We start from the raw sequence: 288,358 nt of genomic DNA on the forward strand, positions 1-288,358 counted from the left end.
TAGCAGGGTCAAAAGGCCCTTGAGAAAGGTCTGACTGCCACTGGAGTCAGCTCTCTTTAGAATGTAGGGGCGGTTAGCACTATTATTTCCAACTTTGAATTTTAGCTGCAATTCTCAGGCAAAAGAAAAAGACTTGCTCAATATCCCGCCACCCAAGGATGGGGCACCGGTCCAGGTATCTTCATCCCTTTGTAACTATTATGTTGACTAAGTGTGACTCCAGGGTGTAATTGTTAAGTGATTTTATTTTCGCTCCCACCACTCCTTTGTTCCGTGGAACTAATTAGTCTCTTGCTCCTGGATGACCATGACTTTTATGGTCACCTTCAGGTAATAAAAGGTCTTCTAATCAGTAATTAATGTGTCCAATTCAGGGTAATAGCCCAAGCATTCAACTTGGCTCAAGGTTACAGCAGCACCTCTTTCCCAGCTGCTGTGTCGGTTATTTGCAGCATGCAGGGGAGTGGCTGACTTAGTTTTTCTCCAGCTTGTACTTTAATCCACCAGCTCCACTTCCCCACACTTTGGTTTCTCACCTCTGTGAAGTTGAAGGAGAGAAGAGAGGAAAAGAGGAACATTCCAGGCTTGTCTTTACTGTAGATAGAAGATCCCCAATAGAGGGAACACAGAGAGAACCCATGAGAGAATCAATTGTAAACTCTGCCAGGCCAGAGTAAGAGGCCAGCCCAAGACAGACCGGGAACTTTCCCTTCCCTTCCCTTCCCTCCTTGTTTTTTATTTATTTCACCCTGGCTTCCCCTGCTTCTCCAGGTTCAATGTGCCCTTGTCCATCATGTTGCATAATTTCCTTCTCTTCTTCCCCTTTCCCCCCCTCAGGTACGGATGTTTCTCAGTCTTCTGCCTTTGACTTGCTTCTCTTGTTTCTAGTCTGGCCGTTGATTTTCATGCACTCCCAGGGCTTCAACATTTACTTCCTTCTGGATGACTTCCAAAGCTGCATTGCCAGCTCTCTCCACCCTCTGAGCTCTACTTCTGTGTTTCTGAGTACCTGTTGGGAATCTTGACCTGAAGGTCCACAGTCTTGTACAGTTCCCTGTGTTTCAAGATCGGGTCATCTCTCTCCCTCCCCTATTCCTCCTCTCTCTGACTTCCTTGTTTTTATTAACTGCACCACTGTTCTCCACCTAGGCTGCCTATCATCTTTTGCTGCCCCTTCTTCCTTACTCTCTGCATCAAATTCACTGTCAAGCCTTTACACTCTGCCTTCACAATAGCTGTGGGTGGGTCTCCTTCCTCAAAGCTGCTTCTCCTCTACACCTGCTTCTCGGAGGTAATAACTGCTAATATTTTGGTACGTTTTTCCAGCTTTTTTTTTCTATCACTATAAGAAGCAAATGAGTAAAGATTATGCACATATTTTTATAAATTAGGATCATACTGTTCACATTGTTCTCTAAACTCATTCTTTTTCACTTAACAATGCATTGTGAAAATCTTTCTAAATCATTTTATATCCATCCACAATATTCTTCAAATGCTATAGTAGTTGAGGATTTGAGGGTTTCTCTTCTATTTTTCAGACAGAGTCCCTATGGCCTTTTTCTCCTCTTCAGTTAATGGTGACCTAAATTCCCATGGAAGAAAGAGGAAAATAAAATTATGCTTCACATGTGGCATAGGCTGTTCCTGGCATACCAAATTCATCAGGAGCAGAGTACGGTGTGAGGTGGGCCTGGATGTTGTCTGACTGTAGAATGAGTGTCTAATGAGTATTTAATTGGGGAAAGGTGGTATGGGAGGCAAGATTAGTTGCAGAGCCTGGCTGATTGACAGATCTATCCCCAGGCCTGACCTGATCAGGGGACCACTCGACAAAGGCCTCGTGGAACTCCCACGGAGACACCCTGCCAGACTCATCTTCCTCTATGCGCTGTGGAGAGGTACTAGGTGATTGTTGACAAACAATTCCAGTCTGGGGCGGGGGGGCTCCAGGAAGGGAGATTTTCAGTGATAAAAAGGGATAGTCCCAACAAACCAGGACAGATGGTCGCCCTACCCAGTGGGTCCCACCCTGGATTCAAATTCTTCTCGAAGGATGCAGATTGATTCCAGAAACTTTGCAGCCACCACCTCACCTCTGCAGAAAACTTCAGTGTGGTTTCTGAGGGGGAGGGGGGGCTATATCTTCTAGCCAGAATCCTTTTATGAGCAAGAGAAATAAATGCCAATTATGTTTTACACCTCTGTTATTTTGTTTTTTTTCAATACATGAAATTTATTGTCAAATTGGTTTCCATACAACACCCAGTGCTCATCCCAAAAGGTGCCCTCCTCAATACCCTCCCCTCCCTCCCACCCCCCATCAACCCTCAGTTTGTTCTCAGTTTTTAAGAGTCTCTTATGCTTTGGCTCTCTCCCACTCTAACCTCTTTTTTTTCCCTTCCCCTCCCCCATGGGTTTCTGTTAAGTTTCTCAGGATCCACATAAGAGTGAAAACGTATGGTATCTGTCTTTCTCTGTATGGCTTATTTCACTTAGCATAACACTCTCCAGTTCCATCCACATTGCTACAAAGGGCCATATTTCATTCTTTCTCATTGCCACGTAGTACTCCATTGTGTATATAAACCACAATTTCTTTATCCATTCATCAGTTGATGGACATTTAGGCTGTTTCTATAATTTGGCTATTGTTGAGAGTGCTGCTATAAACATTGGGGTACAAGTGCCCCTATGCATCAGTACTCCTGTATCCCTTGGGTAAATTCCTAGCAGTGCTATTGCTGGGTCATAGGGTAGGTCTATTTTTAATTTTCTGAGGAACCTCCACACTGTTTTCCAGAGTGGCTGCACCAGTTTGCATTCCCACCAACAGGGCAAGAGGGTTCCTGTTTCTCCACATCCTTGGCAGCATCTATAGTCTCCTGATTTGTTCATTTTGGCCACTCTGACTGGCGTGAGGTGGTATCTGAGTGTGGTTTTGATTTGTATTTCCCTGATGAGGAGCGATGTTGAGTATCTTTTCATGTGCCTGTTGGCCACCCGGATGTCTTCTTTAGAGAAGTGTCTATTCATGTTTTCTGCCCATTTCTTCACTGGGTTATTTGTTTTTTGGGTGTGGAGTTTGGTGAGCTCTTTACAGATTTTAGATACTAGCCCTTTGTCTGATATGTCATTTGCAAATATCTTTTCCCATTCCCTTGATTGCCTTTTAGTTTTGTTGGTTGTTTCCTTTGCTGTACAGAAGCTTTTTATCTTCATAAGTTCCCAGTAGTTCATTTTTGCTTTTAATTCCCTTGCCTTTGGGGATGTGTCGAGGAAGAGATTGCTACGGCTGAGGTCAGAGAGGTCTTTTCCTGCTTTCTCCTCTAGGGTTTTGATGGTTTCCTGTCTCACATTCAGGTCCTTTATCCATTTTGAGTTTATTTTTGTGAATGGTGTGAGAAAGTGGTCTAGTTTCAATCTTCTGCATGTTGCTGTCCAGTTCTCCCAGCACCATTTGTTAAAGAGACTGTCTTTTTTCCATTGGATGTTCTTTCCTGCTTTGTCAAAGATGAGTTGGCCATACGTTTGTGGGTCTAGTTCTGGGGTTTCTATTCTATTCCATTTGTCTATGTGTCTGTTTTTGTGCCAATACCATGCTGTCTTGATGGTTACAGCTTTGTAGTAGAGGCTAAAGTCTGGGATTGTGATGCCTCCCCTCCTGCTTTGGTCTTCTTCTTCAAAATTACTTTGGCTATTCGGGGCCTTTTGTGGTTCCATACAAATTTTAGGATTGCTTGTTCTAGTTTTGAGAAGAATGCTGGTGCAATTTTGATTGGGATTGCATTGAATGTGTAGGTAGCTTTGGGTAGTATTGACATTTTGACAATATTTATTCTTCCAACCCATGAGCACAGAATGTTTTCCTTGTATCTTTTTCAATTTCCTTCATAAGCTTTCTATAGTTTTCAGCATACAGATCTTTTACATCTTTGGTTAGATTTGTCCCTAGGTATTTTATGCTTTTTGGTGCAATTGTGAATGGGATCAGTTTCTTTATTTGTCTTTCTGTTGCTTCATTATTAGTGTATAAGAATGCAACTGATTTCTGTACATTGATTTTGTATCCTGCAACTTTGCTAAATTCATGTATCAGTTCTAGACTTTTACACCTCTGTTACTTTGGATACTCTGTTACCAGTAGCCAAACCTAATTCCTACTGATACAACTGTATAAAAGTAATACTAATTAAATTCATTTGCATAAACCCACCAATTTTATTCTTAATTACTGTGACATGCAATAATAATGAAGTATGTACCCCAGAGTACCATTGTAAGTTTTATTTGATTATAGCAGTAAACTTAATTTGTAGGTATACTTGCTTTCTTCAATAGTTTGTTGATTATAGTCATCCATTGACAACTTAGAATCTAACACAGGAGGACACATATTCCTTTTAGCGTGTGAATGGAGAAGCAGAGCACCAGGCCCCACTATTAAATTGGAATAAACAGTGGAATCTCTTTTGAACAAAGTCTGGGAGACAGCGTTAACATACACCTCATGGTCAAAGTGCATTTTACCCAGGCTTCACAGCATGTAGTTGTTTTTAGAGACATGGTGTGACCTTTAGCATATTTGTATCTGTGAAATAATAAGCCGTTCTTTACATCAAGATTTTGTTGCATTACAGATGCTTGGAGAGGGTTTTCACAATTATTATTCTAGTGCTGGTCTGCTTTCCTTCATCTCTTAAATAATCTGCTTTAGGCATTCAAAGGGTCTCCTCATCCCAGGACATGACTATAGCTAATTTGCTGAGAGCCTCTAAACATACCCCAAGCCTGCTTAGGACATCTGCCGGGAAGTTAAATCATTTTAAGTGGAGGAATTAGGCTAATGTCTCCTGCTAAGAGAAAACCTTGAATCTTGGTATTCTGCACAGGGCTTATAATGGTGGAAACAAATTATGCTGCAGAGATACAAAAGAAAAATAAATCCATCTTATTTTACTAGGAGCTTGACACTTTTATTTAGAAAATTTATACTTCTGAACGCTTCCTTCATACATTACAGATGCATTTCAAATGTGACTCTCTTAGGTTAATAGTCTATGCCTTAAAAACAGATTAGGCTGAAAGTGGGGATTGGGGCCACTTTGAAGTAAGAAAGAAAGGAGAGGATTTATCTAATGATCAACGGAATTGAAGTGTTTAACAAATCCTTTTCTTGCAAAATCAGGGAAATTCTGAGATGCCTGAAAGATTCAGAATAGAGAAATATTTGCTCGCAAATTGCTTTGGCATCACCACTAACATATCCAAGACATTAACATGGAAACCTAGGTGGGAATTCTGTATAATGGGCCATCATTCACAATCTATCAGTTATGGATGTACACATAGTGTGTGTTTCTACGATGCTGTATTTGTAGGTTCATATTGAATGCTGTTTGCTGTCCACATAGGATAACTGGTGAGTAGAGGTTATTTGCTGTAGGCAACTTCGGGGAATTCTAGCAAAGGGAACAAAAGGCAGTGATGAGGCAGATTCTGACTGGTTTTCAAATAAATGCTACAGTGGGGCTATGATGCTGAGAGAGGTTTGGTTTTGAACTAAATAGGCAGTTATCCTTCCTCATTCACTCCTGGGCCGGAGTGAAAGCCGTTATCTTCACTATGATTCACCTGTATCGACCAACTCCATGCAATCTTTTTTCCTGGGAAATAGCTGGGGAATCATAGGGCACCATCCACCTCTGGCTGTATACACTGTACCTTGCTCTGTGGAGTTAAAACACAAATAAACAAAAATTAAACCTGTCCTCACTTATTGTATTGCTCTTTTCTTTACTATTAGCACTTTTTTTGAATCTCAGTCTCCTGACATGGAACTTTCTTTCTAGAGAGACATCTGGTAATTGACTTTCTCACATTGCCAAACCACTGTGAGAAGGGGTAGGTGAAGTCTCAACCAGTTTGCTCCTGGATTTTCCAGGCTGTAAGATCTGATTAGCCTCCTAACCATATGCATGGCCAGGAGGCCAAGCCCACAGGTAAGACACCAGTCCTGCTGTGTCAGACTCTGGGATCGCTTAGGGTAACTGGTAGCTCATCTATAAAACAGTGATTTAGAAAGATCGTGAACTGCCAGCTGAATCCTTTGTCATTGTGAATAAGCATCATGTTCTCCCTCCATGCCAGGTAGCATTATTATTTTTCTTAACGTCTAGCTGGGGAAGGATGGTGTCAGGGAAGTTTCAATCTTGCTCTTACAGAGGGCACCCCAGTGTGACAATGAGCTCATTCTTCCAAGGAGGGCCTATCTTAACATTTGTTTCCTGGTCGTGATTCATGGTCCTGAATATCTGTGACCCTGTGATACTCATTCTGGCTGGATTTCTCTGCTTGGCTAATTTAAAATGCAGAATTTCATCTTGCGAGAAAGTTCAACACTTATTGTCCTTTACTCACCCTCCCAGGGGGTGACTGCCAGTGGTGGGGGGGTTGGGTGGGCAGGCAAGCAGACTTCAGTGACTAGAGCCCATTTGCACAACTACTGTGAAGAAGAATAGTAAAATGTGTTTATCCAAAGAAGAGCATAAAATGTGCAACACCCCCAGCCCCCACTGTCTCTCACAAGAGATCTGTCAGAAAAAGTAAACTTCATATTACCCTTAGAAGGATCTTAAATTGTTTTTGATTTGTTTGTGGTTTCTCATTTCCTGAGACTTTGGGAAAGTTTGACCCTGTTTTTTTTTTCTTCCCTTTTTAATATATTTTATTGGAAGGAGAGAAGGTGATGCTCTTGTCACTAAGCAACATGAATACAGAAGAGAGCCTATGGTTGTTTGTTGTATAAACGGTGTAATAATGAAGATAAAGAACTGAAATCCTGACCTTTTTCTGTTCCTTCATAAACCAGCCTGAAATGCCAGTGCAGTGTCTGAACACGTTAATATAATGGGAGGACACCATTCACACCCTGAACCTTGACCTTCACAAGCACAGGGAAGAATGCCAGCATGCTAGTTGTTTTATGAGAATGACCAACCTAATTTTTATCAGTAGGCTGGAGGCACAATATACACATAATCTGTACTTCAGATATTCATTCCAGGATTTTGTTTTCTGGCTCAATTTCAAAAGAATCCTTGACCAACTATTCTGTGCCTGTAATTGAAAATTTTGTGTGGAGTTGTTTCTCAGCACTTAACGACTGAGAGGTATGAGGGCCTGTTTTCTTATCTAATAGTTGAAGAAAGGGAGAGGTTAATTGGTTTGCCCAATGTCACCACACTGAACAAGCTCCAGAATTCTGTCACTAGAATTCATTAGTATTGTATACAGAACTTGGAGAGCCTAAATAACAGATTTCCCACAGTGAAGTTTCTTCTCTGAAATGGGTGGTAAATGTGAACATAAGAAGATGGGGGGAAGGCCTTAATCTGATATTCATTCCATAAATACTTATTCAGTGGTCATCATATACTATCTGGTAACTAGTAGCAATAGGATCTTTAAAGATTTTAGCATGGCTTTTGGGGAGAGGACTTCTCTCTGCCTCAACACATAGTAATTTTCATTCACTCATTCATTAAGTCAGTCATGTTCATCCAACATTTACTGGCACATTCCATAGGTTAGGTACTGAGTTGACACCTGAGAATACAAAGGTTCTGAATAGGTTAGTCTCTATGTCAGGGGGTTCAAAACCAAGTGAGGGAGGGACCTATCACTTCAATTGATATGCAACATTAAAACAAAGTGCAAGATGTTCTAGAAGCATAAAAAATGTGTTTCTAATGCTGTGCCAGAATGGGATGGTGGTTTGGGAATGCCTTCCAGGGAATGCTTGAAAGAGATGATTTGACTTAGGTCCTAAGAGAAGGAGTTATCTGTGGGGATATTGAAAGAATAGGATATGAAAAGCCCTTCCAGGCTGAGAGCTTAGCATCCACAAGGCTGCCAAGTCAGAAAAGGTGTACTCGTGTGAATATGCACTTGATGTTGGTGTGATAGATTGACTAAGTTGGTGTGGACCTCATGCAGAGATTCTGGTTGAAGAAAGCTCCATCTCTACATTCCAGTGATTGCCAAGGGGGGAAAGGGATAGTGGGAAATTGAATACTGGCTCTTAAATCCTCCACTTGAGAGTGCCAAAGTGCCAATGTTCTTGCTCACATCTCAAGTCACATGGCCATGCCTAACTTTCAAGGGGGCAGGAAAGCACAATCCTCCAATTTGTGTGGAAGGAGGAGAAATAGAATGGTTGTGTTTACCATGGCAACTCAACTAGTTAGATAATATAAGAACAACTCAAAATTTAAAGCTATTATATTTGATGGGTGTTACCTATTTTTTATCTGGTCCATAATAACTCCCCCACAAAAAGTAATTTCAATTTGCTCCTTGGGTCATATTTCCAAGTAATTTATTTTGGAAGTCAGGCAAAAGAGCAGCCCTATTCAGAATGAAACATTCTTTTGATGTGACTAGTTTGCCTGAGGTGATCATGTGGTTTACCCATTTTGTAAATTGTGTGTGTTTATACAATTTTATTAGTACCTTGGAACCATGCTCTCCCATTTTTTGTGCATTTACAAAAAGCTGTCAATGAATCTCCTGACTTACCTGTAATGGAAGATGGATGTACAGAAAACTACATATTTGCTAGAGAGTGGTTATATTGCCCAATATTTATGAGAAACTCAGTGGATCAAAGTATGCTAAGCCCATTACTTCCCTCAGAAATTAAAAAAATTTTTACTCCCTGGATCAAGTGGTATAGTTGGAAACTGAAGGCTTATATTACACTCTAATGTCCCCCTAAAGAATTGCTTCTTCCAAAGAACATTTTGGTGTAATGCCATACCCACTAGAAGTAGGTTATTATAAAATGTAGCCTTGTGTAACTTACTATGACTTTGCTGTAAGAATGGTGTCCTACTTAGAAGGGCCCCTCCCACTTCCTGAGGAGAAAGTTGTACTTCCTCTAAGCAGTGCTTTGTTTTTAATGTCATGGACACTGTGAATCACCTTTTTGTCATTAACTGTTGGAGAACATAAAGAACTCCCTTGCAGCCCAACAATTGTAAGTGAGGAATTCATCCTGGAATGTACACTGTCACCTCCCCTGGTTCCACCTATATTACTCTTTTTGTTTTCTTTCTTCTATTCTTCCCTTTTAATTTCTGTTACCCTGTATTTTATATTTTTTTCTTTAAATATTTTCTGGAAAAAGGCGGAGCATAAATATGTAATAGAAGGGCAAAATATTCATATTTCTTATAATTGATCTCATTCTTGCTGATGGTGAAAATATAAGCAACTCAATTAAAAATAACAGCCTCTTTTAGTTAAAAATAACATTTCTCTGGTAAATATTTTTTATTTCAAAGTACAGATTTACTCTGAGGAGTATTTTTCCCATCTTAAGTGATTTCTCTCAACCTCCCGTCTTTTCTCAGAGAGCACCTGGATACAGTGAGAGGTTGTGGGAGTGGCTTGGAGTAGGTGTTTACTTTTATTTTTCTATGCATGTGTATTTGTGTGTGGAGGGATAGGTCATATGTAGACAATAAATTAAGATAGGGGCATATTGAGTTGGAACTGTCTGTGGATAATCCAGGAGGCAGATGGCTGTCTGAGATTATTGTTCAACAAATTCTAATGAGGCCTTATTATCTCGATTTATGAGCTACTATAATTTTGATTATCTTGGGAGTTTACCAATGGAAGCAAGAGGCAGCCATCTTTGTAGTACTAGAATTCATCTTGAAGAGTACTAGGGTTTCTCCAGCTTCCAAATAGACCTCTTTTTCTCTACCTTTGTAGCTCCCATTTTCAGGTCACTGATCCGTATCTCAAAGCTTTAGAATAAACTTGTCTGTGAAAGTTGTTTTAAAAAATAAAAGTACTTTAAGTTAACACACATTAACAAATCAGCACAGTAAGATATTACTTTCTGGAGAAAACTGACCGAAGTGGATGGCATTTAGTATAGCTAGGGTGGTGGTGGAGACCTGAGTGTCAGGGTGAGTCTGGACACAGGCTTTGATGGTAAGGGGCTGGAGCTCCTTCACAGCCAGAGGTCAGAATTAGTTGAAAAGGGACAATTTGAAAAAAGGAGGAAGGATGTGGAAGGGAAAGGCAAGAATTTCCAACTTTGTTGAGATTCTGAGGATGGTGACAGACCCTAGGAGTTGATTTTTAGGTAAAAATGGAAGGCTTTTTGGAGCAAATGTGTCTCCTCTGTGACAAAGAAAAGAGGGAATTTTATCCCTGAGGGATATGTCACTGTATGAATACCTAACTCTTGGATGCATCCATGTTCCAGCATGTTCTTGAAGGAACCAGACCACCTTCACTTTCAACTCCAGTCTGAGCAAGGCTCAGGAGTAAAATACATGTGAGGAGCTCCATAGAAGCAGGATTGAATGCCTCTGGTCTTTTTGCAAGTTATTTCCACCCAGTTGTAGCAAATATCATGTCGCAAGCCATCATATGACAAGACATTCTGTAAGGAGTTTGCTCATTATTTACTGAGCATGTCAAAGTGTTGGCTGCCTCCAGGGCTCTATGAAGCACATACTTGCCATAGTATTTTCATGAGAAATATAAGCAAGAGATAAAATTGCTACTTATTTTTAAGACTGTCACTGAGAACACATATTCTGTCTGTTCCTTCTCTTGCTGAGTCTTCTGGGTACAGAGAAAATACCATTAAGAAATAAATGTAACATAAGCATCCTAGCCTGGGTGCCTACTATGCACTGTGCACCCACCTAAAGTATGCATATGGTCTCTTCTCCTTTGTGTTTTTCAACGAATTACTTCAACCTCTGCATACTGTATCAGTAGGATGCACGGTTGATACACGGTCCTCTTTTTTTTTTAAATATATGAAATTTATTGTCAAATTGGTTTCCATACAACATCCAGTGCTCATCCCAAAAGATGCCCTCTTCAATACCCATCACCCACCCTCCCCTCCCTCCCACCCCCCATCAGCCCTCAGTTTGTTCTCAGTTTTTAAGAGTCTCTTATGCTTTGGCTCTCTCTCCCACTCTAACCTCTTTTGTTTCTTTTTTTTCCTTCCCCTCCCCCATGGGTTTCTGTTAAGTTTCTCATGATCCACATAAGAGTGAAAACATATGGTATCTGTTTTTCTCTGTATGGCTTATTTCACTTAGCATCACACTCTCCAGTTCCATCCACATTGCTACAAAGGGCCAGATTTCATTCTTTCTCATTGCCACATAGTATTCCATTGTGTATATAAACCACAATTTCTTTATCCATTCATCAGTTGATGGACATTTAGGCTCTTTCCATAATTTGGCTATTGTTGAGAGTGCTGCTATAAACATTGGGGTACAAGTGCCTCTATGCATCAGTACTCCTGTGATACACGGTCCTCTTGAGCTGTTTTCCCCTGAGCCTGAATAGAAAAAAATCTCTGGAGTTTTTGACAGGTCGCCTTTGATTCCCACTGCCAGAAAAGAGTTGCTGTCAAGAGCTTATCCTCTGCAGGATGACTGGTGATGTTGGTTTATTTTGTAGTGACGTCCTGGTGGCACAGATCCCTAAACAGTTTGCCCTGGACCTTCCAGATCCATGATCCCAGTATCATACTTCAGCTCTTCATGTTATAATTTTTCCTGTTGGGATCATTGAGTAACCAGCTTCCAGAGTGCCAGCTGTCTTAGGTGCACATGTCAGGCACCTAATGGACAACTGAATGAATTGAACATCTGCCCTTTTGCCCATGTGGACTCATAGTCCTCTTCACCTCTCTCAGAGCTTTCCCTAAACAAGCAGTTCAAGGTCCTGGGGATGCAAGAGTGTCTGAGGTAGACATCATTTTTTCTTGGTGCAATCTAGTGGGTAGGAAGGATCCTAGGGCAGAGTAACCTGAGAAATGTCAACGTGGAAAGGATGGGCAAGGGAAGATGAACCTTCAAATATGACTGAAATGGTATGTAAGAGAAAATTCAAGAAGTAGAGGAGGTAGAAATACAAGAGAATACTGTTTGTTTAAAGGGAATATTATGCTTTGAAAAGGAGGGATGGTCAACATTGATAAACACTGCAAAAGGGTTAAGATAAAGACACATATCTGTTGCATTTAGCAAGAAGGAGATCACTGATGGAAACCCCAGTAAGAAGAGTTTTCAGGGAGTAACGGGAGTGGCCAAGGGAGTATGCTGGAGGTAAGGAAGCAGACACACACAAGTATTGATGATTCCTCAGGTTTTCTGTGGAAGTGGGGATAGAACTAGAATGAATGGTAAAAAGAGATTTTGTTTGTTGTTTGCTCCTTAAGATGGGAATGCCTGCAGGGTTTCCAATGCTGACTGAAGAGAGTCAGCAAGTGTGAGGTACAGATGCAGGACAGGGAATAATCAATCCAGAGGGTCTTGACCCCAGAGAAGGCAGCTGCAGCTGGGGATGTGTGGGCAAGTTGAAGATTCACTTATGAGGAGGAAGCATGTCTTTCTTTGTAATAGGAAGCAAGAAGAAGAAAGTGGATGCTGATCAGGTGAGTTGGTACATTTGGTATGTGGAGACTGATGCTGTTTTAATACTTTAGCAAACAGGAGACAAAGTTATGTGCTGAGAAGCAGGGCCAGAGGTAGGTGGCTAATGGATGGGGCTACATGTGACACACACACGGCTATTTCAGACCCAGTGCTGAGGCCTTTTGGGGATCTTTCTCCACTGAATCCAGGTCTTGTGAGGTGGGGCTTATTTGCAAATGTATGAGATGAATTCCTAATCTCATGTTTGTCCTCTGACTCTCCCATGTCACATATACACTTGATAAATACTTTGGACTTTTTACTTAGTAAATTCAGCTCAAAAATGTATTTAAAAATGTTTATTTAATTATTTTGAGAGAGAGAGAGAGAGAGAATGCATGAGTTGGGGAGGGAAAGAGAGAGAGAATATCAAGCAGGCTCCTCATTGCCAGTACAGAGCCCAAGGTGGAGCTCCATCTCACAAACTGTGAGACCATGACCTGAGCCAAAATCAAGAGTCATTCGCTCAACTGACTGAGCCATCCACGCACCCCAGCTCAAAAACTGTTTATAGGACATCTCCTATGAGCGAGGATTTGGGGATACAAAAAGGGGTTATTGGTGTTTTCTACCTCCGAGGATCTTGTCCTCGAGTGACATAAAATGCATTTCAAAGGGCAGGTGAGTTTCTAAAATTAACGTTTAAATTATCTTCTCTCTTTGAATATGTAGTGTATGACTCCTTTCAACAAATATAAATGATAAGTAATAGCTTCTTTGGGAACGCTGTGCTCTATTAAGATGAGCAAATTAGGACAAAATTAATTCAGTGAATTTATATAATAATTAATAATGAAAATTCCCTGCTTTATGGAGTGCTTTACCTTTCAAAATGTTTTATATTTAATGTTACTCTTTAGAGCATATAGGACATTTTCATATACATTATTTTAATATTTTATTTTAAGTCTATTTATTTATTTTTGACAGAAAGAGAGAGAGAGAAAGAGACAGAGTGGGCAGGGGAGGGGCAGAGAGAGAGGGAGAGAGGGGATCCCAAGCAGGCTCCACACTGTCAGCACAGAGGCTGACGCAGGCCATGAACTCATAAACTGTGAGATCATGACCTGAGCCAAAATCATGAATCAATGCCTAACCAACTGAGCTACCCAGGAGTTTCCATATTTTAATTTATACACCATTTAATAAGTACAATATTCATTCTTAAAATGAATTCACTTCCCGTTGGAAGAAAAGGAAAGGGTTAAAAAGCTAACATTTATTTTATGCCCCAAATGTTGCAGGCATCTTATATTTTTTAATCTTTACGAACCTTCATGATGCTGATATCCCCATTTTACAGATAGATGCGTAGAGGCTCAGGTCTTAACTAAGGTCATATAGTTGGGAGATATCTGAAATTTAAACTGAGGTCTGCTGATGCTATAGCCCTTACTATATTTTCTTAGGGAGGTATTAAAATTATCTTCTTTTGGGGCGCCTGGGTGGCTCAGTCGGTTGAGCGTCCGACTTCAGCTCAGGTCACGATCTCACGGTTCGTGAGTTCGAGCCCCGCGTCAGGCTCTGGGCTGATGGCTCAGAGCCTGGAGCCTGGTTCCGATTCTGTGTCTCCCTCTCTCTCTGCCCCTCCCCCATTCATGCTCTGTCTCTCTCTGTCTCAAAAATAAATAAACATTGAAAAAATTATCTTCTTTTTTTAAATGTTTGTTTATTTTTTAGAGAGAGAGAGAGAGAGAGAGAGAGACAGAGTGCGAGTGGGGGAGGTGCAGAGGGAGAGGGGACACAGAACCGGAAGCAGGCTCCCAGCTCTGAGCTGTCAGCACAGAGCCCGACATAGGGCTCTAATTCACGAACTGTGAGATCATGACTTGAGCTAAAGTCGGACGCTCAACTGACTGAGCCACCCAGGTGCTCCATAAAATTATCTTCTGCGCCTTTGCAGCCATCTTTGAAATGGCTAACAACACCAAAAGGTTAGAAGTCTCATCCCAGGCAGTGGCCAGACCAGCTTCTGAGTCCTAGTCTGGAGCCCTGGCCTGACCCTTCCTCATTATGACTCCATGTTGACCATGGCCATCATCCTGTGATGATCTGCTAGAGAGTTCACAGCACTCTCAGGGATGTCTTGTGGGTCTGACCTCAGGGAGCAAGTCTGCGTTGGGGAGAATCTGGCTCACTGGCTTATTATGTGCACAGCATCTGGATACTCGCTGCATTTCTGTGCTTGACAGACACTAATACTCATGTTTCCTTCATTTCTTACAAAACTTACAGGTGAGTCAAAGGGGAACAAAAACAACAAATGAGGGAGTTTTGTTAAGGGCTGGGGAAATATGAACAGATTGTGGCAAAGCTCAGGAAGAGTCCCAGAAGTGATGAATGATCTGAAGGACAGATTCATGAGGGAAACGTAACAACAGTACTAACAATAAACAGAAACAAGGCAAGTCTCAACTACATATTACTTGACCAGTCCAGGGAATTCATATGGTTCTCTCTGAGGCTAAATGCCAACATATTTGAACTATAGTTTAGAGGCCTAAGCTGTAAAACAAATAATTATACAATGGTATTTAGATTGAACATTTAAAGAAGGTCATCTGAAAAACTTGAGGGGTTAGATGGATCTCTTAATGAACTGGCCTTAAAATGCAAAATGGGTTATACCCACTCACATGAAGCTTTTCACTCCACAAGCTATTATTTATTTATTTATTTGAGAGGGGAGGGGAAGAGGGTCAGAAGGAGAGAGAGAGAGACAGACAGAATCCTAAGCAGGCTCAGCATGGAGCCCAACACGGGGCTCAATCCCATGACCCTGGGATTATCACCTGGGCCGAAATCAAGAGCTAGATGCTCAACTGACTGAGACACCCAGACGCCCCTCCACAAATTAATTTTAATTGGAGTTCCCCTACTTTAAAATGGGTAACAATTCTGCCATCAACTGAACTGACATCTGGCCTGCCCTGTGCTGGCTCTGGACAATGCAGTGAAGGTGGTCCAGTTGGCTCTTTGCCTGTGCCTCCATGTGAAGATATTGCTTTCCCTCCTGGGTTCCCCTATCCCCTCATGGGGGCCCAGTCTTTCCTCTGTCCCTTTAGGGCCCTCTGACTGGACTGGGTCTTAGAGATTCCTAGTACTCTTCTCTCAAACGTGACTCTCTTCTGTCCTACTTCCTCTTTCTTTCATAATAAACAACAATCAAATTCCCTACCATTTCAGTAATATATTGATTATCCAGAAATCTTTGCATTTTAAATAAGCTCTTCTACTTCCCCTCTCCCTTGCAAAGGAATTAAAGCCTAAAAAATAATTTAACAGGGAAGACTGTTGATTCCTCTCTCTTAAAGACAAATCCTAGCCTTCCCCAAGATTGCAAACTTGCAATATATTCTAAAGACCTTAAAAGTGGCTCTTTGTTAATAGGTAATTTGTTAAGCAGAGCTCATTTTTTAAAATTTTTAAAAATTTTTATTCATTTTTGAGAGACAGAGCGCAAGCCAGGGAGGGGCAGTGAGAGAGGGGGGCACAGAATCCAAAGCAGGCTCCAGGCTCTGAGCTGTCAGCACAGAGCCCCACCCTGGGCTCAAACTCAAGAACCATGAGACCATGAGATCATGACCCGAGTCGGCGCTTAACAGGCTGAGCCACCCAGGTGCCCCAAGCAGAGTTCATTTTTAATGTATTTGCTTCACTTTCCTCTGGGAACTAGAATAAGCTCATCCTAATCATTTCATGAATTTAAAATGAATACTATGCATTTAGGGGGAAAAAGCACATAATTTGGTATTTTTATTAGTTTGGATGTTGCCCCCATCTCTGAGTTACGATTTGCTTTACGTAGAATAAACATTATGGAAACATGCTGCATTGGGACAAAACACACATTTAAGAGAAGTATCTACAGTATACTTTCAGCGTTTCTGGCTTTACATTAGAGAAAAAGTTCTGCTTGACTTAAGCCAGAGTAGAATTGGTTCCATGATGTTGGGACCTCTTACAATGGAAAGACTCAAGAACTAAATGATGGGACCGAGGGAAGCTGTGTAGCTGGAACCACAGCCAAGGCACAAGCCAGGTAGGCTCTTTCTGGACGTATTGCTGCCCTCCCATGGCCATCCCGCACACTGGCTCCTGGAACCCCAACAGAACCGTGCCTGTGGGCCCTGCGCCTACCCAGGTTGGTGCTTCTCTGCTCCACTATGATCACTGACTTCAGTTTTAAAATTCAATTGGCTGAGCCCAGGCCACATGCTCATACCTTGTGGCTAGCAGGTGGAGGAAGGGGATTTGCCCTTGCTAGTTTCAGTGGTGGGAGCTGGTCCTGCTTTGCACCAACACCTAACTGGGGAATTCCCCGGAAGCACAAGGGGTCTTCTTAACGCTGGTTATATAAAAATACACAGAAGCCTAAACCTAGCTCAGGCAAAAAATTCAATACCCATGAAGGTAAAATTCTCAAGCAAGTGCAACCAAAACTTGGCTTGTTTTAATAATTCACCCCGATTTGAATTTCTTTTACCATATGGAGATAAACCTGAATATCTCTATCTTGCGCACTTTGGGGGCATGCTGGTTTTTTCCCCAAGGGAGGCAGTTCCATTATATACAGGGCACATGTGAAATAGGATACATAATTGTGAAAGAGTAAACGGGCTGTCCTATATTCTTGCATTTGAAATATTTCCTCTAGAAAATTATGCAAAATAACAAATAATGTTAGATAGGGTACAGCAGAGATCTGGATTCAAATGTATATACAGAACAATTCCTTTAGGATAATAAGAATTTGGGGGGCAACTGGGTGACCGTTGGTTAAACCTCGGAGTCTTGATTTCAGCTTAGGTCATGATCTCATAGTTTGTGGGATTGAGCCCCACATCCAGCTCTGTGCTGACAGCATGGAGCCTGCTTAGGACTCTCTCTCTCTCTCTCTCTCTCTCTCGCCCTCTCTCTCTGCCCCTCCCCAACTCACTCTCTCTCTCTCTCAAAATAAATAAACTTAAAAGATTTTTTTTATAGAAAATAATTTGTTTCTGTTACAAAAGAGAGACACTTTGGAGCATCTATACCTGGATATATGATTGTAACAAATCGATGAAGTTCAACAAGGATCTTTATCATGAGGTTTTGCTCTTCAGACTAAATTATATAAATAAATATTACACATACATTTGATACATGGTTCAGTTCATTCTATGGCACAATATATATGTTACACGTTAATACATAATACATAAAACAATCATCTTAATAAATAACATAATTAGTTATATATTATACATAATGTATGATTTATATAATATACATAGCACAGTAGAACATATAGTTTGTCTTATTTCTCCTTTTGCTCAATTTCCCGCTTTACATTTTATTATTTGCTTGCCCATTTTGAAGCTCATTAAGTGATAGTCTACTAAGTATTATTACTTAAACAGGTGATTAGAGAGAAGATTAAAGTAGTATTTTTAATGGTTTAATTGGAGTCTTTTTTTTTTTTTTGTAATTGTGTTCTCTGTTTCTGCCAGCGTAATGGGGAAATTGAAAGTTGGCTGGATATCATTTTCAGCTACTATTTATTCTCATTTCTCCATTTTATTTTTATAAGACAATTTCATTGGCTCGTTCAAGATATTAGACACATTTAATTAAACCATCAATGAGTGGTCAGTGTAAGAACAGTAAGTAGGAAGTAGAAGAGGAGAATTGAAAAGATTTTTTTAAAAAAGCAGAAATATAGGGAAATGAGCAGGAAAATGAATGGGTGAATGAAACCGAAAAGCCTAATAAATTAAAGTATGTGATAAGTATGTGTTGGAGACATAAACCTTGCTTCCTATCTTTCCTAATCAATCCAGGTGTGTGCTATGGGAAGCCACTCTTTCAAATTTTTTTTCAATGTTTATTCATTTTTGAGAGACAGAGACAGAGCATGAGTGGGGGAGGGGCAGAGAGAGAGGGAGACACAGAATCTGAAGCAGGCTCCAGGCTCTGAGCTGTCAGCACAGAGCCTGATGCAGGACTCAAACTCATGAATTGCGAGATCATGACCTGAGCCGAAGTTGGATGCTTAACTGACTGAACCACCCAGGCCATTCTTATAAAAAAGCGATACTGTGTGCATGTTTGTGCAACCATTTTAACTATCAAAAGGAATAGTCTCAGATGAAAAAGTGGCACCTCAAGGGAAGCCACTTTTTCATCTGAGACTATTCCTTTTGATAGTTAAAATGGTTGCACAAACATGCACACAGTATTGCTTTTTTATAAGAATGGCATCGTTCTCTATTCTATTGGTAGAGATGGTTTCTACCCACCTGTATGTGTGTATGTGTGTGTACGTGGGGGGATTCGAAGTTCCATTTTATACCATATATACTTTACAATGAAGCACACGTGACATTCCACAGAGTTATGGGAAGCCTAGCTATCCCTAGTAGGGGATATGGCCTCCCAGGGTATACATGCATCCACTTACGCATTTGGCTTCCCTTCTTGCATAAATCATAGGAGAAGTCATAATTATGCAACACTCACGATTGAGGGCTATGGAATCTGAGAGACCTGGGGAAAATCAGAGCCCTGCCACCATGTGCTAGATATGTGCTCACGAGCAAATTGTCCCAGCCCTCTAAACCACTGTACACTCATCTGCAGGTGGGGAGAGTCACAGTACTCACCTCCCAGGGCTGTTGGCAAGAGTGCACAGGTCAAAAGCTCTCAGGATGCTGCCTGGAATGCACTACTTATTATAATCAGAATATGGCTGTTATTTCTTATATGATTTATAGTTTTGTAGAAACTTCACAAATTTTTTCTCATCTGATCCTCACTACCACCTATGTTGTTGACATTTTTAGTATTACTCTTTTATAACATTCTTTTTATAAACATTCTTTAAGCTCACAAGTGTTGAAATTGATTGAGGTTCCACAAGCTAGAAACTGGTGGGACTGGAGTTTTAACTCTGGTATTTGTATTTTAAGACATTTTTCTCGACTGTTGTCAACCAATTATTATTTTGTCTCCTGTTCCATTAGAATACTGCTTTTGTCCAATTCATCCTTTAAATATACATGGACTCAGATATGTTCCTATTTCCTGTACTGTAGTAGGTTAATGTTGTCATTTTTTGTGTGTGTCTCAATTATGATTTTGCATTTCTTGTGGGTATACATTGGAAGTTTTGAATTAAAATAGAACTTCAATCCTTGTAGTTTAATAATGGAGAGTCTGAAGACATAAGCATTTCTTTTTTTAAAAAAAATGCTAGTGTAATGACAATTGAAGCACAATAAACTGCATATTATAAAAAGTGTAAATGTGATAATTTTAACACATGTATAACTCACGAATTGATCAGCACAGCCAAGATAAGGAACAATTTGTTCCAAAAGTTTCCTAGTGCTTCTCACAACCTTTTCCTTTTGCATCCTCTCACCCCTTCCCCACCTTCAAGCAACCACCGATCTGATTTATATCACTACAGATAGTAGTTTCTAGAATTTTATGTAAGTGAATCATACAATATTTACCTTATAATTGGGACATGTGTCAATAATCTGTTCCTCCTTATTGTGGTATAGTTTACCACTGTATGAATATACTACAGTTGTTTATTCATTGAGCTATTGATGGACATTTGACATGTTTCTGGTTTGGGCTATCACAAAGAAAGCTACTATGAACATGGTCTACAAGTCTTTGTGTGTTTATATGATTACAGTTCTCAACCCGGGAGTCAAATGGCTAGGTTATATGATTGGGTAGGTACATGTTTAATTATGTAAGAAACTGCTGAACTGTTTTACAAAGGGGTTTAACCATTTTACATTCCTACCAGAAGTCTATGACAGTCTCAGTTTCTCCACATTTTTGCCAACCCTTTGTAGATCGGTCTTTGTAATTTTAGCCATTCAAGCGGGTAGCAGTGGTATCTTCTTGTGGTTTAAATTTGCATTTCCCTGATGACTCATGAGTATTTTCATGCACCTAAATGCCATCCATATATCTTTGTTTTGTTTGTTCAAATTGACTTATTATTGAATAAAGGAGCTTTTTTTTATATTCCAGATATAAGTCTTTTATGGGATGTGTTTTGCACATCCCATATGTGCAAATCATACATGATGATTTCTTCCCAGTCTATGGCATGATCTATATTTTCATGATGGTCAGGCATAGGAATTGTCACCTTGAGTTTTTTCAATCTCAGGACACCCCTTCTTTGTCTTGGATCTCATTGCCAACTGCTTGTCTAGACGTTTTCATTGTTCATTGCCTTTTAGTACATCAGCCTTGCTTCTAGACTGGACTTTCAGTCCTTGTGGTGGTCATTCTTCTGATTCTGTGTTTTGTCTCCTTATTGTCCAAGTGTAAGATGTGTTTTTAGCTCACAGAATCATAGACTTTAGTAGAGCAATTGAGGGTTCATTAGAACCCTCAGCACATTCAAATAAAATGTAGCTTCTTAAGGACAAAACCAAATATTGACTAGTTTATAATACTGATGAAGAATCTAGTCGTTCATACTTATTGATCAAACAGCCACTGTGTATAAGGGCCTTCTTTATGACTCTAATGGTCAAGAAAGATTCTAAACAGGTGACTACAGATTTCTGGAAGACTGACACTGTCTGCTAATTCCATGACATTGACACAGGCTAGGTGAGGGTGGTTATAAAAAATGTAAGTGCTGCTATTACATATGGAGGCTCTACAGTTTAGTTCAGGACACTTTCCAAGACTTTCCAAAATGGATGACATCACCATTCAACACAAACTGTTTACCACTAATTTAGGGCTTGCTGCTCCTCTACTAAGAATACATATGAATTTATTCTATGACTTATACACCTTTCAATGCTCTATTTTCCTTCTGAGTTCAACACAATCATTAAGGGGAAATTGTTTATAATGGTTAAAGAATATCATCCTGCTGATTATTTTGTGTCAAAGTTTTAGGCATCCTGATTATAGACTATGGAATCTCAATGCTGGGAATGTATCTCAGCCCTGGGTGAGCGTAACTGAAGATTTAGTTAGTACTTAGGCCCACCCATTCCCCACATTCAGGAATTTCTCAGAATTTACTTCATAGGCTTGTCTCTCCCACCCCCACCATTCTGAATGTTAATTCTAGGATATTAATTCTAAATGCAGCAGTTGCCTAGTCAGGATATATCCTTGGCCCATTTTCCCAGGGGTGGCAAAATTTGAAAAGAAAAACTGAGAAGGATCAACCTCCTCTTTGTTGTCTCTATAGCCTGTCTTGGCAGTCACTACTCCTGGAAGGCCCTTGGCTGGTCCTGGCAGGGACAAGTTCCTCCTTGTTTCTCAGAAGGCCTCTAGCTGGGGACAGTCATCTGTGGCCTTTCCTCGAGTCATGGACTGACATACTCACACTTGGTTTTCTTTTTGTACAGAGTTAAATAGTCTATTGTTCCTTGCCATCTGGACCCTGCTCACTAGCAAATTATGGAACAGACAAATTTTCTATTTTTAGTTTCTTATTTAAGGAAAAAAAACCCACATAGGGCACCATTACAATCAAGTGTAGTTTCTTTTTCTCTGTTCTTTCTGCCTTTAACCCTCCTTCGTAGATGCCTATTACATGGTAGAATCAAAGTGAACTCTTGGTTCATCCTACAGAAATGAGCTGGTTTCCATTACAACTTAAGCTGGGAATTTTATGTTGAATTTTAGGTTCTAATACAAGTCTTTCTAAGAAATGAGTAACTGAATAGAGAGAAACTTAGAGAAAACGCTAGTGTTTGACTTCCTGAAGGGAGGGAGCTTTGACATGAGAGGGTGTGAATCACAGGCAAGGCTGGTAATAAAATGGGGAGTCTGCAGGAAGGAGTCTTGGAAAGTTTTTGAAGGTAAATTCCAATTAGAAGATGAAAGGAAAGAGAAACCTATTGCTCAAACAAGGCTGTGTGAGGATATTTGCAGCTGGGAACATGATTAGAATGCAGAGCTGATAATAAAACACAAGTGGGGAAGGGAAACTTTAAAGAACTAAATGAATAAAGAAGTAAGGTAAAATATTTTAAATCATGTTTAATGAGCTTGAGATAGAGCAAGCCCAAAAGCAGAACTGAAATGTGCTGAGAAAAAATGAAAAAGAACCTAAATACACCTCTTCCCTATAATGAGGTGGGGGATGGAAAGATGCAAGGGTCTTCTTTAGAAAGGTGGCAGGGAGGGGGAGTGGAGATGGGAGGCAGAAAGGAAGGGGGGGCGGCGGAAGCTCCCTCTCCTGCATCGCCCCCCTTCCCCTCCCCGATGTAGCTGCTTTTCTGGGTTGATTATACACATCTAAGTGCCTTGAGTCATTTTTACCCGCTGTCCCCCTGCATCCTGACTCATGTCATTGTGCACTGAGCTGTAGCTGGCAGACCAGCGTGCAGATTAACAACCTGACATGCCATTGATTGATCACCTACTCATTTGGTACTTAATCATACACTGCAGCACATGTCACTTCATTTTTAAGGTGAATGTGTTTCATTTCACCAGCCAGATTGTAAGCACTGTGAGGACAAGGACTATATTCATCTTTGCTCTTCTCATGGGCCCCTATCAATTGCTATAAACATAGAAAGAAGCCAAGAAATACATGCAGGCTGGAAAACTGTCCCATAGCTTGCAGTTTCTAAAAGGTCTTCAGGAAGAAGGCCATCCAGATGTGGAGGCCATCTCTAGTAATTCTTCAGTCCTCACACTAATCCCAATGTTCTTACATGTCCAGGGACTGAAGAACAGTCCACACATAATCAGCACTTGACTTGTTGCTGTCTTTCCAAGTGATAGAAGGACTGAGAAGTTTACTTCCTTCTAATTGTGTAGTATGGTCAGTTGTGTCTCACTATTGATGGAGTCACATTGCCTAGGGTTGGAAGATGGGATGATCTGGGGCCACTTATGCAACTTCTGTCACTGCACCTAGACTTCTGGACCTTACTGCTTTGGATTCAGTGGGGATTTTTCACTCAGCAATTAAAAAAAAAATATGTGTATGGGAACAGTCAAACATATATGTGGCTGGACAACACAGAAACATGCGGATGATTACATTTGTAATGTTCAGATATGTCTTCTTTTGTAATTAGCAGTTCTTCATGATAACTGGGGCTAACTCTCTCTCTCTCATTGATCACCATTTCACTCCAGGTTTACATCTTGGTCTTAGCTCTGAATATTTTGTTCTTGGATTTTTGCTTTCCTAATTTTTGAGTCTAAGTATTCCCTGATTTGGTATGGGGACCCCTTAAGCTCTTCTTTAGCTCAATGCATCTTCAAAGGTGCACCAGGCATGCTACCATTACTGCTTCTGTGGCAATTGTTGGTGCAGATGTTATGCTTTCTCTTTATGGTACTCCATTTCCTATCTTAACTCCTACTCTCTCATTCTTTTCAATCCTGGAGCCCAAAGCTCAGACAGGAGTGATCGCTGGGACAATGGTAGGGACTGTCACAGAAAGGAAGGAAGGAGGTTTGACTTAATTTGGGCTGAACTTGGAAGGGTGGATAGGATTTAGACAGGTGGGAAAGAAGAGAATACAAAAGCGCTTTTTTAAGGTTGCGGGTGGACCAGAGAGACCATGTAGTGAAGAGACTGGAAAACAGCCAGTGCTTGTGCTGCGGATGAGCTAAATGCTAGGCTGAGGAGTTTGGCTCTTCTTCCATCACTATGGCTGCCTGGTGAAGATGAGCTGGGGACTGGGGTGATGAATGCTTTGTTTAGGAAGAAGATGAAAGTACATTGATGTAGAACTTGCTTCTTTAAATCCAGCACCACACTGGTAAAATGTTTACAAATTAACTACTTCCGGGGTGCCTGGGTGTCTCAATAGGTTAAGCATCCAACTTTGGCTCAGGTCATGTTCTTGCAGTTTCTGAGTTTGAACCCTACTTCAGGCTCTGTGCTGACAGTTCAGAGCCTGGAGCCTGCTTCGGATTCTGTGACTCCCTCTTTCTCTGCCCCTCCCCCGCTCACACTTGGTCTTCCTCTCTCTCTCAAAAAAATAAGTAAGCGTTAAAAAAATTTAAAAAACAACAAATTATCTACTTCACAGGTGATTTTTCTGGCTTGCATTCTGAACTGACTTGAAAAGTTTGCCAAGACAATCTTTTCTTGTTTTTACTCAATGTTTGAAACATTGAGTCTTGAAAATTTCAACTGGTCATTTCCTCTAAGATATTTTAAACATATTTCTCTATTATTAATATTTAAACTGTGCATATGTGTGTGTTACTAAATGTCCACTGTGTTAGTCTTTCTAAGATGGTCCTAAATAATATGTCTTGTGAATTCATGCCTTTGTGTGATTCTCCCCACTTGAATGTGGGCTAGATGTAGTAACTGACTTCTAGCATTTAGAGTATGGTAAAAGTGATGGTATGGCATTTCCTCAATTAGAGTACAAAACGACTTTGCCATCCATTTTGGGTGTCCACTCTCTTGGAACCCTTGCTCTGGAAGCCAGTTACTACATTATGACAACTCTTATGGGGAGGCCCACATGGCAAGGAATTGATATTGCCAGCCAAAAGTTAGTGAGGACTTGAAACCTGTTAATAGTCATGTGAATATGCCTGAAAGCATATCATCCCCTGTTTGAGCCTTGAGATGACTGTAGCCCCAGCCAAGACCCAGACTATAGCCTTGTGAGGGCCCTAAGTCAGAGAACCTAGCTAAGCTGTGTCTGGATTTCTGACCCACAAAAACTATGACAATAAATACTTGCTGCTTTAAGCCACTAAATTTTAGATAATTTATAATACAGCAATAGGTAACTAATACATCCATTAATAGAGTTTGTGGGATAAAGTTATGGTATGCCCTTGTGATAGGATATAGGTCAGTCACTAAAACAACAAAGTAGAAGACTAATAACATGGGAAAATATTCACAAATGCTCTTATTTGTCAATAGCAGGTTGTTACTAAACAACTTGTACTATGTAGTCCACGATATATATGAAAAATACTGGAATTATATTCACCAACACATGTATACAACATGGATTATGAAATTTATGGCTAGTATATTTTGTTGTTTTACAAATTTCCTGCACTGAATGTGCATTAATTGTAGAATCAGAAGGGAAAACAACATACTCTTTTTCTTTTTTAATTTTAGAGAGAGAGGGAGAGTGAGTTGGGGAGAGGGGCAGGAGAGAGAGGAAATCTTTTTTTTTTAATGTTTATTTATTTTTGAAAAAAGAGAGAGAGACAGTGTTTGAGCAGGGGAGAGGCAGAGAGAGAGAGGGAGACACAGAATCAGAAGCAGGCTCCAGGCTCCCAGCCATCAGCACAGAGCCTGACATGGGGCTCTAACTCATGAACCATGAGATCATGACCTGAGCCAAAGTTGGATGCTTAACCAACTGAGCCACCCAGAAGCCCTGAAAGAGAGGGAATCTTAAGTAGACTCCACACTTAGCATGGAGCCTCACACAGGGCTCTATCCCATGACCCTGGGATCATGATCTGAGCCCAAATCAAGACTCAGATGCTCAGCCAACTGAAATACCCAAGCACCCCAAAAAGAACATACTCTTAAACTGCACAAACAGGGCAGACTTCAAACTTGGTCCTATTAGCGTTGTACTTGAAGGACATTTGGGAGTGGATTTCTAATCAGCTGGAGGCAAACTGGTGGCTAGCACTGTTTTAAACTCAAGTTCAACATTGCAAATTAGCAGTTTATTTAAAATAAACATTCACTGTTTATTAGGATCAAAGAATGTCTTCTTGTATAGGTGGCATTTAACACGTCAGAAACGTCCTTGGTGCTTTGGTTGTGCTGATTATTCTCACAAGATTCTAGCCACCTATGCTGGCACCTTGCTAGAAAGTTTATGTGGTTCAAGAAGAGGGCACTCAGACCACAGATAGTTAGGCGGCAAGAACCAGAGGAGGTGTGTGAAGACTAAGTGTTTAAGAGTTGGTTTTGAAACTGATTCCTGCACTTGATAGAAACAACATTTCCTATATAATCCCCATGCTATTTTTCTCAAAGTAGAAAGACACTGGAACTTGTTTGTTGCAGAGTGAGATGAAATATGTGCACCATAATTAAATAGCTGCTGTGGCAAAGGGAAAGAACTTTTGGTGGTTTTCTCCTGATAATGGTTTTAAATTCTTATTGGACTCATTCAACTTTGCAGAATTATTGGGTTTTGGAAACAGATATTATGGTGATTTGACAGAAAGATTGCTTTTTTCTCTGACAATTCTGGGATTTTCTTGAGTTTTGTGTCAGTATTTTTCATGGTTGACTTTAGTTTCTCTGAAACTAAATGTACAGCTCATCAATGTAGAGCTCACTCAAGCAAGAGAGTGAACAGCTTGGGGTAGTAAATGCAGGGGGAGATCACAGAGGGGGTTCAGGTTCTGACATCAGGTGGCAGAGTTTGTTGTGTATCCTACCTTTAGGTGCTTCCCTGACTTCCAGTTTTCAGTTTCCCTTGTCTGAATCGAAAGTACTTGTTTCATAGGAATGTTAGGAAGAGTGATTGAGATACTGCTCTTAGAACCACCTCTGCTATGAAGTATGTGTTCAATAAATATATTAAATACTTTGAAGACCTATCAATAAATTCTTAGTAGAGCCCTTCCTGAAAAAGGACTTGGTTTTAATGAACAAATTTAGTCAATGGGAAAAATATTTTGTAGAAATGAGGGAGTTCATAAATTCTCAGATTGTCAAACGGTATATGATAAATTGATGGAGTTGGAAGGAAAAATACAGGGAGGGTAATGCAGTCTTGCTGGATATCTGGTAAAATCAAATGCCACAGTCCTTTGGAAATGGGAAGTAGGGCTCTTAAAGCTCATTACCATGGATCAGGGAGGTTTCTAAAATTCCCAGGAAAGTTCAGAGGAGGGAATGGCTATAAATGTACCTGACCCCAGGCGACCTTGGCCTGGAAAGTTACAATAGCCTTCCAGTTGGATCAGGCCAGAAGGTCATTTTTTTTTTTTAAGAGAATGGGAAAGGCAATAATGTTGGAACTGGTTAGAAGAGCCTGTGGTCACTGCCACTCTGAACTCTTCTGGAAAGAGAGAACAGAACAGTTGAATCACTTTAATGAGGGTTGCAAGTTTCAGACTTTAAACCAGTTTATGCATCTGGAAACCTATGCAGAAGATCTGGGAGGTAAGAGAAAGAGAAAGAGGTTAGAAAGATAGGTGTAAAGATGGACTATCTGGGTTTCTGTGCAGTCTAGTGTGTTAATATTAGGATCTATCTTTCCTTTATATTATTTTAAGCCTTCTTTACAATAATATTCTAAGAGTCTTCATACAAGTCTGGGGTTAGGGCACATCCTACCAATGGACCAAAGGACAATAACAACTGGACTATGTGCATACTCTGCACCACATGCCTCATATTTATCATCTCCATTGATCTTCACAGTGACCTTGTAAAGAAGAGACTGAAACTCATTTTACAGATAAGGAATCTCAGGTTCAAAGAAGGTAAACAATTTGTTTAAAGTCATACAGCTCAGACAACCATGTAGGTTGAAATTCAAATACAGGTCTCTCCGGAATACAACGCCTATACACTTTGCTTTACTTATTCCAAGGTCTTGGAGAACAGAAAGGGGACAGTTTATGCCAGAGGAACTCATTTGTCCAAAAGTTGGTAAGAATTTGTTTTGTTGTACTCATTTCTAAAGTCTGATCTGTTCACAGAGGGTTCCAGTCATAGTTAAGTGGGTGCTGTCCTCCTGCATGGAGAGTAATTAGAGCAACTCTTCAAAACCACCTGCATTGTAAGTGATTATAGGGATGGGACCTTGAAGTGGTTTGTGGTTGTCAGTAAACACAGTAAGTGTAACAGTGAAGTTCACTAGTGGGAGGAATGAGAGAGTTTCTGAAACACAGCTTTTGAGAGTCAGGAAGGCCTATGAAGACAGGACAACTTTTTCCCGGGGGTTTCATAAATCTGTTGTGTTCAGGGTTCAGATGTTTGTGCATATACACTTTTGAAGAAGTTCAACTGGTTTATTTGCAGACAGGTGCCCCAATCTACAATTTCCACTGGAGCTGAAACAGTTCTATAAATGTTTCCATAATTTAGTCCATTCCCTACACAGGCAGAGGCTGCCTAAGTCAAATTAGGTGTTCAATTTTCTTCTCCATTTTATTTCTATCTTTAGTTTTCTTCCCAAGATGTATAACCAAAAGTTATAAAGAAAGAAAGAAAGAAAGAAAGAAAGAAAGACAGAAAGAAAAGAAGAAAGAAAGGTCTCTTCTCTATGTGCATTTCATCAACACAGCCTCAGCTTGAGATCCCTTGGGAAAAGCCTTTCAAGACAGGCAGAATGATGTCCTTCCTGCCACAACATAATTTCCCAGCTGCCAGGGGAAAACTAGATATTGTACCCTAAACAACAACCAAGAGAGACTAGATAATCACTCCCTAAGGGCACTTGCTTCAGCCTCCCTCACAAAGGGCTGTAGAAACAATCTTGAAGTTACTATTAACTCTACAATTTAAAAGACACAAAATGGATTCCTGTCCTTACTTATTGGAATGGCTGTACTGTGTTTTTCAGGTGGGTCTTCATTTTTATTTAACAAAGTATAGCACTACTGGTATAAGGCATGGGAACAGAGAGAGTGGAGCAGATCACATGTGGGCTAAGACTAATCTTAATGGGAAAAAAAGTCTGTAGAGGGGTTCAAATTTCTTTCTTGGTGTTTCTCCCAAGATGTTCTTGTAAGTGCCCAAATCTTCTGATGTCTGCAAAAGTATGTGTGAAAACCACATGTTCTGATGCAATACAACTCTACACAATTCTTATCTGGAAGTTTATAAGAAACACGTGCAACTTTCTTAGAAGCACCCTGAGAGAAAGCAAGTGTAGCCTGAAAAGGCTTCTTTTTCATTTGCTCAGTCTTCAGAATGCTGTGGATTGGCAGTGACCCAATCCCTCTGGTACCTGCCATGAGAAAACTCAAATTTCCCTTTCCTTTTCAAGAACCACACAGATACACAGTCTAAGGGGTCTTGCAAACTGACATGGAGTGGCCCTTCTCGCGCATCCCTTAATGAAAAACTTCTTGGAGGCCTCATAATTGAGCTGTTGTCGCCACTGACAAAGCTTCTGCCAAGGCTTCTGCTAAAAACCCAGAAGTGGTTAGCACTATTTTTATCAAGAGCAAATAGAAAATAATAATTTCCTTAGGATACACATCCTCTCAGCAAAGAAAAAAAAATCTCATTTTGACAGAGAAAAGAAAGGTTTAAACAAGAGTCAGTTGAGAGCTCTCTTCATTTTTACACGTTACTCCAACCACAACGGTGTGAAGATTCTGATGCTTGAAAGGGTTCTCTAGAGGTAGTTCAGTTCTCTCCCCATGGCTTTGATTCCAGCAGATAAGAATCGATCTAATTTCTAAGCCTGCCAAGAATGGAGCTTGCTCAGCCTCCTCTGGTACCTCATTCCGGTGTTTAACAGACCTCACTTTCAGGAAACGCTTCCCCGGGTGCTGCTGTGTCTGCCTTCTCCTGACGAGTCTTCAGGGAGGTGGACTACACCCGCTTACTGCCTGTGTATCAAGGTTCTTCACAAACTTGGAAGACTCAGTCAATCGCTCCTCGCCCTTCCCTTTGCCAGACCAAAACCAGACAATTTCTTTAACTTTTCCTTTTGGGTCCTAGTTTCTCAATGGTGTTTTTGGGTTGGCCCTTTGCCTCACTAGCCATCTCCCTCTCCTGAAGGGAGTGTGCCCTAGTGGGAAGATCCCTCTGGGCTCCCCCATACTGTAATTCTCAAATTTCGATTTCAAGTTCAGAAATAGCTCAATTAACTCAATAAGATTTTTTGACTAGCTCCTAAAAATAATACTACCTAAAAGTATTTCTAAGTTTTGTGTACCTGTGGGAAATTAACTGCAAATTCCCCCACAGAATGTGAGACAAACAGAAGACCTGAACTGATTTGCTGGTCTAAATTGTGGCTGGGTTTTTTAAGGCAAAGAATAGTTAAGGTAGAGTTAACTTCAAATAAAAAACTCATCAATTGCTTCTTATCTTGTTCTGGTGATATTAGAATTAGAGACATAATTTATTATCCTGAAATATTAAAATTCAACATATATGGGTCTCCACATAGATTGATGCAAATCAAACAGGAGGAGAGAAATCAAATAATTGTTAACAAGTTTTCCAAAGTCCCATGCAACTGTTTGGATTTTTTGTTAATGGCAGTTAAAGCCCAATGGTTACCCACTGTTTACATAGCTATTCTGGAGATATGCTGGGCCCTTTACCCAGTTCTGAAATATATCAGGCTATTTCTGACTCGGGAGTTCATATTCTATGAAATTTGGTTCGGCATGTGCTGAACAACTGCTTGGCATTAACCGCTCATGTACAAAATATAAATTACTGCCAAGCCATAGAGACCTTTTAGGCATAATGTCAAGTTTTGTCTCTTGGTTGGATACTCCTACTCTAGAAATGAACCAGTGAGACCATTCCAGATTTTCTAAGCATCTTAAACTAAGGAAATTCCAACTCACCATGTGAAATCTTTTTGCAGAGAAAAGGAAATATAGCCCAAGCTGGTGACTTATTCTGATACACAGCTTATAAATTCAGGGGAAAAAAAATCAGAGAGATCATGGTTGTAAATAAAAGTGATAATTGATTCATGAGTCAAGAGTGGACTCAAAATATTCTTTTGGAAAGTTCAACTTATAGAGGGCAGCACAACAGATTGCTTACATGCTGTTTTAAAAAAATAAACATTAGTTACATTTTTAGAACATTTATTTTCATGGAATAAAAAATGTAAGATGTTATCTAATTAATTTTTATAAATGAGATCAGATTGGGTAGACAGTGTATCACCACTTATAAATGGATTAAAATGAAGGGAGTTTAAGGGTCTCTCTAAGGTCACACATGACTCAGTGGTGGGATGATTAATTCACACCTACACAGAAATGAAGGGACTAACATCCCATTCCTCTTGTGAAGTATATTATCCAGAAGCCCTCCAATGGACGAAGGCTGTGTGGGAGTTTTCTGATGTCTTTTATTTCCCACTGCTAGGTGGTGAACTTATTCATCCGAGAAGATAAAATCACAGAATATAAAGACTGAACGAATTTTGGATATGGTTTAACCCAGTTCTCTCCTTTTTATATATAAGGCCTCTGTGAGATTATCCAAAATCAGGCATGCATGCTTAACTCATGCTTACAACATGGGTCTTCTGGCTCTTCGCATTACACCAACCGAAATCAACAGTGAACACAATTTCATTTATGGAGTAGTAAAACAGATTCAAAATCCATTTAGGCTAGGATGGCTCTTTTCTTCATATATCCTATACTTCTGGTGCCTATTTTGGGGCTTACTGTTAAAAGTGTTCATAGACTGTACATAAGGTACCATGTGTTTCTTCTGGTAAATCAAAAGTAGTTTTTATGTTATAGTCAGGGGAAGATTTCATCTACTAGCATAAAACACTGTCATAAACTTCCAATTCACTCCCCCCCTCCAAAAGCATTCCATTCTGCATGTTGTTGGCAACTGCTTGCAAGGAACATGCACCATGTGAAAAAGTAATTACTGCCTTGCCTAAGGACTGAACCTGATTCTATCAGCATGCCTAGGCTTTTGCAGATAACAAGAGAGCAAAGCCAGGGCTTACTAAGAATACTGCAGGTTTTTTTTTAACCTTTTGAAAATTCATTCTTTTCTAATGATTAGGTATGGAAAAAAGTGAGTTAAGGACTGCTTGACAGTTTGCTCAATAGAAGCTCTGTAATATCACCTCCCCTAGTCTTCTTTGATATAGAACCAGCCATCTATATCGACGGCTTCTCTCCCTCTTTAATAAGTTGTAAATTGAGCAACATAATTCTTTCCATGTCTAAGACTAGTCAGCCAAAATACTGTGTTCAGAAATTGGCTGGCTATATGTTATAACTTGTCTGTCATCACTTTCTTTCATTACAGTCCTGTGGTTGGTTTTTGTAGACTTTCAGGACCTATTCACTAGCGGTTCACTTAATTTGGGTGTAGGCTACATGTTATATTCTGTGCTTATGTTAGACCAAAATGCCACATTCCACAACTCTATCCAGATGATCACTAATCATGTAAAAGGGTCAGTTTGGGGGTTTGCCCAGGCTGCTTCTATAAGACTTCTTTTTTTCACAATTGATAAAATTGATCAAATTTATCAACTTTTGTCTGTTGTGCTGTTATTTCACAGAAATGGCCTATTCTTGAGTCGTGTAGCTCACTCTCCTTTTACTCTTGAGTATATCCGAAAGGAACACTTGCAAAGTCCAGGGAGAGGAAGGCCTTTCCTTTTGATTATCGTTTATCGGAGCTCTTTGGAAATGGAGTGCACAACCTTCTAAAGAGAAGACTCTTTTTCAGGGGATGTATTTATAAAGGGAGCACGTTTCTGTGTTAACTGGAAGATTGGAAGAGACACTAAAATTCCTTTTGAAATTTCAGATTTGCTGAAACGACTCAAACACTTAGTTCAATGTAGGTGAGCCAAGGGAAGTGTCATACATGTAAATGGAAGGTTTTGTTGTTATTATTATAAGTAGTAGTTTTATTTGAAAACTAAAAGTGTTCTTTATTAGTTTTGTTGTTGTTGACAGAGTCTTAAGGGATGACAGTTTTTGTTTTGGAATTAGAACAGAGCAGTTCAGTTTGTTTGGTGTGTGGGAAATCATCTTAAATTGTGACACATATTGTAGCTTCTTCTGTAGGAGCAGCACGAGACTGGTGTAGCCTTTCCTTAAGGAGGTAGGCACCACTGGATAATTCAAGTCAAAGGTAAGAAGTGCTCGACCTATGGACCATCTCCTCATACGTTGATGAAGCAACCCTTATCTCAAGCCAGCAAAAACAGGTAATTATTGCATCTCCAGGTTGAGGTGATAAACAACTCAAATGTGGACCGGTAGAGCATATCTGTGGGCTTACAATTCAAGTCAACCGTGCAAGGAGGAGGGAAACAGAGGAAACACAGTTTCATTTCCCAGTAACTCCCCCGGCCTGAATTAAGGTGGGAACTGAGGAGAATCTCTGTAAAAATAACAACATGCAAACTACAGAAAGACGGGGCTGTGCCCATTTAACAGTCTGAGTCCTAAACACTTTCTGGTTATTGTGCGATGAGTAAAAAATCCTCAGGGATAAATCATAGATCTAGAGTTTTAGATGATCTCTGTGTAAGACAAAGAACAACAGCCATTCTATATCATGCCAATTTAACAAAGCCATGTAACATCTATTTGCCTGAACACCAAAGGCACTAGCAACTGGATGGGAAGAAAAGATCCAAATGTTCTTTCTCAGACAATCATTATTTCACTGACTTGATCATTGTCAGTCATCTTCAGCATAACTACAGGACAATTTTGAACATATTGAAGACTCTTAGAATATCACCATGGATTTTCTCCAAGCCTTCATAAAGACAGTGATTAATAAAGCAATTTGAAGGGACTATAATTTGGGCTTTGATTCACATGAATGTTAACTAGTAACACGAAATAACAAAATGGTCTATATATGTACATGTGGTTACATAAAAAGTGTGTGTGTCGGTGGGGGGGGGGGGGGGTGCTGCTTCGCTATAAGAGAAGACCTGAGAGTTTGTTTTCCTGTATTTACATGGTCTTGTGTCAAATGTAGAACTGTGGGCAACCCTCACCATTCTGGGCCCAGTTTTCTGATCTGTAGAATGGGGTTCCCAGTGTCTGCCCTACCTTCCTTTGGAGGCTTGTGAAAGCAGTAGTCAATTATTATCTGCATTCTTGCCTCTGGTTTAAGAAAATCAGAGGGTAGTAGAGAATTGAGTGCCTGAGTGTTAAAGTGAGTTGCCAAGGATGCTTTTATGTGTAGCACTGTAGAGCAGAGCTGCCACTTGCTGTCCTGTGTGTCCCAGCTCTCCCTTCAACTCAGCCCACAGAATGCCCCGTGTCTACTGAGCCATGGCCAGCTCTATGGTGAGCAAGCCTATCAGACGCAAACATCCGGAGGTTTCCGACTCTCAAGTGTCTTACAGAAAATAGAGCCAGGAGCTCCATCTGGCACTCCATTTGCTAAATGTCCCATTGATGTCAAATACCAGAAAATGTGGCTGTTTAAAATCCCAGGGAATAAGATTTCCACTCAGCAGCTTTCTAATGGACACACACCACACTCTGTGAAGCAACAGCCCTCCACAGCGTGGTCTGGTCACAGGCCCTTGCACACTAGCTCTCTGGGCCTCTGCTGCGAGGTACGACAAAGACACATGGCTGAGGAAAATGGACTGTTCAGCTTCGGCAGCATATTAATATGTTGCATGCCGACAGAGGGCAGTGTTGCATATCTGCAAAAGCCATACTCTACAAGTTGAGACCACCAAAGCACTTTCCTTATGCCTTCCTCCACACCCTTGCACCAGTTTAATAACAAACAGGAGCAATTAAAGCAACTGCCTCATGAAAAATAGAACTTCTAGTCAAAGGTTACTGCTTCATGACAACTGTTATATTGCAAAGGGCTTCAAAATAATTTTTGATCATTCGTCCCCAGTCCTTTTCTGCAGAAGGCCACATTCACGTTAGCCTCCCTTTTCAGAAGACAGATCCAGAGAGGCTAACTGGATGGTTTGGGGCATTCAGTCCAGAACCAGAGAGAGCTAGAAAGAAAACTCAGGGTTTTTGTGTTATATGCATTATATCCCGGGGAGTTCTCAAAATGGTGCTGTGCTGTCTTTGAATGAAAACCATCAACAGCCTTCATTTTCTCTTGATTAATTAGGGATGGTTGTCTGGCTTGGCAGTTCACTGGGACTTCACAGATGGGTTCCTTTCCTCACCATCCCCTAACTGCCATTTATTTCCCTTAAAGTTGATAGCTGATGACCAAACCAGCTAATTAGGTCTATTCTGCAGCCCAAAGAAGGAATCAGGGAGGGATAGGAAACAGACACATAAAATCAGGCCAAATAGTGAAACTGATTCAAGTGTTTAGGAGTATTAGTGCCTCATCCTTCGCTGTTTCCTCCCTACTATAGGATAACTGAGAACAGATTGCCCAGAACTTGGGAGCTGTCAGATCTTTCTCTTGCACTCCACACCATTGATCTCTGACTCCTACAGAATCTCACTTTGCATCCCACATTCTGAAGGCATTGAATCATTTTTTGGCTAATCACATATTGGCTTTGGTGTCATCTACACACATAGCCTTACTGCTTCATTTGAAGCCTGGTGACACGTTCTATTATGTAATGTGCTCGCGATTGAGTAACATTCAAACCCTCCCCTGTTATGTATGAAGTGTCATCTTGAAAGTGCAGACTATTTCTTGCAAAATGGCACTGATAAATTGATAAATGGAATCAACTGACAAACAGCCCCATGATGATGCAGTATCCTCTCATTGCCAATTTATCTCTAAAACACCGTTAGGCAAAAGAAGGCTGTAGGGCCTAAGTAGGTGCTATTATACATTTTGGAATGACAAGTTAAAAGTGACAAGAATTTGCAGTCAAATCCTGACAGTAAACGTGCACTTGTTGCTTGCTGCAGTGTGGTCTGGTAGAGCAGAAGGGTCAGGCCTGGGTGAGTTGGCACATCAGGCAGCAGAAGTATCTGGTTCGAGGCTGTGAAAAATTCATCTCTTGTGGAAGCTCTCTGTCTGGCACCTCATTCAACCACCTACAAAAGACTGTTGGCCCCCAGATAGGCAAGTGTTACTTTCACTCTTAGTAAGCCCTGTGCCAGTCTTGGGGCAGTCGGAAAGGGTGGAGGAAAGCACAGTGCTTTGATGGCCCTGGCCTGGTCTAAAGTGACACACCCAAGTCTTGAAGGGTTTGTGCCCACATCCTTTCCGCTGTAGCTGGGTTGCTGGTGGCAATCTTCTCTGCAAGATCTGGCGGATACAGTGCCAATTAGAGCTGGATCTTGATATAAATGCGCCATATGCTTTTTCTTCTTGGGTAGATTTTAAATCAGTCCGAGGGATTCAGAGACCACTAGAAAAACATTTGGCCCAACGTTTGTACAAGTTTCTCCAACCAAAAATGGCACCTTGTGTCCAGGTGCCTTGGATTCAGCCACTGTTTCATTTCAAATCATCATCAAATATCATCCACAAGAGAATTCTTAAAGCTAATGTAGTTCAACTTCTCACTTTGTGTCCAAAAACACTGAACTGCAGAGAAGGGTAGTAACTTGCCACCATTTTGTGAAAATGCATAGTAGAGAATAGAATCTGCTTCCAAAGTCAGAAGGGTTCAAGTTTGATTCCTCCAGTGACCACTCAACAGAACGTCTCTGAGTCTTGCATCACTCTTTGTTACCTTTTGACTTGTTGAGAAGATGACATGGATAAACACACATGCTTTAGTGTGCCTCAGAATTTCCTGGAATATTTGTTAAAAGTGCAGACTCCAGACTCTCTCCCAATACTATAGCAGAGCTGGGATTCAGGTTTCCATGGGACATTCTTCATGGAACACTTTGTGGAGACAAATGGGAGTCTTGATGTTGTGATGGAACAGGATTAGGCAGCTGTCTCTTCACTGTTTTCTAGTCTTAGCTCAGTCATTGACAAATATGATCATGAGAGTGTAGCTTCCCTTTGCTAAGTAGGAATCTTGGTCAGCCTTGTTCTTCTTACAATCCATCTCCATCCCTCTGTCTTCTGGATCATCACTTCTCTCCTCCCTTGGCTCTATTCAGGACACAGAAATACACATCCTATCTAGCTGTTTGCCTTATCATGCCTGTGGAAGGTCTAAAATTGAGAATAAGTGTGAACCTATGCCTACAGTAATGGCCTATTACAGGGCATAGGCCATTATGTCTCAACTTGCTATGCTCTATTGCTAGGATAGTACAAGACAAAGCTGGGACTTTGATTCAAGGGCTTTGTTGGTGAAGATGTTACATGGTATCCATAAAATCCTGGTGCTTCTTTATGGTCTAATACTTACATTGTTCACATAATAGAACACATTTGTAATTGGCATTTAAATACAGATATATTTTTACACCAACACAGTGATGCTCAGTGTATACATCTAATTCTGACCACAACAAATTTTCTACCGTTTTCTCCAGAACTGGAAAATTAAAGTCAATGACAGCAATGAGAACCTAATTCACTGTGTAGTTTCTGTTGTGCCTACAATTTGAGTTATTTATGTTTAAAATTACATACTTCAAAATATTTCAATACTGTCCAAACACTTTATAAAAACCTGTATTTCTTTTTTCAAAAATGTCCTGATTTTGTTTATTGAAAGGACAAAATTGTAATCAAGGAAAATTGAAGTGAAAATAATTCACTATTCAAATACATCAGCTGACTTCATTCTTTCTCATTTCCGTTCTGTTCTGCACAGATATACTTGCAATTCAAGGAGGTGTGTTTTCTAGTCTCAGCTCAGCTATTAACAAATATAATTCTGAGAAAGGAGCTTAACTTTGATAAGTGGGAATAACTGTCCACCTCATTCATGTCACTGGGTAGTTATGGAAATCTGAGGATAATATAGGTGAAAATAATTTACATATCATAAGGGGCCTGAAATGCCAAAAGGATTGTTATTTTGATCAAAGGCTCTCATTTCATGATGATGTTTTCCATCTCTCCAAAAGCTGTTGACATCTGTTTTTAGAGGATGGCAAAGACAAGGTAAAGATAAAAGGATCTGCAAAGATTTCAGAGTATTCAACCCAAAGAAAAAGAACCCTGAAAATTGACTTACTCAGTATTCTCAAGTATGTACAGGCCTATGATACAGTGAGAGCAAAAAGCCAGCTGCTGCCCATCTCTGCAGAGGTCAAATACAGAAGTTACGGGCTTCAACTGAACAGAGAATTTAAGTTTTTTTAAGAACAACTTCCTGACTGTGGGGATTTTTACCAACTAGAAGGAGCTAGAATAGCACAAGCTCTTCTGCCCTGAGTCTCGAAGAATGTTACATTTGTCTACTGACATGTATGAATTGTCCTGAAACTTCATGGTGTAAAACAAACAAGCATCATTTCATAGTCCTTGTGGAATCAGTGGATCAGGGATTCAGACAGGCACAGCAAGAAGGGCTCGTGTCTGCTCCTCAATGGCTGGGGACTCAGTTGGAAAGATTGAAAAAGCTGGGAGTAACTTGCAATGTAGGGCTGACATCGTGTGTAAGTTTCTTTACTCACATATCATATGTCTGGGGTCACGTTGGGCATCTCTGTTTATGTAGTATCAAGACGTCATGTCATTATTGCAGCCTCAGAGTGGTTGAACGTCTTATATGTGGCTCTAGGCTCCAACAGCAAATGCAAAAGCTGCATAGTCTTATATCACTTAGCTGTGGAATCATATAAATGTCAGTTCTGCTCAACTGGGATGGTGAGAGTAGTCAGAATCCAGTCCAGATTCAAAAGGAGGAAATGCAGACATTACTTTTTTTTTTTTTAATGTTTATTTTTTGAGAAAGAGAGAGACAGAGAGAAAGTGGGGGAGGGGCAGAGAGAAGGATATACAGAATCTGAAGCAGACTCCAGGCCCTGAGCTGTCAGCACAGAGCCCCACTTGGGGCTGGAACTCACAAACTGCGAGATCTTGACCTGAGCCAAAGTCGGATGCTTAACTGACTGAGCCACCCAGGCACCCCAGCAGACATTACTTCTTAATGGAGAGTGTCAAAGAATTTGCAGCCATGTTTGAAAACCAACACAAGAACTGACTATAGTTCATTTCTTTATTCAACCAACCAGCATTTGTTAAGCACAGGTTCCCAGCTCTAGGTTGGGAAAACTAAAACAGATTCAGCATGTCCCTGCCTGCCTTGAGGAGTTCATGGTTTGATCATGATGTTTGAAAAGGTAGCCTAGAGTCAAGGTGACAAGCTTGGAGAGGGACACTGAGAAGCCCATTTGGGTTTTCTGCCACTAAGGCCAATTCTCCTGGGACTGAATGCTCTAGGGAAAATAATTCCTAGTCCTTCTGAATTCAACTGAGCTACAAGTAGTTTTTCAATTTGTTTTATTTCTACCCTTTGGCTTGTGCTTTCTGGATTGTGGGCACTGGGATTCCTAATCTTTGGCAATGAGTCCCATTCTAAATGTAAACAGATGGAGAAAGTGCCAGCATGGCCGAGCATAATACATTCTAATGCAGTAACATGCTGACACTGGTTGGGCAAATGGAGCTGCATTAAACAACTGTGTTTGCTCAGCCCTTTCCAGGAGGGCTCAAAAGTTTCACATCAGGGAGGCACACAGCCAATACTGTCTCAGGGTCCACCTGGGAGAGGCTGGGCAGTACCATTTCAGTACAGGAGACATTTGAGCAGCAGCCTGTTTATGAGCTTTGAGGGGAATATACTATGTTAGCCACAGTGACTTTTAATCATTTCTTTTGTGTCCTCCAGGTTTTGGATATTTTGCAATACAATTAAGCAACCTCAAGCCTCCTACTGCCACCACTTAAAATAATTTCGTGACTGAAATTGACCCCATTGCCAGGTTGACCACACTTGACTCAAAATGTTTTCTACTTGTTCTGTCTCTCCCCATCCTTCCTCCTTGGCACAGTGAAAAGACTGAATGAGCTGGGTTCACCTTCCAGTCCAGTAGCAGGGTTTTCTTTCCTCTGTTTTCCTTGGTCAGGGCCAGAGGAGGTAGCACTCTCTTGCTGGCGGTGAAGGGATGTCTGCCCAGAAAATCACGTATTGGAAAATCTCTCTCCCTCTGGCCTGAACAAAATGTCCACAACTAACTGCCATTCTGATAGTCTTGTGGCATAGTCACTTCTAGAAAGTTCAGTAAATTCAAATGTCCTCCAGTTAAGTGCATTAACTCATGAGCAACAGTGGCCATAACAATCAACATTTATTGAGCACTTAGTATGTGCCAGACACTCTGCTGATTTCTCTTCTTGCAATACCTCAAAAAATCCTTACTTTATGAGTGACAACTTTGTGAGGCAATCACTATTATTATTCATTTCATAGATAAGGAAACAGAGTCTTCTGGAGGTTAAATAGCTTGCCCTGGGCACTGTGGATGAGTTATCAGAGCCAGGATTTGAACCCAAGTCTGTCTTACCCTAAAACTCTTGTTTACAGTTTGTAGTTACCATGCAACTGTACAGTTGCACAGTTACCCACTTGGCAAACTGCAAGACTCTGGGCATTTGGAAGTTCAGAATACCTGACGGTAATGTTTTGATGGTGATGGCCAGGGCAGAGAAAGAGTATGGTATTCTTCCTTAGGGAGAACACTTAGGACACTACAAAGATGCAAAAATAGGATAGGTGTTGGGGCAGGGGGTGCAGAACACATGTGCACACATTCGGGATTTATTTAACATATACTATGTGTAGAGAATTATAGCAGGCACTGAGGTGTGGGGTTAGCCTAATTAACCCACGGCCCAACATACTTCATCTGCCTCTACCTTGCTGGCTCTAGGCCAATGACAGGAAGTATAGAGGGGCTCCCAGTCTGAGACAGCAGTTTCTCCAAATTAAGTTCTCCTTGTCCCCTGGCTTTTTAGCCCAGTGTGTTTCCCTGCCATCTGCCAAAGACAAGACATCAACTTGTCATTGATGGTTGGGACTGATAAGGCCTCGTCAAGTAAAACTGAGAACAATCACAATAGAAGCTCCTATTTACTGAGTACTTACTAAATGTTGGACAGTTTTAAGCTCTTTACATTTATTATAATAAATCCTAATCACTCAGGCTGGTGACTACCATTATTACCCCCAGGAATTAAGGCACAGAAGGATTTAGGGACTTATAGAGCTTTGTATCTTTCTTTGGGTCAGGTGAGATCTCACACCACTTCCTGCCCATAAGGCAGTGAGTGAGTTTGGAGGAATTACCAGTACAGTGGAGGCAGAAGTATCATGGGGCGCCTGGGTGGCTCAGTCGGTTAACCGGCCGACTTCGGCTCAGGTCATGATCTCGCGGTCCGTGAGTTCGAGCCCCGCGTCAGGCTCTGTGCTGACAGCTCAGAGCCTGGAGCCTATTTCAGATTCTGTGTCTCCTTCTCTCTGACCCTCCCCCATTCATGCTTTGTCTCTCTCTGTCTCAAAAATAAATAAACGTTAAAAAAAAAATTAAAAAAAAAAAAAAGAAGTATCGTGCAATGACCAGCAAGGGGAGAGCAGGAGTCACCCCTGAGAGGCAAGAGGAAAACCTTTTGTCAGCTTGAAGAACTACGGTATAAGGAAAAGCAGGACCCCGGAGCCCCAGGGGACTGCAATCTTCCACAGAGTGGCTTGGAAACCCTTGAAAGCCCCCAATGTGAGGAGCAGGAGCTTTGCTGGTGACCCAGTGGGCTCAGGGCAGCTGGGCTCACTGCATGTTGTCACCCTGGGCTTGTCCCTGATGGACGGGAAGTACTTTCCTCCAAGTGAGCACTTAGTGCTGACTGAGAGAATCGATGGGAGAGAGGGGGCTTTGAGGTGCCAGAGGAATCATAAATATTTTATACTGTTGAATCAAATGGAAAAGGCAAAGCTATTTCTTTTTCAAATGGAAGTGGCGGCGACTTCATTCCATTCAAGATTAATAGGCGCACTGCCCAGTCATCAGACCTTGGAGAACAAAGCAGAATGAATAGCCAAGATTTGAAGCACAGAAGTGGAGCTGGAACATCCAGGACTGGAGAGGGGTGTTTAGGTATGAACACTGAAGGCCATGAGGTAGGCTGATCTGCAGATCGTTGTCCTTCATACATTCCTGGACAGTGTGGATAGTTGGGGCATTCTTTTCAAAGAACCCAGAAGGTTTAGGTGATGCTTACTAAGTTACAGCTGACCCTTGAACAACACAGGGGTTGGGATGCCAACCCCCTGCAGAGCCAAAAATCCACGTGTAACTTTTGAGTCCCCCAAAACTTAACTACTAATAGGCTACTGCTGACCAGAAGGCTTACTGATAACATAAACGGTCCATTAACACGTATTTTGTAAATTATATGTATTATACACTTTATCCTTAAAGTAAAGTAAGATAGAGAAAAAAGAAAAGAAAATACACTTACAGTTTTGTGCTGTATTTATTAAAAAAGATCTGTGTATAAGTAGACCCACACAGTTTAAACCCCTGTTGTTCAAAAGCCAGCTGTACTTAACATAATGTGAATAAAAATACTCAGATAGAGCATGGGTCTTGTGAGTTTGGCTGGAGCAACAAACCCAGAGCTTTAGTGTGCACTCCTGTGGGTGGAGAACTGAGGAGTGGCCTCATCCTTTCCTCACCTTCAGCCAGCGCCATCACGTCTCCAATCATTCCAGAATGCTGAGTATCTGGGCTATTTGTGGAGATGGACTGGGACAGATACCTCACCTCTTCCTCTGGGAATTTCCTTTCATGTTTAATAGCTTCCAAAGGCAAATGGAAGGTGATTTTCCAAGGCATTCCCTTTGCTTGACCTATTTCCACAAGCTGTGTCCTTGCCTCCACTTCCTGCTCATTTCTGTGGCATGTGGTGGTGCTTCCTCAGGCAGCACCCTCTTTCTCTTGAGATCTGACATGTTCTTAGGAGGTCAGTTCAGAATTTATAGTCAGGCCAAGAGGTAGATGAGCCAGGCCTCTCAGAAAAGGAAGAGAGTAGGGTGGGGCCCACCATTCCAGGGCTTTCCCTGGGCATAAGACAGACTTTGCTGAAACACTGCCATGCTGCTCACCCTTCATCACACACACTATCCACAGTCTGTGTTGGTTACATCTGGTGCGCTAGTCTTGCCCTAGGCCATATGAAGAAGACCAGCTCATACTTCCTGCCTGCCAAGGACATGCAGATATTCTACTTTGCCTCTTACCCTCAAAGTTGTAGCCAATGCCCAGATCTCTGGTATGTTCATGCTCACCCAGGGGACAGTTGGGCTATCTGGGGCTGCCTTCTGCAGCTCCAGAAAGGAGCACCGTTGATCAGAAGAGTCTTGACCTCAGGGAGAGTGTAACTGAGTTTGGGAGTCATGGAAGAAAAACAATTAGCAAGCAAACCATGATAGAACATTCCCTTTCAGGGTCTCTCTTAACCATGATACAGCTGCAAGAGTCAGTTGCCACACTCACCCTTCGGTAATCACCTTCAGCCAGAGGCACAAGGACTTTCTCTTTTCCATCCATATGAGTTTCTGACCACATGTCCCTACTGCACAGGTGCCGTCTTGTGACCCCAGAGGCGGGGTGCAGCATGGCTGCTCCTGCTGTTCTAGGAGCTTCTGGCCCCTGCAGCTCTCCCCGACTCTAACTTGCAAGTCCCAGCGATCATACTGTCTGTCCCCTGTGGAGGTACTGTCACAGACTCTCAGTAGAGACGGCTCAAGGGTCAGGACAGCACTGCTCTTCCCTTGGAGTTCAGGGCGTCCAGAAAACCATCACCATTCACCACTCGAAAAACAGAACAAACTGTCCTCTTCCCTCAAACACACACACTGCGTCCCAGAATAGACATTTAGAGTTGGAGTGTTGGGGACAATGTTAGGTCCCTCTCGGGGGCCTTTTTCTTTTTCAAACTACATGGCAGATTCTTGTTTGGGATCACAGAAGCAAAGGGAAAAAATAACGGGTCCTTTGTTTTTTCCCTCGCTGCCTTCCACCTGCCCTCCCAGCACCCCAGTGTCAGGACTGCAGCACATACCCACCGGGCACGCAGTGGGCACGCAGCACGCACACAGCGGGCATGTATACCGTACTAGCCTGTTGGTGGGAGGGCAGATGCAGGAGGGATGCGCCCAGAAGGCAGGGCCCTGCCTCGGCTGACAAGGAGCAGGGCATCAATTGTATGCGTAACGCCTGGGCCCCGGGGTGATGCTCAGTTCCTGAGTCTCCATTCCTACAGGGACAGTGGCTGGGGTTCTGCCCGGAGCCACTTTACCCGTGGCAGGTTCTCACAGGACTGCCAGTCAGGCCATACTCGGGCCACATGCACGCCCACCCAGGGTGGTCAGCAGGCCGCAGACCGCTGTCAGGGACACAAAAGCATCTGACACTTCCAATACTTTATTCTCTCCTCTGTCCTTTTTCTTCCATCTTCCCCCCTTTTCTCCCTTTGTCTCCTTTCCGCTCGCCCAGTTTTCTTCCTCGCCCAGTTGTTTGAAACCAAGAGATCTGGCTTGCACCCATCCCCTTGTGACCTTAGAATGGACCCTTACCCCTCTGGGCCTCACTTTCCTCATGCACCGGAGCAGGAGATTGGACTACAGTTTAGGAGCATGAATACAGAGCTGAGCTTGCTAAAGTGATGACCGAGGGTCTCGAGCCTTCTCCAAACTGCCCTGGCCAGCCCAGCCGGGCAGCTTCAGAGGGCCTCCGAGGAACTGGCAGACTCCAAATCACCAAATCATTCGACCGTTGAAGTAAGCTCTCACAGTATTTTTCTTTTTCTTTCCTGCCCACATTTGGTGCCACGGGGGCAGAAAGAAAGCCGTTACTAATCCCACCAAGCTGCTGAGGCAGCGTTTTCTCTGGCTGTCGCAGCGCGTGTGCCATCCTGTGCGCGGCATACCCCTGCCGGTGTGGGGGGCTGACCTTGGCTCAGCTCCCCGTTTTGCCTCAGCATCTGAGCCGAGCCATATAGGAGCCATAAAAGGTGCTGCAGGGGCCAATGAAGTAACGTCTGCAAACGTTTCAGAGATCTTTGGGTGTGCAAAACATTTTTCTAATTCTAGAATGAGACTGTCCCTTTAAAAAAGAAACAAGGCCATTTGTGGGGTGAATTTAAATATGCTGTGCACAGTAATCCCATAGACAAGCTGTGGTTGAATCCACAATCCTGGGCAGGGCCAAAATGTAACCATTTAAATTATTTATTTTTAAGAAAAGTGTTTCTTCTCATCCCCACATGGATATTGAAATGGTTCTCTAATATTACAGTTTTAAAAATAAGCTCTAGGTTCATGACCTCAGCTTCAGGGAATCTTTACATCCTCATCAGGTGACAGCATCAGCAATCAGTCAGCTCCAAAAAAGCATGTGTGCTTCAAAAAGCCTGACTCAGCCCAGGCCTTTACAGGACTTTCCTGTGGGATGCAAGTCTGGGTTCAAACCGGGTTTTTTTCCACACTGGGCAAGTTTTAGCAAAGCAGGGTTGAGACGGTGGGGGTGCGCTTGTGATTAATCTTCTCCACAAAAGATTAAGCAGGAAGTTAACATGGATTTCACAGAAGCTGCTGAGGCTTAGAAGAGTTTGTTTTAGTGAGAATTTCAGATGCGAGAGACTGTCAGGAGCATTTGCCATCAGGAATGTGGCCTAATCAAGTTGATTTTCCTTCACTGGCCACAAGACTGGGAATCAAATCTGGGGAATGACGTAGATGCCACCAGTGAATTTTCCAAACTGCCCATAGGCTTCCAACCTTGTGAATTTGTTCCAGCGGAAAGAGCCAGCTCCTTGGAATGTTGTTCCTCCCTTGGAAGCCCATGTGAAGATGCTGGGAGCGAGCACCAGCCACGTCTCTTCAGCAGGCTGTGGGAGTTCTAGCATATGTTAGGGGTTCTTTGACCCGAGGCTTCAGATCAGATAGGATTATTATATTAAACTTCATGAGACTGTTGATATTTGACCATTTTTACCTGTACAAAATGGCAGTTTCATGCGATTTGACTTAGTGTGGGCACTTGATTGTGATCTCTTCATTTTGTGGTGGCGGAAAGACCCCTGTGGCATGTAGAAGGAAATCCTACTGCTGCTCAAAGGTGCGGGCTGGTCCATAAAGCATGGTCAGCCCATGACACCCCAGGCCTGAGAAGCCCCTCATGACTTCCCCCTGCCCCAATCACAATTAATCTCTCTGACCCTGGGGTTTTGCTGATAGTTGCTATTGATACATATGAAATATTACCTTTATTTACAGCCATTTGTATTCCTAAATGCCTTTAAAATTACAAATTCTTTGAGGATGTGGACCATCACCACATCTTTGCATCTCCTAGATGCCTTTTCACATAATGAACCCTGTTAATTATTTACTGATTGGCTACCTGAATCTTGAGACTTTTACTAGTGTAGCAAAATTGAATCCTGCCAGTCAGCTCTTTCCAAATTTGTAGTGGAGCTATAGTTTTTGCTTCGTGTGACAAAAATGATTATAGTCCTTTATATCAGGATTAAAAAGACTGTTGCCTTTTTAATCTCATGAGCCGCATAGCATTTCGATGGTGTGCACTAATGCAGCTCCATTTGTGTTTGTGTGATTCACAGAATACCTGTCGCTCACCAGTATTCCCAGTCCTGCACTACACTAGCCTGCAGTTTGTCTTTCTGTGTTCCCACCCGGAGTGAGGGAGGTGAGGGTCACATAGGACACAGAGGGTGTTACAACTACCTAAGCCTATGCCACTAGACCACACGTGTGCATGCTGATTTGACCAGAAATTGAGGAGCCCAAGAGCTTCCAGTTTAACATGTTAACATTCTCAAATGGAACTTGTCATCACTGCATCCTCCCTCTGTGCCCTGCTTTTACTGACCCACTCCACTTGCTGTGTGCCTAGTCTTAGCAAATGGCGCTGATGTTCCTCCAGATGCTCAAGCTCCAAGCCTGGGAAACCAGGTACCCCCTTTGTCCCTCACCAACCCCCATATATCATTGAGCATCTCACCATTCCTCTGTTCTGTCTTCTTTCCCCGTTACCAGCACTGCTAGATTCCGAGTCATCCACGTTTCTTTCCTGGCTTCCCTACTAACGGCTCTACTTCAACTCTTGCCTCCTTAACTCTTCCACCAGAGTGAGCTCTATAAACTGCATTTCTGATCATGTTTCTTCTCTGCTTAAAATCCTTCCTGCAAGCCACACAGGCCCTTCTTGATCCAGTTCTGCCTTCCTCTTTAGAGCCCTCATTAACCACTCTCCACCTCTGTGGCTATGCTGAACTTCCTCACTCCTCTTGACCTTTCATGTTTGCTGCTCCCTCTGTATGATAAGTTCACACTCTGCAAATGGCTGATCCCTGTTGAACCTTGGGACTCCACGCAGGGGTAACCTCCATTTTATGTTCACCCAGGCAGGGTTGGATGTCCCTCCCTGGTTCCCACAGCACCCTGAACTTACCACTAGCAGTTGGAAACTTCAGTCCAGCAGCTGCTCATCTTAGCTGGTGATGATGTGTTTCCTTCTTTTCTTTGCTTATGTGATGTTACATGATTCACAGATCCTTGTCCTTGGTCTATTCAGTCGCTTGTTTCCTTTGGGCAGGACAGGGATGACTAGTAAAGATCAAACTCTAGCTCTTGACATGCTGATCGTAACCTTGAATGTTTCTATACACAGCATGTCACAGTGGACATTAATTTATGGGCAGTGGAGGTAGACACAGAGCCTTTTAGCTAATTAAATAAAACTGTACCGTACCACTATCATCCTGCCCCCTTGGAAATAAAATACAAAGGGAAGAGAAAGATGACATATTAGTCATTGAAGGTAACTCTCCTGAGGTTTCAGAGTCAGGATCTAGTGACCAAGTACGGAAAGGAACAAATTCTCCAACTATCAGACAGGAATCAGTTCTGTATGTGAGTGAGAAGCAAAGGCAAATCTTGCCAAGTCTTTATCAGAAATGATGAGCAGGGGCAAAAAAAACCAAAAAACAAAAAAACCCTCACTTTTCCCAGGGGATACAAATTGTCATCCACCACACGCTGCGCTCAACTTTGTCACCTCCTTTGTATTGAAGATGGGATAGGCCACCTTTGAGTCCTAACTGGATGATGCCTGAACCCTCAATCGGGTAACAAAAGCCCAACCCTGGGGCCTGTGCCTGAAAGTTGGCAGTGCCTGTGACTCATCCTAGTCATGCAAGCCTAGTCATTTCAAGGTAAGATTGTGCCAGTTCAACACTCAGTAATACTTTCCAGTCAACGATCATCAGCAAACAGGAGATAACCAGTCATCTCTAGATTGTGTTTGGAGCTCACCCCTGAGGCTCAGCCAGCCCAAAGGGACTGGAGGCAGCAAAGCAGCCACTTTCACTTCCAGCTTATCTGCCAGCTTACACACACCCTGTAGCTCATCTATCACCCACCAGTGCAGCCCCTTGGCACTGATCTAAAATTGGGAGCTTTTACATATTCACCGTGTTTCACGGTGTAAAGCATATTATATAACTGGAATAACATTTAAAACAACCGTGTCACCACTTTGCTCTACTGGGTGAAGCTAAAAGTAGAGGCCAGCATTCAACTGTGGTATAAACAACAGAAACCATCAGAAGAGCACCTTACAGAAAAGGTCGTTCTTGGCAGAGATGGCTAGGCTCAGCCCAGACCGACCGGTGCTCTCAAAGGTTGTGTCCAGTGGGGACAGCAGCCAGGCAAGGGCTTTGGAAGGTCCTGGATTAGAACTTGACACAGCCACTGTGGAGATTGCTCATGTTGCCAGTGCAGGCATTGATGCAGGAGCAGCACAGAAAGGCAGGGAGAGTGGGGGTCTTGCTGCTAATTGGTTTAGTCTAAGCCCAAGTTTAGCCTCCCTTGGCAGACACAACTGTTACGGTTAAAAGAGACTGAAACTAATCAAAGCTATTTGTGTAGATGTGCCAAGCCAAGGAGATGATGCAGTTATGAGCACAGACCCGTGTTGAGGAGTGGTGTGTGGCAAACTCCCCTGCACAAGAGGGGGTCATGTAGTAGCAAAATGGGAGTGTTCTGAAGAGAAAGCCTGCTCATGTAAGATGAAGAGCTGACTCGGATACGACATGACAGGAGACAGGTGTATGCTCCGGGTGCAGAGTGCGGCCTCTCTCCATGGAAACTGTGGGGCAGGCATGGCTAACTGAGCAATCTGCAACTCACTCATAAAACTCATTTCAGCCCAAACAGACATAACCTCTTCTGTCTTTCATTAAGTAATGTATTAGGATTTAAAAGTAAGAATACATCTTTCTTATACATCCTTTCTGTTGGAAGATGCAGTGAAGTGACCAAGGGCTTGGGTGTGTGGATGACAGGAGGGAAGGTGACAGGAAAGGGAAGAAATACATAGATTACTTACTAATCACTAAGGGATCCTCCCTGTGTCACAAAGTCCAGTCCCAGGTCTCCAAACCCAATGCTCTTCCCTCTAAAATATACTAGCTTCTTTTGGAAAATCATGCAGATAAAAAAAAAAAAAACAAGACTTTTCTTTTCTAGGATTATTTAGGACTCCATGTGTGTGCTACCATATTTCCTCAGGGGCTCTAGGATTTTCAACCAGAATGTTAGTTACCCCACAAGTTGAGGTTCCACTGTCTGGGCAAAGCTGTGAAGGGGGCTTTGGGATTGATTGCCAGACATCTGGGCCATTGGGGATGAGGAGAAGACCCACAGACCTTAGGATCATGATATTCACACAGCTACCCATGGCAAACGTTTGCTATGCACCAGGCTTCACTCAGGGTTGAGAAGTCCTGGAGGTGAACACAGAATGTGATAGGAAAACAAAGGAGGGGCAGGTCTGTCATCCAAAGGGAAAGACGGAGTAGTGTGGAGGACCAGAGGAGTTAAGTAGTGAAGTTGTTCGTTCATTCATTCATTCAGTAGTTTTTTATTGAGAGCTGATTATATGCCAGCCACTCTTTTGGGTGCTGGGACTATGGCAGTGAACAAAACAGATATTTTTAAAAAATCCCTGTTCTCATGGAGATGGTGAGCCTTGATCTCCTTGAATAAGGAACAGCTTGGTGGAGAGGTGACAGAAGGAGAGGAGATTCTAAAGACAGAGAGCAGCAGAGCAAGATGGGAGAGGTGTAAGTGACAGATGAAGAGCAGCTCTACTGAATAGGGATGGCTTGAAGGGTAAATGGGAGGAAAAGGGGGGCAAAAGAGGAAGAACCGAGGGGACAGGGAGGTCAAGGTGGGGACACAGAACATGTTGCAGATGATGACAAGGTTTAAGTTGTGCCTGTGGGAAGTGGCATTGAGGTGGAGTAAATAGGTAGGAGCTGAGTGATGGCCAGGCAGAGAGGTAGGAGCCACTGTCAGAGGAGTGAAGTCCATGGACCTGCCCATTCACTGAAACAGAAGTCACACACAGTCTTGTTTTTGTAACTTCTACCTATTAAAGGACAAACTGTTATCAGCTGTGAAATAAAACTAACTGTTGTTATCACTTCAAGGATTTGGGGTTTGTTTTCTTTCTCTTTGAACGGAAATAACCATGGGTAGATATATATGTATCTCAGTTTCCCTCTTAAAACCAAGCTGGGGGGGGCGCCTGGGTGGCGCAGTCGGTTAAGCGTCCGACTTCAGCCAGGTCACGATCTCACGGTCTGTGAGTTCGAGCCCCGCGTCAGGCTCTGGGCTGATGGCTCGGAGCCTGGAGCCTGTTTCCGATTGTGTCTCCCTCTCTCTGCCCCTCCCCCGTTCATGCTCTGTCTCTCTCTGTCCCAAAAATAAATAAAAAACGTTGAAAAAAAAATTAAAAAAAAAAAACAAACCAAGCTGGGGTTGCATTGTCATAAAAAAAGTGTATTCTTTCCTGTAACCAGTATAGATTTGAAAGAAAGAAATTGCTGGAAAGTACCAATGTATTCCATGCTTTACTTCTCTAGTGGAGGATGATAATTTTTTTGTTAAACAGGAATTTTTCAATTTGTCTGGGATATCACACATATGAAATCCTCTGAATACACATTTGCTTTTATAGTTTGTCCTGAAAATAATACACTGATAAACTCTGTGCTCTTTTGTTGTATATTTGTCTAATTTTGTTCTTTTTTTAAAATTTTATTTTTAATTTTTAAAATTTACATCCAAATTAGTTAGCATATAGTGCAACAATGATTTCAGGAGTACATTCCTTAGTGCCCCTTACCCATTTAGCCCATTCCCCCTCCCACACCCCTCCAGTAACTCTCAGTTTGTTCTCCATATTTATGAGTCTCTTCTGTTTTGTCCCCCTCCCTGTTATATTATTTTTGTTTCCCTTCCCTTATGTTCATATGTTTTGTCTCTTAAAGTCCTCATATGAGTGAAGTCATATGATTTTTGTCTTTCTCTGACTAATTTCACTTAGCGTAATACCCTCTAGTTCCATCCACGTAGTTGCAAATGGCAAGATTTCATTCTTTTTGATTGCCGAGTAATACTCCATTGTATATATATACCACATCTTCTTTATTCATTCATCCATCGATGGACATTTGGGCTCTTTGGCTATTGTTGGTAGTGCTGCTATAAACATGGGGGTGCATGTGTCCCTTTGAAACAGCTCCTATATCCTGTGCATAAATGCCTAGTAGTGCAATTGCTGGGTCATAAGATAGTTCTATTTTTAGCTTTTTTGAGGAACCTCCATACTGTTTTCCAGAGTGGCTGCACCAGCTTGCATTCCCACCAGTAATGCAAAAGAGATCCTCTTTCTCCGCATCGTCGCCAACATCTGTTGTTGCCTGAGTTGTTAATTTTAGCCATTCCGACAGGTGTAAGGTGGTATCTCATGGTAGTTTTGATTTGTATTTCCCTGATGATGAGTGATGTTGAGCATTTTTTCATGTGTCAGTTGGCCATCTGGATGTCTTCTTTGGAGAAGTGTCTATTCATGTCTTTTGCCCATTAATTTTGTTCTTAATTATAGCTTCGCATAACAAAAAATGGTTACTAACTTTTTTGTTGTCTTTTTGTTATACCTTGCTTTGCCTTATTTTGCAAATTTGATTGCCATTTCTAAAATGTCTTGAATTCCTTAAGGGAATTGTGTTATTTGTATAGATGAATATGTCTATTCGATAGGCCTAGGAGGTAATACTAAAAGTGCTGAGCAAAAAGATGGATGCATTGATAACCCCAGAAGGTTCTGCTAGGAAGGGAAAAATAACTGAAGAACCAAATTCCCAACCACATTAAATGTCAGCATCTGTGTGTGTTTTACCAGGGCTCTCTGACTTCATCTTAATTGATACCTTTATGTAGCAGCACGTAGTGGGTTTGGGAGGCCTGCATTTCCACCTACCATCTGCCATTTGTAAGTGCCAAAGCCTTGGGTTCCTCAATTTCACAGTGAAAGTAGAATCTGCTTTCCCTTCCTCACCTCTCCCCAAGCTGGGCCCTATTCAAGGAGATCAATGTCCATAATCTCCATGAGAAGAAGGATTTTTTTAAATTTTATTTATTTATTTTGAGAGAGAGAGAGTGTACAAGCAGGGGAGGGGCAGAGAGAGAGGGAGAGAGAATCCCAAGCAGGCTCTACTGTCAATGAGGAGTTCAACACATGGCTCAATCCCATAAAACTGTGAGATCATGACATGAGCTGAAATTAAGAGTTGGACACTTAACTGACTGAGCCACCCAGGTACCCCAGAAAGGATTTTTTAAAAATCTGTTTTGTGTACTGGCATAGTCCCAGCACTCAGAAGACTGGCTGACATACAATCAACTGTCAATAAATGGATTCTTAAATTCTTAACAAAAATTTTAATGTTTATTTATTTGGGGGGGGGTAGGGGCAGAGTGAGAGGGAGACAGAATCCATAGCAGTCTCCAGGCTCTGAGCTGTCAGCACAGAGCCCAACGTGGGGCTCGAACCCACAAACCATGAGATCATAACCTGAGCCGAAGTCGGATGCTTAACCAACTGAGCCACCTAGGCACCCCCCTGGTCCTCTGCACTCTTCTCTCCTTCCCTCTGGATATGTAAGCTGCTCCTCTTTCATTCTGCCATCACATTATTTGGTGCGTATTTAAGGACTTTCCACCCCAAGTGAACATCAGGATAATCTGTGGTGTCTAAAAAATGCATATCCTGAGGTCCAGATCCAGAGATTCTGGGTGATGTGGCTGGGAGCTGGGTGTGGGAGAAGCTCGGGTTTTCCCAACTCATCTTCCTGAATAGTCTGGGGCTTCCTTCAGGCTGGGGATGGTATCTGTCCCCTGGCTAAAGCCCCTGTTTTATAAGTGCTCCTAAACTGAGAGCTCCAATGACTGTAAGGTGGCTTTGATCAAGCCATCCTCTCTGGTGTGAGGGTCTGTGTCTGGGCAATACACTGTTAGAACAGTCTGTCCTTCATTTCCTTTGTGCCTCTAAGCTTTTAACAGCCTCTGCTTGTGAAATGCACTAGGAAGGGTGTGGAGGGTCAGTTTTGAAACTTGATTGTAACTTGAAGGCAAAAAATAGTCACACAGCTGTGAGCCTGTGGCCTGAGTGATGCTGGGTCTAAAGATAATGAGTTTCATCCCTGATTTACATTCCTCTTCATCTGATTTGCTAGGGAACCTGGATCTGTCAAGGCTCTCGGCTCATTTGCTTCAGACAGATGCTCGTATTGGCCCAGCAAACTTGGAATTGGAAACAGGACCCACGTCTGTAGGAGGGGAGGGGACAGCACTGCTGGGGGGCCACCTAGAAAGACCCCCAATCCCCAGGTAGTTTTCAGGATGACTAGAATATCAGAAATGGGGTAACAGCTAGACCTAGTCCTGGGGGTTCGGTGAGGCCACCATTCACTCAGCAGTGCTGGGCCGCACAAAAATAGATCATCCCTGGCTCCATTACTAAGAAGACAGAGTCTTGTCAACAGGGGGCTGGTCCTTTAATGAGGAGCTTCAAGGACAGAGATGGGAGGAAAGAGGTTTCCTGGATTGACAAAGCCTTTAAAACCCTCAAATCTTTTAGAAGCTAGTGAAAGATAGAAGTGACTGAAAACTAGAAATTGGCTTTTGGCACCTCTGTGTCTCCCTGGCTGAGCACAGCCACCAAAGTCTTTATCGCTTCTCCAAGGTCAGCAGTGAGTGATGGAGCCAACAGGGACAGAGCTGCTGATGGAGGGGAAGGGGGGCGAGGAGAGATTGATGGGGAGGGGCCGGGCAGGGACTGACAAAACCCAGGCAAGTCTGCTCCCAGGGGCTGAGGCTCTGGAAAACAAATTTGGAAACATTATCCCACAAGATCTCCATTGAAGACATTAAGCCCAGAGGCCCAGAGGGACACATTGAAGAGAGGAGGCCAGAGCTAGGGATCTCAGAGGCTCAGCCGTTCCGGTGAAATCAAAACAGCATGAGCCAAACAGCTCATGAAGAGATAAGGGATTAGACCACGCTTGGAACCATGGAAAGATGAGGGAATCTCTGACATTCTTGAGGTCCCCATAGAAAAGGGGTTTGTTCAACTTAGGAATGAACTGTGAAAAGCCGAATTCCACTCTGGGGTTTCCACTGAAGCATAAAAAACAAAAAATTCTCCCACAGGCCATTTGGGGAAATGGCACATGATCTGGTCTCATACTGTTCTGGGGCTAGCAACATCCAGAGTGAACTCCACAGACCCTGGTTTGTGATTGTACCCCCCAAAATGCCAGGCAGTTGTGAGTTTAGAGGATTTGGAACTCACAGATGAAGTAATTCAAAAAGTAAACATGAACCAAGGGTATTTTTATTGTACTTTTCCATTTAGTGGTAAAGCTTTCTCATTTTGGATTGGATCCCAAGTGCTCTGTGGGCTGCTGCCATTCAGTGTTGAAAAGAAAAAGAAAAATTCAGCAGAGAAGGCTTTAGGCAGCTGTAAGTAATAGGGGTGAGAGGTATCATCAGGAAGGAAGCTGCGGGTGGATGAGGGCAGGTCCCTTTGTTGTAGGAAGATACACGGGGCAGGTATCAGGTCAGGTCAGGTACTGATATTTTATGCTGAATATATTTTATGCTGAACATTCGAAAAGCCACTTCCTGGAACAGTATGGTTCACACCAAGATTCCCCTCCACAGTGTCGGGGACACAATCTGAGCTCCCCAGTAGAATTTCTCCAGTTTTTTCCAAGCGCATTTCAGGTTAAGGAGTAAACTTTACTACTAGGCAGAAGGCAAGATCTTTGAGGATCTCTCAGCATTCAGAAATGCAGAAGGACTGGGGCGCCTGGATGGCGCAGTCGGTTAAGCGTCCGACTTCAGCCAGGTCACGATCTCGCGGTCTGTGAGTTCGAGCCCCGCATCGGGCTCTGGGCTGATGGCTCAGAGCCTGGAGCCTGTTTCCTATTCTGTGTCTCCCTCTCTCTCAGCCCCTCCCCCGTTCGTGCTCTGTCTCTCTCTGTCCCAAAAATAAATAAACGTTGAAAAAAAATTAAAAAAAAAAAAAGAAATGCAGAAGGACAAACTGAGGGTTGATGGGGTGTTGGGGAGAGGGGAAAATAGGTGATGGGCATTGAGGAGGGCACTTGGGATGAGTACTGGGTGTTGTATGGGTCCCGTAATGAACCACGGGAATCTATCCCAAAAACCAAGAGCACACTTTACACACTGTATGTTAGCCAATTTGACAATAAATTATATTTTAAAAAATAATAGAAAAAGAAAGAAATGCAAAAAGAGACCCACTGAAGCCTCCTGTAGCACTGACTCATGTGAATATTTAAAACTGAGCAGGCATTCTCTGTTTTTGTGTTCCCAAGTGTCATACATGATGCTACAGGACATTGCATTGTTATTACATGGGAGGATTGGGTGGCCTATGATCCTTGAGAATCAGGGAAGCAGGGAGATTATTGTCAATGGAGAGCTACAGAAATAAGCACTAGACCCAGATCCCTGAGACCTATGGAAGAGCCACTAGACGTGGGGGTGCAGATGCTGCCCTGGACCTCTAATTTTCTTAGCCCTCTATCTGGCACCAAAGCCCCATGGGAACCCAAGATCTACCTGCTCCCTCTGGTTATGTAATGGGGAAAGGATATGAGCATGGTCTACTCCTAATGGTCTGTGTGTGACAATTTTGGCTCCATTAGACAAGACAGCCTCTGGAAGGGAACTTGGCGATCTATTCCACTGACCTGTGTTGGTTTATTCTATGGACCATAGTGGTTCCTTCCCTCTGTGCCTTGTGCTAGTGCTGCCTTTGTCATTGAGGTGTTGAGGAGGGATAAGAGTTACGAGTTCCCTCCCTTCCTTTGTCTTCTGGCTCTACATCCTCCAGGAGATGTGAAGTTTTTAGGTATTATCCTTCTGATGACACACAGGGTTCATCTATAGGTGTGAGGATAACTGAACAGAAACCCAAGTGACAACAGTCAGTTTGACACAGATAACTGGGAAAATAAAGGACAGGAAGATACTGGTAGGAGTAGAAGATTTAGGGGAGATTAGAAAAAATGTATTGAGTTTGTTAGGATAACCCTAGATGCTATAAAAATATAAACCCTTTAATTTTAATGTCTTAACACAACAAAAATTTATTTCTATCCCCAGAACAGTCTGATGCAGGCATTCTTGAGTGATGGAAAGCTTGCCACAGCATGGTAACCAAGATACTTGGGTCACTCCCTCTTGTAGTCCAGTTGCCTCAAGACCTTGGGGAAAGAGAGAGGATATGGAGAAGACACTGCTAGTTCTTCAATGCCTCATCTTGGAAGTAACATATATAATTTTTACTCACATTCCTGTTCTGGTTCTTTATGATTGTGTAACAAATCATCCAAACTTAGGGGTTTACAACAATGATATTTGCTTTGCTCATGAATTTGTGATTTGGACAGGGCTTGGCAGGGACAGCTTATTTCTGCTCCATTTGGTGTCTCCTGGGGTGGCTCAAAGGCTGAGGGCTACAGCTGTTGGCTAACTCACCTCCTTCTCTTGTAGGCTGGTGTCTGATGGTACATTAGCTGTGGCTGTAGCCACAACATCCACACTTGGACTTTCCATGTGGCTGCTGGGCTGCCACAGTGACTGGGTTCCCAGCATGAGTGTCCCAAGAGGTCTGGGCAGAAGCTGTGTTACCTTTTATGATTTGGCCTGATAAACCTCACAAGCTCACCCAGATGAAAGGGAGAGAACATAGAGCTCACTGATTGATACAGGAGTACAACATCACATTATAAAACTATGTCTGAATGGGACCCCGTGGTATGGATGACTTTAGATCATACAATCTGCCACAATTATATTGGTGAGATGTAATCAAATGAAGCCATCTAGATGCAAGATGAGCTTAGAAAATATAGCCCTTGTGCAACCACTTGAAAGGGGCAATGATGGCTGGAAAGCCCACATTTTGGGTATAGTGAGGAACCTCTGTCATGTGCAATAAGGCACTTTTTCATTTCATGAATGGACCCATTGTAATGCTCACCGGTCAAATGGAGACATCTGCAAAGACACTTTGTAGGGTGTTGGCAGAGAAAGCAGCATCCTGCTGCAAGCACTTGAGGTTCTGCTTAAGGGGAGAGTGCAGCCATGTGGTGCCCAGATGGCATTCTGACACTCTCCACCTTCAGCACATTCCAGTAGAACCCCCAGGCTAGACAGACCAGAGGCTCAGCTTGGTAGCTGCAGAAATATGGCAAGATTGGACACTTGGCCGCAGGCTCTGTCTTCACCAGCTATTCTCTCTGTATGCCCTCTGGCCCCTTCATTCATAGAGCTGCTCCAATTTCCCATGGAAGCCAAGCATCACAGTGATGAAAATAAGGCTTTAGAACATTCATCCATCCATTTATTTAACAAATGCAATAAGCACCTACTATGCTTATTATCACTGTGCACAGACTGACAGAGGGCAGGATTACCCACTACAAGATTTGTGCCTGGTTCCAGCTGCAGTCTAACCTGAGTGCACTGCACTGCATAAAGACAAGGTGGCTGGGTAGCATGAGTCTAGTGACTTCCGTAGGATACTAGTGGCTGCGTCAATTAACCTAATTAAACTGCCTAACTGGCAAACGACGTGCTCCCATGTCAGATGTGTAAATCAATGATGAAAAATGAAATGATAGGGATATCCTTACTGCACACTTATCTGGGGGTAATTAATTACAACAGTCTGGAATGGCATTTGTGCCTTGGAAAATAGAGGCAGCTGAAGAAATTATGTATGAACTGCTGCAACTAATTTGCATTTAATTGTAATCGGCGTTCATTTAGGGTCCTGGCAGCTGAGCCGCACCGTGTGTCAGCCAGACACTTCAGCAGATCATGAAGTTACCCTACGAGTGTTCCAGGGACGCTAACTGCATTTGTAACAAGTGGCAGCATACAAGAAACGTCTTTTCCTCAGAAACGAGACAAACCATGAAAGAAATGTCAAAATTGGGAATAGAGAAAATCACTGGGTGCCTTTGGAAATGCTTCGCCCCACCCACTCTGGAAAAAAAAATCCCACCCCCTCTTTTATCCTCCTTTTCAGCTGTAGCAGTAGAACTAAAGCATGTTTTTCTAAATTGGCAGAGAATGAGTGGTATTTAACAAAGAACACATCAAATGTGGGACAACTTCATAGGAAGAGCTTAACAGGAAGAATAAAGAAAACAGAGCCAAAACCCTTCCTGATTTTGATGCCTGTCAGAAGAGAAGACTTCATTGGTCATTGAAGGAGATTAAGTTTTTTTTTTTTTTTTTTTTTTTTTTTTTTAGGAAATAAGAAGTTCCTGTACAAGATTGCCTCATTTGAGTATATGACATGTAGCCATAAAATCAAAAGACTTACAAAATATTCATAGGCATTGCTGTGCATTCCATTACATGCTGTTCCTTCCAAAGTACTTATCTTCTGTGGCTCTAGACTTAAGCTGACTATGTCATCACTTAAAACATATTTGGAATTCTTCAGAGACCAAAGCACATTCTTTTGAATATTTTAGATCTGAAATAATATAGAACCAAATCTGGGAACTAAGATAGATGTGTAAGACAAGTCTAATATAAGGTGTGTGTGTGTGTGTGTGTGTGTGTGTGTGTCTGATCACAAAAGAGGAGTGTCGTAATGCAATGAGAATGGTTTTCTTATGTGAATTTTAAGCTGGCTCTGGTGACATTTCTTTTTTTATTTTAAATGTTTATTTATTGGGGCGCCTGGGTGGCTCAGTCGGTTGAGTGGCCGACTTCGGCTCAGGTCATGATCTTGCGGTCCGTGAGTTCGAGCCCCGCGTCGGGCTCTGTGCTGACAGCTCGGAGCCTGGAGCCTGTTTCGGATTCTGTGTCTCCCTCTCTCTGACCCTCCCCCGTTCATGCTCTGTCTCTCTCTCTGTCTCAAAAATAAAATAAAAAAAATGTTTATTTATTTATTTTGAGAGAAAAAGAGAGAGAGAAAGTGGGAGGAGAGGCAGAGAGAGAGGAGAGAAAGAGGAGAGAGAATGAATCCCAAGCAGGCTCTGTGCTGACACAGGGCTCAATCTCATAAACTGTGAGGTCATAACCTAAGCCGAAATCAAGAGTCAGACACTTGACCAACTGGGGCACCCAGGTGCCCCTGGTGGCATTTCTTGAAAAGTAGTACTCAACTTGTTTGAAAAATACAAGCATTCCTGGAAAGTCTCTATTGTCCAATGTCTCCCACACTTATTTGGCCATGAGATTCTTTCTTTGTACATCTTTATTAACAGCCTGTGTAACCATTATGTCTCTAAATGTCCTTTGGGACATGGTGAACTACAGTAATCACAAAGAAAAGGACATGCAGAAACTCAGGGAGACAGTAGAAATGTCTGGTAAGACAAGGTAAATTGACCCCATACATCTCTTTTTTCTCTCCAAATGTGCCAGCAAAGGAATAAAAAAAAAAAAAAAAAAAAGGATGTAAACTTTCAAAGGTAGTAGAAGACAACAGTGGGAAAATTCCTAGGAAATGTGAAGCTCATGGTGATACCAATGACTTAGGAAAGTGGAGGATCTAAACCTAGATTTCAGGAGGAGATACTGTAGAGAGGTGAGCTGATTTGCCCTCAGCACTGAAGGAGGCTAAGAATTAGGAGGCACAAGATAATTGCTTTAAAACACAGTTGGTTAGATGAGATGCTATTGTGAAGTGAATGTGTCCCCTGCAAGATTCCTATGTTGAAGCCTGAACCCCTGAGCAGTGGTATTATGAGGCAGGGATTTGGGGAGGTAATTATAAGGATTAGATGAGGTCATGAGTGTGGAGCCTTTGTGAATGGAATTAGTGTCCTTATAAGAATCACCAGAGAGCTTGCTTCCCATCTCTGTTCTCCACCATGTAAGGGTATGAGAAGACAACAGTGTGCAACCTGGAAGAGATCCTCACCAGAACCCAGCCATCTGGGCACCCTGATCTTGGATTTCCAGCCTCCTAAATTATGAGAAGCAAATTTCTGTTGTTTATTAGCCATCTTGTCTATCGTATTCTGTTTTAGTCTAAGCTGACTAAGATAGGTACTATAATATGGAAGCCAGTAGAAATGCTACATGAAGAAAGGCTAAGTCTCCAGGTACATTTCCTTTTCTCATGTGCTCTTTAATCAAGAACTAGAAGTTCATTCTTTTTGGGGGCAATGGAACCTAAGAGGCTCTGAATTCCAACATGTCAGACAAAGATATAGAGGGTGGGGAATAGAGAAGGACACACATGAAAACAAGGATATTATGTAAATGTATTTGCAGTGAATGATGGGCTCAACTATCCTTTTCCCCCATCTGCTTCCATAGTACTGGTAGCCAACCAAATGCCCCCAAATCAGGAGGTCAGATGATAGAAGCTTCTTCTACTAAAGGCCCCAGAGAAATGTATATATTGACATTTAGTGACACTTACCTTAAAAAGGCTGAATTGCCATTTTATCATCTTAAAGTCCACTATTTTATTTTGTTCATAGTCACTCATGCAGTTAGTCCCCATCAGGCTTTAATATCTCACCTTTAAATCTGAATAACTGCTAAGGCTTAACAAGCGTTTAAGGAAAACCTCCAGTATGAAAGACAAGACCAAAACCAAAGAAATAAATACCAGGAATAGTGACAAATAAGAAAACAGAGATAATGCAGGGAACAGAAGAAAATGTGAAAATCAAACAAGCAAACTTGCAAATTCATATACTTGCAAGTCAAGAGATGTTATCACATCCATGAAACTAGATAGCATTACTATTAAAAAGGAAATAAGACATACACCAAAAGCAGAGGCACAAAAGGAGAAAAAAATAGATTAAGTGGGACCTCATAATTTTTGTGCATCAAAGGACACTATAAGGGAGTGAAAAGTCAATCCATAGAATGGGAAATCTATTTACAAATCATATACCTGAAAAAGATTAATAACCATAATACAAAAAAAACAAAAAACAAAAAACTCTTAGGGGCACCTGGATGGCTCAATCAGTTAAGCATCCTGAGCTGAAGCTCTCTCTGTGCCCCTCCCCCCACGTGCATTCAGTATCTCTCTCTCAAAATTAATAAAAACATTAAAAAATTAAAAAAAATAACTCTTAAAACTCAACAACAAAAATAACCTAGTATAAAAATGGGCAAAGTACTTCACTAGGTATTTCTGCAAAGAAAATATACAGTGGCCAATGAGCACATGAGAAGTTACCTAACCAGGGAGCATTCCCTAATCAGGGAAATGGGAATCAAGACTGCAATGAGGTAACTTTTCACACCTGTTAGGGTACCTGTTATTAAAAAAATAAGAAAATAACAAGTGTTGATGAGGATGTGGAGAACTTGGAAGTCTTGCACATATAGAAATGTAAAATGGTAGAGCCACTGTGGGAAACATTATGGTTCCCCTCACCCCCACCCCAAATAAAACAGAATTGCTATACATATGATCAAGCAATCCCACTTTGGGGTTATAGACTCCCCACGATTGAAAACAGGAACTTGAACATGTTTGTTCACTAATGTATACAAAGATATTTGTACACCAATGTTCACGGAAGCATTATTCACCATTGCCAAAGGTGGAAGTAGCCTGAGTGTTCCTTGTTGGATGAATGGGTAAACAAAATATGTATGCATGCAATGGGGATACTATTCAGCCTTAAAAAGGAATGAAATTCTGATGCATGCTACAATGTGGATGAACCTTGAAAACATGCTAGGTGATATATCCCAACACAAGAGGATAAATGTTGTGTGATTTCACTTAAATGAGATACCTAGAGTAGACAAGTTTATAGAGACAGAAAGTAGAACAGATGGTGGTTTTCAGGGGCTGCTAAAAAAGGGCAGGGGGCTGAAGGGGGAGTTGTTTAACGAGTACCGAGTTTTAGTACAGGATTGTGAGAAAGTTCTGGAAATAAATAGTGGTGTTTGCGCAACATTGTGAATATACTTAGTGCAACTGAATTGCACTTTAAAAGTGGTTAAAAGGGAAAATGTTTATGTTAGATGTATTCTACCATAATTTTTTAAAAAGATAAAAATGGGAATTATAAGGGGCTCCTGGGTGGCTCAGTCAGTTGGGTGTCTGACTTTTGATCTCAACTTGGGTCATGATCTCATGGTTTGTGAGACTGAACCCAGCATCGGGTTCTATGCTGACAGCCCCTGAATATGCTTGGGATTCTCTGTGTACTTCTTTCTTTCTGCTCCTCCCTCTTCCCCCCTCCTCAAAATAAATAAATAAACTTTAAAAAAAGGAATAATTAGAGAACAGGAAAGAGATCATTGAAATTAAAACTAGGATAGTCCTTCCACCATTTTATTAGGAAGATTAGGAGAGAAGAGAAGGAAATATTCTAGAAAAAAAAAACAGGATAAAAGGACAGATGGAGATAAAGAAATGAAGAACTAGGAATTTACAGACTAAGTCAGGAAATTGAACATCTGACTGAAAAGAGTCCCAGAAGCAGGAAATAAAGCAAATGAAGTGCACAGAATTATAAAAGGATTAATCCAAGGCAACTTCCCAGAACCAAAGGACATAAGTGTCTAGATTGCAAGGGCCCATAATGTACTCATAATGATACACTGAGGGGTAAAGAAAGACCCACCTAGAGGCAAAGCATCGTGGAACTTGGGGTAATAAAATCACCCTAAAAGATTCCACAAACAGGTCACATACAAAGGTTTGGTAATGGGAGCAGCACCAGACTTCTCAATTGTCACACTGTAAGCCAGAAGACTTAGATCAAGGCCTTCAGAGTGCCCAGGGAGAATAATTTCCGACCTCTGAATCTCTGCTTACCAATCAGCAGGAATATGCTGGTAATCACGTTGAAGTCTACACTGAATTCTTGTAAGATTATTTTTCCCCTATGATCCTGCTCTAAGCCAGACTAAGGAAGAATCTGCTATCAAACACTGTTTTTTTAAGTGTTTTCAGTCTCTTCTTCTTCTTCTTCTTCTTCTTCTTCTTCTTCTTCTTCTGGTTTAATTGAGTTATAACTGACACACAAAATTATAAGATATTTCAAGTGTACATGATGGTGATTTGATATATGGATACATTGTGGTCATCTCCTTAGGACAGCATTAAAGAGGTCTTGTTCTGGCAGAGAAACGACTCAGCTTCCTTCAGCATTCTCCTGTTTTTGAACCTCTGTGACTAGGGTCTGTGACTTCCTGTTTTTGGTTTACTCTCTCATTGGCGGGATCATATCCTCTAATAGTTTCCTAGAGAAATGGATAATCTCAGTCCCTACATATAAGCACGGGTCTTTATTCCACACTTACATTTATTGGACAGGACACAATCTAAAAAACAGAAGACCCCAAAGTGGAGGAGGCTCAGAGTGACAGCTACACATTTAGGCAAGCTCAGAAGTACCCCAGGTCATTGTTCAAACAGGATGGAGAACTGTGGATGGGGAAATATTAATAAGAGTATGGCAGAGGAAAATTTATAGACATCTGACAGAATTATTGGAGTATGTGGAAAAAAAACCAGGACACCTACAAAGAAAATCAGGCAAATGAATTAAATGGAGTAATTATTAACCCCAGGAAAATAATTTGTAGCAAAGGAGTATTGGTCTATGTGTTAATGGGCTCAGTGGCGAATGATAATTACATAAGTATATGCAACTGACTATTGATACAGCTAAATCTTGTGAAAAGTCTAGTTGGAAGGGTGGGAGAAGGCAGCAGGGATATGGGGAAATAGGCTATATATCTAATATACCACGGTGGGATGTTAAGAGTTGATGTCTAAAGTGGACAATCAAGAATCAGAATCAGAAATATATTGTTTAGAAACATGAAATACTTGAGAGAACATAGAGTATTTAGAGGAAAAATACTCTAAACACTTTAGGGAACAGTCAATAGAGCTGCTTAATAGTTAATTTTGGGGACCATGCCTAGACAACTGGGACTGGAGGGGCAGGAGACTGCCTTTAAGAACAATTTCAATTTCAATTTTCAAGAACCATGTAGGATGTAAAATCTGTGTTTGACAAAAATATAAAAAAACTAAAAATAGTATTGCCAATGCATGAAAATTCATGAAATAAAAAGTTCTTTGAAAGATAAGATGATGGGTAATCTGCACATTAAAATCTAGAGATTCATTTGTATGTGGGATGAGCTTCTCAGTGGCTTCACTTGACTGATCTTGGTATGGAAGTGATTCAAAGCATCCTCTGGTATACCGGTGATTTCCATAGCCCAGGAAAATCACAGTCCCCTTAGCATTCCTTTTGGGAATTTGAAAGGTATAATCTAACTTCTGTTATTTTCTTGCCAGGCTCCCACCCATTTTTTACTCTTGTTGTTGCATGACCACATAGGGTGGCTCTAGCTCACTATCCAGGTGCCTGACTGGTTGAGGAAACCAAACCCATTTCCAGGATGGCACCAGGTGCCTGAAAATTCTAATCACCAGCTTCTCAAAGGCAAAGATTTTGCATTTTTTAATCAAATGCAATGCTTACTGACTTTCTACTATTTTGAGGGCATGATTCTTTGGCCAGAAAAACAAATATGAGCTAGCCACCATCCCCAACTTCAGGACAGAGGTAGATACTTGGCCATAATGCCAAAGTTAGACAATTTAAATATTTTAATAGGTGAATTGGAAGAAATTAATTTTTAAACAGAGACAACATCTTTGCCTGGTTTCCTTGAAAAACAAAGCCTGAGGTGAAGTTTATATGCTAGTCCCTAGGGATGCTCTCCTAAGGCAATAGTAATGAAAAAAGGAAAGGGACAGGCATCTCTCAGCAGACTTAGGAACCACCTTGCCTGGAACAGTCCATGGGTGTGCGAGTTGGAGGTGGGATGGCAAGATACTTCTCTGATGGCTCTTTCTTGTCTTGTCCCTTTTAGTCAAAGTTTGCCCTATGTGGGACACCTACTAGCCCTTGGAGCAAGTGAGATCCCACACTACAGAGAACATCCTCAGAGCCTAGAGGTGATGGCAGAAGCAGACTTTCCAGGGAGTCTGGGCAGGTGGAGCCAAGGCATGGGAGCTCAGGCCCCTGCCTCAGCAACTGCCATGACCAGCACCATGACCACGATCAGAGCCTGGGAGAGACTGAGGCAGCTGGCTGCAGAAGCGGATGAGCCTGGATGTCACACTGTGCACTGACCTGTCACTAAGGTCAGAATGTGGAGGGTGGACTGGGTGGAGGACACAATAAAACCTGGGGCACTCCTTTGAAGTGTATTTCTGTTCCTACTCCCAAGCATCCCATCCTCTGAGAAGTAACCACTGTAAACAGCTTAGTTTGTAAACATTAGCAATTCTGATCATTGGTCAGGAAGCATGATGCCATTTTTTTTCTAAAATGGTCTAAAAAAGGAAAACAAAAGGGGCACCTGCATGGCTCAGTTGGTTGTGTCCGACTCTTGATCATAGCTCAGGTTATGATCTCATGGCTCATGAGTTGGAGTCTTGCATTGTGCTCTGTGCTGAGAGCAGGTAGCTTGCTTGGGATTCTCTGTCTCCCTCTCTCTCTGCCTTCTCTTGCTCTCTCTCTCTCTCAAAAATAAATAAGTTAATTTTAAAAAAAGGAAAACAAAATCTCCCTCATATCATGGCAAACAGTCTTGACAGATGAGTTGACTGGAAGACTGTAAGCTCCCTGAGTATCTTTTTCACTACAGATACCTCTGCTCCTGGCACTCAGTAAATGTTGGTCGAATGGACAAGTGAATCAACAGATTCTCATTTTTTTATTAGATGAGCAGACCTTAAAGAAAAGAAAAAATCATACTGTCTGAATGCGCTGTTCTCAAACCATAGTGCACACAAACAACATGCAGGGGAGGTTGTGAAAACCGCAGACCCCGGTTTCCAATGCTACAGGTTCCAATTCAGTCGACGTGGCTAGAGACGGGAATGTGCACTTTATAAACAAGCATCTCAGGTGATCCTGGTGCAGGTGGTTGGTGGGTCGCATAAGAGAAACCCTGATGAAAGGTTCCGATAATCTGTGGCCTTACGGATTTGAAGTATAGAAAACAATCACGCTATATGTTTTCTTGCATCAAGGGCCACACCTAGAGGGCACAGCTGCAAATACCACACTTTCCTTCCTATCTGTGTGGTACCCAAGTGGCCCTCTCTACAGAAAAAGGAACTTGGCAGGGATGGTAACAAACAACCTGTAAATGCACAGAGCATAAGACTGCCCAAACAGGTGGTCTGAGAAGTGTCCAAAGACCTATTTCTGTCCCCAGGACCCCCATCATGGAGGATTTCATTCCATCAGGCTTTATTAGGTGTTTACTTGGTGCCAGGCACTGGAGACAAAAGGTGTTTAAGACATAGAGGTCTTAAAAGCTTTCACTGTGTCTCTACCTCCTTTGAGTAAAAATGCCACCATGTTCCCCATGAATCCAGTGGCCAGACCGGTGAGTCTGAACCATGTGATGGTGAGCAGGAAGAAGGTTGGTAGAAGGTATGAACCTGGGAAAACAGCTTTTGTTCATCGAAAGGAGTGAAATTATGCTGAGAAACTGTGTTTTTTCACATCCTACACTTTTAGAAGTGTTGCTTTTGATTCACTTTGTTGGGAACGAACACCCCACTGTTGCCTGGAGGCTCTGAGCCTGTGGGTCACTTTGACACAGGGAAGACAGCCTTGGATTCAAAGCAGGCAACAAGGGGCTTGGACACAGCATTCTACAGTTATCTAAACTTGGCAGTTTCCAAGAAAACAGGACCTCAACTTCACTTCTTAGCACTGCTGCTAATCAGACTGTGATGTTCCTAATAGAACCTTTTAAAAAAAAAGTTTCTGATGGAACATGGTCAAGGCTGAACAGACAGTTGTCTCCATGGCAATACCACTGCTGCTAAATGATGGCTAACTTCTCTCCTTTTGAAGGGTCACTATTCTCTTACCTGAGGACAGCTCCTTTCCCAGGGGCTTCCTCAGCCCTGCTTCATTCTCCTGCCTTCTGAATAATGGAGGACACCCGCAAAGCCAATTTCTAGCCTGCTGCTTCATGGCAGCCTCCAGTGTAGTGTTGTTCCCCCTTCCCCAGTCCATCTTTTCTTTTAAGTTTATTTATTTATTTTGAGAGAGAGAGAGAGAAGAGAGAGTGAAGCACAGGGGCAGAGAGAGAGACACACACAGAGAGGATCCCAAGCAGGCTCCAGGCTGTCAGTGCAGAACCTGATGCAGGGCTCAAACTCATGAACCCGGAGATTATGACCTGAGCTGAAGTCTGACGCTTAACTGACTGAGCCACCCAGGTGCCTCCCAGTCCCTTTTAACCATCATGAGACATTCCACAGTCTCTGTGGTGTCCCATCACCCTGGGTACAGCAAGTTAATCAACCTGGATTTGTTTGGCTGCTGGTGAGTTCCTGCTGGTCTTTATTTGATGGCCTCTATCAAAGGCAGGCATTGGCAAAAATGGTATTCTTCAGGGGTGCCTGGGTGGCTCAGTGGATTAAGGGTCTGACTTCGGCTCAAGTCATGATCTCACTGTCTGTGAGTTCAAGCCCTGAACGGGGCTCTGTGCTGAAAGCTGGGAGCCTGGATCCTGCTTCAGATTCTGTGTCTCCTGCTCTCTCTGCCCTTCCCCCACTCACACTATCTCTCTCTCTCTCTTTCTCTCTAAAAAATAATAAACAAACAAACAAACAAATAAATAAAAGGATTCTTCAGGCCCTGGTGCTGCACTGGTAAATGTGTTACAACTAGATCCCTGAAGAGGAAGGAAAATGAAGAAGCCCTACTTTGTAGAGTTTGCCAGTGTGCATAGTATAAATATTCCCACTCTTATCCAATTCTAGGTACCACTGTGACGTCACCGAACATGGAGTTGGGAGGAGACATGCACGGTCAGCTTTCAGGCAGATGATACAGTGCTGCCACACCCCTGCTGTTTCCTCACCCACCTTCCTCAGACAAGAACTTATTTTTCCCTTCATTGAGTTTTCCAGAATTTGTTTCTCCATGGGGGAGCCTATGCTCTTTTCTCTTTCTTTCTTTCTTTCTTTCTTTCTTTCTTTCTTTCTTTTCTTTCTTTCTTTCTTTTTTATGTTTAGTTTTGAGGGAGGGTGAGTTGGGGAGGGGCAGAAAGAGTGGGAGACAGAGGATCTCAAGAGGCTCCACGCTGACAGCACGAGCCCTGATGTGGGGCTCAAACTCACAAACCGTGAGATCGTGACATGAGTCGAAGTCAGATGCCTAACAGACCAAGCTACCCAGACACCCCCTATGGTCTTTTCTTTTCCTGATTTTGTGTGAGGCATCTGGCACCCAGCTGATTTATAAGCAAGTTCTGAAGAATGGCATCACTGAAATAGAAACTTGTGCATAGAGCATTTGCATATAAAGATTGGTAAAGAGCCAGGAACCCCAAGTTTTAGAGACTAGTAATGATGCATCCATCCAGTTGTCACTGTCACTTGTTTCACCGAAGGTGGCTTCATGGTTAAGGCAGAAGCCAAATGGTTCCTGGAAAAAAGAAATACCCCCACTTAGATATCAACACCAGCTCATCTTGCTTTGGCCTGGGCTTAATCTACAAAACCTTCAGTGAGACCTGCCTTTTATATCCCACAAGGAAAATTATTTTTGTGGAATACCCATGAAGTAATTATAGATAATGGTCCACAATGTGGCAGCTACAAGTTCAGCTGCTTGGCTGAGAAATGAATTCCCTATCTGCTACTGCAAGACCTCATTACGTGTTGTCCTGGTGAATTGGTAATGAAAAGACTTAAAAAGTATCTGATAGCAAAGAAGCTCCTTTCTTAGCCTGACTGGCCTACAGAGTAGGGCCCTAGGGAACCGATGACTGAACTCAATGCAAATTTCAAACAAGATTACCAGCTGCCTCTTATCATCATCCTCTTGGAACTCTGGGCATGTAGAAACTGTGAAAAGCCAACAGACAAAGATGGAAATCCCATCATTAAAGGAAAAAAAAAGAGTACTTTTCAATTTGATGAAAAAAAAGAAAGTGGTTTAAGGTAGGCCAAAAAAGTGGATACTATTTTTCTAAAAAGGTTTAAGCCCCTTTGACAAGAATACAAAAAAAAATACATCTCACTTTTTCAGTACCTTACTCAACAGATTCATGTAGTGTCTTTCTAGTGCCTAGGATACAAAAATGAAGCTCATGGTCTTCTGAGGGAGGAAACTGAGCCAGTCATTTGCTTCTTTGCTCTCAGATCTAACCTCAGACTTTTTCCTGAAAGCTGCATTCTCCAGATTCCCTTAGCAACTCTCTTGGGGCCACAGTTAAGGTAGTGGGATTATCAGCAGGAGACTGGAGGATGGGTGTTAGGGAGATGCAGGCACATCTGTCCCCATATCTCTCTGCTTTTGGGTGGTGTCCCAGTGGGCCCAGCTCTCATGGATCAGATCCAGCCCTGGCTTCTGGGCTCTGACAACAGCTCTTTTTGCCTCTGTTCCTCCAGGCCAGGCAGTCATTGGCACCTTCCAGTGTCACCAGAATCTGCCTTGTCTCATTGTTCCCTCTGTGGTTTATCAACTCTTTCAACACCTTTGTAACTAATGTATTGATTGAATTCCTCCTATTGAACCACCTGGAATGAGCTTTATTTTATTGTCTGTAGGATTACCAGTAAAGGAAGTAAACACACAGTTATAAAGTTAATGTGATGTTCCCATAAACAGAGTTTGTGCAAGGTGCTACAGAGGCCTAGAAGGTAACTCTCTCTCACCGTGGGGACTAGGAAGGCTTATACCAAATGAGAAATTTGAATTGCATCTCTGAGAATGTGTAGGAAGTTCCAAGACAATCAATTGAGGAAGAGGAAGCAGGAGAGGAGAGAGATTCTAATCATTTGCAAAATGTATGGCAGTGTGATAAGATATGGAGTTTAGAGGAATGTCAAATAATCAAAACCATTGAAGAATAGGCCAGGCACAAAACAAGGGGACTACTTGGAAGATAGCTCTTTAGTTTCCAGTTTCCATGGCTGTGGATGTCACTAGTGCCACAGATACCTTGCATTTCCCAGGACTCGGAGGACGGGTTGAATCACCTGGAAAAGTTAGCACTGTGTCCTTCCACTCACTCTATCAATGCAGAGGAATATTCGCCTTATCAGCAACCACTGGGGAAACTTTAAACCATGTGCTTGCATGTGATTCTTATGTTACTTAAAATCTCTCAACTGCCAGGCACTCTTGTTGAAAATCAGATAGTGACCTTCTGGAGGATTCACTTCTTGCTTGCCTGTATTCCTCTGTAGGGTGGAGAGGCAGGGAGACAGTTCCTAGTTAACTGATAAACCAACCAGACCCAGGATTTAGAAACAGCCCAGAGCACACCTGTTTCATCTTTTTCTTTTGATAGTAACACCAGTGTGTCCCAAATTTAATCATCGTGCTGTCCCCCTAAATGCACACCTATGCAAGGCAACTGTGATCTTTCTGTTGGGGGCAGGTATTGAAGCTTCCAGTTTGAAAAACAAGAGTTGAAGACTACCACCCACACCATTCTGATTAAAGCAAAATGATTTGTTTGCTTGCCTTTGAGCAGTATATTTACATTTCTATGCCTTAGCAGCAGAGAATGGTATGTTTTTAAAGATGCTTTGTCATCTTAGCACTTGATGCTCCCACATGACCCTGTGGGGCAAATGGAGAGAGTTCAGTTACCTGCCCAAAAGCCTCCAGTGGAATCTCATCCAGATCAGGGGTTGCATCCAGGTTTCTTTATTTTTGGTAGGGACACTTTCCCCAATTCCATACAGTCTTTGTTGGGATGCCCAGTCTTGCAACCAGTTTACCCACTATAGGAGTTCCAGCACCAACATTCCATAAAAAATACAAACGCTGGCAGGTCACTCCAATTCTCTTAGGCTACACTTAGAAGACAATGCTCAAAGAGAGTTGTTCAACTCCAGATGGTGCCTCTAGGGTTTTACTTTCTCACTACCAACGCTCTTGACCCCAGAGAGAAATGCCCTTCTGACCCCTGCTGGCTACGATGGCACATGCACCAAACCTAGAGAATTATTTCAGAGCTGATGTCAGAACACACTCCAAACACTCTCCAACTCTGATTGGACAAGAAGGTTAAACATAGGAAAGTTGACTCAGTTCTGATTAAACAGGCTGGGAAGACAGAAACAAATAATCACCCTGTATGTAGCAATAATGGAGCAAGAAAGTAAATATTAAGGGAGCCGCTTGCTATCAATATTTAACTAGCAGATTAATGTACAGAGGATGCACTTGGGAGAATAGGAGGGTGACCAGAGAGGCAGAAATGGCTCAATTATGATACATTGTCACAGTCAGGGAAGAGGAAAGCGTTGTCTGCATTGTTTAACCTGAGGTTATGAATGCACAACAGAGGCAATCAAGGGTGATTAAGCAAGGAGATGATGATGAGCGATAATGCCAGACTCATTAGCATAAAGAATCTGTTGAAAGAACGGAAGAGGGAACAAGTTGTAAATTCTGGTCAAGAGTTCTTGCCTAAGATTCCTAAACATCTGTGCCCCCTCATCAATAATTGTCTTAGGTTTTTTTGGTCTTTTTATCTGCTCAACCAGAACAAAGGATCTTAAGGACCACTTCATTTTGAGGCAACGTTTCCAGCAGTAACATGCCATGATGTTCCTGTCTTTCGTTCCTGCAACTAAATCTAATTTTTAGTCTATTATTATCTAACCATTTCTCAGAATGGAGATATTTTCAGAGTATTGCACACACACAATTCTTCCATGGGTAAATAAGTATGGAAAATTCTGAATCAAAGATTAAAGTGTATATTAGCACATCAAAGCAGCTGTGATTGATTCTTCCAGAGGATGTAGTTCCATGTAATGTTTCTCAAAAACATCAGTCCACAGAGTCCTTTTTATAGAAATATCTCAAAGAAGCAAGGTTTCTTTGGAGACTTTTGGTGAAGAGCTTTTCTCTTCTGTTTGTCTTTTCCAGCCAGCTCACTAGTTTCAGTTTGTTCCCTCTATAACACAGTCACTGTGTTTTGTCCACCTTTTTCTCACGTTTGGAGCAAGACAGCCACTAGCCGATTTTGATAGAATCTTTGCACCAGGAAAGTGAAAATGTCCTGAAGCATCATCTAGAGATCCCACCCTCCCATGTGCGGGGTGACCATGTTGCCCCATGTCTTCTTTATAGCAGTAATTCCACCAGTTTCCCTTATCTTTCGTGTTAGAACAGCATGCTGACACCTTGGCACCTAATAGATAAAAATCAGTGTTCTTGGGGCACAGTTCGTCAAGCATCAGACTCTTGATTTCAGCTCAGGGAATGATCTCACAGTTAGTGAGCTCTGAGCTGACAGTGCAGGGCCTGCTTGGGATTCTCTCTCCCTCTTTCTCTCTCTGCCCTTCTCCCATGCTCTCTCTCAATATAAATAAGTAGATGTTAAAGAAAAATCAGTGTTCTCAACAGGAGAATTGACAAATTTCAATCCTATTGGAACTGTGCCATATTCTGATACTATTCCTCTAAGAGCTAATGAAATATGAATCTCTAAGATCCCAGGAATTTATATGATCACCTCTCCATGATTTAAAATGACAAGATCCTCAATTTTTCCTCCTGTTCCCTCTGAAATATTGTTCTTCACTCCATTCTGTGCCTCACTAACAGTTCCTCCAGGAGCTGTGCTGAAATAGGCATGATTAGTCCTGAGACAGGCTTTAGTGCAAAAGGAGGTTACGACCCATGGTAGTGGATTTCAGAGGTCAAGTTTCTCTAGAAGGAGCTGTGTTTCATTACTACCTTGGCCACTATGGATCCAGAATCACTAGGTCAGGTGGTTACTACCTTTGTGCTTTCTCTGTCAAAAAGGGATTTTTAGCAACCAACAGGCGATTGTTAGGAAATGAGTTTGAAAAGTAAACACAAGCCGCAAAAGTATAAGTCTGTAAAAGAGTTGGAAGGTGACTGCCACAGACAGTAATAGGGTTTTCAATTTTTTTTCTTATTTGAAGGTTAGTACATTGATTCCTTTCTTGATGTTGAAGACAGTGGTGCAGGTACAATCCTTTTATAATAAACTCTAGGGGACAGCACATTTTCAGATGGAAATTAATGGATGACTTGGCTGTAAGTCACCTTTAATAAAGTTATTTATATTCAGATTGAGATGAGTGGCAGTCTGATTGGAGTTATAAGTGAGGGGACACTAAGGCACCTGCATTCTTTCCTTGTGCCTTGTTTGCTGACTCTGGCTTTGGAGAGAATCCAGGGAGTCCTGGGAGAGAGCCCATCCTGCCCAGGGAGAACAAGAATCAGGTGAAAACAGGTTTGTACCAGGAAGAGCAACAGGGGACAGCCAATGAAGGATATTGGTCAGAGGCCCAGAGATGCTGCCTTGCTTTAGACAAGGCCATGGGATTGGGTAAAACAAGACAAGAAAGCTGAAATTTCTGAGCACCAAAAAAGGAGAGGATTTTTAGCTTGGGACCTGGAAGATAAGAAAAAGAAGGACTAAGGGTTTGTGGTAAGGAGAGACAAAGCTGGTGAGGGAAGCATGCCACATACCTTGAAATCAAGCTTGCTTATCCCTGAGTTCTGCCTCCACGTTCTCACTGGGGTCACCTTCACCTCCTTGTGCCTAAATCTCATACTTTGTAAGTGAAAATGGTGATTATCACAATGATACTCAACTCACAGAATTGTATGGATTAAATAACACATGCTTAAAATAGCTCTGGGCACACAGTAAGTTCTTAAATATCGGGAATATTATCAACACTAAATAAATAACAGCTGTCATTACAGTTGGACTGGGGAGGAGCAGAGCATGAGCAAGGCCAAGAAGAGAAACTGTACCTGTGTATCTTAGCAGCAAAGAAACAGCATGGGGTGGTGCGTGAGGCCGGGGGCTTTCTAGAAGAGAAGCCCATTGCAAAGTTCCCAGTGTTGGGAATAGCTTCTTCAGGACTTTTAAGGGATGTGCCATGTACGGTTCTGTTTTAAATCATTGCTATGGTGTGGCTCTCATGCCCACTTCCTATTACCCCGTCCCCAAGACACACACTCTTCACTCCCAAACTTTAAATAACACTCTGCTATAAGTGATAGCTTGTGTGCGTGATTCTAGGGGGGAATCAAAAAACAACAAAAGGTTCTATGTTCTTTTATTAGGTAGGTGCTGCTTATTTAGGTGGCTGTTTTGTGGTGTGGAGAAAAGAGATTTTTCTTAACAGATATCCTTGTCTTTTTCTGCTAACTCTATGCACACTCCCTGCTCAATCTACTGCTACCAAATTAAACTTTTCTAATCAACCTAAGTAATTTTTCTGCCAAAAATCCCAAGGGTCTCTCCACTGGCTGAGATAAAAGTAACTTTTAGAAGTGGAGGAGGTGTTAAGCATCAGTGAACTCAATTCTCTTCTTGCACTGAGGGAGATTATGAGATGTAGAGAGGTTACAGGACCTCGTCATTCCTGCCACAGAGTTAGAATTTGTACACACCTCTTCTGACTTCGAGTCTGGGATTTTTTTTAAGAAAATAACTCACTGGACAGTTTTCTGTGTATTTTAGACACCATGACAATTTTCTGTCTACAGGCAGTCTCTGAGTCAGATAGAACGATCTTCATTTTTATAAGTAAACTCCATTTTGATGTGTAAACAGATTTAGCAAAGTTAAGTAATGTGAATGAAGTTACGAAGTCAGTGCACAGTTGAATTTGCATTTTCATCTAGGACTGGTAAATTTCAACCCATGTTATAGCTTTATCATCCTGTCATTCTTATTTCCCATACAAATCTATAGATCACTTGAGGGCATAAATTGGATCTTACATATCTCTTTATGTCACATAACACCTTGTGCAGATAGGTGTTTAGTAAATATTTATGAAGAAAGGAAGGGAGGGAAAAGAGGAAAAAAGGAAGGAGGGAAGGAAGGATGGAGGCAAGAAAGGAAGAATGGAGGGAGGGAGGGAGAGAGGGAGGGAAGTAAAAGAGGAATTAGATAAATACTTAGGTCTCTTGAAGTCAAAGCCATTGTCCTCTCCACTATACAAAATGCTATCTTGACTATTAATGATCAGAACAAATCCAAGGTATAAGCCTACATTGAATTACCCTGATACATTTATGGTTTCCATTTTCTATCTTGATGTATTTCTGGTTTCCATCCTTCTTTCATGTGATGGTATTGATTTAAAGTAGCACGTGTTGGTTTGCAAGTTAGCATGAGTTATGAAGAGAATGCAATGTTTAACAAAGAAATTTCTCTCCACTGCTTAAACGAAAGTATGTGGACTTAGAAATAAGATTTGTATAATGCAGATCATTCAAGATACCTATTGCCAACCAAGTGTGAGAAATGACTGAAGTGTCACTATACAAACATAAACATTTTGCTTGCTTTTACTTCATCTAACAATCTTTTATGTATTTCAGAAGTGAAATGGAATCATTCGGAATTTCTTTAAGATCTATAGCAGTCTAGTTTTTTTAAATAATAGATCATTGTGTTTGTGACTTTTTTCACTTACGGTTTCTGCCCAGCTTACTAACAAGAGGTTAGAAGAGCTTAATGGTAGCGTTCGACATGTGCTTTGCAGAACACGCTCTCCGGAGCTCAGGGTAGCAGTCGAAAGTCACTGCAACACAGCATGACGCACTGGCCATTCTGCATTAGAAGGTGCTCTTTACCTTGGGATTCCATAATAAGAATACTTTCCACTTGCAAGTGTCTATCTGTGGATCTGTATTTTATAAACATTCACTCCATCTCCCTGCCCCATCTCCCCCAGGACTGAGGCTCCCAAGGCAAGCAGGCACATTACACAATGGCAGAACTCTGTGCTTGGGCTACTCCGCAGAGAGGTTTCACTGAATTCAAAAGGAATTCTGAGCATGATGGGAAAATGTGACCTAATAATAACATTTCCTTTGGAAAAACACCTTTACTAAGGTGCTTACCTGCAAAGTGCTTTGCCTGCTATATTCTCGTGTGAGCTAAAAAGAGTGTAAATGCAGGAACTTACATCAAGGAGTTATAAACTAGAATGACTTTGTGGGGTAACATTGTCAGGTGACGGAACAAATAATACTGCTTTCAAGATGACCTTCAAATCCTCAAATGTTGCCAGGGATTTGATGATGAAGGTGTGGCAATGGGGTGAGATTGAGGGGTGTGTTACCCTCTTTTGTAAGAGAGCCTAGAATGTTTGTCAGCCATAGGTTCACAAATGCACGCTGGTGAAGAGTGGGTGCCAGGGGTCTGGGCCATCAGGTAGCCAAAGACAGGCCTCAGCCAGGCCATTTAACTCTGACCTGCTGTCACAAGCATCTCCTTTCTAGAATAAGTTACTCCCAGGGTGGTTTCTAAAACAAAGATGTCCTTGAGGCCTGTAACATTTAAATGCTTTATAAACAGTTGTTTGTTTCTTATGATTTACACAGGTCAAGTCATTGGCCAGCCAAATATAACCTTCTAGACCCCACTCCATCGGACCTTATACTCTATGGATTATGGAATTTTTCAATCATTTATTAACTTATTTATAAAGTTTATCACTTACTTCTTAACTCACTGAGCTCCTACTTTGTGCCAGGCTGGCTGTTCCAATACTCTGACTTACTATATGATCCCAGTGTGGATTGACAACCTACTGGTTTGGGGAAGAAAAACAAACACAACAAAAACCTCATTTTCCTGCTGGGAACTGTTTGAAAAATAAGAATACAGGCCATTTGTTTTTTGTTCTCATACTTCCTTCCCTTCTTTCTTCCCATCTTCCCATCTTCTTTCCCTTGTTGATACTTTCTCCAGGTATCCAGGTTCCCTCCAGAGCTGTTTCCTCTCCCAGTGCTCCTGGTTTCCTTCCTCCCCAGAAGGTTTTCTTGACCCAATGTTTCATCTTCTATGAGACTTTTGGGGCACCTGGGTGACTCAGTCAGTTGAGCATTCAGCTTTAGCTCAGGTCATGATCTCACAGTTCATGAGTTTGAGCCCCACACCTGCTATCAGCACAGAGCCCTCTTTGGATCCTCTGTCTCCTTCTCTCCCTGCCTCTCTCTCTCTCTCTGTCTCTCAAAAATAAATAAACATTATAAAAATGAAAAAAAAAATAAGAGCCACACTTTCCTTCAGTGATAGTGGGTAAACTAACATTATGAGATAAACCAATTCTTACCAAGTTTTCGACTAACTAATATATTATCTTAGTAATATAGCCTTAAGAGCTGACATGTGGACTTTAAACTTAAAGTGATACTTTTAGGCTATTTTTAAAATACACTTTATTTATTATTTAGAACATAATAAATATTAATTTCCATTTTGTTTTACAATTTCTTCATTGTTCCCATCCTCAGGTCATAAGAAATTATAGGCTAGTAGGATCTCCCTTCCCTTCCTAGGAGCCATTGTGGGGTGCATAGAATCTAGAGACTTTTCTTCCATTTCCAGCCTGAGCAAATCTCAATGCCATCACTCCTTGCCCCCAAAATCTTTTCCCTCTTCTCGTTCACTGTAAGATTCTTAATGTTAATTTTTAATGGATTAATGTTTTTGCAAAGTTGACATCAGCTGCTTGTCATCTAGCAAAAATGCTGGACATGAGGAGTTACACGGTTGCCTGTTTGAAATAAGGGGAAAAAGAAAATAGATAGTAAAACAATAAATTGCCATGGCACATCAAGTGTTTGCATCAATCAGATACCTGTTTCTTTCTTTTCTTATTGTAATTTTTGTAAGTACAGAAAAATACAGGTCAAAAAGTAACACTCGTTAATAGCCCTACTTTTAGAACAGTAAAGATACAATGCAGATTGATAAATGGATTGAGAAAATTATTTTATATAAATGTGATTGTATTGTAGATTCAATTTTAATGAAAATTACTGAATTCATTTTTACTCAATAGGAAAAATTAAAGGAAAATGAAGGAAATGTAGAATGTCAAAAAATGATTCTTTACTACCAGCAATATTAGTGTCTAAAAGATCATTTTATGTTCAGCAGAGGAGTTTGGGAAAAATTTTTTAAGGAGTCAGAATTGTGACAAAGAGCAAGCAGGTGTTGTAATCTAAAGCAATGTGTTCTGAATCCTAGCTCTGAAACAAGAGGGCATCAGCAATCTCCCCCTCTCTCTCAACTCACTATCCTTACATCCTGATATAGGTATTCTAGCCATATCATTTGTTTTACATTATTTAAATTTATAACATTCACATTCTGTAGGATGACTTTAATTCCCACATAGCTTTTACCTTTCACCACTTTCTCTATTCCTGGTTTTCTTATTTTCAATCTATCTCTGAATTGTATGAATTTAATTGTTTGGTAGTTCTTTCTCTTTTTTTATTGTCTTTTTTTTCATTTTAGAGGGGGGAGACAGAGTGTGCGTGTGCATGAGTGGGGGAGAGGGGCAGGGAGAGAGAGAAAGACAGAGACAGAGAATCTTAAACAAGCTCCACGCAGAGTGGAGCTCATTGTGGGGCTTGATCCCACGACCATGGGATCGTGACCTGAGCGGAAATCAAGAGTCCAAGGCTTCAACAACTGAGCCACCCGGGCACCCCTGGTAGTTCTTTCAAGAGCAGCTCGGGGTACTGTGCTCCATGAATTTTGTGTTTATTGTTAAGAATGTCTGTTCTGTATTTGAATAACATTCCAGATTGGCAGAGTTTTCTTGGTGTTACATTTTCTTTCCCTCAGCATTTTGTAGGCTTTACTCCATTGTTTTAAATGGATACTTGTATGTTACTCTGAGGAAGGGCCAAACTGGCTTTTCCCCTTATTTCTTAGTTGTTTGCCTTTACTGCATGGATATCTGAAACATTAATTAGTATTCTTATACTCCAACAGCCTAACTAGGATGTAACTCGGTGTCAACATTCTGTATCACTTTTTCCTGAAACACAGTATTCTTTTCAATAAGCATATTCAGTATCCTCTTTATTTCAAGGTCATTTTCTTGTATTATCTCTCAACACATCCTCTTTTCCTTAGGTGGAATCTCTCACAGGGATACAAAGTATCTTGATGCTGGATTGCCTTTTGTTCTGTTTATAGTAGTGTTCATCAAATGCTTTGATTTTTCTTTTTCATCTGCAGTTATAATAACCTCAAACCTTGCCTTTCTATGTCAGTAATTCTATGTTCAATAGTATTTTTGCTTTTTCTTAAATTGTTTATTAAACCTGTAATAATGCTATTTTGATCCTCAATTTGTCTTGAGCCTAAAAGCCCCATTTCTGTCATTCTATATTTTTGTTTATTATGATCATGTTCTCTACATAAGACCAAGTCATTGTGAGTAAATCTCTTGTTTTTTGATTTCTGTTTTCTTCTAGATTACAATATCTGTTTTTTTTTTTTTTCATGATGTTTTCGTTTTTTCTGTTATTTACTTGCCTGGTGCCAGCTTCTTCTTTATCTTGTTATGTTTAGACCACATGGACTGTACCTTCTCTTTGTTGTGATATAGAGTGTGTTACTCTGTTTTTAATTTTAGAGAGAGAGACCACATGATCTGGGGAGAGAGAGGGCCAGGGGAAAGAGAGAGAGAGAGAGAGAGAGAGAGAGAGAAGCCCAAACAGGCTCCACGCTCAATGTGGAGCCTGACATGCGTCTATATCCCAGGACCCTGGGATCATGACCAAGGCAAAAATCAAGAGTTGTACACTCAACCGACTGAGCCACCCATGTGCCCCTAGCATGAGTAAGTCTTCACTCTCTTCCCACTCTATCTGACCTATAGGGTGAGAAAATGAGAAAGGGAGCAAGACCATCTTGGTGCAGTCTTCATCAATGTCAGGGCCCAGTTCTCTCCTCTAAGATTTTGTTAAACATTCTAAATTACATATCTAATCAAGTGTTAGATATAATACTGATACAGCTACAAAGGCCAAAACAGTCGTGATTTACATAACGTAGATATTTATATTTCTCTTACTTAATGACTTGAATGTAAGCAGTCCAGGTTGACAGTACAGAGGCAGCAGAAGCTCTGTAGCATCAGGGATCCTAAATTTTTGTATCTAGTTGTCTGACAAGTTTTCTATGCATTACAGTGCATATGAGCTCTTATAGCACACTCATGTCCAGCCAGTGCAAGGGGAGAGGGGGGAAGAAAGGGTCATATCTCTCTCTTTTTTAAAGCCATTAACCTGAGGTTTCAAGCATTACTTCTTCCATATGATTGGATAGGATATAGTCACATGGCCACACTTAGCTGCAAGGGAGGCTAGGAAATGCAGTCTTTCTTCTGGACAGTCATGTGTGCAGAGGAATGTTGGGAATTCTATTATTAAAGGAAGAAATTGAAGAAACAGCCGGTTCTGCCTCACCAAGTTTCCCTTCACCTAACAGTGGACTGTAGCTCATTCCCAGGGTGTATTCTTGGACTTCAGACAGCTTCCCCAGTTCAGAGAGCTTCGTGGTCCTCTCCTCTCCTCATTCCACCAGTTTTCCCTTTATTTCGGGAAACAGTTTCCAAAACAGTTTCCATTTCTCAGTTGAAAAAAGAAAAAAAAAAGATGAGAACATCCTTTCAGTTTGTGTAGCTCAATATTTGGCACTGTTAGTGAGAATCCTTCACATGTCTTCGACTTACCTGGATATGTCCCTCTGGGGGTCGAATCAGGTGATAAGCTAGGCTATGTTACACCCCCAGCTGCTCCTGGCTGCTCTAGAGTTTTCTAATTGTTTGGTTTCAGGTTTTGAAGTTCCTTAAATAGGTTTTATTACCATTTTTAGTTGCTTTTAATGATTATATTTGCTGATTTTTGCTAACTTTAATCTCATTTTCATAGTTATCAGGAGAGGGAAAGTTCGTGATACAGGGTTTTTTAATTACAATTCCTCTCTCTTTTCTCTTTGACTATTTATAACCCCCCTCCCAGCATTCTCTGTCTCCCTCTTTGCTTAATTTTCTCCCCTTCACTTATGTGAGGCAGTTAAAATTATTCACTATTTTCACTCAGAAAGTCCAGTGTCTGTCTTGCTTGTTTTCCATCTTCCTAAATTTCTTCAACTTTTCCATTCTGTGAGTGTGCTTGTTTTTCTAGCTCTGCCACAGTCTTATTATTTTAAAAGTATCATTTTTACATGGAAAATGAAATCTTGGGAGAAGAGAAAATAGTAGCTTTGCTTCATCTATATTTTGGTATGAGAAGCAGGGTCAAAGCTAGGTTTTTGGAAATCTTTCAATAATCCTCAAGCAATATCACTCAAGGAAGATGTCTGCTTTCCTAACTGATCCTGTGGGTGGCCCAGTTGTGTTCCCCAAATTCATCTCTAAAGTTGGCATCCCACAGAGCTAAACTGACATGGCATCTTCAACAGGGTTTCTAGAAAGTTCATCCTCTCAGTGTTGTTAGTTGGGCTGCTATGAGACACTGTGGGTGATTTCTCACTTTATAAATCTTATATGATAATGATGTTGCCTTTGGGTAGGAATAAGAAAAAGAGAAACTTAGGTAGGGGGATTGCTTGTCTCTATGCAAGACATAAATATTAGAGGAGATGCCATTCTGTTATTGAGAATTTCCATAACAAGCAGGGTGTGAAAGAAATCTCTTTTAAGAAAAAATTGTGGTGTGCCAACCCTCCAAGTTCTTGCTCTAGAAGAACATCCTGGGAGGTTAAGCCTGACCCTAACTTTGTGTCTTCCTTTCCCATTTCCTTCAAAATTATCTTCTCCCAGCTTCTCACCATGCTTCCTTTATTCAACAAATATTTACCACTGCCCTCATGAAATTTGCATGTTTAGTGTGGATGAATAATAGCATGAATGAAAGGTGATAAATTCTATGGAAAGAAATATAATAGGGAGTGGAGATAGGAACTGCAGTAGAGAAGGAAAGGAGGAGCTCTGGGTATTGTTTGCCTTCCTTGCTTATGTTTTGGCCACATATGAACAAAAACCTTTCCCTGTCTCCTATTTGGACAGTTGAGATCCATAGGGACTTAAAAATTACTAACTAGTACCAAATGACTAAAAACTAAATGACTAAACATAACAGGAAAATCAAATAGAAATACACAAAATGTATGAGAAATACAAAAGTTTTTCCCCAAACTCACAGAGAACTCCCACATACTGCCCCCAAGGTCCTTATTCTCTGGACCTGATGGTTTGAAATAATTTCAGAGGCCCTTAGCTCAGTTTCCTCACTTCCTGTCTCTTGACCTGTCTCCATGTGGCAGATGCCCCTTCCTAATCCAATATTCAGGAGTCTCATTTATTTTATTTTATTTTATCTTATTTTTATTTTATTTTTTAATAATTTATTTATTTTTTAAATTTACATCCAAGTTAGCATATGGTGCAACGATTTCAGGAGTAGATTCCTTAATGCCCCTTACCCATTTAACCCATCCCCCCTCCCACAATCTCTCCAGCAACCCTCTGTTTGTTCTCTATATTTAAGAGTCTCTTATGTTTTATCCTCCTCCCTCTTTTTATATGATTTTTGCTTCCCTTCTCTTATGTTCATCTATTTTGTACCTTAAAGTCCTCATATGAGTGAACTCATGCAATAATTGTCTTTCTCTGACTGACTGATTTCGCTTAGCATAATACCCTCTAGTTCCATCCATGTAGTTGCAGATGACAAGATTTCATTCTTTTTGATTGCTGAGTAATACTCCATTGTATATATATACCACATCTTCTTTGTCCATTCATGTGTCGATGGACATTTGAGCTTTTTCCATATTTTGGCTATTGTTGATAGTGCTGCTATAATCATAGGAGTGCATGCATCCCTTTGAAACAGCATACCTGTATCCCTTGGATAAATACCTAGTAGTACAATTGAGGATTGTTTATTCTAGCTCTGTGAAGAATGCTGGTGTTGTTTTGATAGGGATTGCATTGTATATGTAGATTGTTTTGGGTAGTATCGACATTTTAACAACATTTGTTCTTCCTATCCAGGAGCATGACATCTTTTTCCATTTTTTGTGTCTTCTTCAATTTCTTTCATAAGCTTTCTATACTTTTCAGTGTATAGATTTTTCACCTCTTTGCTTAGATTTACTCCTAGGTATTATATGGTTTTTAGTGCAATTATAAACAGGATTTATTCCTTGATTACTCTTTCTGTTGCTTCATTATTGGTGTATAGGAATGCAACTGACTTCTGTGCACTGATTTTATATCCTGTGACTTTGCTGAATTCATGGATCAGTTCTAGCAGTTTTTTTGTGGAATCTTTTGGGTTTTCCATACAGTATCATGTCATCTGCAAAGAGTGAAAGTTTGACCTCCTCCTGGCCAATTTGGATGCCTTTTATTTCTTTGCATTGTCTGATTGCTGAGGCTAAGGTTTCCAATGCTATGTTGAATAACACTGGCAAGAGTGGATATCCCTGTCTTGTTCCTGACCTTATCAGGAAAGTTCTAAGTTTTTCTCCATTGAGGATGATATTAGTGGTGGATCTTTCATATGTGGCTTTTATGATCTTGAGGTATGATCCTTCTATCCCTACTTTCTTAAGGGTTTTTATCAAGAAAGGATGCTGTATTTTGTCAAATGCTTTCTCTGCATCTATTGAGAGGATCATGTGGTTCTTATCCTTTATTTTATTGATGTGATGTATCACATAGACTGTTTTTTGGATATTGAACCAGCCCTGCATCTCAGGTATAAATCCCACTTGATCGTGGTGAATAATTTTTTAAATGCATTGTTGGATCCAGTTGGCTAGTATCTTGTTGAGGATTTTTGCATCCATGTTCATCAGGGAAATTGGTCTATAATTTTCCTTTTTAGTGGGGTCTTTGGTTTTGGAATCAAGTTAATGCTGGCTTCATAGAAAGAAGTTTGGAAGTTTTCCTTCCATTTCTATTTTTTGGAACACCTTCAAGAGAATAGGTGTTAACTCTTCTTTAAATATTTGGTAGAATTCCCTTGGAAAGCCGTCTGGCTCTGGATTCTTGTTTTTGATTTCTAATTTGATTTCTTTACTGGTTATGGGTCTGTTCAAATTTTCTTTTTCTTCCTGTTTCAATTTTGGTAGTGTATATGTTTCTGGGAATTTGACCATTTCTTCCAGATTGCCCATTTTATTGGCGTTTAATTGCTCGTAATATTCTCTTATTATTGTTTATATTTCTGCTATGTTGGTTGTGATTTCTCCTCTTTCATTTTATTTATTTGGGTCCTTTCCTGTTTCTTTTTGATAAAACTGGCTAGTGGTTTATCAATTTTGTTAATTCTTTCAAAGAACCAGCTTCTGGTTTCATTGATCTGTTCTACTGTTTTTTTGTTTGTTTGTTATTTTTGGTTTCGATAGCATTAGTTTCTGCCCTAATCTTTATTATTTCCTATTTTCTACTGGTGTGGGGCTTTATTTGCTGTTATTTTTCCAGCTCTTTAAGTTGTAAGGTTAGGTTGTATATCTGAGACCTTTCTTGTTTCTTTAGGAAGTCCTGGATTACTATTTACTTCTCTCTTATGACTGTTTTTTCTGTGTCCCAGAGGTTTTGGGCTATGGTGTTATCATTTTCATTGGCTTCTATGTACTTTTTAATTTCCTCTTTAACTTCTTGGTTATCCTATTCATTCTTTAGTAGAATGGTCTTTAGTTTCCAAGTATTTGTTATCTTTCCATATTTTTTCTTGTGGCTGATTTTGAGTTTCATAGCATTGTGGTCTGAAAATATGCACAGTATGACCTCAATCTTTTTGTATTTGTTGAGGGCTGATTATGTCCCAGTAGGTGAGCTATTCTGGAGAACATTCCATGTGTACTGGACAAGAATGTGTGTAGGATAGAATGTTCTGAATATATCTGGTAAGTCTATCCAGTCCAGTCCAGTGTGTCATTTAAAGCCATTGTTTCCTTGTTGATTTTCTGTTTAGATAATCTGTCCATTGTTGTGAGTGTGGTGTTGAAGTCCCCAACTATTACAGTATTATTATCAATGAGTTTCTTTATGTTTGTGATTAATTGATTTATATATTTGGGTTGTTTCAGATTTGGAGCATAAATGCTTACAATTGTTAGGTCTTCTTTGTGGATAGACCCCTTAATTATGACATAATGCCCTTCTCCATCTCTTGTGAGTCTTTATTTCAAAGTCTAGATTGTCTGATATAAGTATGGCTACTCTGGCTTTCTTTTAGTAACCATTAGCATGATAGATGGTTCTCCATCCCCTTACTTTCCATCTGAAGGTGTCTTTAGGTCTAAAGTGGGTCTCTTGTAAACAGCATTGTTTTCTATCAATTCTGTTACCCTATGTCTTTTGATTGGAGCATTTAGTCCATTGACATTTAAAGTGAGTACTGAAAGATGAATTTATTGCCATTATGTTGCCTGTAGAGTTGCAGTTGCTAGTGGTGTTTTCTGCTCCTTTCTAGTGTTTTTGCTTTTGGTCTTTGTTTTGTTTTGTTTTTCATCTTTTCTCCCCTCAGAAAGTCCCCCTTAAAATTTCTTGCAGGGCTGGTTTAGTGGTCATAAGCTCTTTTAATTTTTGTTTGTCTGAAAAAGTTTTTATCCCTCCTTCTATTTTGAATGACAGCCTTGATGGATAAAGAATTTTGGCTGCATATTTTTCTGATTCAGCACATTGAATATATCCTGCCACTCCTTCCTGACCTGCCAAGTCTCTGTGGATAGGTCTGCTGCAAACCTGATCTGTCTTCCCTTGTAGGTTAAGAACATTTTTTTCCCTTGCTGCTTTCATGATTCTTTTCTTGCCTGAGTACCGTGTGAATTTGGCTATGATATGCCTTATTGATGGTCGGTTTTTGTTGAATCTGATGGGAGTCCTCTGTGGTTCCTGGATTTTGATGTCTGTGTCTTTCCCCAGGTTAAGAAAGTTTTCTGCTATGATTTGCTCACATAACCCTTCTACCACTTTTTCTCTCTCTTATCTTCTGGGACCCCTATGATTCTGATGTTGTTCCTATTCAATGAGTCACTGATGTCTCTAATTCTTAAATTGTGTTCTTTTGCCTTAGTCTCCCTTTTTTTTCTGCTTCATTGTTCTCCAGAAGGCTGTCCTCTATATCACTGATTTGCTGCTCTGCTTCATGCATCCTTGCCACTGTGGCATCCTTTCGAGATTACAGCTCAGTTATAGCATTTTTTATTTCATCCTGACTAACTTTTATCTCTGCAGAAAGGGATTCTAATCTGTTTTCAACCCTAGGTACTATTCTTATTATTGTGATTCTAAATTTTAGTCCAGACGTCTTGCTTGTATCTGTGTTGATTAAGTCCCTGCCTGTCATTTCTTCCTGTTCTTTCTTTTAGGGTGAATTTCTCCATTTCATCATTTTGAAGGAAGAAAAGGAATTAATAAGGTAAAGAAATTAAAATTGAAAAATTAAAAACAACACAAAAAAATCAAATAAAGGATGCTAAATCCTAGGTGTGTTTTGATCTGGTTGTTGAAAGGAGCTTGAGAGAGAAAAAAGGGAAAGATAAGAAAAGAAAAAAAAGTTTGAAAATTTGAAAAAATGAGTACAATTAAATAGAATAAAATGAAATGATGGAAGTAAAATAGAATTTAAAAAATTTACAAAAAGGTAAAAAATATATAATAGAAAAAATGAAAGAAAATATTTTAATGAAAATGGAAAATAAAAAGAAATTTCTCTTTCTGTGTTCAAGAATAAGAAAATAAAAAAAATTGAATAGATGGACCAGCAAACAGACTGAAATACGATTGAAATTACATTGGTGTCCCCTAGAAGTCAAACTATGAAGCACTTTACAGTCCGTAAACTAAGCAGGCAGAGAGACTTGTGGTGTCCTGAAGAACAAGGTTGGCCCAGTTGGGTGGGGCTTAGTGTAATGACTTTGTTATCCACTAGATGGTGCTGCTTAGCTTAATGGGCTGGATTGTAGTGGCACATGTAGGTGTGTATGTGCATGCGCAGAAGGGGTGAAAATGGTATTACCCAACTACCCAGTTTCTAGTATCAGAACTCTGTGCTCTCCCCAACCAGCAATCACACATCCCTCTGTCCACACCGTGCTTTTACACTGTCCAGGACCAAGCCATCAGGCACCTCCCTCCCGAGTTTTTCTCAGATGCAGCTGTGTTTCCCAATCCCACACTTCTGAGAGACTGCGGCTTTGACCCACTCAGACCTTTCAGGAGATGGTCTCACTGAGCAATGGTCCTCAACCAAGAACGTTTGCAGGACCGTGCTGCTGCTGATGCCCAGAGACTACAGCTGGGTGCCAGCCCACCCCAGAAAAAGTTCACACACTCATGTAGCAACAGCGTTTCAGGGATTATGAAAAATCACAACACACATCTGACACCAGGCTTCCCCCTTAACGTCCTTGTTCCAACACCTGTGAATATGGTTGTTCTCCAGGGTCCGCTGGGATCTTTGGTTGTGGGGTGGCCTCACAGCCTCTACCAAATGTCCTCCCAGCAGGGGAACTACCTCACCCCATGCAGCCCAAGGACCCTGAGGACCTCACTGTCTGCTCCTGGGGATTCACTCTTCGCACCAGAGTTCCACCAGCTAGTGAGCTGTGGAGTTTCAGACTCTGCACTCCCCTTGTTTATAGAGTCTTAATGGAATTTAAATCCTCTCCTTTCTCCTTTCTCCCTTTTTTGTTCAGTCCCTTGCATACTCTTTCTTTTCTCTCCAGCTTCTTTCTTACTCTCCCCCTGTGTCCGTCCTCTCTCTGCAAGCAAAACAGCTCCCTGACCTCCACAGCTTCTCTCTCCCTCAGTTCACCTCTCCATGCTGTGTACCTGCTGAGTTCTCTGGTTCAGGATGTGCAGATTGTTGTGTTAATCCTCAAATCAGTTTTGTAGGTGTGCAGGATGGTTTAGTGTTGATCTGGCTGTATTTCAGGGGTGAGAGATGCAAAAAAAGCTTCCATGCTGTTCCACCATCTTGTCCTCTCCTATTTTATTTTGTATATTTTAGAGAGAGAGTGCCTGAGCATGAGAGCAGGGGGTAGGCACAGAGGGAGAGAGAGAGAGAGAGAGAGAGAGAGAGAGAGAGAGAATCTTAAGCAGACTCCATGCTCAACACAGAGCCCAATACAGGACTCAGTCCCACAACCCTGGGACCATGACCTGAGCCAAAATCCAGAGTTGGATCCTCATCCGATGTGAGCCACTCAGGTGCCCCAGGAGTCTCATCTTTGACATAAGCCATCTCATCTCATGTTACTGCTCATCCTTGGTTATTTCTCTCCCTAGGTTATGATTGGTTTCCAGTCTGAAAGACCTCACTTCCCTATGAGGCAGGCATAGTGAATAATCTCAGTTACCTTGTACAGTAAGAGTTTGGCTTTGCCTTTGCAAGTTGTGGTAGAGACACCTCCTACTTCTTTAGTATACATGTATTCCCCCACTTTTCTCAAAACCCTTAAAATTAGGGCCATGTGCCAATCCCAGGCTGCAGCACTTAAGAGACAGTGAACAAAGTTCTAGTCTTTTTTTTATACGGAGACTAGAAGCTCTGTGTTCTGGTTGGTATTGCAGCCAGAGGCAAACAGCCCAGATCCTTGAGTCACTGCTTGGAACAGAAGTGTCCTGCAGAGCTACCTGATTCACCATAGCCTTATATGAGTGAAATATATCCTTTTATGTGTTGACTCAGTAATACTTGGAAGTTTATTTCTTACTACTGCATAGCCAAGCCATAGTTAGCCTAAGCTAACACCTGGACCAACAGTAAAGTGAGATCACAGTTCCATTCATTCCAGGACATTCCTGTAACAAATGACATTGGTAACAAGAAGACCTTTCCTTCACCTGTGGAGGTAGCTTAGAGTAGCATTTGGAATATAGACAGATCTGGGTTTGAATCTTGGAAATGCTACTTACTAACTAATTGTGTGATATCAATTATATTTCTCAGCCTTGCTGGACTTGTTTTGTAACTTTAAATCATAATAAGGTTGTTTTAAAGATTAACTGAAGCATATAGTGAAGTTTGGTACACAGTAAACATTCAGGAAATTGTAGTGGTTATGATGATAAGGAGTTAAGAAATTTATGCGAAGTAGATGCCACCATGTGCTCATTCATTAGCTGAAGTACACAGGGCTGATGTCCTAGTCCCGTGTGCTTAAGGAACAGGGAAAATATGGAATGGGTGCCACTTCCTGGGCCTCTCCACCCACCCAAACCTAATCAATAGATGAAATTAAATCAAAGGGATGATTTGTTATCTGGATGCCAGAAAGAGTATTTCTCCTTATAACTAACAGCAACTTAAATACATAGAGAATTAGAAGCTGATGTAACAAAAACTATGTTTGACTCCAAAAAGAAGATCCTTTTAGATGGAGGGCTTGAATCACAGCAGAAGAATCGCAAAAAAAAAAAAAAAAAAACCCAAAAAAACAAAAAAAAAACCCCAAAAACCAAAACCAAAACAAAACAAAAACCTGAGGATTTGAATCTGCTTTAAAGATATCACATATTCAAAGTCAAGAAGCAATTTAATCAACATCAATGATTTTCAGAAATTGGACAAAATTAGAGAAAGGATAGCTCAAGTTAACAATGGTACAGTTTCCCGACTGGATTACATCAAGATTGTTAGCATTGTTAGCATTGCCAGCACTGTATCCTGTCAGGGTGATGATCGGGCCTTGAAGAAGGGTGTGGCATTAGTGCATGTCAAAAATGATGGAGTAGGGGGGATGTCTGAATCCCTGAAAGGAGCGTCATGATGGACCAGGACCTGCTTTCCATCTGGGCAAGACATTTCATTTGAGTAGCACAAGGGTGAGACTCAACAGCTCCTCACAGGACAGCATGTCCAATCCCAGCATCACACTCTACCAGAGCAAGCAGCTTCCTAACACCACTAACAGGGCAATGATACCAGTAGGTACTGGCTATAAGTGTTACACGTTTCTTAAGCTCTTATATCATAATAGGTACCATTCCATTCAGCTGTACAGATGACCCTAAGGAATAAGATTAGAAATCATCAAAGGAAGATCAAGTAGCATTCAGTCTAGTTTTACCATTCAGGATTTTAACATCTTTTTAAAGTAGTAAACTGTGTGTGTTGAATAAATAAGGCAACTTCTTTTGGGTAGGAGGATTTTGCTCTTTACAAATGGGTCCTCCTTTCCCCACCCCACTCCCGATTATACTCTGATGAGTAGAGTATTTGCTATGCTCTGTAGCACTTTAAAGTTTTTGCCCAGCAAAATACTTCATCAGCACTATTTCTGCAGTCTCAGAAAAGCCCATGTATGTGTAGGTCCCTCCAGAGCAATCATGCTTCTGAGTGGGATTGCCCATTTGCTAATTTTACTTTCTGTTTTCCAGGTTGCATCCAGTCTGTTTTCTGACTCATCTGGAAAGTGCTTTGTGAAACCTGCAGGCATGTGTATTTTCCCCATCTCTGAGTGTCTCAAAATCACTATTGGAAGTGAGGCAAACTTTCACACACCTGGCTCAGCATTAACTGAAGACTTTTGGCACTTCTCAAACCTAAATGGATGGGAATACAGGTTATCTGGGGATATTATTAAAATGACTCTGTGTGTCTGGGGTATGGCCTAAGATTCTGTAGCTCTAATAGGTGTCCAGGTGATGCCACTATTGATGCTGATTCTTGGGCCACACTTTGAGTAGCAAGGCCCTATGCAAGCACCTTGCAAGAAAATGCAGGGCTGTGAGATGGTAGGAGCAATGGAAGAGGAGATTAGATTAGAGATACACTGGACTCATCATTCAACCCCCCTAAACTTTGGATTCCTCATTTATAAGGTGGAATAATATTGCAAACCTTACCTCAAAGAGCTGCTATGAAAATAGCTAATGCTTTCAATAAAAAGCACTACAATGACATCACCATAGAAAATTCTGGTGCAGTGGAGTTTACTCTTTTCCTCCTAAAATGATATGATTGGTTCAAAGGACATTTATTGCTAACATGTTGCATGCAATGTGATAATGTGATGCTCTCATTTGAATCATCTTGCAATGTTTCATTGGACAGGTTTTTAAAAAGGTTATTAATCTAGTCTTACCTACTTTTGGTGCTCAGTTCTACTTACTTTGGGGCTCCCTTTACTCCCTTTCTCAACCCCCAAGTTGAAAAGCTGGTAAAGATCCCTTAGTGGATATAGGTTAGGGAAATAGAACTAATGCTTAACAGAACTGCTTTTTAATGCAACGCAACAGCTATAATTACCATTGGGAAGCAGAAATATTATGGAATGTTACAAAATCCATTTGATTTGCAAAAAGAACTAGTGTAATTCAGCCCGAGTGGCAATTAATAAGTTATTAGGGAAGACAGGAGATGGAACAATAAATAATTTTCATGCTTTTAAGTGTTTCAACCCTCATGATACATTTAATTCCTGACTTTGGGAAGTATTATAGAGTGATGTAGCTCATTACACCCAGTAAGAAGGACGTAGCCTAGCAGTTAACCAGGGGTGACACAGGGTGAAAACATCTATGTTTAAGGCCTTCTCAAACATGAGACAGAGACAATATTAATTGAGGGCCCTTAGCATTTTTCAGAAAGCATCTCTAGATGAATTCTGATAGACCCTTGCCAGTCATCATGTTTTCTGGAAACATCCCTGAAAGTAGGTAGAATTTAACTTCGGTGAAGTGATTACCCAGCTCTGTCTCTCTCTTCTAAGCAGAGAGACTTGAAAATTCCCTCAATAGGTAAAATGTCTTATTCTTAGATAAATCTTGGAAGATGCAAAAGGCAAAAATGTCCAGAGAAGCAGGAATATTGGTTCCCTGCAAAGAGCTATACAGAACAGCCCACTTCTCAAGAAGTTCCTATGCTTTCAAATTTCCCTATAATCAAAGGATTATAGATAAACAAAGAATTGTTGGTCTGTGGACAGTAGGGTTGCTGGAAGAAGTTTTGTAAAGAGTCATACTCAGCATGCTTTGGCTTAACATTTCTCTTGCTTTCGTGTTGCTGTCATTACCATTATTACTATTATTATTATTTTAGTCCCAGATGGAATAGAAACTTTCCTAAGAATTAGCAAATGGCCAGTTGTAATGCCATGCTTAACACTGCCTTACACCTACAAAGGCACATGCATAAACCCTGTCAGTTTAGTACCTACTTTCTATAAAAACAAAACTTACCAACAGATGTTTGTGAATTTCATTAAAAAAAAAAAAAAGATTTACCAAATGGAATAAAGAGCATTTGACATAAGATTTGGGGTTGAAAAATTTCTGTGTATAAGGCTAAATTCTATATTCCTATATCCTGACAGTGTCTAATTTGGGTCAGTATTCTACTTTGGGATATGTCTTCTTAACTTTCTCTCCTAATTAGGATATACTTTAAAAATTAAAAAAAGAACTTTAGGGGCACCTAGGTGGCTCAGTCAGTTGAGTGACTGTTGATTTCGGTTCAGGTCATGATCCCAGGGTCGTGGGATGGAGCCCCATGTCGGGCTCTGCACTGAGCGTGAAGCCTGCTTGGAATTCTTTCTTTCTCTCCCTCTGCCGTTCTTCCCAGCTCACTCTCTCTCTTTGTAAAATAAATTTTGAAAAAGAAAATTTTGAAAAGAAAAAGAACTTTAAAAAATCTTGGAAGTGATTCAATGTTGGCACAATACCAATTTCTTTAACAAGAACAAAGCTAATATAATAAAAGCCATCAGGTGTGGGTGTTTTATGAAAATGTTTAATTCAACTGTTTCTTTGGAATGTAGTAGTCATAGTTTGGAATCTAAGTTACAGTTCAGTTCTATGTGGTTTTTATGCTACTCAGTGTCTGAGAATACAAATGTCATTGAAAGTTAAGGCTTCGCTGTTCATTTTGAAACAACAATTTACAAGCGTCATATTGTCATAGAAAATAAAAATTTCTGTAAAAAAAATTTGCACAAAATTTTATGATGGTACAAAACATGAAGCAATCATATACCAGTAAAATGAAAACATTTTACTACAGAAAGTCTTATAGATTTCAATAAAGAAAAAATAGGTTATTTTACACCTTTAAAAATTACGAAACAATCTAAAACAATATAAACTGAACATTTTGTAACACTGCCTTTACAAATTAATAACTTTATAAACATATAATTTTTAAATATATTTATCAGTGCAAGATACTTTAAAATTTAAAGTTGCAGTATCATTTTTCCTTGACTAAAGACAACTCTAAGTCTGTTGCCTTAAAAAAAAAAAAAGCAAAAAAACTAAAACACATCTTGGTGCTTTCATCCTGGTATGATTGTAACAACTGAATGAATGCCTCTGGGGATAAAAATCTATTCTTTTTTCCTAGTGATCAATACTTTCCTGGAAACAAAAGGCATTCATAATCCAATTAAACCAAGATGAATGGACTGACCCATTCATGATGCAAATGTGACTCCCACAAATGCATCTGAAAGGGACCCAGGGCAATGTAGGAAGGACAATCTAAAAGTTCTATACACCATGGCCTGATACAAATACACGGGAAACAACCACAGCTTCTTTGGATTAATTCGCATGCTGCCTGATAAGATATTTACGGCTCTGTGCTGTTGTTCTAGGCTTCCTTCTTACCAGTCCCAAGGCAGGCTTTTTCTTTGTGAGCCATTGGAAGTTTCTAGGTGCATTCATTCAAATCTCTGTTTTTTCAGCGTTGCTGCTCAATGGATGTTTTTAAAGATTTGTTTTGACTTTACTTGTTTTCTTTCCCTGTATTATCTTAAAATACTTCCCCCCAGGCACCAGGATTTATAGTCACTTTCTTAAATTAACTGTTCTTTCTTCCATTTCCCTTGTCTGATTCAATAGCAAAACAAGAGGGTTCTCAAGGGTCATTTTGCATATTTGGATGTAAAAATCTCATATTTTTGGATACTTGGAGAATTGTATTCAGTCCTTCCTTTGGGTCTCACTTAAAAGCCAATTAGTATTCCTTCTCCCTCAGCTTCTCACTCTATTAAATGCAAACATTTCTATCTCAGATCATTTTGATTGGAGCAGACAGACAAATGGCTTAAGGAAAAAAGATACTGTCACTTTAACCAGTTAACAAGAAAACCAAAGTTAGACTTTGGAGGGCAAAGTTAGGAATTTCCCTTATTTATTTATTTTTAAACATAAAGTCTAGCAAAATTGCTTGCCATTACCAGCAGGTTAAAGCTGCAAGTTTCTTTTCTGGACAATGGCAAATGCTTAAATTCTAAGAGAGAAAAGAGAGAGAGAGAGAGAGAGAGAGAGAGACAGAGAGACAGAGAGACAAAGAGAGAGAAAGAGAGAGGAGAGAAAGAGTTTACATTTGAAAATACATTCCATATGAAAGACCAATAAGAGAGAATATTGCAGCTTTATACAAAAGGGTCAAGAGACATGAAATTGAACTACGGAAAAAGCAGAACAATTAAGCCACATTGCCAAATCTTCAGAGCCCTTGCCTTCCCAGGGGCTGACATCTCACACTAAAATATACTTTCTTCTTAGTCAGTGGGCCACCAGGGTTTGATTAAAGAGTAGGGCTTTCACCAGCGAGAAACAGAGCGGGTTGTTAATGTAACACAATGAGAACCAGTACAAACAAAAAGGCACTTGAGAGGACATAGACTAGCCAGTGCCAAGGATTTTTCATTGCGGTTGTCGGCAGCACACCCAGTTGCCAGCAGTGTTTGGTGATGGCACGGTTTCCTGTATGGAGTTCACAAGCACGAGGTTTAGTACAACACTGGAAAACATCAAGAAAATTTGACGGTATTGCTTTGTAAACAGAGCTGACACACTATACTGGTACTGAGGCTACAGCACTTTAACATAAAACATCCTAACCCTTCTTTGCCTATGCACGACGCGGGCAATTATACACAAGTACAGCTTCAGGAGTCCACTGAAGTGCAGTTATTCTAATAGATTCTGGGCACTGGGCTACAGGTAGCATGTCCATCAAAAGGGCCCCGCTGAATACACTTGGTGCCAGCATCTTGGATTTTGCACAGTTTCTGAAAAGAATCCATAAAAGGAAGAGGAGAGAGAATGGGGAGGGAGAGTCGAAATGAATCATTAAGTCATTCATACTTGGTCTCAACACCAGCATTGGATTATTCAAATGAAACCAACAGAAAAAAGCTGACTGTACATGATTCCGATTGCGAACACAGCTAACTTGTTCATGTCTGTCGGCCGTACTCATGGATGCTCCTGAGAAAAGCCTGGCTCAGCGTCATCAACGCACTTCCCAGCCTGTACAGTGAGAGAGATCAACAAACAGTTCCCCAGCACGTTCAAGTTACGTCCTTCCCCTTCAATTCTCTGACTCGTCTTTTCATCTGTCTGCCTTCATGCCTCCGAATAAGTACTCTGTGTATTCAGTTTGTCCTTTTTCAACTTCACGCCATCCACGAGTTCAAAGTTATAGTTCTCCAGGGCAGATAAGTTTCTTTCGGACATCCCATTGTGCCAACAGGCACAGTACAGCACGACCCCACACACGGCACCCAGGAGGACGCCCAGGGCACTCATGGCTATGATGGTGATGAGGATGGGATCCAAGGTCTTCAACACGTTGCCCGGCTTCCTGGAGATGTTCTCATTGCTTTCTCCTGTGCCTTCATAGCCTGGGGTGCTCCCTAGGGGAAAAGAATAATTGGCCCATGAGCAATGCCAACATACCAGATGAAAGTGGACAGAAGAATAGACAAAAAGGAGAGAAAAAAGCAAATCCCACACTCCAGGTTCGTCCGTCCTCTCTCAAGGGCCCGCAGGCAATCTCTGAAGTGGGGTTTGGCTCCCCCATGTGCGGGAAACACCAAGATTTAGAACTGAGGTATGGGAGGGGAGAGTTCTGGGGAGTCGGTGCTGTGACTCTGACAGATAGCTCAGCACATGGAAACAACTGATTCTGGACATACAGGGAGGGTTATGTTCTAATCGAATTCAGATTTTGCACAGCCCACCATCTGTACTAGATCACAATCTGTGTTTACAGTCCCTGGCCAAACATGTGGTCATCAAGCTCTGCAAAATGCTTAGTCACACATTTGGCTAGTAAGGGGATTTGACCATGACCTGTGTGTTTGCCTGATCCCCAAACCAGGCACAAGGAAACCTTCCAAGCTGCCCTTTCATGTGGCACCATTTCCTGCGAGTCTGGGCACAGTTTACACACGTGTTTGTTCCTCCACATGTGAAATCCTCAAGTCAAACAAATTCCCCCCAAGTCCACCGTGGGTTCACTCAAGAAGGAGAGAGCTTTCAGGACAAAGGGGATGCTTGCTGCTGACACTTCAAATGGGTTATGGCTCAGAGCTAGAGACCGTGTCTGTGTTGTGCTGAATAGAACACAGTTAATAATCAGCATCTTTGCAGCCTTGGTGGTTTCACTGGAGACAGTCACACTGCTCTGCAGTTCAGTCACTGGGGAAATGTTTTCTTTAGAGTGGAACATGAAAAATTATTAACATGGGAGCTCTGAGCCTAATTATGTGGTACTAGAAATGAGACTAAAATGTTAATGCACAACATTCAGTGTTTACTTAATGGTGTTCTGATCAACAAAGATTCCAATCAAAGAAAACTAAAAATATGAGATGCAAGTCCCTAAACAGGGGAAAACAAGCCTTGGGGCATATTAATATTCTCTCCCTTGAAACATTGTTTTGAAACAACCTCTAATAAAGTTTACATCTCAGCGTGGTGGGCTGTGTAACTAAGCTGAATGAGCTGGGTGTTAATGTTACTAATGTCATAGTATAGTGCCATATTTATCTGTGTCTATCAAGTCCAAGTCTGACTATAGCCAGTCCACATTTCTACAGGCAACAGGTGCCTATGCTAATGTGTAGGACACAGAACTGCTGGCAGCAGCTGTGAGTGATTCCGGGGCAAGTGTCCATCAATCCACAACTGCTGGCTGGGAGGTACAGAAGCTTCTAGAAATAAAATGGCATTAGGCAAGGCCCAACTCTGATCAAATGTCTTGTATTTGATCACAAAGCAGTCAAGAAAAACATACATTTTCAGATTAATCCGTGTAAGATCCGAGGCTACCACCCAATTAACCGTGCTACTTAAAGGCAAGTCACTGATCTGAGTTTTTCAGCCTCCTCGTGTACAAAATGGGGATAAATAAGCTTTAGAGAGCATAGAAGATACATATATAAAGTGTGTGGAACATACTAGGTCCTCAATAAATCCTTGCCATCATCATCATCATCATCCTCATCCTCATCACTGTCTTCATTAGCACAAAGTTAGGGGTCCCATGAAGAGGAGGAGGGAAACAGATTGAACACAACAGCTTATCACAAAAATTGGGTTCCAGTCCTCAAAGATCATGTCTGGATATCAACCAGACAAGAATTTAGGTTGGCTTCAAATTACTGTATGAAAATTAGCACTGATCTCTGGGTAAGTCATGGTCTTTACTGGTTTCCTACTTCTACAGTTGTAAAGTGAGAGTGTTTCACACAGTTATGCTCTAGGGGCTCCTCCAGCTCAGACAGGGGAGGGCAGGGTGAGCACGCTCCCCCAGGGCTCAGCCACTCCCCCAAGCTGGACTTGCCTCGGTGGCTTCCCTAGACCTCCAGACAGCTTAGAAGAGAGCACTCGCTCTGTGACAATTCGCAGCTCCATGGGCAGAGACGTTTATTTTATTTGAACTGCTTTGATATACCAGGGCACTAACGTTCCAGATAGTTGCTTCATGAAATTTACCATGAAAGCCATAGTAAATTAAAAAAAAAAATTGGTCAGCAAGAAAAATTTACCTGTTTCATCAATTTTATTTTCTGGGTTCCTTTTATCCAGGTCTGCCGGTTCTGACAAGTTAAACAAAATTGAAAGAGATATTTGAACTGCCAACAAAATTCGATACACACAACCACATAAACCTTCACACACACACACACACACACACACACACACACCCCTTCCTCACACTAATGGTTCTGCTAGATCTCTTTGAGAGTTTTTAGTGCAATCCCACCCTACCACATAACTATAGATCAATAGAGGGGCAATGTCAGATGACTAGGATATCTGTGTCACATCAAAATCCAGGTAGCACAGCTATCTGTGTTTTGAAGAGAAGAGTGGAGGGTGATGGTTTTGGCATCTGGAGTGTGGGGAGAAATCTGATGAAAATAGGAAACAGTAGTGGGGTTGTGCATATGGCTACCATCCTGTGCTTTTGTAGATAACTGCTTCCTAGCTCTTTGAGGCAAGAGACTGTGTCCTGTGTCTTAACAAAAAAACAAAACAAACAAACAAACAAACAAAAAAACCCTCTGGAAAAGAGTTCCAGTAGCTCATGTGGTTTTGAGTAGGAGGTGGGGAGTTTGAGTACTTTATTCACTGCTACATTCCCAACATTTACAACAGTGTCCAGAACATAAAAGGTGCCTCAATAAATATTTGTTGCATAAATGTGTGGATAAGTAATAAATAGTTGATAGTCTCATAGCATCCATAGCTAAATATTCAAGGATATATATTTGATGAATAATTATACAGTTATCTTAGACATCTTTTTATTGTGACAGCAACATAGAGTATTTTGGCAATGCATTAGTTGTGACTTTCTGAGTACATTGCTTCATAACAACTATAGCCATGTGGACCAGTCACATGAAAAGAAAAATGCTCACAGAATTGTCTCAATCCTTCTATATATTCACCGGAGCACTTGGATGCTGCTTTGCATACAATATGCAGTCCATTAAAACTTGCTGAATGGAATTAAATTTGATTTCTTTTCCTTAGTTTAGGGAGTTTACTCTTACATTCTAAAAATATAATTCTCATCTTGGAATAGGAAAGCCTGTGTAACTGCATGAAATGCGTATTTTTTTAAATGTTTATTTTTGAGAGAGAGAGGGAGACAAATAATCGGAACCAGGCTCCAGGCTCTGAGCTGGCAGCACAGAGCTCAACGCAGGGCTTGAACTCACAAACCGTGAGATCACGACCTGAGCTGAAGTTGGATGCTTAACCGACTGAGCCACCCAGGCACCCCTGAAATACATATTTTAACAACAGTGTAGACTTGGATGTGGCCAATCTGTAGAGTAATTGCAACTGAAATATTAAGTCTTATCATTTCTTGTGAAGACCTGCTAAGTAGTGTGGCATTAGATTTCCTTACATAGTACAAAGAAGCAGATCTTTATTCACTGCTCTTTTTCCCCTAATTTCTTTAATTGACCATATCAAATTATTGCCACTTTAGGATTACATATATTCAATATATTGTATAATAAAAGCTTTGTAAATTGCTGAAATGACCAAAAACCCATTACAGCCAACAGGCCCCCTTTGTCTTAAATTTGCCCAATAGGCTTACTCCATTTTGTTATAATTAACATCCTATTATATGATATATAGCAAAAGTTTAAGTGTAGCAAATGGAGCTTAAGACTAATTACTGTGCTATTACATTGCCATTAGTGATTCTATTTATAATTACATATCAAGAACCAGGGAATATGAATTGGTTTTCTATGTCAACTTTCATCTATACATCCAGACCAATAAAAACCATAAACTCTAATACTAGGTAAAGTCTCAAAATTTCATTTATTCTCTTGAGTCATTGCCACTATTTTCAGAGTCAGAAACATCTACTTATTTGTAATAAAACAAAGAATTATAGCTTCTATGATTCATTAAAAATGTAACCTTAATTAAGTTCACTGTGCTCAAAATTTTCAACGGCCTGCTGTTTTGTTTATAGACTCAAATATTTGGAATTATCCAGATGTCTGAGTTTTCCACTTTTCATCAAAATGTTTTGGCATGGTATATATAGCCTGTAAACTGTGAGTCTTTCTTCTGAGTTATGGTTTTGGGATTCCACATTATTTATGTGGTTTTGCAGGTACAATCAGACACTAAATGAACTGGGTTAGGAAAGGACGTAGCTAAAGATAAACTGACCCGATGTTATGCCCTGTTGCAACAAAATTTGCACTTCACAGGATGTGCCTATAGCCTGCATTGCAATTCTAGGTCTAAATGAACAAGACAAACACCATCACGTGAAAATAACTGTGCCCTGGGAAAGTGCGTCTGGTTTCGACAGCACTTCATACTTACTTGCGCAGTCCTCTTGTGAAATGTGGTTATTAATACTAATGTCATCCACTGCAATCCCGCCAAGGTTTCCTTTTCCGATTTCACCTTCAAAAATCACCTAACAAAATGAAATCATTTTCGCAGTATTGAAATGTTCGGTCCTGAATAGCAGTGTTTACAAATGCTTGTTCAGTTCAATCTATGGCACATAAATTAAATTCATGAGATTTCACGTAAGCGTGCGCTTCGATCATCAATCTATGTTAACTGCCTGGTGATGGCATCAAACTTCTAACACTCCCTTTTAGAACTCAAAACGTTAAACTGGGGAAAGCACCAAATAAAAGGAATGTTCATTGTGGCAGCCAGAAATAGATTATAAAGTAGCATTCTCCTCTTTCTCAGCAAATTGGTTCTATTCCTATAATGTTGGAGACTGCGAAATATGCTACTGAGATTGCAGCGAAATCCCAGGTTCGGGAAATGCCCGAAATCATCTTTGGAATAATTCCCACATCTCTTCTCCATGATTTTCAACATTATCTCAGTGTCTCTGAAGGAGTTGCCCTCCCACCCGGGGAAGGGAAGGGGGCATACCTGATAAAGCTTCAGAGACTTGTGGAGCAGGACACGCCCTTCCTTCCAGTGGTCTCCCTGGTGTCCGATGGCCATCCAGACTAACTGGTCATACTCCTCTGGCTTCTGATAGTGCAGTTTGACCCTCAGCGTGCCCACGTGTGAACCGGACATGTGATACCAGAAGGTCATGCAGTGGGCGGAGTTCTGGGAATAAACCACGGGGCTCACCAGACGAGCCACTTTGCCCTTCTGGTTTTCGTCGGCTTGGGAATAGATGAAGTTGCCATCTCCTGCTGTGACAAAAACCCAGGTTAGGGAGAGTGGCTGAATGTATGAATCCTTTACCTCTTCTTTCCAGTTCCGTGACTCAAACCTTCTCTCCTAGGCTAAGCACCGAGAACCCAAATATGCAGTGGAAAGGGAGCGGTGTGCTGTTGTTGGGGAACCTCTTTGGCAACTGGGTCTGCACTCCAAGCCTCTGTGAGTGGGTGCTTAATTGGGAGAAGGCTGTGAAGCAGCATTAATTTGGATACTACATATTTGGAATGCACTGTCACGTGGATCTGGGCTGTGACTCCAGTTGGCCTTTGCATCGTTGCAAGCACACTGAAAGCAGAGGGCAGACCTATTTTCATGCAACTTTAAAATAGTTTCAGCAGCACTGATGTGAACACAGACATTAAATGGAACATATTTTGATGTTTTCTTATTTATCATTTGAGCTGGGTGAGGATACTTAGGTCACTATAGCTTCTTGATAATAATAAAGTTGCAGTTTTTCCAAATAATCTAGTCATCTTCTTTTTCCCACAAATTCAGATGATTTTCCCTCATTTATTTTAATGGCTTATAAATTCCTTAAATACACCTGAAAGCTTGAATCTCAGCTCAAGTCCCACTCTTGTTTGATGTGGGCTTCTGGTTCAAGGAGAGGCAAGGTTGCATATTTGAGGCTTATTAGAACTTGCCATTTTGGCAGCGTAGACACTTGCCGGGCTGCAAGGACTTACTCTTGGCTTTGCTTTTAATTACCCCCAGTGGGAACATTTCCTCCTGCCACCACCTGGTCTATGCACACAACTCATGTTTCATTGTTTGCTCTGCAAATAGAAATACCTACTCTAACGCTTCACCTGATGTAAGTGCGAATCTGACGCTTGGGCCTCAGTGGGCAGCAGGATGTTTTGTTTGCTGCCCAAGGGGTTTGTGTGTTTGTGAGATACTTTTTCACTGTGCACATGTGGGCACGTCCTTGTATCTGCTCGCCTGCATCAACGGTGTCCAGGTGGAAGTGGATGTGTCAGTGGGCAACTTGCTTCCATCACCTGGCTGCTTAGATGAGATTGCACCAAAACACTCTTAATGAAACCAACGGGTGAAATACGAAGAGGGTGGAAATTCCAGCAGCATGTTTGATACTGTTTTTGTGGCGTGCTCCCATGACCAAGGGGACTCAGTCACTCTTGGGGTTTGTTTTCTCCCACTACTTTACCCTATCTGTGTGACACTGCCATTTCCCTGAGGTGAGTAGGGTATCAGTCTACCAGCAGGGACAGGTAGAAAACACACCCATCGTGCCTCTGTGCCCAACATGCCCATCTTAGGGAAAAATACTGAAGTTAGAGATGCTGCACAGAGGAAGCACACTAATGGAGTCCAAGAGGTTTATTTTGGCTAGTCAGTGAAGAGGTGGAAGAAAGAAGGAGAAAACTGGACTTGGATAGAGGAAAGATGGCTGCCTGAGAAATCTGTCATGACCTCTGCCCCGATGCACTGTGGTCTTCTAAAAACATGCTCCTGTCACTCCTCTGCTCAAAGCTTGTCAGTGGCTCCTCACTACCGTTAGCCTCTTCACTTCTTTTCATGACACCCGAGGCCACACACCCCCCCTGCCACATATCTAACTGCTTCACAGAGGAACCTGCCCAACCACACCACCTGCCATCCCTCTTCCACGTCTGCACACACCATCCTAGCTCAGACAGTCTCTGGGACAGAACTGCTTTCTCTGATCCCCCGTGTTACCTTTCTTGTCGCTGCTCATCCCCACCTTGGGGCACCCTCACGCCTGCACAGTAATCATTTCTCACCTGCAACCAGACTGTGAGCTCCTCAGGGCAGGGCTACCCTCCTTTATTCCCGAATCTCCAGTGTCCAGTTCAGCATCTAATCTAAAGTAATAGAACTCCTCAAACAACCCTTGCTCAACGAACCAGGGAAGATGACGGGCTTCAGGAATCCTCCTTAAGGAGGTACATAGCTTCCCTCTTAGAAGTCAACTGCAGAAAACCACGTGGGTTTCTTTGAAAAAATTCAAAATTGAACAGCAGGATATTTTACCTAGATATTGCTAATTTAAAGAAATCTCCAGGTCTGATTTGCAAAGTGCGGAATACTGTGTAATGTCGGTCCGTGTGCATGTGTGCTGGGTGTAGGCTCTTTTCATCTAGGATTTTTATGTTAACAAGTTCCTGCCTTTCAGATATCGGGCTCACCCCTCTCTCTCAGCAAATGATTGCCTTCCTAGTGCTACAGGAGGCTTTTTCTCTTCAGGGCAGACCTGGTAAATCTGGGTGTCTGGGAGAACAAAAGAGACAAATCCTTCTGAAGGAATCACACTTCTCAGCTGTTAATCTAAGACAAGCCCTCCTCTTCTGATACTCCAACACATAAAGCGTTGATATTTTTCCCTTTCAGGGGTTTTATCACAGTTCTGGGTCAGGAACTCTGTCTTCATTTTCTCAATTAGCACTTTACTTCTGCAAGCCTTTTAGCTTTTGTCTCTGGCTAACATAGCTTTTAACCTCCTTTGAATGTCAGATCCTACTGAGCCATTTTGCTTCACTTTGCATCAATTTTTCCACCATTACTGCCTTCATTTCAGCTAATTGCATTTGGTTAATTTGATGCCATTTATATGTACAGTGCCATTTACAGTCAAAGTATTTTAAGTTTTCTAAAACTGCTTGTCTTAAGATTCAATTGAAAGTGTCTCAGAATTGAAGGAGTCCAATTTTATCCAATTTCCTTGTCATTCTCATTAGGAAAAGAGGTAGCTGTGGTGGAAGGCGGCCAATTCAACCTACTTAATGGTTATATTCACTGGGGAAAGAAAAGTGAACAATAAAATGGGAGAGGCATGAAGTGCCCTCTGCCCATCCATTGGCCCACTGACCCACTGGCCCAAAGCCCTAGCATGGGGCAATTTTGCTTAATGAGATTTCTCAGCCTCAGAAAATGCCCCTCAAAGGTATCATTTGAGAAGCCACCTCTTCAGTGAACAGTCCTGTAAGTCTCCCTGCGTAGGGTAGAAGTCGGTGGGTTGTATCTGTTGTGTATGGGAGTGTGTGTATATGTGGTCTTTGTAGGACGCCGCTGGATCTTTACACTGGGTGACAAGATGACTAAAAGGAAAACAGGATGGCGGTGGATAAAAAGTTCTTGGAGTGGCTGTCAGCCCCCTGTAACCCCCAGCCCATCCCTCTGCCCCTCATTAATCTTAGCAGGAAAGCAAGACAGGAGGTGGTGTGGGGTGAGGTTTCCACCTGCTCAGAAAAAATGGGCTAGATTTACAACCTTCCTCTAAAGAATAAGAATCCCACCCCACCTTCTTCCACTTCCATGTCAAGGGTCAAGAGAGAGCAAGCAATAGTCTCACTTATTGTTTCTTTAGCTGCAAAATAAATGAGATGACATATGTCTGGACTTGCTTCAAAATAATCCAGAGTCAGGGGTGATAGGGATAAAATAAGAGTCCTGTGATTTAGTGCCTGTTGAAGTTGGGTTATATACATATAGGGTTCATTTCACTAAGCCTTTTCTATTTGAGTATACTTGAAATTGCCATAAACAGCTCAGGAAAAGTATGAAACAGGTAATTATTCACACATCTTTACCCAGTTTGCTATTTACCAGAGAGGCAGTCAGTTGCCAAACTTAATCAGCTTTCTCTACTACTTGGCGGACAAGCATCCCTTCTAGGAAAGGAGAGCTTGGTAATTCCAGGAAAGGAAGACATGAGTGAACGCATGGTAGTCTTTTCAAACACCGCTGGTCCCACAGGCCACAGAAACCCTCCATAGCCACACCTTTGCTAATTCAAAGAAATGAGGCTGAAGTGAACTCTCCGTTACCTGTGTGATCCTGAATCGGTCCGGTTTTGCTGGTCAACACGCTCCACTTGAGCTGCACGTGATTGTCATGTTCCCAGTGACAGAATGTCTTGTGAGAGCCCCAGCCAAATTCGCAGTTAAAACCGTATGTTGGAAACTCTTCAGTGGGTGGAAAGGAAAAATAGAGAAAAGCAGAGAAAGACAAATTTAATCATTTAGGTCAGAAAGGCCTTTAATTTGCTCACAAAAGGCACAATTTATATAACTTAACGTATGTTTGAAAATTCTGGGAAAGCCACAAAATCCAGGATTACCAGGAAACTCAAAAGACGCATGGAGATGTCAAAATGTTTGCAAAATCACGTTTAGGATTTTTTTTTTTTTTTAATCTAGCTTTAAAAAGATTATGGACTGCCTGCCAAATTGGTTTTACATAAAATTTCCAGAAAGGTTACTTTCCAAGGCATATATATTACATCTGTAGCATTCTCCCTTGGTCCACAATATTTAATATGAAAGATACTCTATTCTTGAGTATTATATAAATTGATATCCACCAATGAAAAGAATCTTAAGTACAGATTGACCTGTGAACCTTAAAAGTCTAGAAATGTGACTGGGCTGGATGTCTCATTCTGGAGGCTATCTGTATTCTCACCATTCTGGCTAATGCCTCAGGTCTTTAGGTCAGATCTCTGAAGCATTTCTTAAGATTATTTTTTCTTCTGTGCTTTGCATCAGGTCAATCAATTTTAAATGTAAGTTTCTGCTTTTTTAGTGAATTTTAAAATGTGTATGTAAATTGTTCACCCCACTTAAAACCCAGGCAAGTTCACATAAAGCCAAAGCATTTTTAAATAGCTGCACATTAAAAAAAATTTTTTTTTCATGTTCAGAGTGTTTCCTTTGGAATCTAAAAAGAAAGTATGAATGGATTCTCAGAGGGATTATTTATTTTGTGTGTTCTACAAGGTGCTATTTGACTGTGGTGTTTTTTTTAACCCCCACAGCTTTACTTTTTTTACTCAACTCCTTTTTTTCTTACAAGTAGCTTCTCTTTTTAAGTATGGAAAAAATGAAATCATAATGGCTTGGATTTTGTTTTTGGTAAACTGAAGCGAATAATAAAAATAATCCTAAAGATAAAATTCTCCTGCTTCTGCCAGTCCCACTCCTCCCCCCATTACATAAAATTAAACACACAAAGCGCGGCTGTTTTCTCTAATGAAGGAAGGTCACCGCTTCTTGAGTTTAGGTAGTCCACAAGATGGCAGCATTGAAACGGAGAGAAAAGTGCCCAGGGCGTCTCGCCAATTGGATCTTGAACATTCCTCAAACAATTCCTATGTACAATAAGGGAGGTATAGTATCGTATGTTGTATTAGGGTCAGGCTGAGATCCTAGCTTGCTTTGATCTTTAACTTTGTCCGTGTTTAACACGACGTAGCCTGCTTTCTTCTCGGAGCCTGGGCTCCATTGCCCCTCCCCCACTTTAACAATGGCAGGAGGGATTTTAATGGGAAGATTTAGTGAATAGATAAGGATGATTTACTTTGCATTTTTAGTTTCCAAGGAACCCTTTTCAAATGCTAATGTAGAATTTTGGAAGGAATGCACCATATGCATTGTCAAAAGGAAACTGGATGGATTCTCCCATCCAGGGACAAGGAGACCTCCTGAGGGGTGAGGGGTGGAAGGGTGCCTAGGGCCAGTTTGGGAAAGTAACTCTAGTGTGAGCCACGTGATGCATACAACGTGCGGACTTTGTGTTAGTGCAAAAGGGCTGTATTTCACAGCTATGGTGTCACTGGAGTGATATATTTCATGTCTAGTCTATCCTAACCATGAAATAGGGCTTCTTAAAGCATGAGAAACCCTCTCCAAAATTTACCACACTTTTGAGCAGCAAGATTGAATTATGCAGATGAACTACAGTCCATTGAACAGTGACTGAATGGTTGAGCAACCTTGGATGTCAACACCCACAAACCTGGAATGTACTGCCGCATAATCTCATGTTAGAAAATGTTAATATTGGAAAATGTTAATATGTGTGTGGTTTTGGGTTTCCTCCTTAAATGTAGTTTAGAAGACATGCACATGTAGGAAGGCAGCAAGCCATTACAGCACACACATTTCTGGTTGTATTTCTGGTTAATACATCAAATTATTGTATAGTATAGAAAACCACACCATGCATTATTTTGGCTCTTAATTTTCTGGTGATAACAATAAAATATATGAACTTGGATGTTTTGGTAATGACCAGGACATAGGACAGCCTTGCTTGAAAGGAGGACTCAAGCATTTCTGCAGCTGTACTGCTCAGTGGTCTGTGTTTATCTTCTTATGTTTTTTCCAGTCCTAGGAATTTAACAAGGCAATCTGCTCTAACGTTATGTATTTTACTACTCTTTCATCTTCTTGTCCCAATCATATAATCTCTGGCAATCTTGCTAATTTAAAGGAAATACTCTTTTTTTTTTTTTTAATCAATGCATATGGTGGCGAGGGGTGTGGTGAGAGAAAATGTTGAAAATTCAAGCCTGGCCAGAAAGTCTATTAAACACATAAAATATACACAAACATTTATAGGGAAGGGAAAGAAAAAAGAGATTGAGGGAGGAAAAAAGAAGGACAGAAGCAGAAAAGAGGAAAGAGAAAGAGAAAAAAGCAAATTGATGAATGAAGTTAAGTATATAGGACTATTGACCTTTCTGTCTTCAAAATATTATCCAGGCCCTGTGGCTGCATGATTCTCATTAAATTCATTGGGAATAATCTGGCTAAATCCCTTCTTGACTCTTAAAAATAGCAGGAAACAATATTCTGAACTTAAAACAAATTTACAGCCGCTGTGAGCACGCACCAGCTGCAATTGTTGAACTATGTTGCCCACAGTCGAATCATTAGCACCATATATGCACAAGGATTTAATTTTAGAATCTGCTTTTCAAAACTTCTTTTGAGGATGTTAACTAGCTTACTCACAGACTGGTCTTTCAGTCCAAATAAGTGGAGGTGCTCAGGCCCATGTAATCAGAGGTTAGGAATATACTCTGAGCTGCTATAGGAGTGTTTGAAGATCCTCAGAGGGTGAGATGTTTCAGCAGGGGGAGTTAGATTTAAAATGCAGGGTTTCTCATCATTTCCTGGCAAAGCATTAATAGACTTTTATGCATCTGATTACAACCCAGGCAGTATATGAATATTATATATCCACTGAATTTATTATATTGATAAGAATCCACAAAAATGAAATTTTAAGACTCTGCTTGAGTATCTAATGGTTTCAGCAAAATGAGATTAGATGAAAGTTCAGGGGTTCAGTTTGCTGCTTATAAAGATGTCCAAAGAATCTGAAAACTGCAGAACAGTGTAGATCAAATTATCAGATAGGTGGGTCCCACCACTGGGTGAACACCTCAAAATCAGACTTGGCCTCTGACTTTATGTACACTCTGGGCCTACTGAACTGTTCTGAGCATTGGTTTAGCCAGAAGCCTACAATGAACAGAACTCCTCAAAGAAGGTCAGACTGTCCATTATCCACAAAGACTGGGAGACAGATTCAGGACTCAAGCAATGGAAAAACAGGAAACCAAGGTCATTTGTGGAACTCAAAACCAGAGCAGACCGCCTTTATCAGTAAGCTCTGGTTTGACATAAACTGGTTTAGATTGTGGTCGCTATGGGTATTACTGGTTCTCGATCTGTACATCTGTGCTCTGACCACAGTACACCCTCTGAGATGGCTGGCCCTTGAACTCATGCACAAACCGAATGCATTCACAAAGTCATGCCTAACCTTCCACCTCCAGGGAGAATTATCCCATTTTGGAATCTGGTGTATACCTTTCCATTTTCTCTAGAACTGTTGCTCACTTTTAGTTTTTAAATGATCCAGGGGGCCTGGGTGGCGCAGTCGGTTAAGCGTCCGACTTCAGCCAGGTCACGATCTCGCGCTCCGTGAGTTTGAGCCCCGCGTCAGGCTCTGGGCTGATGGCTCAGAGCCTGGAGCCTGCTTCCGATTCTGTGTTTCCCTCTCTCTCTGCCCCTCCCCCGTTCATGCTCTGTCTCTCTCTGTCCCAAAATAAATAAACGTTGAAAAAAAAATTAAAAAATAAATAAATAAATAAATGATCCCTAGCTCTTTTGATAGGCAAGAGGAGAGAGGAGTTGAAACAAGTTCATTGGCAACTTCAGAGTGGCTTTATTTTTTAATTTTTAAAAATATTTATTAAAAAAAATTTAATGTTTATTATTTTTGAGAGACAGAGAGAGAGAGAGAGCACACAAGCAGAGGAGGGGCAGAGAGAGGAGGAGACACAGAATCCAAAGCAGGCTCCAGGCTCTGAACTGTCAGCACAGAGCCTGCCGCAGGGCTCAAACCCACGAACTCTGAGATCATGACCTAGCCAAAGTCAGAGGCTTAACCGACTGAGCCACCCGGACGCCCCTTAGAGTGGTTTTAATTAACTCTCTGGCAAGAGAAAAAACTAACAGAGCAGTTAATATGTTTGTTACATCATTAGAACTTCATGTTTTCACCTCAGCCCTCTTCCCTATGACAGGTCACAGAAAGCCAGCCGGCAGTTACTCCACAGAAAACCACCCAAGAGGGCCAAGGGCCCCCAGAAAAGTCAGGAAACAAGCGAGAGGCCGGGCTTCACTCATGACCAACTGCAGCCATCCAGCGTGGTTGCACAACCCCTGGAGGCCATACTTTACAACTGGTAAAGATGTAATTTGGACTATAGTTTTTTCTGAATTTAGGTGAACAGATACTCTTCTGTTTCACCTTTCCATAGTTGGGGGTGTCTGAGCCATGGGGTAGCAAGAACTCTGTCAACCTGAGCACACCACAGGGAAACTTGGGGTTAAGTTCAAGTGAAGAGAAGTTTGTTTTGCAGTTTAATCAGGTCAACGGTGACAGTGTCCTTTAAGGAAGCATACTAATTAGAGCAGTCCTTTCTACTTTCTGCCTAGCTGGGTAGTGTCATACTGTTGAGGAAACATTGATATACACCACACGCCCCATTAATAAATGACTGTGGAGGCCAAGGCTGAGTGAGCTTCAATAAAGGAAATGGAGAAGCTGGAAAACTGACCTGGTCACCTTACTCTAATGATTAACTTTAAAGTATTTAAAACCTCTGATTGCTTATACTGACTATTTCCCTTCGTGTGTGTCTGGGGGGAAGAATTTTACAGAATACTAACAAAATACAAAAGAGAGAAGGGGGGAGGCTGCCATTTCACTGCCGCTGGCCGCTGATAAACAGCAAGCCAAGGGTTTGAAAAGTCATTACGCTTTTCTATGAATAAAAGGATGCGGAGGCGCTCCCGAGGGCGCCGCTCTCCCCCCGCACAATCAGAGCCCTGGTTTCCTGCACCCCACTTCGTGGCACGCCCACTGGAAACGCTGTTGTCAAACTGCCAACTTCGTGGCAGGCAAAACTGACAAACTTTGCCTGTCTCGGTTTTGCAGAATTGTGATGAAAATAAATAGTCAGGCTGCTGCCTGTGAGATTTCCTTCTCCTGTAGTTTGCAAACACAGTCCATGTCCTAGATGTGCTGCGTTAAACAAAGTATGTTACTCAGTTCCTTCAGTCGGGAGCTGGGATTGTCACCATTTGGCAATTACTGATGGAGAAGGAAACCTCACTCCCGGCTGCATATACATGTGGATGAAAGGAAAGCAATATTTATGGCTCATGCTTAGAGACCAGATGCTGCATGGCGTCCCTCTTCTAGGACTTTGGGGGAAACCGAAACCAAGAAGCTGCGCAGGGCACTATTTCAGGGCATGGAGGGGGGCGGCCATGCACTATTTGGGGGGGAGGGGGAGAAGCACACGTGGAATCTACGCCATTTTGTTTTGTTGGCTACCTGATTGTATTGTGCTGTCTATTATGGTTGGTTTTTCTGTGGTCAGCACGGTGGTCCCACCTGAAAAACAAAAGTAGTGACAGACGAAAATGAGAAAAAAGTAAGCATTGGGGATAATAAGCATTAAAGAAATGCTGCATGTGTGCATACATCTGTTAGAGGCGAACATTTTCCACAGAAAATCCTTCCTTTAATTCCGCCTGTAGTAATTTGTTTTACTTAGATTTTGTCCACCACGATATCAAGTTCAAATAAACCACTATTTTTTACTCAACACATTTGCTCATGAAGCATCCAGGCGGTATGGACAGTTTGAGACTTTGTTCCAAGGGCATTCCCTGGTTCCCAGGCTAAGCGTGCTACACCATTGTGACAGTGAAGGGCAAAAACCTCCACAAGTCCCCAGTGACTTGGGAATTAAACTTGACCTGGGCCTCTTAAGCTTCAAATAGTTTCCCAAGGTTTCAGATGCGTGCCTTCAGGGGCGGTGTAGGGCTGCTCCCCACAATCTATTTTGAAAACTGTAGGTTTAAGAGGGCGACAGCAGTTCCTCCTTTCTTTTGCTGCTGTAGTTGTTTATTTTTCCCAAGGACAAATATTCTGCCCAGTGTGTGATTTGGAGAAGCTGCAGAAAAAGTTCACAGGCCCAGAGAACTGGAAGTTTGCACAAAGAATATCCTGAATGTTGTGAGCTCTCAATCGGTAGGGCAACTTTGGAATTGCTGGTGAAGGAACCAGGTGCTGATTTAGCTCCACCCTCTTTTCTTCTGCACCCTGGCGCTTCCATTTTCTGCTCCTCCTCATTATTACACTTCTGGTTCTGGTTTAGTTTTTTTAATGTTTATTTATTTTTGAGAGAGAGAGAGGGAGGGGCAGAGAGAGCTGGAGATACAGAATCTGAAGCAGGCTCCAGGCTCTGAGCTGTCAGCACAGAGCTAGATGCAGGGCTCAAACCCATGAACTGCAAGATCAGGACCTGAGCTTAACCAACTGAGCCACCAGGTGCCCCTACACTTCTGTTTTAAAGTCGTGTTCTTGAACTTGCCAAACACAAGAATCACCTGAACGCTGGTTGAAACTGCAGCTGCCAATCCGCCTATCCTCCTTGGAACTCCTTGAACCAGAATGTCCAAAGTTCAGGCCTTGAAATCTGAATTTGCAAAAGCTTCTCAGGTGAGGCTTATAACCCACTAAATGCAGGGGAAACACCGGTTTGCTGTTTATTACATAAGGTGTTGGAGCCATTTCTCCTTATGTGTATCTGTTTTGCAGATTATGATCAGAGATAATCTATTTGTTACCCCAAGAGGGAAAGCCCAGGGCAGACTCAGGGGAAGGACATGGGGTGGGCTCATGAGTATCAGGGAAAGTTTGGGAGGTGGTTATAAGGTGCCATTGTACAGCTTCCAGTAGGATCATTCAATAAAGATGTGTGATCATCTCTATTCTGGCCAGGTCCTAGCTTCACCCTGCAGCTTCCACAGAGCAGAAATCATCCAGATCATGAATCAGAGAGCCGTAAAATCATGCTCTTGGGATGGTTTGAAGATTTTGGAGCTAATTGACTACAGCACCAAGTCATGTTACCCTTGCTTTCCCAGCATATACGCTGGATGAGCGGTCACACGTGTGCGTGGCCTCAATGAGGCAAGCACTAGGAAGAAAGAATTATATATATTATGGGTTAAGGAGGTGAATCTATAATGGCAGAATTGGAGGGAGGCCAGAATACATTAGCATTCTGTTCCCAGTGGTCTCAAGGGAGAAAGACTCAAGGTGAAAATTCACTTTTTAAAACTGATATGCATTATCAGTTTTGTTATACGTTGGGAGCCAAACTCTGATGTTGGGTACGCACAGACCCAATGAGAAATTTGGCCTCCTGGTGCCTTTGAAGCTAATTGTATTATCTAACGACTTCAACAGCATTTGCAAATGAGTAACTTCAGGGGTGGATTTTCACCTTGGCAAGCAGTGTGGGAGAGCAAAATCTCTCCTCATTTCCATGCATTTTGGTAGAGTTCACCTGGAATTCAGTGTTGTTTGTAAGTAATGAGCATTTTGCTAAAATACTTATTTGCCACTATATTCAAAGCAGCCAACCCAGGAGGAGAAATTAAAGGGACACCATCTGCATTAAGGAACCAAACACCATGAAAGAGAGCATTCATCCTAATTTCCACACCCCCTCCTATCAGGATAAGGTGAGGATGCTTTCACTTTGGCTCCATTACACTCAACGTGCCAAGTTTGAGGCTCTGTCAGCAAAGCCTGTGACTGAAGGAGCAAGGAGTGTGTGTGAGCCTAGGATGTGAGCTGTTTCCATGCAAGGTGATACCTGGGTCAGGGAGGATTTTGCTCCTTGCAGAAAAGCTTACATAGGAGCACACCCTTTCTCAGAAAAGGATAACAAGTAACTTCATAAAGCAAAACAAGTAAAAACAGCAACAAGAAGAAAACCCAAAACTGGCCGCAATGCGATAAATGAATTTGAAACATGAGATGCCTTCTGAAATCACCTCTTCTTGATGGGGGCGTAGAGCAGGCATTATCAATACCTCTGGAAGTTCTTAATATATGTCTGATTCATAGAAATGTTGAGACAAACGGGCTGGCTCGAGAAAATAACTTTTTTTTTGCCATTGTAGTATGTAAAAAAGAAAAAAAAACTAGAACTTTTTTCTATCTCACCAATAAATGATGTTAAATGCTGTAGATAAACTATAACCTTGTACATTTAAAAGACTGTCAGTGTTTCTACTATAAATGACCCATTTTCTGTGGTTTGTTACTCGTTTGGCATACATAATTTGCTCCAGGCTAACATACTTGCCCTATTTCATTCAAAGGGTTCAGTTTCAATTGATTCAGTCACGAACTGATCCAAAAATGAGAAGGTTGGTTGTTCTGATATGAGAAGTAAATCTGAGGCTTTGTTTCTAATCAATATTAACTGACCACTTTAGGGTTTATAAAGAAAAGAACCTTCTCCACAAGAGGGCAATTGAAAGGGTATACTGTGATGACTACAGTCGTTCCTTTTTATGAGGAATTTCACTACAGATGTGTGACAGGGTCCACAAAAAGCCTGAGGTCTGTGTCAGGGTGTTTACAAGCAATCCTGGGAAGGTTCCACAGGACCTGGTTCATAGAATGGTACTCTGTTCTTAACATCAGCTGTAGGGTTTTCAGCTTGAACTTGACATCTCACAAAGAAAATGCCTCTACATTAATTAATTTTTGTGGTTTTTGGCTGCTTACACACAAGATTTGTTTTCAAAAGCCCATAGTAACATTTATTGGCCCTATGACTGTAAGTGATTAGCCTGGAAATTTGGAGGGAGACAGCCTTAGGAGCTGGGATTTAAATGTAAACCAAGTTCATGGTACTATGTCTCTGAGCTACATTTCACCTCTTATTCTATCTGAGTGCCGAGCTCTCTTGCTCCTTCAGAGGAGAGCTTTTGAAGTAATTGGAAATGTACTGTGGGACATTTCCTTCCAGATTTTTACATTAATGCATTAGCCAATAACATGGCACTATTATGAAGTTACATGGTAACGCCTTCAGTTTCGCCCATGGAAATTAATTATGTGGGCTCTCTGAGTCCCCTCTGGCTAAAAATACAGACCTGTATCCAAGGGCTCATGTTTAATCTAAAATGAGAGTCAGATGCTATATGAAACTGCATTTGACCCAAGTGGCGATAAAGGTCCCACAGTGCCTTTGGCAACAATAGGGTGAAAATCCTACTGCCTTGGCCAATTTCCAAGTGGTACAATCCCATTTCCCCACTTGTCTAATATTTCCTCTGCCATTCCAAGTAGAAGAGAAGGTCACTTTGTAGCTCTTAGGGTTTTAGAATGTTATGGAGTAATACTCTAAATTAATTAGTGAGGTATTTGGCACACACCGTCCCTGATACATTTGCTAGTCGTTGCTGATGTGAAATAAGAAGTAATTCTGCCTTTGTAAATTTCAATGTAAAATGATTTACAAAACCCTAACTTAAAAGCTGCATTTCAAATATAAGCCTAATTTCATCAATTAGTTGGGTAAAGGTTCCACTCAAAGCATTTTCCCCTTGTTCAAAAATGCAAATAAACATTTTGAAGTGTGTGGTTGTGTAGGGGTGGTGCACGTGTTGTGGGGGTGGGGGTTTGAAGGTGAGGATGAGTTTAGCACATGGAGCCATAGAGAAATTCTTATGGAATTAAGAAAATCCTAGCCTCTGGCTCTGAAAATGGCTAAAATAATTGTGCCAAACGGCGGCGGCAGACGGCATGAGGAAAGGAAGCAGTGACCCCAGTTGATGATGGCCGCCACCGTGAGGAGCTACACAAACATGAACAGACATGCACTAGCAGGTCTCCACTACGACATGACTGAAATGGCACAGCAATGGGATGAAGATGGTTTCTGCACCTGTGAGCTGGAAGTCATCACCTGTTCCGCTGTGGCAGTTGGCCTGGTCATCATCACACTCGTCCACCAGGTTCCCGTTGGGAGTGGTCGGTCCAGCTGTAGGTGCTGAAACAAGATCCAAGGATTACTACCTCACACCTCTGAAATGTATTTGCGAGGCTCTGGCTATTGAGTCTGCTAACACCTTTGCAGAAAACTCTAATCCGTGGTAAGAAGGCCAGGAGCATGATTCGCCTCCCTTTCAGGAGCTAAATCTACTTGGATTTGGCAGAATTCGTTGGGGACTGCTTTGTTTTGGTATTTGATCCATATCTGTTCAGTAGAGCTGGCTGCCCTAGCATTTTATACATTGCTATCTACATAAACATCCTTTTTGTGAAAAGTGCTTGCATTCTCACTGGTTATTTATTCATGACCCTGGAATTGAGAACTTTGATGACAGAGATTCTGCTTCAACTGTTTTTCCTTACATTCTCAGTGGGCTAGAGAATTCGCCTGTCATGAATTCTTTTACTTTCTGAGTATTAGCTAAGCTTGCTAGGTTTGTATTAGAATTTTTCTCCAAAAGGGAGTCTCAAGATTCACTTTTAGTACAATATTGTTCTTTAAAAAAAAAAAAAAAAGAAAGAAAATTGTGAATGACTCCATTTCCCTTTAAGTAAGCTTCTCAACTTGTGATCCCCCTCTCCAGAGCAGGTGTTTGAGAGGAGCTGTCTTAGATGTCCTGGGGTCATTTTCCCTTAACTCCCGGAAGACTGCATTCCACTGTGGACAGGTATTCCTGTATCTTTGAGTGTGTAGTTGAAAGGTAGCCAACATTAATCAAAGACTGCTTTTGAAGTTCTTTAAACTTAGTTTGGTCTATTATTTTTCAGCCTGTTACTCATTCTTGCAATCTGTTTAATATTTTACAGTTTTTGGCATTACCTTTCACTTTGCAAGGCTTGAGATAATGTACAGCTCTCAATGTCTGAGAACCAGACAAGATACTGGGAGTGGGGGCCTGTTCTCTAATAGCTTCTGGCCATGTGTCTGGGAATGTGTTGGTAACTGCTTCTTTCTCAATAAAAAAATTGATAGTCTTTGTTATTGTGCTTAATTACTGAGCAGAGTTATGACAGATATAGAAATGTAGCTAGGCGCGCCTGGGTGGCTCAGTCGGTTAAGTGTCCGACTCTTGATTTTGGCTCAGGTCATGATCTCATGAGATGGAGCACTGTGTCCAGCTCTGAGCTGATGGCACAAACCCTGCTTGGGATTCTTTCTCTCACCCAACCCCCTCTCAAAATAAATAAATAAGCATTAAAAAAAAAAAAAGAAAGAAATTTAGCTAGCTTCAACTTCCTCAACTGCCCAGAGCACACACTAGGAATGTGTACAGAGAATGTGCACAGTGTTTAGGCACACCATCTAGACTTTGTGAAATGCATACACACACATTTTGGGCTCCACGTACTGCTATCAGTGAATCAGTGGAATCCTCCCTGCTAATCCAGATACTTGTATTCACTGAGTTACCTGCCACTTTTAAGTATTTTAAACTCTCTATTCATCTGCATTCCTTATGGGATTTATAAAGGAGGAATTCCTCATTGGAAGTGGCCCAGGGTAGTACCTGGTTTAAATTTAAAAAATAGAAAGTGAATAATTTTTATTTCCCAATTTTACTACTTGGATATATTTTATCTTCTGTGATTCTCTAATTGTGTCTTGTAAATGCTAGCCCCAAACAGGACAGACACTTGCAGAAGGCTCAGCTATATCTCACCGTCTTCCCGTATCCCTCTAGGTATGTCCCATGGCACAGTCATGAAGCAGATATTTTAATAGGGCCTGTTAATCATTTTAAGGAAGAAAAAAAAAAAAACCACTCCCTTTCACAGATTGTGTCAAAAAGTTTTGACATTACTTTCCCCGGATGTTGGTTTCTCTTATGGCTAAGGGCAACTTCCTCACTTTTGTGAGTGCTTGGAAACATCTGTGGCAAATCTCTTCACCAACGATTTGTACCTCTCACTACAGAGTTGACACTGGCAAACTGCCACCAGCCTCAGTCTTTTCAGCCATCAATTCATTCCACCTCTTAAATCAGTGTTGCTTTCTAGAATCTAGGCTGATGACCTGCATCATGGCAACTGACTCCCTTTTCCAGATGAACACGTTTCCCAGTAAATGGAACAAACATTGTCTACAGTCGGTTCAATCTGCCCATCCCTTTTTGTTTCTTGGTATCTTTGCCAAAGTCCTGGCACATAGTCATTCTTAGTCTGTGCTGATAGTGACTGGATAATTCAGAGGTCTGAGATATGACTACAGATAAGGAAACAACTACACAATAAAGAATGGGAGATAATGGCCTGCTTTAAAATAAACACATACAAAAGTAGCTATGAATTATTCACTAGTATGGTGATTTATAGCTTCAGATTCTTTAGTGCATAAGAAAACTTTTATGATGTTTAATGTGCTCAAGAATGTAATTATATTTGGGTAGCTCAAAACACAAATAATTTTGAAACCACAAGAAGGTGATATTAAAAAGCATTCTTTGAAACAACCATGAGCATATGCTCAATTGATTAACATCTGGGTACCAACAATAGCCATTCTTTGAGCTAACCTAGAGAAAGACCTTTATGGGGATGGAAAAGTTGGTTACTCTTTATGCCCAAATCTAAGGCAGATGGGAATTCTAATGCACAAAAGCATTAGATGGTACAATAAACAACTATCATATCATTTTTCAAACATTCCTTTTATTTATTATGTGATTAAAAAATGCAGAGGTAAGTGCAGTTCTGAGGTCAGTGTGTGAGCTGAATTTGTCCTTGAGATGACTTTCATATGATAAGTGTATGCAGTAATATCCTCAAACAGACCTCACCGTACATTCATACATATTATCTCATGTAAAGTTTTGTTTCTCTGCAGTAGCCTAAGCAGTTCATTCAAGATAATGGTGGTGGTTCTGTCAAATGCTGTTTCCCACTAGTATGAGATGGCAGTCAACACTGCAGACAGAAAGTTGAATGGGACACAGATGGCTAAACAACACTAAAAAGTCAAAGGAATTAGTGATTGCCAGGGGTCTAGGGGAAATTGCTTGATGGGTGGGGGTTTTGCTTTGGAACTAGATAAAAGTGGTGGTCGCAAAAATAACTGTGAATGTACTAAATGCCACTGAATTGTTTACTTAAAAATGGTGAATTTTATGTTATGCAAATTTCACCTCAGGAAACTTAAAAAAGTCAAAGAAGGCAACCCAAAGAATCTGAGGAGAGTTCCACAAACAACCAATACAAAAGTGGGATTCTGAAGGCACTGTTTGGTGGAATGTGCTAGAACGTCGAGCCTCACAGACTGACAGGCACAAGGTAGGATCACCCAGGGGAAAAAGCTGGCAATTTGCAGCCGCGCCATCAGGGGCATAAATGCATGAAGAAAGAGATTAAAAAGCCGGAAACTAGAAGGGACTCGGGACGTTGTAATTACCTTCCACTTCACAGCCCAGCAGCTCCATCCTCAGCCCCAGTCCTCCATGAGTGGCTCTCTCAGGGTAGATCCTGATGAATCGTGTGGAAAGAGGTGGAAAAGTCCGTAGCTCTGGTGTATCGTAGTTGTTGTTTCCTTCAAAAGACTGAAGTAGGAGAAACACCATTATCAATAAAACCTCCCTTTCGGTAGAGGAATCCCTCCTTCAGGACTCTTAATAGGGCAGAGAAACAGACCCCATCCCACCACCTCGTAAATGGCTGACATGTCTTTCATAAATGAGAAAGGGGGGGGAAACAACTAAAGCTTCTCTAAGGAGTGACAGATGTCATTTCTCAGAAACTTTGAAGTACACACTGAGGCTATACCAGAAGCTGAGGATTTAATGAGACACGTTTTCAATGCTATGCTGATGTGCCTTCAAGAAGTGACACTTCTACCACCTCCTTGAGGTGGAGGAAGAGAAGTCAGGAAGAGAAGCTGCCATTTTTCAGAGCTATGTTAGACACCACATTTTCAGTGACGACTCCTGTTACATTCTCTTAAAGAAGCGGGTCCTAGTTTGCTAAAACCTGTAGAAGAGGGAGTGATTAAATTCCTGAAGAAGGAGATATTAAATTTAATGTAGTACAAGTGCTATTTAGTTAGGAACTGGGGTTATTCCAACTCACTGAAATTGCTATTTACTTAAGCAGAACCACCAGTTGGAGGCATTTGTAGATAAAAGAGCCTCTCAGGAAAGTAAGTAACAAGGGTCCTGGCTATCAAGTGAGGCTCTGATGCCTGGCTGAACTGCAGTGTGAATGGGCTCCTTTTTTTGAAATACATTCCTGACTTGAAGTCACTGTGACATTCTTCAGGGGCCAGGCCACCCATTGCCTGTGCTGCTACTTTATTATTTTATTTCCCTTTTTACATTGACAGGAAGGTCAAAATCCTTGAGTGGAATCATAAGAAAATGGAACAATAATTTTTTCAAGAAATAGATAAGCCTTCTTCTATCCTCTTCTCCCAACATTATTCTTTAATCCTACCCCTAAAGGGAGGTGGGGAGGGAGATTAGGAAAATCAAGTTGCCTTATCATTGCGAGTGTCTTGTTATACATGAAACATCGCATCATGTTTCCTGGTGCAAGGCGTTGTTCTAAGTGCTTAAAGTATATTAATTCATTTGATCCTCAAGACAACTCCTTGAGGTACATTCTATCATTATCCTCAGTTGACAGGTGAGGCACAGAGAGGTCAAGTAATTTGCCCAAGGCCATACGTACAGTAAGTGTCAGAGCCAGGATTCAAACCTAGGCAGTCTTAACTGGGGCCCTTCACCACACTGCTATGATGCCTCTGCCCTTAGAAATAATCATGTCTAATCTCATTACATTCAGGTAACTGAGGTCTATAACCAAGGCCACATACTTAGTTTCCTTAATTTTTCTTTAAATGTATTGCAGTTTGGGTTACTGACTGGTAGATTAGATTGAGTGGATGGCCAGCCACCAGGCCATGTCAGTCAGGAGCAGGGACCATACCCGATTCCTGGATCAAGATGTCATAAGCCAGCAAAAGATGTGATCATTCAGTGGTAGAAATATCAGGGCTAAAAGGGACACACATGTAAGTGAAAACAGACGGATTGGGTTGACTGTGATCTGGCCAGAGGTTCTCTGAGTTCCAGAAATAAATTAATTGGTCCTATCCAATCCAGAAAAGTCTCCAGAAATCTAAAGGACGTGGTTAACACAGACTCGCTTCTTCCCCTAAAGCTGCCTTCTCTTATTTTGAAGAGTAAAATCATTATTGGGGTTCTGCACTCTTGATGGAACACAGTTGCTTCCAGTAATTGGGAATCTGACATATATTATTGTTAGGCCCAATTAAGTGTCGTCAGTGAGATATAATTATAATGAAAACAACATTACTATGCATGCCTGTTCTATGTTAATATAGCTCCAACAATCACAGGAGAAAAGCACTTATAGCTATAGACTCCCAGCTCTTCTTCTAATTTTAACTTGAGTAAAGAATTAGGACAATGTAGAAAATTATAAAAGCTGTCCGTGATGAGCTGGAAAGAATATTAGCAGCGAGGATCTATATGGAAATGAGCTAACACTGCTAACATAAGATCGTTTATGAAATATCTTTGTGTCCTGTTACTCACCGTGGTTTAGAAGAGGGATTTGAGCATTTAGATCTCCTCTCTGCTTAATTCAAAGACTCTGATATACCTTGTCCATCATGTACTACTTGAGGGTAGGAAGTGAGGAGCAGGATATAGGGGATTTTATAGCCATCAAAGTACTGTTTTATTCATAAAACCCAGTACTCATTCTACTATTACACAAAAGATACTTGGCATCCTAAGCAGGTGACCTTCATTTGTAAGTTTAAATAGAGTATGTTTTAAGTATCATTATACAACTTAGTAATATGCACTGCACCTAAACTGAAGGCTTTACCCATGTCCTTTTGCATCTTAAAGATTTTATTTAAGGAGAAGGACATGTCAGGAATGACAGATTAGGCTCTATGTAAATCATTTAGAGGCTTTTGTGGTTTTAAATATCATAGGGGGATGATAATGACGGATAAGATCATATTTGAGGAGAAAAATCTCACATACTCATGAGTGGAGTTTTTTGTTAAGATTGAAACCTGTGTGCTGGCTCCTGGTGGAATTCTATGCGCAATGTACTACAGTAGAGTGATAGCTTTAGACTTAATTGCAGACTCGATGAGGCACCTTATCCAAAGCATATGGTAATTTGTTTTCTTTCTCTCCTAGAACCCTCATGTTGAAGGTGTCACAACACCTGCTGTTGTCACAACAGCACCAGGATGCTGCTGATGTGTGGCATATTCACACTTTGTGACAAAGTCAGAAGGCTCACAACTCCTCTGAAAAGATGGGCTCTTAAGGGGAACTCCGGTTTCTGGTGTTTATTTTACTTTTTCTTTTATCAAAACAAGAGGGGCAGGCATAAAGGGGGTGGGGAATGAAATGAACACAAGAAGGAAAGTAGCTGTAATGTAGATTTAAAAAAAAAAAACAACACTGGAAATTGTTTAGAAACCACAAGTTAAGTAGGGGCGAGATGGGAGAGAGATTCTTACATTTCCGACAGCATCATCACTGTCAGTGGCCTGCCACACTGGTGCTGACCACGGCCTTGGTGGACAGGTAGCCAGTGGGGACAGGTGGTCTCTGCAGAGTCCAGCTTCTGGACAGAGGGGGATCTGGCTGTGCCATTGGGCTTTTGTTTCCTGCCTGCAAAGCCCTTGGCCTGAGTCACTATATTCAAGGCACATCACCACAGTCATTTAGAGTGGGAACAAGGATAACATTCCCTCCAATGGGCTAAAATCTTTTCACAAAAGGAGTAGGTCCTGAGCAAAGCAGAGATGCAAAAGCTGGGATGGAAAGCTAGTTGTGTTGGGTGTGAGAAGTGCCATCAGCTGAATACTTCCCTCAGTGCACACAGAACTGATGGTCTATGGGTTGTTACTTATTCACACTCAAACCAGCCATCATCAGGCCTAGCTGATGGACACCAGCCATCATCAGGTGTTGTGTGCTCAGAAAATGCAAATCAGTGCTCACTTTGGCAGCACATATACTAAAAAAAAGAAAATGCAAATTAGTTTGACCACCAGCCTAAGTAAAACATAATCCCTAAAGAATCTGTTTGGTTAAAAAAAAAACGATACCACGTGTTGTGATGAATGTTGGAATATCTCCCTTATCATTGGATCAAGAGCCAAGTGTATTTTAAAAGGTTCCAAGGCATAAAAAAACATACTCAAGCATTATTCACAAAAGCCAAAAGGCAGAAACAATGAAAGTGGCAATAGGTGGATGAATGGATACGCAAAATGTGGTATGTGCATACAGTAGAGTATCATTCAGCTTTAAAAAGAAATGGAATCCTGTTCCTCCAACTTGAGGACACTGTGTTAAGTAAAGTAAGCCAGTCACAAAGAAACAAATATTGTATAATTCCACTTATGGGAGGCTCCTGAAGAAGTCAAATTCACAGAGACAGAAAGTGGAACGGTGGTCGCCAGGAGCTGGGGCATCAGGAAATGGGAGTCATTGAGGGGTGGGTACAGATTCTCAGTTTTGCAAGACGAGGAAGTTCTGGAGATCGGTTGCACAACAGTAGGAATGTACCTAACACCACTGAACTTTACATCTGAAAAGGTTAAGATGGTAAATTTTAGGTTATGTGTATGTCACCACAATTAAAATCTGTTGAGAGATTCTGAGTTTCTGCTGGGTTGCCCTGTCAGTCCCCAGGCTCCCAGGCTCTGGGCCGCCCTGTCTCCTGAGTGTCGAGCTTTCCCCTGTTCCCTAAGGAAGGAAAGGCGGCCAGCAATGTAATTCTTTTCTGCGTTGATCTCAGATACCACTTTTAGCATCTCATTCCTGTCTTCCCTAGAATGGGGGTCTTACGGACACCATCCACACTTCCACTGATGTCATGGCTTAAAAGAAATACAAAGTCGTACTTCCTCAGGAAAATGCTGGAGGTCTTGGATTTAAGTCAATGACATGAGAAAGGACTTCCTCCCCAGCAGCTGCTCCCATCCCTGGATCTCACCTTAGCCTTGCGCTTGCTGTCATCCATGATCATTTTCCAGTCTGAGCCATTGTTGCTGTACCCGATCTTGAATTTCCTCATGAACACCTTGTTTTCCCTGTGCTTCCCCCCCTGAATGATGATGCCCCTCACAATCTTCTCTTCCCCCAGGTCCACTTGGAGCCACTCGTTTATGTATGGGTGAGGAGCAGGTGGCAGTGCCCAGCCGGAGCGACTGGTTACCAGGCGAATATTTTCAGGCATCCAGTTTCTGTCCCCTTGGTTTGATGCTGTTATCTGGGAGTCAGAGATAAGTCCAGACACCATACCCAACATGCCAGAGCAAGGATAATCTAGAGGGTGGAATGAAATAGATGATGTAAAATGATTTTCTATAACTCTCCATGCTTAGAAAGAGAATACCACAGACTGAATAGGAACATTGTACCCATTCATATACATTTTTAAGTCTCTGGATCATTTGACATTAAACCAAAGCGCTGCCTCCCTCAAACCTTTCTCCTAGACTTATAGCACTCCCTCCCACACTCACATTCCAAGAAGGAAACTCTTCCGTGAAGATAGACATTTCCCCATTTTTGAGTTCTTCCAAGCTTAATGTCAAAGTACTGATGTTCCAGTCCCTTTGGTATCTAGAATTTAGCCCTAGATCCAGTACAGGCCCTGCCCAACAGAGGTTCAGTTTATGATAGGCTGGAGATAGGAAATCAGTAATTCCAAAAGCCGGAGGCTGTCCTGCCCACCCCTTTTCTAACTGTTTTAGGAGCTTTCCACACGAAAATCCCATTGTCGTCACAAACGTACCATGTCCAAACCCAAACGGTCCTTTTCCCCTTGATACTGAATTTCTTTATCAAACTCTGTGTTTTAACCAGTGGAACTGCCAACCAGCTAGTTTCTGCCTAGTCATCTAGTCTTTCTCTATTTTATATATTCCATTCCTGTTCTGCTACTAAATCCTGTCATATTTTCATTAAAAAAAAAAAAAAGTATGTTGGTTGGTCCTGCCTTGTGGTCCTCATTTCCTTTTGGCATTACTCTGGTCTGCATCCTCCTGGCCAGGGTGCTAACTGGTCTGGTTGGCTTGTCAGACCCCAGTTATGAATCTATACCATCCATAACTGCCAATTCACTTTCCATAAAAAAAATTTTTTTTTTGCAATGTCATTCTTAAGCTCAAAAATCTTCCATTGCTAAGTAAAATAAGCCAGACACAAAAGGACAAATATTATATGATTCCACTGATGTGGGGTATGGAGAGGATTCAAATACACAAAGAGAGGAAGTAGAATGGTGGCCACAGGAACTGGTGGGAGGCAGGAATGGGGAGGTGGTATTTAATGGGTACAGAGTTTCAGTTTGTGATCATGAAAAGCTCTGAAGATGGAGTGTGGTGATGGCTGCACAATAATGTGATTGTACGTCACACAACTTAATTGTACACTTAAAATGGCCCAAATTATAAATTTTATGTGATGTGTATTTACCACAATAATAAAAGAAAGAGAGCTTTAAAAAATTTCCATGGCCCCCCATTATTTATAGGACTATATAAAAAGTCTATCCAGCCTTTGAAATCTTCATTTTGGTTTCATTCTGTTTATCTAATTTTGTTTCCTCTTACTGACAGCATATTTCAGTGAATCCATCTTTTTGTATACCCTAGATACAACCCTCATCATTATCTTTGCTCAAAATGTTCCTGCAGCCCCTTATCCTCCTGTTGACAGAGGTAAGTTCTGCTGAAATTTTAAAACCCATCTTAAACTCTTCATGGAAACTTCTGAAACTATTCTAGCCTTTATTCCAAACTCTCCCTTGTCAGAAATATGATTGCATGTGCAGAAAGTAGCACACAGTTTAGCATTAAATTGTTCTCTCCATGCTTTTTTTTTTAATTTTTTTTTTCTCAACGTTTTTATTGATTTTTCGGACAGAGAGAGACAGAGCATGAACGGGGGAGGGGCAGAGAGGGAGGGAGACACAGTATCGGAAACAGGCTCCAGGCTCTGAGCCATCAGCCCAGAGCCTGACGCGGGGCTCCAACTCCCGGACCGGGAGATCGTGACCTGGCTGAAGTCGGACGCTTAACCGACTGTGCCACCCAGGCGCCCCCCTCTCCATGCTTTAAGATTGGTTATCTTGCATCCACAGCTAGATTATAAATTTCTCAAAAGCAACAAACAGCATCAGGGGCACCTGGGTGGCTCAGTCAGTTAAGCATTCGACTTCGGCTCAGGTCATGATCTCAGAGTTCGTGGGTTCGAGCCCTGCGTCGGGCTCTGTGCTGACAGCTCAGAGCCTGGAAGGAGCCTGCTTTAGATTCTGTGTCTCCCTCTCTCTCTGACCCTCCCCTGTTCACTCTCTGTCTCAAAAATAAATAAACATTAAAAAAAAAAAGCAACAAAGAGCATCAGATCTTTTTACATCTTCTGCAGCAGTCCAAGTAGCTTCTGAGCATAAGGAGAGTATCAATCATTGATTAATTGATTGGCCACTTAATAACAAATCATTAAATTATTCTCCTTTCAAAACTGTACACCTCAATCAAGGACATGCATAAGAATGATAACCTATTTTTCTTTGAAACAACTCAATTCTGCATAATATAACTAAAATTTAGCTTAAAAAATATAGCCATCCTAAATGAGAGGCATGCATTTAATGAGATTAAACTGTGTCCATGTTATCAGCTGGTCCTTAAGAGTTAATTGCTCAGATACTTTCCAATGAGTTGTACATTTCAGGTCATGCCATTTCTTTATCCAAGCATTCAGTCCCGGCTCGGAATTATGCATGTCCTAGTCTTCCATACTGCAGCCTTGAAAGCCTCTCCTCATTTTACCCCATTTGTGACAGGCATAAATAATGGAATAAAAAACTTTCTTATGGGGGTGGGATGGAGGGAGGCTTTCTTTCATTCTGTTCCCTTCACTAGGAAGTCCCCATTATCTTGCCCTTCCCACTACCTATACCACTACAAATCTTGAGCCATTTTTGAATGCTACAATTTTCCCAATATTTCCCACTAGGCATGGTTTTCTTTCTATGAGACTCTTCTTTAGCACTTTATGTGCATTTCTCTATATTGATGACCCTATGCAGCTCCTTGGATTGCTGCTACTGGCCTCACCAGATTTTGTCTTTGAGGACATAAGCCAAGTCATATTTAAATTTTTTCTATGACTCCTTGAGCCCAGCTTTCTATGGTATTTACTTAACAAATATTTGATAAATGAATCAACTTTTAACACAATAAAGGCAACTGCCATTTTTCTCAAGCACCCTTTCCTGTAATTCAGTCACAGTAGCTGCTCTTGGCTGGGACCTGGATACAATAAATTCAATGAGGATTAAAAAAAATTATAAAAAGTATTTTACTGAGGGTCTATGAAATTGTAGTGCTAAAAATAGAAGTCACATTTTTGGTCACTGTGGTCACACCTGTCTGATTCAAAATCAGCTTTTATAAAGAAAATGTTTAGCTAGTAATAAGTACCAGATGTTACCATCTGGACAAAAACACAATTAACTTGAATATTGTAAGGAGAGCACAACCTTTATCAGATTAACGTCCTTACTCTAATGCAGACTTGGCTAAAGCAGAGTTTACATATCAACAAACCTAGTGATGCCCAGCCCCCATTCTGCTAACATATCCACAGTACAGTTAGACCCTTGTTCCTTCTATAAGTCTGCCTCATCCAAAAAAGAACAGTGAAGAGGCACATTGATTTGCCTTTAACTAAAAATTAGCACTTTTAACAATGTTAAATAACAATTATTAATTCAACAATTTAATAACTCACTTTTAGCAATGATTAGGAGAAAAGTTACACTAACATTTCAAGGTTTGAATAAGATGCTAGGATCTAGTTCTATTCTTCCATAGCAGGCTTGCTCAGATGTGCTTTAGCCTGGCTACATGTCAAATCCTTTGGAAATAGTGTTGCCAAATTTAGCAAACAATCAAAGAAAAACAACAAAACAGGAAACAGGATGCTAGACTAAATTAGAATTTAAAATAATGAATAATGTTTTAGTATAAGTATGTCCCAAATATTGCATGGGACATACTTATACTAAAAAATTCTTTGTCATTTATCGGCATCAAATTTAACTGGACATTCTGTATTTTACCTGGCAACCCTGTTCGAAAACTTAAAAAGCAATATTAGATGGAAGGGAGAGATGAGTTCTGTGGTGGGGAATTAAGGTGATTCTTTTCATTGATATATTATGGTAAAATTATACAGCTTTAATAGGAAAACTGAGATATACTGGTAAATCAAATACTCTGTTTTAGAGAATGAGAGGTATCATGATAACTGCATTTGATGGGTGAAACTGAGTGAGCATAATTTAATCTTCCCATGATGACTCAGGATATTGTGGCACCTGAGATCATCCCTCCAAACTTTGATTAACATAGGAACACACTGATGTGAGCAGAAGCACCAGTTAAGAGACTTCTGGTTAACAAACACAAGTTAAATGAGTTTGTGGTATGTTCTCATACATCAAGCAGTAATCCTCCAAGATTATCTTCCCCACATATCTATATTTGCCAAAATGATGAAGCCTGCTTTGTCAAAATAATGAAAATGCTCCTTTGGCAATCACCTTTAAAACAGAATGGTTTTTGCTCCAATCTTGTTTTCTTTATATCTCTACATGGTGACCACACTGTATACTCTGGCTTCTCTAAGATTATTGTATTTCTAAAAAATAATTTCTGAATACAAAAATTAGGTTAAAACTTAAGGGCTCTGGAGACTTTGGAAGTTGAGTGATGTGTTCACAGGATAACTTAATTCAATAGTTTTTGTTTGTTTTAATCCAGTTTGAGTTAGGAATTGCCAACTGAAGAGGAGAGGGTGGTATTTTGAAATTCAGTCATTTGTGGATAAAACTGCAATTCATTCATCTATTCATTCATTAAAAAATAAATGTATTGAGCACTTGTTCCAGGCATACAGGATACAATAGAAAGTAAGGCAAACATGGCCCCTGCTTTCACGGATCTTACAGTCCAGCAGGGACACTGCAGCCTTGTTCTCTTGCATTAGTCTCTATTCTGAGGGGACTAGGGCCTCTGAAAGCTGAAAACTATCTGCTTCTGGTCATCAAGAAGAAAACTCTGCTTGCTGGGACTTTGTCCTAGGTTCAGTTCATGGAGTACCATTCACTGTGTAATTTACTGGGTACCATTTAGTTAACACTGACTCTAGGCCAAGTGTATTATAAATACTTTCAATTTAATCTTCATTACAGCTGAATTAAGGTTAATCTTACTGACCAGGAAATGGAGTTCAGAGGGATGAAATGTCTTGCCCATGGTCTCACATTCACCAAGTGGACAGTCGAGAGCGAGGCCTGGATAGATGTCTGCACACTTTCTGTCCACATGACTATCCTTATAACATGCTGCCTTCCCAAAAATCTGCCTTGGTCAGTTATTTGGAGATTGTAGCTACCTTACTAGAGAGAAGTATCTAAAATATATCAGGGGTCATGATAAAAATATTAGCGCTATGAACTTAAAAGCAGGATCTTTTTTGGGAAAAAATAGCTCCTTAAAATAATAGTAAAATAAAATATATGTGAAAATAGTGTATGCTATTTTAGATATCTATGTTTAAATAAACAAACTAGACATTTAATTAGTCCTTTAACGTTGAGTCATGTAACATTTTTGGTTTTAAAAATCCAATAAAGTATTTGCCTTCTTCACATGTGAAGACTCACACACCTAGAATGAACTCTCAGGGAAATCCTTGTGAAAATGGAAAGAGAGGTTCAAATTTAAGTATGTTTTATTGAACTAAAAGGAGAACTTCAGAAATCAGAGTTTAGACTACTACGTTTGGAGTCTTTACAAAGTTACTTCTTCTTCTTTTTTTTTTTTTTTTTTGGTGCAGTGACATTAGATTAGAAATGAGCCAGAAATTATTTCCACCCTGACCTCAAATGGCCTTGTTTCTACAAATTTATGAGCAACTTCTGAAATTTGTAATTCTCTGAAAATGACCTAGAACTTTTCTCATGTAACTGATGATCAAAAATAAAGCCAAGGTTATATCTAACTTTTCAACATCCCTTCTTCCTCCAAACCTCTCTCCACCCAATTCCTGCCTCCAAGGCCTTGAACTTTCTTAGTCTTAGATCCTGAAACAATAAACAAACCTGTCTCTGGTATGGAAATAAATATGATTTTGGTAAAATCAGGTGTCAGTTATTACTTGCCAAAATGGACTCTCCTATAAACAAGGATAGTTTTTTTCTCCTTAGTTTTTTCTTGTGGCGCTCTTGTCCAAATGGCTTGTAATTTCATTGAAAATTGCCCAGGTGGTGGGGCTTTTGTTTTTGTTTTTGTTTTTAAATTCAGTAGTTTCCTTGTTTCGATATAATTATCCTACAAAGGATAAAAATAAAAACAATAGTACTAGCATTCATGGAAGAAGAGATTAAATGTCCTAACTATGTACACTAACATAATATTAAAAGATAGTTCAGAGACTTTTAAAAGTGGTTCACTTTTAATTACTTTTTGGTGAATCAGTTACTGATTCCATTTAACTTTGAAACTTACACTGAAGTTTACATTGTACTGCTGTGTGTGTGTGTGTGTGTGTGTGTGTGTGTGTGTGAAACCTTTGCAATGTATTTACTTAAATGGTGAGGAATTGTGGCCTGACTAGTATTTACTTCAGAATACAGAATGGTGGCACAGGAAGATCAGTGAATCGCCAGAGAAATGCAGTGAGAGTGACAGTGATGACAGTTCTTTTACTTCCAGCTCTGTCCCGAGCTGGCCCACTGTTTTAGCCATTTCGTGCCTCCAGAGTACACCTTCATCTCTCAAATGGGTATAATCCCTCTACTTACATCAATTTAACAGAGATTTTTTAAGTCCTGTGAATGTCAGAAGAAACAAACAAAAAGAGAGGAAACATTGACCGATCAATTTCTAATATTAGTGTATGCATTCAACAAAAGAGGGATAGATATTGAGACAAAAAGTTGTCCAGGTAGAGTGAGTGAAGAGAGAAATTCTCATAAGTTAAACTCCTTCTTGACTGTGGCTGACAGAGCCACCCATAGGCATCAAAATGAAAAAGGTGGAGAGCATGCCATGCAGTAATTTTTCATTGCAAATCGACTAAGCACCTGTCAGTGTGCCCTGCACCCAGGAAACAGAGATGAAAAGCACAGTGCTCACCATCATGGAGCTTGGAGTCAAGTGGAAAGGTGTCGCTTAGCACCAGGCTGTGCTGAGCACTTTATATCCATGAGCTACTCCATTATCACAACAATCTTGCATGGTGCATGATGACTGTTTTCTAGTTGAGATCACTAAGGCTTTGAAAGACAATAAATTCCCTCACAAAATAAGCTAGTGAGGAGTATCAACAGGATTTGAACGCAGATATCTAAACTCAAAGCATATGCCTTTAACCACCAACTGAAAATGACCAGATTTATATAAAGAAAACGACCAGCTTTATATAAAATTCCCATTCCTAAAATTATAAAAACTCCCTATATTGCAAAGCTTACATAAATCAAAACTGGGCCATCTTCAAGCTGGAGCTCACCTGTTATCTTGCAGCCATAGACTTCAAACCTCATAGATATGCCAGTTTCCCAAGTCACCGGTTTGATTCGGACAAATCGAGTTATTAGTGGTTTAGGGAAAACTCCAAACACAACATCTGTGGGGTTGGTGTTTCCCTGAAAGATCTATGTAGAAAAAGAAAGGGTCCTTTAATGACAGACTCTTCAGATTTAAGACAAATACAAAAATATGTTTCCACAAATGCCTATAAAAATTATTTATAATTTCAGCATTGCCCATCAAAGGTTGAGGTGGCATTAGTAATTTGTCATGTTATTTTTTTCAAATGATGGCAATCAGAAGAAATCACGTGTAATGTAGAATGTTGTCCTAATCATCCATTCAATTTTCTGAGATCCTGGAGACTCCAAAAGCACTATTACGAAGACAACATTTGTTAAAGGCTACCTAAAAAAGGCTATCCAAAAAAGTTGGAAATTATTAACTTTATCATAAGGACCTACATAATACTATAGATGGTGCATGGGAACTCACTCTATTTTACTTTCCCAGGAACCCCCAGAAGGAGTACTTTTTGAGTTCAGTGTAGGGTCTGGCTTAAAAAAAAAATTTTTTTTTTAACGTTTATTCATGAGAGACAGAGCACAAGCGGGGAAGTGGGGAGAGAGAGACACACACAGACCCTGAAGCAGGCTCCAAGTTTTGAGCTGTCTGCACAAAGCCCAACATGGGGCTCAAACCCACAAACTGTGAAATCATGACCTGAGCTGAAGTCAGATGCTTAACCAACTGAGTTACCCAGGTGCCCCCATAGGGTTTGGCTTTTTGAAAATTCTAGGTTGTATTCCCAGCTACAGCACTGTGTCAAGTAGCTTCCCCTCTTTTAACTCCATTTCTTGATGGGAAACTTTATTCCTGACACCAACTAAGTAATGATCTTTCATCTTTTTTGGATATTGGTAAAATTATGTTTTAGCGGTCAAAATCAACACTGAGTTATAAATGATACGTAACTGGAAATCAGCTTTTCCAGGGCTCCTGCTTCTAGTTTTAAAAATGAGCCATTTTATTTTAAGAAAGATGAGGCTTGTAACTGCAAACGTAGTAAGTGCCAGTCATGAATGAGTTTCCCACAAGGATGTGTCGGGACTACTCTTCCTGGGCGTGGCTCCACTGCTGTGTTCTTCAGCAGGTTCCATGCTGGAACATCCGGCACGAGACCCACCTCAGGAGGAACTGAAAGCCTCTACTTCCCTGTCTTTCACTTTGGCCCTGAACTGGGGATATCCCGTGTCAAAGTAAATCAGCTAGTGCTCTGCTTCTTACACAGCCACACCATATTCCTATTATGTTGTGTCACTTGAGCATTACTGAGCCCATTGGAGGCCTGGAGATTCCTCCCCACGTTTCCAGGTAAGTTCTCAGAGGAGAACCACAATTTCCCAAGACTTGTTCTTCCCCTGGGAGAAAGGACTTCCAAAGGTCGAGCTGATGTTTTTACTTCATTTAGCTTAAGTGGCCTGTGTGACTGAAGGTGGTCAAATGCTTTACAAAGTTGGCCGTTAGCCTGATCCCTCTCCAGAGATGGTTTAATATCATAATTTATCCTCGCCTGTGATGGCCTTTGGATTTCTGTCCTACTTCAGCAAATCTCTCTGGGAAACAATCTGTGTGGGAGCATTTTTGTGTGACAGAGAAGAATGGGCAGCTGCCAGAGGAAGCAGAGTCCCAAGCCATATAACGCTTGAAGGGTCAACAAGTCCACTTCAGGGAGAGCCTGACAGTCAGTTAAGAGCACTGCATGCCCCGGCACAGGCTGGGGGTGAACTCTGGCTCACACTGAGGGGACTTCACATTTGCTGAAAACCATGGAGGTACATACATTCCACTCAACATAAAGAGGGCTGCTGGCCTTGTCATTGGCTAAGAAAGCAGGGAAGGGGGTAGGGGCCAGTGTCTGAGAGGCCGCAAAGTAAAGGGAAAGGAGGGTGGACAACAATAACTGGACGCCAGGTGGACGTCTGGCTTGCATTTAGGTTCAATATAAGTGCTCAGATGGATGTCGCACCTATATCTTTGCTGAATCCTTCTTTATTCTTTCTGCCTCCCACTCTGGAAGCCCTTCCATGTGCCAGGATGTTCCCGATAGTGGACCTAGAGTGAGCTCTGTGCATTGTCAGACACCCCCTCAGAACCTGGTGTGTGCTCTCTGACAGCCCCTTCTGGGCCATGCCAATGACTGATGGCCAGCGGCTGACGAGGACACCGTGGACAAGTAGCACTCATGTTTTAAAGAAATGGCCTGAAGGCCTGAGGTCAGTTCTCCTTACTCTCCTTGCTGTATCCTGGGCATTAGTATCTTGTTTGTTTGTTTGTTTGTTTGTTTGTTTGTTTGTTTGAAATTAAAGCATGTCTTCAAAAATATGTCAAGATGAAGTCATGAAACTTAGGGTCAAATTTTACTTGCTAAAGCTTCACAAATGTTGGCTGTGAGGATTTTTCTTCCCCAGATGGAGGACTGGTTCCATGTCCTCCAGGGCTAGTCAGTGGCCTTGAACTTGCTGTCCATAGACCTTCCCTCCCACAGGGCAACTGTCTATATATCTACTTTCATTTTGTCTGCCCTAAATAAGAGTGGGGGCTTTGCAGCTAATCAAAAGGAATTAACAGTTCTCTCACTTCACATTATGGCTCTTCTTAGCTCCAGACCCAGAAGGAGAAAATCAGGCCATGCATGCTCAAAACAGAGACAAGGACATGTTAATTGGCCTCTTCCCAAATCCTGAATTTCAAGTTACCTGGATCTTTGCTACTATCCTTATCATTTCTGTGCATTTTATTTGGCCTTCAGGGCAAGCTTTTAGTTTTGGGGAAACAGTGAATATGAGATCTCAGAAATCTTTTGATGAGTAAATCAGAGCAAGCATAACTTCAAATAAACACGCAGGCTGAGAAAAACAACTCAGCTCCAAATGATTTAGGGTAGGGCACCCAGGGCAGGGCATGGCTGGTGTGTCTTCTTTTGTTAAGAGCAGTGAGGAGGTAACATCATGTCATTTGTGTGATCTGAGGGAACACTGTGAACTGCCTTTCTTCTATTCATTTTCACATAAACGGCCAAACACTCTTGTAAATTAGTTTGTGAGCCACAGAGGGTAGATGAAAAGGAGTTTTCTAAAACCAGCCCATGACTGAGAGGAAGAAAGAAGGAATCTATGAAAGACAATGAAGAAACACGGGAAGCAAAACAGAACAACTCCTCAGGTTCTAAAAAGACAGTGCTTATCCTATACATGCTCAGTGTCCCCACGGGAGGGTTAAAGTGATTCTTGAGCCTAACACTTAATTTGGCTGGTATTGACTTTTCTAGGAAGCATCTGTATAATTTCCTCTTGGCTTCTGGATCTGGGAACATGAGACCCCTCCACCCCCACCCTTTGGTCAGATATAAACCTCAAATTGCACTTTTCATTTTAAATCAATCCCAGACTCAACCAGGCCAGACAGAAAGCTCCCAAACAAACAAGTAAAAATTGATCATCCGTTTCAAAGACTGAATTGGTTGAGGGGCTGACAGCGAAACTTACGACAGGTTTATTTCCTTCCTTTATGGTGATCCAGTCTTCCCCATTGGAGCTAATGTCTATTCTGTAAGTCTTGACATAATATTTCTTCTTGGTTTCCTTTGAAATGGCTCCCTGTGTCCCGACAGCAGTGACAAAGCGCAGAAGGCCCAAGTCTACCTGCAAAACAATACAAGCTTAGTCAATCATTCACCCTGCACTATCATAACCTGAAACATCTTTTCCCGTGGGTTCCACAGTGCAGTTTTCAGCCACCTGAGAGTTATAGGTCCTACTTCCACCTGGCATCAACATCCCCTAACTTCTCCATTTCATTCCTTCTAAAGAAAGGCATGGCTAGGATTAAGACAGCAATTGTCCGAGTTTGGCAGTTCCAGGAAGAGACTGCTGCAACCACAATTGCTTGATCTTGGTACAAAAGTGAACACTGGTTTCAATATCATTTTGCTATATTTTCTAAGAGATTAAAAATTCTTTCCAAACAATGCATTGGTATGTGTTATTTTACAATTAGAAAAGATAAGATAAAATTAGAAAAGACAAGATAAACTTGCAAATTGGATGTTGGAGAGGCTTGGACTAAAACTCAGGTCTAATGGGCTCCCATTTCTCATCACTCTTCAGCATCTGTCCCCTTCCAGAGAGAAACAAGAGGACTTTGAAAGCACTAGGAGTGCTGTGGTTTAGAGAATGGGCCAGAGACTTATAATCTGGAATGGAGGGGAGACCAGGAAGGCAAAGTAAGGATATCTGTTTCATCTTTAGATTTCTTCCTTCCCCATATCTTCCCATGGCCTCTCTTGCAGTTCAGCTCAAGAGGCAAGTGGATTCCAAGGCATCATCTGGGAAGGACTGATGCTTCCAAGTGACAATGGCTAGAGTTCACAAGCTCCTACTGTAAGTTTCCAGTGGAGAAGTTCCTCAACACTGGAGCCTCATCTTCATCTCTCACTAGCCTGTCTCGTACCCCTGAAGGTTGGGCTACTTGGAAAGCATCACAGCAGTGATGACAGAGGGTGACCAAAGCCTGAAGGTCCACAATTTCCTGGCAGAGGTGTGCAGTGGCTTGGGTTGTTCCTGCGACCCTGTGATATGAGTGGGTGGGACAAAGATCTAAGCATCGGGCCCTCAAATGTCTAGTATTGGTTCTGCCACTAGCTAGCTGTTGGGCCTCGGACAAATCACTTCATCTTTAATGACTTTAGATTTCCAGTTCTTCGTCTGTTAAATAAAAGAGTTAGGCTAGATAACCTGGAAGGCCCCTTTCAACTCTGACTTCTTATGATTCCATGTTCTCTGTAAAGTAAAATACTGTTGACCCTTGAACAATGAGGGGGGGTTAGGGGCTCTGACCTGCTCCATAGTTGAAGATCAGTGTATAACTTTTGACTCCCCCAAAACCTAACTACTAATAATCCACTGTTGACCAGAAACCTTACAGATAATATAAATAATTGATACACACATAGTTATATGTTATATGTGTTATATACTGTATGCTTACAATAAAGTAAGTTGCAGAAAAGAAAATGTTATTAAGGAAATCATAAGGAAATACACCTCCAGTACAATACTATAAAAAATACACTTTTTAGTGTACCCCCATAGTTCAAACCCATGTTGTGTAAGGGTCAACTACAGTGTTTTTTTTCTTTTACTTCCCTTATTTCCATCATTAATAACCAAGAATAATCTTTAAAAACAAATTTAGTTCATTTATTTATTTTAAGAGAGAGTCAGTGTGAGTCGGAGAGGGGCAGAGAGAGAGAGGAAGAGAGAGAGAGAATCCCAAACAGACTCCACACTGTCAGTACATAGCCTGATGTGGGGCTTGAACTCACCAAACTGCGAGATCATGACCTCTCATGCTGAAACCGAGAGTCAGACGCTTAACTGACTGAGCCACCCAGGTGCCCCAATAACCAAGAATGATCTTAAAACAAAAATCAATACTTGTTTCTATAGATTAGAAATGTTTTCAGTTTCCTTTTAGGGATACATTTGATTATTTGTTTAAAATAGTTTCCCTCCATTTGTCATACCCTCTATTGTATTTCTGTATAATGCAAATACTTTAAAGAAATGATACAAATATATGGCAAATACTTTTGAAAGTTTTTTAAAAAAATGTTTATTGATTTATCTGGAGAGAGAGAGAGAGAGATAGAGTGCAAGCAGGGGAGGGGCAGAGAGAAAGGGAGAGAGAGAATCCCAAGCAGGCTCCACACCATCAGTGCAGAGCCTGATGTGGGGCTTGAACCCATGAGCCATGAGAACATGAGCTGAAGTCAAGAGTTGGATGCCCAACCAACTGAGCCACCCAGGCACCCCTGGCAAATACTTTTTAAAGGACACAGAAAGTAATTGCACATCACAACTGCTTAACAGTAACAAGATGTTTCAACAGTACATTCATTATTAGGTAAGAGAATGCCATTTTCCAATGAAAATAGCAACAAAAGCCAAAAAAAAAAAAAAAAGAAAAAGAAAAAGAAAAAGAAAACAACCCCCTCCCCTGCAGTATACCCTCTACCTACCACCAAAACTTCTGAATCCTGCTTTCCACTTACTACATGACAACCCAATTTTCAGAAAACAAAATTTCAATTAACCCTCCAGTCCTATAGGCCATGGACACCTAAAGAATTTCCATTTTATGTACAGTCAGCCTCATGAAGAATGACTATTGTCTTTCATGAACTGCTTTTTCCCGAAGGCCCTTAGAGTAGTTAAATCAACATGTTGCCAATTCACTTCAAAACTGAACACAAAGTTAAATCCAGGAAAAACAGCTGTATTACTAGCTCACAAAAGCCAAGTTGGAGTCACACAATTCAATAATAGGAGACTTCATCTAGAAAGGAAGAGGATACCATTCAATGTGAAACCATCTTTATCTCATTTACCTGATTTAAATTTTTTTTAACGTTTATTTATTTTTGAGACAGAGAGAGACAGAACATGAACGGGGGAGGGTCAGAGAGAGAGGGAGACACAGAATCCGAAAGAGGCTCTAGGCTCTGAGCTGTTAGAACAGAGCCTGACGTGGGGCTCGAACCCACAGACTGTGAGATCATGACCTGAGCTGAAGTCAGACACCCACCCGACTGAGCCACCCAGGCGCCCCTCATTTACCTGATTTTAAAGATGTAAAGTCTATGCTCTGGTTGCTATTACCAGATTTAAGAGAAAAAATGAGCAAGACTTTAATAGAAATTAATATTTTTGAATAATGGTAGATGCTTTAATTTTAACAAATAAATATTTACCCAACACATTTTTATCAAGTGCCTGTACTTGCTATTTGAATTTTTTTCTGAAATTTGAGTTTTTTTCCCAAGTGAACTATAGTACTTTGTATGAATTTGTATACAAAGCTCAAAAAAAGGAGGCAAATCCACGTTTGCCAGATTTAGCAAATAAAAATATAGACTGTTAGGTTAAATTTGAATTTCAGAGAAACAACAAATGTTTTTAGTACATGTACGTCCCATGCAATATTTGGGACATATGAACAACTGGTCCATTGTTTACTTGAAATTCAGATTTAACTGGATGTTCTGGCAACCCTAAATCTAACTCTATTCCAGACAAATAATCAGGTGATTTTAAGTTGCCGCAAAAACTCTCTGATTTCCTAACGCTGCAATCTGAAAGTTAATGGGCACTCTGGACATGGTTGCACTCAACAATTTCAACTGTTTTCAAATGCTCTCAGAACACTTAGTGCTTTACTGACTATCCATTGAGTCATGCCCAATGCCATATCCACTTTCAAGCTGAAGAGCCCTTCAAGTCTTGACGTCCAAGGGAGCATGAAGCAGAGCTATTTAAATAAACTCTTCCTGTCAAACTTACAAATGGCTCTTCAGTTTGGAAATGATTAAATTCTCAAGAGTGCACATTCAGCTTAGGCTGATTTGAAATAACTCTAGTACTTCATTCCCTGGCTGTCCTTTTCCTAATTTTTAAACTTTGTTTTTAGGGTAAAATTTGGTTACCAGGTAGGAGAGAATTTAATTGGTTGTCAACTGGAAGAACCCTAGGCATTAGAAACAACTGACTTAAAGGAAGGAGCAACAGACTGGAATTAAGTGGGTATCCAACAGGGGAAACGTCCAAGGTCCCAGATAGAAAGGCCCTAAAACATGTACACGAATCACTTGTAAAAAAGAAAAAAATATTTTCTTTTCTCAACAGCAATGAAATGCATTAGCAACCTCCTCTTGTAATTGCATAAAATTTCCTGCTGTGCTTTAAAACTCTGCAGATTCTCTTGTTTATACCGCACTGGGATACTTGAAATTTCATTTCATTTTTCTTCCTCACATTACTGCCACTGGGTTTAGTAAGGATGAATGACAACCTCACAAAATGATCAGGGCTGGGGCCTGAACCTTTGCAATTAAAACCGGATGGTAGCCAGAACTCTACCAAGACACAGCCTCCCTATCACTGCGGGAATTCTCATGGGCAACACCAGGGGTGTTCTTTCAAGTCCTTCTTCCTAGGTATTTTTGAGGAATGCCCTAACAACAACCCTGGAGTGACTCACTGGGTTTGGGAGAGAAGCAAAACCGTCAGCCTCAGAAGCCCTGCTGGGCACACTTCCCGTGTCTGTGTCAGGAGACTCAGAAGGACTCACTGCCTAAAGCCTGGGTGTTTACACCATTCTCACCGGTGAAGCCAGCTCTGCTAACCATGACATTGGCCTCCATTGGCCTTTATAGTCCTACCTGCTGCATCTATCCCTCTCCAACCATCCCTTCCAGCCACGTGAAATTATTTGTTATTCCTAACACAAAATAAGCCTTTCTGTTTCCCTGTTTTGCCACGTGAAGTTCTCTTGACCTAAAATAACCTTTTCCTCTTTTCTGATAACAAATGACTCTTTCGTCTTTTCAGTCCGGTAGACAGAATGAAGTACCTTCTTCCCCCGTGATGTTTGGGGGATAGCTCATGTCTCCACCACCGAACCCATCAGGTTGTGTCTTTGCTCTACTTCCATACAGACTTTTAGGATTTCTTGCAAGGGACATCTGCTTTTCTATATAGAAAAGTAATAGATGTCTATTGAAAATGTGTAAGCTGCAGAAAAGATTAAAGAAGAAAATGAAATCTCCATAAGACCAACATTAGGAGAAAGCCACCAATAATAGCCTTCCAGAGTATTTTTTCCTATGCAAACTATATGTGAATGTTGTGTTGTATGTTTTATTAGTTTCAGAAAAAATGAGGTCATATTAAGTCTATGTCTGATGACCTGCTTTTTGTTTAGTTTTATGGATAGAAGTTTTTGCCCAAAGTATTTTCAATGGCTTCATGGTGTTCCACAGTATGGTTGTAGCATGATCTGTTCAACCTGTGAACATTTTTATTCAACCTAACTGACATTCATTCAGTGAACACTTAATACCACTCATCTTTTAAGTTCTGTATCAAGTGGTGAGGATATAAAGAGCAGTCAGAGTGTTGGAAACACAAACACATGATGACAGAATGGGGCAATCAATACACGTGAAATGTGATCCAGCACAGGGGAAGGAGTAAAATTTTACCCAGAGAATTGGAAGTTGGGGCACTGCAGACATTTCACTGCAGACTTTGATGTCTAAGATGGGTATTGAAGGGTACCCAGTAGAAGTGGACAAATGGGCACAAAGGGAAGGAATGTTCTGGTGAGAAGGAGGAGCAGTAAGTGCAGAGGTAAGCAGGAGGAAATGAATGAATGAAACAAATGGACCCTAAACGACTTACTGTGCCTCCCTCACCACTATAGACATTATTTGTTAAGAAGTGTATGGCTCTTTAAAGAGTATTGTGCTCCGGTCATTTTCAAGCCAAAAGAAATAGTTTTCACGAAAACCTTTCCAAATCAGCCACTGGCCATCCTCTTGCTGGTTTAGCTTTTTGAATTATGATGAGCTCTTACCAACCTCACATCATAATAGACAAGATTGGTGACCCAAGACAGGCAGCTGGAAAGACAAAGATATAACCCCAGAATAGTTTTACATAATGCCACCCCTCTGTGTTTTGGAGGGTTCATCATCCTGAACAATAATTCCTTTCTTTCCATAAAAACTCATTCACACAATAACCATAATTAAGTAACCTGCTTTCCCTAAATCCAATCAGCTCTGTTCCAATCACTATCTTCTTATTTTGAAAGAATATCATTATTTCACAGCTGCTTTATTTTTAATTGGAAGAAGGATGTGATTTTACATCTGAGTTTGATGCACTTCTGTTTGACATTAAGGGTGATGGTAAGGGGGTGTGATGGTGGGACGGGTATGCATGGAGCCGAGCATCAATGCATTCGCTAAAATTGTTGAATGTTTCACTCTGTGTGTGTGATGCACATAAACATCTGGTACTTATCTGGTAGTGTGTAGACTATTTTGCAGAAGTCTAGCACGCTACTTTTGAGTTCTGTCGGCCACTCTCTGAGTTAGCTTACAATAGCTTACCCCATATATCCTGTTTCCAATATAAATATAAATATAAATATAAATATAAATATAAATATAAATATAAATAAATTCTAACACTGCTAGTAGAATGTCTACCCACATCTTACTTTCACTGTGCTCTATCCTCAAAGAGAAAATATTGTCAGACAGCAGATACAGAAGAGGAAAGCCCAATTTTCATTTCGGGTTTGGGGAGAGGTGCAATAGTAAAATCCTGTCCTTATCCACTTCTGGGGGGGCAGGGGGTAGAGAGCTAGCAGCACCTGTGGGGTGAGGACTCCCTACAGCATAGATCCTGACCATGATCCTGACTCAACGTTTGTTGTAAGATGTCTACAGGTATAATCCACATGCACTTTATGGCCATGGCATTGTCTTAGTAATGGCAGGAAACACATTCCCCAGATAAAGAGAAGCCAGGAGAGGCACACATTTTACTGGGAATCACTTTTGGACAAAGCACACATCTTAGCATTGTGTAGTAAATCACGTAGCAAACCTTTGCAAACTGCCGTTTAAACACCAGCATGCAGCCTCCGAGCCATGAAATGAATATCGTTGCTTTCTATAATAATACATAACCAGCCATTGGTAATGTCATAATGTGGAAAGCCTCATTTCTAAAATGAAAATCTGTCTTGCTCAATAAAATACTGCCCATTGAGGTAGCATTGGTAAGGAAGCGTTTACCAGCTTCTAACATTCCCATAGCAGGTCAATACAAGAGCCTGAAAAAATAAAGGACAAAGAACTGAAGTCTGATTAAAAACAGGAAAAATACTTTGAAGCAGGGGGAGAGTGTGTTGGGTTTTTTTTTAGAGCATCTCTGATGACTCAAAGAGCTGTTTAATTCATCACTAGACACCACAAGCTAAAGAAAATATTTTTTAAGTAATTGTCTCATTTCCTTAGATAACACACATGTTTTCTGATAGAGCCTGGTCATTTGAACATCAATGCTGTTCTGGGATCTGAGGGCTTAATTCAAGCATCTGATCATTGCATTCCTTAACCTAGCATCTTGGACTTTGTATAGTTACCAACTGGAATATAACCACTTTATAGCCAGTGATATAATTCTCTATCTCTTTATGTGTTTTTTCACTATTATTGTATTACATAAAAAATATACTTATGGCTGAAGTTACTATATTAACAGGAAAACCACAGGGCAGTCCCTATGTATCAGGCATTTATTAAGGGCTAAATTTACAAGATTGTCTCTTTGAATTCTCAATAGTCACACATGGAAGATTTTATGGGCAAAGCAACTGAGGAACTAACTGGTGGGTGGACCTTGCCCAGAGTCACAGAGCTCACCAGTGACTGGGCCAGGACTTACCCAGAGGAGATCCGTGGCCCATATACAAACACTCACCCATGCTGTTGCACCATCTGTATTGCAAAAACTTGATAAGTATTGAAAGAATTGCTTTGTCAAGAATAATGAAATCTGATCATTCTTTTTAAAAATTACATTTTTGTATAATCATAGAAAATATGAAACCATTTATGATTACCTTGACTGTGGGTTTAAAATTTACACAGGCTACCAGAAAGCAAAACTTTGTAAGTGACTCAGTTATGCTGTTGAAAAATAAGATGGTAGGGATGGATTGTTTTAAGCAAAAGATAATGAGGAAATATTTTTAAAATTCTGGTAAAGAGTAAAAATATCCAAGTATGAGAAAAGTGCAAGGCAGGAAGAACCTTACCTATTTTCTTTTCTGGTCTTAATTGCCTGTATTAATCTCTCTCTCTTTTCTTCCCCATAGCTAAATTAAAGGAAAGCATTTTTCTTGGGTGGAAACAAACTACTGGTTATAACAAAACTCCAATAGTACAACAATCCTACATGAATGAACAGATGAATTCTTCTATCGGAAGACGTGAGCCAGCCAGTTGGAATAACATTAGATAAGGATGTCACAGCAGAAACGCAATGGAAAGCCTGGTTTCCCTGACTTGCCACTATACTTCCAGCATAAGAACAAGGAAAGGGGCAAGAAAAACCACGTCCCTAAACAAGGGCAGACCTTTGTCTTTTTTTGGCTAATAAAGAGAGATAATGCTTAAGTGGGTTCCTTTGTGTCTGAATTTATTGCACATTCTTTCTATCTCATGTTAATTTTTTTGGGTATAAATCAGAAACAACTAATTAAAAAAGTAATATTTAATTCTGCTATGTTCTTTGAACTGGAGTTCCATCTGGTTCTGTTTAAATAGTAAAATCTGCTGTAGCTGTTAAAATTGGCAAGTGGCATAGGCAAAAAAAGAAACAAAAGGGACTCCGTGCAGCAGGTTAATACTTTAGCATTTCAACTAGAGTCATTTCCAGAATCCAGCTACTCAAATCACTCCAATATGGAAACGATAAAGATGGAATGTTCTAGAATGGAGGCACCACCACTGGTCTACATTTCCTCCATGTGATAGATACAGTCTTTGAAGATAGATTAAGCTTTGAAGATCTTTGGATTGACAGCAGCACATGGGACTGTGACACCCACCCGAAAATGCTCAGCTTAGTTTATGAAAAACATCTTTAAGACACGTATGAGCAGAAAGTCTTCACATATTCTCTGCAAAACCTGAGGGTATTTTTCCTTCTAGATTTTCTTGAACAGATATAATTGTGTTCAGAAAAAACCAGACAGTTATTCCATTTGAATTCCTCTCTTACTTGAGAAACCTCTAAAATCTGGACAGTAAGACACACTGTATGATGTAGATAAACATTAATTACTGTTCTCCTTCTTAAAAACGTTTGGGGGCAAACTATAAACTAATAAATGGAGCGAGGGAGCATGCTCACAATTAGGGCATGTTACACATCATAGATATTCAAGCTGAAAGTGTGAAATTAAATTGAAGGATCTCAAGTGTCCAGGTAAAAACAGCTAATCCATTAAACTCAACACACATGTACTGTTTGCCAGGCTCTGGAAGCAGGTAGGCCTGTGTGGAAATAATGATAACACAAGGCTGAAAGTAAAAAACACCACCATGTTGACAGATGAGGCATTATGGGATTCCAAAGAAGAAAGATTCCTTCCAGGAAGAGAAAGAACAGGGTTTACGGTAAAAGGGTCATTTGAATCAAACTGGATCCCATAAGATGGGGTAAGATTTTGGCCGGGGAAGGGGCCAAGATTGTTGAGCTAAAGGCAGAATCAACTGGAAAAATATCTCACCCAACTGTCTGTATTTTGAAATATCGGATATGATGAATATTTTCTTTCTATCTAATATCTCCTGGCAAAGTTGCTTTAGAGATCAAGGTTAAGTGTCCTCCCTGCCCCCTTCCCCTAGCATGTATCACTCTTTGCGTGGGCCTTCATGTGGTCCACAAGTCCAGGCCAGGAAGGGCGTGGCTAATGACAGAGAGACAATGACATCTTATTTGTAATTAAGCTTTAAGCTCATGAGCATGTACTGTGTTGCTGAGATTATCCTGCTGAAATACGGGCTCTCCCTGCCTCTGGGAATCCAAGCATTCCTGGGAACATACCTAAACCTCAATCTGCATGAGTCAGGGACTTCTCTCTTGAGCTCTAATGGCACACTCTGCAGTCTTACCCTAAGTTTATATCTACATTTAAAAGAAAACATTTCAGTGAAGTGGCATAAAAACCTTTTGTTTACTTCAGGGATTCATACTGCTGTTGAAATCATACCATTCGCTCCTCAAACATTTAAGGAGAGGGCATCGAGTTCAGAACATGAGCTTATAATGGTGAGCGTTTTTGTTTCGGTGGAGGGAAGTTGGTGACTGGCAATTACTCATTTATAACACAAATAAGTCTTAGATACTTGGGTGAAAGAGAGGGAAGGTTCCCAGATTCCTGCCCTCTAGTCAGTGAGGGAAAAAGTAAAGTAAACAATAAATCTCAGTACAGAGTGGATAGACTGCATTATAAATGCTCAATCAATTCTAGACTTCAGGGAAAAAATTGGGGTGATAAAGGCAGCAAGTGGTGGCAGATAGCACAGGGTCCAGAAGTACCTCTGTAGCTTTGACATTAAAAAGTGACCTGGACAATGTTAAGCAAGTTAATTAGCCATCCCAAGCCTTAGTCTTCTTGTCTTGCCAGCAAAAACACTAAGGCTTACTCTATTTAGTTACAACCCATGGTTATTATGAGGATCATAATGAAGCATTCGTACACACATTAACCATAAGAATGTGACCCTAATATTTTTTTCTCTTAGTCACTTGGGTAATTGGTGTGTGTGTGTGTGTGTGTGTGTGTGTGTGTGTGTGTGTGTGAGTGTACCTGGATTTTAACTCTTCTGAAGGAGGGACAGAAACTTTCATTTTAAATTCACCTGGCTCTCACATACAGTGTCTAATCTTTAGCAGATACTCAGTATATATCTGTTGGATTTAAACTCAATGCTGTGTCTGTCCACCATTGTTGGCAAGATCTGAAACCCCTTTCTTCCAAACAAAAGCCAATTGCCTGTCATTAAAGGCAAAGTTAGTGTTTGGCCAACTAACTTGTGCACGTAAGCTAGGAATGTGATTATTTTTATCTTGGCGTTTATAACTGCAACTAGTATAACTACTCATAAAATTTCCAGTCCTTTGAAAAGCCCACTACTTGAGGCTGGAGTCCACTGAACAATGAGTTTCATGGGCTAGGTTGACGCTGGGTGAAGTATTCCTTTTCACTTATTTCTCAGATGACCTCTCATGTAACTTAGTATGTGTCCTTCCTCCCACAAGTCACCCCAAAGGACAGTAGGACTTCCATAAATTTTTTTTCACAATGTCTATCATGCTCTCAACCTCATGCAAACCTTTTATTTTAGAGCTAAGTTAATTGCAAGCATGATGTCCACAGGATGTTTATGTATTGGCTGTTTATGTATCTGGTATGTTAGACTTTTCCCATACCCTTCCTGTATTTTCTAAAAAGGAACAACATCAACATTTCACTGCATAACTATAGGTCTCTACGGTTTTACCAAATTAACGTGTGGGCTTTATAAGACATTGGAATTATAGCTGTATGTGGCTAGGAAATGCATGCAGATTTCAGGCCTTTGGTGAATTTTGTGGGTTTTTTTGTCTATGGTGTCTGAGAAACAGCCTCGCAAGTGAACCTCCTGGCAGGAGAACTAGAGCTCTGCACCGAGGCAAAAATCGCATCACCCCTTTCTAGATGCAGTGATCTCAGTTATGACACATACATCTTTCAGGTCTATCAGGAGTTTAAAGAGATTTTCAAACTTAAAAGACCAAAAAGCGTATTAAATGTCATGTACAGGTAAAGTGTATTTACTTGTTTCAGAAGCTGTTGTTCCACTCTTCCTGTTAAGTTTTATCTGCATTAGTGGGGAGATCCCTAACTGACTCAAGATAAACACACATTTGTACTCCAAAGGCATCTGTCTATTCCAGCACAAACAAAAAGACTTGTTTATTATTAGTTTTCCAGTAAGTCATGACTTTAATTTTTCTCCCTCCTCCTAAAAGCTTGGTTTCAAAAACAAACACAAGGATGAATTTCTGGAAACTAAAGACTTGCAGATGAGGGCAACAGTCTAAATCAGCTTCTTGGCCTATAAACTCTGACAGCATCCTTTTATACTGACTTTCCATGTATTTCTCAGGGAGCTAGGTGGGCCTGTCACGTTAATGAGAATTTCATGTGCTGATGGCAAATCTGCAAGTGCAGGTGTCCAAGGAAACTCGTCCACTTGGCATGAACAATCCAGCAAGGAGCTGATGGGATTATTGAGATTAAAGTCAGTCACCGCCTAAGGTTATAAGGAATGCTGCCCCGGAGACAAGAAAGGAGAGAAAGAACAGACTGCCTAGGTACAGCTGGCCATCAGAAAGTGTGTGTCAACAGTTAGTCTCTGAAGGGATGCCAATCATTCCTGAGAACAGATGAAATGAACGTCACGATTGAATATTTGGTCAACTGCGTTTTCCCTGTTGGAAGCTTATCGTTCATCCAGGAAGTGTATACTGATTCTTTTTGAAGATCACTGAGAAAGGGGGACAAGAAAAGCCTTGAAATAATGTGTTTTCAAAAATTACTCTCTAAGAAAATCATTTGCATTTACAATTCACAAGGAACGTTCTGTAGTTTTGGACTGACTGATTCCGTGTTGGAGCTGGGCAATGAAAACAAGGAGAGGAGAAATGTTATATAATGATTAGTGATTTCCAGGCTCCCCTTAGAAGAAAGGGAAAAAGCATGACATCATTCTGTGTTCTGAAGATATGCTGCTTTGCCATCCAAATGCAGGCTGAAAAAAAAATCTATATTAATTTCATGCATTTCAGCCTGGGTCACACAATGGGAAAAATGCATGTGCATGACTACTTTCAAACCACAGGAGAATGAGCACAGATGTTACACTAAGCATATCATGTTATTCGTCCCCTAGCACTGCCTAAAGTCCTTAACATAATGGAAGCTATGACTTGCATTTATCCACTGGAACCATTCTTAACACGTGGTTGGATACATCTATTTCAACCATACACTTGGAGGTGACAAGAGGTGAAATGCTTTCTTGAGGAACATGGCCACACTGCTGTGTGTGTGTGTGTGTGTGTGTGTGTGTGTGTGTGTGTGTGTGTGGAAGGGGCACTTCTTGACAGAAAAACATGGAGCTAAGGCGCATACTTGGAGATGCTAAAAAAAGCATCCCTTTCATATACCCTTGCAAGTTTTTGGAGCAGTAAGAATCCTATCCCATTGTTACTATACTTGTAGACACAAAGTTAAGGATAAGAACACATCACTTTGCATGGTTTTACTAAAACTGCCAGTATTTAAAAAGAAATCAAATGAACTGCTTCATAACATTTGAATTACTTTTGATAAAAAGATTTTAATTAAGATGAATTCTATATGAGACACATGAATATTCTAAGTCTAGACACTTCAAAGAAAGATAAGTAGATAAACAGATGTTAACGTAAATTCTTCTTGAAACCGCAAAGTTCTTAGGCTAAGGGGACTGGATTATTGTATTACAGGAATTAATAATCACAGTTGAATTTCAGCATATACAGGATGAACCCCAAATTGCCTATTCCTGCCTCCTTTTCCTTTTTGTCCTACTGCCCAGAAAACACAGGAATGTGCAGATGGAGATCACGTAAGATGCCTTCCACGTTTGTCGCAATAAAGAAGATTCATTTATTTCCTAGTGGTTGATTGAGAGGAAATACCATATTGAATGTACAAATGTATTGACTGGTTTTTCTTTCCATGGAAATTGAATTGTTAAATAAATGAATTCTTGCTGTCTTGGCATTGGAGCTTTCTAAATAAATTAGAGCCTCCTTATTGCAATATTTGGAAACATAAGTTAAAGCTACAGAAATAGTATAATGTGTGTGTGATAGAATGTTGCTGATTGAGAGTAGCAATGACTAGCCTGGATTTTTAAAATAAGGTTTAAATAATTAGCCCATGAAAATCCTACGTGCTATACCTTCATTTTTTAAGACTAGGAACATAAAAAAGAGCTATTATCTCTTCTTCCCGTGAGCGTGGTGTCCTTCCTAAAATACAAAAGAACATTTTCTTCAGTATTTCATATTTCATAATTTGCTAGTTTCTTTTTATTATCACAGGTACTCCCCACTGCAAATTTTAGATTTCATTTCCAGATTCTCAAACTGAAAGCTCTGTCAGATTTCTTGCACTTTCTGTAGCTATTAGCCTGCGTGTCTCCCTGGGATTTGGTCTTTCTCTCCTCTGAGATGGATCTATCTGCATCAGCTTTAGCCCAAAGTAAATACATCAAGTCTTGGAGGCATAAGACAACTGTAATGTCCTTCTTCATACAGCTTCATCCAGGTTCCCTGGGGCCACTTTTTTTCCCTGTCACTTTTCTGGGCTAGTATTATGGCCTATAACATCCTCAGAATTGAATGTGGTATTTGTCTTCTTAAGGAAAGAAAAAAAGACTGAGTATTGGCAGGACTTTAAGGTGTGAACAGTCCGTAATGGTAGGTAAGCTTATGCCTTACAGATATTTTCTTCAAAGATTGGAGAGACACGAAAGATGAACTCTCTGGGCCTCATCTTATCTTCCCTGGTGGGCTGCACATCCCTGTGAGCTAGTACAAAAGAACCAAGGAAGACAGGCCTCACTAGTGAAGTTTCTATGTGAAATCCTCAGATAAACTTCATGGTGAAACCAACCTAAACAATTACTTGATCGAAGAAGAGAAAATGTTTTGAATTGAGAATACATTTTTGCTATGTGCTGCCTCACACGGTAATCAGGAGTATTTAAAATGAATTCCACTTATGCTTCATATATTTATGTTTTCATTTAGGCAAAGCCCAGGGCACCAGCTGATAGAGTAAATTTATTTTTAATAGAATCACAGAATCTTAAATGCTTGAAAAGACTTCAGAAGCTGTCTGGTCCAATCATCCATCCCCTGAAGAATTCTATCAATAGATAGTCCTTCTCAGGCCTGCTCAAAGAATAAAGGAGCTGATTTATTTTTCTGCTAAATCCTGAAAATGTAGTCAGAAATTTAAAGCATTAGAATTGTGAGAAAACGAAACTTTGGTAAAAGACTTCACTATTCTGAAGAAAGGCAATTCTAAGAGTGTCATAAATGCAGTTTTAACCCCTTAAGGAAAAGAGAGCTTAAAAAAAAAAAACACAAAAAAACCCTGCATGTCACATGCACGAGTACATATGTGATTATTCTGAGTCATAATGTGTGCAATTAGTTTCACATGCTTACTCTGTTCAATAGCTGGAAATATGAAAGCATAATGCATTTTATTACTATTGGGATTTATAGAGCATTTTTGATTTAATCTGCTTTCCTCTCTTTATCTGAACACAGAATTAAATGAAATTCGAAAGCTGCGGGGAGGGCAGTGGAAGTGGAGAAAGGAAATAAATATGAGTATCTGTCTCTCTTGTAGGTCAGCATCCCAAATTGTTATTGTGATGCTGATCAAAATTGCCTTTTTGATGCAGAGCTTTCAAATGGTGCATTAAATGAGAAATGTAAGAGGGTCTGGAATATCCATCTGCATCCAGGCTTTGGAATTTGCAGGGTGTACCTTTTCCATCTTTGGAGGAGGTTGCTGTGAACGTGCTAGGTAAGTTTTAAACTGTGGGTTGTGCCAATTCTGAAGAACACACATTTTTTGCTCCAGGGCTTTCAAATTACGATATGAAAGTTATTTAAAGCTTAGGAGTTCGTGTGTTACATTACACGCTGCATAAACGTAGCCATTGCTCCTAAATGCGAACATTAATGCACTCTGTAAAAGGTACAATTATTACCACCGGGACAGAAATCAACAAACCCCACCAAAGGAATTTCTTAAAACTGCTATCATAAAATCTGTGCATGTTATGGATTTCATTAACATTTTACTCCCTGAGGATTCCCAATTGTATAATAACAGAAGTTCTTTAAATTTTAAATACCACAGACAGGAACAGCCTTTCACCCAAAACAGATGTGAAACCATCAACCTTGCCTTCTTATTGGTCCACAGATATGAAACTGGTTGGAATTGATAGCTCTTAATGTGTTGTTGTTTAGGTTACAAAATTGGAAACTTAATAGTATTTTTCCCATGAAAAGATAAGTTAATAAGCAATAGACAAGTTTTTCAAACACAGCTCCTTACTCTTGATTACCATGGAAGTGAAAACACACACACACACACACACACACACACACACGCATGCACACACGTTTGATTTACATACTGCAAAAAAAATTAGAATACGTTGGCAAAGGTCAGTGACACATAATGTCCAGGTGTGGAGGGGCTCATTTCAGTCTTATTTTTCCTATATCTTGTCAACAATGACTTGTGATTTTATCCTTGTGTTTCCTTTTCATAATCCAATCCTTATCAGTGCATTTTGAGACCCAAGCTACAGTATTTTGAAATCACATCTGTATTTATTTAGCTAAAAACAGTTCACTTTTAAAAGCTAAAAATAGTGAAGCTTAAGATAAATAAACCAGGAGGTTTATGATGCTGTTTTCCTGCATAAGGTAAACAGATGCATCTGTATTTTTGGAAAACAAAAGAACTACGGTTCTATTCAAATGATTATCTATGATAAGCAATTGAAATGTGACAAAAAACAGCCAAGCAACCAGTTTACCTTTCCTTTGTGATCAACCTTATTAATGGTGATTAACCTTATTATTTAAAAAATGACTTGATTAGGACTTGGGGCATCTTCTATACCAATGGTTTTCAATGGAAGGGGATTTTTGTCCCCAGTAGGACATTGTACAATACCTACAGACATTTTTGGCTGTCATAATTGAGGTGTGTGTGTGTGTTTGTGTGTGTGTGTGTGTGTGTGTGTGTGTTACTGACTTCTAGTGGGTGGAGGCCAGAGGTACTGCTAGATATCTTACAATGCACAGATAGCCTCCACAATAAAGAGTTATCTAATCTAGGGGCGCATGGACGACTCAGTTGGTTAAGCATCTGACTTTGGCTCAGGTCATGATCTCACAGTTCATGAGTTCAAGCCCTGCATCGGGCTCTGTGCTCCAAGCCTGGAGCCTGATTCGGATTCTGCCCCTCCCTGCTCGTGCTCTTTCTCTCTCTCTCTCTCTCTCTCTCTCTCTCTCTCTGTCTGTCAAAAATAAATAAACATTAAAAAAATTAAAGAATTATCTAATCTAAAACATCAGTATTGTTTAGACCAAGAAACTCTGGTTGGGACAGAGTCCAGTCATTGGCCAAAGGTAAAGCTTTGGCAATGACTGCTCAATTTGATAGACATCCTTTACCAATCAGTAACTAAGCAGGAATATGTTGGGACTTAAATGTGCTTACCTGGTCTTCACGCTGTCACCTTCAAGAAGGATCCAAATTCATGTTTGCACAGTATTACAACTGAGTAGCAACAAAGAAGGGACAGCAAGGATGCTAAGATTCTAGTCCAGGGTCTGGGTCATTAACTTGCTATGTGGTCTTGGAAATCACTTAACCTCTGAACTCAAGCAAAATAAGGAATTTAGATAAAATGATGTTTGCATCTGCTTTTAGCCTTATACTTAAAGCTGCGCTATCCTAGAAAGAAAACAATTCTCCTCTAGAATATAACTATGAATATTGGTTCCAAATAGACATAAAACAATTAAGAAACCAAAACCATAAACAAATGAAATGTGTGTGGTATGCAAATTAATCTATGTGAAGTGTAGTTCTATCTGAATAGTTGTGGTTTTTTTCAATATTGTCTTTCCAGCGATTTCATCATAAAAATCTAAGAGGTTTCTTTAAATGTCACACATTCTCTTTGGGGTGTGTTGACATGAAATACTAATTAGTAAAATCATTTGACTGATTTTTAAAACTGAATTAAGTGGTTGATTTGATCAAAACAGTTAAAATGATCTTGGTATTTTGTAGATGACAAAACAGTCAGGTAAAAATATCTTAAATAATTATGCCACACGTTTATTCCATGTTCCCCAAATCATAACCTCCTTTAATGCAGCAACAAGTTCTGACTTTAACCCATCCCTGTACATGTTTTCTATAAGTATTTCCTTCAAATGACTTTCAACAACTTGAGAAAACAAGGTACAAGAGAAAGCAAAGGAAAAGTTCCTCCAGAGAGGAATTTTGGGAACAGAGACTTCCTGGGTGGAACCTAGTCAGAGAAAACAGCCCTGTGATAGGATGTAAAGCATTCATTTTATCAGGAAGTAGAGGTCCCTGCAGAAACAGGGTAAGATAATGAAAGACTTATCTTGGGGGAATTTTTTTAAAGCAATTTTTCTCCCTTCCAGATCAATGTTTTAGCTAAAACAGCATACTAATATTAGTTGCACCACAGACACACACACACACACACACACACACACACACACACACAGACACAGACACAGACACACACACAGGCAGCACACCTGGGGAATAAACATTCAGTCAAACAGCTATATTTTCCCTAAATTTGCCAACACTATATTTTACATGTCTCATTCCACATTTGGGTAACCCAGTGAGCTATTTTTGTCAGTTCTCTAGTTACACATTTATAAAGGATCATTTTATTGCGATTTCAGCAATTTACTAATGATCTGAATGAGATAATGTACCCTCTAAAGTGTCTGGTTTATAAGCAGACCATTTACAGTCAGGATAACGTGGCTCAATATATGTTCTGGACCAGTCAATTCAGCAAATGGAACCAATTATGAATACAGCATTACAGATTATAAACCTGCTAAAAACTAGCAATTGTATGAAAATGTCAAAAACTATTTCATCCATGATACCTGTTCCATACTCAACACATTATTATGAGAACAAAAGATTTTTTCCAGAAAGTTTAGAAGAAAATTATACATGAAGCCTGTTAAAATAAATGATATTCTAAGGCTTTACGATAAATGATTTCAGTTTCTATCCTAATTTTGGGAGACAAGTAACTTGAAAGATAAAAACAAGGATTCCAAATAAATTCTTTTAACTGAATGAGGAGCACTAACTTTTCCCACCTAAGATTTCCTAAAAATGTGTAATAATTCCATGTGTCAGAGGGAATATTTCCAAGAATTCATGAGTTACTTCATTCCATTTGTTACTATTCCAATACAGGGCATCCAGCTGGCCCCTTCTTAGCTCCTGAAATCAAGCCCATGCCTTTAAATTGCCTTTTGTCTCCATTATCAGCAAGTCATAACTGTTAATTCCACGTTTTAATGATGACAGAGCCACTCTGGAAGTTGCTGGTAGCTCCAACTCACAGCCCTGGAGGGATGTTGGGAAGCCTTTGGGCAATAAGCCGGGAAGGACCTCCTGGCCTAGAGGAAGGACCCTTGGGCTGGGGATTATAGGAACTTGGCTATTTGAATGACTGTCTCTCCTCCAGGACCTGTGGGGCCTTACGACCTCACCAGACTTTGTGGTTTTCCTCTGTAGAATCGGCGTGAGAGAATTGCTCAGTTTACTGCATTTGAGAATTTGAGAGTGTAAGGTGAAAAACTCACAGTTTGAATGGCCAAAGAGCTATGGAAAAGCCAGCTGCACGCTGGGCCTGGGTCAGGTCCAGCCACAAGTGGTGACTCACCAGCTGCTGTCTGCCTTCATGATCTCTCTGTGCCTACTGACTCCATTCTCACGTGTGAGAAAGGAAGTCCACTTCCATTGTATAAGTCCGATTTTCCCCACAAGTTGCATCTTTTCTGCAAGTTGGGACTCATGAACCATTTAACTTCTTTGAGCCTCTGTTTTCTCACATGAAGTTGAGGATGTAAATCTTTGGCCTATTTAACTTACATTCTAAGACTAAACTGGGATGTGTGCAAAAAGGTGCTTTAAAAACGGAAAAGTAGGGCGCCTGGGTGGCTTAATCGGTCGAGCAGCTGACTCTTGATTTCGGCTCACTTCAAGATCCCAGGGTCATGGGATCAAGCCCTGCGTCAGGCTCCACACTGAACATGGAGCCTGCTTCAGATTCTCTTTCTCTTTCCCTCTGCCCCTCTCTGCCACTTGCATTTTCTCTTTCTCTCTCTCTAAAAATAAAATTAAATTAAAGATAAATAAATAAAAGAAAAAAGAAAAAGTGCAATAGGAACATAAAGTTTTGTTGTTAGAACATGTCTTACAATTAATTTTATTATTTATTTATTTATTTATTTATTTATTTATTTATTTAAATTTTTGAGAGAAAGAATGAGAGTGCAAGTGGGGGGAGGGGCAGAGGGACAGAGAGAATCCCTAGCACGTTCCATGCCTAGAGCATAGCCCAACACAGTGCTTGATCTCAAAACCATGAGATCATGACCTGAGCCAAAATGAAGAGTCGGACGTTTAATCGACTGAGCCACCCAGCACCCCAATCATATAACTAATTTTAAAATCCACAAAACAACCCTAAGGCCTGGCCTGATCAGTTTCACATGTTGAACATTAACAAGGGCATTTACTTTCTTTGACACTATGATTGTAAGTGAGTGAACACGACTGAGGGTGCCACACTAAGGCCTTTTGTTGCTGATGTCTGCTTTCAAAGTTCCTTCAGTTAGAAAATGTGGAATATTATCCAACAGGAACATACATAAGGCAAAAGGAAAATATAGAATCAAGCCTCCTCATAAAGTTAGTGCTAGCTCCTCTCTTCTGGAACTTTCCTTCTCCTCATTCCTCAGAATGAACATCTGTTCTAGTAAATAGAGAGAGGTAGTGGAGAGAGAAGACGATTTTGCTCTGGGGGCTCGGTGAGGTATTCTCAGAGCTACAGAGTATCTTTGTGGAGGCTTCTTTCTTCTGTGTGATTAATCCATAAAAGGGCTGATTTACCAAACCAAACAGGATGGGGTTTAGGAGCCAGCGCTTTCGCTTTCTGCTTCTCTGGGATAAGTGACGGCATAAATAATCTAGTACCCAAAAATTTTCCCACAAAAGACAATGCCCCCAAATTTGGAGAAGAGTGGAGTTTCAGCCTGAGTCGGTTTATCAAGCAATTCTATTTCTAAACTCACTGGAGGGTGTGGTAATCGATTAGTCCCTGGTGCCATTTTATTTCTTTGGATCAACAAAGGTCATATCCCATCTAGGCATTATATCTCTTGCCTTTTTTGCCCCTCGTCTCCTGGCATTTTAATCAGGGAAAAGTCACAGTTGTTTTGAGGAGAGCGCTCCCAAGAGCTTTAATTAAAGCGAGAAGGATAAATCTGTTTACAGTGTGGTGAACACTATCATTAATAAAACATTGAAATAATTAACGAATTAAATTCTGCTTTGTGTGTGAATGACTACACTTAGGATCCATGAGAACACGTTTCCGGAGCAGACAGTATGCTACGCACTTAGTATGCACAGAGGAGAAGAAAGCCCAAGACTGCATTTCTCTGAGATTCACAGTATCATGAACTGCGACAGCTTGAATGGAGAAGGCTACCATACCTTCATTTTACAGGGAAGGAAATTCAGCTTCAATGAGGTTAATGGCTTGGGCTCTGATGATATGCTTGAAAATTAAGAATTTTTATAACACCACTGATATACGGAGTCTTTACTTTGAATCCTTTATTGTTTAGCCAGAAACAAAAGGAAGAAAAAGACTAAATGAATAATAAGATAAGCAGCTCCAAGCAACAGGACAGAGTGGAATACTCTGAAAAACATGGGCAAATTTCGAAGTGTGATTAAACTCTGCTGTTGACCATTAGGAGGTTTTAGCTGCTCAGGATATGAAGTGGCCTTTTGAGCAGGATATGACCATGTGCAAAGCTCCGAGTGGGGACTTCCCTTATGCCCCTTCCCACTAAATTGCCTCTTGACTTGTTTTTAAGCTTTCTGGCAGACAACAGATCTCACAGGAAGCACCGATGTAGACATTCATACCCACGGTTAACGACGCATTGTTTTTTTTATGTCACTCAGTAATTTCCTAGAGAAAACAATGGCAACCAAAGACTGTTCCTGTCTTGAAGGAAAGTCAGCTTCCAACACTGCCTTATTAATTTAACACATGCAAGTGTTTGTTCTTGTTGCTACAGCAACATGTTTTGTGGGGTATATCTCATGCAAAATGTGAAAAAGCAGAAAAAGAAAACAAATACCAACCGCATACTGATGTGCATATAAATAGAAATGTCTGTGCGCTAATGCTCCTGTGATTGGAGGTACGCGCCTCTTGCCCTCAGCCTCAATTATGCTTTACTTGGTGGTTACTGTAAAACATCTACCCAATGAAAACAACAAGCCAACCACTTCCAAGGAGTTTCAGAAAAGCTGGAAACATACAAAATTATTCATAATTAGGAGATGAGTGAATGATAAGAGCTCCCATCATGAGGGAAAAGATACAAAAAACATGTAAATGAGTCCAGTGAGCTCCAGAAGGAGCAAAAGATAATCTTACCTCAAGGTGAACTGATGCTGAGTCTCTCTGACATTCATCGTCCATAGGGATGGAGGCATAAGGGCATTGAATGCTAGATTTAGAAAGAGTAAGCACCCAACTCATCTCCGTGTGTCCTCTCACAAGGAAAGGCATGAAGGGAATTATGTCCCAAGATATACCTGAATTCATATGAAAGGTAACAAATGATAAAGACAGAGGAGACTGAAGTGTAAAGAAGCAGGTGTTGGGAGTTTGGCAGACCCTGATTCCAAGCCCGGTCATTCACTGTGATCTCGGGCATTTACTAATCTCTCCGAACCTCAGGGTCCTCCTTTGTAAAATGAGGATAATAGCACCTCTTTCACAGGATTACTGTGAGGATGAAATACAAATATGTCAAGTACTCAGCAGAAGTGGGGCCCCATAGTAAACCCTCAATAAATGGTAACTATTCTACGAATGGCACAATTGTCATTCATGCTGTTCACCAAATTTCTAGCTCTCCTCCATCCAGCATGAAGTGAATTGCTACCCCTCAGAAGATAAGTGTGGCCATGGGATGTGCTTTGGCAATGAAAATGGGTGAAAGCGCTCTTTGAGGGGACCATAAGAGCTAGCACAATGGCTGTGCTCTCTTTTTCCCTTTGCTTGGTGACCAGCAATATTTGAGATGACAGCTGTCCCCTCTGTTCGGGTCCTGGTGTTAGAAGATTTGGAACAGACCCCCAGCTGGCCGATGGAGAGTAGCTTGAGTAAGAAGTAAACCTTGTTTGAGAGATTTTGGTTACGTAGCTTCTCCTAACCATTGCTTTCTATGCTTTGATAGAAAGAGTCGGACCATTTCAGATTTTTTTTTCCTTTTGCCTAGCTCCTGAGAAGGATGTAAATCCTGTCTTGTTGACAAATGCTTTGTGAGAGCCCATCTTGTCTCAATGTTTCTACTGACACAGAATTGCCTTGCACAGAAGAATTGCTACAGTTGCAATTTCAGAAGTCTTGCAAGCCCAACACTGTCCCTAAATTATTGAGCACTATCCACATTACCAAGAATAGGACCACGTTACCATGCAAACATGCTTAGCACTGCAAAATGCAAGCTTTCCTCTGGAGACACGTCTGTCAATCATACTGAACTGCCTGTTGGTTTGGGGATGTGAAAAAACAAGTTACCAAGAGCTATTTTGACATAGGCAAATTCATTTAACTTCTGACTTAATCTAGAGCTGGATTCAGCAATCCTTAGGTAAAAATCTCATCTTTTCTCACCGTCTACACATTTCTCAGTGTTATCATTTAGAGGTTAGCAGGAGTTCAGTCTCCTGTAATAGGCCATTTCACTTTAAGTGTATGTTAAACTAATATTGACCTTTACAAAGTAAAACAAAATCTGGGATTTGTGCTCAAAAGACTGAAACAACAATGGATATAGAAAGTAGGGGATTAATCATCTTGCTTTTTTTCTTGCTTAGAAACTCTCTCTGGGAATTAGTCATTTTTATATATCTTGCAATGTATGTAAGACAAGCTTTGCCTACTCTATGAAAATGAAGCCTGTATCCTTCAGCAAATAACTTTGTATAATTTGCCCACAGTTTAACCCACACAGCCAGATACCCAATGTTTCATTTGACAGTGGGTGAAAAAGTCAAGAACATGAGCATCAGGTCTTGAGTGGGCATATCCAGACATCAAGGTTGGCCAGGCTGAGGTATTAGGATTGGTGCCAGGGATGAGTTGGGGCAAGGGAGTCATGGTGCAGAAGAGGAGAGTCTGTCCGGGGTGTAAGGGTAATGGTAAGGAAGGGGGTATCAGGGCAAAGGGAGGGAAGCAGAAGCAACGTCATAATAAGGATACAAATGTGTCCATTTCAGACATACATGTGTATATACACAGCCCCCAAAGACCAGTGCCCTTGATCTGCTCCCACTGCTTTCTTGGGCATGTGCTATGTACACTTGTATGGAAAAGCAAACCTCAGCTCCTTTCTTTCCTTCTTCTACTCTGAACAAACAAATAAGAAGCCTTATACTTTGATATAACTATTTCATGCAAGTCTACTGGTTGGGCCAAAATATTTCATCAAGGAAATAAAAATCTGTTGAAGGAGGAAGTATATGAATAGAAAATGTGTAGTTGTTGGGAAAAATCAGATCTTTTAGTTGTTACCAAAGTGAGACAACTGGGCATTCTCTGAAGAGTTAAAAAAAAAAAAAAAAAAAAAGAATTTTCAAGGACATCAACCAGGCCTGCTTTTCTTAGACTGCAGTGACATGATGGTTCTGCAGGGTGATGACACTTGGTGCCCATTCCTTTTGTCTTCTCACCTGCAGGCATCAGGCATTGCACTGCTTTTTTTCAACACCCTTTCTAGATGACCAAAATCTTCCACCCTAAAGATGCCACGTCTCCTGCTACATACCTGTATCCACTCTCTGTAGGAATCTTCTCCGGGAGTCCACCCATTCTCAGGGTAGTTGAGGCGAGAGCGTTCTGCAGACCAGTTAGTGCTATACTGGGAAGAAGCTGTGATTTGGTCAGAATGAATCTCCCCTGATTCCATGCCCAGAGCTTCCATACATTTGAAATCTAGAGGGGGAAAAATGGCCCAAAGTCATGAAAACATAGGGGACCTGAAAGGCAGATTTCTTTTTATAATCTGGCCAACTAAAACATTCATGTTGACAGTCACACAAAATCTTACAGAAGATGACAGTGGGGGACTTATTGAGACGCGGTACTGATACGTGGGAATAAATTCATGGCAGTAATTTTTAAAAACAGGGTTCTGAAGATCTTGTAGTGGATTAATTATTTTCCTAACTGGACCTAGGTTGACAGAAATACTATTAGAAATCTATTAGGGGGTGCTTGGGTGGCTCAGTCAGGTGAGGGTCCCGACTCTTGGTTTTGGCTCAGCTCATGATCTCACGGTTCATGAGTTTAAGCCCCACATCAGACTGTGCTGGCAGCACAGACCTTGCTTGCAGTTCTGTCTCTGCCCCTCCCCCCACTTGCTCTGGCTCTGTCGTTCTCAAAATAAATAAATATACTTTAAAAAAATTACTAGGAAATGATGGCGCTTTTGATTTATTTTCAAAGTTCATACGAGTACACACCAGAAGTTTTAGTATTTTCTCTAAGATCCAGTAAAAGTGAAAAAGATTCTGTGTCTGTTTATAATCCATATTTGGTGAACAGTAGACCTTAATTCTCTGTCTTTCAGATTTCCTTGTAGTTGGCACCTGGGCCACTTGTCCCTGATTCCCTTTGTTCTCATGCCTCCTGCCCTGGCCTTGTCATGATTATTAACATCATTAGTTTATATTATTAAAACACGAGAGTATCCATCAGAAGTAAACCACAGTATCATATGGTCCCAAGGAGGACCACAGTTTCACAACATAAAATAATAATGCTCACAATGATGACTATGAATCATGAAAGCATGTATTCCATTAGGCCTCATATACTCAGTGAAACAATGAAATATGACATTGATATGAAATATGACATAGGGAAATAAATAATCAACTTTAAGAAATGTGAATCTAAAAGTACTAACATGGGGAAAAAAAGCTTTAGAGATTAAGGATTCTCAATCATCAAGAAAAATGCCAACTAACCAAACTTGCACATTTTCTGAATTTTTTATCATAATAGATAAAGTTTTATGGCATAGAAGGTTTTCTTTCACTGGTTTCATACTTCTAAGCTTAGATTTGTTATTTGTAATATAGAAATATTTTTAGGGGTGCCTGGGTGGCTCAGCTGGTTGAACATCCACCTCTAGATTTCAGCTCAGGTCATGATCTCATGGTTCATGGGATCCAGCCCTGTGTCGCGCTCTGTGCTGACAGCATGGAATCTGCTTGGGCTTCTCTCTCTCTCTACTTCTGTCTGCCTCTCCCCCATGTTCTCTCTCTCTCTCTCTCTCTCTCAATAAACATTTAAAATATTTATAGACACAAACATATATAAATTAATTAATCAAATTAAGCACAAATAAGATCTTGAAATTTAATTGGCCTTTTCATTTTCCAGTAAGATCTGGTAGAAAAGATGTTAGCATATCTATGGGGCACCTGGGTGGCTCAGTTGGTTAAGTGTCTGACTTTGGCTTAGGCCATGATCTCATCGTTCGTGAGTTTGAGCCCCGCATCAGGCTCTGTGCTGACAGTTCAGAGCTTTGAGCCTGCTTCAGATCCTGTCTCCCTCTCTCTGCCTTTCTCCTGCTCACGCTCTGTTGGTCTGTCTCTCTCAAAGATAAATAAAGCTTAAGAAAAAAAAAAAGAGTGGGATGCGCAACCAGCTGAGCCACCCAGGGCACCCATCTGACAAATATTAAAAAAAAAAAAAAAAAAAGATACTAGTATATCTGCAGGAAAGGTCTTCAAACAGCCCCTGTCCTCTTCCCTATGTTACTTTACAACCTGGCAGCTAGACCTGATGAAATACACAATTTATTCATTGTTCTCTCTGGTGTTTTCCTTGGGCCCTTAAAAGAGCTGGACACCACATAAACTTTGAAGAAGCGTTGAGTTAGTTGATTATTTTAATAAGATGTGAAACATGGTACTTCCTCTTTCTTTTGTGGAAAGCTATAACCAAAATTAAAACATGCTTCTTTTACATGAATATCCACTTTTATTCACCTAAAAACAAAAAAACAAATGGCTCCCATTGGTGTCTTCACAAACCAATCCACCAAGTGTCATCTATTCTGTAAGACTGCCTTGTCAATAAACTATGGCAGATTTGTTCCTATCCCTTGTGATCAATGCCTGTCCTTTTATGATTCTCAGCCCAGTACACATTCAAGGGTGCCAGATAGGGTCTGGCTATAGTTCGTTGTTTCAGGACACTGTTTTGCCATTTCCCACTTTCTCCCATAATTTCAGAGGCTCACAAGCAGCCTTCTCATCCACAATTTCCTTAAGAAAGCACACCAAACAGTTCTTCCTATTGATATCCAAAAAACCATTTAAAAGAGAAAAATAAATATTTGACATTCCAATTCGCAAACCATTTCTTTAGTGTTTCATGTGGCCACAGATGTGTGAGGAGGAATAACATGGAGTGTTTACCACAGGGCTTTGCAGGGTGAATAAATACTGACCTTCTGAGACACTACTCTGCAAAACACTGTAGTTTGCTGAGAAGCCTTCTTTTGCGATTGCACTGTCAGTATAAAAAACCATGGAGAGAATGCCCGAGGAGGAACGGATTCGACCTGGTGTCTTCTGTCCACAGTAACGCCCAATGTGAGGACCAACTAGAAAGGGAGAAATGCAGAGAACATTAAAGTATCTTTTGTTCCACCGCAGATGCAAGAATAACCGTTTGCAAACATGGGTCCCGGCAGAACCCAGAAGTGTTTTCTTACCCAAAGCAAGTCTTCCCTGGTTAATTGGTTCACTGTGAACATATTGGATCAGGTTTGTGGAGAGGGATTTAAAGTGTGCTTAGAAGGGCAATAACAGGCATATAACCTCATTCCCCACTGAGCAGGATTGTTTTCAGGAACAGAATCAAAATGCTTGCTTCATCTGCAGTGAATGAGATTTGGGCTGTCAAGTGTCACCTTGACATTCATCTCCAGGACCAAACTGCACACACTACCCAGTGCTGAAAGATCCCAGCTAGGCTGTGATCACCAAGGGTTCTGGAAGCTGCCTTACTCACTTTCCCCCCACTATGAGGAGATCCAGGGAACTGGTCCCGGATGCAACCAGACCAGTGCCAGGAATCTGATCCAACATTGAGTAACCCCAATTTCCTTCTTCATTCCATCGTTTAGTTCTGGAGCCTTATTATGATGAACATCACAGACAGGGCTGTATCTAATGGATAATTTATAATTGTAACAATTTAAAAAAATTAGAAGCTACAGACACCAATAATTTATACGTAATAATAAGTTGTAAACAAAATGAAAAGAAAATGCATCTGACTTTTCTCTGTTTTTTTTCTCTCCCAAACTTAAGAGACGTGACCACATTGCATTTAGGTCCTGTGGCTAAAAGATGGCCCAAAGGAGCCATTTGACTGTGCACATCAGGAAAAAAAGTAGTACCTGGGGCAGTGAAAAATTGGGAACACTGATTAATTTGTGATATGTCAAACTGCAACTGGGCTTAAACTGGCCACCCCTTTGTTGAAGTGCTTTTAGATAAACCTTGGCAGTTAGTAATTGCAACTTGCCACATAGACAGTGCACAAGCCCTCTGGGCTTGGAGAATCTCTCCAATTCCCTGTCCAGATCATCAGCAAAGAAAAAAAAATCCCCTTTTCTCTAGTTTTTTTTTTTTTTTTTTTTTTTTTCCATTGCACATATGGTAAAAACATAGCAGATGGTTTGGGCTTAGAAGGACAATCTGGTGTGGACCATTTTCCCCTCCAAGAAATCCATGGTTCTCTGCATTTCAACTAAGAGTTATTGCTTTGTTCAAGGAAGCACAGTGGGTGGACCCCTCTCTGGAAGGATGGGCCTACAGAAGGGACTTGGTGCGCCAAGGCCCGTGTGTGGAGCTTGGATGCAGAAAGCAGCTGATGAAGACTAGAAGCAGCTTCCAATGTGATTGGAAAAGTGAGTCTCATAAGAACTGATCTCCCTGGAGCCTCACCTACCCACTGAGTTCCTAGTAGGCAGCTGGCTAGTCCAAGCACCCTGCTTTTCAGAGTGCTCAGATCCTTGGCTGACAGGTTTTCAGCTCTTGGCTGGCCCTCTTAAAACAAAGCAAACCTAAAACTACAACTAAACCAAAGTGTTTCCACATTCGAGTTAGTGAAAAATGGTTACTTCGAATATCTGATAACTTCTCCATGCCTTCATAGTAATTGATGTGATTGAATTTAAAGAGTTTTCTCTACTGTAACTCCTCATTCTCCAGCAACCAAACATTGTGTGTGTGTGTGTGTGTGTGTGTGTGTGTGTGTGTGTGTAGCCTGCTTTATTATGAAGAAAACAAGGACCCTGGCCCATTAGGGGAATTGATACAGATTATCTACAGGGCATGACATGGTCATGAACAGGGACTCTGTTATGGGAAGAAAATGTTGTTCTATCAGGTTTCCCAGTTGGCAGAAGAGAGCATCTCAGGAGATGAAACTCGCAGTTTTGTTTCTCTTGAGCTTTAATCTGAGCCTCAGCTTCTTCTACAGATTTTCATCATTCTGAATGAATTCAACACGTTTTTCTTCCCTATGGAGCACAAAGTTGCCCATGACATATGCATGAAAACACCGAGCTAGAGCCATAAACTCCGGTCTTTCCTTTCCTTGAAAAGAATCCCATTTCTGATTTACTATCTTAATGAGAGGCCTAGAGTCCATTCGTAGGTTCTCACTTTTTCCCCTCATTTAAATTCCATTATTGTGGTTTCATAACTTTCTTTTTCTTTAGCTTGTGGGCAAACATTTACAGCCTTAGTCCTTGGAGCCGGTCTCTGATCACCACAGCCATTGACCCGCCAAGAATACAAGTGCACAAGGGAAGCCACACTCAACCCCTTAAGCTCTGGCTGCAGATTCTCCACCCTCCCCCCACCACCCCATTCCTCTGGGGAGCGGGGAGGGGGAGTCTCTTTGAAAGAGCAAACAGAAGAGAACTTGTCTAATGCAGACTCATAATTTAGAGAGTCTCCATGACTCACTGGTTTATAATGTTTAAGACATGCCGGGTAAATCTGCCTTCTGTCCTTTAGAACCTTGCCCCCGGATAGCAGTGTGCAACTCTCTTTAGGAGCCCTCAAGATATGAGAGTGAAAAGGCTTTTTCGACTATAAGACAAAGAAGTATTGAATTTTCCTGAACAACAGCAAGACCTTAGCCTAGCAAGCTAATGCAATATTGATCTGAGCAAGAGTGGGCACAGTACTTATCTATCTCATGCATGTGCTCATTTGTGTATTTACATGAACACAGCTATTGGATTTCCTCTTTCCGTTAGGCCAAGGAGATGAATGGAAACTCACAAAAACAGAAGTGGAACTCAGCAATTGCATTACTGAAGAATTTAAGTAAGCAATATGTGCTAAACAATCTTTTGGGGGGACAGTAGGTGCATAGTGACCATATCTTTCCAGGTGTGAAGGCAATAAAGTATTTATGCTATTTAAAAGATATACCTGCAACTGGGAATGGCATTACCCTGTTATTTGTATTTTTCCATTAATTTCTCCAATAATTAATCTCTCCAATCTCTCACCTCAGAATGAGACAGTTTGGTCTCCTGTTCCCTTTCTATGGTGGGGGGCAAAAAAAAAAAGGCAGCAATCTGCTATAAAGACAGACTTTCAAAAGGAGGCATTCTGAATAACTAAGCAAAAAAGGTAATCACTTCGAAAAAGTACAAAATAGACCAGGTATTGTTTTCCTACAATAATAAACTTTTTGTTGGAGAATATCTGGACTTGGCAACTTTTCCCCAGAAAAAAAAAAAATTGCACATTTATGTCATTTACATTTTGGAGTGTTAATAATTTTATGTTTATATCATTTCTATTTTAGAAGTTTAATTTAATTATTTTATTTTTATTTTTAAATGTTTTTATTTATTTTTAAGAGAGACAGACAGCATATGAGCAGGGGAGGGGCAGAGAGAGAGAGGGAAACACAGAATCCAAAGCGGGCTCCAGGCTCTGAGCTGTCAGCACAGAGCCCAGTGCAGGGCTCGAACCCACGGACTGTGAGACTATGACCTGAGCTGAAGTTGGACGTTTAACCCACTGAGCCACCCAGGCGCCCCAGAAGTTAATTTTAATATAAACATTAAGTCAATAAAATCCAAACAGAGCTCAATCTAGCGTTCGTGAAACTTACTCCTCAAATAGTTGATAGATTTTGGAATGTAGGTAACGACAGCAGCTAAAGCCTGGGGGGAGAGCTGACTTCATGTGCGCCCATGTGGTGTGAGCTAAGCATTCGTGTTTGGCTCCAGAATTCAGCACAAACATTTGCAATATCCACCAGGGCCGGGCAGTGTGCTCAGCTCATGGCTCACAAACCATATGTAAACTTCCACCAATTACTACAGAGTCGCTACTTGTGAATCCATGGAGCTTAAGGAGTGATAGACAGAGATGTGTGATTCACAACAATGCATACCTCGACTTGAGTTTGGGAGTAAACTGCTTTTCTTCAAAGTCAATCCTATTCAATGGGTCGCTTTCAATTACTTAGTCACCTAATTCAATGTGTATGATAAAAGGCAACATAAAATCACTTGATGGTTAAAAGCCTTCAGCGCCTTCTGGTTGTTGTTTTTGGAAGGGATATCAAAGAGTAAAAGCAATTTTGCTGGCAAGGGACTGTACGTGTTGAACTACTATAACAAAAATGTTTCTAGTGCCACTGACAAACCCAGGAGGGGAAGTCTGTCATTTTTGCCTAAAAAGGAGAGTGCTGTTATGCCGGTGTAGGCTGGACAAGGCTAGGTAAATTTTAACAAATATACAAACACAGTTTCCATATTCCAAGGCCAGTTTTCTCTGGGAATAAGTCAAGTGCACCGTAGTTTAAAACATGAGTGAATTGCAAGGCTGATAACTCTTATTGTTAATTGTTCCTCGCTTCAACTCAGTGATTTTCTAGAGCCAGAAAATTACTACTTTGAAAAACCCTTGACACTAATAACAATGTGCTTCTTTCTGAAAGTATTCTAAATAAGTTGGTTGATTGGACCTCCTTTTCAAATGTCAATTTAAATGTAAGTTCTAGAAAGGAAGGCTGCAAATTTGGGTTGTGAACAAATAAACCCATTATTAAATGTTCCAGCTATTATTACAATACTGTTATAATATTGTTTTCCTAATTATCAGATTGAATACTTAGAAATCAATCAGCACTCTGTTTGGGCAAATCTCATTACTTAATGAAGGAGTTTCGATAAGATCATCATAACCCTATTTATATAGTAAAAGAGCAAAGAAGAAACTACACCAATGATAACTCACCCACTTACTGCAATGACAATATAAGCTTTCTCTAAACCCAGTTTATCTCCATTGCTGTTTACTGTTGAGGAACATAGCTAAATTGAATTACGCTGAGAATTTTAATGTCATTTCAAAGGCAAAGGCAATCTCTTTCACATGATACTTGCCCTTCATTTACAATTTAATATTTATTTAAATATTCTTTCCTCCAGCCTGATCATAATATCTGACTCTATTTTATTGGTGGTTACATATTTCTAACTGCATGATTCGTAAGAACTTCCAAGCTGCCCTTTCTGATCTGTGTAGAGTGTGTTCTCTAGAGAAATCTTAATATTAAACCAGACTAAACACAAGACAAGCAATGCAGCTGCAACAAATTATTTGATATTATCTCCCTCTTTTCAGGATTTGGGTGTGTATTTTTGCCATTCACCTTCTAATTCACAAGGATAGAAATGGGAAAACTTTCATCTAGCTGTCCATATGGCCAGCTAGATGCCCCCTACCTCCTTCAAATCTTTGCTAAAATGACATTTTTGTAATAAGGCCGAACCTGACCACCTTATTTAAAATTTCAACCTAAATATCCCCGTCTCTTAACCCTAGTACTTTCATGCCTTTGCTCTACTCTACTTTCCTTTCTTTCATTTTTGTTGTTGTTGTTGTTTACAGAAGTTCTCACTTTTTGCATTCCAAGGACAGAATTCTTTCATCTGTAAGTGTATTGTTTATTGTCCAATGGCCCCTGGCAGAATTGAAACTCCGGGTGGGGGGGGGGGGGGCAGGGCAGCCATCTTTGATTGTTCTGTTACTAAGAAGTAGCTAGACCAATGTCTGGTACATGGCAGGTATTCAGTAAATATATTTTAAAATGTAGGATAAATTTAGATGATAAAAACAATGTATACAGATGATGTGTTGAGATGATTCAAATTGCCAAAGATAAAAATTCCCTAGGGAGCAGATAAGGAAACTGTCTAAATTAGGAATGTCCAAACATCCTCTTTCTTTTTCTAAATTTCTAAATTTTTGGTAACCGCATAATGGATGCCATTTCACCCTTAAAATTGTATCAGGTACTTAACCTCTCTGGTCTTTAGTCTCTGCATTTGTCAAATGAATTGTTTGATTTAACTGATCTCTTCAGGTCTGTGAATTAATGACCAGTAGGCAGGTCAATGAAATGAGGCAAATACTTTAGTCAGGAAAACCATGTGTTGGTCCTAATTCTATCACAAAAATAGCATGGCCCCAGTTTCCTTACCTATAAATTGAAGAAATTAGACTAGATAATTACTGTCTTTTGAGCTCAAATATTTCATCGCTACTCTTCATAAAGAGAGTTACCATTTTGCTTTGTTTTATCTCCTCCTTCTGAACTATTTTTTTAAAAAATGATGCATGTATCATGACACTTGTAAAAGGATCTCAGCGCCCTTCCCCCAGATTCTCCCCTTTTGGGGATGCTTCCTGCCCTTCTTACCATCAGGGAATCCATCCCAGATTTCTAGCCGGTCATAGCGACAGAACATCCCCCCTGGAGGGTTTGAGTCAAGCTCCAGGTCAAAGCTTTCAAATTCCAGGATAATCTCTGACATCTTTGGTGCAAAGATAATATAAGTGCATTCTAGGCTGTTGGGATATTTTTCAGGGAATCCTGGGGACTTTATCACTCCACTAGGTGCTGTGTAATTCTGAGAACATTCAGGACCTAGAAGCAAAAGAAAAGAAAGAGCAAAGTGAAAATCCCACTCACACAACTTCACCAACAAATAACCTGGGTAAAGGCAGCATATCTTTCTAATAAAAGCTCACGATTATAGTCACTTTCCAAATCACTCATTACTCAGCCTTACTATAGGAGTGATAGGTATGGAAAGTCAAGTTCAGATTTATTGTGTTCACCTTAGTTTTCCATTTGTGTGAAGCAATTTAAAAACTTCTGCTGTTGCAGAGAAAAAAAAATGACAAATATCAAATCATGTGGGAACAATGAATGAGTAAGCTACAGAAATCTCGACAGAGCCCTAGAGAAATAATTATAGCCCCTTCAAGCTTAAATCTTTAAATCTTGAGGCTGACAGCCCTTTATTGGTGAAATAGAACATTTACAAAGGCGAGGGAGAGAATTCAGTGGAGGGAGTTTGGGTTTCAGATTCCTACACCAGTGACTCAGTAACTCTGCCAGATGTGACCTATGCCTCTTTGACAAACTAAATGTGAAAGGTAATTCGTACATGTATCCAGGGTGAGTGACTCATTTTGAGTGGTGTTGACACAGGTGTGCCGGTAAAGTGTGGCTGTTAGTGAGGGCACGATAAACTGTGATTACAGGCCGTGTTGCTAGAAGTCACTTGATATCAATGTTGACATTGTTGCCTTCCCCAATGTATCAGATACAGTGCCATTCTAAAATTATTTTTAACATACATGTGTGGGTGTGTAATGTGTCTATTTATAGTGTATAATTTTAGTGACTATTCAGGGTTTTCAACACTTTACAAATTATGGTAATTTGTAATTTAAATTGGTCAAGCTCAGACACACCTATAGTGCAAGTTGACCTTATGACCGTATGAATGACCACAATTTTGATTCATGGCGTCCAGCGGCAAATGGGGTAGTATTCACCACACCATTGAAAATGGCCCATCTACAAGAATATGAGCACATCAACTTGACCCCTTATCACCACCACCATTGCTATGATTTTCAAACGTATCCTAAGGATCTCTGGGAATCAGCAACGACTTGATCCTCTTGAAACTCAAGATCCAACCTGGGAATATTCAATTCAACAATTCTTTCCCTGGGCCATTGTCTCACTGATGAGCACCCTGTGATGGCATGCATGGATTCAGCTCTAATAAGGAGGTTGGTTGAGAGCGTTCTTAACTAAATATTCTCCCACAGAGCCAAGTACTAGAGGCAACACTGTAGGCATCAATACAGATTAAATTAAACCAACAGATCTCTATTTTTAGTGTTTAGAATTGCTACGCTGAATCTCCACCTCAGTGCGTCTGGCAGGCTTTTGAGAAAACAAATCAATTGTTTGCTCTCCATGTACATACTAGATGTTCATGGCACTGGAGACACAGAAGAATAAAAATTACTAGATGTACACAATAAACTTGGCCTTTAGAGGTCTGACTTGTTTAAAATGCCTTCCAAAGCCTTCACAGATGTGGCTCATCCTTCACCATGGTGGCTTCAGATACTTACTTATTTGATTCTGGTTAAAGTTACTAACATGTGACATTTACCATGTCAATTACAGGTAAGAAGATTACAGAATGTGCCGTATCATTTATATTCTAAGTTCATGGGTGGCTTCTAAGATGACAGGGACTTTGCCAATTTAAGACATTAATTTACAAAGACATTATAGTTTACAATTATATATATATATATATATACATATATATAAATATATATACATATATATATGCATATATATATATATATATATATATATATATAAAATATTGGAATCCCTTTCATTTTATTTTTAAGATGTAGGAACAGTGACCCTGGAGACCTCCAGCTTCCTCCCTGGGGCAGTGCGGGGTTGGGGGGGGGATGCTTTTTTAAGATCCTTATAAGGAAAAGCTGACAGTGGGGTTCAATTCAGGTACTAATATTTTCTCCTTCTTAAAAAGGTAAAATTATCCAGGTGAGATCAAGATTTAATAAGAGGAAAAAATGACAGGGATTAAAGGCATACTTTCAAAATCAAATAATTTCAATGCTTTCACTAAGGCTGGCCCAGGTTTGCTAAGGAGTGTGACAAAAACTGGAGAAATTCCATGGAGTAGTAGAAGAGAACTGGATTGAGCACCAGATCTGTGATCCAGTCCTACTTCTACTGCTAACCTGCTGTGTAAACTTGAGTGGCCTCCTAACCTTCCCAGTCTTCAGATTCTGTATATAACAAATGGGAGGTGGGCTTTAGGATTTGGGAAAAAAATCCCTTTAAACTTCAAGATTCTGTATTTTCCTACTTCCTCCAGTAAACATCAACATTTGTTTTAATATTTTTCCTGTTCACTGTTGCATAGGTTTGCCACAGATGAGCAAGCACTTCCCAAAAACAAGCAAGGCAGGGGTGGGTGAAGGAACTCTGTAGAGAGTACAGAAGCACTAAACAGGAGAGAGGGAGAGCAGCCCTGTGTGTCTAGGCATGAGTGAGCTGCTGCTGTGAGAGGTAACACATGGCATTGGCCGCCAGTGAACACTATGCTTTTGATTTATTTGTAAGACTTGGAGGACCTTGTGTGGCTGTAAGAATGCCACGCTTCATTGTTAATGACAATAAGGGTACACAATAATAACAGCTAAGATAGTCTCCTTGGAATTATTATTAAAATCCAGACTCATAACCAAATAACATGTGAAGGGATCAGTCTTGCTCTCCATAAATGCCATGTCTTCCCCACATGGACACGCAAAGAAAATGTCTACATTTTCTTCCCTTGGATAACCCAGACCAAGGGAAGGACAGGGGAGGAGTGATAGGTAGTGATGCTTGGGTTTCCTGGAGAAATTCTTTTAGGTGAGTGGGAATAATTTTCAGGTTGATGGCCCAATCTTTCACCATCTAGGAAAAGACACATAGAAGGGGAAAGTGAGGGACCTGGGTAGAAAGTTAGGGTGTCCAGGGTGGCTCCAGGAGGCATGGGAAGAGGTGGGGACTGGCTTTGCTGACTGACCTTTGCAAAGGTGGCCTTCGAGAAATGCAGCCTTAGGGATGCAGAAATGGCCTAAAATTTCCTTAGAACTGTAATCTAGTGCCAGAAAACCTCAAGGCCAACAGGTGAAAGACTCATTTATTGGGCCAACTATAATTAGTATAATTTATGTGTTTTGAGGAAACTTGAAATTGCTGCACTCTGGAAGAAGTGGTATGTTTTCAAAAATAGAAAAAGGAGATTCATGGATTCTATAATATCATTAAATGGCTTTTGAGGAAAAAAATATCCATGAACCTGTATATGTATGCATAAATGTATTCGTTAATGACTTTCTATGAAACACCTGTAAGGACTATAGTATATGCAGTGAGGGGGGGGGGAAGATGTTTTCTTTGCATTTTTCAGGTGGTACCAATCTGGTTGGGAAATAAAATATGCATATATGAACAAATTTGAAAATATTAAGAAGCATAATGGTTAGTGAAACATACTTGGATATATGTGTGTATACATAATATGCATTATGTGTATATTGTGTGTATGTGTGTGTGCATTTGCATGTGTAGAGGACAAGTTGGGTATATCCATAGGAAAAAAAAGTAGAAGAATTAAAAAAAGCTTCTTGAGAAGAAGAAAGAAAAGAGCCCGGTTTCCATGGAGGTTAATATAAACTGATAGAGAGCGAGGGCTCTGAAAGCTAATGGCACCAGTTTCATCCATAAGCATTGTTTACTGAACACATCTTTGGTAACAGGCACTGGCTACATGCTTCTCATGTTTTCATCTCAACTTATCTTCTCAATAAACCTGTGTTGGATACTATTATCCATTTACCAGATGAGGAATCCAAGTCTCTGAACATTCAGATTGATAGAGGCAGAATTAAACTTCACATTCAGGTCTGCTGGACATTACCCAGTGCACTATCTGAGGCAGGAAACCAGGTGTGGATCTGTGGGATTTGAAGCTGGAGAAGGTTGGGAGTACTTGATGTCAAGCCTTGAGCTTGACCCAATGGGACATTGAGGTTTAACCCAATAGGTGATGGACACCTGCCATAGGCATTTGGAGGACAGTGGCTTGATGACTGTTTGGAAAGCTGTGTGTAGCATGAGAAAACATAGGGAGAACCCAAATTGGGCCTATTCAGTTAATGTAGTGAATGCAGAAAGGCAGCATGACTCTTGGAGGCTTTTGGATGTAAATTCAAAAGAACTAGAAGCCATATTGGATGTAGAGAGGCAAGAAGAGAAAGAAAAAATAAGGCTTCAAGTTTCAAAGGTGGTGTTGGAGATCAGGATAAGGAAATTACAGTACCTCTGAGGAAATGGAAGTATAAGGGGCTGAGTTCATTAGGAAGGAATATGAAGAATTCTCAATGACTTAGTTATAGATCTCTCTCTCTCTCTCTCTCTCTCTCTCTCCTCTTTCAACTATCTTCAGATCTTCGAGAAACACTGAAAATGAAAGGCTACTTCTAAATTCCTTTCTGACACCTTATTTCCTTTGATAGTGCCATATGCCGGTAAGTGAGCAAATGTAGATACGTGTGTGTGTGTGTGTCCATATACATACATGTACAATATGATTTCTACAACAGGTCAAACAGCTTTCAACACAAGAAAATATGTATATATGTAATCAGCTGTACATACTGAAGTCATATGTATACTATTATTTATTCAAATGTTTGCAGAATTGTTTCTATCTATCTATACTTGTATGGGGCAATGGCAGATTTCTTTGAAATTTTAAGAAGTTGTACCAATGTTCCTAGAAACTCCTAATGACTCCTATTTGTTATTCTCAGTTGCCGCTGAGACTCTGTAATTGATGTAACTAGATTTTTTTCTATTAAAAAAAGCTCCTATTCTAGGACAGTACACTCAAATCTTAAGCTTCTGTCCCTGGATTGGAACTCCCACCCACCACATTACTGCCAACCTAAAACGGAAGGTTAAATTTAACACATTAAAGGAATCTACCAGCTGTTGTGAAAAACAGTGACATCTGGATAAATATACATTGTTTATCAATTGACTGATATGTGCATTCAATTCTTCAAGGCTGGGAGACTAGGAATTGTCAGATTCTATCCATCTCAATATATACCATTTGAACAGAAGATTACTACTAAGTGATTATATCGTAGAGGGAGAAAGATCTTTATTTCCTAAGGGGAATGGCATTTAAAGCTTTACTGTTTTGTTTCCTCCAAGAGGTTCTTTCTCCAACTATTCCTCTTCTTAACAGACATTAATAGAAAGACTCTTCTTCCTTCAGCAGCTTTGGAAACTCTAAGACCAGCAGACTGCTTTCCCTTTCCTGGGAGATACTAGTTTTGAGTTTTGTAATGAAATAAAGGGAAGAGGATGTATGTACATGGCTTTAAGATAAAGGAGACTCACACATTTTGAATGAAAGAAATAAAACTTCAAGAGAAGATCACACTTATTTTTGAAGAAAGATAAGAATAAATGCTCTTAGAGAGTTTTACAGAATATATACCCTATAAACACTGGTCAGCACATTAAATTTTTTTTTTTTCAACGTTTATTTATTTTTGGGACAGAGAGAGACAGAGCATGAACGGGGGAGGGGCAGAGAGAGAGGGAGACACAGAATGGGAAACAGGCTCCAGGCTCTGAGCCATCAGCCCAGAGCCTGACGCGGGGCTCGAACTCACGGACCGTGAGATCGTGACCTGGCTGAAGTCGGACGCTTAACCGACTGCGCCACCCAGGCGCCCCTGGTCAGCACATTAAAATGATGCAATTTTGAGTCCTGAAATACTTTAAAAATATTTTTTAAAGTTTATTTATTTATTAGAGAGAGAGAGAGAGAGAGAGAGAGAGAGCGCATGCACGCGCGCGCACAAGTTGGGGAGGGGCAGAGAGGAGAGACAGAATCTGAAGCAGGCTCCACGCCATCAGCGCAGAGCCTGATGTGCAGCTGAAACTCATGAACTGTGAGATCATGACCTGAGCCGAAACCAAGAGTCGGACCCTCAACCGACTGCGTCACCCAGGTGACCCACTTAAAAAAATCTTTAAACACGACTTCTTCCATACATTGGGTAATTTTCCTTTGTTTAAAGTATTTTCCAACAGTTTTGTAATGGGAATATGCAATTTTTTACAAGAAGATCAAAGCATTATGCCTTTGTCTTCTTTTCCCTTTGTCATTCATGGAATCAAACAATGGTAATGAACGTTTAGCCACACTTGTTCTGCAGGAAGTCACTCACCTCTCTTGAAAATTTCATAACGTATGGAAAATCCAGCACCATGTGTCTCATAGTCAGAGACAAATTTAATAAAAAGAAATGGCCCTGAAGACACTACAGGGGAAGGAGCAATCTTCCCACAGAACTTTCCCCATAAGCGTCCATTTTCATTGTCTCCATCGATGACCTCCACGTAGTCATACCTAACATAAATACAGGAGACAACAGGTTAGTGAGAAATGCCCTTTTAATTTCAGTGATTTAGAAGGCAGCATTATCCAGCATAGTCTGTTAGGAAAACAGTGCTATCTGTATTCACCACTGTATTACATGGAGGGATAAAAATCTAGCAAAATGAAATAATCAAAATGGACTACATCATGTCTGTATACATCATCTGGCAACACAGAACTATTAAGAATAATGGTGTCCATTATACTTGCAGACAATGTCAGTTAAAGTAACCAATTAACAAGAAAAAGAAAAATCTCACGAGCACAATTCTCTATTATTAAATTGTGTTCCTTTGTCTGTGGTGGTGGGGTGTCAATACATAATGCTATGCATTCTTTTCAAACTGTGAAGTTCTTTTATGAATCCAAAATGTCTCCTTGGCTGGAGCTCTCCATGAAAAATACTTTGATTTCTGTGAGCGACCCTCTAAACATATGGCCACAGAATAATAAACAGATTCTTTACTATTTAATTCAATTCTACCAAACTCCAGACTTCTTAGGAAAAACTCTCTCAGTATCCACAGTGGTTAAAACACAGATCATCTTCTCCAAAGCTATACTTGAATTGCAGAACATAATCTCTCCAAAGAAAAAGGTTTATTTAAAAATGGAAAATTACTGTGTTTATACCCACCAGCCTGAATCTTTAAAGGAATATTGTTGCTTGAAAAGGAAATGTGACACACTCCAAGTCACCAAAGTGATGTGATTTAAAAAAAAAACCGGGCTTAATAATAATACACTAAGGAGACAAATGGTAAAGGAAATCACAATAAAATATTATTCTAAATATTGTACTGAGATAACACATATGCTTCTTTACCTCCAAGAGGTGGGGAGCCGTCTCCAACAAACTAGCATTCCCCCTCAAAAATAGGAAGAGTTTTGTTTGTTTGGTGTTATACTCTTAGTGCCTTTCCCTTTCCTCTCGTTATTTACCAAGTCACCTAGGATCCAGATAATCTGAGCTGTCTTCCATTTTTCTTCTAGAACTGACATGAAAACATTACAGTCCATTCATTTCAAACCTTTATTTTATTTCTGCGTTTGACTTGGTTCAAAAGTCCTGGGATATATTAATTTCAGGAATGGCTAGAATATGGCAGTAATATAAACTGTATCTGGCAATTTAAAAGAGATCAAAGTGGGGGAAATCTTCATGATGACCAATGTCATCTTTAACAATCTCTTTTCAAACTGTCCAGGACACATTACTTATGTTTACATAAAGTCTCACGAGGGAACTGCAAAGATGATATCACTAGTTAGAGTGGACAGCTTAAGGCTCTCTAAATTAAAAATGACATTACCTCATCAGTTAAAATTGTGTGCCAGCTTTGTGTATATCAAGAAGAAAATAAAGCTGACATTGATGGAACTAAGCATTAACATATGTGAATTATTGTATTAACTGCATTTCCTTTGCTGCATCTGATGTTTCCAGTAGTAATCATTGGCTGGCCCCTCTGCAAAACTATGGACATGCACAGAAGAATTGTTCATTTCTCAATACCTTGGGAGATGCTTTGCATGTTAAAAGAAGATGAAGCAGGAGGGGGAGAAGAAAAAGTGGAGGAGGAGGAGGAGGAGCAAGAGGAGGAAGAAAGCATTATGCTCAAAATCCTTACTGGCCTTTTACACTTAACTGGGGGCAGCTGGAAAGGACACCATCTCTGTATTCATTAAGCCTCCACATTGGCATTTATGTAGTAATTCCTTTTATCTCTACTGCTTCATTGACTAGACAGGTCTGCATGTTTTGCCCCACGTTTGCTTATAATTTAACTGTGGTTTGAACTGTTGGCTATGTTTGGCCTGGTGATGGTGCAATATAGGCTTTTTACTTGAATCTTGACATGGTCTGAATACTAAGTGGCCAAATCTTAGTGCATTTTGCTTTCCAGGCACAAATAAGGGAGGTAGGTCAGGCTTTCCTAAGAACTGGGGGCACTTCTGTGAGGAGCCTTTCCTCCCAGGTAGGAGAGAGCTCAGCTAAGATAGTGCCAGTGAGTTGCAACAGAGAAAGAAGCTAGTATTTTAATTCACATATCTTCTAATAGTAAATACCAGGCTCTCCTCTTGGCAACAGTAAAAGCTATTTTTAACAGGAGGAGAGGGATTAGAATCTCTTCCCAGCAAGAGATAAGTCATTGCATCGTTAAGTGCCAATTTTAGGAAATTGAATTATTCGGGGATACAATAGTTACATTTATAAACTGGAAGGCTGCTATCATTTTAGCACTTCCCTTCAAAGCACCATCCAACAGGGCCCCAAAGAGTGTCACAAATAGCAGTTCATGTAAATATTCAGGAGGGTTTATGTGCACAAGTTGCAAAGGGTAGTACTGCCAAGGAAGTTAAGAAAGCAGCTTGCATCTCCCTCTGGAGTTGATACCAGTTCCACTCCATAAGTTTCTTGCTGGCAAACGTGGTGCCAGGAATGCAGCAGGCATGCCAGCAATCCCTCCCTAGAGACTAAATGTGTCACCACAGCAACGCACCCAGCCTGCATTGGCCTGAGGCCCGAGATACTGAGTTTGCAAATTTCGCTCCCCCAGGCGGCTGCACATTGCTCTGTTAGTGCTCCAGTGTGACAAACGCCACACTTCTTGGAATGTCAAGATCCCTGGTGACGGCAGGGACCTACACAGGTGGAAGCCGGGCCACTTGCTTGACTCTCGTGCTGAACCCACACGTTGGAGAAGAGCCTGAGGAGAGCCGGGAACTGTGTCTCAGGAACTGGGCCCACGCATAGAAGCTAGAGGAGGGGTCAGCAAGCTGACATGCCCATCCGTTTGGAGCCCTGCTCCAGAACATGAATGCTCCAGGTGACAGGGAAGCTGCCTCTGAGTCCAAAGCGCACTGTCTTTCTGTGCAGGGGCCTGGAGGGTCCCAGCCAGGAAAACCCTTCCTCAAACCTCATCCTGTCCACTTATCACAGGAATGTAAACGTCATGTGGATTTTTTAAATATTTAGAGGACAACCAAGCTCTCCCCCTTTAGGCATCCTGCCACTTTTTTTCTTAACTCTCCTACCTTAATGCTTTCCCTTAAGGAGCCTGCATTTACTGGGAACTAACTCTTTTACAACTTAAAGACACTTTACCATGGTTCCTGGTTTAGGGTGTGGTACTATGGTGGTGCTTCTCAAGAGTGTCCCGGGCTTGGGAGAGCAAGCTGTTTTTTTTTGTTTTTGTTTTTGTTTTTTTTAAATGTTTATTTAGTTTTGAGAGAGCACAAGCAGGGGAGAGGCAGAGAGAGGGAGACAGAGGATCCAAAGTGGGCTCTGCACTGACAGCAATGAGCCTGATGTGGGACTCCAACTCACGAACCCAGATCATGACTTGAGCTGAAGTCAGATGCTCCACTGACTGAGCCCCCCAGGCACCCCAGGAGCACAAATTCCTTAAGCTAAAGGGTGTTTTGCCCCCACACTCCCCCTTCCCTCACCCTACCTGGGTATACGTGTGTGGTGAAACATTCTGAGTCCTAATACTAATCACGAGTTAGGTTTCCCATAAGAATGATAAAAGAATAAAGATTTCCTTCTAAGAATTCTTGAAAGGATTACCCAGAGATTATTTTTTTTTTCTTTTGGGAAGTTTGAATTACGGCTTTAGGAAAACCGCCAAGTAGGGGGAGAAGGGATGGGAAATGAGAAATGTACTCAGTCACTAAAGAGTGGTTTCAGAGGCTTTATAGGTACGTAGTGCTGAAGAGACGAATAGCACACTTTACTCAAGTCGGGTTTTCTCTGGTGAGTACAAATGACCCCTGACTCTCCATGGTGGAGCCCGCTAATGGGAAGAAAGCTAATCCTCTGCGGGGTGTTGTCTGTACGGGGGAGCTACTGTACCAGCCCCTCACAGCTTCTCGACATTCTCGTATGATTAGGAAGGGGGGTTATAGGTGGTGGCGTCTTTTTAATCTCCTTCCAAGAGGATCTGCCCCCACGTGCATGTGTACATTAATAATGGAGAAACCTGATACCTGACATCATAAACCAGAGTGAGAAATGATGTTGGCTAACATAATTTTCACCTGCAAAAATGTGTTTCTTTGGATCTTTGGTTTATTTTGCACAAGGCATTAATAGCTATTCCTACTGAACAACCTGTAAACGATTACTACACCGCTGTCCAAGAATTACCTTACATATTCCCCAGCAGAGAATGAGCTTTACTCTCAGAGCATTAGAGAAGGATTTGGAAATAAAAATATACAATGATGGAGCTAGAAGAAGCCAATTAGTCTGTATCTGTATCTGTGTTTCTGAGTGATTTTACATGATATTCACCCCTAAGTTCTGGCTTGCTTGCAATGTTCTAATCAAGATATATGAAGAGGCTTATAAGGTTCATAGCTTCTTATTGAGTAAAAACAATTTTTAGAAATCCATTCAAAGGAAATAATCTGGAATCATGTCAAATATTTATGCAAAAATATTTCCTGAAGTTTTATTTAGAATAATGGGGGAAAATGGAAATAAGGCAGGCAGGAAGGAAACAAGAAGGAATTTATATACATTCATATCATGGAATATTATTCAGCCACTAAAAGCATATTCAACAAAAGATTTTTTTATAACATAGGAAAAATGTTAATGATATCATAAGTGAAAAGTAAGAGCATAAAACCCTATATACAGTATATTCTCAATTCTTAATCATATGAAGAAAAAGAAATGGAAGGGAGCATGTAGAGCCATTAATAAGTGATTGTCTCCAGGTAGTGAGATTATGTTCCTCAGTCATTTCTGTATTTTTCAAAATTTTTACAATGGATAAGTGTTCTTTGTAATCAAATAAAAGTTATTTTGAAAAGCATTAACTCTCTGTATATAAAGTAGCAAATCAATATCCTGTTGCCTAGCTAATAATTTTTTATTTCTTGGTCAGAAAACACTATTTTTTATGAGGTTTTATTTGGAAATAAATCAAAGGCTTCATCTTTTTTAAAAATAACTGGATCAATGAAAGTCTGTGTGCTTTTTTTTTTTTTTTAAGTATTAGAAAGTTAAAATGAATCAGATGTGATCTGATAGCGTCTGATACTGGCAATAATACTTGCCATTTGTATGGTAATTTACACGTTACAAAGTGCTGTCAGATGTACTATCTAACATAGTCTTTCCCATGATCCCAGGAAGGCACTGATCAGGTGGTACCAACCCAGAGGGAGCACAGAGCTGGGGAAGCACTGGGTGGGAGACACAGATGAAGAAATTTGCATCCTTTCGACATTGCCTACTTTTGGGCAAATTTGATTCCTATTTTTGTTCTTGTTACTCTTTCTCATACATATATTTTGAGAGGTGGAGGATGGGTATGACCTTATTATTTTAGAATTACTTATTAACAACTCATAATTCATTTTCAACTGGTCATTGTTGCTAGAAAACCACCATATCAACTAATATTTCATTGATTTTTTTCTTAACAGTGTGCTAGAGGTATATACACAGACATAGCAGTGTGTATGGAGGTTTATGTGCAGGTGTGCATGTGTGAGACAGACATAGACAGAGATAAGAGAGAGCCACTGGCCTCCAGGGAGTCATGTGGGTTGAAAGTTTCAGTGGAATTGGTGGTGGTCATTTAATGGGCCTCTTCCAGAGCTATTCTAGTCCTGGTCCTGGTCCTCCTGCTTGGGCTGGATGTTCAGGGACCACATGACTAGAACCCAAGCCCCGCCTGGGCAGTAGAGAAATAGAGATGAAACAGAGGAGGGTGCTAGAGTGTTATCGAGTAGTATCTCAAATTTTGGTTTCTCCCCACTGCTGGCACTGAGGTCTGAACACAGATTACTCCAGTAAGGATGGGGCAGGCACAGAGACTGGATTATGCAGGACTATCCGCACTCCCCAGGATGGATAAGTGGGAAAGGCAGGCCCCTCTGACTGCCACCAGAGCTGGAGTCGGCCTGGGCCACTCCCCCAGGAAGGAGGTAGTAACACACCAAACTCAGGACAAGGAGAGGGCCTGAGCCTTGGGCGTGGCCAGAGAGCCCTTGACATTTTCAGAGGGACAGAGAAACTGGTCTGTGCTGGCTGATTCTATGAAGTGCCAATTTCTAAGAAAGCCATTCTGAATCTGGCAAAAATTTTAAATTTATACTATAGACAGAAAATTGTTTTGTTTAATATTTTGTCATATTCCCCTTTAATGTTTGTTTCTAAGTTAATAAAGTAATTTTCCCTTATTAAAATAATGCTAAATATCTTTTCCTAATGATACATGTTTTTTCATATATAATATATATATATATATGTATATATATATATTTTTTTTCTTCCTGTATGCACTCTGTGTATTATAAGTAGGATTGTAGGACATGAGTCTTTAAGCTAAGCCTCATTTTAACTTGTGCTGACACTTTCTAAAAGTCAGTCTCCCTTATTTCTATTCTGGCAATCCTTCTGATATGCCCCAAGTCTAGTTATCCTTTTGATACACCCCTAACTTCTAGTCCATAGCCTGACTATAGCTATACTTATGATGTGGTTATGAATAGTTGCACTAAGTGATATGCTCTTGACAGTGTCCGGGCATGGGGGAGCATTATTTCAGTTGTGGAGCTACCCAACATAGTGGTGACCCCATTCACTTATAAGGAGAGTGGCATTTTATCAACATTGCCATTTCTCTACCCTGGAGTTCCTCAGTACAGAGCTCAAGGTCCAGAGGGCAGGGATGACAACCCTGGCTGGCTGGCTGCGCCCATGCCACAGAGCTGGGAAGTAGGTGGTGCTAAAGAGAACAGGTAGCTTTGCTTAGTGGCTGCTGGATGTACTCCAGCCAAACCATGCCTCCTGTAACTGACTTTACAGATTGTGAATGGGAGGCCAACCCCCTACCTTTCTTAGAACAAAAACTGTTGCAAACGCTTTTGTCTTGTCATTGTCCTCCTCAAAGGCTTGCAAGATGTTAATCTTGCACTTGTCCACAGGCTTCCAGATAATTCTCCTGCAGGAAATCCCAACACAATACAGTCTCCCTAGCATCTTTTCCAGAAGGTGGTTCTGCTGATTCAGTATAGTAAGGGTTTCTTTATGTAGGTAGTCAGATAACTTGTTCTCAATAATCAGAGTATAGTAAAACTCATAAAGCTAATCTCACACATTAAAATTTTCATCTTTAAGCTTTTGTGATGCCTCAGGGTCATTATAATGAATATCCATAATTTTATTGCAGCTATTGAAAACTGATGATTAATAGACTAGATAGTAACATAATAATATGTATGAGAGTTAACAGTCCCAGGAAATGAGGCATTACAAAAGTAAAGAAAGAAAGTGTTAAAGAAAAAAGTTTTACTGGAGTAAAATTAAGAGATATTAAATGGTTCTCCCTGGAGCCATGCAAAGGGATGGCAGTTGATTACGAGGGATGCCGTGGCTGGTCAGGACCAGCATAGGAGAAAACATGAGATAATAAATGTCCAGCAGGTTATAGACAGATCCCTGCTGCTGCATAACAAATCACCGTGAAGAGAGGGGCCGAAGACAACACTTATTTATTAGGTCACATAGTTCAGCAGTCTGGCATGGCGTGGCTGGGGCTCTCTGCTCGGGGCAACCTAAGACCAAAATCAAGGTGTCATCAGGGTTGCATTCTCAACTTGAGCTTGGTGTCCTTGTCAAAGCCCACACCACCAGGGCAGAATTCAGTTTCTTGTAGCTGCCGGACTGCAATCCCCACTCTCTTGCTGGCTGTCAGCTGGGGGCTGCTCTCAGATCCTACAGACCACCTGCACCTGTCATCATGTGGCCCTCTCCAGCTTCAAAGCCAACAGCCGAAAATCTGCCTTACTCATGCCTCATGGTCTTTAGGAAAAGCTCAGTCCCTTCTAAGGGCTCATTTGATTAGGTCAGGCTCATTCAGGATCATCTCCCTTTCTTGAGGTCTGCTGGTTTAGCCACTTAATTAAATCAGCAAAATCCCTTTGTAGCAGCACCTGGATTAATGGCTGATTGAATAACTGGGAGAAGGTGTGTGCATCCCAGGGGCAAAAGATCCTGGGGGCCCTTCTTAGAATTCTGCCTACCACACAGACCAAGCTCTGGTAGGACATACGGGGCTTGGAAGCTACAGTAGAAACCAAAGCCAACAGGGATCATCCACTTGCATCACCTGGTAGAGCAGAGATTAGTAGATACAGGGTAAGACTAAGGATGGGATTAGGAAATTGGAGCAATCATGGAAGCAATTTTAATGTTCTCATGTCATGTTGGCTGCTGGTTTGGGATCCCTGAGCCCGCAGGCATTGCTTGCAGGGAAAGGGAAAGCAGGGTTCTGGAGTGAGCCAGACTCTCCTGTTTGAAGCAAAAACAGAACTTCCAAGATTGCCCAACACATATGTCTGGAGACAGAAAAGTGATAATAGCTTAATTTAAAAATAAATACATAAAAGAATTCAAGACATGTGGTATAAAATAATGGTCAAAATACATAATTTTAATAGAAAATGTTTGGAGTTAAAATTTCTCATTTCTGAGGAATCTCACTTCGTAATTAAGATTTATTGGAATGGAAGATAAAAAAGAGTCCTTCACATGGGAAAATATTTCTATGATTTAACTCAGATTATGAAATTCAATGATGCATTTTAAATGGAAGAGAAGGAACACCTCCCTTAAAACAACTATCCTCCAGAAGTGATGGAGTCTTTCAGTGTCAAACTTGCAAAGTTCAGTATTTATAGAAAAATTCACATGCCTTTAATTACAATAAACTCAGTTCCCAAGTAAAACTGTGCCATCTGGAAGATATTAACATCATTTACAACTTGTTCGCCTCCCTATTTCATAGAAAATTTTTACTTCTTGCCAACTTTCCACTGTTCTCAGGGAAAAAAAAAAAGGAATTACTTGTATGGATTGTCTCAAGATGGGTTTATATAGCAAGTCAAGCCATCAGGAAGTGACAGAGGGGTTTTTTTGGACACATTTACTTCCTTCTTATTTATTTTAAATCCTTGTATCTTTAAGGTTTTTTTTTTTTTCTAAAAAGATATTCTCTTCTCTCTGCTCCTCTCCTCTTGGCCCTCCAAAGGGAATAATTTTGAGTTTTTTAAGTTAACTGAGCTTCTTATAACATGGCCCAGTGGAGAGATCTGGGGCAGGAAGAACAGGGTTCTGGTCTGGGCTCTGAACTTCAGGAACCACTCAGGCACCTTTGGTCTGTCAAGATGTGTCACTATATTTGACCTCCCACAAAGTGTCACAGGGGTCAGTGAGGCAAGGAAGTGCCACCTGCCTGACCATCAGGCAGTCAATTTAGCCAAATTGGGACAACTGTGATCCAAGTCCTTACACTGTGCCACTGACTAGCTGAGTGCCTTGGGCAGGTATTAACCAAACTCTGTGAGCCTCTGTTGCTCACCTGTACAATGGACAACTCATATGAGGGTTAACCTACAGGACGATAGGGAGGGTTAAATTAGGTAATGAATGTAATGACCTTTGCCAGGCTTGATGTCCCTTCCCAAGTGAGGTTAGAATGCATAAGAAGGAAAGAGATGAATGTATCAAAAAGTAAATGGGGGCTTTGTTTTCCAAAAGGTATGCCACCAAGCTCGAAACAGACTGTGTAGTTCAGGTAGTGCAGGAAATCTAACTACAGTTACCTCCCAGGGGGATCCATCAGTCACATGACTAAGGCTCAGAATATGACCATAATAACCTGTTATTCTGAAAAATACGACTTGCGATGGCAGTAGGTCTTGCCCCAGTACTACCACCAAAAGTCAATCAATGAAAACCATTGTCAATAATGGAATTAAAGAAATCAATTTATAGATAACCACAATATGTTTTTTTAAATCACTAAGTCTGTTAAGTGTTTCCACTGATGTACCCAACTGATTTAATGATGTGCAGTTGGATTAGTACTCTTAGCATGCAGTGCTGAATTTTCTCCAAAAGCCCCCATAATTGGTACAATGGAAGCACCCCGGGTACAACTTCCAGTTATAGAAAGGCAGTGACTCTGGCTTATAGTGTCACAAAATCACAATCCTCAAGTTTCCTTTTTCATTGTTTGGAAAAAGAAATAAAGCAATAATTCTGCTTTAGACTATAGGACCTGAGGTGCTAATTTCAAGAATTTTAAAAATATCCTCCTGATTAATTAGTAATTATTCAGTGGGGATCTAGGTAGTTTGCAAATCAGAGCTGCAGGAACTAAAGTTGGCAAATACTCATTTTTTTAAGTTTTTTTTTTTTTGTTTTTTTTTGGTTTTTTTTTTTGCAGGTTAATTACAGTAGAACGCTATGGTGTCAGGTAGGTGAGATTACTCATTCTGGAATGGGGAAGTCCCTTACCCAGAAATAGCTATCCATATTTTCTGAAAAAAAAGTGGAAAGAAAAAAAAATGCCAAAGAAAAATGTGTCTAGTGACACAGATTAGTTTTCCTTTTAGTGACACGACCAGTGAAAGCAACATTGAGTTGAATTTTAGTATGGACAGGGAGTACTGACCCTAGTTGGAACTCTACAATTCTGTTCAGTAGGTCCTAGAGTTTACCTAAGATACAAACCACTAAGCTAGCCATAACCAAGAAATATGAATCTTTTAGGTATAGGCCTAATGCATTTATTTAAAAAAATGATATTTTAATGTTTGTTTTTGAGAGAGAAAGACAGCACAAGCAGGGCAGGGGCAGAGAGAGAGAGAGAGGGACAGAGGATCCAGAGTGGACTCTGTGCTGACAGCAGAGAGCCCGAGATGGGGTTCGAACCCATGAACTGTGAGGTCATGACCTGAGTCAAAATTGGACGCCCAACCGACTGAGCCACCCAGGCACCGTGGGCCTAATGCATTTATAATACTAGAATGAAATACACTTGAGAAAAATAGATCATGGTCAAAGGGAGATTTGCCTTTTCTTTAACCCCTAATGTTTACTGAAAGCAGTGTACTGTTGAATTGCTGTAGGCCATCTTTAGAGTTCGGTGCATCCATGCTTACAGTATTTGTTCTTTTCTGTTTTTTGGTTTTCATTATTTAAGATTCTATTAACTTGAAAAACAGGTGTATCAGCTGCACATGACTGGGTCACTAGTAGTTTTACTAACCTAGCATATATTCTGAACCCCCAAGTCGATTAGTAACACAGAGAATAATTTATGTAATGAGAAATATATCTATGGACATAAAATACTTCAAATGTCAACTAGGGTTTCTTCTATCTTACAACGTGCAAACCAGTTAAAAAATATATTCAGGGAATCATTGGTTACTGGCCTAAACATTAGTTTATATGATTTTTTCTTATCACTGATTTGCATTACAGACTCAGTAATTAATCGGTATTGAGCAAGACTCGAACCATCTCTGTGCTGGAGCAAGCTCATGGAGAGAAGAAAGGATTTTAATGATCTAGGTGGCCTCATGATTTATGCAGACCTTAAAGAGTAACTGCATGTTTAGAAGAAAAGAAAGCAGTGGCCATAAACATTGCCAGTAGCCTAAAAGCAGAAGCACCATCTAAGTTTAACCATATGAACCATATGAACACAGAGGGGGTCAGTTTGCCAAAATGGCTCTGGTGGAAGCATGGATTTGACTCAACCGGGAGATCAGACAACCTCCGTCCTACCATCTAAACTCCTCCCCAACCCCAAGGTGCCTTTAATGGCAAGCTTCACAGAAAGGAAAAGGGAATATGGTCAAGTTTGCTGAAACAAAAGGGAGCATAAAGGGAGCATTTCAAATACACTCTTCTCTTTATCACAACATAAACTAGAGAAAGGCATAAAAAATTTCCTCTTGATGATAGTAAAGACTCAGCTGTAAAAACAAGACAGGTAGGCAAAGGAGATAGAAGGTTGTGCTTTATCTTCCCTTACTTTGACTAATTATTCCATAAGGAAAGGTGACTTTTTGCATTAAAAACCAGAATACATGGAACATTGAACATTTCACTATATTTAAACAGCTTACTTTCTTTGAACGCTTTTAACGTAGAGGGCTATAGTTTATTGCACTTTATAAATAAAAGTTTGTTAAGAGAATTGATAGTGTAAAGTCACACGGAGAGATAGCAAGGTAGTTTTTCAGCATTTTAGTTCTTGAATTATTTGGGGGCAAATAAGTGCTCACTTACAAATGTATAATAAAACAGGCCCTTTGAGAATCCTTCAGGGGAAACTTACTTAAAATAGTGCAGGTCTTTGAGATTATCACATTACATTAAAAATATCCCATACTTCAGATATTTCATTAATTGTGATTGCTTTTTTTCTCTAGTAATGGCCAATTACCTATATAATATTATTGTTGTTTTCATCAATTTCCAATCTGTTGTGTTTGCCTTTATTATTATTAATTTTAAATGGAAGCAGAAACAGTGGAGAATTGGTCCTAAAATGTGTTCCCCAGAATACTCATGAAATGTTTCACGGAAAAAATAGTTTTTTTCCCAAATCATCTGGGAATGCTACATGTTGTAATGTTCCTTTTGTGAATATTCACAATTTATGTCAGTATATTAAAGGCTCTGAGAAGTCCCACAGGTCCGAAACCTTGATTTAACTTGGTTTAACCCAACGTGTGCCAATCTATTGATTGTAAGTGTCTTTTATTACATAATACCTGTGGAACTGTTGTTCATCAGAAAGTATTTTCAAAGTGTTATTTTGGAAAGTCACTGACTTTGAACTAGCCACAGGTCAAAAATAATAAAAAATTCAGGAAGGGAATCAATTTTGTAAGTGATGACATAAATTTGCAAAGACAGAGATAAATTTGGCAACATAATTCCTTCCTCTTTTCTGCCTTAAATGTTAGGAATTTAATTTTAATCAGTGCTTGGAAAACTGTTTTAGCAACTGTTTCTAGCTAAACAAGTACAATGCTGATCCCTAAGACTGATCCCTATACTTGGTAAAACAGGCTTGATCACTCCTGACAGATGCACTTGGCTAGATTACTCTAGTTTGCATCTCTGAGAGCAGGAATTGGGAATGTCCTGATTTTTACTATGTAGTTCATGTTGTGGTGAGCACCATGAAGAGAACTAGCAAATTTTACAGTGGGAAGAGATCTGAGGGATAGGAGACCAATACTGCATTGTATAGGGGTGCCTGGCGGGCTCAGGTGGTTGAGCATCCGACTCCTGATTTTGGCTCAGGTCATGGTTCCAGGGTCATGAGATCAAATCCCTTGTCTGGTTCTGTGCTGAGCATGGAGCTTGCTTAAGATTCTCTCTCTCTCTCCCTCTGCTCCTCTCCCCCACTCATGCACTCTCTCCCTCTCTCTCTAAAATAAAAAAAAATAAAAAAAATTAAATTTTATAGATGAGAAAACTGAAGCCAAAAAACGCTTAAGGGGAGTGGAGCAATATTTCAAATCCAGTTACCAGAAGAACCAGAACATTCTACTGTATTTTGATGAACGACAAACCATTACATCCCATTTGTGAGGAGATGATGAAAGGGTCTTGATGGTCATCAGGGTTTACTTCCAATTTGAGATTCCTACCAAGGGACTGCTCAGCCTTGCTCCAAAACCTATAGGAAGAGGAGATGGACTGAGTCCAGACAAGGAGTTCATTCCATCTTTGTCATCCTGATGATTATTGTGTGTTCCTTGTTTTGACTTGGATCTGCTCCCTCAATAAATGCTTCTTCAGTATTTAATGTAGCTTCTACCCGTTATCCCAAGACCACATTCAATTCCTCCTCCACAGGACAGCTCTTCAGGTTTCTGTGGATAAGCATTACAACCCTAAAGTCTCTAACTTTTTTGGTATTATAAGAATAGAAAAAAATTAAAGAACACATATATGAGACTGACACTTTTGAAAACAGGCAAAAGCACAGATATGTAAGGAACCACTTCTCAAATTGCTCAAAGGTTGTTGAGACAAGCTTATTTTAGCAAGTATAAGGACAGTGAGCACTATGGAAGGTGCGTATGTATTTCGAACACTGTAATGTTGTGGGCACTTGGAGTAGTGTTGGTGCCACAAAAGGCAGGGTGGGTGGCTAGACTTCTATTCTCCTCTCTTCCATACCCCACCATGCCTTCCATCTCCCTCCATTCCCATACTCTCCAGCCTCCACATTTCCTATTGATTTGGGGCTAGGCAATCTTGACGCAGGGTCTTGCCATGGGAATGACAAATTGTCTCTGTGGAGCAGGGACCCAGGAAATGGAGAGAGGTTCAGGGCAGAGGAAGGGCTGCTCTAGATCTCCCCATGGATGGAGCCAGAGGGCGAAAGAAATGCCCAGATGACAATTTAATACAAAAATTTTCCACATTCACACTGAGGGTTGGCTTTCTGATGCCAGAGAAAGAATTTATTTTGCTGATTTTTCTTTTACAAACTAGGCACACCAGCCAAGAACTCCCAATGCTGGACTGAGAATGTTCCTATTTTTGTAACTGTTAAATTTATATGCTGAATTTTCTCTTACTCCCTTCCTCCTCACACGCACTACTATGTAATTTCATGCCAACCGATAGTCCCTTTAACATTTGTGTGTGTGTGTGTGTGAGTGTAATATAGCAAGATTGTTGCTATATTGTAGAAATGTCATTGATTCAGGATACTTTTCCTAATGACAGGTTGTAATAATTCTCCTTGCCAGACATAGGCGAAATACCCATTTTCACTAATTAAGCACACACATAGCCTTAATCATTTTTTAAAACTTAAAATAGGCTTTTGTAAGTTTAGAATCAAATGGCTTTTATATCAGTTTTTTACTACTGAATTCCTCCTTAATTATTCACTGATGAACATACACTCCAGAAACACAGGTTAATAGTTCAAATACTATCAAAGCAGAAGGAATGTTGGGTTTAGCAGTCGTTAAAAATAATAACTTCAACTTGATGTTTTTCTAATTTTTCTTCTTTAAAATCCAATGTCTTCAAAAATACTTGCCCCTTAATGTGTGACAGACATGTTGAACACAGGCTGTGTAAATGTTTGAACAGTAATAATATTGATCTGTTCAATGGAAATGTTCTGTACAAATGGCAGACCATTAGCAAAAGCTTTGATTTTTACTCCCATTATGCTTTGCAATTAAGGAGGAAAGTATTCTTAGCATGTGTGACACATATATGTGTATATATAATTTTGGTGAGAAAAGCAATAATAGCTTATATTTATGCAGCACTCTTTTTCTGCAAAGCTGAGAGAGCTTTTACACTTGGCATTGTTTTACAGGCTTGAAAGGAAAGAGTGAATACATGGTGTCCTGTGACATGTGAGGGTGTCTTTACTGCAGCTATGTCCACATCATGACCAGAGTAGCTGGTCGATTTTGTTAAACCATTGGTGTCACAGGCGATTCTTTACTGAACTTACTAAAGAATAAGCTGAATTAACTCCTGAATTGCTCACCTAGAGTCACACAAAAGTGCCTGGAATAGAGTCAAGGGTATGAGTGGCAGTGTAGACCGAGCCGACTCCTCATCCTTGGCTCTCGACCTCACTGTCAGGGACCAAAAAGCAAACCAATAGCATGGATGCTAGACGGAAAGTCCAAGAAATAGAAGTCGTGCCAGTTGAAGATGATGTGAAGATATCTCTCTAGCAAGGTGTTTCCCACTGCCTCTCAAGCATGCTCTGCTCGTTCAGTACTTCAGAGCTGGCTCAAGGTAGAGTGTCAGCCAGGCTCTTCTGGGGCTGCAAACAACATGACGCATCTCTCCCTTGTTCTCCCCTGGACTTTTGAAAAACAGTGTTTAAATGTAGATAGAAGAAATGCTGATAATGGCCTTAAAAAAAGGCTACTAGAGAAATGGCAGGGTAAAAAGGAAATTAGAAACGATGACTTGAAGGCAAATGCATGTCGTCTGAAGACACAAACCCAAAGAGTCTTCCCCTGGCTACTCCTGTGGGTCTCTGCTCCCAGCCTCTCTGCCCAGTCACCACCCCTGGGATAGTACTACTCTTCCAAAGACCAGAGCAACTTCCCTGACACCCCTCACCTAAGAATAACTGCACAGAATTGTTCTGGCATCTCTTTTCCTGGAAGTTTCTCTTTTCTTATTTTTGCCAAATCAAATTCCATTCTTTCAAAGCCCAACTCAAGGTTCATCTGTTCTGTGAAGCTTTCCTTATAGTCAGTCATCTGTAGATGTTTCCTCCACTTGAATTTATGGAGCCCTTTGTTAGCCAGTATGGACCAGGTAATTATATTTGCCCAGTGTTGCCCTGGAATTGGTTTTTAGGTGTTGCCATGCCCTAGTTATTTCCATGATAAGATTTCTGGTAGGTAGAAAATATGTCTCTCTATTTATCTCGGGCTTTTATGAGAATCAGAAACAAAACTGCCTCCCTGGAAAAAAGCTCATGCTTATGGAGAAAATGAATAAACAAGAAAAATCGCAACAAACAGCACATAATTCAGGTAGTCCAACTCTTTGGTATTGATATTGTAACAACATTTCAGCTGCATTGTCTAATTTGCTTACTAAAGGTTCTGGAAGAAAACATATTATGCTCTAAGAAATTTTTTCTACAAATGATATCAATCACTGTGGGGAAAACTCAAGACCCTGGGTGGTTCTACTTTTGTTCCAATTACATTAAACCTTGTTAAAATAGCCATCACGACAACAACACCTCTGCAGAGGAATATGCCAAATACTTAGGGGCATAGTCTCATCTACCGTTCTGGGATTTGGGTACCTAACTCCTATTAGTGATAATAGGTATTACGTCTATAAATCCCCAGTTGCTCGGGCAATCCTGTTTCCACAGGTGGAATGATGATTCTAATGAGGTCCATGTCTTCAAGATTCTATTTAGGAAAATATACTCTTTAGACCTCAACTTTTCTGTGATCTCTGGTAGTGTTACTGATAAGGGCAGCATTTATGCATTTCAAATTATATGTTGTAATTCATTGTCTTTTAAAGAAATTTGCTCCACATAAAGTCTCAATCCAACTGACATTAGTTGTGTGCTTGAAACACATTCAAATGGTAAAATTTGCCTAATGAAGCTGTTAATTATTTTCTTTCCGTTATGTTCCCTCTCTGCATTATCACTCTCCTCTACTTCCTTCAATTAGGGGACAAGCATCAAAAGGTTTCAGAGACTTTATCACTAATCTGAGTGCACTACACACAATCCATTCTCTTTTCTTTAGTGTGTGAACAAAAGAATTCACCACCATTTGTACCTAAGGTCAGTATCTGTGGAAGCCAACATTTTAGACTATATTTTTCCATCACTTGAATTCCAAATTCTTATCCTCAAACGCTTTTCACCTGCTTTAAATCCGGAGCCTAAGGAGAATAGCACGGCCTGTTCTAATAATCTTTGTCTGTAATAAGGCTTAGAGATGTAAATTATAGGTTTGTTCTTTTATTTCTCCTTTTCAGTACCTAAGTAGCATTAAATGGAATATAAGTCCAGCAGGCACATTGCAAGTGAGAATGTATATGATGGTTATGTGGGATGTCTGTAGTTACATAGATCCATGTAAGCATGAGCATAAATACAAAAGATTACAATCTCATCTAAGGAAGTTTCACTTATAAAACAAAAAGATTCCAAATCTGTGCTGGTTTACACAAAATGTTGTCATTTGGAGTCGATTTTGTGTGCCTCTGTTACCAAGAGGTTTTCTTATCCATAGGAGCCACCGAGGCAGTCGTGGATGACTGACCCCACTTAATCCAAACCACAGGACTGACAAATGATTAATTCCGGTCGTCAGATGATTAGCCCTATTCATGGGGTCACAACCTTGCCTGCCACTAACTTGCACCTAAACTCCTCAGGAAAGGTAAGGAGACTTGAACGAGTCATTTTTTAAGGCCAATTCAGTGCAACTGCAACAGACCCTGTATTCTGTGCATGCCTTCTCCGAGGAGTCCGATTTCCAGTTTTAGTTAAATTAGTTTCATATCAGTCAATACTTGTTTAAAAACATGTCATAAGTCTCTGTGGCTTGTGCATGCTTCAATTACTTCTGATTATTACATCAAGATTCGCAAACAAGATACCAGAGTCACTCTTATTTACTGCAAAATGCTATTGAAACAAACTGAAATTCAATTTCAGAACAGATTGCAGTAACCCATCAAAACAGAGCAAGTGGAGAGGAAGTTGGGCCTGGAGGTGTGCTGGGCCATTGTTAAATGCAGGACAGCATCTCACCTAATAATTTAAACATGGTCTTGTGGCCTGACATTTTTAATGCTTTCTTGATCTCTTTCTTCTGGCTCTTGTGTGTTCTTTGCCACTGTGGGGTGCAGTGAGTTGCAGGTTATGGATTAAATATCAAGCCCTCCTCTGCCAATAGCACTTTTAGGAGGGGAAAAATGATTGGGTACTTTTATAAATAGTCACGCCATAGGTGTCCACAGAAAGCAGTGTTTATGCAGGGCTTTTAAAAGCTGCCTGCCTTTTAGACACAAACCAATCCATAAAAATGCCAAGTTCAAATTTTCAGCTATTATCTGGGCAATACATCTCAGGCACCTTGGTAGGCTGATTGGACATTTTTGTCGGCGCACATTAAGATCCCAGCCTTAACTAATGCAATCTGGTTCTAAAAATTAATTTAACTTACACAAATGCCCTGATAGGCAGCCCATGGTTCTCATTTATTTAGCAATTCATTGCATTTGGAATAAACTAGAGGGTTAAGAATTCTATGCTTGAGGCAGCTCTGACTCTGAAGAACAGAAACATACACAGATTTCTCCCATCATTTGTTGCTTCAGGGCAAGAGAAAAGAAAGCCACTGTAATTTGGAGACAAGACTTTTCCAGACAACTACGAACAACAGCAACCATAGCGCGCCACTAAACAGAGCTGTGTTGTGGAGACGTGGAGAGCAGTAAGACATCTGTGGGGTACATAGAGTAGATGCAAACAGAATCTTCAAAAGAGTGTCGGCATGAATTCTAGAGAAAACTGAGGGCTTGCAAACTCACTTATAATAAACATTTAAAACATGGGTCAAAAAGTGTTTCCTGGAATTAGAGAGTCAATTAAATGGGGACAGAATTTAGAAGATATGTATATATCTATATACTTTGTCTCTCTCTCTCTGTCTCTCTCTCTCTCTCTCTCCCTCTCTCTCTGTCTACACACACACACACACACACACGTCTATCTTATAGATATAGTCATATAGATATAGTCACATATATGCCATATATTACATAAAGAGAGCAAGGGAGGGAGAGAGGTTTTTATGTATCTATTTTCAAGTTGAAATGTCCTTGAAAATTGTCTGTTTGAGCTCCTTATTTTTAAATATGGAAACTGAGACAGAGAAGTGGAATAGCCAAGATCAGAGTGAGTTTTAACATCCTGATACCCTAGCTACTTTTTTACCACAGACTTCCTAAACATGTTTTCACTTGCATGGTTTAAGAACATGAACTTTCTCTACAAATTTACTTTTGCCCTGATTTTTCTTGAATAACAGGATTCTACAGTTGTTGTCTCCTTTGTTTCTCTAGCATATATGTGAACAGCAAGCAAAGTGATTTTTAAAATCCCCACTTGAAAAAAATAAATGTTTTCAAGCATTCTGATGGGCTCAGTTAATGTTTAGCTACAAATATGGGAGGAGAGGAAATTAAGTTTTCTATGCATGTACCATTGTGCTGACTTTGACCCTGAACCTTAATGGGCAGAGAAAGGCATCTGAGCATTTTCATGGGAATCAACAATGAAGGGCTTGAGTTCATTTGTACAACCTAATCCAGTTCAGGCAGATGAGCAGATTCGTGTCTGTCCTACGTTTAAAACCCATTGAAGAAAGAAATTCCACAGCTTCCCTAGTAACTTATTCCTGCATTCTGTAACCTCTACTTTGAAGAAAATTTTTGAAGACAGTTCCAACCTGTTTCGTTTCTGTTTCAGAACATTTCTTCTTTTTTCCAATTTATTTAAATGTACGCATGCACATATACTTAAATAACAATCTATTTTTATTCCAGAATACTTAGATTCTCTATTTCTTTTGAGATGAGATAAGAGACATTTATGAAATATAGACTTTAATATAGTAATCTGAGAAGGAACTTTTCCAGGCTTTTCCTTCCCTGGAATGTTTTTGGCCCAGCCAATTTTGATTCTAACATCTTTAGTAGATACCTTGGCTTCCAGTGTGGAAGAAAACAGAAAGCGTTGCATCCTTAGAATTTTACAACCTGTTTGGACTATTACATCTTTATAACAGCGATGGTGTACTTAATCACACACAATTTGTTTCATCGTGCTAGAAACAAAGAAAGCTATCAAGAACAAGAATTACAGAAGGGAATTTGGCAGGCATCTTCTCTGACCCCTAAATGTTACAGATAAGGAAACAGAGCCCCTAGTAAGTGATGTGACTGCTACAGGTCATACGACCAGGAGACTGCAGCAGAGTCAGTAGTGGACTCTGGATTCTCTCTCCCCATTCCAGCACTTCTATTAAAACACACTCACTCAGCATTCAGCAAGAGGGAGACGACAGAAAACATATTTGTTATCTTTGAAGGAGGAATGCTTGGCATCTGCCAACAGCACACACACACACACACACACACACACACACGCTTAAAAGCCACAAACATCCCTTAAAACATAGCTGATTTGTATAATAGGTATGTGGCATTATCACCATACTGAGGATTTATCAATTTTTGCATTACCATGTGAATGAATGAATTTCACTCCCCCATACCCAATGTGTAGTCCTCCATCACAGTTGTAGTGTGGATAATGTTCCTTCTTCAGACAACTCAAAGAGGTCACTAATACCAGCTAAATATATTCTTTACTTCATGTTACCTTGAACAATAACATGTGTGAGCAAATTCAACAAAGTAGAACTTTATATAAAATCAGAGTGGGGTTTGCAACCTCAAGTTAAAATTGATGTTATTTCTTGCAATGTAAGGTGTTGATCACTTACTGATTTTTATGTATATGTGACGTTTTATGTAGTGGTGAGGTCCCTACATTTCTCAAAAGCTTTGGGTTAAGCTCTTAGAATGTGAGAATCGTAACGAAGTCTAAAGTGACATCTAACTTCCTGCTAACATATGTAAGTCCTTATTTCTGGGTGTGATCTTTTTCACAAAATAATGTTTCAGCAAAACTCATTTCTAGCAACTGCTCAGAGATAGAAAGGGCCAGAAGGATAAGCACTGGAAAGTTAATGAGGAAGAAAAACAGTAATAAGCCAGTCTTTGTGAAATCCTGAAGGGTTCACCCGATGTAAGTGAAACCTGGGAGAGAACCGACATCCACTTTGTATCGGAGCAAAATCCGTAACATTAAACAAGGAACATTTCCTCTGTGCCACAGCTACCAACTTGCTGAGCTGCCAGGGTTGACTGCCCCTCTGAAGCCAATGCAGTGACAGGACAGCCTTGGTCAAAGAGTCAGGAGGGACTCGGGTGAGGCTGGGTAGGTCACTTGACTGGTCTGGGCCTTTGTTTCATCTGTAACCTAAAGGTATTGCCCCAGAAGATCTCAAAGGCCTTTTCCATTAACAACCCACCAGGATTTAAAAACAGTCATGTTGGTTCTGGTTTTACCATAGCTATGATCAAGATCCAGAGCCTGTGGCTTGCCCTGATACGATCTCTAATATGTCATGTGTGGGCACTTGGACCTAAGGCCAGTCATTCTTCAAGTGTCAAACAGTTATAAAAGAATTTAACATTATGGGGGTTTCCTTTTGATGATTATCTTTTTAAAAACCTGCACTGCACACATATTCTAGATCGCCTCGATAACCATCATATAAGGAACATTGCCGTGTCTTTCTGTAGTCACGCGTGTATTTGCGTGTATGATTAAATGAGTGAGAAGTGCAGACCACCTGAAGGCATGGCTCCCTGTGTAGACAAAGGCTTCCCGTTCATTCAAACAGACATAAGTGGTTGGGATGGGCAAGTCATACCAGATAACACAGGAGTAACATAGAACTGAACTCTAAAGCACTGGGATCCTGGCCATTGGCACCGTGGTCTAGTCACTGGGGAACTAATAGGCAGTAGTTCACAAGTGACAACTCCAGACATAAATAGGCAGTGAACAACTTTTTATTATTTTCCAACATAATAATATTTTGGGCTACACCATTAAATTAATCCATCGTTAATACGCCATTACTTTAAACCACCATCAGTGGCTAAAACAAATTAAACAATAAAAAATTAAAAAGGAAAAACAGCAAAGGCCATACTAGTAGCCAGAAGGGTTGTCCATTGTGCTGAAACTCAAGGAAATTAAGTTAACAATAAGTTAAGTATAAAACTGCAAACCCATCATGCTATTATTATGTTACCCAATGACAGGGATTTTGTTTCTGCCAAATGCCATGATTCATCACGTAAAATTGACGCTGTTATCTGAGTGTTTTGGTTTTGTTGTTATGTCAAGATTAATGTGTAAACTTGCATTATTTTATTTATTCTGTGGGAATGCTAAACATAAATAGGACATGAACACATGTTTGTACGTATATAGTAAGCAAGATAATAATAAAATAATTTTCAACACTAAAGGTTGGCGGGAATGCTTTTCTTGAAAGGGGGTAAGTATATTCCTTAAGTTTGGGAAACACTTTTCTTTCAGCTGTATCCTCAGGCTTTTCAGTGAGGGCAGGAACCGACAGCCAGACAGGAAGATCTGTTTGAAGGCAAGCTGCCCCTGGTCCACTGACCTCTCTAGAGGTTAGTTTGACTGTTCTGGAACTCTCCATCTCCTTTTCCTTTTAGTTACTTTAAGTAGACCTATGAAAAATGATTCCTTTCATCTTAATCCTGCTTCTTATACCCAAACCAGCCCAGAGCCAGCTGGAAATAAGCTTGTTCTTTGATGAGAAGCACAAGAAGTTTCTGCACTCTCAGGGTAGGCCTAATGCAGACAGGAGTGCCAGGAAGGTTGATCTGGAGCAGCCACTACCCAGGAGTGGCACAAGGGGTCTGTTCTTACTCTAGAGCTGCAGGGATAGGATGGGAACAGGTAATCTAATCTGGCAGCCAAGTGCTCCAAGGCCACACACCAAGTTTGGTTTAGGCAAGTCAGTCAGTTCCCTGGGAGGCACCTACTGGGCCACCAGAGTCCAGACAGCATTAGCATGTCAGTCCTAATAATCCAGTTTAAACAAATAAAAATCTTTCCTTCACTGCAACTTTAAAAACTCTACAAATTGATTATAAATTACAGATTGGGAGTCCACACAATCTGTACTATAACCCAACACTAAACACTACTGTCTGTGGTGATGCCATATAATTTATGGCAAATTTAGTTATGGCCACAGCCTGTGTGTCTTATTATAAAAAGCAGCACACTGTTTAAGGGGTGAATATTTCACTTGCAGTCTATTAATGAACTGTTTTCTTCAAGGGTGTTCCTAGAAGCCATTTGCATGAATTTCTGTTTCTTTAGATTTCAATTGAATATAAATATGGATTCTGAAATATTTCTGGGGACTCTGCAGTTTTTACTTTCCATCTTGTATCTCATGTTGTCAAAGTGCACTCCATTCCAGCAAACCTACTTTTCCTTCAAACACTTTGGGCCTCAAGGTAGGGTTAACTGCCTTAAATTGTGCAGGTCTGAGGACAGAGGGAGGGGAGGGAAAAAAAAAAACAGAGGACCACCTTCTCAGTGATCTCCTGAGATCCTCTAGTCAGATGGATCTCATGGGTCTAGAAAATTAGACTTGGGGCACCTGGATGGCTCAGTTGATTAAGTGACCGACTCTTGGTTTCAGCTCAGGTCATGATCTCACAGTCCGTGAGTTCAAGCCCCTCATTGGACTCTGTGCTGGCAGTGTGGAGCCTGCTTGAGATTTTCTCTGCCCCCCTCTCTCTCTGCCCCTTCCCAGCTCGTGCTGTGTCAGTCTCTCTCAAAATAAATAAATAAATAAACTTAAAAAAAAATTAGACCCTTGGACACTGCTCTAAGAAAACATTCTTAGGAATTACATTATTCTCTGAAAACGAGTACTACATTTTCCTATTAATAATATACTTATCAACGTCAGTTCACAGTGGAAATTCACGTTATCCTGTTAATCTTGCTCAGATGAGCATTAAATGTACCTGTTTTTCTGGAGCCAAGCAGATTTTTAAGATCTTGGGATCCCCAGGAAATTTTTTTTCAGTTTGTGGTAGGGAACTTTAAGAGAACCTATTTCTAGCACTGGTCCCGGGAGCAGCATGTGAAAGTCTTCTTTCTACCCTGGGTGACTAGGGACTCATGTGGTTCCTGCTCCATTAGGGTGTGCTGCCCAGGTTGAAGGGAGTCTGGGGGATCTGAGGGGTCTGCCTGCACACAGCCAACACCCACCCATCTAGGCAGCCCCTGTTCATTATTCACAGCCGTCCTTTGCCCTGAGAAAAGCCTGATTTTTCAACTTCAGAGTTGGAGGTCCCATTTAATGTCCTAACCTTATGTCATGCCTGAATTCCCAAGATCCCAAGTGCTTTTCAGTTATTGCCCCGGAAATAAGCACATTAGTACCAGTCATGTGGTCAGGGGTTCTGGGATCCCTGCTCAGCTGGAAGGGAACACAAGTTCCCATAATTCAGTATCTGGTCAGGTAACCTAGATCCTCCAGTGGTTTTGGCATCAGAAGGACCTCTGGCTTCAAACCCTTGTTCTGCCACTGCAAGTTCTGTGGTTTTAGCCAGATCTTTTAACTTTTTTATACTTCATTTCTCTTTCATAAAATGGGGATGACAATATCTTGCAGCATGATTGTGAGGATTAAAGATATACACATGCCATCAGGCACGCAGTAGACACCACAGGAACTGTAGCTGCTATTGTTATAGGCCGAGGCTGGAATGTTGCCAGAATGGAAACCCCAGATTCTTCCCACTAATCAAAATACTCCCACCACCGCCACTACTGTTACCACCTACTATTCATGAGCATTTACGTGCGCCAGGAGCTTTTCTAGGCACTTGCCCTGTATAATCTCATTCCATACTCCAATAACCACACAAGGTACTATTTTTAGGTCCACTTTGTCCTTGAGAGAAATGAGGCTTAATGAGATTACATTGCCCAAGGTCACAGAGTAAGTGGCTGACCCTGGGTCAGTGTGGTCCAGAGAAAGGGCTCCATAAACCATGCCCTACTCTTTCTAGAGGCTGAGCCAAACCTGCCCCACCCCTACCACAGAAGCCTTGTTTCCTTTCCCCCAGAAGCATCCTTCCCTAGACCCACTGGCTCTCCCAGGCAGGGGTCCATCAGCCTTGCAGGCTGACCGGTGGGCCAGAGGCCTGGGTGCTGAGGCAGGCTCTCTGTCTGTTCCGCTCACCAGTATTGAGCACCATCCACAGGCTCTTAGCTCAGGATTATCTGAGGGCCCAGTTTTAGGTATTTTTTAAAAAATTGCTGCAGGGGCACCTGGGTGGCTCAGTTGGTTGAGTCGGACTTCCGGTCAGGTCATGATCTCACTGTTCCTGAGTTCCAGCCCCACATCAGGCTTGCTGCTGTCAGACTGTCAGTGCAGAGCCTGCTTTGGATTCTCTGTCCCCTCTCTCTGCCCCTCCCCCACTTGCACTCTCTAAAAAATAAGCAAATAAACATTTTTGAAAAAATAAAAATACAAGTTGCTGCAGGAACTGATTCGGAGGGGTGCAATCAGTTGAGAATAATGATTGGATCCTGGTTAGCTTGACAGTGCCTGTTGAACTGTGGGGGAATCACTGGCCTCCATTTTCCCCATCTGAACTCTGTGTTATGATATGCTCTCTAATTACCTAAAGAAATCTGTGAAAAGGGAAAAGATTACCTATGTGACTTGGAAAAGTCACTTGAAAAGTTCATGTTCTAAAAAACATGCTGTCTCCTATTTCCTACCAAATGAAGATGAAGAACTTGACTTTCAAGACATCTAAAATCTTCATGGTCCTTGGACCTTGTGGCTCCTGGGCAGCCTGCCCCCTCTTTCTCCCCTCTTTCCTGCCCCATGTTCCCACCATGGGGACACCTTGTGTTCGTTTCAGTATTGAAATGTTTCCAATGACCAAATAATGTCACTCCTGTAGATTAGCTCTCCCGAGGACAAGAAAACATCTTCCCATTTTCCTTGACCTAAAAATGAATAGAATTTCCACCCATCTTGAGTGTCTACCTGGACCGAGGATGATAAAGTCGGGAATGCCAATGTCCAGAGCAAAGTGCATCCAGGTCAGGAAGAACTATTTTCAGAAACCGATGTGTCACTGTCTCAGGTGGGAGCCCTGATGCTCCACTTTGGACGGTGGCCAGGCAAGGCTCCTACCTGATGGCCAGGGCCCATTGAGGACTAAGGTAGGGGTGCGTGGCAGGAGGGGTCTGTGGGCACTTCTGCTTCTGTGCCCATGGCTTGCCCTCCCACGTGACTGACTACACTTCACTCCGCAGGGTTGCTGCTGGGGTCTCTCCTCCGTATGAGCTGAACCAAGCCCAGTGCTGGCAGATGATTCCACACAGAAGCACATGAATGTTGTATCATTTGAATAAGTGAGAGACACTACCCCATTCTCACTGGGGTTACGCCCGCAGTCAGGATGAGCAGGGTGGCAGGGACGTGTGTGTGTGTGTGGCGGGGGGGGGGGGTGGGGGGAGCACTACATTTGGAGAGTTTGAAAGTCCCTTTGTTTAGCTCTTTTGTCCTGAGATTACATTCAGGATTTTTCCTTCAGTCTGAAGTTAGGGAGGTAGACAGAACGAGACTGACCTTTGGAGTGGGATTTTCATAAAATAAATAAACTGGATGACAGCATATAAAAGTTACAAACCTCTTTAGAATGCCATATGTGAGCAACTTGTAAACAGTCCATAAATATCACCTGCTGGGTGCAAGTCAAGGAGGCTGATGCAGAATTCTGTACTAGCACATTTTCTGCAACATGGAGCCATCTGGTAATGACAATTTATTCTCTAGTTGGCATAGGACTACAATTATAAAACATGTTACTACTGACTTCTGTCTGGAAACAGATGATCATGGTTCACCCTGTAGTGTGGGATACAGAGCTGGGTGGGTGTGGCTCAGTGGTGACATGAAGGCTGGGTGGAGCCAAGAAATGGAGTAAAGATTAGTGGGGCATTTCATGGACATCCCCATCCACATGTGGGAGTTCAATGGCCACCACCACCACCACCACCACACACACACAACAGTTTTTGAAGCAAGAAAAAAATGTTCCTTTAATAGTAATGTCTAATTTTGAGCCATTTTTTAAAAAGAATTCACAACCATCTATGTCATTCTTGGAGAACAGGATGTAGAAAAAGCATAGTGAATGGCAATTTCATCCTTTACCTACTTCTTTTATTTTCAATATCCTCATTATTAATTCTAGAATAATTAATTCTACAAAGGATAATAAGGTCTTTCCCAAGTTCCACTTCACATAGAAATTAATAATAATCTGTATGACTTATTTCACTTAACAAGTCATACAGAGAAAGACAGATACCATATGTTTTCACTCTTATGTGGATCCTGAGAAACTTAACAGAAGACCATGGGGATTGGGAAGGAAAAAAAAAAGAGGTTAGAGAGGGAGGGAGCCAAAACATAAGAGACTCTTAGAAACTGAGAACAAACTGAAGGTTGATGGGTGTTGGGAGGGAGGAGAGGGTGGGTGATGGGTATTGAGGAGGGCACCTGTTGGGATGAGCACTGGGTGTTGTATGGAAACCAATTTGACAATAAATTTCATATTAAAAAAAAGAAAAAAAGAAATTAATAATAATCAAAATAATGAAGTTTGATTGTCTTTTCTCCCAAATAGACTTAGCACAAAATCTTCATGCGGGGGGGGGGGGGGGGGGGTGGGGAGGAGGGGGGAAAGATCAGATTTCTCCAAAGTGGAGAATAATGTGACAAAGAAAACCAATTGAAGAAAAGGTGGGCTAATGGCTGTACTATCACAAACACGAACAAAATCTACAGACATATTTTAATGTCATTATCCCCTTCCCACCTCCCACAAACCTTTCCAATTATACTTTTAATCAAGAGTTCCCTCTCATGTTGTTACTTCCTGTCCTTCTGGGTTCCTATGATATGTAGTTTCCATCCTGGTCTCATCCTGTTTGCCCCTCTGTAAAAGCTAAGGAGCCTGGCCCACTGTCTGCCAAGGCTTTTCAAAGCCCCAGAAGTCTGTAAACAGGAAAGATTTCCTCTGAGGCAGAGGGCCCCTCCTTGATCAAAAGATGGCTTTTGGATAAGGACTTCCCCCCAGTTTTTCACCATTAACACTTTGCAGATCAGATGTTCTCTTGGAGGGCACTTTATTACCATCCGTGGCAGAGGTGCCGGCATCTTGCCAGGACTGCAAGAGCCACACAGAAAATGCAGGAAGAGTAAGTTGTAGCTGGTCTGTTAATGAGGAGGTGGGGCTTGGAGAAAAGTTAAGATTTCCTCTGAGAAATCCAGGCCCAGGCCTGGAGCCTCCGTCCTGATTAACAGCCAAGGAAGGCAAGCTGATCAGACCTGTTCACAGTACAAAGGGGGACAGGAGAGGTGTGGGAGGTGCTCTGGCAAGTTTGGGGACCTCAAAGCTTAGAAATAAAAATAATAACTGTAAACACAAAAATCGCTTCTATCCCTGTGGTTAGTAAGGGCCCTGAGGTCACTTCGAAACTGGTTTTGACAAATGGGAGCACAGTCAATGACTTAAAAGGTAGAGACATCATTGCAGGCAGAAATTCTGGGTATGATTGTTTATAAAGTAAACTTTATTATTTTATAGTCACAGCTCATATTTCCAAAGTTGAATACATCTTTGTCCAAGGCAGTTAATCACCCCTCTGTAATTTCACTACAATCTACCAATTTCAGGCAAAATCTGTCCCTCCACCATAGCGAGATTTTGCATTCCTTTCTAGTTAATCACACCTGTATGTGAACCTCATTATGTAAGAGTGAAGTGAGAGAGAGCAATCAACGCTATCAGTTACCTTCTCTCTAAATTGGACAAATAGATTAAAGTGTACTCAAACAAACAAACATTTCTAAAAGACCTTCTCTCTTGTATTCGTCTTATCTGTAGAACTCATTCTTCTTTTTAATTACCTGACAAGGAAAAACGGGTGCTTTGAATTCTTATCACACATTCCTCTGTAACACTCAGCTGGCACTTCCAGACTGCCTTGTTTCATTTGCTATCTCATTATTTGGATAAACTCCATATTCCAAAAGAGATGATAAACTTTTAAATATCAAGGGATGCATTCCAGGGTACAGTTCTTTGTCTCTGCCTTTCATACAGTTGTAGGTGGTACAGATCAATAACAATTCATGTTTAAACTCTACCTTATTTAGTTTCCAGTTGACAATGATTAGGGCCTTATTTCATTATAATAGGGAAATGAAGTGAAAGGCCAAAATTTGTGGGTGTGAATGGATATTCAGTTTCCTCTCTAAATGGGAGGTTGGTGGTTAATGAGAAAAAAGTAAATAATGTTAAATGGGATGGAAGTGGCAGGAGAAAAGTGAAGCTTTGCCCACATAACCAAACTTGGAAACCGCCTCATTTACTCATCAGTTATAGCATTTACCATCTTAAATTATAAAACATCTGTTTACCAGTCCTGCTTCCCCCATTTACTGTAGCCCCTTTGAGGATGATAAACAAGGCGTTATTCATCATCCTGAGCCCAGTGCCCACTGCCCACTGTGGTACTTCATGTGATATATGCCCCTGCCTTTTGTTTTTACTGAATAGAATAAAACAGTATTGGCACGGTGATAAGAAAGAAGAAATGAATATTCTGATTTTTTCAAATTTTGAGAATCCATTTTTCCATTAAGATATAAATGGGGGAGTCAACCAAATCATATGACAGAACAAATATTCCCTGTATGATACTTAGCTGTTCTTGGGAAATAACGAAAAGTAATTTGGTTAACACACGAAAAAAAGGTCAAACGGTTGAAGGTAACTGAAATACATTATAATAATTAGTTTAGGAGTTGACCCAAGACATGTTTTCACTATAGTACCTTCTATTTTTGGCTTCCATATCCTCTTCTTTCACTGATTTACTTCTCTTTATTTGAACTGAACCCCTAGCCCCCTAGGAGTACTAACTCATCACTGCAAAAGACTGAGAAAGCTAAGAAAAGAATGGGGAAGAAACCAAACCCCAACCATAAGAGACAGTTGGTAGCATTTTGTCTTCAGTGAGGTTCTCTGTCATCCTGGTTGGGATGCCTTTTATTTATTTATTTATTTATTTATTTATTTATTTATTTATAATCAATACTGCCTCACTGGTTCCTTTGCTTCTCAGTACCCAAGGGCACCAGGACTCTACAACATGATGATTATCCCATAGCAGCTGTTGTGATGCTATTTTCCAAGTCAAACTTAGCTCTGAGATAAGCTGTGTCTTTCATTATGCACTCTGGGGAATGAAATGAAAATGACTCCATCTAAACCAACGGCCATGGCATTGGCATTCAATCTACTCATCTCCATTTATTTGTGGACCCGATTCAGTCTCGGTCTGAAATTTTACAGAATTGCATGACACTCCTCACAGATGGCATCAAGCCACTGCTTGAAAGCTTCTGGGGGTAATGGGAGCCCACTGCTTTATGAAATAGTCCCTCACTAGAGTAGAAATTGAGTAGAAAACCACATACTTTGAGTCTAAACAATGAAAGTCAGAAAAGCAAAAGCATCCAGCTTGATTTAAAGTAATGTAAAGAATCAAATCAATTCTTTGTAATTGAAAAGTGATTTGCTATAGAACACTGTGCATCAGGAACGTGTGTTCTGCCAGGCTACAAATGGGCACTCTGTGACATTACCATGGACCAATTCACAGCACACAGTGATAGTGGGAATCATTGATTTGTGTGACCTCACTGATAACTCTGTCTGAAGATTTTCTGTCATATAGCAACTATTATAAGGTACTGAATTGCATTTGTATAAACATATATAATGTACTAAAACTATTTTTTTAACATGTAAACCTTTCAAATTAAAATAGCTCAAGATTGAGCTTACATTCCTGGGAAGTCATATTTTATGACAATTAGAAGGGTTGTGATGGTGTGTTAGGACCATCATTTTTACCCACTGGTCCCAGTCCTCCCTTTCAAGATGACACAAAATAAGTTCTCAACCTCTTGAAGGACAAGCTGCAGAAGAGATACATGTGTCCCAAACAACAAATCATGAATATATACTACCCAGAACAAACAACAAATAGGAAAAGAAACATAGGTACAGAGGCAGTGTGAATGGGTGAAGGAATTATTGTTCTGGGAATCAGGAGAAACAAGCTTGTAACACAGCCTCACTCACTGGGAAAGTCACTCACTGTTAAATCTCCAGTTTCTTCATCCACCCAACAGAAGAGTCAGAATATAAATCTGGGGTTATCATTTTAGCTAACTGCCAAGCAGTGTATGTGTTTATAACTTCCATACATTTTAACAACTATGTTAGACCTAAAAGCTTATGATGGGAACACAATTTGGGGTCCTTTAGTAAAAAAAAAAATTCTAACCAAAATTTTAACTGTAGCTGTTATACATACATGGTGTGAATATGTGTATGTGTGTATGAGTACGGGTGCGTGTGTGCAGGGAAGTTATTGTTTATATTAATTTGCTAAGGTCAAATCCATTTTTTTCTAACTCTTTGTTATTTGCTTGGGCTCCCCAGCAAACACAGTTCTATTATTGGCAGAGATGCTGTCTGCATCTAGCTCACATTGTTTCCCTAGCATAAATAAAAGAGACAGAAACAATGAGCATAAAACTACTGCTGGACTCAGATGTGGTGTTTACCAAGGCAGCTGCTTTTGCATTCTTAAAGTCATAAGGGGGTGTCTGTGTGTGTGTGTGTGTGTGTGTGTATGTGCACGCACATGCGTGCCCATTTCTGTAAGATCCGACAGTCACTGAAAGTAATTTCCTTCATCCTCTATTTTGCCATAAAGACTGTTAAAATATATATTACACCTGTGGCTACTTTACTAATTTCCTTGACAAATAATTGCTAGTTATCTATGACATAGTAGCATTATTTAGACTACACTTGGTTTATTTCCTTTGTTTTATACCTTTGTTAAAGGTAGTCAGTGATGTCTTTTAGCTGGTCCATAAAGGGTCACCTAAGGAAAAGCAATTACATGATTAACATCTGGGAAAAATATTCCCTGTTCAGTAAGTTTCCTGAGAACAAAGTTATTTCTCATAAGATTTTTTTTTTCTTCCAGCGTCAGCTTTGTTTTCCTAGGAATTGTGCAGTAATGCTGGAATTAATGAGTGATGGAGCCCTTGATTGAATCAATGTTGAGTTAAATTAGTTTGTGTACATAGATGGGACTACTTTTGTGGAAGCTAGAGTGAATATCTCAAGGAAGCACACTAAGAAAAGATGCAAGGCAGAGCTACAGCTGCCCAACAGAGGCAAACAGAAGCTTAACTGTATAGACTTCTTCATAGTCTACATATGTTGAAACAACAGGCTGATTCATAGCTTCCTTGCTTAGTTTCCAAATTGCCTTTCAACAAAAGCAAATTTACTCCCTTCCCTAGACTATAGTTGGGATTTACAATCCTACAAGCTCAAATCTTTACAAAGGGAACACTGCAAAACATGGCTCCCAAATCTTGCTGGTGACAAATTTAGATGTTTTCACAGACTGGCAGAATTTTCAGGTGAGACAGGGGTTGGGAAACTACGGCCAGCACAGCAAACTGGTCTGTGTGTTTTTGTAGATAAAGTTTTATTGAAACACAGCCATGCTCATTCATTTACTTGTCTAGGGCTTTCACACTATCATGGAGGAGCTGAGAAGTTGAGATTGAGATCATCTTGTCAGCAAAACCTAAAATATTTACTAGCTGATCCTTTTCAGAAAGTGTGCCAATTCCTGATTTAAAGTGTCAATTTATGTCATAAAAATATCAATTTCTTTGAAAATGTAGATGGTTTTAAAGTAAATCTCACTAACCTCCCCTATCTCTGAGAATTACTCTCTTAAGCAAGCTACTAATTTGTATTCAAGAGGCTTAATACTGTCCTTACTGTTCAGTTCAGAAATCATAATTCTAGAAATCTCTTCCAAAGAAATTATCAAAGATACAAAACGATGTGCATAGAGATGTTCATCTCACCATTATTGTTATTACTTATAATTTTGAATAATTGAAAATAAATGTCCTAAGCAGTTTAATAAAAATTATTATTTTTGCAAAGATAATGTGATTTATAAAAGTCATGCCTTAAAAGCTATTTAAGGGCCTAATATAATACTTAAAATGTAATTTTAAGAGAAAATGGTAGGATAAAAAGTGTTTACAGAGAATCATCTCATTTTTTTTAACATATGCATATTTCCAAATGCAAAGAGAAAAGCCTAAAAAAGATACACAAAAAGAAGACAGTGTTATCTTTGAGTGGTAGGATTACGGGTAACTTATTTTCTTGTGTCTTTTTTTTTTCAAATATTTATTCAAAGGAAAAATATGCAGCATGAGTCCATCATATATATGCAACCTCAGTGTGGTGTGCATGTCTCTATAAAAGGCCTATTGTGTAAATCAGAATGTAGAATTTGCCAAGCCACAGAGAAAATCTTTATTTAGAACTATAAAAATGATTATGTATATTTTCACAGTATCTGCAAATCTTGAGTTTTTAAAATTGATTCTATAGAATATATACATAAGACTTCTTTCAAGACAAATAATCCAAAAATTGTCATTGGGCTGATAACAATTAGATTTAAAAATCTATTTCGGATAACTCTGTGCTTAAGAAAAAAAAATACTCATGCCTTAACTTAATCAACAGAAATGTTTGTTCTACATAAAACTCTTGTCTACCATTCTGTGGTTAGCCTATTTCCAAAAGAGGTTGCTTCTGTGTACGGACTAAAGATGGCTATTTGTAGCACTTGAACTACCACCTCTTTCTCAAGCCTGTGGGAGGCACTGCATTCTACTGTGCCATTCCTTTCCAAGAAGTTTTCTCAAATGTACTACAGAAGGCCACTGCTAATCCATACCAAACATATTTGCCATCTTTGACAGATTTGGTAGGTGAATTCTAGTTTTCCTCCTTCTCTTAAGATGAAGTGGTCAAACCCATTTTTATCAGCATTGAACTGGATCATCTTACTTCGAAAGCAATCGAATGTTGTGTATATATTTCAAAAGCATATCAAAATGTCCACAATAGGACCTACTACCTTGCTTTTTTACTATCTATGTTACTGGTACTATTGTTTTTTCAGGTCTTGAAGACAGGGACACCCAGAGTCGCTAATCCCAGCCTCCATCTCCCCTTAGATCCGATCATTGGTCAAGTTCTGTCCATGTCTCCTTGAGGATTATCTCTTCCTTTCTGTTTCTATTACCCCTCACTATGTTCAGGAAGTGTATGGGGACCTTTAATGGAAAGAGACGAAGATGGAATGGTAAGGTAAAGCATTCTGCTCCATTTTTGTTAAAGGATTATTATTTTTATACTCCAGCTAGGGATATGAGAGAGAAAAGATTTCCTATAGTTTCCTTCTGTCTTCTCTTTAATTTCTGCCACTTGAAGAAAGAGTAAAATGGTTGCTCAGGCTATAAGCCAACTCTAAAATGTGAGGGCTGATTGTGCTTGGTCCCCACTGAGAGATTCTTGTATATGAATCACCCAGAGGCCATGTCCCCTGCAGCCCTGCCGAGCCGGCTCTGGCAAACATATACTTTAAAGCAACCAAAAACCATCCTGAAACTTTGGAGGCCACATGTTCACTCTGTCCATGTCCACTGCTTCCTGAAACCTGTCACTCAGAGCCTGCTGGAGAGTAAAAGAGGATGGACTGGGATCCATAATTATAGCCAAAGAGGCCAGGACCCGAGGCAGGACCTTCCTAGCCAGTGTCAGATGTGGATAGCCGGCATGCACCGGTCAAGTATTTAGGGCTGGAGATTAAGTGAGCTTGGGAAGCAAGAGTAGTGACTGAAGGCTGAATCAGAGAGGGTCTGGAACCTCAGCAGAGGTTACATGTAGAGAGCATCAGCAACCAGGAACAAACATGACACTCAACCAACAATTGCCTAAGCCAGATGTTTTTATATGCATCTTATTTGGAGAGAGAGTCAGGTCCCAGGTGGACAGTCTGGAAACTGCAGGTGAAGATAATGAGAATCAAGATGGAAGGGCACAGAGTGAGCACAAAGGACAGCTCCTGCCACAGAGGCTCTCTTTTGTTTATCACCGTCTTTCTAGAATATAAGTGCCATGAAGGAAGGGGATGATGTCTGTTACAGTCACTGCTATATCACCGAACAGTCATTGGCACATACTATGTAGTCAATAATTACTTGTCAAATGAATGAAATAGTAGGCAACAGTTGAGGTATTCAAAGGAGGAATGTTGGTGTCCAAATAAACAATGTCTTGGAAAGTGCCTGAATTGACCTCAACTTCCAAGGTTATAAGTTCTGAATTTATCACCATGCATTTTTTTAAGAATATGTTGTGATGGATGTTGAACGGTAAACTCATGATCATCATCAACCTCAGGGCCTGTATAACTGATATCTACACCAAACCCTAAAACAACATGGATAAAAAGCACGAAGAGCTTAAATCCCAGGGTCAGTCCTAGGAAGGATGTAATGACAAAAATAATGGGGATTGACAGTTCAAGTTCTTTTTTTATTGCGGTGTTTAGAAATACTAGACATTTTCCAATTAATGCTGGGAATTAGCTAAATAACTTTAGACATTAGTCCACCATTGATCACTTGCTTTAACAAAAATATGGCTCGGGGGACCAAAGGGAGGAGAAAAGTACAATTAATATGTTCTTTCATTTCAGGTCCTGTTTACATTTGCATCTTGAATGACTTGGATTTATTGTTTTAAACCAAGTTTCCTGCCTGTAATAGAATCATTAAGAGAGCTCTTAGTTTTTATTGGGAACACATGTATGTTCAGAAGTGCCTAGTCAGATGTGCTCAGGAGAAGGACAGCACATTTTAATCACATCTCTCTCCCTGTTTAGTCTTTGGTAAGTTGCTTTATCTGTGTACATTTTGGTGATTTCACTGTAAAATGGGGCTGGTACAAATAAACAATTTCCTAAGGATGTGTGAATTAACCAGTGGTTATAAAGAGCTTTGAAATGATGATGTGCTATCAATGCTAAGTCAAATTATGAAATTGCACCTTTGCAAAAATGCTATTGTGGAAATAAATGAATCTGAACATTGTATTTACAGTGTGATTTGCTTCTGAAATAGAATATTCATAATGGGCCTCAGCAGGCGACAACAAAGTGCCATCTTATCTCCTGTTGATAGACCACAATTTCAGAAAATTATTTTTACAATGGCATCTGAATAAGCTCCTTAATTCGAGGCTGTTTTACAAATAGATGCATAGCTTATTACACAGTTTACACTGCCTCTGAGACATAAAGAGTGAGGTGGGATTCATTAACAAAATCGCTGTTGTCATTCCTTTGTATTTTTTCCAATGTAATTTCTACTTTTTATAATCTAATTTTAAGAAACCATGTTGAACAAAAAGGTAAGGTAGAGCTACTTCTGTGTTAGTGATCAAATCCAAGTTTCGATTAACACTTAGGCTATCAATTGCAGTTAAATTACACTTCGAACTTGGCCTGTGGCTCATTTAGTTTCAAGAATAAACAACTCATTCCTATGCGAAATTTCCACTGCCCGCAAATATCATATTCAACGACAGCAGAACGAGAGATGAGTATTTCTGAGGACCACATTCTCAGTTCTTCCAAATGACTGATTAGCTGAAACAGACCTGGTAATGGGGAAGATTAAAGTCAGGTGGGAAAATGGGCAATTCCTCAGAATAAATGTTGCTGAAATAGAGTTTAAAATGTCTGATACCATTTGGGGGTAGAAAACTGACATAAAAGAGTGTCTCTGACATAAGAGTGTCTCAGAGGCAAAAAAAAAAAAAAAAAAAAAGAGTAAGGAAATGGGAAGGGCCATTTTACAAAAGGCTGAGTGGGGGTAGCTTACAGCTAAGACAGACAAAAGAAAAAGGGGCAGGGGTCTTGTCAAAGACAAAGGAAGGCCCAGGGATCAGGGCCAGGAAAAATCGCCAGAAAAGACATCTTTGGAATATGCTCTTATGGCAGCAGAATTCCCCTGCACACATTCACTCTTGTTATATTAGAGGCAAGACAGCTTAAAGCACAGAGCCCAATCCTCTCACTTCACAGATGAGGAAATGCAAGCCCAGAAAGATGAAATACTGGAGCCCACAGCTACATAAAGGCTGAATCGCTTCTAGAATTCAGGATCACTATAGGTTCCTATAGGCATCATACATGAAGGGCACACTGTTAACTAAGCAAGTCTCCCGAGGGACCGATGAACATGGTCAACACAGACTGGCACAAAGTAGCATAAAATGAGGGCCTGGTCAGGTAGCACTCCCACCTCTGCCCCAGCTAATCTTTTATACCCATGGAAATGCAAGAGTTTGTCATCTAAGTCATTCTGTTCTCTGGTTGCAGGCAACCTGGACATGGGAGAATGAGGATGTGCTGTGGGTTTCTAGATAAGACAGATAACAGAAACATCTGGAACTATCCCAGAGAACTCAGTGTAAAGTAGTAAGAAATCTAAAAATGAGCCATGGTGGCTGAGGTTACTTGCTATTGTAGGTGTAGCCATGAACCTACAATTTTCTTTGTGTCTTCCCCTTGGGTTGACACTAGCTCATTGTGACACACAAATTTAAGAAACACTTAGGAAACACTGCCATGCTGTCAACCAGAGGAGTAGCTGAAACCCTGTACTGTCCATTTTAGAAAACACCCCACTGCAGCAACCCCTGGGCTAGCTCAATCTAACACCTCCCCAGAGTGGTATTTACAAGTGGCTGTACCAAGGCCTGGGGCATGGTATTTATCTGGCGATATAGACTAACAAACTTACACCATTATGCACAGTTTATATCCCCTGTTGACTTCTATCATACAGAACCTCACTTTATACAACTTCCCCAGTGATCTGCTGGGAAGTTAACATGTGCATATACTGAGGTTGCCAGCTGGAATGGATGAAACCTCTAAATTATTTGTGTTAAATTTACATAAAGGTGGTTTGAACATGAGCCCGGATATAAATATACAATGGACAAAATATTCAGAGTAGTGACACAAGGTCTTAAGAGTTGTGGGGATATCAGAAAACACTCAGCAATCAGGACATATACCTATACAATAGTATTCATGTTATGTCTCTAACTCCAAAACAGGTTATGGAGATGAGTGTAAGACAGAAAGCAAAGCTTTCAGTCAAGCACTACCTCTGCATATTTTTTCGAGATTTAGCTAAAGCCATTCACCTGTTGAAATCTAGGTTTTTAAAACTAGCGGTTTTTAGAAGGAAAATGTAAGTTTGACTCCACTACCTGGGAAAATGAAGGGTTTACTATGTAAATGAGAAGTGTAAGTGTGCATCTTAATAGTCTGATTAAGTTAGAGCTTTCCCTGTAAAGCTGGCTTGGTTCTTCCACGCTAGATAGACACCCTGGAGAAGACTCGCTGGGTGTCAGTTGGTCAGTTCAGTTCGGAAATGTTAATTAAACACCTATAATAGCTGAAACACTATGCAAGGCCCTGCAAGCAGTGGAAATCAATATCATCCTCCATTCTTGAGCAACTCACGAACTAGTTGAATGGAGAGTAGCAGAATATTAATGATCATGACACAATGTACAATATTTTAAAGAACATGAATGAGGTATAAATACAGTTTTTGAGGGTGTTGGAGGACAGAGAAAGAGAAACCATGTTTATTCGGTGAATGGCTTTATGAAGGAAGCAGCATTTCAGATTCAACTAGAATGATGTGTAACATTTTCACAGGGAACCGTGTTTACCCTTCCCACCTTTCTGAAGGAAACATCTTATGAATAGGTGTGGGGTGGGAAAGCAGGGGTAAGTCTAAAGAACTACAATGTATTTTGGTTAGGATGTATAGGGGAACCACAGGAGATAGGCCGGAGGGATGGGGGAAATTATGTTGTGAAAGACTGACTGAGAAGTACAGACAGAAGCAAGGAGAAATAGGAAGCTCCATATTTCTAAGCAAAGAAGAAGAATAAGGAAAGTCCCTTTATAAGGCTAACGCAATAGCACCAAGAAGGGGTAAAAAGTGTTAGGGCTTGAGTGGTTACAGAAGAAATGTAACAAAAAAGATAGACGTTCTAGATTCGTAATTTAGAGGCCTTTAAACTGACTGCACCTGGGGGACAAATAGGCATTGGGAGACATTCTGGAGTGTCGAGTTTGGATAAACAGGAAAGAAAGGAGTCAATAAGAGAAAGAAAATGCAGGGGTGGGACAAAATCGGATTTTTCATTTGTAGCAATGGTCTACCACTCAGGCAGTCAACATCGTCCCATATGAATTTGGAAGTTTGAGTCCAATGTGTAGGTCAAATCTAGGGCTGGACAGAAATTTGGGTATTATCTGAGCTGAGTGACTAAGATCAACAAGGCAATTCAGGGAGAAGACATTCAGGGCAAAGGCAGAAACTTGGCAAGGGCCTGTCTTTTAGTGTTAGAAGAGAAAGAGAAAGTCAGAAAAAAGAGGTGGGGAGGAAACCATGATGGTTCAGTATGACGAGATGCAGGAAAGAAGGAAGCCCCGACGTGTAGAGAGTAGCAAATTGTGTATAATGTTGTACATAGATTGAAGAAATTAGAGCCAAGGCAAGGCTAGTGGTTGAGGCATTAGAAGAATAATTGGAATGTAACATTTCAACAAGAGGTTTCAATCAACTGGAGGGGACAGGAATTATGTGGAAAAGAGTTAAGTGAGAAGGTAGAGTTGTGGAATATAGTATTTGTGGCAGTAAGAGGAAAGGGAGAGAGAGATATGAAATATTTGTGTGAAGGGTAACAAGTTCCCAGGAGGATTTCTTTTACTCATGAGTAAGAAAGTCCTACAGAATCTATCTGACCTGTGAAGAACCACAATGGTCCCACAAGAAGGAAAGCAAACCACTTCTGCTGGAGCTCCCAGACACACACACCTGAAGGCATTTCAAATGAAAACAGAATTGAAAGTGCATTTGAGAAGCTACAGATATGACTGTATCATTTAAGGCCATTTATAAGGGTGAAGTGGGGAGAGGGGGCTAAAACAGCAACCTCTCCTCTGCCACTCTCTCAAGGGACTTCCTGAGAACGTGCTTTTCATCACAGCCACTGAGACATCTCCTCACTATTGGGAAATCTCTCACAACCAGAAATAGGGGAAGGAGACAGCAAAGTTAAAAGACCTGGGGCCACCAGAAGTGCAGGGACAGGGACAGGAATGCAATGAATCATCAATTTAAAGACATGTATTTTCCCAGTTGCTTTTCTGTACAAATTTCTACAACAAAATCCGTCTAATTTCCTCTTTTGTGGACATGAATGGACTGGCACAATTTTGGTTAACTGGTCGGAAAGGACTGGCATCCCTCCTGTAACAGCCACCATGATACTGGCTCCGGCTGTACATAAAGTATTGGCTGGTTTACTGTCTGAATGTACCATATAAATATATTTATAAGTCCTCAGGCAAACTTGAGAAAATTATGTTTTTAAAGCCATGAATTTTATTATCAAGTTTGTGACATTGAGATAGCATGTTCCACGAGATTTTTCCAGAAACTCCACCCATCCAGAGTTTTAGAAGACAGCAATTATAGCCCACTTATCCAGCCAAACTTAGTATAAGAACGTTCAGAAATTCTTGTTTGCTGAATACATGCTGGGCATGAGATACTATCTCCATTGTAGACATGTGCAGTGCTTTTGAAATATTTATAAGTGCCTCCTCGTAAGGATGCAGACGTTATTGTTTACAGTCTGAACTTATTTTGAGGAACAAAACCTGCGGATGCACTTCCTGTAATAGTAATACCTAGGCTTTATTTAACATATTTCTCTTGTATTCCTAAGCTACTTCCACCTACATTATCTCATCAACACTGTGTCACCGAGATAGGTAGAGGAAGGAAAGCAATTTTTTTTTCTCCAGAAAGAGAAGGAAAAAGAGGAATTGAAGCTATGTCTAGGCTGTGTTGCTCCATCAGAGCCTGATGTTGTTACATCTGCCTGAGAGGCACTGGTTGAGGTTGTCAAAACCACAGTATTCACAGCACCACAACCCAGCCATTCACAGATTGTGACCCCGCCCACCTTCCCTGTGTCCTGCCTCACAGATGGAAATGAAGGGCAGACGTGCAATTATACTACATGCCCCTGATCCTCACCAGAACACTTTTCACAGGAGCTGCTAACATGTTCCCCCGACAATCAGAAATCCCCAGCTCCTGTTAATGAACTAACACACACCAGATATGAGGCTAGATCCACTAAGGAGGGAAAGGAGGATGTCTTAACGGACTGAACCAAGATAACCTAACAGTTACTCAGGGACAAAAAAATTGGCAATGGAATAAAGGATAAGGAAAACATAAAACTTTTTCTAAAGAAAGAAAGAAAGAAAGAAAGAAAGAAAGAAAGAAAGAAAATCCAATCAGTTCTATAAAAAAACCTCACTCTTCCTTCTGCCCGGGGTCAACAACCTTCACTGAAAAATGAAATTACGGGCTACCACTTGTAGAAGGGAAGACGCTTCTAGGGCAGTTCTGGTGATGTTTTGGCTCCAGTGGAACCAGGGCTAAAATGCATTTCAAACATACACAGGGTAAGAGCAGTGGGCTGTACATGTATGAGAGGCTAACCCCTGCCCCCCCCCCACCTTCTGCTTGATCACTCCCCAGCTGATCAGCCAGCCTTGCCTGTGTGGCTGGGAACTGAGGCTCCAAAGTTATGCTAAGCAAAATAAGTCAGAGAAAGACAGATATCATATGATTTCACTGATATGTGGAATTTGAGAAACTTAACAGAAGACCATAGGGGGAAGGGAAGGAAAGATAAGATACAGAGAGGGAGGCAAACCATAAGAGACTCTTAAATACAGAGAAGAAACTGAGGGTTGATGGGGGTGGGGGGTTGGAGAAGGCGGGGAAAATGGGTGATGGGCATTGAGAAGGGTACTTGTTGGGATGAGCACTGAGTGTCATCAGTAAGAGATGAATCACGGAATCTACTCCTGAAGCCAAGACTACACTGTATGTTAGCTCACTTGACAATAAATTAAAACAAACAAACAAAACAAAACAAAACAAAAAACAAAGAAAGTTCCAGTTCTGATGCCTCTGACTAGGCAGGTGGGGAAGGAGGAGGGGGAACCTGGCCAGATTTCGATAACGCACCTCCGTGTCTGGGGAGTGGCTGCCATCACGTCTTTTCGAAAAACTGGCACTGAGACCAATGGAACACCCACTTGGACAGTTACCAGAATTGCTCCTTTGCTCTCCCTTCACTGACTTTTGCTAGTCTGTCCCCCAGAGTGCCCACTGTGAACTCTACTCAGGGCAACATTGTTCTTTTCTCTTCTTTCCAGACTTCAATTTCAAGAAAAGTCAGCTGTGTAGTTCCACTAATTTATATGTGCAAAGCACTGTGGGGATGGTAGAGAGCAGAAATGAAAGTAAGACACAGTGTCTACTTCCAAAGAGTTCACTACCCAATGGGGAGACCAACCTTTACCTGTACTGTTAGAATGAAGAACCTGAACAGATGGGTGGTAGGAGAGAGATGCAAATGCACTCTCATTGTCCAACTAATGAGAATTTGTCATTTCTAGTGGCTGAAATTTTTTCAAGAGTGGATTGATCCAGAAATTAAAATTTTAATCATCTTTTTCTGTGACCAACTGTGTTACAAATAAACGCCTGCTTTCTCAAGCTATTCAAGAATGAACAGGCAGGTATGAACTGAGATAAAAGGTAAAATATCAGTCTCATTTGCCAGGGATTTCTCTGTCTAAAAATCATCATCCCAAACAAGATGAAGTCAAGCTACCATGCTTGTGGGGTTTTGTGTCTTTTATTTTGTTTGGGTCAAGAGCCTGTTCTTTTTTCTTTAAATTTGGGAATTCAGTGCTCTTAATTTTTTTTTAAGTTCACTTATTTTGAAAGAGAGAGAGCACATGAGTGGGGAAGGGCAGAGAGAGAGAGAGGGAGAGAGAATCCCAAGCAGGCTGTGCGCTGACAGCTGACAGTGCAGAGCCCAATGTGGGGCTCGAACTCAGGAAACAGGGAGATCATGACTTGAGCTGAAGTTGGATGCTTAACCGACTGAGCCACCCAGGCATCCCTAGTGCCTTCAATTTTTTTTTTTAAGTTCTCTCTCTCGGAACAAGATTTTGAGCACATTTAATTTTTTTTCCATGCCATTTCAGTGACTGCTTATATTTCACACAATAGCTTCCCTGCTCATAGCATCTGTTGGTTGGAGAGTCAGGCAAGAAGTTGGAATCACAAATATATTGACTGGCCTTTGGCACCTCTGGCTGTTCTAAAGAAATTTAAGAAGTTGAATAAGGAGACATTCAGCATCCTCTTTCAGCCTGGGACTGGCTGCTCTCTCTGTGACATGCCAGTCCATCAGAAGCAACAAGCCATCACCTCCAACCTGGCCAGCTGATTATACAAGTATCTGACCAGATAAAAACAAAATACTCTGGAGCATCTGTTTCTTCTCAAAAAACACTCTTCTGTTTCTCATAGGAATCCAGGGCCTGAGCAAACATTCTCCATTTAACCCTTACAGAGTCATGATGGCAAATAGAAGTATCAAAACTTTACAGATAGGGAAGACATGAGAGAGCAAAACTTTCCTGACATTTGCCTGAGATTAAGTAAATGAGCCATGCTTGGAAGACAAGGAATCCTGCTGCCTTCTGGGCCTGTGAAAAAGCCCTGGACCCAGCTGGGATCTCACATGTCCCCCGAACCAATTGCATAAATCGAACGCTTGTGCTGCCTGGTTATCAGGCTTTACATAAATATTGTGTTTGTATGTGCTTTGAGCTTTCCAACTCCACCAACCAAAGGGACCAGAATTTAGATATTTCCCCCCCAGGATTTCATCCCCAAGTTAAGGCAAGTTATTTTACTTTACTTTACTTTAATTTCATTTTATTTTATTTTGTTTTATTTTATTAATTTATTTTTGAGAGAGAGAGAGAGATAGAGAGAGAGCAGGGAGAGGGAAAGGGGGAGAGAGAGAATCTTAAGCAGGCTCCACACTCAGTGTGAAGCCCTATGCGGGGCTCAATCCCACAACCCTGGGATCATGACCTGAGCCAAAATCAAGAGTCGACACTCAACTAACTAAGCCACCCAACCCCAAGGCAAGTTTTAACTGAGTGTAAAATCACCAATTGGTGTGAAGTTTCTGTGCACCATTTTTAGCAGTTCTTACCTAATCTGAACTGAGAGTTCCAAAACTAAGTCCTTCCCCAGAGTTAGTTGGTTTGTATTCAAAGTTTTGTGTGAGGTGTTTCATAGAAGAAAATGGCTACTTGAATAAAAGATAAGGTGGCAACCCTTCATAAGAATTTTCTCATTCAAAAGGGACATCACAAGCCGCATCAGTCACAAAGATGGAAAGGGATTTGGTGCAGCAGCTGAGCATTTGGGCTCAGTCTAACTTTTGTAAACCTCAGTGCTGCCATCTGTAAAATGGGGATGATAGGAAGATTAAGTGACATCCCGTGCACGTACATAGTGCTTAGTGAGTGCCATGGCAGGCATGGAGTGAGGACCCAACAATAAGAACCAGCCATGATCATTACTTTCTAAACACTCTATCAACTATTTAAATTAAAGGGGAAAAAAAACATGTTGACTGAATAAGATATAAAATGTGTACAATATAGACCTGGGTGTGATCAGGAAAGAATCCAAGTTACAAGGCAATTGAGTGGACAGAAGCCAAAAGATTATTTTTCCTCTCTGCTCTTCTGCAGAATTTAGTAGAGTTCTGAATGAATGAAGTTCATTTGCTAAGCTAACTGCAAAGACTAAGTGATTTCAAACATAAGCAGCATAATGTGTTTGGCATGCTTCACAGCCAATCTGAGAGTTATCCTGACCTCATGCCATCCCTAAGTGACCTAGATACTAGACACAGTTCTATCAACACAGAATAGCAGGAAAAATCTTTTTTTGAGGTGCTATGTTCTGCCAAGTCACTGACTCCTACAATCAGGATTGATTACAAACACCCAATTAAGAAGCATTTGGAACCTGATCTGAACACTAATCTTGTCTCTTGTTCTTCTTTGGGCTTAATGATCAGCCTTGATGAATACTACAACAGCAATTAGTTAAGTTTATTTTGTAGCCTCCTTTACAAGCACACACACACATGCACATATGTGTTTGTGTGTGTGCTTCTGCCAGAGTATGTCAGCATGCATGCAAGTATCAAGTTTTATGCTGGAAAGAAAGGAGCTGAGAATATGCATGCCGGCTGAAGGCATATGTCTCATTTGGATCGATTTTTAAGTGTCTGATCCCCAAGTGAAATCTGGTTGGAAATGCCATGCACATGTTGATTCAATTTGATAAGATTTCAACTAACCTTCTCTTTTAGTTTCTCATAAAGGTTTCTTCTTTCAAATTACCAAAATGCCTAACGCGAAACAACCCTATAATACTCAAAATTCATTATGATCAAATGTGACTGCTTATAGTAAAAAATAATAAAGAAAGTTAATTTTATTAAACACATGGGGTTTTGTTCAAATTGAATCAGTGCTAATGGAAAAAAAATCAAAAGGAAGAAAGTAGATAATTATCTGCCTGAGTAGTAACCAAGGAGGCTGCAGGTGGTAGCAACAACATTGGCCAGCAGTTGTTCTAAGAAGGGTTCATTCTTATCCACTCAAAAGTTTTTAATTGAGTGGTGTCTCTCACACTGACCATGTCAGGAAGTTACTTAGGATGAAAATCAACAATGAAAAACTGAAAAGTAAAGCAAAGGAAGATTTTTCTGCATTTGCCTTGAATCTAAAGCAAGCTCCAGATTGAAAACTTTGTGTATATTTTAACATATGCATAATATATGTAACAAATACAAGAGATTTCTACAGGAGTTACTAAAAAATATTAGAGTACACTTCAGTATGACTGTTATTATTATTACTATTATTATTATTAGAAAGGGAATAGTATGCATTGTTCTATCTCTATTCCAAAGAGTTTTATCATATTCGAAGGATAGTGCATACAGACTTCTAAGACTATAGTTTAGTTTTGTCTGACTTTGAAATTTATAGAAATGGAATCACAGAAGTTAGGACAGTAGTCATCCTTAAAAAGCTAAAGGCTAGTGACTGAAAGCGAACATAAGGGGGCTTCTTCATAGGAAGCTGGAAATGTTTACTTTGGATTGGTTATATGGATGTGCTCACCTTATAAAATTTTATCAAACTTCACACTGTGTGTATTTTTCTACATACATATCATACCTTAATTAAAAGAACCTATACTTCTATATTTCATATAGAAAATGGAGAAGTATTTTGGTTTAAAATACTCACTGTTTTCCATAAAACAAAGACTTTGTTTGGGTGTAAGTGATGCTCTAAAATGCAAGACTGGGACTAGAGTAAGGCACTCACCTCAAAAACAAAAAAAATGAAAAACTTACCAATCAAGATAAATAATATTTTAATGCAGCATTTAAAAAAATCAAAATTAATTGGGGATAAAAAACCCATGTGGAACAAAGGAAAATAAGAAAAGACAAACAGAAAATAGCACTCAGGGAAACCAAAAATGGAACTTATACTTCCCCAAATTGGCAATAAATGACAAAGTGGCCATTGGATAATTAAATTGGTGGAAATTATCAGACCTGAGAAACTAGCATAACATTAATTTTCATTCAGTGAGTTTACAGTCTATGAAAATAAATGAAATGACCAGTGTTTCTAAGTTCGTAAGAACTTAGGTAATTTTAAAAGTGGCATTAAAGAAACAGTGTGTGATCTATTCCAACAAAATGCCCAAACTTGAGTATTATCTCTGGTTAGTTAGAATTTTCTTATAACTAAACTTCACATGAAGTTACAAGAGTGAAATCTCCTTTGATTGCATTGAAATAGAAAAAAACCCTCCTTTTGGTTACACAAAGAACAGATTACAAATCTCTTCTAGACAAAAATCACCTGTACCATGTTAGCTTGTGTCTTGGTGAAATCCTGCAAAACAGCAACTGACAAATCAGCCATTGGAACCAGGAACCAGTCAGTAAGAAGACCACTACTGAGTTTTCTCCCTCCAATACTACCACCTTTTTAGACTCTTTCTGGAGCTCCACATTCATTTTCTTAATGTTTTTAACCCAAAGTCTGTGAAATTTTTATTGCTCCCTAGATGAGGACATCTGATCTGAATGTAATCACACACCTCTTTGCTCAGCAGTATTTGTCACAACCCATTATAAATTATCATGCTGATAGTTTGCATTGCTGGGAAACCGGAAAAGCTCCATAAATTCTAACTACTGTATCAATGACATTCTTGTTTATTATGCAGATATAAAGTTTTATGAGATTCAAGATGTCTGCTTTACCACTGAAGAAAACTGTAGCTGAGTAAGAGCTAACTAGCTCAACGTAAATGCTGAAAACCATTTACAGGTCACAATGAACACTGTTTTCTGAAAAACACTTCAGCAGGTTGCCTTTTTCTTTCTTTTCTGTTTGTAACTATGCTTTGACACTTTACAGGTATGGAGGATTTTACTGGTACATTCCTTCCATACCTTCTCCTCCTTCAGAATATTCTCTAGCCACCTCTCTTTTATCAACATAACAATAAAACCAGGTGGTAATTCTAGCTAAACGTCCTAGTGCAATGTTAGCCACAGACAGATTCTCTACTGCCCTACTGGTTGATTGATTGATTGATCAATACTATACATTGTTCAATAAAAGAACTCTGGTAGTTATAATAGTATGTCTTTATGTTTATTCGTAATGAAACCTGACTTTCATACTGCAACCTGAAGCATAGATTGTTGCATTTTAAAATTATCAGGCACAAACTTGCAAATCCATTTTCCCTAAGGAAGTAACGCCTTGATATCCACTCTAAAAACCTTTTGTAAGGTTAGGTTCATAGTGCTTATGTGTTGGGTTGGTCTTGGAGCTCTTCACATGAAAAATTGGTACTGCATTAGTATATTGTTAAAAATTACACATAGTTTTTAATTTAATTATAAATAAAACAATACCAATTTAAATAAGTAAATATTTTTCCTACCAGAGCTAATCTATTTAATTACTTATCCATCCCTTCACTCCACAAAAGGAATTTTACCTGGGTTTTAAGGATGTTCCTCAATAAGCAAATGTGCTAGGGAATTGATTTCTTAAACTTTCACATGGTGGAAGTTGACTGTACACATACTAGAAAGCTTCAAGAGAAATTGCCAGGTATATTTTATGTGGATCATCCCATTACTGGATCTATGTATTTAGTTTCACATATGCTTAAGTTTCATATTTCTAAATGTTCTAACCATCACCAAGTTGTTAAAGATATCATAATAACAGTGGCAACTTCTTTTGAGGGAAGCTTTTTAACTTTTCAAAGGGCTTTCATAGCCACTACCCTATTTTATCTTGCCAATAACCCAATGACATTGGACTTTTTACTGCTCTTAGACATAAAATGTAGCTGAAACAGGCGAAGATATTAAATATCTCAAATAAGACAATCAGTTTGATCTTAACAGGAATGATTACTAAAAGCTTGCCAGCTCACTGTATTTGGTTTATTGTACCTAATTTTGTATCAACTCAAATATGTTTTTGGAAGGAGCCTATTATAAATGACCAAAAAAAAAAACAAACAAAAACGAAAACAAAAAAAACACAAAAACCTACCCCAAACCCACTAAAATGTAAAAAACAAAGAAACTATGCTCTTGCACATCCAACAAAAAATTTTTGCCTATGAATTTGTTCTCCCAAGGGTTATTGGTATTTTTCATTTTTGTAGGGAATTTTAATTTTAAATTAAAGCTGTAGATTATTCTCACAGCCTTCACAAAAGATTGTCAGAATTGTGCCACGCTTGTATCTCAACTGCAACATGCAACAGTGACCAGGAGTCACATGTGGACCAGCCTGAAAATATAGTGACAGCAATGTCTTAAGCTGCTCTTCCTATATCATTTTTTGAATTTTTATTGATAAGACAATCAGGTAGCAACACTTCAAAACAGGGCACAAAGCTATTTTCTATGCCATCATCTCCGTTGACTTCATCAGGCTAAATATTATCAGCCTTTCAAGGCTGGCCAGGAGATGGCACCTTTACAGAGAACAAATCCCTACTCGCTACAGTTAAGAAACCACTTCACTCTGTAGCCTTGAAAAATCTCGCCTCTATCAGAACAACAGCAACAATCTTCTTGGTCATGTCAGTTTCTTGAATACCTTGTCGATATCACTAAAATTTTCCCTTGCTATAAATTATAATTATCCCTTTTCTTGTCATGTTTAAGAAAGAACATTGAAAAAGTGCTCTTCCAATTCCACAACCCTCCACCTCCCATTATGATATAGCAAATAGTTATTGCAGACTTACTGCCTGCCAGACACTGTGATACGCACTTAACACATATTAACTCACTTGACTGGCTTCCCCTTCATACACTTCTACTCCAGCTTGCACCAGCTCACAAGAACCCCTCATGCACGTCTCTTTGCAAGTCTGCATACAGTGACATCACATAGATAGTTTGAAACTGGCCATGGTGGGAATATTTACACTACAGAAATTGGCAAATGTTACAAATGAGGACTTGACCCACCCCCTTCCAAGAACCAGTTGTTCAACCCTTACCAGCACACCATTGCTACTGACTACTGATTATTTTGAATGTTTTAGCTATTATATCATATGCAGATGTGGTCATGATTTTCAGATCAGGATTTAGTAGACATGAGTTTACTAAAATGTAATGGCATCTTATCTTTGGAAAAATGTTATTACTTGAACATGTTTTACCATCTCTTAAAAATATCTCTTATAGCAGTTTAAATATTTTCAAAAAGCAAAAAATAAAACAAAATAAAATGAAAGAGAGAACAAACATCCAGCTTCTCTAGGTGACTGACGCTGTAAAACCACCATACAGAATATTGGCAACAACAATAAACTCCCTGTTTCTTAGCAGTCACTGGAACACTCTATTAATGGCAACTTTCATACAAGATTAAGAAGTCAATATAATGCCCTGAGGCACAGAACAAGGATTAAATTGGAATCAGCATACTTTTTTTACACTCTAGTGTATGCTGATTATTTGGAAATTGATCAACAGTGTATGAATGTATGCTAATTCTCTAGGTACCAGAATGTTGAATTAGCCTGATGACCTCATTTCCCTGCCCATGAAACACTAGTTTACCCCACCAACTCAACAGGTCGTTAAGGACTTCCTACAGGTGGGAACGTTTTCATATTACTCTGTTCTTCCCTAAAAAGGCTATGTGTTTGCAAATAGAACATTTTTAATAATGAACGTGCCTGCATAATAATGTTTATATCCAATGGAAACCATAGCCTACTCACATCGTATGGAATTATATCAAACTGATCCATTTTAAAACTTGGGAAAACATATTGGTCCCCGAGAAACACTTTAGAATTGAGATTTAAGTAGATTGTTTTCCTTGGCTAAAACTATTTCGTTATCCAAACATTCATTAAAGGTAGATATTCAGGTTCAAGTGTCTGGAGAACACCTCACATGCAGGGTGGCAGAGTGTGGTAACGCGGACAAGACAGAGACAGGTGGTCTCGTGGATGTCCAGAGAGAAGAGCAAATCCTGGATCTGAGGAGACTGCTGCCTGCAATGTTAAAACACATTTTCTACACTGTGCAAAGCAAGATCCACACACTAGCTCATTCATATAAAGTGAAAAGATAAAATTTAGACTGTATCTATAGTGAGGATATTTTGATAATAAGGAAATCTGGCATAAATTGATGCTTATTTACTTAACAGTAGAAGGCGTTAGCAAGATGAAAGCAGATAGATGAAATAATAATTTATATTTGAGCCCCATTGTATTCATTATGCATTAACATTTTTTTTGCATTTTCCACAAGACACTTGCAATCATTAGTCTACAACGAAAACCCCTCATCCAGCTTACACTATATGCCTTATTTTTATTCAATGACACTTTGCTTTTGTCATGTCAAATTCAATAAGATTCAGTCCTTAAATCACAAAATGTGTCACAGATTTGTTAAAAAATACCCAACCTCATCATCTGTTGATGCTATATATGTTAGTAACCCACAATATTAAATAAAAATCTTAAGTGAAAGTTTGGGTTTCTAGTTCTTCCCCTTTCCAGGAACAAAAAAAAAGAGAAAGAAATGTAAATATACATTTCTTAACAAAAGAGTTCTGAAACCATAAGTGTTACCAGGAAAAAAAAATTGAGAGATTATACATTTAAACATAATATGCTAGTTTGGGGAACTCAGAAATTACTTAACATAATTTAATTTCCATACCATTGATACACGATCTGGCCTAGATCAGAATCCCTCCTGGATCCATTTATATCCCATACTGTACACACAGACTTCCCCCCCTTAGGCATCCATGACCACTAGATGGTGGTGTGGTGCCCTGTTCAAATACTTTCTCACTTACTTGCAGTCTCTGTCCTCCAAATCAAAGTGAGGGTTGAAGTTGATCATAATTCTCTGGTATGGGTCAGGAGCCTGAATCAGCCATTCACATTTTTCACTTGGGTGATAAGAATGAGGATAACCAGGAGATGTAAGGTACCCTGGGCTTTCAATTTTTATAGTATCACCACATTTATCTGTAATAAAAATAACATTTTAGTAAATCTTTCCCTGACAACCATTTAGGTATTCTAGCTTTATACAAACATTACTGGTTATTAAACATTCCACAACTCTGTAGGGGGAACTCCAAGAGGTCCCCACAGGCCCTTCAGGTGGCACTGATAGCAACCCCCCACCAAGGAACACTCTTTGATCCCAGGAAGGTTAGCACAGGAGAAAAGTAGACTGACATCTGACAGGACTCCACCCTTACCCCCACAAAGTTCCTTCCCAAGAAAAAAGGTCTTCTAGCGTTAAAAACATTAAATCCTCTCAATGGATGTTAACATGGTCCCCAGGGAGCTTCTACTAGACTTAATTATCCCCCAAGAAGTGTAATCGCATTAAGTAGCAAGTTCTGAGTGGAAGGTGACTAAAAGAAGTGATTCGACCCCTTGTGTGGCTTTTTGATGATAAGCCTGGTCTATGTCATTGATCAGTGGGGATTGTCATCCAAGATTTCGATTGGCTTAAAGCCAAACCTTTTGTGTTGTTGTTTTATCTGCCCATAAATCTAAGTGATTTTGAGTTATCTCTGCTCTGGAGATCCAGATCAACAGAGAACAAAGTGTATTTGGTGAAGCAGAAATAATTCTGCTCTACCGCTCCAAGTAAAGTTGTTCAGTCCTAGAGACTAGATCAAAGCTACTGGGCAGAAAGAAAAATAAATAGCCACCCGGCATTAATTCTAATTCCCTATATGTTGAAAAAAAAATCCTACCACACATGAGGTCTGGGTATGGTAAGCCATAGTCTCACATTCTGCGAAAGGTGAGCTTACTAGTTTTGAGCCCTCATTTAAAAAACAAAAACAAAAACCAAATGCTGAAGTGATTCACTGAGAGCCAAATAAACCAGTCACTGGGCTGCTTTATTGTTCAGCGTAGATTCTCATTGTCACTTTTTATGATGGATTTCATGCTGGAGAGTCTCAGCCTGAAATGCTGCCACATTTATTGATGCTTAATTTTAAGCAATAAAAATTTGGTGCATAAACTATGTAAGAGGAATAGGTATGAAAGCAGTGAAATATATAAGCCTATCAATCACAAATTTTCAGTAATGGTATATATAGATTTTAATATTGCATCTAATAGATTCCCTGTGGAAAGAGAATGGCATTCTTTGCTCTCAGCATGAATTTATAAATCTACAGAATTTTATTACAGGAAAACCAGGTCAAATGGAAATGAAAGATGAAGTGCACATCAAAAATGCATAAAGCTACATGCATTACAGAAATCATTTCCCATAAATTAAAAAGAAGACAATATAAATCACATTGTTTTTCTCAATTGCTAGATGTTTCTGACCCTGTTTCTTAGACTGGGGGGTACCCTTCTACTGGTTTCCTTTGCCTTGGCTTTTAAAAGCTTAAGGTTTGCCAAGAAGAAATGTTGCAACTAGAGTTCAGGATCTCAACTAATGATCATGTTGGACTCTGTTATGTGATTCTACTGAGGCTTTTCCATTATTTCAAATGTGTAGAAAACTTGGAAAGTGACCCCATCTCATTAAGTCTCCTCCAGCTCTATACAAACATCATGGCAGTGTCTGGCATCCGTAAGAGGAGTGAAATAAAACAGCACTGCTTCTAGTCACTCCACAGAGTCACTTCAGAAGACATTTAGGTAGACTCGGTACCACACCAGAGCTCTTTAATCTGTGACTTCTGAGAAAGTGACAGTGTAATAAGATAATGTGGACTGCTAGACTCCCTGGCTCTGTTAAATCTCTCTAACAGTTGATTAAGAAAGAGCAATTTCTAATGACTCTGGACCATTAGACCTAAATAAGGTTAATGAATTAATTTAGCAGACACTGGTACTTGGAGGAGGTGGACATGGCTTTAAGACGTCTGCTGTGTTACAGAGGCATTTACTGGCTCTGGTCACTGAACGCATAGCAACATGGCTTTAACCAGGCAAGCTCACAGACTGGAGCTCAGGTTCTCAGCATTCCCCAGATTTCTGCTAAGAAAATTTAAAAATATACTATATATATATATATATATATATATATATATATCCATGGACTTCACAATCTAAAGTCTGGAAGCTATTTGCATTAGGCTACGAATCCATCCTGTGAATATCCCTACTAAGGACTTAATCTCGGGAGTTGTAGAGGGCAGAGGTTGGGTTACTGTAATTTCTAAAGTCTAACCACTTGACCTCTTTCAATTGGAGGAGAATGTTTTTCATCCCTTGCCAGCCAGATTATAGAAAGATGCCACTAACTCAGGTTCATTAATAAACTGAACTCCATATTTACAGGTGTGTGTGTGTGTGTGTGTGTGTGTGTGTTTGTGTGTGTGTGTGTGTGTGTGTGTGTTGCCTCTAAGCTTTTCTTTTAGAACACTGCTTGGTGGCTGTTGGGGGAAATCTATTGCTTCAATCACAAAACCTCCAAAAAGCATATTAGAGAGATTAACTCCTATCATAAAGACGTGATTTAAATTCCTCTTGGTATGAACCCCTCCACTTGTGGCCTCTTATTAAAACAATATACCACAGTAAGTAGTGGGTGTTCTTTTTTTCCCTAATTACTTTGATTGAAATCTAAGCCAGACAAAAATAAATATTTGATAAATAGTTAATAATAATTGCTGAAGAATTACTGTAAAGATAATTCCATATCCTTGCCTTCACCTACTTTAAAGTGTAAGTTAAACATGCCTACAACCAGATCACATTTTAAAATACATTATTTAGTTTACAGAATACTGTTTATAACCCAGCACTCTTTCATTTACTTAGCAGTGAGTGGTGTTAGAAGCTAAGTGGAAGCTGTAGCTAGGTTAGGGATTTTCAGATATCCCGGTGTCTTACACTGTATATATCAGATTCCTTTATTGACACTATGTAACTTTCATTCATACTTCAGACAGATGAGGGGCGATATGTAAAGACAGAGGACGGAGGTCCAGCAACCCCAAACCGCTATCTCTTGCAGGCACCCACCAGAGGAGATGGTTTCAAAGAGCTGCAAAACAACCAGGAAGTTCTCCCGGCAAAGTGTTCATTAACTTTCAACAGCCATCAGATTTTTGAAAGGGAGTCTCATCTAATTGCCTTTGGGAGGAAACATTATTAAGATAATTGGTGTGCTGATCTGGGAAGGTAGGCAGCTTTGCCTTGTAACGGAGGTAGGAAAACCCCCATAACCAAACAACCAACTTGGGGAGGGAGGCGGAGGACTTGAAATCTTCCTGCCCCGAACCGACCGTTCTTATTTTTTTATTTCTCCTCCTGGACAAAAGTTTCCTCCGCCCAGGAGGTGGCTATTCCCGGTGCATCCCGGCAGTTCCGCGTGAGTCCCGTGGCTGGAGCGGGAAGCCCGAGTCCCGGCCGGACGCGGGCAGCGGGGGAGCCCGGGCGCCGCGCTGTCACACGCGCCTCCGCCTGTCACTTACCGTTTCGAAAAGCGCTGGCCGGGGCGAAGGCGACGGCGAGCGCGGCGCAGAGGAGCGGCAGCCCCCTCTCCATTCTCCCTTCGCCGGATCCCCAGGCAGACGCGGGAGAACCAGAACGTGCGGGGAAAATAGAGCAAAGCGGGGAATCTAAACAATCTGAAGAGCTTCAACTCCGCCTAGGGCCGTAAAATCCTCAGTCCGTCTTGGAGAAAGGAGAGCAGCGATGCAATGCCTTGATCCGAGAGAAATGCTTCTCTTTTTGTGTCTCAAGTCGCCTGCATCCTGTCATTTAGCTCCGGTTTCCTCTCTCTTTTCCCACACTTGTTCCTCTTCCAGGAGCCACTGCCCGGGCCATGTCTCAAAAAAAAAAAAAAAAAAAAAAAAAAAAAAGGAGGGGGGGCTAGACGGGGGAGGAGGGAGGTAGGGAAACACACCAAAGCCAATTTCCAGAAAAAAAAAAAAAATCCGGCTTGTTTCTGGACCCGTTGGAGCCGAGGAGCTGGCGCCCAGGGGAGGTCTGGGGTGTCTGCGCGAAGGAGAGGAGCACGCAATGAAAAGATGAGCGGGAGACAGAGGAGTTTCACCAACTGCACCCCCGCCTCCCCCACCTCCTTCGTCCTCCCCCTCCCCTTCTGGAGCCCTTCCCTCGCTTCCTCCCTCCCCTCTGCCGGCACAGGCTCGCCAGTAATTGCCTGACAGGAGACTGGAAGGAACAAGTTTCCCTCCGTGTGCTTTCCCCGTCCGTCTGTCGGTCTCTCCTGGAGGCCCTGAAGGATATCCACGGGAAGGGAGGCGTTGGGGGGTCTGCGCCCAGGGCGTGTGTGTGTGTGTGTGTGTGTGTGTGTGTTTGGAAAGAAAGCATCGAGGTCGGTGCCAGCGACTGACTGGGTCGGGCTAGCCTACCTCTGCGCGCTCGCTCAGGACCCCCGGGGGAGAGCCCGGCCGCTGGTGGAGGATCGCCGGGATCCGGCCGCGGAGGAGTGCGGCGCGCCCGGGAACTGGCTACAGCTTCGAGCAACTCCAAATCCCCGACCCGCGGCGGCGAGGAGCGCTGGGCCTGCCCGGTCACTCCCGCTGTGCCGGCCCGAGGCCCGGGGCGAGGAGGAGCAGGGCTCCCCTGGCGCTCCGGGCCAGGACGAGGGAGACCCGGGAAAGCTAGGCTGGAGTGGGAGACGCACCACAGAGCCAGGCAAGGGTTGACAGTGTCGCTGCCACGTAAATCCGAATCAGACCACTCGAGCGGGCGAGGCTGTGCTGCAGCCGCACACGGCCTCCCTGTCCCGCAGCAGGGCGCGCTGCCGGGCGCCAGTGGTGCCCGGGTGCCCGCCGCGCACCGGGGGCTCCATTGTTAACTGAGATCTGGGGCCCTCTCCTCCGGGACAGAGGGAACGCGGGAGGGTGGGAAGTGGTGCGTCTTCAGCTAGGGGGCAGCCGTCGTCCGACCCCGCCCAGACTCTTGTCTCTCTGGAGCCCAGGTGTTCCCGGGGGTTGGCAATTAGGGGTCTAGGGGCCCCCGTTTCTGTGCCTCTGCTGGGAGGGAGAACAGTAGCGGGGTAGCAGGGCTCTTGGCAGGGCTCGCACGGTGCCCGCCCCAGGCCACAAGCAATTGTCATGCCAGTCCTCCAGCTCCTGTCCACCCCCACCTCCCGTGGCGGCGCGTCCTCACTGTGGACTGGATGCCCCCCAGCTCCATCCCCAAAGGCTTTCCCGGAACTGCTGCATAAGGCCTCTGAGGATATGGATAGCAAGAATAGGGAACAAACGTTTCGGCCACCGATCAGGCCCTTGAGAGGGTAAATGCCCTCGGACCCCCCTCCCAAAGAGTTCGTGCGGGAGGTGAAAAGGTCACTACACCTTCTGGGAATAGGCGTTCTGCACACACCCTGAAAGCAGAGCTTTATTCCTACCTGGCGCAAAGAGCTGGCAAAAGAGATTTAAGAATGTTGGCCAGGAGACTCTGGTCAAGGGTTTTGGCGGAAGAACTAGGGGCGGGACGGGAGGAGGGCAGCCCGAGGCGCGCGGGCCCGGCAACGCGCGATGGCGCGCGCCCCTCGGGGTGCCGGCGGGCTAGTGGCCGGGCGGAGGTGCAGCCGTGGCGCCCGCATTCACCGCGCGCTCTCTCCGGGTCCAGCTTTCCTTCCCGCTGCGGGCGCGCGGGAAGCCCCCGCCTCGAAGCTGGAGACCCGGCCTCAGGGCGCCTCCTTCCCCTCACCAGTTTCCCGAGTCTTGGCTCTCGGACCCCCGGGAGGCGCTGGGTGGGGAGGTGGCGCTACGAGGCCGGGAGTCAAATGCCCGGGTTGAGCGGAAGGGACAGTGGCGGGGCCGTGGGCAGCCCGGCGTCCGGGGGCCCTGGCGGCCGGCGGGAGGGCGGGAGGGAGGCGAGACCAGGGCGCCAGCCGCGCCCAGCGCAGACCCGGGGGAGCAGGCGCTGCGGAGGAAAGCCCCGGCGCTTGGCTACGACAGGCGCACGTCGCCTCCTCCCCGTGTCCTCTCTGCCTCCAGCGCACCCCCGCCAGTCCCAAGCCCCAGCTGCGCAGGGCGAACGGCATCATCAGATTTGGGGTGACCCCGAGCGACCTCCGTCCCGGGCTCGGAGAGAAAGGCGCCTCTCAGAACCTGGCGGGTTGACAGAGAAGGGGAATGGGGAGGGGTGTGCAGCGATCAGGGCGTCCTCCAGTCGCAAACACCCGCCTTCTTCCTACTGGGAACTAGGAGGCCGCACTAGCTCCAGGGAGCCGTTTCTGACCGGACTGTGCCTCCGCGGGGTGAGCGAGGGGGCACACGCGGGAGACTTGAGCTGTATTGTTTTTATAAAACTGCCGCCAATCTCTCTTCCCCTTTCCCTGCTGAGTGTGCAGTTCCCAGCCTGGACCCACCGCGCTAACAAATAAAGCCACCAGATCAGGCGCTCAGAGAGGGACTACCCCCACTCTGCAACCTCGCCGCCCCCTCTGGCTCCCTTCCTCCTTTCCCGGAGGAAGGGCACCTCCAGCGTGTCGACACGCAGGAAAAAAACAAAAACAAAAACAAAAAAAACCCAAAAAACTCCTGTCTTCTCTCTTGCTCACCGGTGAACACTTTAGCCAGGCTTTCTCCAAGCAACTAATAAGACTTGCACTAAGTGCTTGGGGGGAACTATCAAATTTAAGTTCTGCCTCTGATTTTTCTGGGCTTACCTGATCTGAGGCTTTTCTAGACTTCTTAGTTTCTACACAGTACTGGGGAATGGAGCCCTACCACACTGATTGATAATTGCCAGCTAGTGGGTTGGTACAGAGCAAATTGTCCTTGCTAACAACCTCTTTCCTCTGCTGTTAGATTCCGCTTAAGTGCTGAAAAGGGTCAGTTTTAGATTTCCGCAATTCTCCAGCAAGGGAGACAGACCGACCTTTATATGAGAATAAGTGATAGACAGAGGAAGAATTTGGCAGTGTTCCTAGGTTGATTTTATTTTGATCTCACGAACACATCACTCTTCCTGGCATCACAAATCCCCAGACTAGATAGGACCCAGTTTCAGTGAAGGGAAGATTCATGGAGCATACTTCCAGAATGCCAGGCGGAGGCCCTGGGTGGGCAACACCGAGCCCCATAGACTCCCACACTGGAACTGCAGAGGAATAAGGGACACAGACCTCCCTAGCAGGGCTGGAATCTTTGCCCGCCATTAAGAATAGACTGGGTGGTAAATGTTTGGTTCTTTTCATCAAGCTCTCGTCAATTTATCAGGAATAAGATGAGATCCATTGCTCCGGGAGGGCCATTTGAGCCACAAACTTCCTCAAAGTATTCCAGGTTGATGCAATATGGAGATTGAGGTTGGTATTTCAAAACTATATCAAGTCTAGGCAAGTTTTTTAAAGCACCAAACCCACATATTTCAGAAAAGCAATAAAACAACATATTTTTAGCAGGAGCTAACCTACATTTGAAATGTAAGGATGGAAGAAGTGAAACTGGGAAAAGATTAGAAATTTAAATTTAAATTAATTTACTATTACTTTATTTTATTTTAGGTTTATTTATTTATTTTTAGTAATCTCTACACCCAAGATGGGGCTCGAACTTACAACCCTGAGATCAAGAGTTGCATGCTCTTCCTACTGAGCCAGCCAGGAGTCCCTACTACTATTTTTAAAAATTATATTACAAATGACACTTCTGTCAAAGGACTCTGCTATTCAGGAGGTATCTTTTGGACCTCATCCACAGGTATGTCATTAATTTGGATTGGCAGAGGAAGGAAGAAAATAAACAAATGAAACTTTACTTTCTTATCCTTCAGTTTTGGCCTTTTAAAAATTACTTTAAGGGGCACCTGGGTGGCTCAGTCAGTTAAGTATCCAATTTAGGCTCAGGTCCTGATCTCATGTTTCATGGGTTTGAGCCCCGTGTCAGGCTCTGTGCTGACAACTCAGAGCCTGGAGCCTGCTTCAGATTCTGTGTTTCCCTCTCTCTCTGCCCCTCCCCTGCTCATTTTATGTCTCTGTCTCTCAAAATAAATGTTAAAAAAATTTTAAGTAAATAAAAAATTACTTTAAAAATTCTTCACATGTTGGAGAAAATGCTACCATCTAAAGTTTTAAGACAAAGTTATAATACAGTACATGCAATAACAAGATGCAGGAAGACAATGCTAAAATTGGAAACATGTTATCTGATTTAAAACAGTTTTTGGTGTTAGAGGTCAGGGCTAGAATTTGAAAATTATGTATTATTTGTCTAAAAGAATATTCTTAGATTGTTCTGCCTTTATTGAATTACTTTTTAATTAGGAAAATTAAGGTGATAATAACCAATAGAAACACTCATCAGACCAATAAAAACATTACAGAGAACATATTCAAAATTTCCAAAGGATTGTTTTTAAGTAGGACAATGTATAAAATATAATTTGAACAATCAAACAGGGAAGTAGTTCTCTCTTAACATTTAATCATAATTTTATACAGAGAACTAAAATTTTAAGGAATTTTGAAAAAAAACTAGTAAAAACTAATTTAAAAGTTGAAAACAAAAATCAAAACAACAACAACAACAAAAACAACAAAACAAAACAAACCCACAGTTAAGAATTGTAGAATTTATGTTAGCAGAATTTAATTTTGTTTTGTGTTCATATCAGATGATTCCAGCTGCTATGTGGGGAATAGGTTAAGAGTAGAATAAGGGAAGAAGCCAAGAGACCAGTTAGGAAGTAACTATGGTAGAATCTGAATATGAACATGAACAAAGATCATAGCAGTGGAGGTTGGAAAAAGATGTATTTCTGGTGTATTTAGAAGTGTAATAACAGGACAGATGGTGAAATGGCTATGCTAATGAAGAAGAGGGTGTGGTCAAGGACAACCCCTAAGGTTATGGCTTTCATAATTGTTGGTGATAGTCTTCAAATAGGCAAAAGACACTGGAAGGAAGTGTGGAAAGAAGATCATGAGTTTGATCTGATCCAGGTTTAGTGTTTAGTGTCTTTGAGACTATCAAATGAGGTAGGAATACAGAGGAGTGGTTTGGATTGGAGATATACATTTGTAGTCTTTGGTATGTAGCAATAGATTGTGATATTACAATCCAGTGATTATAAGAATTTAGTAATTGAAGTGGAAGGAATGGATTAAATTGCTAAGGAAATTGGAAAAGGAGAGCAAGACAGAACGCTGAGGAACATTTAAAGACTGGATTGTCAGGATGATTCAACAAAAGATCTGGAGAACGAGCAGCTGGAGAAGTAGAAGGAAAACCAGGAGAGTATATTGTCATAAAAGTCAAGTAGAAGGGAGATTTCAAACAGGAAATGCTAGACAAGCGAGTTGAAATACTGTTGAGAGTCCTAGTTGGATGAGGACTGAAATGCAATTGGATATAGTGGCCAATCACTACTGACAGTGACTTTGACAAGAGTCTTTCCAGTGGAGTGATGGAGGGACAGGGCTAGAGGCCAGCGTGGAGGGGGCTAGCGAATGAGTGGAAGGTAAGGAAATAGCGACAATGAGCAAAGATAATTCTGTTTGCAAGTTTCTACTGAAGGTGGGGGAGACAGAAAATAGCCCTGGAAGGAAGAAGTGTGGAGGGAGGTTGATTTTTTCTCTTTCTTGTTTGCTTTCAAGATGGGTGCTCTCGAACACTCTTAAACGCCAATGGGTAGAATCTAGTATTGGGAAAGATATTGAAAATAAGGCACAGCCTCTCTGTCATAGCCATGTGAGGAAAGAGGAGCTGGTGGATGTAATTGCATGGAGGTTTGCTGTCCTGGTAGGGGACAGTTTCTCTCTAGTGGCTTCCATTTTCTCCTGTCCCATGCGATAAGAGGGAGAGAGAGAGGTATTGAAAGTCTCTGGAGATGAGCATAATTGGAATGAAGAACAGACTGACCAGAGAAGCTGTTCCTGTTGTTTTGATAATTTTGTAGGTTGAAAATTTGAACTAGGGACACTTTTCCTTGAAAAATTGGCTCCCATGAAACATAAAAGCTTGCTTAACCCCTACTGACCTAGTAATCAAATATTCATGGTATTATTTCAGTTTTAGTGACTCAGAGTAGGTGTTTAATAATGCCTTAATAAAAGGGAATTTTTCTAACTATTATTTATACAAAATTAATGAATGTGTCTACTAATGTACAGGAAAGTGTCACTCCAAATAACTCTTTGCAATGTCTTCCACTCCCACCCAATCTCTTCTTTGTCTTTTATCCTTCTGGAGATGGCCAAAGAAGAATTTTAAATGTTCATTTACACCCTATAGAAGCCATCCACAGACTTGCCTGTTTGGATATTCCATGTGAAATAAACTGTTTCTTCAATTTTGGAAAGTCAAGATTCAACAACAATATTGCACACACTTTCCATAGATACATAGGTGATTGTTTTGCTTACTTTGAGTTGTTATACAATTTCCTGCCTTGATAGTTCAGTCAAATGTATTTGATAGACTATTGTCAGTGGGCATCATTTTCAACAAGCCCTCTTCCTTCAGTTTATTATGTTAAACCAATAGATTGTCAAAGCACCTTTTCTCCTATATAAGAGGTAACATATATTTGCTGGTTGATATCAGCTACAAAATTCATTGCTTTGATGGACTTGTCCTAATGCCACATAAAAGTTTGTATGACCTGAGGAAGGCATGCAGAACAAGGGAAGCCTTTGGGGAACCTTTGTACTGTAAAAGTTCCTCAGACTAGTCATTCAACAAGTTACCTTTTGCAGGCACATTCTCCTCTTGCACAAATGCTATAAACACCTCAGCAAGGACAATAAATAGCAATATAGACAGGAAGGGAAAATATTTAGTAAGAGACACTCCTGCACTTTCTCTTCTCAATTTTGTTGGTGTAACTTTTTGTTGTAGAAATTAAAAATAATAGAAATGTAAAAGTTGAGACAGCAAATTTGTTAAGCGATAGGTGATAAAACGAAATATATAGGCTTGCATTTTGAAATGTAAAGCAAAAAAAAAAAAAAAAAGAAAGAAAGAAACAAAAAGCAAGCATCCATGAGAACTTTACTACTTACAATTTGCATTCAGAGTTCAAAGTGGACCTGGGTCTCACCAGCCTCTAAAGAGATCATTTCTCCCTCTTATGCCACAGATTGAAGAACGAAGATACATGGAGAATTCAAATTTGGCAAGATTATGCAGCAATTCTATGATGGAATAAACTGTGGGAAATTGATGTTCTGAATTTATCTTTACCAATTGATGTTCCTTTGTATCTTAAGGAAGATAGAAGTAAAACTATAAAATAAGTTTAACACAATTGGTTTATTCTTTAGAAAATTCATAAAATATCCACTAGCTTGTGTTTTATGAAGTCAAATGGCATCTTAAATTCACACTGTGCTATTGTCTCTAGTCTGGCATTCAAAGGCATATTTCTCCATTGGATTTTAAAATTCCTTTGTGATATCTCAGACTTTGGAATTATATTGAGACACGGACTGGATGTAGTCAAATTTAACTCATTCTCAGATTTACTCAAACATACTCAAATTTAATGTTGTCTGCCTAAGCAAACTCTTATCTCATTGATTTTTAAGATTCTTTGGACCTTGCTTTGAAATGGTCTGACTTGGGTTTTTAAACAGGTGCTACTGTAGGAAACAGATCAACTCTTGATATCTGTGTAGTTCCTATTAGCTCTGATCATGTCAGGTGAATATCTTTTATTATGTAGATATAAGACAGCAACTTTCCTGTCAGGTATAAAAGGAAGCATCTCCTAAATTCTAGGATGATGAGGGGTAATCAAGGTTGTCACTTGTCAGTCCGTTTTAGCTTAAACAAAAAAGTGATTTAATGGTCCTAATTGGGAAATCAAGATGTGGACCTAGCCTCAGGCATAGCTAGGCCAAAGGTTCAATTGGTGCCAATCAGCAGGATATGTGTGTTTTCATCTGAGCTGGCTTCATTCTCCAACAGGCACTCTCCAGGCAGTGTCAAGGGTAATAGCAAGTCCATACTTAAAGCTTCCTTCTTTGTAGATTGTGTTAGTAGAGAAAGGGTTCAGAGGTAGGCTTTCTCTCCCAAAATATGTACTTACCTTCCATAAAATCCAGATGGATCTGCTTGGTTTATGTGCCCATCCCTGGAGCAGGCAGTTGTCAAGGGAGATGGATTCCTCTTGTTCGTCATCCTAGGTCACTTGCCCAACCAGAGCTGTGGGCATGAGGGCACATGATAGACGGAGTGCAGAGAGGCAGTCTCCGAAAGAAAAAGAGGGTCTCTAGTTTCCTGGAAGAAGTAGGAAGGAATGCCAGGTCACCAGAAGCCACAAGTGTCCACTATTCAGCAGACCAGTCTCTTTGTTGTTTGGGAGTGACCAGTTACCAAACTTTCAGTTCTTCATTTTTATTATGGTGGATGACAGTGTGTGTTTGTTTTGCTTTCCTTTGTTTTTAGATTTTTATCCAAATATCCAACTGTGACATAGCATGCATCTATAGTTTTTATTTCAAACTTCATTTAAGGTTAGCTGTCAGTAAAATGATAAAGCAGGTGAAGGAGTTCCTTTTTAACTCCACCTTCTTTTCAGTGACTCTCCTGCATTTTATTTCTCTTCTCCCTGCTCCTTCACAAAGGCCTTTAAAAAAAATATATCACTCACTGTAAGAGCACAAGACTTAGCCCACAGAATGGTGAAATTTCAGGGGCTATGTAATCCAAGTTAGTAAGCTCTTAGAGGCCAGGAAATTTTCAGGATCCCCTCATAAGGATATGAATAAGGAATCTGTGCACAATGGTGTCAGAATACCACCACTGGGGTTCCAAAATGTTAAGTTGCCTTCAAGGGGGAAATACAAACATATCTACTTTGGGGAGATTGCTGTGAAGACACAGCCTAAGAATCACTTATAAAATAATTTGTTTTCTTCAACAAATAAACAGTTTTTAGGGTGACATGATTGGTAGACTCTGGTGTGAAGTTTGCAATAAACAGTAATCACATCCTAAAAAGAACTCGGAACAATATGTTCTAATGCAGGTCTTATGTGGTACGTTTTCTTGAGGTATGTTAAGCCTCACGGAAAAAAAAGAACTACTTGACTATATTGAGACATATTTGGAACAGGCTCACACACATTTATAGTACCAGACTTTTTTTTTTTTACATAATGTTACTCTTTAAAAATAGTATTTTTTAATGTATATTTTGAGAGAGAGAGGGGTTGGGGGGCGTGGAGAAGAGAAAGAGGGAGAGAGAATCCCAAGCAGGTTCCTGTTGTCAGCACAGAGCTCCCACTTGGGGCTCGATCTCATTAACTGTGAAATCATGACCTGAGCTGAAATCAAGAGTCAGAAACTTAACTGGCTGAGCCACCAGCTGTCCCTAAAAATTTTTTAAGATACATGCTTAAATAAGGATGTGAACAATGTCAGAGAGATGCTTACCTGTGAAAGCATATAACAGGAAAGTACAACTTAATTTCAGAGCACTGTGCTGAGAGTCCAGACCCAGAGGGTCCAGGCTACCATTTTACCACAACTCTGTGCAGTGAACACATCGCTTCATCCTGCTGGGCTGCCAGGGTTTTCATCTGTAAAACACAGGCATTGGATTCAGTAATCTTTCAAGGCCTTATCAGTAGCAAAATTGGATGATAATTTTACTATTTGAGAGCAGTTTTTTATTTATTTTTTTTTAAACATTAGAGTGGGTGTCTCATTCTCCAATATTCTGTAAGACCTTGAATGTAAGACATCTCAGGGAGTCTCTCACACTGGCTCCTTTGCTCATGTGATATTTAAAACCTTCCCAGTGTATTTTCTTTCTGAATTGTTTTCTAACATGGACCATGAAGCTTTGCAGTGGACTTGAAGACTGTGTCCTGTGTCCATCTGTATATACTGTCAGCAAGAAATAAAGTAAAGTAAAGTAAAGTAAAATAAAATAAAATAAAATAAAATAAAATAAAATAAAATAAAATAAAAATAGTACTATCGGAGGAATGGCAGGGAGTGACCAAAACCATAAGAGAAAGCAAAATAAAGAAACCACAAAACACCCTTCACCAAAACTCTTCTTTGCCTGATTTCTCATAAGTATAGGGCAAGTCAGCATTCCTATTCAGCTGGGAACAGGAGTACTTATTTCATAAAGGATCTTTGTGAGTTAACTAGATTAAAAATTTAAGAAAAGGTTTATTGAGAAAGTACAGGGTAAAGCAAGGCTGTTCCTCTTTATGTTTCTCTGACCATGTGCTGTTTGTGCTAATGGACATGCTCTGCTTTTCTGGGTACCCTTGTCAATGGAAGCGGAATATGCACCAAGCTGGGTTTCTGCTCTTTCATTCCCACTTCCCTTCAGGGAGCAATAATGGAGACTTGCCAGTGCTAGGTCAAGTTGAAGACAAAAAATAACACGTTTGGTTTGTGGGTCTCCTTTTATGTTACCTCTAGCTTCCATATCAAGGGCACATTATGTTTCAGAGTATTTTTCAGATTAATCTGGAGCTCAGTTGCAGACTTGCTTGTGAGATTGAAAGCTCTACCTACCCAGTACCATGCTTTTGACACAGGAGCATTTTCTGGGGCAATTTTTGGTTCTTCATAGGGGTATTCAATGGGCTCATACTGATTAAGCTGTGGTTGGCTCTAGCAAATATTCCCCATATTATTAAGTCCAGAAGATAGGTTTGGTTTTGTGGCTAAGATAAAAATATTCCTCAGTGTCTTGCTGGCCCAAAGCATGAGGAGGTCAGAGTAGAGCTACTTCATCTATCTGACAAAGCGTACCTTTGCTGTGATTTTAACAACCACATCCCTTAGTAAAAGCTGTCCTTGGAAAACAATATAAATAAAATAAAAGTTTTATAAAGGCTCCCAAAACATTCTTCCTTTTCCCCTGAGGCTGTAATGACTATCCTGATTTTAAAATCCCTTTTGTTGTTCCTTCTGAGTTTTCCTATTTCATGCTCCCTGGGAGTTTCTCTGTAAAATAAGCCTGTGGAAAATGGGTAATGAGGAAATCATTGCCTTAATTGAAGGTCACATCTACAAAGATCCAGGTAGGTGTACTTTGGCTGATGGAAAAATCCCCCAGAGTGATATCCTGCTGCCCTAAAAGAGAGGCTTGGTTGTAATTTGTCAGAACCATGTTGGCCCCTCGTTGGTGTCCAGCACATTGTCTTTCTTAATCTCACAACCAGGTAATTTCCATTACTGATGACTCCCCACCTTCAAAGGGGAAAGGGAAGAGTCCCCGAGGGCTTCCATAATTAAGCACAAACACTTTTACGGTATTAAGTCAAAGCCAAATGACTTCCAAATCTTCTTGGTGTTGAGTTCGTGCACTCTACGCAATTGTGACCTTTACTATGTCCCTTTTAATTCTGACAGATTGATACCATGGCCTTGTTATTTTACTGTTCCTTCTAGTGCTTCCATTGGAAAAGAAGAAAAAAAGAGAGTGATTTTTGTTTGTTTGCTTGTTTCCTTTCTTTTCCTTTTGGTTATTGTTAACATCCAGTGTGGACACATTTTTTTACTCCAAAGCAGAGAAGACATTCTAAATACAAAAGACACTGTTTTCAATAACTTGATTTCCTAGACCATCAGAGGATTCTGGGATCTGTCAGACTGCAATGTAAGCATTTTATCAGAGTTCCCATGACAGCATTATTAGCTAGTAGTTTCACCTAAAAAGCCTTCTTAATTTGCTTTTGTTTTTGGGTGTGAATTTATTTTCCTTTTCTATAGCTACAACTATTAAATATGCATTCCCAATGTCTTACTTCCTCTTCTTTCCCTGGTGGAATATTTTCAATTTGTAGTTTTAGCTCCTGCTGCTTATTTGGGGGTGATTATTATTATGGGTGGTCCCTAGCCTAGGCATGGGTTATGCTCTAGATATTGGTTTCGAAATTAGTTGGTTAGGGTTGTACATGGTTCCCCACAGAGACAAGGTTATACAAGATAGGCAACAGGCCAGTTCACTAAGACATTGTAAACTCACCCATAGCTGAACTTTCATTATTGGTAGCCATGAGCTGTGAGGCCTCTTACGATCCTAGACTTGGTTATTTTTAAGAAGGGCAAGGACACTAAGTCAATAGGGTAATAATAGGGGAAAGCTCAAAAAAGCCAGGCTTTGGCAGCTGGGTTCTACTCCTAGGATTGTGAGGGGAAATTTTCTGGATAGTGAGGCTCTAAAGAAGTGCCTTGGTTGAGGTCCTGATAGTACTCATATTCCTGAATGAAGCGCCTGAACAGCCAAGACACGCAGTTGAAGATGAGGGTGAGAGAGAACAGCTGCCATCAGTGAGGCTTTGTGGTTTGGGAGGGTGGGGCCGCAGGTAAGTAGAATTTCTATCTTCTCTGTAAATGGCGTTTTTGGAGGCTAGGAGCTGTTTTAGTCAATGTGGATATAATTATAACTTTACAAGCAACCGTATCTCACTATTATAGGATCATTTGATGCTTTCAAAGACTTTTGAGGTCTGCTCTTCAGTTTTCTCTCAACACAAGAACATCTAATTCTCTTTGTTCAAATCTTTATGTCTGTATGCTTTTGCTATTGGATGAAAATAGTTACGTACGCTGTCTAAAAATTTCAAGACTAGGTTTAAAGCATCATTATTATTATCCTATACTCTCACTTTCTTAACTCAGTAATATTTTTTGCACTTTCATTCAGCTTTTAAAAAAATAATATAATGTATTTAAATGTAGTGTCAGTTACAAAGTGACCCAGTAACATTTGCTTCAAAATTACTGTAATGTTCTACTTGTAATATCAAATTGTCATTGTTTGGAGACAAAATGATGATTTCAAATGGATTTAAACAACCTGGAGAGATATTTAAGAAGTATTACCCCCAAACTTGTCAGATATGTTCTTATTGCTGACAATTGTTTTGCAAAATCTTTGTGATTGCTCCTCTTGTCTTGTCTTGAATATTGTAGTCTAGAAATATTTAGATAACTTGCTGCTATATCTGACATATCCTTGAGGCCATCAGAAAGGCTAGCTCCTTTTCCCAACACGTATTTGATATTTTGTATATACCCAGGATGGAGTTTAGAAGACCTGCGTGACATGATCAATAAGCCATTTTGAGACTTGCTCAGAACTTCATTTTATCTTTCTCTCTCGCTCTCTCTTTTTTAAAACAACCTTTAAAATCAGAAACCCTGGCATAGCACTCTCCAACTGTGCCACAGAGGGACATAAGGATGTTGGTGCTTTTTCCTGTCTATTTTTGTCCCCTACCAAATCATAGCTCTAGAAGGGAGCTTTAGAAGTCATCAATCTGTTCTGTTGCCTTCATGCTAAACATCACAGAGAAGGGATAATCGACCCTGTTCTAAATGGCTAGTCAGTGGAAAGTATTTCAAAATTAAACAACAAATATTTGTTGCTTACTATGCATACAGAACAGTATGGAGAGAAGAACATAGAACACGGAAAAGGTTAAGACATTATTCATACCTCCAAGAATCTTACATTTTACTTGGAAAGAATGACTACATATATGCACATAAAACTGCCATCAGAGACTCTTGGATTTGGAGTAGATCTTGAAGACTTAACTTCTTGACCATTGCAAACGTGCCCTCTTGATGTCCCTGACATTTGATTCTATTAGTTCATCACTGGGAAATTCTAATTGAATTGAATTTCTGATTGAAATTCTAAATTCTAATAAATTCCATTCACTTCCAAATTCTAAAGCCCTTAATGTATGATAATTAGGTCTATAGAGATTAAATGACTGTTCTAGAAATAGCCTAGGTACAAATTTCAGCTTTGCCAATTATGAACAGTGTTGCCTTGGGCAAAGTACTTAGTATTTTTGCCTTTTGATCTCACATCTGTAAAATGGGGCAAAAAATAATACCTACCTCATAGGACTGCAAGAGTTAGATGTTTAATTTTCAGGATAGTGCCTGATATAGGGAGAGTGCCTATCATAGTAATGGTATTTGTACAACAGTCATGTCTAGTCATTCAGATATCTGACTTGCCTTTAATGTCCCATTTTTCCTTCCTTCCTTCTGCCTGTTCTTTTCCAGGTGACCTCTCCATTTGTGTGATCAATGATATAACTATTCAACTTTTGATTACAGAATGAAGTTTCATAACTGATTCAGTCTTCCTTATTGGTTGTTAATGGTACTCTTACTCCAAATATGGTATGGATAGAAAAGAGTGGGTCAGTTCCTATGTTCTAAATACTATAATTTTAATATTGCATGTCAAGTTTGCAAAAGTGTTTAAGAAAAAAAAGGTAAACAAAACATAATCCTTCTGGTCAAAGGACTTACTGTTCAGTAAGAAAAGCAGATATATAAACAACTGTTTTGCTCCCTCATCTTAAGTCTGAAGGGCCAACCATGGATCACAAAGCATTTGAGAAAATCCTGCAGTGTGAAAGCAAAACATCAGAAAAGAAAAATAGATAGATAAGAAAGAGAGAAAATTCAGGGAGGAAAAAAAGAACTTAAAAAAATATGGAAACTATGACTAATATACTCAGAGAGATTTGAGAGGATATTGTATGTCAAAATAGGACAGTGTGCATGAGAGGGGAACTTGAAATGAATCCCAGGTCATCAAAGTCAGAAAATAGGGACCCTAAGTTCATTTTATTGATAACGTTTTTTAAAAGCTTAAGTTTGTTCTACGCTTTTAGCTTCCAATTTTGTGAGGTGCTTGAATTGATTCCTGTGCTACTGTCATTCTATTCCATATATATGTTCTTTTCCAAACTCAAGTTCATTGGCAAAGTCTTAGTATTGATGAAAGTTTGAGGTGATGGTGGGGGGGAAGGGCCGTCCGGAGATAGAGGCCAAGAAAAAATTCTTAAAGACGTCTCTGCTGCAAAAAGGTAATTTTATTGAAGCATGGGGACAGTACCCATGGGCAGGAAGAGCGTCGCTGTGTCAGGGGTGACCATTTTATAGAGTGGGGGAGATAAAGTCGAGGGAGTTGCTAAAGGGATTGTCCTATGGTAAAGGCTTGCAGACAATCGGAGGCCTAGCTATTGTCAAGCTAAGGTTGTTTTTCCCTCCAGCAAAACATTAACATTAAGACAGTAGGCAGTTCCTGGACTTTAGGCTGTTGATGGGATTGCTTTTTTCTGGTAAGCTGGTGGAGACTCCTATCAGTTTAACAATTTATTTTTTGTCCTGTCTTGTTTTGGGGTAGCCGGGAGTGTCCAAGGAATATCACACAAATCCCACCTTGGGAGGGGGTGTGTGCTAGCTTGTGTTTTGCCCCTCCGCTTACCTCATGCTCCTTCATCAGTATTAGTACATTCATTTCATTAGAAGATATTCAATTTCATTCCTTGCTGGAATATTGGTGTGTGTCTGTGCGTGCACATCTGCATGTGTGTGCCTAGTATCATGGTTTGTTTTATTCTGTTCTGTTTTGTTCTGTGCCTATCTCTTTAGCTAGACATGCACTATAACATATAGGATCAAATTGTTGCTGGGTGAACTGGGGAGACCCTGAACCCTAGGGCCTAGACCCAGCCCATCCTGAAGGAGGTGCAGACGGTTCTTGGTCTTGTCTCAAGAAAGAATTCGAGGACAGACATACAACACAGGGGATGAGCAACACAAGCAAGAAAGTTTATGAAAACGAAAGCAAAAAGTACACTCTGGAGATATGAGAGTGGGAGAGAGAGACAGAGATAGAGCACTCGCGCAGGTGCTGCATACCCTGGGGGTTGGGTTTCTATCTTGTATTGATAGTTGTTAGCTAGGGGATGGAATATTCATCTCTTGGGGTGGTGCAGTGTTTCCTGCTTTTTCTTCCTAATTTGGTCGGGGTTGGGGGGTGGTTCCTGTCATGGCATCCACCATCTTGGGCTGTCTGGTTTGATCCAACTCTTATGGAGTGCTGCCCCATGTCTTCCTCTCTGCTGGCCTCTAGTATCCTGTTAGAACCTACTGCCCACTCTAACAAAATGATTTTGGAGCTTGAGAATCTTAAAAATTCTCTCATTTTACAGATGAGAAAACCGAGGGCCGGAGATATTTCCAAAGGTCACACAGTCTTTCAGGGGCTCTGCTCAGATTCTCTCATCTCTGGCCTGATAAGTACCAAATGAAAACTATCAAAGGTCTAGAAAGCAGAGTGGACTTTAGTGGGAATGATACTTGAGATAAGCCTTCCAGGATGCTCAGGAATTACATAGCAGCATTTCTTTTTGTTTCTAAGGGTCGGATAAAGGGAATTATATCAGGTATTAAAAAACTATTAGAGGTATAAATGCATAAAATTTGTTTGAGGACAATGAATAAACCAGAGAGAAGATTCATGTAATAAAGTAACAGGACAGGAAGTTGTTGCTTGCATACGAAGGGTCATTAATGACAAAGGAAAAGATTTATTCTTTATCCTGTAAGCAATTAGGAGTAACTCAAAGTTCTTTGAATAGGAAAGTAGCAGATTGGTAGTCTCAGGAAAATGTATCTTGTGTCATTATATAGGATTGATTGTATTATAATGAGTGTGGACACAAAAGACTGAATGATGCCATCTAGATCATCTAAGAATGAGAAAAAATGATATTCTTTTCAGGAAATGTTTTCTACTTGGAGCCATTACACGATACATGTTAAAAAATCAGGTAAGCATTTCATCTTGTTCGTTAAATGGCGATAAAAGATATGTTTTATGTATTAAATTTATATTATATATATTTATTTTTATATTTTTATTCTATATTATATTTTATTATATTTATTTATACATAAATAAAGGAATAAAGGAAAAAGACCTATATATGTATTTTCACTCTAAACATGTTTTGACCTTCTTTCTGCATAAAACGCAGTTGGTCTGGGGCACCTGGGTGGCTCAGTCGGTTAAGCGTCCGGCTTCGGCTCAAGTTATTATCTCACGGTCCGTGAGTTCGAGCCCCGCGTCAGTCTCTGTGCTGACAGCGCAGAGCCTGGAGCCTGCTTCGGATTCTGTGTCTCCCTCTCTCTGTGCCCCTCCCCTGCTCATGCTCTGCCTCTCTCTGCCTCAAAAATAAATAAAAACATTAAAAAAAAAAAAACACAGTTGGTTTTTTCTGGCTTTCTCCATTGACTTCATAGACATTCTTTTTCTGTTTTTTTTTCCACTTGCATTACTTATTTTATTTTTTATTTTTTTTAAGTAATGTCTATACCCAACATAGAGTTTGAACTCGCAACCTCGGGATTAAGAGTTGCATGCTGTATAGCTCAAGCCAGCTAGGTGCCCCTGTGTTATTGTTACCAATCCTTTCTTTTCTTCACACCATGTTTTACTCTGTGATCCCCATCATTCATTCCACCCTTAGCCCTCTTTCCTTCACACTCCATATTTTCATGGTTGAACCTGGTCGCATGCTTGGCTTCAGCCCTTACCTATAATCTGTGATTCCTTGAATCCATCGTGATCTCTTTACTGAACTTCAAAGCAGATTTACATCTGGTTGTGCCACAGCCAATGCAAGTCTAAGGGGTCCCAAATAATTTCATCTCACTCCTCAACCCACTTCTCCCTACTTTTCTTCTTCTTGGACCCTTCATCTTGGTTACAGTTTCCATCGTGATACCAACACTGGAAACATGAAGGTCTCTGTGGATCTTGGAGGTGTTGCTGCTCCGGTGTTCCAGTATATCTTATTGCACCACTGCCTAAAATATCAAATCAGCTTGAACACTTTTTGTGGTTTCTGCTTCTATGTAGGATGAAACTCATACTCACAGTAGGATAAATATATTCCTTAATAACCTGTTCTCATATTCCTTCTGGATTCATACTGGGTTAGTCCACCCTATTGGCCTTCTTGTTTTAGGAACTCACCCTCTATGCCTTTGTGATTTGCTCACATGTCTACCTCCTCATTCTTGAAAGCCTAGCTAAACTATCAGCTCTCCTGTGAAATCTCAGATCCACTGGCAAGGATTAGCTCCCATCCTCTAAGCCTCCAGTGTTTTGTTAATTCTCCTTACTTGGTGTTCTGGTTATTGATGTGGTTTCTGCTCCCTTCACTAGCCTGTGGAATTCTTGAGAAAAAGAGCCTTATTTTATTCATCTTGGTGTCCTAGGATCTAGCAAGTTGCCATATAAAAGTCTCTCAAATTGAATAAAGAGAAAATGAAAAGGCTTACAGGAGGGATATTTTCTTTCTGATGTTATCATTCTAATTATTAGAAGACATGGAAGGCCTGGGAGGAGAACTGACTTATAATGAGCATTGACTTTGTACCATATACTCCACAATGTGGTTTACATATTCTCTCATTTGATCCTCACAGGGACTTTATAAAATTAGTATTATTATCCCCACTTACATAGAAGTAAAATGAAGTTCAGAGAGTTTGAGTCACTGGCAGACTTTAATTTATAGATTCCAGGTCTTGGAAGTCAGTAAAAACTAGGACAAGGACTCAAATTAACTTGATGTTACCCTAAAGCCACAGACATATTTAATGACTCAGAAGAACGTGAAGTGGTTTGAGTTCTACGGAAAAAGCTATATAAATATGATAATGCCATTGTCTTATTCAAAAACCTTCGTGTTGTCTTTGCAAACAAACTAAATAAATTCCAATTTGTCAGGCTAGCATTTAAGAGACTCAAAACTGGATGGTGACATTCATTTCTGTTCTTCACTTTCCTTAATTCTACCTACACTCTCTGTCCTGCTGGAATGAACTCCCTGGGCATCTACATCTCTCTACCTTTCTACTTTCATTCACTCTTTCTCCCACTTGGAATGTACTTTCTCAGGAATATACTTGCAAGGTTAATTAGCTTCTTAGCCTTATCCTAATTAAATGTATGGTTTTCTTAAGCTTTTGGAAAAATGAAATTCTTAATGGACCACTCTTGCAAACTCTGTCTGCTTAGGAATGTTGGGCTAGAAAGATTATCCTAAAAGAAAACAGATTTACCTCAGTAAATTACAAAAGAAAGAAGGAAGAAGGTTGATACTTGCAACAACATGATGAAACATTGCTAAATGGTGGAATGGAAACATTGCTTGATACAGAGAAAGATTATTAAAACTTAAGGTTATGTAGATTTTTATTGATTATTAAAATAATATTAATATCCTATGTGGTTTTCTTTGTTTGTTTTAACACCACATCCCAAGAGACCATTCTGGACAAACTTGCCACACTCAACAACCTTCTAATCTGAACTTTCAGTCAATTAATTCTTTCTATTACCTCATGTGTTGCTCAGTTATCTACAGCCCTGGCCTTGGCAAAATATCAGGACTTTCCCGTTCATCTGCCTGCTGGATCTGGTCCAGGATTAGCCATAACTTTGGTTAATTCTTCAGTTTTCAGTCATTCTCTGGCCCAGCATGTATAGTACAGTAATTACACAGTTACACAATGGAACATAATGTATATTTCGCAGCACATTCAATTCTGTGCTTTTTATTACAATTCACTAACTTAGGGTAGTGGGTGGGAGACAGTATCTCTATAGATGATTGAAACACAGCTGTTGGGTGGATCCTCCCCACGAATGTAAACCAGAGGATGGAGCTGACCCCAGAGCAATTCCAGAGCTGGCACACTCTGGGATAATTGCCCCCTGCTTCCCTTCCCTACGGAAGCAAATCTACATTTGCTCACATATTTTTACAGGAGGTTAAGTTTTTCATGGGTTGGTGTAAAACTTTATTCCTCTAGGTGAGCAATGGTAAACATGTGTGACCTTTAAAATTATGGCTATTGTTTGAGCATTATGGCTGTGTTAGTTGGGAAGTATATGAAATTTCTTGGAGAAAAAGAAAACGAGAGAAAATTAAAAATCAAATGACTTGGGGGCACAGAGGGTTGTTGTATTCACAATCTCTTATCTGAAATCCCCAATCAAATAGCTCTGACACCTTTGTTTATTTGATTTTTTATTTATTTGCCACTCATTTGGAGGCCACATCCCACCAGTTCTGACAACTCATCTGGCAAGATGACCTGATCTGATTTGTTCCAAGGGTATTAATAGTCTTTATCCTACTTCACATGAAAATTCGTGGTTTTGCTACAGAAATATTAATGTGTTTGATTGGAGAGTGCCCTGTTTCCCATTGGAATATGACACATATGCACTATGTTAGGGGAAATTTGAAAAATTCTGAATAATGATTGCATCTGGCCAGACTAGCTTTGAATAAGTGATTATGACCTATAATGCAAGAGAAACTAGCTTGGTTTTAAACATAATTCTTTTGAGACACCACAACCTATCCTTGCTAACCTATTACATGCTCTGATACCTTATACCGGAGATTCTTAAATGTTATCAAGATCTCAAATCTAGTGCCTCTCTTCCTTCCCTCCTCACCTACCTTCATTTGCACAGCCCATAATTACAACCACTTCCTTCATTTTGTTGTCCCTCTCTTCTTTCATTGCACCTGCCTGGCATATGTACACCCTTGCTTCAACCAATTATCCATCTATCCATGCATCCACGCTTCACCAAAACAGCTGAACAATGTTGGGGGAAAAGATCACATAACTGTGCTGACCGGTCTCACTTATATTCATAACCACAATCTGTACTGGACATTGTTGTACAACCCTGCTTTATTTCTCTGGTAGTTTCTTTTTCTACTTGCTTCTATGACTATGTTACAACTTTTTATTTGCTTTCAATATCTGTATTCAATTTCCCATCTTGCTCAGCTGATGACCTCAATTCATACTTCATTGAAAAATATAAGCAGAGAGTGAAACTGAATTAATTCATCTTCCCTCCACGTTATCTAACAACTTAACTGCTATCTGTATCTGTCTAACCTAACTGTACCAACCTAACTATCCGCACCCATATAGTATTCCTTCTCTCTTATTTCAGTTGATGAGCTATCCCTGTTGCTGTCTAAAGCCATCTCCTCTACTTCTGTCACCCCCTTTGGCCTTCTCAAGGACTAAGTCCTACGGTTATTCTCTCTCTCTCTCTCTCTCTTGCTACCCACTCCCTGCCACTCCTTTATTCAAAGTCATTCTCCCCTGCACCCAGATATGCTATAGTATTTCCCATACCCTCTCCAGCCCCCCGCCACTCCCCTGGGTTTCATCACAACACAACTTAAGACAAAAGTAGTCAGTGTCATTCCCTCTGATTTGTCTCCTCACTGGAATTCCATGAGGCTATCGCTGCCACCATACCACTGACATTGCCCTGGTCAAGGTCACAATGATGTGCAGGTGGCCATACGTGGTGGTCACTTCTTTAGTTTCATCCTAACGATCCAGGTGGCCCATATTTGAGGTGTCCCAGAGCTCAGTGTTTGTCCCTTCCCCTTCCATGTTTCACTCAGTGATCTTATTCAGTCCCATGGCTTCAAGCAAAACTCCAAATGTACTCTTAGTAGCCCTGGTCTTGAGCCCTGGGCCCACATACCTGATTGTCAGTGTAACTCCACTAGGAAGTCTGCTGGGCATCTTAAACTACACATTGGAAACAGAACCCTTGATATTTGTCCACCTGAGAAGTTCTTCCCCAGCATGCCCCACATTAGTAAGTAGTAAATACCACCATCCATCAGTTGTCTAGGCCAAAATCTAACACCCATGATCTTTTAAATGCTAAGTATAATCATTTCCCCAGTTTAAGCCTCCAGTATCTCTCACCTGATCTATTATAGTAGCTTCTTACAAGTCTTTCTATGTATACTCTGGCTTCTCTATAAACAATTCTCTACAAAAGCAGCTAAAACAATTTTTTATGTTTATTTATTTATTTTAAGATTGAGAGAGAGAGATGGGGCGCCTGGGTGGCGCAGTCGGTTAAGCGTCCGACTTCAGCCAGGTCACGATCTCGCGGTCCGGGAGTTCGAGCCCCGCGTCGGGCTCTGGGCTGATGGCTTGGAGCCTGGAGCCTGTTTCCGATTCTGTGTCTCCCTCTCTCTCTGCCCCTCCCCCGTTCATGCTCTGTCTCTCTCTGTCCCAAAAATAAATAAACGTTGGAAAAAAAAAATTAAAAAAAAAAAAAAAAGATTGAGAGAGAGAGAGAGAGAGAGAACAAATGGAGGAGGGGCAGAGAGAAGGAGAGACAGAATCCCAAGCAGGCTCTGCACCAGCAGCACAGACCCAGATGCTGGGCTCAAACTCATGAACCACAAAATCATGACCTGAGCTGAGAACAAGAGTCAGATCCTTAACCAGCTGCACCACTCGGGCACCCCGCTAAAACAATTTTTAAACATGTGCATGTATGTCTCCATTCTGTGGCAACTCTTCTGTGGCTCCCATTTCACTTAGAATAATTCTAAATTTTCTGCCTTCACTCTCAAGGCTGTGATGACTCAGGTCTAGTCTTCTTTTTTGCTCTCCTCCACACCCTGCTTCTCCCACTGTGCCCCAGCCACACTGCCATCCCACACACATCAAGCTCATTCCCACATCAGGGCTTTGGAACTTACTTTCACCTCTGCCTGCAATTTCCTTGTCTAGATCCCTACATTTCTGGTTCTTCTTTATCACTCTGGTTTCAATTTAAAAGTCACCCTTCAGTCACTCTCTGTCACCTCCCTCTGCATGACAGAAATCAGAGTCCTTTTTGGCACTTCTCCCTCAGCCCTCCCATTCAGTTAGCAATAAGTTTTATCTTCTCTCTCAGTCTTGCTAAAATCCATTCATTTCTCAATTTTTCCACTGCCAACACCATAATATAAGCCATCTTCCTCTCTTGCTTAGTCTATAGAAGTAGCCTACCAGCCAGTGTCCATATTTGTACTTGTTCTTTTCCAATCTGTGTACATCCAATCATACAACTGTCTTACATAGACAACTTCAGCAGCTTCCCATTGTTCTTAGGATGATTTTCAGAATCCCCAACAGGATGCCTAAGTCTGACTGATCTGCCTCCAGTGTTTTTCAGCTGCATCTTTTCAGACATAAGCATTCAGTTCCTTTTTTTAAATTTTTTAATTAAAAAAAATTTTTAACGTTTTATTTATTTTTGAGAGACAGAGAGAGTGTGAGCGGGGGAGGGGCAGAGAGAGAGGGAGTCACAGAATCTGAAGCAGGTTCCAGGCTCCAAGCTGTCAGCACAGAGGTGGATGCAGGGCTCGAACTCAGGAACCCTGAGATCACCACCTGAGCTGACACCCAACTGACTGAACCACCCAGGCCCCCCAGCATTCAGTTCCTTAAACATATTTCACCCCTTTCAAACTAAGCACATGCCTTTTCTTTGACTTGTAACACCACTTTACCCTCTTTCTCTTTTGCTTTCTTTACTCCTGTTTGCACTTTGTATTTTAGCTTGAAATTATTTTTTCAAGAAAGCTTTTCCTGACCATCCCCAAAGACCAAGTTTGCCCCTACATCATCTAGTATTACAACATCTTGTAGTTCTCATTTCATAGTACATATTAGGATTGTATTTAATTCATTCAGCGTTGCTGCCCTCCTCCCTTACTAAATAAAATAGGTTTCATCAGCTGTACTGTCATGGTAAATGGCAAACTCTAGGGCCAGATTGCCTGGGCCCTAAATCCTGGTTCCTTTTCTTCCTAGCTGTGTGACCTTGAGCAGCTTACCTAGACTTCCTCAATGTAAAGTCAAAGTAATTACAGTACTCATCATATAGACTTGTTTTGAGGTTTAAATGAGTTGATAAATATAAAGCACTCAGTACAGTGTCTGGCACATAATAAGCACTCAATAAATCATCATGTGTCATTATTATTATAAGGGCTGGGATTAGGTCTGCCTCATCCATCATGGCACATCCAATAAGTATTTGTTGAATAAGTAAATAATATTTTTCATGAGTCAATTAAAATTAGAAGTAACCTTATTAAATGCCTAAATGTGCATGAGGCTCTTTAGGGGATATAGAGATTAATAAGACATAGTTGTCACAATCCAGGCGTTTTCAACTCAGCCAACAGGAGTGAGATCCATAAATGAGGTCTCCTTAAAGGGAAGATCTGCAGCTTACACATCTTTGTATCCTGGACATTCTCCTTGCAGCCTAGCCCGTAGTCTGTGCTCAATGTGTGCATGCTGGGCAAGCATCCACCTGGCTGTCTCACAGGGGAGAACATGGGGGAACTCTGGGCAGAATAGAAAGCTGGCTAGAGGAAGTGTAGTAAATTTGCCTTGAAGGACAGGTGGGGGTGGAGTTTCCACAGGTAGAACTCAGAGGATGGGAAGAGCTGGGGGAGGGGCATTCCAGGAAGGGAAAAATCTGAGACCTGGACCCTGGATGCAAATGGGAACACTTTAAACAGTCTGCAATGGTGGAGCAGTGCTTCTTCTTGCCTGCTTCTGGACCTGGCAGCATCAGCATCATCTGAGAACTCACTAGAGATGCAAATTGTTGCACGTCTCCAGATTTACTGAATCAGAAAATTTGGATTTTCTGGGGCCCAGCAGTTTGTGCTTTAACAGTTCCTTCATTTGATTCTGATGCTCGCTCAAGTTTGAGAGCAAGGGGCTAAAGCAATGTGTTGTGGTCTGTGATCTGTGGACACCCAGAGATTCCCCAAGATTTTCCAAGGGATTTGTGCCCTAGTAAGTAATAGCAGCAGGATGCCGGAGTCCCTATACACACTAGATAGGCAAGCATGGTAGAAAGTGGAGATGGAAATAACAAGGTTGTCACTAGACTGAATACCACTGGTTTTAATCATCATATAATTTTTAAGCAATTTGTTCAATTTCATCTTGGAGCTGACAAAGGGGCCTCTGGGTTTAAGGCATAAAGTAAGGAATGTTGATGTCAGAATAGAAATTATTGAAAAGCACATGATAATATTTCTGCATGTTTGCCTCTATGTGATTTTCACCTAATCCACAAGTCATATATCAAAATTCTGAAGAAGCTCTTCAAGATGCCTCAAATGCTTAAAAAAACAGAAAAAGAGAAAAAAAATAGGGTAGTTATCATATCTAGTTTGGCTTTTCATCTAATAAAAATATGTTATTTGGAAAGTGCTTGCAAATAACAGTCTGAAAACTCCTTTCATACCATCATTAGAACTTAACAATTATATAAATGAACCAGTTGATTTTTAAACTGCAAAATATAGGGATTCTAAACATCAGCTACTAAAGTAGTCAAATCCTGATGATGTAACACGTAATTAAATTTTAATCTACATTTTAATATACATCAGTCTCCAAATTGCATACAGTATCATTTTGGGATTTGTTACTGAACCATCTTTTTCTTTTTTTTTTTTACATAATTAAAGCAAATCAAACAGTACTATGTCATATAACAAATGGAAAAAGATAAACATTTTTATACACAGAATTAATATTATAGGAGAGTATTTTAAATGAATTTTGTGATATAATTTTTAATAATACACTGATGTAAAATTTAAAAAAAAATTCAACTTAAAATTTACTCATTTTATACCATGGAGAAATTTAAAGGAGATGATTTGCAAGATCATTATGAAAGGGGTTCGTAAGTCACAAGAGGCTAGAAAATTCAAGCCTGGAGCATTGGGTATATGGGTGTGGTTGCTGGTGGGGAGAGACCTCAAGGAGAGGCCTGGCCAGGAATGTAATGAAGAGAAAGTCTAAGATGTCTTCAGGGGGTGGGAAGTTTTGAAATCCTAAGTGCAAGTGGAAGGTTTGGTTCTGGAGTAGGAGCCATTTCTTCTGAGATAAAAGGGAAAGGGTACTATTTTGAAGCATTTGTGAAAATACTGCACCTACTAAGTCGGAATGCTTGTTAAGTTCTCTAAATTCTGTCTAAAATGTTCTAAAGCAATTGATTTATTCAATGAAAGTCATCTGTGTTCTGTGAACTGTGTTCTGTGTTCAAGACTCCATCATCTTTAGTCTCCTCTGGGACTTGTTCAATCAGTTGTTGCCCCTGTCCTGTGTCTCCTTTTTCTTTTCATTCACCTTCCATTAGCTAACAAATGGAAGCACTTTTTAAACTGGCATTGTCTTTCTGGGCTGCCATAATAGAATGCCACAGGCTGGGTGGCTTAAACAACAAAACACTAATTTTCTCACAGTTCTGAAGGCTAAATGTCCAAGGTGAAGGTGTTGTTAGGGTTGGTTTCTGATGAGACTTCTTTTCCTGGCTTGCAGTTGGCCACCTTCTCATGGTGTCTTCCTATGGACTTCCTCTGTGCACTAGCAGAAAGAGAGATCTCTGGTGTCTCTTTGTGTTCTTATAAGGCCACCATTGGTGTTAGAATAGTACCCCACCCATACGACTTTTGTTAACCTTAATTATTCCCTAAATGTCTAATATCCAAATATAGTCACATTGGAAGTTAGGGCTTCAACATATGAATTTGGGGGAAGGAGCACAATTCAGTCCATAACAAGATCCTTTCATCTGCATACATTTTCACCTTCTGTTTTTCCTCCATATTCCTACCATGGCCACATAGTTTTAAAGAACAGTTAATGCATACTACATCTGCTGATTTCTTTCTTTCTTTCTTTCTTTCTTTCTTTCTTTCTTTCTTTTTTCTTTTTTGATAGAAGACACCTTTTGTGCATATGTGACACTGGTCACCACCTTCTTATACCATTTGAAGGCCAGAGATAAATGCTAGATTTAAAAGAGAATCTGATAAACCTGTGTTTTTACTGATTAATATTATATAGATGAAATCTCAAACTATTATCAAGAGTACATTCTATTTTATAAAATTTTTTTAAAATGTTTATTTAATTTTGAGACAGAGAGAGACAGAGCATGAACAGGGGAGGGGCAGAGAGAGAGGGAGACACAGAATCTGAAGCAGGCTCCAGGCTCTGAGCTGTCAGCACAGAGCCCGATGCGGGGCTCGAACTCACGGACCGTGAGATCATTACCTGAGCCGAAGTCGGATGTTCAACCGACTGAGCCACCCAGGCGCCCCAAGAGTAAATTCTATTTTAAATACACCCAGCTTTTAACTATGAAAAAATATTGAGTTTGATCATCTGTAGATGAACTCCATCCTGTTTCCTAACTTTATTACTTTACTCAGGTTCTTCATAAGATGGGAAGGTCAGCTGGCCCACATCTTCATATTTACCCCATGGACCCTGTGCTCAATGTGTGGATAGAAAAAGGGCCACAAGCTAGACTGTCAGTCTCCAATCCTCATCTTTATTTTGGGAACTCAGATGACAATAAAATTTTTCACATTAAGCAGATGCAAATATACTGAGTTGAATTTCTTTTTCTGTATATATTTTGATTATTGAAACACTTTGATACCAGTCAGTGCACAGAAAGGACATGTTGCTAAATTATACGCTGTGGAAAGGAAAATATTTGGGGCCTTTCAAAGACTCCCTATAAGGAAGACTTTAAATACAAAGTGTTACAAGATAAATATATTCACATCGTATATTTAGGTATTGCATTTTATATTTTAGGTTATATATTCATATTACATCTAATATGTTTAAGCCATTTCACATTATTTTTCATATTAAATATTCAGCATACTACTTTAACATACTGTTTCTATTTTTCATAAAAAATTAATGAGCCTAATGGCATTAAGGTTGAGCTTTTGTTTTTAATTTTATAGGTGCCTATCTTTTTGAATTACTTTAATAATAAAATTCATGGCTTTCCTAAAGAAAGAAAGAGAGAGACAGAGAAGAAAAGAGAGCAAACAGTCCAGAGTATTTCTGCATATTTCCTATTTTGGCTTGACAAAGTATGCTGATTACAGAACTTCTTAAAAGGTCATTTGGTAAAGTGAAATAAATGACTTGGAAAAAATACTCCTAAGAGAAAATTGTTTTGAACAATTAAATCATAATAACAATAATTTAAACCACTTTGCAATTAGTCTTTTTATGAACGTCTATAACTCCAGAATGATTTTTACCAAAATGAATCTTGGCAACCAATTAATGCTTGGTCTAGTGTAATTTATTTGATTTTCTTGAGGGCAGAGATAGCTAAAGAAGATTCCTAGAAATGATAGCCATTTAAGACATTCACACAATAATATTTTTTGAAAAGCATATTTGATGGATTTTTATTACAAGTTAAAATATTGTAACTTCTTTCTTCTCATCCGAATTACTGAAGCAGTATGCATTCTTATGCTCCAAGTAAGCCTGCATGATGCAGACATATCCTACACACACTGAGGCTTATCATTTTCCTTTATTTAAAAAAGAACCTAATAAACCATTTTTAGTAATTGTTGCTGACTTTATTTAGAAACAAAGTCTTACCATCTGCATTCTAATGATTATTTTTATAACAAATTTATTGTTACACTAGATGCATATTAAATATATACTTAAATTTATTTTCATACATAAAGCAATAAAGATGAATTTGCAACAATACAGGCTATTAGTGATATTTGCTAAGCCAAGTCAGTCTTTGTCTCTCCCCCAGCCCACTGTGTGTGTGTGTACATGTGTGTGTGCACGTGTGTGTGTGTGTGTGTGTGTGTGTGTGTGTGTGTATGTGTGTAGTGGCTATAATATTAAGAAACAGACTTCATGGGTAGCTTATGAAATGTCTTATTACATGGAAATAACAGGTTTCTGTGAGCTGATACAAATATATGTGATATTTTATGTCTTAGTTTCATTCTTTGTGAAATATTTTGCATGTGAAACGCATTTTACATTTTTTGATATGGATCTTTTTATGATTCATCAAAAACAAGACAGGAAGGGGCACCTGGGTGGCTCATTCGGTTGAGTCTCTGACTGTGGCTCAGGTCATGATCACACAGTTCACCAGCCCTGCATCTGGCTCTGTGCTAGAGCCTGGAGCCTTCTTCGGATTCTCTTTCTCTGCCCCTCCCCTGCTCATGCTCTGTCTCTCAAAGATAAATAAAATGTTAAAAAAAAAAAAGAAATAAAAAAACAAGGCAGGAAAACAAAATGTACACACTTGTTATTTATTTCACTCAATACATTTGAGAGAGATAACTGGATTGAGAAGAAAGAGAAAAACAAAAATTAACTGGTAACATCAATATACAACTAAAAAACTCAACAATTGCCATTTATTTCTCAAATGGTACCTGTGATCAAGAGCTTAATAATAGAATTTTATGGGCATGACTATGTCCCTATAGAAGACAGGGTACACAATTTTCAAATTGTGGGATGCCTGGGTAGCTCAGTTGTTTAACATCTGATTTGTGGTTTTGGCTCAGGTCATGATCTTGTGGTTTGTGAGTTCAGGCCCCATATTGAGCTCTGTGCTGATGGTGTGGAGCCTGCTTGGGATTCTCTCTCCCTCCTTCTCTCTACATACATCCTGCTCTCTCTAAACAAACAAAAATTCAAAATTGCACGGCTTGTATCTCTCAAGGGCTTGTGATCAGAAACAAAAACAAAAACAAAACAAACAAAAAAATCCTAAGGCAACATTTGCAAAATATCAAAAACAGCTAAAGGTTTGTTGGCTTTTATATCTCTTCTCATTATCATCTTTTGCTGAAAGGCAGAGGGGAGAAAAACAGAGTCAGAGAGAAGGATCAAGAGAAAAGGGAAACAAGAACTAGGCAAAGTGAAAATAGACAGGGGGTTGTTTTAGCTGACATTCCACATGAATGTCTTCCAAAAGAAGACACAGCTTTCTTTATTGTGCTCATTGCCTTTCCCTCTCTGCCCACTCAGCCCACCCTTCTGCCACCAAACCATCACTAATGTCTGCCTGTGGGGGTCTTCTGCAGACAAGGATAGCAGAAGAAGGCCTTCATATTTTCCATGAAGCCCAAGGAAAGATCCTTCATATGGATGCTTGTGATATGGAGGAAGCACATTAACTTCTCAGAGACTCTTGTCTAAAATGGGAAAGCTGCTGATGTTATGAAGCGTTTTGGAGGAACAGCAAAAATAACACACATTTCCACACATGCACACATACATGTTCACATTCTGACCATTCTCCTAAACCTAAACAGGCATGGGAAACTATGTACTCCTTGAAATAAATTAGATCCTGGGAAATAAATTAGATAGCTAGCTAGCTAGATGAATAGATGAATAATAAAACCCTTAATCATATATTTTCCTGATTATTCAAGTGAAGATAGAAACTCTATAAAAATAAACTTAAATAATACATAACTCTCAAAGTAATGACTTAATGGTTTTTGGTATATTATTTTAGAATTTTTCTTCAATGAATATGCATACATATATTTTTATTCCAAAAACAGTTGTATATATCATTCTGCAACTTGCTTTTTAAATGTGACAGTACAATTTAAACATCTTTTCTTGTCAATACATATAGATCACTCTTGCAATTTTTAATGGTTGTCACTTATGTGGCTATATCATATTTCATCCTATTGTATTCTCTTGATGGACATTTAAGTAGTTTTCCCTTATTTGACTAATGCAAGCTATGTTGCAAGAAATGCTTTTGCATGTGTGTATGTGTGTGTGTATGAGACAGAGAGAGAGAGAGAGAGAGAGAGAGAGAGAGAGAGAATCAATTTTTCTATATAGAAGTTCCTAGAGTAGAATGTTTGTATGAAAGGTATGCTCCATTTGAAATTTTGATGGATAACACTAAGTTGCCCTTCAAAAACATTATTTCTTATTGGCAATATTTTTAATTTCAGTTTACTAAGCTAGAAATTTCAGGGTCATCACCAAATGTCTCCCTTTCGTTCCCTAGCTTCCTTCCAAATTGTCACCACATTCTGTGATTTAATCTCAGAAATGTCTCCTAATTCCATCCTTCCCTCATCTTATTGTCTTTGCTACTTTGTCAGCTCACATCTTCTAGCAGACACTTCCAGTAGTTTTCCAAAAGTTTTTGTCTTCCTGGGACTGTCAAGGAGTATATGGTTTTCCCAGACTCTGTTGTATCATCCAGGCCATGCCAATGGGACACAGAACAAAAATGTGTTTTTTTCAAGTGTGGTCTCTGAGAACCTGCCGCACGAGGTCTTCTGTGCTCTTTCATTTTCTGCTGGTTGAACACTGCTCACCATGAAGCCCCATGAGGTCGTGGAGATGCGGATGGAACAACCCATGTGGAGGAACTACCCCCGGTGCTGACCCACTGTCCAGGAAATGCCTCTTGTGTTGAGCTGTGGCATGCTTGGGTCTCTTTGTTACACAGTTTGCCTGCATAACAGAGGAAGATCTTTATGCTTCTGTTTCACTCACACTACAACAGCCTTCTTGCTGGCTTCCCCACCATCTGCTTCTCCCCGCCTGCCCAGCAGCCCTGACACCAGAATGAGCCTCCTCTGAATCACGCTGACCAGTAACTTCCTCCTTTAAAGCCACTGGGGACTCAAGATCCTTTATGAACTGACTACAGCCTTCCACAGGGGGCTGTCTTCTGTGCCTCTCACCTGGCCTGGGTGCTTGTCCAAATTCCAACATGCAGTGGTGTTCAGCACATACATGCGGAATGAGTCAATTCATGATGTTTGCTTTTGATGCAACACACACAACATCTAGGAAGCAGTTTCATAAAAACTGCTTCATAGGACTATTAATTTGTGTCTAACAATTGATAAAAATAGTGACTTCATTGTTCATCTCTTGGATGTGGGGGTGATAAACAGCATCTTTCTGGTATTACTGATTTAGGCTCATAGCATTCTAAGCTTAAAAGGGCCCTAGATCCCATCTAGGACAATTTCCTCTTCTTGCAGATAAGAAAACTACAACCCAGAATGCTGAATGAACTTGCTCCAGGCAGTGTAGCCTGTGGGAAAACTCAAGAATGGCTCCCAAGCAAACGAGCCCCTAGTTTGCCTGCCTTACTTGACACCAGGGTGTCCCCAAGAGTAGTGACTATGAAAAACAAATGGTATCTCCTGTCTACTGTCTGCTCAGATTCAGCTCACTTCTGGGCTCAGTTTAAAGCCTCCATGCCTGTTTCTCTGATTCTTTCCCCCAGTCTTGCTCTACCAGCCCACTGGGCAGGGGACAGGGTGTTAGGTCCGGCCTCTCAATCCATGTTGCTCATCATCAATAGAACTGACAGCTCTTCCATGAGCATAGTTTTCTTTGCCCATCTTGCCTGAGGCTACGAGTGTGTGGGGAAGTCATTTTTCTAATGTGGTGGGAGGAATGGCAAGTTTATAACTTTATACCAGATATAAAATAATGGTTACTTAAAAAGTATATTGTTCTTTGTCCAAGGGTCTAGAAGCTCAGTGATGGGTATGTTTAGAAATCAATAATACAGTGAGCTAAGGTTTCAGGTTGAGGGGATTCTGATTTAGCAGGAAGACAGGATGGGCACAGCAGTGGTTTTGGTCATGGGCACTGCCTGTGTGAATGAACTGAAATATTGTAAGATATTTTTGATTGGTCTGCACTCATTCCGGCTGGGATTACCTTCTCAAATACTTTTCCTTTGGCACTTTGCCACCACAACACTCTCTGGCACCAAGTCCCTACATGCACATAGGGTACACATGCCAATGGGAAGACAACAATAAAGGAATAATATGCCATCGGAGCTGTGTTGGTTATATTTTGGTGTATAAAAAACCATCCCAAACTGAGTGGCTTAAACAATGGTTTATTATGTCCCACAATTCTGTGGATGAGCTGTGGGGTCCCTGCTGGCCTCACCTGGGTTCCCTCATGTGACTGCTTTGAACTGAAAGATCAGCTGGTGGCTGGGCTCAGTTGGCAGAGCAGGGCTGGCTGGGATCCTCTGTCCATGTGGTCTTTTGACCCTGGGTGGTCCTGGGGTTCCATGGGAACAAGCACCAAAGAACAAGTGTTTATCAAGTGTGTCATATTTGCTCATGTCCCAGGGGCTCAGAGTGAGCTACATATGGTCAGGAGCCATGATTCATTGTGTACCACTATGGAAACAATCTAATATATTTGTGATAGAGGTACTAAGGAAAATAAAACAAAGGGAAGGGGATTCAGAGAGAGTAACAGGGAAGTTATTTCAGATATGGAGGTCAGCATGAGTATCTCTGAGCAAGTGACAATAAAACAGAGACCTGCGCAGCAGAATAGGGGGCCATCCAGGTGTGAGGGGAGAGGGTTCTAGCCAGGGGAGCTGTGTGTACAAAGACTGTGAGTGGGGACAATAGGGGGGCAGAGTGGTTGGAGGCCAATAGGCAGAGGGAGAATATAGTCATACTTGGTGGGATAGCCAGAAGTGAGCTGTGTAGGCCTTTGCAGAGCATGGTAAGGATTTGCCAAGGTATTCTGAGATTGAAGGGAAACCTGTGGATGAATTTGTTCTGGAAAGGGACAGAGTTTGATGTATGTTTTAAAAGGATCACTCTGGCTGCTCTGTAGAGAATAAACCTTATCAGAGCAAAAGCGGGAACAGGAAAATACATCAGGAGAGAAGAGAAAGGGAGGTAGTTTGGAATGCAATTATGATAGAAAGAAAGATCCAAATTCAGGATATGTTCAGAAATCATATACTCATGGCTTGAATTTGGGTTGTGAGAGAAAGAAAGGCATGGACGACATCTTCTAGGTGACGGGTGTGACCACCTGGGTGAGTGGTGTTTCCTTTTCCTGAGACAGATGGCACTGGTCAGATTGAGGTATAAAGCAAGATAGGGAAGATATTTCGAATTAAAAAAAATATTTATTTATTTTAGAAAGAGGGAGAGAGACAGCATGAGTGGGGGAAGGGCAGAGAGCAAAGGAGACACAGAATCCGAAACAGGCTCCAGGTTCTGAGCTGTCAGCACAGAGCCAGATATGGGGCTTGAACCCATGAACCACGAGATCATGACCTGAGCCCTAAGTCAGATGTTTAACCGACTGAGCCATCCGGACACCCCAGATAAGGAAGATATTTAGGTTGAAATTGACTACGTTAAGTTTCAATTCCTGAACTTAGAAGCAGCTGACATAACCCCATCATTTTATAGATGAGGAAATTAGGACCTGGAAAAATGAAGGTGTTTCTTTTAAAATACCATATAGCATTTTCCAGCACAATTGGTTCTAGAAAACTTGGTTTGTCTCCTTTCCCAACCCCACCAGAGTGTCAGGGCAAAGATTTTCTCACTACTTCATGCCACCATCTTAGGTTTGATGAGATAATTTCTAAATGGCATTAAAATTCCTTTTAAAGGTTTGTGTCTCTCAGTCCTCTCCTGCTTGAGTATCCAAAGGGGTTGTGAATCTACCCTCTTTTCAGAGAAGAAGAGTCTGAAAGAGAGATTACCAGAACATGTATTCAGTTATTTTAAAATGGAAATAAAGGTTTTTAAGATTGTAGATGCCCATAAAACACTTCAGTTTTATCCTACAGGTGAAAATTAATTTAATAATAGATATCAGCTGCTATAAAAATTCTAAATTATTTGAATACTCTGACTCTAACTCCCTTTTCAATTCAGTGTGTGGAGGATTATATTTGATGGATACACAAAAAAAATGAGTAGGTCAATGAGATACTGGCAGAGGGGTTTGGGGACTCTTTGAAAATTCAGTTTTAGGGACCACAGCTTGTTTGAATGGATTTCACCTTTCTGCAACTATCCTGAGATGAATGAGCAAAGACTAATGGGTCTTCAACAAAATTTAGTTTTTCTGTGTATTTTGGGTTTTCTTTTTAAAACTTGAAACCATTTTTCTTATATTTGACAGATTTGTTTAATGTTTATTTATTTATTTTGAGAGAAAGGGAGAGACAGAGAGAACAAGCATGAGTAGGAGAGAGGCAGAGAGAGAGAGAGGGAGAGAATCCCAAGCAGGCTGTATTGTGAGATCATGAACTGGGTCCAAATCAAGAGTCCAAAGCTCAACTGACCAAGCCACCCAGGCATCCCTATATTTGACAAAAATTAAGCCAAGTTATACCCAGTCTGCTGAAGTAATTTTTGTATCCATGTCGTTCACCTCTCTCTTTATTGAGTGCAGAACTTATATTTTTTATCTTAGGTATTAAACATTTAGCATTCAAAAAGTAGAGGAAGCAAGAGATATAAGGCAAAAAAAAAGAAAAAAAAAAGGTCTTAAAGCAAAGAGCCAGGATAAAAGGGGGCTACGTCAGGGGGCAGCGGGCAGGGTTATTATGAACGACGTGCATCTCTCTCAATGAAGTTAGCATCCCTCCTTACTTTCTACTTTCCTCCCCCTATCTTTTTTTTTTTTTTTTTTCCTCTGCAGCACTTATCATCCTGACATCTTTGAAGACAGAAACTTATGATGGTGATTTTTTTCTTGGGTATTTACTATATGCAGGTTTGGAGCTAATCTCCAAACGTTATCTCATTATTATTCTGCCTCCAGAGTCAATGTCTATCTGACTCTAATCTTCCTAGAAGCTGGGTCCCTAGGTTTTTGATGTGTTCACTGTGTGACTTCAGGCAAGTCACTAAATTCCTTATGCCTCAGATTTATAATTTATAAAATGTAGGGGTTTTTTGGTATGTACTCTACAAATTTTATTTCTCTTTTTAAAAAAATTACTTTTTAATAACTCCACACTTGGCTTTAAATAAGGAGAATGGGGTATTAAAGAAAAAGGTAAAAACTGGAAACAAAGAATGGCAGGTTTGAGAAGTGAAAGAATGAACAAGGTCCTGCCAGAAGTTCAAGTTTTGAGGAAAGTGAGGGAAAAGAGAAGCCTCAGTTCTTATTATTCCTTTTTTCTGCTTTGAATGGCTAAAATTCCCTCATATGTTTCCTAGATCAAATTAAATTTTGTTGTTGTTAAAATTACCCTGTTCCATCTCTTGTAGGCAAACAGAATCCCATTTGCAAATTACTTTAGGGAATGTGAGTAACACAGATTCCTTTTTATTTCTATTTAAAAAATGTTTTTAATGTTTATTTATTTTTGAGAGAGAGACAGAGTGCGAGTGGGGGAGGGACAGGGAGGGAGAGGGAGACACAGGATCTGAAACAGGCTCCAGACTCTTAGCTGTCAGCACAGAGCCCAACGCGGGGCTCGAACTCTGAAATGGCAAGACCATAACCTGAGCGGAAGTCAGATGCTTAACCAGCTGAGCCATCCAGGAGCCCTTCCCCACCCCTCTTTTTTAAGTTTATTTATTTTGAGAGACAGAGGGAGAGATCTCAAGTCCAGGAGGGGCAGAGAGAGGGAGAGAGAAAATTCCAAGCAGGCTCCGCACTGTCAACACAGAGCCTGACACAGGGCTTGAACTCAGGAACCAAACCAAGAGATTGTGACCTGAGCCAAAAACAAGTCAGTCTCACTGAGCCACCCAGGCGCCCTGAGAATGCCGATTCTTACCGAGGCAGATTTTGTAGAGGATGATATAGGGGGAATATTGAAGGACAGGTAATCCTTGGTTTCCAGTACAGAATTACACTATGGGTACTTCCGATAGAGAATTCCCAGGAGAATCCCATAATCAATTATGAATATTACCTCCTAAGGTAACATCCATGCCTTAAGTTTCCGTGGTTCTACGAAATTCTTTTTTAAGTGATTCAAGAGTTTTTAGAACATGTCATAGATTTCATTTCAAAACAATTCATGAAAAAGTTCTTGAGCCAGATTTTTAAAAGACTTACTGTGTTTTATTTTTATATTATGAGTAGATAGACAATCTCTAATGCTAAAATTTAAATGTTACACTAAGGTACACTCTTAGAGTCTGAGTTTATGATTTTAATTTCTTACCTCATCTCTGGTGTGCTTGTTATTTCATCTAGATTCTGCATAGGGAAAAAGTGCAGGATGACTGTCATTAAGGATCTAAATTGGTTGTTGCTGTTACTGTGGACAATGACATAGTCCCTTCAGTGTCCTCTCAATACTGAGAAGGGGGACTGGCACTGTGCACCCTGCTTGAGGTGGGGGTGGGTGGCAGAATGAATGTATATTCTGCAATTTTTTCTTCTGTGCTTCAGTCTTGGAACTCTGAATCTTTTTTGGGGGGAAGGACTCATCACTTATTATAGCCAGATGTGGGTACCAGTTCCTTATTGATAGGAGCATGCAGGCACCAAGGATAAGGCATCTAGCTTTGTAAAGATAAAGAGGCCATTCTTACAGATTCTTCTCAGATTGGATCATCCATCCAGGCCATGGTCAATTCTTGGCTCAGGAATTAAAATTGGCTCCCTCCAGTCTATTTTTCTTCTATGTTGAGCTTGTTTCTCAAAAGTTAATTGTTAGTCTTTTTAATGTCATCCCCTTCCTACAGAATTCAACCCAGATACTGCCTGGTTCTGCTGCTTCCCTAATTCCTGTTTTCAAAGCTACTGATCCTTACTTTGGGAGAATAGAGAGCTCACCCCTTTTTCTAAAAAATCACCTAGTTATCAAATTGATTACGAGACTGTAAACTCCTTGAGGGCAGGGGTTACAGATTATTCATCATTGTATCTTCACTGGTGCTTAAATACTAGATAGATATTTGTGTTATAGATAAGGTATATGCATCCAAACTGTGGCAGAAGAAATTCAACATATATCATGTTTGCAAAAACTAGATTTGCCAGCATTTCCAGTATTATAGGTATATCTTTCTGTCCCTCTCCTCCTCTTTTTCAAATAAGTTCACCAAACTTCTAGATTATATACCTATATGTATATCCATGTCTCCCATGGTACTAAGCACAATGCTTGGTGCATCCTAGGCACTCAGTATAAACTCCTTAAGTGAATGAATATTATTCTTTAAACCAAGTTAATTTCTTTTTCAGAAGAATTGACTTTTAGTGAATTAAACTTTTATGATCTAGCAAATCCTTTATACAAACCAGTTGGGAAAACACCTATAATTTATGCTTCACAGACCTTCTGTCTGCATTCTAAAATTTTATTTGCAGTGCCTACACTAATTTGAATAAAATGAAAACCAAGTTAAAAAAAAACTGAAGTTAAACACTTTTAGACATTTGGAACTGTAATAATTTTCTTTCTTTCTTCATTTCCTGTTTCTCCTCCTAAATTGAAATGCAAAATTTAAACATTGGTGAATTGAAAGGGTTTTGTACCAGTTTTAGACTCGAAGTAGTTAACAGAAACTCCAAATGGAGGCCACCTAATGGCATTAGATTCAAATTTTGTTGAACTGAAGCTTAATTATTTAGTATTTACTAATAATTCGCCAGATGTGACTGGTTTTTGTGAATTATATTGAAAACATGTCCTTTTTTGTAGTACTGAGACCAAAAATGAAACCTTAGAGGGAAGACTTAGATTCTCTGAAACTAGTAGGACAGAGGTTTTAACTAGAGGTTTTGGAGTCTCTGTCCTGAATCTGAATGTTCATACCAGCACCTTCCAGAAGTAAAGTTATTGACACACATGGAGCCCAATGAGACAGCAGGTATTGAAGACTTTCCCCAAAGCATGGACCCCTTTATGTCTCAAGCTCTCTTCTCTGAACAGATGTCTTTGGGATACCAGAGGGATCTTTATGGAAAGAGAAGAGAGTGGGAAGGAGAAAAGAAAGACCTGTTCATTGGGCCCAATCAATTAATTTAAAAAGGATTTGCAAAAGACAATAAAATGAAGTCAAACAAATGAATATACACCATGCCTGCTCCCTTCCACCCCTCACGTAGAGATTTCTTAAAACCAAACATGCTCCATATTCATCACCTTCCATGTTGATTGTGAGGACATGAAATACAATACTTTCAGTGTTTGATTATATGAGAATCAAATGGCTTCCAGAGGAAGAAAGCACTGTATTTCACAAAGCTCGTATGTCCACTAATGGGATCAGATAGCAATGTAATAATACGCAGACCAGTTTTTAATGCTTCATCCAAAAAACTATGTGGTGGGAAGACAGCTGGATTTTGGATCTGGACACTGAATTTGTCTGTGTTCTCATGATCTTGGGAAAGTCATTTCATTTGAGTAATATAGGCAGTCTCAGTCTCAATGTCTTACCTGTCATGACTGATGATGGGTCTTGAGCTTGCAGAGTAAAAAAACAAGTACATAAGTTTGACACCACAAAGCAGAGTGTACATATGTGGAAGTGTGAAGGTCTTATCTATGAGAGGTACTAGATCAATGGGGAGCAAAGATTAAACTTGTTAGTATGTGGTTGGGAGTGCCTAGAAACCAAGCATAGAAATGTGTCCAACTATTACCAACAGTATAGGAGATGACAAACAGGAACCAGAGTAATATCCCAGGGAATAGAGTTTACTCTTACCAGAAACACTCATCCCTGGCTTCTGGTAAATTCCACCAGCTGGTCTTTGTTTCCCTCTGACATCTTTTATTGCATCCCAAGCTCATGAAAAGCTGTTACTCCATCACCCCCAACACTTCCATGTTTCAAGGTGGCCCCAAGGATCAAAATGATTCACTCCAAGCTCTTCAGAGATATCAGTTAGGGTTACTGTCATGGAGGACATTATAAGTTGTGTTCTTTTAAATATATTTTTCAAAAACCATCTTTTCTTTCAGGCAGCCTTTTTAATTCAGTTTGAGGACGCATGTTGTGAAAAGATGGATGTTGGATAAGAAAGCCTGCGATTAAAATCACTGTTCTGTTACTTAAAATTTGCCTGGTTTGAGGTTAGTTAACCTCTATAAGTCCTCATTTCCTCGTATTTAAGTAAAATTAGTATCTCTAAGTAGTGTTGCAAGTTAGTAATAAAAATGGTAAAAGCAACAACAATCACCATCTAAATATGAATAATACCACTATGCCTTTATGCTAAGATTTATTACTGGCAAACACCTCAACTGATGTTATTTCATTTGATCTTCATAGAATCTTGGGAAGGCAGTGAAACTCCTACTACTTTGAATGGCCTATTAAGTAATTTGTACCACTCAGATAGCCTGCCAAATGGAGGATGGTATGAAAGAAGCAAGAAGGTGTTCAGTTTCCTGCAGTCATGGAGTCAGCAACTAACAAGTGTCTGAGAGCCTTTGGTTCCATCCTGGGGTTTTCAAACTCTACTTCCAAGTAACTGGTGAATGGAGTAAGGGAAAGATGATGGGAATCTTCAATCACAGCAGCTACGTATTTGTGTGTGTATGTGTGTGTATGTGTGTGTGCATGTGTGTGTGTTGTTATTGTTGATTGGGTTTCTCTGTAAGATTTTGATTGAAGAAAGTTCTAATCAAACACTTTCATTTCACAAATGGTTGAAATTAAGGCCCTTTGTGGTTGTGTATCATCCCAAGATATCCCCATAAACCTCTATGGATTAGGAAAAAGACAGGGAAACTCAAAATTTAAAAGAACAAATGTATTCATTAACTCATAGATATGACGTTATTTCCTCTACCTGCTGTCTCCTCACTGATAAAATAAGTTGAGATTTTAGCCTTCAGTTAACTCACCTGCAAATTATATAATTTTAGGCTATTGAAGTGGCTTCTTTGTTAAACAATATTTTTTGAGGGTCTACTACATATAAATCACTGTTTAGATACTAAGATACCATAAGAGTAAAAGTCTATACACCCAATATAAATATAATTCAGATTGAACAGATGACTCAAACTTATGAGGGGGTGGTATATAATGCCAAATAAATGTGACCATCTTGAAAGGAGAGCTTCCTCAAAAATTGAAGTGATCTATGGAAGTTTTTTCAGAAGTTTGGATTTTAGCTGGTCCCTGAAAAATGAATAGTATTGAAATAGGGGGACAAGAGATGAGACATTCCAAGTGTGGAATATCTTCAGGAAAGTCACAGAGCAGGAAATGTCAGCACTCCTACAGAGAGAATGATAACAAAATCAGTTTACCTGGAGCTCAAGATTTATGAAAGGAAGTGAGTAAGGTTGGCCTTGAGTTGCTAAGCATTGATTAGTGGATCACTGGGTGGTACTCCAATCCTCATATTATAGGAGTGTGATAGTAATTCCAGTAGCCAACTCCATGGTCTAACTCTGTGGTACAAGGGCAATATCCTTCCATGCCCTCTCTATTGTCTCCCTCAGCCACCTCTTCCTCTACTGTGTTAAACTCACAGGTAAGATTTAAGACATCATTTCTAACACCTCTACCTTGTTACCACTAACCCCCCAATTCCAACAAAGTGGGAAATAGATAATATAGGAATCAGGAAATAATGGAAAATTTTTGAGTAGGGGCAGGATGTCTTTGTCTTTGAAAGTAGGTAAATTTGATCTGGAAGAACCCAAAGGCAAATGCAAGCAGGGAGACTGCATAGGAATCCATTTATATGAATATTTCTTGAGTTGCTGTGTGACCTGTGTTCTATATACATTTTCTAATTTAATTTTAAGGCATACCTACTAAGTTGATAATATCCCAATTTTATAAATAGGGAAACTAAAGTACAAGGAGATGTAAGTAACTTTCCCAGTATCAATTCACCAACAAACAAGAGCTAGGGTACGTAAACCAATGTAAACCTTAATAATGTTAAAATTCATTCCATTTGTTATTCTTTATTTTGAAGTCAAAGCAGATGGTTGAGTCCATCATTCTCCTTGGATCAAGGCACATTACCATCTTCAATCTGTGTAAGACCCCTTTCTTATTTTATTTATTTATTGTTATCTCTTTTAAAAATTCTTGTAACTTTTTTCCATTACTCTCTTTCCATAGTCAAAAATTTCCATGTGTTTGTTGTATATTTGTTTTTTTGTATGTGTTCCTAAATATTACTACATTTTGTGTGCATTAAAAATTTAATTCATGCAAATGATATTCATTACATATCTTCTCTTCCTTTCTGTTTTTTACTAAGGACTATACTTTTAAGATTCATCCATATTTCTATAGATGCTTCTAATTCATTGCTTCTAACTGTAACTTCTGCCCTTTCAATTACATACAATTAATTCCCTAAAGCAAGGGGCAGACTTGGGAGACAACATTCATAAATATTAATTAATTAATTAGCATATTAAAAGCAACTCAGTCAACAAAACATTTGTTGAGTACTTACTACCAGACACTGTGTTCAATGTTGGGAATACTGCAATGAACAGAATTCAAAACTGTCCTGAAGAGATGCTTGGTCCAGTGGGAGACCCAATCATGCAAATAAATAATTACAGGTTAGTGATTTATATGCAGTAATAGATATAAGCTCAAGAAATAGCAACAACACCGAGCTGGGTGTGATTGTTTCTGCTTGGAGCTCTGAGCAAAATAAGTGAAATGGTGAACAAAAGAGTGACTGTTTCTGGGTTTCAAAGAATGAGTAGGAGGAGTATTCTGAGTAGATGGGTGGGGAAAAGAGTGTTCTAGGAAACAGCACTTTTGACAAGAATTGTTTCATTGCCTGTCCTCCCCATGGTCCCTTCTAAAGACCATCCTCCACCTACAGTCTCTGCAAATGGCCACAATAGTTACGGTCCCACTACTTGAATCAGGCTCATTGCCTAAGGGTAGGCACGTGCCACCTGACACAAAGGCAGCCTACTGATGGTCCAGCTACCAAACATATGTGTGGTTTTGGTTAAACAGATAACTTGGTCCAATCTTTTCTTTCCCTTGAACTTTGAACTGAGAGACCCAGGTGTGTTGCCAAGTGGTGACAGAAAATAGAGCTGGAAGGTCTTGATGCCTGGTGGTCATTTGCATGTTGATGAATAAAGAGACGGTTGGCCTTCAAGCAAACTGAGGGAATGAAGCACCTCTTGAGTAAAGAGAAACACCCCCTTAGTTCCTGGCGTTCTTCCCACTCTCAGCTCTGGGACTGCCAGCTGGACTTGGCTTCCCACCTTGAGTTCCATGAGATTTCTCTGAATCTTTACACAATATCCCTTCATTGAGAACTATTTTGAGTTTCTACTGCTCTTTACCTAATGATACTTGAGGAAAGCACATACTCCCAGACACGCAGACCTGAGGGACTATGATCTGTTCATGAGCAGTAGTTCATTTGACATTGCCAAGTATAAATATGTGGGCAGGATTGAGGGAGAATCTGAAGGAAGAACCCACAGGACTTGGTGGTTGATTAGACATGAGATGTGAAGATAACCAATTCTGAAGTTACGACTAGAAACCCTGGAAGGGCAATGACTGCATTGACAGAAGCCTACAGAAATAAAGGACCGGGGAGAAGAATTTAACTGTGGATATGAGAGGAGGCTTTGGGAAACATATAAATATCGAATGGTAAATTGGAGAAATGGGAGATGAGGAGTCGAAGCTGACAGCAGAAAAGGAGAGAACGAGGACTCCATGAAGAGGAGCTATGAATGGGACCAAGATTACCCAGAAATGGGGGTTAGAAAACCAAAAGAAGAGAGTTATAGAGCAGGTGTAATAGTAACAATAATTATTATTAATAGTAGTAATAATAATTGTATAATCGTAATAGTCTATAATACACAGTTAAGACACCAAGGAAAAGAAAATTATAGGAAGGCAAAATACATGTGCAACATCCCCACAAGTCTTCCAATTTTAGAAAAGTTTTCAGTGCCCTTTAATATCCCCCCACAGGCCTGGCTATGATAACACGGCTGTTGTTTTGGATAGTAAATCTTAGTTTATAGGAATCTTCTCTGTTGAGAGTTGCTTTATTTAATATTCAATATGCCATATGTACTTACCAAATATATTTTGATTAATAAGATGAAGAAGGTTCCTGTGCTATAGTTATCTTAATAGCCTTAAAATTAGGAAGTGGTAATCTTGGCATCTGTGGCTACAGGGAGGGACATTTGAAGACTCCATGTTTAGTAATGACATGTCATGAAGCCTATTCTCTGTTCATCCTTCAAGGAGTCATGGCTAATTTGGATCTGGAGTTTTGAGGGAATTTAAATTTGGGGATTTCCCATGCGAAGCATCGTTTTGCAATCACGTGCTTAGCTAAAAATGCTCCTTTTCTAGGAACGCTCATACTAGCGAAATGTTGTTAGTTTGGAAAGAGAATAAAGGACAAATGTTGCCATTTTTCCTGTACTGCAGACTTTAACCAACTAATTAAATCCATTTTGCTTTCTGGGCTTATGGTGACTTTGTGTAATTCAGACTGGAATCTTGTCACATCCAGAAGATCTGTCGTTGTCTAGGTTACCATGGCAGCTAAATTTTTTTCCTTTTTGTAAAATTATCCCCAGCCCTTGGCTTCAGTTAACCACATAAGCCCGTGTATTATTAGCGTAATGAAGGGACCCTTTCTGCAGGCTTCTTCCAATGCTGTCAGGTAGCTGTCCAACTAGTATGGTGTTGCTGTGTTTAGTATCTTATTCTCAGCATCCATCTGGAGCTCTCTTGCAAAGCCCGTAGTTTGCGTGCCAGGGAACATCCTGCTGCTTCTGAAGAAAATTCATCTCCTCCTTCCTTAAATGTGACCTGTAACGTCGCGTTGTCCTCCCCAGCCCATCCTGAGCTCCGCACTATGAGGGATGGCTTTGTCGCCATCTAAGCATTCATAGTTATTGTCTGTGCAAATATGCATTTTTCACGTCTGTAGCTATAATGCAACATACTCTGGGATCAGTTTCAAACTCTAATGATTAACACATGTTTATTCATTCCAAATGGAGCTGCGGCTGCAGTCCCTGCTGTACACATGTTGTTGGGTTTGGTTTTTTTGTTGTTCTTATTGTTACTATTTTTCCTACTTAGGTTGGTCCTTTACATGGATCAGAAGAAGCTACTAGCAATTAATTCCGGGAATCTTTGTCTTCTGCCTTGGAGACCCCTTTCTTGCACTTGTCATTTACCCATAAAGTGTGTCCCCAGATCACTTTCTCGGCACCATGCAACAGTCACGGAAGTTCAACCTTGTGCCCTGCATCAAGCTTAAGCTTCACTCTGTATGTATACTCCCACAACATAATGACAGCCAACTAATGGCAAATTTACCTTTGCATACTCGAGGCAATAATGCACACCAGAGAAATACAGATAGGAAAAAAGCAATCTCTGATAGAGTTTAAAATTCTGTAGGTGAACATTTAATGACACAGAGGTGGACATTCACAGGGAGATTAGGAAAATTAGGGACATCTTTTTTGTTTGCTAGGAAAAAAAATCAAACAGGGTTGTCATTATCAGCTACTGCAGCTGGTGCTCACACTTTCCTGGGAGGTGTCCTGGAGAGGCATGGTCAGGTTTTGGGGAAGAGAAGGGAAGCTACTTACCCATTGCTGTCAGAATGACAGCACTGTCAACTCTACTCAGTGACCCAGGAAGAGAGCTTCGTCAACCAATATGCAAAAACACAGATAATTTGGAGCAAATTGTGATTTACTGAGGGGTTACTTTTGATGAAATGGTTTTCCCTGCTCTCTAAATCTCATCCTAGGCTGAATCTCTGAGCTAAAGTTTCTGCAAATGCATCCGAGCAGTAGAGGTTAAAGGAGCCACTGTGAAATTTACTTCATCCCTGAATGTACAGCTTTGTTAAGCAATACTATATAAAAACCATAAAATGAAAGAAACTAAAAACAAAAAAGGGAAAACCCAGTAACAAACAAACACGTCCAGCCAATCTGCTTAAACTGCCATGAATGAAGTAAGTATGGTCCATAATAACTATTTGTATTCTTTCCAGCTTCAATAGTCCATAAATGATCACAGATAAGAGATAGGTGGATATCTCATTCTTTTTCCTGACCTAAACATTTATTTCTCCCTTGCCATTTACCTCTCCTGAACCTGAGTTCTCTCTGATAGAACAGTCAGCTTTAAGTCTTGAAAGAGAGTGAAACAATGATTGTAATTTTTTAAAATAGTATCTAACACACTAGGAATGCAGAGTGAATGCCAAGCTATAATCAGTTAAATGTCCTCTTTCCTTTATTCTGTTTCTTATGTTTTGCATTTGAGTGAAGACTCCTGGAACCTCGTTTCCACAGGACGCATCTAATCACCTGGTGCCAGGTGGTACCCGCCCGAGGCTACAGCACAGCCATTCAGTAGATTTTCCGCCAGGGTCGATTCATGCTCTGTATACTTCTCCAAGTGTCTATAAATAGCATCACTTGTGAGAATTGTTGAAATAATTTGTTGCTATAATTATAGTGACATTTCTAGCATGTTATAATCATATAAAACTGCAAAAATAGAAAGATGCTATTTTGGAGTTATTTTTTTCCAACTCAGTTTGTGTTGCATGGAATGGAAGGAAGGATTAAGAATGCCACTTGTTTAGAGAAGAAACCTGCTGCATGGTAATGGGAGAGAACAATGACACCTAAAAATCAAGAGTACTTTCTTAAGAAGCAAGGCGGCTGGATACTTTGCAACTGACTTGGTTTTAGTCAAAAGGAAGAAAAGAAAAAATCTCCAAAGTACAATTCCATACATACAAGAGAAGTGAAGACATGTGATGATATTCTTTCAGCTGAGGGCCTTAGCCAAACCAAAGCCATTTTAATTTTTCATAGGCTTTTACATTTTTGATGACAACATCTCAGTTAAGGAGCCACAGATATCCAAAAAAGAAATATCTAGGATGCTTGTACTATAAGAATCTTTGACAAAGACTGTATTCTGAGTTGATGGAATATTTTCATTGTTTCCAAATGTTCAGCCAATGCCAATTAAACAAAAATTAATGTCTATTGATAAAATGCTGTTTGCTGGTAAACAGTCACACACACTGAGGGCTGTGCCACAGCTATGGGTGATTTTAAAACCACTTCTCAAGATTTTATAATAGCGTAACATGTCTACACACACTATATTGATTGATGAAATTATGAAGTGTCTAAGTTTATTTTATTACAAATACAATTGTAGTATATTTAGAGTATACAGTGTGGTGATTTGACATATGTGTATATTGTTAAAGGATTCCAGGAGCGCCTGGGTGGCTCAGTCGGTTAAGCGGCCGACTTCAGCTCAGGTCATGATCTCGGGATCTGTGAGTTTGAGCCCCGCGTCGGGCTCTGTGCTGACAGCTCAGAGTCTGGAGCCTGTTTCAGATTCTGTGTCTCCCTGTCTCTGACCCTCCCCCATTCATGCTCTGTCTCTGTCTGAAAAATAAACGTTAAAAAATTTTTTTTAAAAAGGATTCCAACAATTGAGTTAATTAACATATCCGTCACCTCACATATTTACCTTTTGTGTGTGTGGTAACTCCTAAGTTCCATCTATCTCTTAGCAAATTTCAACTATAGTCACCATGTGATGTGTTAGATCCTCAGACTTTATTCTTCTTGTAACTGAAAGTTTGTATACTTTTACCAGTCTCTCCCCATTTCTCCCACTCTGCAGCCCCTGGAGCCACATTTCTACTGTCTGTTTCTATGAGGAAGGCTTTTTTCTTTCTTTTTTTTTTTTTTTAATTCCATATATAAGGAAAGCATGCATTATTTGTCTTTTTCTGACTTATTTCACTTAGCATATTATTCTCTAGCTCCATCCATCTTCTCACAAAAGGCAGCATTTCCTTCTTTCTTAAGGCTGAATGATATTTCGTTGTGTATAAATGTGTATGTATCACATTTTATTTATTTATCCACTCACTGACAGAAACTTAGGTTGTTTCTGTACCTTGGGTATGGTGAATAATGCTATAATGAACATGAGAGTACAAATATCTTTTTGAGATAATGATTTTGTTTCCTTTGGCTATATTCCCAGAAGTGAGATCTCTGGATCATATGGTAGTTCTATTTTTAATTTCTTGAGGAAGCTTCATACTGTTTTCCATATTGGCTACACCAGTTTACATTTCCCCCAGTGATGGACAAGGGTTCCCTCTTCTCCACATCCTCACCAATGTTTATTATCTCTTGTCTTTTTGATAATAGACATTCTAACATGGGTGAGGTGATATCACATTGTGGTTTTGATTTGCATTTTTCTGGTGATTAGTGATGCTGAGCACTTTTTCATGTACCTGTTGCCTAAATGTGTGTATTCTTTGGAAAATGGAAAAATATCTATTCAGGTCCCTTGTTTTTTTTTTTTCATTTTTAAATTTTTATTTAAATTTAAGCAAAATAAAATGTTATTTAAATTTAGGGAAAATAAAATTTCTTTGCTTTGCTGTTGAGTTGTATGAGTTCTTTATATATTTTGGATATTAATCCCTTATTGGATATGTGGTTTGCAAATATTTTCTCCCATTCCATAGGTTGTCTTTTTCCCCCACAGGTTGTCTTTTCACTTTGTTAATGGTTTCCTTTATGGTGCATAAGCTTTTATTTTATTTTATTTAAAAAATGTTTAAAAATCTTTATTTATTTTTGAGAGAGAGAGAGAGACAAAGCATGAGCAGGGGAGGGGCAGAGAGAGAGGGAGATGGAGAATCTGAAGCAGGATCCAGGCTCTGAAGCAGGATCCAGGCTCTGATGCAGGATCCAGGCTCTGAGCTATCAGCACAGAGCCTGAAGGGGAGCTCAAACTCATGGACAGTGAGATCATGACCTGAGCCAAAGTCGGAGGCTTAACTGACTGAGCCACCCAGGTGCCCCTATAGTGCAGAAGTTCTTAAGTTTGATGTAGTCTCATTCTTTATTTTTGTCTTTGTTACTTTTTCTTTCAGTGTAAACCCAAAGAAAATCATTGCCAATACCAATGTCATGGAGCTTACTGCCTATGTTTTCTTTGAGAAGTTTTAGAGTTTCAGGTCTTATGTTCAAGTCTTTAGTCCATTTTGAGTTGATTTTTTTTTGTATGGTATAAGTTGGGGGGCCAGTTTCATTTTTTTTTTTTTTTTTTTGCCATGTGAAACCCAGTTTTCCCAGCACCATTTATTGAAGGGACTATTTTTTCCCCACTTGGCATCCCTGTCAAAAATTAAGTGACTAATATGCTGGGTTTCTTTCTGAGCTTTCTATTCTGTTCCATTGACCTATGTGTCTGTTTTTATACCAGTGCTACACTTTGTTTTGATTACTACAGCTTTGTGTAGTTTGAAATCAGGAAGTGTGATGCCTACAGGTTTGTTCTTTCTCAAGATTGCTTTGGCTATTTAGGGTCTTTTGTAGTTCCATATGAATTTTAAGGTTATTTTTTTCCATTTCTGTGAAAAATGCCATTGGAATTTTGAGAGAAATTGAATTGGATATGTAGATAACTTTGGCTACTATGGATATTTGAATAATATGAATTCTTCCAATTCATGGGTATGGAATATTTTCTATTTATTTGTGTGTTCCTCAATTTCTATCAACAATGTTTTACAGTTTTCAGTGTATAGTTCTTTCATTTCCTTGGTTAAATTTATTCCTAAGTATTTTAGGAATACTTTTGATGCTATTGTAAATGGGATTTTCTTTATTTCCATTTGGTATTTGTGCTGAGCCCAGGGTGGGAGATATCTGCAGGAAGTACTTGCACACCCATTTGAAAACTGTTTTATTTGTTTGTTTAATATAGACCTGTGAATGCTGAGCCCTGTTGGCTATCATAGCTAGGTGATTTGAGGGCTTATCCCTTGGGTGGCCACCACAAAAGTTGAGAAGTTGGGGCACTAAATGTGTGAACAAGTTCCTTCCAGAGAGAAGCTGGAAACTTGGTTTTATTGTTAGAGTGAGCCGGAGGGAGAATGTAGGGAAAGTGCTTATCAGCTTTTTGGGGTTCTGGGGAGGAACTCGTCAGCACCTAGCAACGGGCTGATTAGAAGCTGGGCCTTCAGGCAGCAGCTTGGAAAGTATGCAGTCCCTTCCAGCAAGAAACTGAGGGATGGCTATTTTTCCCTACTCCCTCTGCGCTGAGCTGGGGATATAACCAAGGGGAGTGCTCAGATGTCCATCTAACAACTGTTTTTTTGTTTGCTATAGTGCTATGGATCTGGTAAATACAAACCTCATTGACTCTCAGAGCTAGGTGATTTGGGAGTCTGTCCCTTGTGTGAGAGACTGTCCCTTGAGTGGCAGCCTTAGAAGTTAGGATACTTAAGTATCGTCCAAATCCTCTGGTTCTCAAGGAGCAGCTTAGACTTGGGGGTTCCTTCCCAAATGCATGTCACTGTGTCCTGGGTGCAGTTCATAGCAAGAGTGTCTCAGCCTTTTCTACGTGTTTTGATGTGGGTATTTTCTGTGTCATCCAATGTGCAGGAGTCACTCAACTAGTTCTAGATTTCTCTCAGAGGCAATTGGTCTGTGGGTAGCTATATATGCAGTGTGTCCATAGAAGGAAGGGCCAGTCAGAAGCCTCCTATGCAACCATCTTGGCGATATCATGCCTGTCAAAGTTGATTTTAGGTGAAACTCCTCTTCTGAGTGCTGATATCTACTCTTTTGACCTAGCCAATGACATCTAACAGCAAAATGGAAATTGGTACTGTCAATTTTTTTTAACACTGATGAGAGTTATACTTTTATTTATTTGTGTGATTGTTCCCCCACGTGTCTGTATACTCCAGGAAGGAGAAGATCCTGTCTGGCATACAACACTTATTTCTAGTCCTTGGCCAAGGACCTGACATGTAGTAAGCTGACAAGCTGTAAGTCAACATGAGTTGAATGAAGGAATGAAGGAATAGGAGGACTTCGGATTAATTCTGGCTTTGCCATATATATGGTTTATAAATTTGGGCAAGCATTTCACTTCTTAGAGCCTCATATTCTTTATTTACAAAATGACTGGTTTGGCCTAGAAGCTCTTGGAGGTCCCTAGTTTTAAATTTAAGGAATGAATACATAGTAGATGCCTCAGGACCCTACCTCCAGGTCTTTTTCTGGAAACCATCTGCTCAGCCCCCAATCCATCTCCCTCTGCTGGAGCTCTTTTCCTGGATAGAGCCATTTAGGCCAGTGATGGACTCTGGAATTGAGCTGGAATGAACATATTCTCTTTTCAGGTGTTTGGCATTAGGTCTGTGGTCCTGCCAATCAGAATCTGCTTGTGACTGAACGGTGACCTGTGGATTTGGGGGTGGCCGCCTCCTGCCCAGTGTGGTAGTCAGGCAGCACAGGCAAAATGCAGAGAGGGAACAATGAAGCAATCTACAGAGCAAAGCAGGCTGGGCAAGTGGCGAGTTCCAGCAACTTCTATTCTAGTTCCTTGCTGAAGCCTGAGGCTTGCTTGACCTTGGGTTCCATAGAGTGACTTTGTACACTGAGAGTAAATTTTCTTTTTTTTGCTCTTTTTTTGGATGCAAAGTAGCTCTAATTGGTTTTGTTATTTGTTTCCAGAGACCCAAATATATATGTATGTACATATATGTATGTACATTCTTCTCAATAATTAATTCTAATTTAATTGGTTATTTGGCAAAGTCAGCTAGATTCTTTAAATCCTCATTCTTAACAAGCCTATATCCAGTATTTTCTGTGAGTAGCGTTTGTCAGGACCTGTAAAGCATGCCTCTCTCTGGAATAGTCTTTTGTGTTTCTAACAGCATAAAACTGGAAAACAAAGAGCCTTTGACCTAGGTTGAGTAAATATTCTATTCCTCAGCACCACATCAGAACAGGTTCGTCTGTTCTGCTTTGCTGACCTGTGTGGCTGCTCCTGCACACCTGCTTTTAATTCTCAGTCCTTTCTGCACACCTCTGCAGACTTCCCAGATCCTGGACAGAAGTCCCCTCCCTGATAGATATCAGCACTAACCCCTGTCTACCCTTGGTCCTCTTTGAACTGCCCTATCTCATTGTCACACACATCCTGACTTCATAGTTCCCTTCCTGATCTCACTGAGAAATGAGAAATTGGGTTATGAGTTATCTAATTCCATTAACCTCATTATTTCTCAGAAATGTGAGTCCTGGAGAGGTAGTGCTACATAATGGAGGAAGTAGAAGACTCAGTTTCTACTGGTAACTATGGGATCTTTTTTATATTTAAAGTTTATTTATTTATTTTGGGGGGGGGGCGAGGGGCAGGCCAGAGAGAAGGAAAGAGACAGAATCCCAAGCAGGTTCTGCACTGTCAGTGCAGAGTGCGACGCAGGGCTCTAACTCAACAACTCCAAGATGATGACCTGAGCCAAAATCAAGAGTCTGACAGCCCACTGAGCCACCCAGGCACCCTGGTAACTGTGGGATCTTGAACAAATCTCTTTCCTTCTTCATTTGTAAGATTTGAACCAATTGCATGCTTTCTGGGGTCCTCCCACCCTCACCTCAGGGTCTATTTAAATAACCCCCTCACAGCACTCATACTGTATCTATTTCTAGGCTTTTACCACCGGTCCTTTGTCATCCGTTAGGACTTTGAAAGGGAAGGAGTCTTGTTTACAGGTGTACCTTCTGTAGGTCCCTCAGTTTTATTGTAGGTGTTTTGAAGTTTTAACTAACTGAGATTTTTAAATAAAGTGGCGCCCCACAGACAGAGGGAGTCAGGGCATGGGAAAGCACTGTTCCCTTACCTGGAACGTCCTGGATTATCCAGGTCACTGTCTACATGCTGGTAGCATTTGCCCACATTTCCCCCCGTCTCCTTCCTTGATGGATAACATTACCAGCCCTGGTTGTTTTTTGCCTTAACTTAATGTTAAACTTTCTATGTTATTTGTCTATCAGGATGCTTTTTGTTTGACAAGCATGAAGCTTTTTCTTTCTGCCTGATTCATATTCTAAACTTGCAAGAGATTGGGGTTCTTGAAATGTTTTTAATAGTAATTTTCTCTTTCTGTTGCCATCATAAGCCCCCACCTTGTCTATGAATAATATGCCCAGAGCAGGAGATAATGAGACAAGAATCTAGAGTGGCTGGTGTTGGGACTCCAAAGTGAATATGAAGTCACTAAAGGGTTTGTCTCATAACCTATGTTGCTGTCTTAGTGAGAACGCATTTAGCCACCTTGGCCTAAACCCTTTAGGGTACCCCTACAGGGTAGCCATCACACATCAGTCAGATATCATTGTTCAGCTTCCTAAGTGTATTTGTCCTATGGTGTTGGGTCACCAGAGGAAAGGGAATGCCCACTAAACTGGCCAATATTTTGGAATTCTTTCCCTACTACCATTATATTGGGGCAGGTTTTAAACAGTAATGGTACTTAAGATATTTAAGCCAAAATTTTATAGATTTATCAGGGCTTTATTGTGCCTCTACCTGCCAACTGCAGTCCTCTGCCCTTGTCAATCTTCTACAAGTTTCTCAACTCCCTTTTGCCTGGGAGCTGAGATCATACTGAAAAAGACACTGAAAATAAACCAAATCATTAAGTGAAAAAAGGAGATTTTCTTATGACTATTAGTTTGCAAAAACAAAATTAAAGATAATACAGGTTCATGCAATGTCATGGATAATGACAAGAATCTAGATAACAGCCAAGAAAAAGGCAACTTTATTGCTTTCTTGCAAAGAAGCCAAAAACAATAGTTCATCATGTTTCCAATATATTCATAATGGAGCATTTTATGATCTAAGGAAAAGTTTGATGAAATACAAGACTTGTGTGTTGGCTAAAAATGCCAGGTTTTGTTAAAATCTTTAAATGTATTTGTCACACTTCCTAAATTCCAAACTAATTTCCTTGGGGCTAAGGTCTCTACTAATTTGTTTGTTTCTTTTGTAATATGAAGGCCATGAAATTTACATGTAAAATGACCATTGTTTTGCACTGGGTTTTCTTGGCCTGTTATTTCCTACATAATTTTTACTATAGCTTTTGGGGGCTGATTCATTCAGTCTTGGCAGTTACTGAATATTCTTGTCCTTTAAAGCTATAAGGATGTCTCAAGTTGGCAGGAAAGAAAGAAAAGTCTTTGTGCTGTTGAATACCAAATCTGGCCTCTATTACAGCACTGAAGGAATGCTTTTTGGAATGACTTTGGAAACAGCCAAAAGAACATCCTGAAGACCTTCTGACATTGATAGACAGAAGTTCCCACTGAGTCATTGTTGGTCAGACAAGCAGGTGGGGCAACTAATTCTGAATGAGTAGAAATTTCAGTTATAGTGTTTGGCTTACATAATACATTTTAGAAGACAATGTAAGTAAAAGGAAAGTCTGATACGGTCAAGGCCTGAATGTTTTCCTATTAATCCAAGCAGCCTTTGATGGAAGAATCGGTATTAGAAAGATTACCTTGTTGACTTACTTCAAATGTTGGGCTAGAGTCCGACAGAAGGGAATATGCATGTGGCCAGAATAGCTGAGATGCCAGGCATTACAGTTAGATGATCCTCACGAAAGCCCGTATGCCAAATAGCCTTCCACTAACTTGCTCACCACTGAGAACTGATGATACACCTAACAAGGAGATTTTTTCCAGAATCATGGGTATAGTTACCACCCCGCAGACCAACGATTTAGGGGAGGATGCTGAATTGGGGTGAGTCTGCAGAGTGGACTCTGATAGTCCACCTTGTTCTGGAAAGGAAATGAGAGATATTCCTGAAGCAGCAGATGGGGATAGATGGCCAGTAAAGGAAGGCTTAAGAGAGGTTAAAGAAAATCAGAAATTTGGTCCTAGGAGGCCAGTATGTGGGAACCCTGCCTGGAAACAGGAAGGAGAAGGGAAAGTGAGACAGTCAAGGACTCTGGCAACCAGTCCCTATGCACCCGGGGCACCCTCCACTGGCTCTTGTTGCTTTTCTTCCAGAGTCCAGCTGGGACCAAGGAGCAAGCCCAGACCTGTTCAAACTGATCTGAAACAGGAGGGTCACCAAAGTTGACCTTTCACTAACATCTCCCCTCATTTTAATGCTAAAAACCACACCCAGATCATGTTCTGTCAACTGCACCTGCACTCCCACTTTACTGGGATTCCCCACCCCTACCTGTTTACACATCATTCCTTTCCCACCTCAGCCCCTTTAAGCCTTTCCATGGATATTGTTCAGGGAGCCAGTCTGACACCTTTGTCTGACTGTGTCTCCTTTCAGCTGCAGCTGTTGCCCCCAACAAAGCCTTGCCTGTGCCTTTAAATTTGGGGCTTGGCCTCATTTCTACTCTAGCTGTGTCCAAGGAACCTGGTCCAGTCAGTAACAAAAGCAGTGTTAGGACATGGAATCCTTTTGAGATTATGACCGAGTCCTCTGCACCTGTTGCTCCACTGTTGGTCTGAGCCCACCCCCCTGTGTTTGTGGCTCTTCTCCTCTGTTCAGGCTTGGGTTTTGCAATGAGACCTGGATGAGGCAGGGTTAGTGGCAGGGAGTGGTGAGGAAGATACAGAACCTGGTCACAGAGCTGGTATTTGCATTTTTCTGGGAAGGAGAATAAAGGCAAGTGCCAAGTCCTAACTTCCAGGCTTTTATTGTCTGAATGAGCTGACTTGCTGCAGAGTAAGGACATATTCCTACTTTTCCCAGCATAGACAGTTGGGGTAATTTCACAAGGAGCAGTACAGATCCTGTGTGTGTGTGTGTGTGTGTGTGTGTGTGTGTGTACATGAGTGTGTGTGTGTATGCATGTATAAAGGCATGGAGAATATGCATGATGCCACAAGCTCTCCTTTCAGAAAAAGATCATCGTATTTATATCTTGCCAATTAGACCTGTGTAAATGTGTGGACAAAATATGGAAAAAAATGGAAAAGATCCAGTTATTTGACCCTCTGTTGCTGTTTCCTCTCTACATAAGAGAACACTGAATGAGAAAGAGGGTGCTAAGTCATGGGAAGTGAGGACCACTGCCCTGTGATACAGGTCAGCCAAAAATGTCTGATGTGATTTTAATTCTAGTGATTTTTGAAATTTCATGAGGAAAAGAAACACTGAACTCCTTTTCTGGCATGTTAAATAATGGTAATATATGCTTTAAAAACTCATTATAACCATTAACATGAATAACTTGTGATTTAGAATTTGAGTTAAATAGTTAGGCTGCTACATTTGTGCTCTTTGGATGTTTGAATATAATTATTTGAGGATTAAATTGAGAGACATCGAACAGTACCAGAAATAAATAGCAGGCTTGCTTGCAAAGCCAAAATTGGAATGGAGAAATGAGAATTCTTAGGGAAAATGTCTGTGGTATGAATGAATGAATAAAAAGTAAGATATTCCATACTTTAATTACAAGGAAGATTTCAGAATAAATTGATTGACATTTTTAAGGAGAAGATGAGAGAGTAATACGTGACTTTAAGAAATATTTTGCTTTTGTTTTTATGGTCTCTAGGATTGAAGAAGGGATTAATTAAAGAAGCAAAAAAATGTACTTTTTTTTTAAATTTAGAAAGCATGTTCATTTAGATGAAAACAGGTGATAGGCTACCTTTCTTTGAGTACAAGGAGTATCTAGGAACTATTTAAACATTATCTCAAGTAACAATTACTTACATAGTAAATTAAGACAAACCCAGTGCATCAACCTTATTTCCTAATAGACAAATCCTTGGTGGCTTATATTTTGCCTGGGAAAAAAATGGAATTTATCATCAAAGCTAAGCAAATCAGTAGCTATTTGCTTCATTATGAAGATGACCTTGGATTTGGAATATACTTAGGATCAGATCACTACATACATTTTTGAAAAAAAGAAAATCCTTTCAATTAAATTTTTTACAGTGTAAATGTATTTCTAGTGATTTAAGTCAGACCCTGAAGGCTGATTTTAATGTACTTTCATTAAGGATTTCTTTGATGTATGAGTCCAGAGTACTTTTGGCTGAATGTACTGTCTATTGAGATGTTAGTGAAATATCAAGCAATAGGAACAAAATGGCCAACTTACAAACAGGATTCTGAAGGTCTCCCAAAAATAAAATCATCAAAAAGAAACTTTGAAATGCAATGTGGAACAGAATGCAGGAGGCATTTTCAAAGGCTTTGCTGCCTTTGGACTCACAGACCACCAAAAGATTAGCAAGATTCTGATGTATGGGAACGTTAGGAAGTTTCTGGGCTCACTCATCCCTCAGAGACTAAAAAGCCAACAAAAATTCAAAACGTCAAACCACTTTATAATATAAAAAAGAATCCAATCCATGCATGTTTGTAATTTCCATAAATTAGCCTTGTAGGCCAGCATGGTGTTTCGTAACATTGTCAAGCAATGCATCATACAAATTAGACAAGGGCTCTGGCCAAGAACTGTTTTAAGGAAAATTACAGATCCTCTGCCCTTTCCTGCACACTGAGCTCAGATCTTCTCCATCTGACTGGAATCACAAAGAAGAAACTGAACATTTTATCCAAAATATTATTGTAAAATAGTGGCACAAAGACCCTTTCTGAGAGACAGGACTTGCAGCAAACATGTACGAGGTGGGGGAAGGAGAGTATCCTCAAACAGTCTCGTTTGAATCAGTCACAGGCAGTTGCCAGGACCTGGGCTCTGAAGCAGTGGGCTGGATTTGCAAATCACATTTCAAACGAACAGTGAGATACAATTAGGGAGATCAATGTATGAGAACAGCACCTGGAGGCTACTGGAGTGGGAATACAAAATTGTGCAGAGGATTTGAGAACCAGTCTGACATTTCATTAGATACGGTGACCTGGGATTTTTTTTAATGTTTCACTTCCCCACCAGGACCCCCAGCTCTTGTCAAGAAGTCTCCTCTTCGAGCTTCTACCCCCTTCTCTGCAGCCTCCTTCTGTCCCTTACACGTATTCCACCTCCACACTCTTGCAGATACTGGCCAACCCTCCTGGAGTGTCTGTTCTGCACGCCTTGTCCACATTCTAACAATAAACAGCTACTTACTGTAGGCTGACTGTGTGCAAGCTCTGTGCTGGATATTGATGGTAGTCAAAGATCTTTAAGACCCAGATACTTCAACAGGTTTAAAATCTCCTTTAGAATGAAGAGAAATATATGTGTAACCGATGAAAATATAAGGCAGTAAAGTAGCCAAATGTATGGGAGTGATGTACGTATTCAGAGGGGAGAGCTCATCCCTTGGGAATCATGGGGACATCGTGGAGGAGAGATTTACCTAGCCCTGCAGGATGTACAGGG

At 40.5% G+C, this 288,358-nt stretch overlaps 1 protein-coding gene across 4 annotated transcripts; it reads right to left on the minus strand.

Annotated features, from left to right (window-relative positions):
- Nucleotides 1–95,744: 95,744 nt before the first annotated feature.
- On the minus strand, nucleotides 95,745–230,438 carry NRP1 (neuropilin 1). 4 transcript variants are annotated; one of them, XM_047066727.1, is made up of 17 exons: nucleotides 230,366–230,438; nucleotides 226,751–226,925; nucleotides 174,952–175,133; nucleotides 168,494–168,721; nucleotides 162,189–162,344; nucleotides 159,492–159,658; nucleotides 134,748–134,903; nucleotides 131,180–131,324; nucleotides 123,582–123,913; nucleotides 118,981–119,125; nucleotides 115,510–115,593; nucleotides 111,063–111,122; nucleotides 105,191–105,328; nucleotides 101,076–101,347; nucleotides 100,500–100,596; nucleotides 98,174–98,224; nucleotides 95,745–96,034 (listed from the first exon to the last, which is right to left on the minus strand). In XM_047066727.1, exons 1-17 carry the CDS (start codon nucleotides 230,436–230,438, stop codon nucleotides 95,745–95,747), a joined length of 2,751 nt encoding a protein of 916 aa, XP_046922683.1. The 4 variants fall into 4 exon arrangements, with proteins under 4 accessions (XP_046922683.1, XP_046922681.1, XP_046922680.1 ...); XM_047066725.1 differs by having other exon boundaries at nucleotides 101,076–101,350; XM_047066724.1 differs by having other exon boundaries at nucleotides 115,489–115,593.
- Nucleotides 230,439–288,358: the final 57,920 nt, after the last annotated feature.

Source organism: Lynx rufus, unplaced genomic scaffold (assembly GCF_022079265.1).
Source record: "Lynx rufus isolate CCGP_SWC_20201006 ecotype Redwood Valley unplaced genomic scaffold, mLynRuf1.p SCAF_7, whole genome shotgun sequence".
Taxonomy (NCBI): Eukaryota; Metazoa; Chordata; class Mammalia; order Carnivora; family Felidae; genus Lynx; species Lynx rufus.

What these genes read in the sequence shown, in the direction of transcription:
- NRP1 (XM_047066724.1), bottom strand. Translation starts at nt 230,438, where the DNA reads ATGGAGAGGGGGCTGCCGCTCCTCTGCGCCGCGCTCGCCGTCGCCTTC. An exon ending in CCTACAGAGAGTGGATACAG is followed by an intron (nt 134,904 to 159,491) that starts GTATGTAGCAGG and finishes ATTGTTTTGCAG; the next exon opens with GTAGACTTGGGCCTTCTGCG. An exon ending in AAATAAAATTGATGAAACAG is followed by an intron (nt 96,035 to 98,173) that starts GTAAATTTTTCT and finishes CTTTTCCCCTAG; the next exon opens with GGAGCACCCCAGGCTATGAA.